General features: G+C 43.6%; 1 protein-coding gene, 3 long non-coding RNA genes, 1 other non-coding gene and 1 pseudogene across 10 annotated transcripts; 3 read left to right on the top strand and 3 right to left on the bottom strand.

The window, feature by feature from the left end:
* The first annotated feature begins 15,723 nt into the window (after positions 1-15,723).
* On the top strand, positions 15,724-15,796 carry TRNAR-CCG (transfer RNA arginine (anticodon CCG)). Its single transcript has one exon. It is a non-coding gene; the product is annotated as a tRNA-Arg (tRNA).
* Positions 15,797-25,165: 9,369 nt separating this feature from the next.
* On the top strand, positions 25,166-160,816 carry SPAG9 (sperm associated antigen 9). 5 transcript variants are annotated; one of them, XM_059150531.1, is made up of 30 exons: positions 25,166-25,676; positions 59,700-59,820; positions 79,350-79,420; positions 85,497-85,591; positions 91,274-91,424; positions 111,282-111,489; positions 111,983-112,082; positions 118,378-118,499; positions 124,630-124,687; positions 126,096-126,248; positions 126,794-126,845; positions 128,954-129,084; positions 130,996-131,052; positions 132,061-132,234; positions 133,211-133,340; positions 135,596-135,685; positions 136,058-136,225; positions 136,660-136,831; positions 138,034-138,252; positions 138,754-138,949; positions 140,478-140,603; positions 141,820-141,900; positions 142,660-142,727; positions 145,187-145,335; positions 146,496-146,667; positions 148,546-148,659; positions 150,099-150,137; positions 151,076-151,252; positions 153,868-154,017; positions 160,057-160,816. In XM_059150531.1, the coding sequence occupies exons 1-30, from the start codon at positions 25,374-25,376 to the stop codon at positions 160,170-160,172; spliced, it is 3,963 nt and encodes a 1,320-aa protein (XP_059006514.1). In that variant the 5' UTR covers positions 25,166-25,373; the 3' UTR covers positions 160,173-160,816. The 5 variants fall into 5 exon arrangements, with proteins under 5 accessions (XP_059006514.1, XP_059006515.1, XP_059006518.1 ...); XM_059150532.1 differs by lacking the exon at positions 150,099-150,137; XM_059150535.1 differs by lacking the exons at positions 25,166-25,676; positions 59,700-59,820 and adding an exon at positions 67,627-67,681.
* Positions 44,244-44,344, bottom strand: LOC131817198 (U6 spliceosomal RNA; annotated as a pseudogene).
* Positions 160,817-173,738: 12,922 nt separating the features above from the next.
* LOC131817114 (uncharacterized) lies at positions 173,739-180,380 on the bottom strand. Its single transcript, XR_009348333.1, has 3 exons — positions 180,216-180,380; positions 174,729-174,889; positions 173,739-174,476 (listed from the first exon to the last, which is right to left on the bottom strand). It is a non-coding gene; the product is annotated as an uncharacterized LOC131817114 (long non-coding RNA).
* LOC131817115 (uncharacterized) lies at positions 179,379-184,999 on the top strand. 2 transcript variants are annotated; one of them, XR_009348335.1, is made up of 3 exons: positions 179,379-179,729; positions 181,356-181,596; positions 184,684-184,999. It is a non-coding gene; the product is annotated as an uncharacterized LOC131817115 (long non-coding RNA). The 2 variants fall into 2 exon arrangements; XR_009348334.1 differs by lacking the exon at positions 184,684-184,999 and having other exon boundaries at positions 181,356-181,598.
* A 28,163-nt stretch (positions 185,000-213,162) lies between these two features.
* LOC131817116 (uncharacterized) lies at positions 213,163-216,295 on the bottom strand. The gene is made up of 2 exons (XR_009348336.1): positions 215,699-216,295; positions 213,163-213,652 (listed from the first exon to the last, which is right to left on the bottom strand). It is a non-coding gene; the product is annotated as an uncharacterized LOC131817116 (long non-coding RNA).
* Positions 216,296-221,237: the final 4,942 nt, after the last annotated feature.

Below are 221,237 nucleotides of genomic sequence, written 5' to 3'. Positions count from 1 at the left end.
AAAAAATCTGACTGCCGTAGAATAAATGGGTGGGGTAAGGTAACAGAGCGGAAGCAAGTGCCTTTTCAACAACTGGTCCTGGGACGCCTGACTGGCTCCGTCCCTAAAGCTCGGGAGTCCTGATCTTGAGGTTGTGAGTTTAAGCCTCAGGTTGGCTGTACAGATTACTTTAAAAAAAAAAAAAAGAAAGAAAGAAAAAAAAGAGGTGCTGAGGCATTGGACAAATGCAGGCAAAGAAAGAAAAGAACCTCTACCTACACCTACACCTTAAACAAAAATTCGTTCAAAATGGATCATAGAAGGGCGCCTGGGTGGCTCAGTCCCTTAAGCATCTTACTCTCCATTTGGCTCTGGTCCTGATCTCTCCAGAGATGGAGCCAAGTGTGGGGCTCTGCCTCTGCCCCTTCCCCCACTCATGTGTAAGTGCTCGCTCTCTCTCTCTCTCTCTCTCTCTCAAATAATAAATACATATTTTTAAATGGATCATAGATTTAAATATAAAGCAATAACAGTTTAGAAAAAACATGGTTAAAAAAAATCTTCATGGGCGCCTGGGTGGCTCAATGGATTAAGCCTCTGCCTTCAGCTCAGGTCATGATCGCAGGGGCGTGGGATGGAGTCCTGCTTGGGGCTACCCTCGAAGCCTGGAGTCAGTTTCTCCCTCCACTTGGGCTCTCTCTTTCAGAATAACAAAGCAAAACAAAAACTTCAGGTCCAAGGGCCAGGCAAAGAGTTTTTAGACTTGCCACCATAAGCACAATCCGTAAAATGAAAAACTTGGTAAATTGAACCCTATCAAAATTTAAAACTTTTTCCCTTTGAAAGGCTCTGAGCAGAAGATGAAACAGCAATTTACAGGGTAAAAGAAAATATGTGCAAACCATCTACCCAACACAGGCTTGTATCGAGAACATAAGAATTTTCACAACTCAACAGTTTAAAAAAAAATCCAATTAGAAAACGAACAAAAGACAAGAACAGACATTACACTAAAGAGGATTTTCGGATGGCATGAGATGAACATGAAGAGATGTTCAACATCATTAATCACTAGGCAAATGCAAATTAAAGCCATGAAGAGGGGCACCTGGGTGGCTCGGTTGGTTAATCATCTGCCTTTTGCTCAGGTCATGATCCCAGGGTCCTGGGATGGAGTCCTGCGTAGAGGCCCCCCTCAGGAGGGAATCTGCTCCTGCCTCTCCCTCTGCCCTCTGCCCCTCCCCTCTGCTCGGGGTTGCTCTCTCTCTCACTCTCTCTTGTAATAAAACCTTTTAAAAAAGGACAAGGAGATATTACTACACACCTATCTTAATGGCTAAAAAATTAAGAGCACACCACTGGCTCAGTGAGTAGAGCATGAGACTTTTTTTTAAGATTTTATTTATTTGACAGAGAGAGCCAGAGAGCTTAAGTGAGGGGAATGGCACAGGGAGGAGAGAGCAGGGGACTCTTGATTTAACTGTGGTGAGGTTGTAAGTTTGAGTCCCATGTTGGGTGTAGAGTTTACTTAAAAAAGGGAAAATTTTTTTTTCTTTAAACAGAATCAGGAGAGCTAATTGAAACTACACTGTTAGTCCAAGTGGGAGATGCTGGTGGTTTGAACTATGTAATGACAAAGGAAAAAGAGACAAACGGGTTAGTTACAGGATATATATTCAAGGTTAAGGCCATAAGTCTTACTGAAGGATAGGATATGGAACATGATAAAAAAAAATAGATATTGGCTTCTAGTTTTCTTTCTTTCTTTTTAAGATTTTAATCTTCTACTTTTTTTTTTTAAAGATGTTATCTTTAAGCAATCTCTACACCTAACATGGGGCCCGAACCCACAACCCTGCATTCAAGAGTTGCACCATCCACCACAGAGCCACCCAGATGCCTCCTAGTTTTCTTTCTTTCCCTTCCTTCCTTCCTTTCTTTTTCTTTTTCTTTTTTCTTTTTTTTTTTTTTTTTTTTGGAGAAGGTACATTAAATATCAGTTCAATAGTTACCTACCAAGCTCATTTATAAGTTGTTGGGGTCCGCTGCACTAGTACTTTTAAAATCTCTAGGTACAAAAAAATCACACAAGGAATTGTTAAAATGCAAACTCTGATTCACTAGGTCTAGTGAAGCCTGAGAGTTGAATGATTCCAATCTTGTTGATTGACAGTCTTTGTAAGACCATGTCCTAGAGCCAGGTTCTTTTAAAGATGTTATAAGCCTCGGAAGGTGCAGGAGGATCTTGCCCAGGCAGATGCTGGAGAAGGGGAATGGGCATTAGAGAATGGGAAGATTTCATCTCTTCCTGGAAGCCATCCTAATTACATGACTCACCCTACCCTTCCTTGCCCAACCCTACATACAACCCTTGAGGCTCCTGTAGGTTAATGTTTCAGCAAACCAAATCAGAAAACAGTAAGAATTTAAAGCTAACAGTAGTATATTTTTAAAGTTTTATTTACTTATTTAAGTAATCTCTGCACCCAACGTGGGACACAAACTCATGACCTTGAGATCAAGAGTCACATGCTTTTCTGAGTCAGGCAGGAGTCCCTGAACTGTGAATAATCTTAAAGAACATATGGGCCAGTCTCTCCAGAAACCCTGGTAAAGGGTTTCAGTTTCTGCTTGAAACTTCCAAGAATGGGAATTCACTACCTCAAACATCAGATCCCTCACCTCTGGTCCTCATCAGATGCACCCTCTTCTTGCTTAAACAGCAACAACAGCAACAGTGAAACAACAAATTTGCAAATTGAATATATTAACCCCCCCAAAAAAATAATAACAGGAGTAATGTTTAGTGAATTGCACTAATGACTTCAACTATTATGGAGAAAGAGTGGTCACCGGGATTGCTTTGGTAGAATAGGGGGAAGGTTTCATAGAGGTATGATCAGGATGTGGATAAGTCTAAAGGTACTGGGAGACAAGGGAAACAGCCAATAGAGTGCTCTAGCACAGTGGGGATAAGACCACAAGATGAATGGCAAGCCTTGAATGTTAGTCTGAGAAGCTGGGGCCATAGTTAATGGAGAATCATGGAAGCTTTGAGGGTAGAACAGTGACCTGAAAAACATTTTAAATTCTAGAACTCATTACAACTGTTGTGGCTATCTGATTCACTCCCTTTACAAACATACACACAGACCAAAATAGATGACATGATTTATTGAAGATTACACCAATACATAGGGAAAGCTATGCTTTAGAACAGTGAATCTAGCTATGGTGTGGAGGGCAGATTAGATAGGGAGAGACTGGAAGCAAAGAGGCCCATAAGGAAGATGCTGACATCACCAGTAATCAAGGCATGAGGATTAAAGCGGTTAAAGGGATGTTTGTGCTAAAATTCATAGGATAAACCAACAAGGTTTGGGAACTGATTGAATATGATTAAAAGAGCTGGAGAGGAACTCTGTCATAGCAATGATAGGGCTGAAGACCAGGAGTCTGTTTTCAAGGGATGTGGGGGTGATTCTTGGCTCAACCACATATCATTTATGTGACTTCAGACAAGATATTCAACATTGCCAAGCAAACTCGTGTTTCTGTATTTGTTAAATGGGAGTCATACTCCATCAAAATACTACATCCTGGGGTGCCTGGGTGGCTCAGTGGGTTAAAGCCTCTGCCTTCAGCTCAGGTCCTGGTCCCAGGGTCCTGGGATAGAGCCCCGCATCGGGCTCTCTGCTCAGCAGGGAGCCTGCTTCCTCCTCTCTCTCTCTGCCTGCTTGTAATCTCTGTCTGTCAAATAAAATAAATAAAATCTTAAAAAAAAAAAACTACATCCTCACTACATCAAAAGAGTGTTGTGAGGATTATATAAAGTAATGTGATCAATATTTAACACAGTGTTTGGCACATTGTAAATAATAAATAGCTGCTTGGGTTTTTTACACCTATGGGTGACAGATTTTATACCTAACCATTGTGACAATAATGACATTAACCCACAAAAAAATAATAATGACATTAACAGATGTAGGGAAGTCTAGAAAGAGCCAGCTGCAGGAAGATGAGCTCCTGTTGTACATCTGCTGGAGGGTGATGCAAGAGAGAAAATACACAGTAACCAATTAAAGACATTTGTCTGGGGTTCAGAGGAGATGCTAAGGACAGACATGTGGGGATTATCTGCATAAAAGTGATCTCTAAATACCCTGAAGCTAAACATGAAAGCATTGACAATATTCTTTTTTTTTTTTTTAAAGACAGACTTCTTGTGATGGTGCAGGTATGAATTCCAATGGTATTTGCCAACCAAATATGCGTACTAACAATATGTCAAATGTGTCCTGCAGAATTTTTACAATGATACATTATGTGCTATAATTTGCTAAGCCTAGAGTCTTAAGAATGAGATTATATAGGAGCACCTGGGTAGCTCAGTCTGTTCAGTGTTCAACTCTTGATTTAGGCTCAGGTCGTGATTTCAGTGTTGTGGGATGGAGCCCCGTGCTGGGCTCCCCACTCATCAGGGAGTCAGCTTGAGATTCTCTCTCTCCCTCTGCCCCATCCACCGTTCATACTCTCTCTCTCTCTCTCTCTCTCTCAAATAAATAAATAAATAAATCTTAAATGAAAAGAAATGTAATTCTATAAAAAATCATTTTCATATTATAATATATATTATCTGGAACTGACATTAATTATACTGTGATTTATTTTTTAGATTTAAAAAAAAAATTATTTATTTATTTGACAGACAGAGATCACAAGTAGGCAGAGAGGCAGGCAGAGAGAGAGAGGGGGAAGCAGGCTCTCCACCGAGCAGAGAGCCCGATGTGGGGCTCGATCCCAGGACCCTGGGATCATGACCCGAGCCGAAGGCAGAGGCTTTAACCCACTGAGCCACCCAGGTGCCCCAATTTTTTAGATATTTTTAAAAAGGTTTTATTTATTTAAGAGAGAGTAAGCTAGAGAGATAACACAAGCTGGGAGGGGAGAGGGGGAGGGAGAGGGGCAGACTCCCCACAAAGCAAGGAGCCTGTTGTGGGACTCGATTTCAGGACTCTGGGATCATGACCTGAGCTGAAGACAGATGCTTAAAAGACTGAGCCACCCAGGCGCCCCAGTGATCTATAAGTATTAAAAAGTATCTTAAAAGGAGCAATAAGCAATAACTGCCATTCATTTGTTACACAAAAATGAACCATAATAGACAACATATATTGAAAGATTGCTCTGTGCCAGAGCACCTAGGTGGCTCAGTGGTTAAGCATCTGTCTTTGTCATCTGTCTTCCTGCTCAGCAGGAAGCCTGCTTCTCCCTCTCCCACTCCCTCTGCTTGTGTTTCCTCTCTCTCGCTGTGTCTTTGTCAAATAAATAAATAAGATCTTTAAAAAATAAGAAAAAAATAAAATAAAACAACTTAAAAAGAAAAAAAGGTTGCTTTGTGCCAGGCAGAGAGTGCTTTATTTATAGTAATTTGCACAACCTCTTCGTGAGGTAAATACTGTTATTGTTCTTGTATTTTGGGTAGGGAAACTGCCGCTCAGGAGGGTGGATGACTTGCCCAAATTCAGACAGCTGGAAGAAGTGGATCCAGGATTTAAAGCCAGTCCGCGCAGGGCCAGCGGTTTGGCTCTAAATTACGTATGTGCTTCTTCACCATGGAGAAGGCTTTATTCCAGAGTCTCACCTGCAGGAGAGATCACTGCGAGGTGCGAAGAAATCATCATTCAAAACCAACAAGACGGCTAGCTCTAACACTGCGCACAGAATAGAATTGATTCAGGTCATGACTGTCCTGCTATGAATGATTTAAGGAATCAGAGCAACTAATGCATTATGCCCACGTGTGAGAAACAGAAAGGCATCTTGGGATGCAGGGCAAAGAGAGGCCATTCATAATACTGGTTAGGAATGAGTCCCGAGGGAATCTTCACTGCCCATAATCAAGAATGAAGTATGAACCCTCCCACTTATGACTCCAGAATCGAACTACAAATCAAACAGCAGGATCATTTGGTGAAGGTAATTGCCTGTGTTTTGCAAAAAACAAAAAACAAAAAACAAAAAAAAAAAAAACAAGCACACAGGTCCCTTGTCTGAGTCTGACGGAGAAATATGCATAAGGAAACTACCTTTCGATCTTCTGAGTGAGGCCTGATCCTTGGTGGGGGAGGGGAGGAAGAGGTTTGGGGGGAAACCTACAAAATTTGCTAACTGGGGAAGTAAGTCCTAAAAGATCCCTCACATAGTCTGGTGCAGCAGCTATACGAGATGGGCCTGATTCTAGGTTCTATTTTACAGGTGGGGAAAATGAGGCCCAGGAAGGTTAAATAGTTTAGCCCAGACCACAAAACCATTTCAGAGGCCGAGGCTGCCTATGGGTCAGTGTCACTCTCGCTCCAGAGCCTGTGCGCGTAACCACCACACTGTGCCATAGAACATAGAACATCACGTCAGGAATTCTAGACTTCCCGGCCCAATGAGACCCCCGGGGATCACCGGGCAACCCAAGCGAGATCAGTCATCTATTTTTTTTCTATTCAACAACACTGCCTTCCTCTGACATTCTTATGTTTTCTGCTCTTGACTACTGAAAGCAAGGACTCTAATACCTTTTATTTTTTTTCTCCTTAAGCTCTTCAATCACATTTATTTTTACATTCTCTTACAACCCTCCTCGTTTCCACTTTCTAAACTTAGATATAATAAAGCCTTTTGCAAAGACACCGGCTCTTTGCCTGTAACAGTCTCTCTGCTTGCCTTGACTCTGGTCTAGTCTTTCAGACTAAAACTCTCTGGGGGAAGGATTTCGTGGCTGAAGAGGTGCAAGGTCCAGAGCAGTGATTTCACGTTCATCTCCCTCCTGCTTTCTTGTGATTTGATTCTCCAGGACCCCTACTGGGAGTCATGGGCCTGGTGCCTTCTGTCTTCACTGAAGATGGTTGTAATACTGGATTCAGTTCAGTTTGTCTCCCCAGGCTCTCTAGATTGGGGCCAAACATCACATAATCTGTCATTTCTGTAATATTATGATCGTAGTGCCTTGTGTATTAATTGGGATGAACTAGGTTGTGCTAGAGCAAAAAGTCAGTCACAAGTCTCAGTGATTTAATGCCTTAGTCCATCAGGTTTGTGTAACAGAAACACAATAGACTTATAAACAATAAACATTTATTTCTCTCAGTCCTGGAGCCGGGGGATATCCAAGATCATGATACCGACAGATTCCGCATCAGCAGATCTCATGTAAGTTTGGTTTTGTTCAGTGCAATGAACTGAATGCTTACACTGAATCTGATGAGACGCTCCTTCTTAATGGATAGCAATCTTCTCACTGGAACCTCATGTGGTAGAAGGAGGTTTTTCAGAAGCACAGTGTTGGGGAGCAAGAATTTCCTGTCCCCGTCCAAAGTCCTTTGAAGGCTGGACGAAGAATGAAACTGACATGTGACAGACGAATAGGAGAAAAGCAAATTTAATTTCGTTCCTACGGGGAATCCACCCAGACACGGAAATTCCAAAGAGTTTAATACAGATCAAGCAAAATGAGGTCTATATGTCAGCCTGAACTAAGGAGAAGGGGGAAGGGGTATGTAACTTCTAAGGGAAGGAATGCAATTCATAGGGCAGTAAGAAAAAGAGCAGATGTTTGGAAATTAGATGTTTGCCCTACAGATGAGTCACTCAGATAAAATTTATCCCAACTAATAATCATTGTTCTGGGAAACACCCCCAATTTTAGAAACTTTTTCTTTTCTCTCTCTCTCTTTTTAAGATTCTTCTAGGTAGTTAAAGGAAGAGCAAAAAGTTTCTCGTGAGCACACAGGCGCTTAATTGCCTTCAGCTCTGAAAAAGTTATGCTAAAATGGTCCCCTTGGGGTGGCTGGCCCTTGACCCCTATAGCACTAATCCTATTCCTAAGGGCTCCATCTCCTAATACCATAGCCTGGGGGGTTAGGATATGAATTTTGCTTTTTTAATGTTTTCTTTTTCTTAAAGATTTCATTTTAAGATTTGATTTATTTTTTATTTATTTGTCAGAGAGAGAACTTGCACACAAGCAGGGGGAGCAGCAGGTAGAGGGTGAAGCAGGCTCCTCACTGAGCATGGACCCTGATGCTGGGCTCGATTCCAAGCCCCCGGGATCATGACCTGAGCCAAAGGCAGATGCTTTAAGGACTGAGCCACCCAGGCACCCCTTAAAGATTTTAAGTAATGTCTGCACCCCCGGTGGGGCTCACACTCACAACCCAGAGATCAAGAGTCACAAGCTCTTCTGACTGGGGCAACCAGGCGCCCCTCCCTATATGAATTTTGGAAGAAACACGAACTCCGAGTCCTTTGCACTGCACAAAACCAAATCTGCTGTAGGGCCAGCACCTCTCCAGTTCAATCCCCGCCTTCCAGTGATTCCGGGAGGCTGTTACCTCTCCCCGCCCATCTCAATACAAGGCCTCTATGATGCAGAACCACAGGACAGACAAAGCTGGGGGAGAGGGAGGGTCCCACGGTAGCTCTTAAATGGTTGGTTTGGCCTGGATGCCACTGCTCCTTTGAACCCATGGACCAGCACTAGTGGAATGGCCCTGCGTAACGTGAAGGGAGATGGGAAATAGGGAGGACCACACGGCATTCTGTGAGCAGGAAAGTTCTTTGCTTTCTTCTCATCCCCGCATCGTATGCTGCAATCTTGTCTTTTCCTTTCCCAGTCCCGGTCCCAGCTGTTAGCCTATACCTTGGACTTTAACCTTCTACCTCCAAACCCACAAATTATAGTTTAATCCAGTGCTTGTTCTTTGGAGTATTTTATCTCCTGCCTGATGACCCTGTCCTTTCACTGGCATGCCTTATGGCTGGAATGTTGTCTCCCTTATCCTTGTGTCTTGTTTTGTTTTGTTTTGCATCTAGTCATTTTCCAGGAGCTACCCGGCAGAGAGTGGTCTGGAAAGACCTCCTAAACTTCCTGAACTTGAAATTGAAGTTGACACAGAGGGATCACAAGTAGGCAGAGAGGCAGGCAGAGAGAGAGGGGGAAGCAGGCTCACCGCTGAACAGAGAACACAATGTGGGGCTCAATCTCTGGACCCTGGGATCATGACCTGAGCCTAAGGCAGAGGCTTAACCCACTGAGCCACCCAGGTACCCCCAAAATTAAAAAACCTTAAAAAAAAAAAAGGAAGAGCATGGAGCACTTGATATTGGTATATTGAATTCAAGTCCCATATTGGGGATAGATGTTACTTGAGCAAATAAATAAACTTAAAAAAAAAAGAATGAGCATTAGTATCTTGCTTATGCTTTTATATATATTTTTTAAAGATTTTATTTATTTATTTGACAGACAGAGATCACAAGTAGGCAGAGAGGCAGGCAGAGAGAGAGGGAAGCAGGCTCACCAATGAGCAGAGATCCTGATGCGGGGCTCAATCCCAGGACCCTGAGATCATGACATGAGCTGAAGGCAGAGGCTTTAACCCATTAAGCCACCCAGGCACCCCTTGCTTTTGCTTTTAATTAAATATACTAGAAAGGCAATACTTAAAGAAATTTAAAAGAAATAATTTATCCTACGAATCTAATAACCTAATAGTTATTCTTGTTTGCATGCTTCTTTCCAATTGTAACAGAGGGAAAAAATATATTTTCCTCTGCCCCTTCTGTGTTCTCCAGCCAAGAACATATAAATCCGCCTGTCCAAAGGCAGACTAAACAGGGCCGCCTGGCTAGCTCAGTAGGTGGAGTGGACCCCTCTTGCTCTCTCGATATAAGTTCGAGGCCCACGTTCGGTGTAGTGATTACTGGAAAATAAAATCTTAGAAAAAAGAAAAGGCAGATTAATGAAAGAAAAACAAACAATTTTATTACCATGTGCATGGCACATGTATATATGGAAACCCCCAGGGATGAACAGCCCCAAGAGTGGTTAATCTTTGGGCTCATAGCCCATCTAAGGCTAAACAAACAAAGAGGGGTCTGGGGCTTCTGGGTAGGGGAGGCAAGCTATGGGAAGTAATCAGGAAGAGTTTGGTAAATATTTGTTGTTTAGGAAGGCTCATTATGCAGATTTAAGTGGGAACTTTCTCCAGTAATAGGAGCTGTCAAAAGTCCTCCTCTTTCCTGTAAGAAGGAGAGATACACTTTTTACAAATGGCAATTTCTTTTATAAATGGAAGTTTCCTTTACAAAAGGAAATCTTGTACCTTGTATTTGAGCTATTTCTGTGTCTACCAGTTCTTTTTAAAGATTTTATTTATTGGGGTGCCTGGGTGGCTCAGTGGGTTAAAGCCTCTGCCTTCAGCTCAGATCATGACCCCCAGGGTCTTGGGATCAGCCCCGCATTGGGCTCTCTGTACGGCGGGGAGCCTGCTTCCTCCTCTCTCTCTGCCTGCCTCTCTGCCTACTTGTGATCTCTGTCTGTCAAATAATTAAATAAAATCTTTTTTTTTTTTTTTTAAAGATTTTATTTATTAATTTGACAGAGAGAAATCACAAGTAGACAGAGAGGCAGCCAGAGAGAGAGAGAGGGAAGCAGGCTCTCTGCCGAGCAGAGAGCCCGATGCGGGACTCGATCCCAGGACTCTGAGATCATGACCTGAGCCGAAGGCAGCGGCTTAACCCACTGAGCCACCCAGGCGCCCCATCTTTTTTTTTTTTTTAAGATTTTATTTATTTATTTGACAGAGAGAAATCACAAGTAGTTGGAGAGGCAGGCAGAGAGAGAGAGAGGAGGAAGCAGGCTCCCTGCTGAGCAGAGAGCCCCATGTGGGGCTGGATCACAGGACCCTGAGATCATGACCTGAGCCGAAGGCAGCGGCTTAACCCACTGAGCCACTCAGGCGCCCCTAATTAAATAAAATCTTACAAAAAAAAAAGATTTTATTTATTTATTTGACAGAGAGAGAGAGATCGCAAGTAGGTAGAGAGGCAGGCAGAGAGAGAGGGGGAAGCAGGTTCTCTGCTGAGGAGAGAGCCGGATGTGGGGCTGGATCCTAGGACCCTGAGCAGAAGACAGAGGCTTAACCCACTGAGCCACCCAGGCACCCCAATGTCTACCAGTTCTTAATAGCCTTTAGCTCAAAATAATCCATATGCCCAAGAGGCATTCTTTGGGGGGGTGGCACATTCTGTTATCCTTCAAAGCCTTTATGTTTGTGATTTTTTTTTTAAGATTTATTTAGGGCACGTGGGTGGCTCAGTTGTTAAGCATCTGCCTTCGGTTCGGATCATGATCCTGGGGTCCTGGGATCAAGACCTGCATTGGGCCCCTTGCTCCACAGGAAGCCTGCTTCTCCTACTCCCCCTGCTTGTGTTCCCTCTCTCGATGTAACTCTCTCTGTCAGATAAATAAATAAATAAAATCTTGGGGCGCCTGGGTGGTTCAGTGGGTTAAAGCCTCTGCCTTCGACTCAGGTCGTGATCCCAGGGTGCTGGGATCGAGCCCCGAATCGGGCTCTCTGCTCAGCGGGGAACCTGCTTCCCTTTCTCTCTCTCTGCCTGCCTCTCTGCTTACTTGTGATCTGTCAAATAAATAAATAAATCTTTAAAAAATAAAAATAAAAAAGAAATAAAATCTTAAAAAAAAAAAAAAGATTTATTTATTTATTTGAGAGGTTCCTGGGTGACTCAGTTGGTTAAGTGTCTGCCTTCAACTCAGGTCCTGATACCTCATGAGTCCTGCATTGTTTCTGCCTCTCCCTCCGCTGCTTGTGCTCTTTCACTATCTCATTCTCTTTGAATCTTTCAAACAAACAAATAAATCTTTTTTTTAAAAGATTTATTTATTTAATCCCCCAAAGTGGGGGGCTCCAACTCAACCTGAGATCAAGAGTCACTTGCTTTACTGATGGAGCTGGCCAGGGGGCCCCCACTATCTCCCCTCACCCCCTGCCTGCTGCCCACTCCCAACCATTTTTGGACAACTCCCACTGATTTAAAAAAAGAAAAAGGGGGAGCCTGGGTGGCTCAGTCTGCTGGGCCTGACTCAGTCTGACTTTTGGTTTTGGCTCAGGTCATGATCCCAGGGTCCTGGGATCTGGCCCCTCATCCGGCTCATTGCTCAGCAGGAAGTCTGCTTCTCCCTCTGCCTGCTGCTCCCCCTGCTTGTGCTCTCTCTCTGTCAAATAAATAAAAATGAAATCTAAAAAAAAAAAAAAAAGATTTAAGTTCCTGGGTCAGTTTTCTATAAAAGACCAGCCATAAAGCCCCCAGTGGTAACCCATACAGAACGACTCTCACTCTAGAGAGCTTTCTATCTTTTCTCACCTTCACTTAACAAACTATCACTCTATCCTGTTGTGTCCCCGAGATTCATTCTTCAACTCCCCGGACGAGAACCCTGCAACCCTCATCCCTTCGGTTATAATTCTGTCTCTAGTCCTCCCATAGGCTATGAGCTGTAGGAAGGCAGCTCTGTAATCTCAGAGGCTGTCTTCAGTAAGGTCATCAGGTTCAATTACTTCAAACATTCTTGTGTCAAGACTTTAAGTCCCATCTCCAGCTGGGCCACTTGCCCCCTGAATATATCTGGTGTCTGTAGTTTTCAAGGCGTGATATCATCCTGCAGAAATCCTTCCAGGAGAAAGGAGACACTGCTACAGACACACAGGCTGTGACTTTTGAAACAGTGACTCCTAGAGGACTCCTGGGTGGCTCAGTCAGTTAAGCATCTGCCTTAGGCTCAGGTCAAGGTCCCAGGATCCTGGGATTAAGCCAGCATCTGGCTTCCTGTTCAGCAGAGAGTCTGCTTCTCCCTCTCCCTCTGCCTGCTTCTCTCTCTGCTTGTGCTCTCTCGCATGCTCTCTTTGTCAAATAAAGTCTTAAATAAAGAGAGAGAGACAGAAAGAGTGATTCCTAGTAAGAGGAGATACCCATAGGAGATGGAGCTGGGCTTGGCACCTTGCTAATAATTTGACAGGAATTAATGATGTAGCTTACATTTACTGAATACATATGTGCCAGCCACTATTCAAAGTACTTTATGTGTACTGTCCCATTGAACCTTCAAAACAACCCCAGGAGATGGGTACTCTTATGCTCAACCTTCTTTTTACAGAAGAGGAAACTGGTACAAGAGAATAACTTGTCTAAGGCAGTGCTGCCAGTAAGTGGCAGAAGCATAATTCAGACCCCGGGGGTTAATTTCAAACCCCTTGTATACTTGCAGTCACTGGTGTTTATTGCCTTGTGCTTGGCCAAGATTTTGACTTTTAACATTTTTACAAAGCAGTAAAGAATATATTTCCCTGAGTCTTGGTTTCTGCTAATTTGATAGTAAACAAAATGTTAACTCCATTATATGCAACATTTTTTTTACAAGATTTTATTTATTTATTTGATGGACAGAGCTCACAAATAGGCAGAGAGGCAGGCAGAGAGAGAGGAGGAAGCAGGCTCCCGATGCAGAGAAGCAGAGAGCCCGATGCAGGGCTTGATCCCAGGACCATGGGACCATGACCTGAGCTGAAGGCAGAGGCTTTAACCCATTGAGCCACCCAGGCACCCCTGTATGCAACATCTATATAATAGTAGAATGAGACACAGGCCAGAATATGTCCTCTTCTACCAGATTTATGATCTCATAGCAAATATATATTATTTGGCTTCTGACTTCAGTATTTGAAAAAAAAAAAAAAACCAGAGGGGGAAAAAGGGCACTGAGCGGAGTCCAGTGTTCTAGATAGGAGCTTCGTTGCAGCCAGAGGTGACTGTGGGTGATTCCTCAGTTGTAAGAGGAAGGAACTGGATTCCACTGCTAGCGAAGGGACCTCCTCATGCTCAGATCTCACGTCCAGAGGAGTAAATCTCTGCGGGGAGTTCCCAGCGCCGAGGGAGAAGGCAAGAGCAAATATCTGCCTTGAAAGAGGCGGACTCTCTGGTGCCCCTTGAGTTACGCAGATCAAACTGAAATGAACAAGTGGGTATCTGTTCCCTGCTTCTCGTGTGTGAGGCTGATTGGCAGCGGTGCTATGCTTAGGTGTTTGACGGGCTCTGCTGCTCCTACTAAAAATAAGCAGCCGGTGTGAGGAGTGAGTCATTTTCATACAGGACTATGTGGAGGAACAAAGTGACAAAGGTCACAGCGGTCCCGCGTGAGATGATTTCCCTTCTGAGCAGATACTGCACCCTGTTTCCAACCAGCCCCTCTTTTTCTGTTTTATTTTAGATAAGCCGTAGACCTTAAATAGAAAACCAACTCAACAGCCTTTGATTGTGTTTCAGTTTGTTCATATCCTGTTCCCTGTTTGTGGACTGGCCTCATCCTTAGGGCTGGATTTGTTACTTTTCTGGGCGAATAGACATTGATGTTAACATTGGGGTTAACGACCACAGTTTGCACAGTGATTACATATGCATATAAGCATAGTTGCTTTGGAATAGTCAGCCACGGCCCTGGCGACGTGGCAACACGTGGACAAGTTCCCAGCTTTCTCTAGAGGGAGTAAAGTCTTATCAGGACAGGATCCATCCTGGGCGAGATTGTAAAGTAATGTTGTCCTGTTTTTTTGTTTGTTTGTTTTGTTTTTTAAAAGATCTTATTTATTTACTTGACAGAGATCACAAGTAGGCAGAGAGGCAGGCAGAGGGAGAGGGAGAAGCAAGCTCCCTGCTGAGCAGAGAGCCCAATGTGGGGCTGATTTCAGGACTCTGGGATTATGACCTGAGCGGAAGGCAGAGGCTTTAACCCACTGAGCCACCCAGGTGCCTCTAAAGTAATGTTGTTTTGTTTTCAGGTGATCTTTCTATTTCATTTCTGAGGATTTTTCTGTTTCATTTCTGGGATCTCCGTTCTCACCCCCTATCCCTGTGGCCAGTGCCCTCATTCAGCTTTCTTATCAAAGCTTCTCTCTTCTTTTTTAAAGTAGGCTCCACACTCAATGTGGGGCTTGAACTCGCGACCCAAGATTAAGAGCTGGTGCCAGCCAGGTGTCCTGAAGCTTCTCACTTGTTAGGCCTTAGTTTCATTGGCTATAAAAAAATGGGAGGAGAAGGACACTAAACATCATTTCTTTCCTTTTTTTTTTTTTTTTTTTTAAAGAGAGAGGAGTCAGGGGAGAAAATCCTGAAGCAGACTCCCTGCTGGGTGAAGGGCTTGATTTAGGACCCCAAGATCATGACCTGAACAGACACCAAAAGTTGGACTCTCAAGCGACTGAGCCATCCAAGGTGCCGCACTAACATTCTTTCTTTCATTTTTTAAAAAATTTTATTTATTTATTTGACAAAGAGAGATCACAAGTAGGCAGAGAGGCAGGCAGAGAGAGGAGGAAGCAGGCTCCCTGCTGAGCAGAGAGCCCGATGCGGGACTCGATCCCAGGACCCTGAGATCATGACCTGAGCCGAAGGCAGCAGCTTAACCCACTGAGCCACCCAGGCACCCTCTTTTTTTTTTTTTTTTTTTTAAATAAAGATTTTATTTATTTATTTGGCAGAGAGAGATCACAAGTAGGCAGAGAGGCAGGCAGAGAGAGAGAGAGGAGGAAGCAGGCTCCCTGCTACGCAGAGAGCCTGATGTGGGGCTCGATCCCAGGACCCTGGGATCATGACCGGAGCTGAAGGCAGAGGCTTTAACCCACTGAGCCACCCAGGCGCCCCACTAACATTCTTTCTTAACCTAACCTTTTTTCCCTAGATTTTCCTTCCTAAGAAGCGATGACATAAACTCCAAAATTAGTTCAGGCTTCTTTCCCTTCCCCAATAAAATACCCATTCCCTTGCGGTTGCTGATTTCATCTAGCTATTTGTTAGAAATTAGTTGATTAAACAAAATATAAAGGCTAAAAAGGTGCCTGGCTGGCTCAGTCAGTAGAGCGTGGGACTCCGGATCTCAGGGTTATGAGTTCAAGCCCCATGTTGGGTGCAGAGACTACTTAAAAAAAAAAAAAAAAAAAAAGTCTTAAAAACTAAAAAATATAAGGGGTGAAATTGGACCATGTGCTTCATAAAATGATTCACCCTAGCAGTATCATCCACAGATAAGCCTTACCTACATTCATAAATGAATGACTTCGAATGGTTTATCCACCTGTTATCTTTCTTTGTGATCCAGCCCAGTAGCTCCTCAAACCATAGTGTTCAAAGTGAACTTATTTTATTTTAAAGATTTATTTACTTATTTTAGAGAGAGACTCAGCGAGCACAAGCAGGTGGGGGCAGAGGGAGAGAGAGTCTTAAGCAGACCCTGCCCTGAATGCAGAGCCTCATCTCACCACAGGGACCCAAGCTGAAACCAAGAGTTGGGCACTTAACGCACTGCACCACCCGGGAGCCCCCAAACTTATTTTATTTTTAAAAAGTAACCTTCTGGAGACCTGAGCAGTGGGTTAAGCCTCTGCCTTCAGCTCGGGTCATGATCTCAGCGTCCTGGGCTGTCTGCCTAAGGCTGCTGTCAGCAGGGAGCCTGTTTCCCCCTCTCCCTCTGCCTGCCTCTGCCTACTTGTGATCTCTCTCTCTGTCAAATAAATAAATAAAGTCTTTAAAAGAAAAAAAAAAAGCAACCTTTCTTCCTGGATTAGTTCTCTTGATTGGTGGTACCACCATTTACTCATTTGCCAAGCCAGAAGCCTGTGAGTCCCTTTCTATCACCCTCTCCATCTAGCAAGTTCTGTCCATTGACTCTTTTAAGTATTTCTCACACCTATAACCATGGCCATTACCTTAAGTAACATGGGGATGGAGAGGCTGGGAGGGAGATTGACAGATGCCAATGGAATGCTAAGGGAAAGATCTGAAATCAGTTGACATTAACCTGGCAAGACATTAACCTGGCAAACCAGACAAAATTTTTGTCCCTTACCCACAGTATTCTGGCCTTCTCTCTACCCACCTCCCATTCCAGCATATTAGTGGCCTTGCCAGCAGGTCACCCAAAGTGTAGAGAAAATCCCTGATCACTGATAAGATTTAACCAGGATTCTGAAGTTGAGATGGAGAAACAACAATGGGAAAAGGCCTCACTTATTCAGACTGGAACATCAGTAGGATAGGGGAAAGGAGAACAGGTATGAAGACCATAAAACTATCAGATGATCATCCTTATTTTTGGAAGTCCACGCTTTGTTTTAGAGAGTAAGAGGGGTGTTGAATAAGTGGAAAGTACCACTAAGGACTCTACCCTCACTGCATCTCTACCCTTACCAACATCAAGTTGTCTGTGCTGGGGGGCTTGGCGGTTAGGCCCTGGGAGGCCTGGAGGCTTAGCTTTGCAAGCCGAGCCTGGGGACTTGGTGGCAGAAGTGGATGGTAGACAGCAGCTGGCTCTGAGGTGAGGGCTGCAGGGAAGGCTGCCACCCCAGCCAGACTTCAGAGACATCTCACATAACATCAGAGTCAAAGGAGGCCAAATGAAACAGGGAGCGATACATGGGGGTTGGGGAGCAGGGCATGAGCTGCAGTAGCTCAAAACTTTAACTCTGAAGGCCCAGGCACACAAGAATATGACTTGCTTGAGACCAGCCAAAGACCATTCACCTTTACCCAGCTCCAACAAGTGCCTAAAGACATACTTAGCCCTTTTACTGTCAGTGCTCTTACGGGGAGTTTCAGGAGGGGTAGGGGTTAGCCAAAAGATGGTGTTCTTCTTCTTCTTTTAAAGATGTTTTGTTTATTTAAGAAAGAGAACACAAAGGGAGAGGAAGAAGCGGACTCTGTGCTGAGCAGAGATCATGACCTGAGCCCAAGGCAGATGCTTAACTGACTGAGCCAACCAGGTACCCTAGGACTCATTATTTTTATTTAAAAGAGACCACACACGCATGTGACCTAAAGGAACTGTTTCAATAATCCTTTTTAAAAAAATTTTTTTTAAAGATTTTATTTATTTATTTGACAGAGAGAAATTACAAGTACACTGAGAGGCAGGCAGAGAGGGAGAGAAGGAAGCAGGCTCCCTGCTGAGCAGAGAGCCCGATGCGGGACTCGATCCCAGGACCCTGAGATCATGACCTGAGCCGAAGGCAGCGGCTTAACCCACTGAGCCACCCAGGCGCCCTTTTTTTAAATTTTTTAAAGATTTTATTTATTTATTTGATAGAGAGATCACAAGTAGGCAGAGAGGCAGGCAGAGAAAGTGAAGGAAGCAGGTTCCTTGCTGAGCAGACAGCCTGATGCGGGGCTCGATCCCAGAACCCTGAGATCATGACCTGAGCTGAAGGTGGAGGCTTAACCCACTTAGCCACCCAAGCTCCCCTCAATAATCCTTTTAGACCAAGCTTTCCTTTGAACTAGGTCTGTTCTGTGATTGTGGTCTCAGGAGTAGGCCAGATTTGGTTGAGACAAAACAAATAAATTTTTCTCTGTTTATCTGAATCAGAGAGTTAACCTTCAAGCCAAGCATTTGCCAAGATTACTTTCCCCTTGGCAGAATCCTTCAGGACGCCTTTGCCTAAATAACCTCCAGACCTGTTTTTTTCTCTTTGCCATCACTGTACTTTGTATGTATGTAGATTTCACTAGCACATGGTTTATGCCTCCCAGGCCTGCCTTCCTTACTAGACTGCTCATCTTGAGGGCAAGTACTATGCCCGATCTATGTTAATCTTAGTTTAGAACCTTCACCCTGGGCCTAGCACAGGACCCATCACTTCCTAGGCAGTAAGTGTTGGCTGAATTGCACTGAGTTCTTGAAGATGGTGGATTTCAGGAGTGATGTTTTAGATCATTGGGATCTTCCCCCCAAATCATATACACAAATGAACTGGCACTTAGAAGAAATAACTTCTTCTCACCTCCATTCCTTTCCCAGCATGACTGTTAGTGTGTCGAAATTAATTCCTAAACTAGAATGAATTTGTGATGTTATCCCCAATGAAATCTATTTAAAGATTTTTGGAAATGGGCTTTGGGTTTGTCTGATATTTCCTAAAATTTTAATCTATGTCTTTCTCATCTAGTTATTTAAGAGACTCAAGTGAGGGAGTGGGGGTGGAGTTGGGGACCAAAATTCAGGTTTCCTGCTGGCAAGTCTCACTGGGTGCTTACTTACTCTAGAGAAAAGAAGTCCCCTTGTACGAACTTGACTCTTCTCCCCAAGGACAATGAAGACTTCCCGGATCGCTCTACAGATTGTCAAATGTTAACTATGTGACATCTGGAAGATGGGACTCTATGGGTGATTTTAATTTTCTTCTCTGTATTTAGCAAATACTCTATAGTGAGTCTGCATGTGTCTGTAATCGGAGGGAAAATCCAACTTGCTATTTTTTTTTGAAGATTTTATTTATTTGACAGACAGAGATCACAAGTAGGCAGAGAGGCAGGCAGAGAGAGAGGAGGAAGCAGGGCCCCTGCTGAGCAGACAGTCTGATGTGGGGCTCGATCCCAGGACCCTGGATCATGACCGGAGCTGAAGGCAGAGGCTTTAACCCACTGAGTCACCCAGGTGCCCCCAACTTGCTATTTTAAAAATATATCTTTTGGGATGCCTGGGTGGCTCAGTTGGTTAAGCATCTGCCTTTGACTCAGGTCATAATCCCAGGGTCCTGGGATCACGTCTGGATTCAGGCTTCCTGTTCAGCCGGGCTCTGCTTCTCCCTCTGTCCCTCTTCCCTGCTCCTGCTCTCTCTGAGACAAATAAATAAATCAAGTCTAAAAAAAAAAATATCTTTGGGGCGCCTGGGTGGCTCAGTGGGCTAAAGCCTCTGCCTTCAGCTCAGGTCATGATCCCAGGGTCCTGGGATCGAGCCCTGCATCCAGCTCTCTGCCTAGCAGGGAGCCTGCTTCCCTCTCTCTCTGCCTGCCTCTGCCTACCTGTGATCTCTGTCTGTCAAATAAATAAGTAAAATCTAAAAAAAAAAAAAAAAAATCTTTTACTCCCAGAGTGAACTTCAGCTCTATGTGTAAAAAATATACTGAGGTGGGCGGTGAGCCTCTTCTTTCCCTTAACCCAAGTCAGAAGGAAGTGGAGAAAAAAATAGCCCTTAATACAAATATGACCGATATTCCTTGGACCCATTAAAAACAGCCTTAGGTACTGGGATTCTTGCTTCAGCCATATATTCTGCCTCCTCATTTTATTTTAATTTATTTAAAGATTTCATTTATTCATAATAGAGAGGGAGACAGTAAGAGAGAGAGAGAGAGAACACAAGCGGGGAGGGGGAGGGGCAGAGGAAGAGAGAGAAGCAGGCTTCTCAGTGAGCAGGGAGCCCCAAGGCAGGGCTCTACCCCAGGATCCTGGGATCAGGACCTGAGCCGAAGGCAGATGCTTAACCAACTGAGCTACCTGGGTGCCCCTGTTTTTTATTTTTTAATTTTTTAAAATTTTTATTTATTTTTAAAAATTTTTATTATTTATATCAGTTACCATAAAATATACCATTAGTTTTTTTTTTTTTTTTTTTTTTTTTTTTTGATAGAGATCACAAGTAGGCAGAGAGGCAAGCAGAGAGAGAGGGAGAGAGAGGGAGGAAGCAGGCTCCGATGTGGAACTCGATCCCAGGACCCTGAGATCATGACCCGAGCCAAAGGCAGAGGCTTAACTCACTGAGCCACCCAGGCGTCCCCACCATTAGTTTTTGATGCAGTGTTCCAAGATTCATTGTTTATGTACAACACCCACTGCTCCACCCACTACCAGGTTCACCCATCCCCCAACCCTCCCCCAACCCCCTCTTTTTTATTTTTTTAAAGTAAGCTCTAGGCCTAAAGTGGGGCTCAAATCCAGGACCCTGAAGATTAAGAGTTGAATGCTCCACTAACTGAGCCAGCCAGGTACCCAAGCTTCCTCATTTTAGAGGTAATTTCTGCTAGTCCAGAGTTCCAAGTCGGGGGTGTTGAATGGAATAGCACTCACCTGGAGGCCTTTTTGCAACTACAACCCGGACAGATTTATCTATCTTAGGCTGACACCTTAGAAAGAATTTTGAAGGAAAAACTGAGGGCTGAGAAAAGTCCTCTGGAACTTTTTAAAAACTCTGAATTCCACAGCAAGACTGTCTCCTCAAGGACTTTCTGGTTTGCGATCTAGTTTGTGATTATTTGTCATTTCACACTGCCCTAGGTGGAAAGCCTTGGGAACGAGGAGCCTTCTTTTCTTTTCCTCTTTCAGAGACCCTCTCTCCACCTATGGGAAAATATAATCTGTGAAAGCAGAGAAATTGACTCACTTAGAAATAACCATAAAAGTTCGAGAAGGCTAGACAAACAACAGGACTAGTAATTTCAGTCTTCCCGTGATTATAGTTATTGTGCTTAGGAAGAAACACCTCCCTTCCTGCCTCCATCAGCTCCTCCCTTCTGCTGCCCCCATTAGTGTCCTCACTATTTTTGTAAGGCCGAATAATCTCTTAAAATGGAATTTCCTTCCTTTTAGGAATCAAGAATAAACATTTACTCTAAAGTCCATAACATGACCTGTTTTCCTGAATGACTCTTAGTCTTTAACAATAATCGCAGCCCTGGTGGGTGCTGGAAATTTATCCAGGTGGTCAAGTATAGGAGGTAGGATTACTGTCTATGCAATTAAGAGTTGACTGATGGGACTACATTTTTTTTTTTTTTTTAGATTTTATTTATTTATTTGACGGGCAATGATCACAAATAGGCAGAGAGGCAGGCAGTGAGGGGGGAAGCAGGCTCCCTGCTGAGCATTGAGCCCAATGCAGGGCTTGATCCCAGGACCCTGATGATCATGACCCCAGCCAAAGGCAGAGGTTTAACCCACTGAGCCACCCAGGTGCCCCTAACGGGACTAAATCTTAAGGCCTTCTCTCCTGTCTTTCACTCCCACCTAAAACAATAATCATAGGGTTTTATTTTATGTTACTTTATTTTATTATTATTTTTTCCCCTCCCTGAGAATCATAGGATTTTACAATTGCAAGAGGGGTGCCTGGGTGGCTCAGTCAGTTGAGCATCCAACTCTTGATTTCAGCTCAGGTCTTGATCTCAGGGTTGTGAGTTCAAGCCCTATGTTGGGTTCCATATAGGCTGTGAAGCCTGCTTAAATTAAAAAAAAAAAAAAATAGGTGTTTGGGTGGCTGAGTTGGTTAAGCATCTGCCTTCAGCTTAGGTCATGATCCCAGAGTCCTGGGATCCAGCCCTGCTTTGGGCACCTTGCTCAGTGGAGGGCCTACTTCTCCCTCTCCTGGCCACACCCCCCTCACCCCCTGCCCATGTGTGCGTGCTCTCTCTCTCTCTCAAATAAATAAATAAAATCTTACTCTTTCCACTTTATCACATGGTTGTATGCTTCTATTGAGTTTACTATAAAGTTATTGTAACCATAAATTTTTATTTAACAGCTTTACTGAAATATAATTCACATACAACACAATTCAATTTTTTATACTATACAATTCAATGGCTTTTGAAGATTAAAAAAAATTTTTATTTGAGAAAGAGAGAGCAAGTGAGCGAGCAGGAGCGAGGGGAGGGGCAGAGGGAGAGGGAGAAGCTGACTCCTGTTGAGTGGGGAGCCCCACACCAGCCTTGATTCGAGGACCCCAGGATCGTGACCTGAGCCACTCAGGGATCCCCCTCAATGAATTTTAGTATATTCAGAGTCATGTAACTATCAACAAATAAATTTTAGAACATTTTCATTACCCCCAAAAGAAACCTCATACATCATTCATTTTCCCTCATTACCCCAGCCAGCTCAAGGCAACCACTAATCTTTCTTTTTTAAAAAAATTTATTTGAGGGGGAGAAGGGCAGAGGAAGAGGGAGAAAACCTCCCGCACACTTCCCACTGCACACAGATCTGGACCAAGGGACTGATCCCACAGCTAGGAGATAATTACTTGAGACAAAATCAAGAGTCAGGTGCTTAACCAACTGAGCCACCCAGGTGCCCCAGCCACTGTTCTTTCATATGTGGTCCTTCGTGACCGGTTTCTTTTACTTAGCATAGTATTTTCAAGGTCTATCTATATTGTAAAATGCACTTCATTTCTGCTTCTCGATGAATGCTAAATATTCCAAGATATGCATATACCATATTTTATTCATCTATTCAACATCTGATGAATATTTGGCTGGATTTTATTTTAAACAAATATGACCTCTGAGAGCTAGCAGAAGCTTAAAATCAAGACATATATATTTCATGTCTTTCTATATTGAATTTATACCTAAAGAAGCATACGTCTCCCTCTGCCTGCTGCTCCCCGTTTGTGCTCTCTTATACTCTCTCTCTCTTTTTTTAAAAAAGATTTTATTTATTTATTTGACAGACAGAGATCACAAGTAGGCAGGGAGGCAGGCAGTTAGAGAGGGGGAAGCAGGCTTCCTGCTGGGCAGAGAGCCCAATGTGGGGCTCAATCCCAGGACTCTGAGATCATGACCTGAGCAGAAAGCAGAGGCTTTAACCCACTGAGCCACCCAGGCGCCCCATCTCTCTCTCTTTTTGACAAATAAATAAAATCTTAAAGAAGAGGTCATCTGTGCCCAGTATGGGGCTGGAACTCAAGAACCAGAGATCAAGAGCCTCATGCTTTACTGACTGAACCAGCCAGGCACCCCTTAAATTTTTTGATGGGTATGATAATATTGTGCAAAGACAAAATGCAGGCTTACCCTAGGTTCTCCTACTCGTCTGACTTCCGGGGATGGGGTGCAGAGTCTATCTATATCTATATCTGTATCTATCTATATGTCTAAATGACAGCCCTCAGGAAGGGAAGAACGAAAAGTCTAGAGCAAGAGTCTTGACCCAGACATACACACAAACAATGTAAGGGTAGGTATGCAGTGAGGTGAGAAAGAGGGACAGTACAGACCGCTGTAAGTCTTAATATTTTCATTTTTGTCCTTCCTAGTTTATAGGTTGGCCTATGTCCAACGTCCATACTGTTTTTTGTGGGTCTCCAGGTGGGTCCAGATTGGAAGGCTGTGGGAGACTCATTCATACTCGGTAGAAAAAACTCGAACTTGTAAACAAGTCGAGGGTGTCTGATCCTGGGAGTGGCGTACTCCCTCACTAAACCTTCCTTTATCCGAGTCCTGCCTTCTCTTCCCTATTCTTTGAAGAGACCGGCCTCAATACGACTGAGTCACCTGCCTCCCGGAGAGGATCTTTGGGAGAGTCTCCCGTCCCGTCTACAGAGGTTAAAGAAGACGGGAAAGCGATCCTTGACTCAGTCTGCCGGAGGCTTGGGTGTTGTGTCATTCCCCACACGTGATACTCTCCCAGGCTGCGGAGACCTCACGTATCATGGGACTTACTCACCCCAGAGACTCCACCCCTTTCCTCCCGTACTCCCCAACCACTCACTTCCCCGCTCCGCCCCTCGAGACTAGAGGAAAGTAGGGTGGCTGGAGCCCGGAAATACCACCCAACCAATCTGCACGGCAGAAGCGCAGAAACTCAGTTTGGAAAAAGTGCAAGATGCGGCTTTAGTTTTATCCTTCTCCAGAATGCTCTGCACTTCCTGTTTTAGGCTGTCCTTACTGTCCTGATCCCCAAACAGTTCTGTCGAAACCACCTTCTCACTTCGGGAGACGTCTTAGTCGACGTGGCTTTCCCTCTCCCTCTGTTGCTCACTTTTCTCTGAGCCCGAGATTCTTTTTTTTTTTCTTTTTTTTTTTTTTTTTTTTTTTAAAGATTTTATTTATTTATCAGAGAGAAAGGGGGGCAGAGAGCAAGCACAGGCAGACAGAATGGCAGGCAGAGGCAGAGGGAGAAGCAGGCTCCCTGCCGAGCAAGAAGCCCGATGTGGGACTCGATCCCAGGACGCCGGGATCATGACCTGAGCCGAAGGCAGCTGCTTAACCAACTGAGCCACCCAGGCGTCCCTGAGCCCGAGATTCTTAATCTGAACTGGTCTGAGCCCCAGATCTGCCTCCTTCCCGTTCTAGCTGGGTGACCTTGAGTGAACTACAACTTTTCTGGGCCTACTTTCCCTGTTCGTGGAACGGAGGCCAAACGTCTACCACACCACGCCTGTCGGGAGGAACACATAAGACAGCCCTTTGTGAGCTGAAAAAGGAAACAGAAATGTTAGCTATGTTAATTCTGGACGGCTAGTCACTCTTCCAGAACCCCTCCCTTTCCTTTGGGACCCGCCCTGCGAACCCCGCTGGGGGCTGACCGTTCTCGCCACCCTCCTCCAGCCGTCTTTCCCATTGGCGAAGGGGTCGGCCGCGCGGCGCCGAGTGTTGACGCCACGGCGCCCGTTCCGCCGTCGCAGGATGACGCATGGCCCCGCCCCCGGCCGCGCCTGGCCTCCCGCGGGGCCCCGCCCATCGGGCCGACGCGGCGCGGGTCCCGCCCCGTGGGTGACGTGTGGTGCGCGCGGCCCGGCCGCCCCGGCAGTTGGTGCAGCGGCCGTTGGGCTGAGTGCGCTCACCCCACCCCTCCCCTCCGCGGGCCCGGACCCCCCACCCCGCCGGGCGCAGCCCCAACCCCACACTAAGCCCCAGCCGGGCCCGTCCCGTGCGGGCCCGTGACACCCCCTCAGCCGGCGACGCCCCGGGCCGCCCGCCCGCCCGCCACCATGGAGCTGGAGGACGGTGTGGTGTACCAGGAGGAGCCCGGCGGCTCCGGGGCCGTGATGTCGGAGCGGGTGTCCGGCCTGGCTGGTTCCATCTACCGCGAGTTCGAGCGGCTCATCGGGCGCTACGACGAGGAGGTGGTCAAGGAGCTGATGCCACTGGTGGTGGCCGTGCTGGAGAACCTGGACTCGGTGTTCGCGCAGGAACAGGAGCACCAGGTGGAGCTGGAGCTGCTGCGGGACGACAACGAGCAGCTCATCACCCAGTACCAGCGGGAGAAGGCGCTGCGCAAGCACGCCGAGGAGGTGAGGGCCGGCGGGCGGAGAGGGCGGGGGCTGGGCCTGAGGGCGGGCGGGGGGCCGGGGATTGCGGCCCGGCCCGGGAGGGGGCGCGCCTGAGGCCGAAGCCCCCCGGTCCGAACCGGGCGGCCGTGAGGTCCCCCGGGACCCCCGACCGGCGTCGGAAGCCGAGGCAGGCGGGTGAGTGTCCAGGAGAAGGGAGGGAGATGAGGAGGCAAGGCCCCGGGAGGAAGCCGCAGCTTGGCCTGAGGGAACCTGAGGTTGGCTGAGGGCGGAGATTATAAGGGTGGCCGGTGGCCGGTGGTAGTTTAGGGAAGTTTCCGACCACCGTAGGATAGTCGGACGGCGGTTCAAACTTTTACCATGGTGTGTGTGTGTGCTGGGGCATTTACACACTTCGGTCCTGGATATGTAACTTCCGCTGGTTCCAGTACCTTTCCAGGGGGTTGCTGCTTTGGGAAGTTAGAGATCTCCCTCTTTCGGTCAGTTTCTTCGTGACGTTCTTAACCCTGTTGAGAAGGAGGTTTTATTTTATGTTTTTTTGGTGTTTTGGTTGACACTTTGTCAACATTTAGGTGTCGTATAGCAACGCTCTGTCAGTAGAGCGTACAATTTTATTTTGTTGATATCCCACACCAAAGCGTTTCTCCGTGTCAGGTGGTCACCTTGGACAGTTCCCTTTAAAAACCCTCTGTTTATTTATCGAGAGGACTGGGGGCGGGGCGGGTTGGGGAGGTGTAGGTGACTGTTGACAGCCTTTCTCAGACTGCATTTTACAGGTGCCCTTAACCCTAGCTAGCATCTCGGCAGTGACCTCGGTGCCCTCACCTCGGGTCTGTGAACGTTTTGGAGGTCTGGAGTGCAAGTGATAGGCCTTGGACTTCTTGAGGCAGTCAAGGATTGAAGCTTTCAGGCTGTGTTGGCATTATTTTTGTGGAAGTTATCTAATGCAGGTGAAGTGCTCATCTTTGTTTTCTGAGCATCTAACACACCTAGCTAAGTACTTGGTGACTGAAGGAGCTAAATAACAAATCATTGAACCAGCGACATATTCTCTTTGAAAAATGCTAGAAAAAAAGGTATTAGGACGTGAGATTCGTTTAGCAGCTCATTTTTCCTAACCCTAAATAGTACTCCCATTTTATTTATTTATTTATTTATTTTTAAAAAAGATTTTATTTATTTATTTGACAGAGATCACAAGTAGGCAGAGAGGCATGTGGTGGTGGTGGGGGGGAGCAGGCTCCCTGCCGAGCAGAGAGCCCAATGTGGGGCCCAACCCCAGGACCCCGGGATCATGACCGGAGCTGAAGGCAGAGGCTTTAACCCACTGAGCCACCCAGGCACCCCAGTACTCCCATTTTAACTTTATTTTGTCTTTTATACCTTTGTACCAGGTCACAGAGTTCTCTTTATTCTCCTTTTTAAGCTTGACTGTAGTGATGATTTTTAGTTCTGATTTTGTGATCCATTTGCCTCAAAGGAATGCCATTGCACTTGCCAAAGAAAATTGACTTTATTTCAAGAATATTTCCAAGTCTTCAGGGAGGGAGGGATTGAAAAAAAAAAAATCTAAAGATGGGATCGCAGTTTCCAGTGGTTTATTAGTACTGTTAGAGGTCATGTACTACTTTTGAGATAGTATGCTGTGTCTTAATCCTCATACAGGCGTTTGCCAGTATGTTGATACAGTAGCAATAGACATATATACACAGGTGAGGAGCAGGCCCAGCATGACCTATCACCTTGGATAAAAGAAGTGCCATGTGAACATAGCAAAAGGCCAGGGTCACACGTGCCAAGAAAAATACCTGCTACAGGTTGCAGAATCAGAAAATAAAATTGATTGGGCAGCTGGGTGGCTCAGCAGGTTAAAGCCTCTACCTTCAGCTCAGGTCATGATCCCAGGGTCCTGGGATCGAGCCCCACATCGGGCTTTCTGATTGGCGGGGAGCCTGCTTCCCCCTCTCTCTCTCTGCCTGCCTCTCTGCCTACTTGTGATCTCTCTCTCTGTCAAATAAATAAATTAAAAAAAAAAAAGAAAATAAAACTAATTGGTAAGCACCTGATTGGATATTAATTTCTTAAGTATATGACTCTTTAAATGTTAAATGTTTTTGTTCTTTATACTTTTTCAGATATGTCTGTAAATTATGTATAATGAAATCTTTGGGCAAAGAGCCATGACCTGAGAATAGAGAACATTGATGAAATGCTAGATGAGCCAATTCCCAGACCACAAACATAAAACTACCTTGTTAATCACTTTTTATGTAAGATGATAAATCAAGTTTTACCCAGTCTCCAGAAATGAAGTCTTTCTTAGGCCAATATGCACAAGTGAATTCTGTGTTTAATTTTCTGGGAGTGCGCCTATTGGGCCTTTAATGCGGAGCCTGAGTCTGCTATTATGGCAAAAGTGCCTCAGGGTATTTACTGTAAAAGTACTTGAAAGCCTGGAAATTGTCCATCACCAGAAAGTGTAAAGTAAATTCTGAGCACCTTTGTGGAACTTGAGGAGGATATATAAATGGTGAGAATGTTTTAGGGGGTGTGAAGTGCTATGCTATAATCTCTTACTTACAGGAATTCTTAGCAAGGAATCGGAAATTTAATCTTTAATCTACTGATTTACTTATCTTTTTTTTTTTTAAAGATTATTTATTTATTTATTTGACAGAGAGAAATCACAAGTAGGCAGAGAGGCAGGCAGAGAGAGGAGAGGAGGAAGCAGGCTCCCTGCTGAGCAGAGAGCCCGATGTGGGACTCGATCCCAGGACCCTGAGATCATGACCTGAGCTGAAGGCAGCGGCTTAGCCCACTGAGCCACCCAGGTGCCCCCTGATTTACTTATCTTGAATATTTTACCTTTTTCTTTGTTTTATTTGAATTTTTGGTTTGAGTCTGCTATTTTTGTGTCTTTAAAAACAACCTAAAGTAGTCTGATTTTATTATTTATTTACTTACTAGTTTTTAAGATTTTACTTCCTTATTTGACATAGCACACAAGTAGGTGGAGTGGCAGGCAGAGGCAGAGGGAAAAGCAGGCTCCCCACTGAGCAGGGAGCCCAGTGTGGTGCTTGATCCCTGATCCCCGGAGCCAAGGATCATGACCTGATGAAGGCAGCAGCTTAACCAACTGAGCCACCCAGGCGCTCAGGAAGACCGTTTTTGGTCGCTCAGTTGGATGAGCGTCCGCCTGTCTGCTCTACCCAGACTAAGCCCTGTGAATCTATGAATGATTTATTTGTAAATCAGTGGGTTTTTTTCCTCCAAGATTTTATTTAAATTCAAATTAGTTAACATAGGTGTAGTATGAGTTTCAGGAGAGTGGTTCTCCCCGCCCAAGATTGTTTTTTTAGGTAATCTCTACACCGGATGTGGGGCTAGAACCCAACCCTGAGATCAAGAGTTGCATGTTCTACTGACTGAGCCAGCCAGGCACCCCTCAATCGGTGATATATATTTTTTTAGATATTATATATTTATTTAACAGAGAGAGGGAACACAAGGGAACCCAAGCAGGAGCAGTGGGAGAGTGGAGGAGCAGGCTCCCTGCCATCCCAGGACCCCAGGATCTTGATGTCAGCCGAAGGCAGACACTTAATGACTGAGTCATCCAGGTGGGCTGTCAGTGATTTATTAAAAACATAAGTCTGTCTGTACAGTGATCTGGAGAGAGATGTTATTCTTAGGAAGGATATGTTAGTGTTTTTGGTTTTTGTTTATGTGAGTTCTGATTCTTTTACCACAACTTTTCTGATAAGTAGGCAAATAAGTTTAAGAATACTTTTTTAAAAATTAAAAAAAAATTTTTTTTAAAGATTTTATTTATTTGACAGAGATCACAAGTAGGCAGAGAGGCAGGCAGAGAGAAAAGGGGAAGCAGGCTCCCCGCTGAGCAGTGAGCCCGATGCAGGGCTCTATCCCAGGACCCTGAAATCACGACCTGAGCGGAAGGCAAAGGCTTATTAACCCACTGAGCCACCCAGGTGCCCCTGTTTTTTTATTTTTTAAATTTATCTTTAATTTTTTAAAAAGATTTTGTTTATTTGACACAGAGAGAGAGAGAGAGAGACAGCCAGAGAGGGAACACAAACAGGGAGAGTGGGAGAAGGAGAAGCAGGCTTCCTGCAGAGCAAGGAAGTTGTCATGGGGCTTGATCCCAGGACCCTGGGATCATGACCTGAGCCGAGGGCAGATGCTTAACGACTGAGTCATCCAGGCGCCCCTAAAATTTTTTAAAAAGATTTTATTTGTTTATTTGTCAGAGAGAGTGCACAAGCAGGGGGAGTGACAGGCGGGGGGAGAAGCAGGCTCCCTGATGGTCAAGGAGCCTGATGTAGGACTAGATCCCAGGACACTGGGATCATGACTTGAGCCGAAGGAAGACACTTAACTGACTAAGCCACCCAGGTGTCCCCATTAAAAAAAATAATAATAATAAAAAAATAAAAAAAAGTATATATATATATTTAAATTTTTTTATTTTTAAAAATATTTTACTTATTTATTTGACAGAGATCACAAGTAGGCAGAGACACAGGCAGAGAGAGGGGGAAGCAGGCTTCCCACTGAGTAGAGAGCCCAATGTGGGGCTCGACCCCAGGACCTTGGGATCATGACCTGAGCCAAAGGCAGAGGCTTTAACTCATTGAGCCACCCAGGTGCCCCATAAAAAAATATTTTAATCAAAAGTGTGGAAGAAGTTAATTTATTTGCAGTATAATTACAATGACAGTTAAGTTCATCTCTTTAGTAAACACTTAAACAGGAAAATTTGGTGTTTTTTCAATGAGTTCTATGACTGTTTATCAAGTAAGAGGAGTGAAGTAATTTTGCATACCTAAAACTTAAATTTATTGATGGTGATATTGAAGTTAGGGAGTTAAAAAACTGAAATTTCAAGTCTGCTTCAACTAAGTTTTACATTATATCTTAATTCAAACCTATTTTAGTTTTATTAATTTTTTTTTAAGTTTATTTTGTGTCTTTAGCACAGCTGTTATTTAAATTAGTATTGCCATGGTTCTTCAGGCTTCTACCCTTAATTCTATCAACTCTAGTGTCTTTTGGAGTTTAACTTTGCTCTTTTATTTCACTGGAGCAGTAGGAGAGAGTGGTGACATGTCAGTATAGGAGAACAGGTTGTTGCCCATGGTGTTTTAATATTTGACATTTTACATGTTTGGATATACATGTTATTAGTTTTCAAACTCCTTTTAAAAGGGAAGTCCTTCTGTGGTCCCTGTTAAGTGTTTTTTTTTTTTTTTTTAAAGATTTTTATTTATTTATTTATTTGTCAGAGAGAGAGAGAGAGAGAGAGAGAGAGATCACAAGTAGGCAGAGAGGCAGGCAGAGAAAGGGGGTGGAAGCAGGCTCCTTGCTGAGCAGAGAGCCTGATGTGGGGCTCTATCCCAGGACCCTGAGATCATGACCGAGCCGAAGGCAGAGGATTAACCCACTGAGCCACCCAGGTGCCCCTGTTAAGTGGTTTTTGAAATCAGTATCTTGTGGTATCTTCAGTGAGCTAAAGATTTTTGGTCCAAGAAATGACAGAGGTGCTAACTTGATTTCTCTATTGGGTCAATTAGAGTAAGGGTCAGCAGTTTTTTGGACTGTTACATTACATCTTAATTCAAACCTGTTTTAGTTTTATTAATTTTTTTTAAAGATTTTTATTTATTTGACAGATCACAAGTAGGCAGAGAGGCAGGCGGCGGGGTGGGGATAAGCACACTCCCCCCTGAGTGGAGACCCCAATGCAGGGCTTGATCCTAAGACCCTGAGACCATGACCCGAGCTGAAGGCAGAGGCGTAACCCACTGAGCCACCCAGGTGCCCCTATTTTTCTTATTTTTTTAGATTTATTTAAGTAATCTCCAGACCCAAGGTGGGGCTTAATCCCAGAATCCTAAGACCATGACCTGAGCTGAAGGCAGAGGCTTAACCCACTGACCCACCTAGGCGCCCCTTAAAAATACTTTTTTTTTTTAATGTTGTGCTTAGTAATCATAGAGAATACAGCTCTTACCTAAATAAATTACTATTAGGTTGAAATAAAATAAATCAACCCAGTTTAATAATATATGTAATGTATTCAGAAAACTGATATTTAAGAAAATATGTGTGTTGGGCACCTGCGTGGCTCAGTTGGTTAATCAGCAACTCTTGATTTCAGCTCAGGTTATAATCTCAAGGGTCATGCAATTGAGCCCCAGGTAGGGCTCCATGCTCAGCGTGAAGTCTGCTTGAGATTCTCTCTTCCTCTCCCTCAGTCTCTCCCCTCACTCAGTCTCTAAAATAAATAACTAAAAAAATCTTAAAAACATAAGTGTGTAAGCCTATACATTTTTAAATCTTAGCCAGTGATATTTATGTATTTTTTAGTAATCTTTATGCCCAGTGTGGGGCTAGAACTCAGAAACCCAAGATCAGGAATGACATGCTCTTCCCATTAAGCCAGCCAGGTACCCCTTAGGGATATTTAGTTAGTAGTTTGAAGCAAGAAAGTTTTATTCACTTAGGAATTGTAGTGTCTAGTAGTTTGGCGTAATAGCTGCCTCTAAAAATATTTGAACTGAACCACAGAAATTTACATATTAATCAATATAACGAGGAAGTTTCCAAATTGATGATATAGAGTTATTAGGAACTTTCAAAAAATTGGGGTTTTTTTTGTTTTTGTTTTTTAAAGATTTTATTTATTTATTTGAGAAAGAGAGATCACAAGTAGGCAGAGAGGCAAGCAGAGAGAGAGAGGAGGAAGCAGGCTCCCCGCTGAGCAGATAGCCCGATGCAGGACTCAATCCCAGGACCTGGAGATCACGACCTGAGCCGGAGGCAGCGGCTTAACCCACTGAGCCACCCAGGCGCCCCTCAAAAATTGTTTTAAAATTAATTAATTTAGGGTCACCTGGGTGGCTCACTGGGTTGGGGCCTCTGCCTTTGGCTTGGGTGGTGATCTCGGGGTCCTGGGATTGAGCCCCACATTGGGCTCGGTGCACAGCGGGGATCCTGCTTCCCCCTCTTTCTCTCTGCCTGCCTCTCTGCCTACTTGTGATCTCTGTCTGTCAAATAAATAAAATCTAAAAAAAAATAATAATTTGAGTGGGGGAGTGTGTACGTGTACAGGGAGATGGGCGTCTGTGGGATGAATAGGGAGAGAATCTCAAGCCGATGCCTCGCTGAGTGTGTAACCCATAAGGGGCTGGATCCCACAATCTTGAGATCATGACCTGAGCGGAAACCAAGAGTTAGTTGGATGCTTAATCAATTGAGCCACTCAGGCACTCCCTGTTTTTTTCTTTTTTAAATTAGTAAACCCTTCAGTAAATTCCTCCCGCCTAGCTTTTTATTAGGACAACGTTCAAACGTACAGGAAAACTAAAAGTGCATTGATAATCTGTATATGCATCACCTAGATTCAGTAGTTGTTGTGTTGTGTTGTGTACACGTACACTCAACATTTATATATGTACACATTTTAAAGTTGCTAAACCATGGCAAAGTAAATTGCAAATGTTATAACATTTCAACTTTTACTACTTAGAGTACTTATCTCTTAAAAAACAAGAGCATTCCTGGATACAGGCTGGCTCAGTCAGTGTGGACTGTGTGACTCATAATCTCAGGGTCATGAGTTCAAGCTGCACATAGGGTGTAGAGCCTACTTAAAAAAAAAAAAAGAAAATAGTAAAAAATTTAATTAAAAAAAGAGCATTCTACCATGTAACCACAAAATTATTTACATTGAGAACATTTTTAGTATTATTTAATATTCCATTTGAAATAATTTTTAAAGATTTTTTTAAAAATTTATTTGACACAGAGAGAACATGAGGGGGGAGGATCAAAGGGACAAGCAGACTCCCTGCTGAGCAGGGAGGGCTATGCCACATTCCATTCTGGGACTCCAGGATCACAACCTGAGCCAAAGGCAGTTGGTTAACTAACTGAGCCACCAAGGCACTCTGAATGAAGGGCACAGTATGTTGGTTATAAAGATAAGTTGTTCATATTTTTTAAAGGTTTTTTAAAAAAAAAATTTTTTTTTAAATTTCAGTGTAACAGTATTCATTGTTTTTGCTCCATACCCAGTCTCCATGCAATACGTGTCCTCCCTGATACCCACCACCTGGTTCCCCCAACCTCCCATCCCCCAGCTCCTTCAAATCCCTCAGGTTGTTTTTCAGTGTCCATAGTTTCTCATGGTTCTCCTTTTTTTTAAGGTTTTATTTATTTATTTGACACAGAGAAAGACAGTGAGAAAGGGAACACAAGCAGGGGGGAGTGGGTGAAGGAGAAGAAGGCTTCCTGTCAAGCAGGGAGCCCAGTATGGGGCTCGATCCCAGGACCTTGGGATCATGCCTTGAGCAGAAGGCATATGCTCAGTGACTGAGCCACTCGGGTGCCCAAGATACTTCTGTATAAGGAATTTAAATGAGATTATAAAGCTGAAAATTGGTTAAGATTTTTTATTTAAAATTACAGCACAAAAATATGATGGATTGTTTCTCTTCTTTGAAACTAAGATACAGAAATTGAGAAACTGATCCTTTTAAAGAGCTAGGAGGAAGCTCCCCTGATCTGGTTCTACTGTATCCTGGCTCCACAGGTAGCTAGAAAGATAAACAGACCCATAGATGATCAGAAAGAACAGATATTTATTGACCAGGCACTGTTGTAGGCCCTGGGAATATAACTACAAACAAAACAGACGAGGAAGGCAGTATTTATTTATTTGAGAGAGAGGAGAGAGAGCCCACACACGCCCGAGCATGAACGAGAGCATGCACGGTAGGGTGGAGAGAAAGAGGGAAGGAGTTCCAAGCTGACTCTGTGCTGAGTGCAGAGCCCAGCATGGGGCTCAGTATCATGACCCTAAGATCATGACCTGAGCTGAAAACAAGAGTCGGATACTTAGCCAACTCAGCCACCCAAGTGCCCTGCCATGCAGGAAATTAAAAAAGGTGATGTGATAAAGAGTAAAGAGGCAGGCACTTTAGATGAGTACACACCTTTATAAAAGGGTAAGCTGTCCATGCAGGAAATAATTTATCTCATAAGAGTACTTTCTTAGATCTGAAACTTTAAATGTATATAGTTAGAGTTTTTCTTAATTGTTATTCTTGAAAATTTATAAAAGTAAAGGAGCTCTCATAAGTGCATTTCTTCTATTTCTTTCTTTCTTTCTTTCTTTCTTTCTTTCTTTCTTTCTTTCTTTTTTTAAAGATTTTATTTATTTATTTGGGAGAGAAAGAGTGTGAGAGAGAGCACGAGAAGGGAGAGGGTCAGAGGGAGAAGCAGACTCCCCTCTGAGCAGGGAACCCAGTGAGGGACTCCATCCTGGGACTCCAGGATCATAACCTGAGCCGAAGGCAGTCGTCCACCCAACTGAGCCACCCAGGTGCCCTAAAGTCCAGTCAGTTAACATACAGTATTATATTCGTTTCAGGTGCCCCTTAAATTAATGTGTTAGAGGGGCACCTGGGTGGCTCAGTGGGTTAAAGCCTCTGCCTTCGGCTCAGGTCATGATCCCAGGGTTCTGGGATCGAGCCCCGTATCGGGCTCTCTACTCCGCAGGGAGCCTGCTTCCTCCCCTCTCTCTCTCTCTCTCTGCCTGCCTCTCTGCCTACTTGTGGTTTCTCTCTCTGTGTCAAATAAGCAAAAATCTTTAAAAAAAAAATTAATGTATTAGAGAGCAGGAGCAAGTGCACACGCGCGCAAGCGGGGAGGGGTAGAGGGAGAGAGAGAGAAACTCAAGCAGACGCCATGCTGAGTGTGGAGCCCCACTCCAGGCTCAATCCCAGGACCCTGAGATCACGACCTGAGCTGAACTCTAGTTGGCTGCTGAAATGACTAAGGTACCCAGGTGCTCCTCTTTCCTTTCTTTCTCTTTATTTTTCTGTCTCAATCCCTTCCTTCCTTCCTTCTTTCCTGCCTCCCTCCTTCCCTCCCTCCCTTCCTTCTCTTTTGTTCTTTCTCTCTCTCTTTCTTTTTTTTTCTTTTTCAAAGATTTTATTTATTTATTTGCCAGACAGAGATCACAGAGAAGCAGGCAGAGAGAGAGGAGGAAGCAGACTCCCTGCTGAACAGAGAGCCGGATGCAGGGCTCGATCCCAGGACCCTGGGCGGAAGGCAGAGGCTTTAACCCACTGAGCCACCCAGGTGCCCCTCTCTCTTTCTTTTTAAGCAGACTCTATACCCAACTTGGGGCTCCAACTCATGAACCCAAGAAAAAGAACTGCATGCTCCACCAACTGAGCCAGCCTGACCCCCCAGTTTTTCCCTCTTTGGACCACTCTGGATTCCTTTTACTTTGTTAGATTTGGCATTCCTTGGAGTTCTTTCTGAGGTCCCCTCTAGTTCTCAACTTGCACGTTGCCTAACTGGTATTATTCATTCCCATGGGGTCAATTACCATTTGTTGACCATTCCAAAATGTATATCTCATTCATTTCCTAGATGCTTATAGAGTGCCGGCTGTGTGCCTGGTATTGTGTCCACTGGGGACATAGTGGTGAGCAAAACACACGAGTTTTTTCTTTCATGAAGCTGACAGCCTGTCAAGAACCTTAAGACCAGATTACTCTTGTTTCTTGGATATGACTGTCTCCTGACATGTCCAAACCAGAATTTCTCTCGCAAGCTTGCTGCTCCTCTGTTCCCTGTTTTTGTAAGGGATACTACTGTCTGCTGGCCAGATAGCTCACCACCATCTTTATAGGATTTTATTTATTTATTTGGGAGAGATTGAACACAAGCTGGGTGAGGGGCAGAGGGAGAAATAGACTCTCTGATGAGCAAGGAGCCCCATGCGGGCTCTATCCTGGGACTGCGGTATTGTGACCTGAGCCAAAGGCTGAGGTTTAACCACGCTGAGCCACCTAGGTGCCCCAATTCTTTTCTCTCCTTTTTTTCCTTCTCCTTTATCCCCATTGCTACTTTTGTTTCCAACTTTTAAATATTTCTCTTTATTCTTAAATGTCTGAAGTCTTAAGGTACAAGATGTTGTGACCTGGCTGTTCCTTATCTTACCAGCCTCATCTTTTCCTTTTTGAGCCATATATTGAACACCTGGAATTTATTTTTGTTTTGCAAATAGTATTTTTTTCTCTCTAGGGCTCTTTTTTTTTTTTTTTTTAAATTAATTATTTATTTGAGAGAGAGAGAGAGAGAACACAAGCAGGGTGGGTGGGAGAGGGAGAAGCAGACTTCCCATCCAGCGTGGAGCCTGATGTGGGGCCTGATGCCAGGACCCTGAGATCATGACCTGAGTTGAAGGTAGACGCTTATCAGCTGAGCCACCCAGGTGCCCCAAAGATGCCCCTCTGTTTCTCTTCTGTTGCCTGGGTAACAGTATTCATCTTTCAGGTTTCAATTCTGGAACGCCTTTTATGAACACCCAAGTTGGATCGTGCCCATCTTACATTGTCCCACCACATACTCTTTCTTTCCCTACCATAGCACTTTCAGTGTTTTAGCAAACTAACCTATGGCTTTAACTCCCCCACTAAACTACTAGGAAGCTGTAGGTATTTAATAGATGTTAGTTGGTTGGAGGGATGGATGAAAATGCTAAAAGGTCAAATTGCTAAGCCTAACTATTTAAAGTTCTCTTTTGTGCATTCAAGTTATTTGTCCTTACCATTGGTGCCAAGTTATGCTAAAACTTCCAAAAAGTTCTTCAATAAGTCCTTTGACTTTTGTATAAAAAAAAAAAAAAGACTTCTGAGGGTAGTTATTGCAGATGCTTTACTTACATTGTCGTATACATAGTAAATATTCTAGAACTACTTATGCATTTAAAGATTTTATTTATTTGTTTGACAGAGATCACAAGTAGGCAGAAAGGGGCAGGCAGAGAAAGGAAGGGAAGCAGGCTCCTCACTGAGCAGAGAGCCCTATGGGGGGCTGGATCCCAGGACCCTGGGATCATGACCTGGGCCAAAGGCAGAGGCTTTAACCCACTGAGCCACCCAGGCGCCTCTAGAACTACTTATATATTTAAATTGAAATATTAAGATCATAGGCATTACTTCCTGGTATTTGCAAAGATTGGGCTAGGTGATCCTAGAGAGAGAGAGATCACAAGTAGGCAGAAACGGGGGGGTGGGGGGTGGGGGGGTGGGGGTGGGGGAAGCAACTCCCTGCTGAGCAGAGAGGCCAAAGCGGCGCTCCATCCCAGGATCCCGAGATCACAACCCCAGCCAAAGGCAGAGGCCCAACCACTGAGACACCCAGGCGCCCCTCCCAAACTTAATTTTAACTATTTGCTTAGAATCTTTTGATAGAAATTTCTTTTTTCCCCCCTAAGGTTTTATTTATTTATTTATTTGAGAGAGAGAGAATGAATTAGCATGGGGGAGGGCAGAGGGAGGAAGAAGCAGACTTCTGCTGAGCAGGGGGAGGGCAGAGGGAGGAAGAAGCAGACTTCTGCTGAGCAGGGGGAGGGCAGAGGGAGGAAGAAGCAGACTTCTGCTGAGCAGGGAGACTGATGTAGGGCTGGATTCCTGGACCCCAGAATCATGACCTGAGCCCAAAGCAGTCACTTAACTGACTGAACCACCCAGGTGCCCTAACAACATTTATTTTTGAAGAAAATTTTATTGTGAAGAACAGGGAAAATTTTATTTCTTGAGCATTGAAACATATATTGGTTAAAAGCATCTACTAGGTTATTATATAATTAAATTTTAAATTTCTATTATCAAATATCCAATTTGAATTTTCTTTCAGTTACCTATTGCCCTAGACTCATTTTTTTGTTACTGCTACCTATTCAAAAACAAATACCTTTTAAAAAGTTAAACAGGTTGCACAGAAATGTGGCATCAAATAAACAGGCTTTTATAAAACCTGAAGGGTAACTTTTTAAAAAGGCTATTGTCAATGGTTCTACTATGAAAATAGTCTGCTTGAACTTGTTTGATGTGATTTGGGAAATGTTTAACAGAAATTACCCCCTTATTTGTGGCTCTGATCAGTTTTTAAAAATTTATTCTTTCTTTAAAGAATACTTCTATGCTGGGATAGGAATTCATCCAGTAATTTATTCAGTGTTAACTACCTCCCAAGCTAGCTGAGGGTCAGGGAGTGAGCAAAGATTTCTGAAGAGCTAAAATGAATGTCTCAAAACTTTGTGTAATAAAGTTCATGATCTTGGCCTACTGAATAAACATTTAAAGGCAAAGCACTTAGTCATAGTATCTTCATTTTATTTTATTTATTTTAGTTTATTTTAGTTTAGTTTTGAGAGAATGTGTGTGCCTGAGGAGCAGGGGAATAAGGAGAGAAAGCTGGGCATGGAGGTTGATCTCAGAACCCCGAGATCATGACGTGAGCTGAAACCAAGAGTTGAATGCTGGGGCACCAGGGTGGCTCCTTCTGTTTTGTTTTTAAGATTCTGTTTATTTATTTGACAGAGAGAGCACAAACAGGGTGAGTGGGAGAGAGAGAAGCAGGCTCCCCACTGAGCAGGGAGCCTGATGTGCTTGATCCCAGGATCCTGAGTTCATGACCTGAAAGTAGGCGCTTAGCTGACTAAGCCACCCAGGTGCTCCTTTAATATTCTTATTTATTTTTTTAAAGATTTTATCTATTTTTCTGACAGACAGAGATCACAAGTAGGCAGAGAGGCAGGCAGAGAGAGAGGAGGAAGCAGGCCCCCTGCTGAGCAGAGAGCCTGATGTGGGGCTTGATCGCAGGACCCTGAGATCATGACCGAGCCGAAGGCAGAGGCTTTAACCCACTAAGCCACCCAGGTGCCCCTAGTATTCTTACTTATTTTATTTTAAGATTTTATTTGTTTAATTTTAGAGAGAGAGAGTGAAGAGCGAACACAAGCAGAGGTTGTGGCACAAACAGAGGGAGAGGGAGAAGCAGATTCCGTTCTGAGCCAGGAGCCTGAGGTGGGGCTCTATCCCAGCACCCTGGGGTCATGACCTGAACTGGAGGCAGATACTTAACCAGCTGAGCCACATAGGTGCCCCAAGTATCCTATTTTAAATAAAATAGTTTCTTAGCCCTCAACAGGTTATAAATAAGTTAAGAGAGTATTTGCTAGAGGTACTTTCATATATATATATATATATATAAATATATATATATATATATATATATATATATATATATATATATATATATATATATAACAAATGGCAGGTTATCTCAGAAGCAGGATATTGAAAATTATAAGAAGTAATACAGTGCAGTGGTTAAGGGCAAGGACAATAGGGTCAGATTGCCTTCGTTCAAGTCCTGGGAGATTTCCTAGATTTTAATTTCCTAGCTTTGAAATCAAGGACAGGTTTCTTAATGCCAAACCTCAGTTCCTTCCTTCTTGATGGTTTTGTTTATTTCTTTGACAGAGAGCGAGCACAATTAGAGGGGAGCAGGAGAGGGAGAAGAAGGCTTCCTGATGAGTAGGGAGCCTGACCTGGGGCTTGATCCCAGGATCCTGGTATCATGACCTGAGCAGAAGGCAGAGGCTTAACCCACTGAGCCACCCTATTTATTTATATAAATAAATTATTTACTTATATAAATTTATTTATAACAGGCGCCCCTATTTATTTATTTTAAAAGAAGATTTTATTTATGTGTGTGTGTGTGTGAGAGAGAGAGACACCACGAGCAGGGGAGAGGGACAGAAGGAGAGGTAGAAGCAGACTCTCTGCTGAACACAGAGCCTGATGCAGGACTTGATCTCAGGACCCTGGGTTCATGCCCTGAGCCCAAGGCAGATGCTTAACCAACGGAGCCTTCCAAGCACCCCGGGTTATTCTTTAAAAAAAAAAAAAGGTTATTTATTTGAGAGAGAGAGTGTACACGTGCACACAAGTGTGCGAGCAAGGGGAGGGGCAAAGGGAGAGGAAGGAAAGAAGCAGACTCCCCTCAGAGCATGGAAACTGATGTGGGGCTCCATTGCAGGGCCCCCGAGGTGATGACCTGAGCCAAAGTCAAGAGTTGGATGTTTAACAACTGAGCCACCCAGGTGTCCCTAATTAATTATTCTTAAGATAAACTCTACCCCCAATTGGGGCTTGAAGTCATGGCCCTGAGATCAAGAGTAGTATGCTCTACTGACTGAGCAAAGCGGGCACCCCATAATTTCTTTTTTTTTTTTTTGAAGATTTTATTTATTTATTTGACAGAGATCACAAGGAGAGAGAGAGAGAGAGATCACAAGTAAGCAAAGAGAGAAGGGGAAGCGGGCTCCCTGCTGAGCAGAGAGCCTGATACGGGGCTTGATCCCAGGACCCTGAGACCATGATCTGAGCCAAAGGCAGAGGCTTAACCCTTTGAGCCACCGAGGCACCCTCATAATTTCATTTTCTGATCATTGCAAATGCTCAGAAATACACGTGATTTTTGTATATTGTTCCTGTATCCTGCTGGACTTACTATTCTAATAGGTTTTTTTGTGGTTCATGAAGATTTTTTAGTATACATTATCATGTCATCTGCAAGTAGAGATAGTTTTACTTCTTTCTCTACAATCTGAGAGCCTTTTATTTTCTTGCCTAGTTACCCTAACTATAACCTTCTGGTACAATATGGAGTAGAACTGGCAGGAGTAAAATTTTTGTCTTGTTTCTGATCTTATGAGGAAAGCATTCAATCTTTACCCATGCAATATGATGTAGTTGTGGGGTTTTGTAGATGCTTTTTGAAGGAGTTCTTTTCTATTCCTTGCTTGTAGAGTGTTTTCATTATGAGGAGATGCTGAATTTTGTCAAGTTCCTTTTTTGTAACTATTCAGATAAGCCAGTTCAGATATATTTTTAGGTCAGTGTGTGTAACATCTGGAAATAAGACACAAGTCTAATTTTATAACTAAAGTTTGAATAGTATAAAATTAATTCTTAAAAAAGGCATATGTGTGCTCCAAATAATTAAAACTATATGTAAAAAGTGAAAATAATAACCATATTCCCTCTTTGGTAGGGTGGTCAGGGAAGGCCATAGGGGATATAACATTTTAGTTATGAAATGAAGGATGAGGAGGAGACCGTCAAAGGAGTGTGTTATAGACCAAGGAAATGAGGCTCTAAGGTAGGAAACAATTTAAAATTAGGAGTCAGCCAGCATAGAGGAAAGGGAGGGGTTGAGGTAGGAAAATCATGGAGGAGCTGCTCACTCAGGCCTGATGGGGGCTCAGGTAGAATTGAGAAGTCTACACTTGTGTTCTCGTAAGAAGCCATTGATGACGTTCATTCAAAGCAATAAAATGGATCTTTAATTCATACTAAAGTATTTGCAGTGATTGTTATGATGCTGATGTTTGTTGGAGGAAAAGAGGAAGAATACAGACAAAACAGGCCATGTGCTGATAATTATTGAAATTAGGTGATGTTATGTAGAAGTTTATTATACTGTTCTCCATTATGCAGATTTGAAAATTCCCAACAATGTTAAAAAGCAAAACCTGGAAAACAACTGAAAAGATTATCCACTGTTTTTTTTTTTAAGGCTTTTATTTATTTATTTATTTGAGAGAGACAGAGAGAGCTCGTGCACGCACAGGCACACATGAGTGGAGGGAGGGGCAGAGAGAAGGGAAGGGAGAATCAGACTCCCCAAGAGAAGCCCAACAGTGGGGTCTAATCCCAGGATCGTGGGATCATAACCTGAACTGAAGTCAGATACTTAACTTACTGAGCCAGCCAGGTGCCCATCACTGTTTTTTTCTTTGTAGATAATTTTTAGAGTTTCAATACTAACCTATATACTATTCAGGATAATATTTTCTGATTTTTCTTAATAATAGAAATGTATTTTTATAACAGAGTCAAGTTTTGAAATAAACAACAGTGTCAAGCTTTAAGACCTGTAAATTAAAGTCAGAAGTATAAAATATTGATCACCTACCTACAGAGGCACAAAATTGTGACATGTAGGGAAAGCATTACTTGGCTGGTCTGCTACACCTTTTCAGGTTTTATCACGTGGTAATCAATTCCTGGTTGATAGCCTCTTACCTAGGCCAATGAGTTTTGGCTTATTCTTGTTTTTTGAGGTAAGATAGTAGAAAATCAATGTTCTCTGTGTGCTGTGGTAGTCAGTCACAAGGACTAAAAGGAATATGAAATATACAGAGGTCATGTGGGATAAATGGTCATGTTCGATTCCATTTATACAATTACGGATGACAGTTTGGGCAGTGAGTAAAATTCTTTTTGTGTGTGTGAGTAAAATTTACATGTGTCATACTTATTTGGTTATTTTATCTAAAAGTTTTTTTTAGGGGCGCCTGGGTGGCTCAGTGGGTTAAAAGTTTTTTTTAAATTTATGTACTTTTCCTTTTTTTTTTTTAAGATTTTATTTATTTATTTGACAGACAGATCACAAGTAGGCAGAAGGCAGGCTTGGGGGATGGTGGGGAGCTCCCCGGGGAGCAGAGAGCCGGACTTGATCCCAGGACCCTGAGATCATGACCTGAGCCCAAGGCAGAGGCTTAACCCACTGAGCCATCCGGGTGCCCCATTACTTTTCCTGTTAATACAACACATGCTCTTTGTGATAAACAAAACAGAACCAAAACATTATAGAAATCCTTCTAGAATCCTGCCTATTAGAGAAACCTCACTTTTTTAAAGAAAAGATTTATTTATTTTAGAGATAGAGTCACCCTCCGAAGGAGGGAAGGGGGGACCAGCAGAGGGAGAGGAAGAAATAGACATTCCCCTGAGTGTGAGCCCAACCCATGAGCTCAATCCCAGGACCCTGGCATCTTGACCTGAGCTGAAGTCAGATGCTTAACTGACTGAGCCATCTGAAGTCCAATACTTAACTGACTGAGCCATCCAGGCGCCCCTCCCTGTGTCTTAGCAACACTTGACACTCTCAGACTTTTTGGTTTTAGTTTTTTTTTTTTTTTTTTTTTTTTTTAAAGATTTTATTTATTTATTTGACAGAGAGAGATCACAAGTAGGCAGAGAGGCAGACAGAGAGAGGAGGAAGCAGGCTCCCCACTGAGCAGAGAGCCCGATGCGGGACTCGATCCCAGGACCCCGAGATCATGACCTGAGCCGAAGGCAGCGGCTTAATCCACTGAGCCACCCAGGCGCCCCTGGTTTTAGTTTTTAATCTGATATTTGTGAAACAAGCTTTTAATTTTCTTTTCTCAGATCACCACTGTGGTTGAGATATTTCTTACATTTATTGATGATCTGCTTGCCTTTTCTGTGAATTGCCTGTTCAGTTTCCACTCACAACTGGCAGCAACCTGTGTCTGTCTGGATAAATCTAAATTATTCTTTACAGTGGCTTTATAGTATTCCCTTATAGGATCACTGTAACAGATCATTGGGGGAAAAGGACTGGGGAAACTTTACATAATTATTTTATTTTTAAGAATTTTAATTCCAGGGGCGCCTGGGTGGCTCAGTGGGTTAAGCCACTGCCTTCAGCTCAGGTCATGATCTCGGGGTCCCGGGATCGAGTCCCGCGTCGGGCTCTCTGCTCAGCAGGGAGCCTGCTTCCTCCTCTCTCTCTCTCTGTCTGTCAAATAAATAAATAAAATCTTAAAAAAAAAAAAAAGAATTTTAATTCCAGTACAGTAAACATAAAATTATGGAATGCCTCACAAATTTCTGTTATCCTTGTGCAGGGGCCATGCTAGTCTCTGTATGTTCTAATTTTAGTATATGTGCTGCTGAAGCTAACATGGGAATCTGTACTTTAATTAGACCTAAGAGATGTATCATCCAAATGCAACATAGGGACTTTGTTTGCATCCTGGCTGTGAACATTTATGAGACAGCCAGCAAAATCTGAATGGTGACTGGATAGTCCCTATTATTTCATTAAGGATTGGGAAATGGTGCTCTTCTAATTTAGTTATTCCTTCAGCATTTTTTACCTAATTTTCTTATAAAAGAGAACTTCTCCCTCATCAACCATTTGATTACCCTAAGGTATAGTTTGTACAGGAAAGATAGGATAAGTGCTATATTCTTCAGTTCATACTTTTATAATTTCAATGAGCTCTTCCTTCTTGTTCTTCCCCTACCCCAACCTTTTTCTAAAAATAGCATACTGTTGGGACGCCTGGGTGGCTCAGTTGGTTAAGCAGCTGCCTTCGGCTCAGGTCATGATCCCAGCGTCCTGGGATCGAGTCCTACATCGGGCTCCTTGCCCCGCAGGGAGCCTCTCTCTCCCTCTGACTCTGCCTGCCACTCTGCCTGTGCTCTCTCTCTCTCTCTGACAAATAAATAAATAAAATCTTTAAAAAAAAATAAAAAATAAAAAAAATAAAAATAGCATACTGTTCTGGTTTCATGGATGTAATGACTTTTCTTTGGTCTTTGAGTATATTAATTATAGTTTTCATTTGTTCCTGTTTTGTCTGTTTTCTCAGTCCCATTTTTTTCTGGTAGTTTTGGCCTCTCTCTTTCAGGTTGGAGCTTCAAGTGCCTGATAACCCTTAATTATCCCTTCATGATTTAAGCATGAGGCACTAAAAAAAGTAGGGCCAGAAGCTTTGTGTGCCTGGAAGCCGTTCATTGCCAATTGGGAACCCAGATTTCAGTATCCCATGGTCTTTTTGCTCAGAGGCATTTGAATTTTGCCAAGGAAAGATAATGTCATGGGGAGTGGAGTGGTAGATAAGCCTAGTCATTATGAGAATCTGGGTGAGGGCCAGAACAGAAAGGGGGCTATCAGTGTTGCTGCTTGGTATATAGGTTTTCACTTAGTTCATTTCTTTTCATTTGGCACTTATTTGTTAAAATGTGGTATTCCCTTGTCTAGAATCTCTCTTATTGAGGGGTACATGGGTGGGTGACTCAGTCGTTAAATGTCTGCCTTTCACTCAGGTCATGATCTCAGGGCCCTGGATTTGAGGCCCTAGTGGGGGAGGGTCCCTGCTCAGTGGGGTGTCTCTTCTTCCCTTTACCCCTCTCCTCTGCACTTGTGCTCACATGCTTGCTCTCTCTCTCAAATGAATGAATTAAATCTTTAAAAAAATAGAATCTCTTATTGAATTTATTCAGAAAACATATTTCCTGTCTTCTGTGTGGGTAGGCAGGAGGGCCACCTGGCTGCTCTGGGATGGCACTGGGGATGTATTAGGGATGTTACCAACTTTTACTAGTGCAACCAACTGGGCCAACTGTATGCCCTGTGTTTTTTTTTTTTTTTTGTTTGTTTGTTTGTTTGTTTTTAAGTAAGCTCTGTGCCCAGAATGGGGCTTGAACTCATGACCCCCCCCCCCCCCCCCCCCGGAGATCAAGAACTCTTAGTTGGTTGTCTTAATCAGGGTCAAATACGATGGTTCACAAATTTACATTGGTTAATGTCTCTTAAGTTTCTCTTGATCTCTAATAGCTCTCCATTTTCTCCCTCCTGCCATTGGGTTTTGAAGAAACTGGACCATTTTTATTTGAAAATATTCCACATTTTGGATTGGAGGGGGAAATCATATCCTTTGGATATTGTTTAATATAGTCTATCTTCTTGGGTTTCTGGCTGGCTCAGTTGGAAGAGCATGCAACTTTTGATCTTGGGGTCATGATTTTGAGCCCCACCATGGGTGTAGCGATAACTTAAATAATTAAAAACTAAAAAAAAAAAAAAAACTTTAAAGGGGCGCCTGGGTGGCTTAGTGGGTTAAGCCTCTGCCTTTGGCTCAGGTCATGGTCTCACGGTCCTGGGATCTAGCCCCCATTGGGCTACCTGCTCTACGGGGAGCCTCTTTCCCCCTCTCTCTCTACCTGCCTGTCTACTTGTGATCTCTCTCTCTCTCTCTATGTCAAATAAATAAATAAAATCTTAAAAAAAAAAGAGTTAGCTTTATTAAAAAAAAACTTTAAAAAGTATATGGTTTCTCATTTCTTAAAAATATTACATTAAAGGCACCTGGGTGGCTCAGTCATTTAAGGGTCTGCTTTTGGCTCAGGACATAATCCGAGAATCCTGGGATTGAGTCCCACATTGGGCTCCCTGATCCTGCAGGAAGCCTGCTTCTCCCTCTCCCACTCCCCCTGCTTGTGTTCCCTCTCTCGGGCTCTCTCTCTGTCAAATAAGTAAATTTAAAAAAAAAAAAAAAAAAAAAAAAAAGATACTACATTGAAAAAAATACATTTAATGGAACTGATTATTATCAAACTCCATTTGATAGTATTATCAAATAGAATTTGATCATAATTACTAATATAATGCAATATTTTCCTTCCCCCACTCTGCAGAGTAAATGTGGGGATACTTAGCATTAGTAAGTCGTCAGCCTTTTATTTGGTGGTATTATTTTTTAGACAACTACTGTACTCAAAGTTACTAATAAAGGGCTTTTCTTTTTTTAGCTCTTGCATCTTTACTCCCAATTAGGAACAGTCTTTAGGGACTTTTTTTTTTTTTTAAACTTCGGGCGCTTGCCTTTTCAAAGTATTCATTTGTTTTTCTCTACAACAGTGGGGCAAAACAGCCCCTATAAGCCATCTGGACTTGAAACCATTTTGCTTCGTCACAAAGCTTATTCTTTTTAGATCCTGACATAAGTCTGTATTGTCTACTGATTTTTTTTTTTTTTTTAACAGTGTCTAGTTGCTCCCAGGAGAGTACTGTTTGAAGTTATGTCAATGTTGTTGTTGGCTGATCAGTGAGTGAGAGGGGAAGGGGGCATTTAGTGAAGAGAGGTTTATCTTTTACCATACATGCTAAAAAAGCCCATGCATGGGCTCTAATCCTCCCCACCCAACACTTTTTAAAAAAAGATGGGTGAGAGAGAAAACGTAAAGACAAAAACACACAGGGTTGGGGGGAGATGTGTGCTCTACAGCAACATTCCTGAGACATTTGACAAACTGCTGCTCTGCAGGAGGGGAGTAACCAGAATTTTCCAGGGGTTGAATACTTTTGGAATTTGGAAAACTGCTGTTCTCCTGCCTTGATTTTTGTTGTTGTTGTTGTTGTTGTTTCAAGTTTTTGTGTAAAGATTTTACTTACTTATTTGACACAGAGAGTAAAGCCGAGGGAGCGAGGGGCAGAGGGAGGAGCCTACTCCCTGTTGAGCATGGAGCCTTGCAGAACTTGATGAGGGGATCTGAGGGGCTCTATCCCAGGACCTCCAGGATCGTGAACTGAGCTGCCAACAGATGCTTGACTGACTGAGCCACCCAGGCGCCCCACCATTATTTATTTTATTTAAGATTTTATTTATTTGAGAGAGAGAGAGAGAAAGCTCGAGAGGTGGAGAGAGGGTCAGAAGAAGAAGCTGACTCCCAGTTGAGCAGGGAGCTGGTGGTTGTGGGGCTCAGTCCCTGGACTCTGGGATCATGACCTGAGCTGAAGGCAGAGGCTTAGCTGATTAAGCCACCTAGGCACCCCTCGCCATTATTTTAATATGTGCCTCCAAATCTTTTGTTTGTTTATTCCTCCAGTTTTTAAATTTATGGTCATGTTACATGTAATGTTTTATATTAAAGCCCATAAGGAATGTATGAAAAAATAACACTTTTCATCATTCTTCAAAGACTTTGATCCTCATTGCTAACCTGCAGTTGGATTGTATTAGTTTCATTCCAAATAGTGAGATAATTTATTTAGGAATAGATACCCCGTATGTGCAGTTGCATACCTCACAGGTAGCTCCCTTTGATATTAAAAATCAATTCTAGGGTGTCTGGGTGGCTCAGTGGGTTAAGCCTCTGCCTTTGGCTCAGGTCATGGTCCCAGGGTCTTGGCCTTGAGGTCTGCATCAGGCTCTCAACCTGCTCCCCCTAACCCCTGTCCACCTGCCTCTCTGCCTACTTGTGATCCCTCTCACTCTGTCAAATAAATAAATAAAATCTTTAAAAAAATCAATTCTATTATATTACCCATAGCTACCTCCTTTTTAAAAAGTTTTTATGTAAATTCTAGTTAGTTAATATACAGGTGTTAATTTCATGTGTACAACTGATTAGAGTGATTCAACACTTGCATACATCACCCAGTGCTCATCATATGTGTGCTCCCTAATCCCCATCACTTACTTCACTCATCCCCCTGATGTGATTTGAAGTGGGATTTGTGAGCCAATGTCCAAGAAAGAGTTCTTAAACATTTTTGGTGGAGAAAGGTGGTTTTATTATAGTATGGGGATAGGACCCAGGGACAGAAAGAGCTGCACTGGGATTGTGAAAAGCAATTGATTATATACTTAGGAGTTGGGGGAGGTGAAGACAAAGGAAGTTTCCAAAAGGATTTTCATATGTCAAAGAAAACTTACAGGATCCTGGAGGCCTAGCTAGCTATTGTCCAACTAAGGTTGCTTTTACCTCGAGCAAGGCATTAACATTAAGATTGGGGGTTCCTGGAGGAATGCCATACTTTGTGTGCCTCAGGTATTTGTTAAAGGGCTATAGGTTGTAAGAAGAGTTAAATTTTTTTTTAAGATTTTATTTATTTACTTGAGAGAGGGAGCAAGCGAGAGCATACAAGTGGGGTAAGGGGCGGAGGGAGAAATAGACTCCCCACGAAGCAGGGAGCCCAGTGTGGGGCTCAGTCCTGGGACTCTGGGATCATGACCTGAGCCGAAGGCAGCTGCTTAACCAACTGAGCCACCCAGGCACCCCAGAAAATTGAATTTTATCTGTATTTCTTTTGCCTTTGTTCTCCACATCACCCCCAACCACCTCCCTTCTGGTAACCATCAGAGGCTAAACTGACTGAGCCACCCAGGTGTCCCTCTCTCTCATTTTTCTCTACTCTTGCCATTCTGGTTGTCCTTGGTTTCTTTCAGTCTGTCTTTGCTTGATTAACTTTCACTTATTTTTCAGGTCTTAGCTTAAATGTCTCAGGAGTGTCTTTTCAAGGTTCTCATATCATTAATTCCCTATTTACACTTTTCTTTTTTCTCTGTTTTTAAAGTAATCTGTGTGCCTAGCGTGAGGCTTGAACTCATGACCCCAGTATCAAGAGTTGCATGCCCTATTGACTGAGCCAGCCAGGTCCCCTCATATTTTACACTTTTTCTGATAGCTTATACTCTTTCTTTCTTTCTTTCTTTCAAGATTTTATTTATTTGTCAAAGAGAAACAGAGAGAGAGAGTGAACACAAAGCAGGAGGAGTAGCAGGCAGAGGGAGAAAGAAGCAGGCTCTCCACTGAGCAGGGAGCCCCATGCAGGACTTGATCCCAGGACTCTGGGATCATGACCTGAGCTGAAGGTGGTTGCTTAATCAAGTGAGCCACCCAGGCATCCCTCTTGTGCTATTTCCTGTGTCACACATGATTACAGTGTGGTTGCATTGTGTATGAACTTGAACTACGTGATTTAAAAAAAATTTTTTTAAGTTTGTTTATTTGAGAGAGAGCACATGCACATGCGAGAAAGCGAGATTGGGAGAGGAGCAGAGGAGACAGGACAGGGAGAGGAGAAGACGACTTCCGTGCTGGTCAGAGAGCCTAATCCAGTTTGTGAGATCATGACCTGTGCTGAAACCAGGAGTTGGACGCTTAACTGACTGAGCAATCCAGGTGCCCCAAACTATGTGATTTTTTAAAAGTCTCATTTCATATTTGAATTTTGAGATGTTAACTCCTTATTGTAGAAGTCTTGAAAGAATCATGTCATATACAACCTGAGACTGAATTGTAAACCAAGGTTGTGCTGTTACATCCCATATTGATGTCACTTGGTTAGTAACAGAAACACCAGCCATCTTCTATCAGCATCAACCTCAAATTAGGTGACTATTGAATTATGTGAGATCTTCAAAAATACATCTTTTGTTAGGCACCTATGTTTAATGCCTGTTTTCTTTTGCTTAATTTCAAGCAATGAAACATAGGGACAAGGGCTGTCTTGTAACCTTCCTGGCATCTTAGAATACTTAGAACAATAAGAACTTAAGTTGTGTGTTGAGAGGATGGATAGATGGATGGATGGATGGACGAATGGAATCTTATTTGCCCACTCAGTCCATTTGTGAATCAGAGGAGAGATTCTCAACTTATTCTTTGGCTCATGGTTTATTCTTTACATGATCTCCTCAAATTTCAACCCTAAATTGTATTTTGCTGGACATGCCATGGTCTTTATGCCTGTCTTTGCATGTGCTGTTATTTCTGCCTGGAATGTCTCTACCTCACTTCATCAGGTAAACTGTTTCATAGTCAGCTGAAATTCAGGCCTTTTCTTTAATGTACACTCTACACTCAACCTGGACTTGAACTGACCACACCATCAAGAGTCCCCCATCAAGAGTTACATTCTTTATCGACTGAGCCACCTACATGGCCCTGGGCTGCTGTTCTCTCTTTCTCTTTTAATAGTTTAATATATTATTTTTTGTAAGTAGGCTCCAAGCCCAGCATGGAGCCCAATGTGGGGTTTGAACTTACCACCCTGAGATCAAGCCTGGGCTGAGATCAAGAGTTGATCACTCAACCAGCTGAACCCCCAGGAGTCCCTAGTTTATTTTTTTAATTTTTTTTTTTTTTAAAGATTTTATTTATTTATTTGTAAGAGAGAGAGAGAGTGAGAGCAAGCACAGGCAGACAGAGTGGAAGGCAGAGTCAGAGGGAGAAGCAGGCTCCCTGCGGAGCAAGGAGCCCGATGTGGGACTCGATCCCAGGACGCTGGGATCATGACCTGAGCCTAAGGCAGCTGCTTAACCAACTGAGCCACCCAGGCGTCCCGAGTCCCTAGTTTATTGTATTTTAATAGCAAACTTACAAGAACAGCACATAAGACAGACAACATTAAAAACAGGTACATACATATAGGACAGCTCGGAAAAGTATAGTGATTGGAATCTACTGTGTGATAAAATGCTACGAACACTGTTTAGTTGCTATCAATAAGAAATTTACTTGTTTTAAAAATACCCAAATCCAGAAAAATTTGATAGGTTAATTTATAATTGTTATAAAGTTGAACTGCTGAAATGTGTTCACTAAACAATTTGACTTTTGGCTTTTCTTTTCAAAAGTAGATTTAGGAGGCACCTGAGTGGTTCAGTTGATTAAGCACCTGCCTTTGGCTCAGGTCATGATCCCAGGGTCCTGGGATCAAGCCCTGTGTCTGGCTTTCTGCTCTGCAGGACGTGTGCTTCTCTCCCTGCTCATTCCCCTGCTTTCTGTCTGTCTGTCTCTCTCTCAAATAAATAAATAAAATCTTAAAGAAAAAAATAAAAGCAGGTTTAGTCACTTATTTCTCTATGTTCCTATTGCTCCTTATACTTGCTTCCATTATAGTACTTGGCGTGTTATATTGTTAACTGTTTACTCTTTTTCCCTGATGTCTGTCATGAAGTAACTGCTTGGATTTGTTGGGTAGATAGAGAGTTTTAGTTTTATATTTAGTATGTTATTTAAGAGTAAATAATATTGCTTAATAGTTGTAATGAATATCTTTTTACTGCCAGCTGCTTATTCTGTACTCCTAACATCTAGAGAATAGTCATTGAAAATAGGTGTGTGGCTTTATTTAATTGTGATGTTTTTCTTTATTTTTTTAAAAGATTTATTTATTATTTGAGAGAGAGAGAATGACCAGAGGGAAAGGGCCACAGAGAAACAGGCTCCCTGCTGAGTGCAGAGCCCATTGAGGGGCTTGATTCCAGGACCCTGGGGTCATGACCCAAGCCAAAGGTGGACACTTACCAACTGAGCCACCCAGAGGCCCTGATTTTTTTTCTTTGATTAAAAAGTGACAGAATGGTTGGGGTGCCTGGGTGACTCAGTGGGTTAAAGCCTCTGCCTTCGGCTCAGGTCATGATCCCCAGAGTTCTGGGATCGAGCCCTGTATCGGGCTCTCTGCTCGCAGGGAGCCTGCTTCCTCCTCTCTCTCTTCCTGCCTCTCTACCTAGTTGTGATCTCTCTCCGTCAAATAAATAAATAAAATCTTAAAAAAAAAAAAAAAGTGACAGATTGGGATATGTTCCTATTTTTATGTTATCTCAATTAGTGTGTGTGTTAGGTTGAAATTGCTGGAGTAGAAAGTAGACATGTTTCATTTTTTCTTTTTTTTTTTTTTTAAGATTTATTTAGTTATTTTAGAGAGTGAGAGTGTGTGTGAGCAAGTAGGATGGGGGAGGGGTAGAAGGAGAGGGAGAGAATATCAAGCAGACTCCCTGCTGATTGTGGAGCCCAGGACCCTGAGCTGATAAATCAGGAGTTGGACCCTTAACTAACCGAGCCACCCAGGTGCCCCAAGAAGACTTTGAAACCAGAGTCAGTCATGTTTGTAATATACAAAACTAGTAATGAGGTTCAGCAGTACTTACATGTGCTACTGACCCACCAAGGATCTCTGAGCAGGAAAGAGAAGTGGAAAGCATCTAAAAAGAATAACCCATCACAGTTGCCAAACTGTGGAAAGAACCAAGATGCCCTTCAACGGACAAATGGATAAGGAAGATGTGGTCCATACGCACTATGGAGTATTATGCCTCCATCAGAAAGGATGAATACCCAACTTTTGTATCAACGTGGATGGGACTGGAGGAGATTATGCTGAGTGAAATAAGTCAAGCAGAGAGAGTCAATTATCATATGGTTTCACTTATTTGTGGAGCATAAGGAATAGCACTGAGGACATGGGGAGATGGAAAGGAGAAGGGAGTTGGGGGGAAATTGGAGGGAGAGATGAACTATGAGAGATGTGGACTCTGAAAAACAACCTGAGGGTTTTGGAGGAGCGGGGGGTGGGGGCTCGGGTGAGCCTGGTGGTGGGTATTATGGAGGGCACGCATTGCATGGAGCACTGGGTGTGGTGCATAAACAATGAATTCTGGAATACTGAAAAAAAAATTTAAAAAAATAAAAAAGAATAACCCATATCACCTGTTCCCTAATTATTTTCTCTGTAGAGTGAGAGTGTTGGGTATAGAATAAAGAAACCTAACCTCCCTCGTACTCTATCCCCAACCCCCACCCAGAAAAAACAACTTTTCTATGAGGACCAGGAATTTAAACCTTTTTCTGCTAAGCCCTCTTTTGGCATCTACTTGAATTTCATGCCACCTTCTTTATTTCTATTCCAATTTTCTTTTTCTTAAATTCTTGTGTTTCCTACATTTACATTATTGTTACTTGCCATAGAGCAAGGACATTTTCTGAAATTTTTCGTATTTATCAGTGTTGTGTTTCCTGAGCTACTGTGTCCTATAGCAACTTCTATTCCAAAGGTTATGTATGTTACCAGGGATATTTCACAAAACAATGGCACAAAACTAGCTTATTTGACAGGTGTTTTTTGGGGGTAACAAATTTAGAAAATTTCAGTCATTTTTTACTCTTAAAGCCCTTAAGATGTGTTTATCCTACTAGCTTTCCGTGCCCTTTTATGATCTGTTAACATGCCTTATCAGAACTGAGGAGTATTTATTTTTGTTGTGTAATAGTCATTAGCATTTTAAACGGGTGGCAGCTGTACATTTCCAAATCAAGATGTAATACACATTTAAAATTGGGATTTTTGGAACAGAGAGAATTTTAAAAGATTATTTTAAAAGAAATCAACATTTACTATTTTTATAAATGGGAGAAAACCATTTATAAACCATTCTTGATTTCTTGTAGACCTTGAAGATGCAGTGAATTTGAATGCATAGTTTTGTGTTTCATATATTTATCTTCCTTAGGAAAGGATCTATTTTCATGAAAGATTCTCAAAGGAGTACATGATTCCAAAAGTTTAATTTAAGATCCACTGTTTAGAATAAGAAAGGAAAACATACACCATTATGAGAGATGGCAGTTTGTTTTGGAGTCTCTACGTTTATCTGTTTTAATTTGCTTGAAGGAAAGACCTGGCATTATGTATTTGCTTTGGAATATTTTCATTATTGCCAGTGCCTTCCTGTGAAGGGAGACTGCAGAAACAAGAGATTTCCATTTGCAGATAATAGCTCTGCCAGTCCAAGAATGGTCACGTCATTTTGGGGGGAGTCTTTTGCCATATTTACTTAAGGTTTAAGGTGATAGAGATATAAAGGCTCCATAGTCATTATAAAATGTGAACAGTTCTGAAGCATGAATGCTCTAGGTAGGTCTATGTGCTGTTTGCCTATGAAGTAAGCAGATAGTTGTATAGTGACTGCTAAACTTATGGATTATTCATGACCTTCCGTAGCCAAACTGGGTCGCTTAGAAACAAAGCAGACACGAAGCTGTGTGCTCATGATGAGGTTTCTTCTGTCAGGAGTTTCGAATAGGCAGAGTGGTGGTAAAGTTTTTTTGCAGCTTATTGAGAAATAATTGTTACATAACAGTGTGTAAGTTTAAAGTGTACAACATAATGATTTGATATATGTACATATTGTGAAGTGATTACCACAATAAGGTTAGCTAACATCATGTCACATAATAAGTTTTTAATTTTTGTGGTGGGAACTGTAAAAACTATTATAGAATAGTGGTATTATCTGTAGCCACCATGCTGTACTTTATATCCCCAGATCTTACTCATAACCAAAGTTTGTGTCATTTGGCCATTTTTACCATTTTCCTTTACCCCTAGCCCCTGCCACTGGCAACCACCATTCTGTTGGTGGTAAGTCATTATAAGTATTAGTTGGTAAACATTTGCTGTATGTTGTGTTTTTTAAAAGATTTTATTTATTTGAGAGACAGAGATCACAAGAAGGCAGAGAGGCAGGCAGAGAGAGGGGAAAGCAGGCTCCCTGGTGAGCAGAGACCTAGATGAGGGCCTCGATCCCAGGACCCTGGGATCATGACCCGAGCCGAAGGCAGTGTCTTCACCCACCGAGCCACCAAGGCACCCCAAAATAATAAAATCTTTAAAAAAATAAATAAATAAAATAGCATTTTCCATAGCACAAAAGAAACCTAAAATTTCCGGTTACTTAACCCAGATATAGCAGTTCAGTTAGCCAAGGGAGCATCATTTTCAAAGCAGGCCAAAAAATAATTACGTTTTCTTATTAATTCTTAGACTTTTCTTATATCCCCTGGCAAAATGTTGAAGTAATTTACTCAGAGTTCATCACCAGCATCCTGTTACATAGCTGCTGCTTTTCTTTTGTCTATCTGTCTTCCTTTTTTTTTTTTTTTAAGACTTTATTTATTTATTTGATGGAGAGAGAGCAACAACGGGAATACAAGCAGGGGAGTTGTAGAGGGAAAAGCAGGCTTCCCACTGAGCAGGGAGCCAAATGCAGGCTCAGTCCCAGGACCCAGGATCATGACCCAAGCCGAAGGCAGACACTTAACAACTGAGCCACCCAGGCACCCCTAGCTGCTGCTTTTCTGTTCAACATAACTTTTATTTTATTTTTTTAAAGATTAACTTATTTTAGAGAAGAGAGTATGAGAGTGCAGCGGGGAGGGGCAGAGATTCCCAAGCAGACTCTGCACTGAGCTTGGAGCCCCATGCTGGGCTAGATCTCATGACCTTGAGATCACAACCTGAGCCAAAACCAAGAGTTGGCTGTTCAGTTGACTATGCCACTGAGGTGCCCCTCAGCATAACTTTTATATTTGCTGCTTGCATTCAGTTTCTAGCTAGTAAAATACCTTTGGAAGGCAGGGACAGTGTAATATTCACAGTCATGTTTCATGTGCCTGGTGCATAGTAAATAATAGACATTTTTTGAATGAATGAATGAATGATTTGTCAGGTTTGCTTGCTTAAAATATATATATATATATATATATTTTAAAGATTTTATTTATTTATTTTACAGAGAGAGATCACAAGTAGGCAGAGAGGCAGGCAGAGAGAGAGAGAGAGAGAGAGAGAGGAGGAAGCAGGCTCCCTGCTGAGCAGAGAGCCCGATGCGGGACTCGATCCCAGGACCCTGAGATCATGACCTGAGCCAAAGGCAGTGGCTTAACCCACTGAACCACCCAGGCACCCCTTAAAATATATTTTTTAAGATTGTATTTATTTATTTGATAGAGAGAGACACAGCCAGAGAGGGAACACAAGCAGGGGGAGTGGCAGAGGAAGAAGCAGGCTTCCTGCTAAGCAGGGAGCCGGATATGGGGCTCAGTCCTAGGATCCTGGGTTCATGACCAGAGCCAAGGGCAGACACTCAAAGAATGAGCCTCCCAGGCGCCCCTTAAACAATTTTTTTTAAAAAAAGATTTTACTTATTTGAGAGAGAGAGAGCATGTAAGAAGGGACAGGGGCAGAGGGAGAGGAAGAAGTAGACTCACCGACTGAGCCACTCAGGGCTCAGTCCCATTCAGTCTCCCTCACCCGCCCCATTTTTGGGGCTTTTTTTTTTTTTTTTTTAATTTTACTAGGCTCTTTCCCCAAATTGGGGTGTGAACTCCTGACCCTGAGATCAAGAGTCATATGCTCTACTGACTGACCCATCCAGTCACCCCATTTTGCCTCTTTTCTTGTATTTACTATAACCTTTACTCCTTCTACTTACAGTTATCTTTAGATTATTTATTCTGAAAGAGTAAACAGTGGCTGTTTGTTGCTTCCCAGAAGCCTCACAAATATGGAGTGTTTTCATAAAAAAGTATAGGGCATGGGTGCTAAACGTGGAGTTTGTGGAAGAACTTAAGGGATCTCTGAGTCCCTGAGGAAAACACTCAGAATTTGGGTTGGGTGAGGGCATTTTTTCTGGAGAAACACAATATATCAAATTATCAGATGGTTCTGTGGACCCCTGAATGATTAAGAACCAATGTTTCAGAGGTTGTAGGTTTTAGTCTTACAGAGATAAGGAGGACATTATCTAATAATAAAAGGAAACCAAATGGCTCTTAAGAAAAGTAGATGATTGTATTAGGATGCTTTCAGTCACTTGTGATAGAAACCATCTCAAGCTTATATAAAATAGGAATATATGGGTTTATGTAACTGAAGAAAATAAAAACAACCCCAAAATGCTGGTTGTAAAAACAACTGAGTCTAGGACTCAAATAGTACTTTTAATTAGGATTTTCAGGGCGCCTGGGTGGCTTAGTGGGTTGAGCCTCTGCCTTTGGCTCTGGTTATGATCTCAGGGTCCTGGGATCAAGGCCCGCATTGGGCTCCCTGCTCGGTGGGGAGCCTGCTTCCCTCTCTCTCTCTGCCTGCCTCTCTGCCTACTTGTGATCTCTGTCAAAAAGAAAAAAAAATCTTAATTAGGATTTTCTTCTTCCTTTCTCTTTGTTTTCCTTTATATTGGCTTTATTTATCAGGCGTGTTCATTCCATATGTTGGAAAAAAGATGTCCATCTGCAGCTTAAGCCTGCTAAATTCTTAGACTGTGTACAACTGACCATAGTAAATAAATGATCCATGTAAGAACAGGAGGAACAGGGACACCTGGGTGGCTCAGTTGGTTAAGCAGCTGCCTTCGGCTCAGGTCATGATCCCAGCATCCTGGGATCGAGTCCCATATCGGGCTCCTTGCTCCGCAGGGAGCCTGCTTCTCCGTCTGATTCTGCCTTCCACTCTGTCTGCCTGTGCTCGCTCTCGCTCACTCTCTCTGACAAATAAATAAAATCTTTAAAAAAAAAAAAAAGAGAGAGAACAGGAGGAACAAGTTTGGCATGTGGAGTTTAAGATGCTTATTCAATATTCATATCAACAAAGTTGCTTAGTAGGCATTGGACATACAGATCTGGAATTCAGGTCTAGGCTAGAGACTGGACTAGAAATTTGGAGGTTGTCAGCATATAGTTAGTATTTAAAGCCGTGAAACTGCACGAGATGACCAGGGAATAAGAGTAAATAATGAAGAAAAAAAGTTGTCCAAGGACTGAGCTTGTGAATGTTAAGAAATTGGGGAGAAGAGGAAGAAGCAACGAAGAAGACCAAGAAGCAGCCAATAATGCAGAAGGAAAACAAAGTCCTGGAAGCCAGATTAAAAAAAAATCATTTTAAGGAGTGAGTGATCAGATGTCAGATGATGCTGATACAACAGTTAAGAAGAGGACTGAGACTTAATGGTCAGATTTAATAATAATCATCTTTTTTATTATTTATTTATTTATTTATTTTTTTTTTAAAAGATTTTATTTATTTATTTGACAGACAGAGATCACAAGTAGGCAGAGAGGCAGGCAGAGAGAGAGGAGGAAGCAGGCTCCCCGCTGAGCAGAGAGCCCGATGTGGGACTCGATCCCAAGACCCTGAGATCATGACCTGAGCCGAAGGCAGCAGCTTAACCCACTGAGCCACCCAGGCGCCCCATAATCATCTTTTTTAAACAAGATTTTATTTATTATTTATTTGACAAAGATCACAAGTAGGCAGAGAGGCAGGCAGAGAGAGAGAGAGGAAGGGAAGCAGGCTCGCCGCTGAGCTGAGAGCCCGATGTGGGGCTCGACCCCAGGACCCTGGGACCATGACCTGAGCAGAAGGCAGAGGCTTTAACCCACTGAGCCACCCAGGTGCCCCTAATAATAATCATTTTGACAGGGGCGCCTGAGTGGCTCAGTGGGTTAAAGCCTTTGCCTTTGACCCTGATCCCAGGGCCCTGGGATCGAGGCCTGTATCCGGCTCTCTGCTCAGTGGGGAGCCTGCTTCCCTTCCTCCCTCTGGCTACTTGTGATCTCTGTCTGTCAAATAAATAAAAATCTTTAAAAAAAAAAATCATCTTGACAAGAACAGTTTTAATAAATTTGGTGGAGTTCTTTCTAGTAACTGCTCTTTTTCTTAGAAATTTAAATTCCATAGTTCAGGTAATATAAGAGATTGTTTATTAACCAAATAATTGTTGAACTAATATTGATTGTCATGTCATCCTTTAGTTCTTCATATGTTGTACTGTGTCTGACACTGTGAAGACACTGAAAACTGTGTCTTTAACTCATGAATATGCAAATATGCCAGTTAAAGGATTCATATATTTGGAGTAGGATGCAGGAGTAGGATGCATGTATTTTTTTTGGAATGCTGGTTACATGAAGTGGAATCACTTCATAAACTATTTGGTCATGTTTTTCCTTCTGTATTTGGAAGTTTTTATAAAGAAAAAAGAAAATCAGCGTAAGTTCCTGATTCTTAAATCTTTCTGAGTAATTAATGCCTAATTGTCATTCTCAATACCAGGAAACATAGGAGTTGATAATGCTAAAATTTTTTTATTTTTCTAATGAACATAATACTTTTCTTTTCTGTTAGAAATTCATTGAATTTGAAGACTCTCAAGAACAGGAAAAAAAGGATTTACAGACCCGAGTGGAATCTTTAGAATCTCAAACAAGACAACTTGAACTCAAAGCAAAAAACTATGCTGACCAGAGTAAGTAAAAACACTTTTCGTCATAAGTACACATTAAAGAGTGGGCTCTAATAGCACAATGACTCATCTTGGTATTTGACTGGGCTTCCAAATATGTGCTTGGAATTGTCATCATCCCAGACTGAAGAGTGAGACCTGGAAGCTAGGTTCAGTTCTTTTTTGCTCACATCTTCATGTGGTTCTGATGTCTGCAGAAATAACTAAATAAAAGATATGTTTATTAAGACTCTCTTCTTCAGGGACACCTGGGTAGCTCAGTTGGTTTGGTGTGTGCCTTTGGCTCGGGTCATGGTCCCAGGGTCCTGGATTGGAGCCCTGCATCTAACTCCTGTCCTAGAGGGAGCCTGCTTCTCCCTCCCTCTGCTTGTTTGCTGCTACCCCCCAACAAATAAATAAGTAAAAAAAAAAAAAAAAAAGACTTAAAAAAAAAAAGACTCTCTTCTTCAATTTAGCTCTCAGCCTTTACAGTTAACATTATGCCACATTCATTATGCAGGATTCTGGGGCGTGTGCATGTGCATCATTTCTTCTCATTTTGATCCATTACACTAAGTTCCATTGCTTTCCATATTGCTTTGAAATTTACAAATGTGACAAAAACTCTAGCTCTGAAGTATGTTTTAAAAAAAATTACTGAATTCGAGGAACACCTGGGTGACTCAGTTGGTAGAGCACATGATTCTTGATATCAGGTTTGTGAGTTTAAGCCCTATGTTGGGCAGAGTTTACTTTAAAAAAATAAATACCGAATTCTCTTTTTCATTCTTTTCTAGTGAAAAACTGAGGGAGTGTAAGGGAACAGAATATCATTTTTCAGAATTATTTTGTTTTTAATATAATTTCATTGTATTCTTGACTTAAAAATAACTATTGTTTCAGACTCCAAGGATGATTTTTCTTTTTGGCTTATGAATTAGACCTAATTAAGTCAAAATTAGAAAAACAAATGGGGAGAAACTTCATGGACTGTTTTCATGTTTGCTTTGGGCAGGTAGAGAACCCTTCAAGTTTTCCCTTTCAGCGCTGTAAACTTCCAGAATTTCTGGAGCAGTAGATGACCAGCTGGCTTCCTACATGAACCGTTAAGGCTGCATAGTGACACCTGCTGTTAAAGATAGGAATTCATGGTGGATAACCTTTATTCATTACCTGGCTTGGAGTGTGGTAACTGCTTCCTCTAGTACTCTGGAATGGCCTAATAGAGCTAAACCTCGAATCACTGGGAACCTGGAATTCGAGCATTATAGAATTCAAGGAAATCTCACATGCCTTTAAGCAAATGTCATGGAAGGGAACTAGTGGATGTTTGGTACCAGAAGCCACTTTTGGTAACAGAAGTGAGACAAAATGAGCCGTGTATCATGTCTTTGTACTTTTAGACTTGTAGATACCTAGATACCTTGTAGGAGTACCTAGAGTACTTCCTTTGTTCACACTGAATATACCGAATGACTTCTGTGACTCTGCCATAGAAATTTAGAGTCTTAGAGAGCTGGACGATGGACCCCACAGTCCAAACACTAACAAATATATTAGTAGAGTCACACTGCTCTGAGTACCACTGTTTCTAGAGAAACAGTCTTGTGGCAGTTGCTAGCTTTTGGTACATTTCAAGAGCTGAGCATTCTCTACTCAAAGAAGAAGAAAAAGAGCTATTGGAGATACTGTTTAATTCTAACTTGATTGTGTTTTCATATCAGAGATTATATTGTATTTTAGAACCAGACACTAAAGGCAGAGTGGACAGAACAAACCTCATTGTTTTATTTTATTATAGTTTCCTCTTGATTCTCAAAGAGTACCAAGTTTTGGATAAGGACATTTGCTTTTAACTTAGAAGGGAACTTCTTGTATGGACTCCTTTTATACATTAAGTAAACTATTTTAATGATAAGGGAGATATTATAAGATGAATTACCTGAAACCATCTGTCTGACATTCAAAGGAGATACTTCTAGGGCACCTTGGGTGGTTCAGTTGGTTAAGTGTCTGACTCTTTTTTTTTTTTTTTTTTTTTTAAGATTTTTTTAAAGATTTATTTGAGAGAGAGGCAGAGTGAGAGAACACGAGCTGGGTGAGGAGCAGAGGGAGAAGCAGAGTCCCTCCTGAGCAGGGAGCCCTATGTGGACCTTGATCCTGGGACTCCAGGATCATGACCTGAGCTGAAGGCAGATGCTTAATTAACTGAGTCACCCAGGAGTCCCTGAGTGTCCGACTCTTTAATTTTGGCTCAAGTCATGATTTCAGGGGCATGAGATCGAGGCTGAGTTGGGCTCCACACTCAGCATGGAGTCTGCTTGAGATTTTCTAGCTTTTTCTGCCCCATCCCTGCTTGTGTTGTCTCTCTCTAAAATAAATAAATAAATAAATAAACAAACAAACAAATAAATAAATAAAAATTTCAAAGGAGATACTGCTACTTTTTTCGCAAAAGTCTCTAAATGGAATTCTAACTTGATTGTGTTTTCATATCACACAAATGTATATGTTTTTCCATATACAGTTTATCCTTTTATTATTAAAATTTTAAAAACCTGCTTCCTGTTCTTTTCCGGTAAATGTAAACAAAATAAAGTAGGCTTTTAATTAAGATTTGTTACCCAGACTAGTGAGTCATATCCAGCTTTTTGGAATTGTTATGCTCTGAGGTATCTATCTCCTCATTTCTCTCTCAGAAGTACTGATTACTAGTGTTTTCCATCTTAACTTAATTTTTAAAAATAAGGTATCATTTAAAAATGATTTTTAATTCTCTAAGCAAGTGATGAGGAAATTAGGTAGATATCTAATCTTTGAGCTAAATTTAATCTGAAAACTTCATTTTTGTTATTAATATAATATCCCACCAAGAATTTCTCCCCCCTGGAAGTTTGCCATCCAATTTTGAAATAAATCTTGATGTCTAAGTAACAGTTAAAAAACTTAAAACCATGGTCAGTCAAAATTGACCATTCAGATGCACAAAATTCATAATACTAAATCTCTTGGTCTGTGAGCTGAGACTATAATAAGTCTTTTATTAATGCTTTGGGTTAATAAATCCTTTTCCTTTGATACCTTGGAGTCTTTTTCTCTCTTCCATCTAATTTTCTCTCTCTTCCTTCTGTTTTTCTTTAAGCCTGAACTAGGTATAGTATGAAATCTAAAATGTGAAATTTAATATGAAATTAAAATTTTCTTCCAAGTCTTCATTTACCATATTTAAATACCTGAAAAAAATGTGGGTGGGGGCAAAATATTTGACTCTTTTTTCATTTAACCTTCCTACTTTTCCCTCCCTCAAATCCCTTAATATGATTCAAAGCTCCTTATTTTTAAAAAAGGTAGAAGTAAGAGGTAATCTTTAAGTATCACCAATGTCTTATCATTTCGGGAAACCAGGACTGGGAATATGTTTTTTTAAAAGATGAAAAAAATGTAAATAGGTGTATGTCAGAGTATGTGAATTCTTTTTTATATGATAAGCAACAGAATATCAGACTATTCATCAATTATTTTTCTTTATTCATCAATTTTTTAAAAAAAAAGTGTATCATGATTTTTTGTTACTGTAATGTGACATCTATTTTTATTTTCATTGTCTTAAACTTTTAAAATGTTTTGAATGTTTTTTAGTTTTCCTAACTTCTATTTTTAAATAAACAATTCTTGAAGGCCATAGAAATTACTGATAATGATATTTATAATAGGATCGATGCAGTTTCTTCTGTTTAGTGACATTTTTTTTAGTGCAATGTGATAACAGTATCTTGTCCAATTTCCATTTTTATATTTGTATGTTAGAGTCTTCAATTTTGAAGATTGTCTGTCAATTCTAATGATCTGTTTTAGTGCACATATCCTCTTTAAAAAGTAGCCACAGTAAAAGTCCAAGTTCTGCTTTGAAGACAACTTCCTGTGTTAAAAGGGGAAATTTTGGTTGTAGTTACTTGCTATTTGAGAAGCATGAAAACGTCAAGAAATAGGAACTGAGTTAAGGACATAGATTACAGCTTTTGATAGTTTGGAATCATCAGGTTGTGGTATGATTTCACAATATTGAGAAATTGCATTTATAAAAATTTTGTTAATGGTTTTGTGGTTATATTTGATTTTGGAGATTTCTAGTTGCTCTTTTCAAAACTTGAACTATGTAGGATATGTTTTTGGTTTTCCCAACGTGAATAAAGGATTTTTAAAAATGCTATATTATATCTGGGAGTAATAATAACACTTCTTGTTAACAAGAAGTAACAATAACAACATCTGTGAGCCTTAAGAAAGAATCTGAAACATACATGGGGTGGAAAAACACAGTTGTGGGTTGAGAAAGGCCTGTTGGTTCTCGACAACTGTTGAAGGAGTCTATAATCAACCTTGCTATTCATGATGTGGCAGTAATGGGTTCTTTCTTTGTCACAAAATACTTTATATTCGTTCTTTTGTATGTTGTTTGGCATTTTTTTTTGTATTATTCTTTTGTATATATCTTATAAGCCAGGTATTATCTTAAATGAGTCAAGTAAATAAAGACATTTTAATACAGTTAAAAATATTATACTGCTGTATGCCTAGCATTTAGCTTGGTAGAGGAGAATATGTTTGTAGTACAGAAAAATATAATGTGATCATTGCAGTCAAACAAATCAGCACTGTAGGGGAGAAGGGTGTGTATGTCCTTCTGGTCTTCTTTTCCGTATATACTGTGTTTTTATATCACTGCAGTTAGAGTGTACATATAATTTTGTATCTTCCCCTTAACACTATTTGTTTCTCTTGTATAATCTTTAAATATTTTAAATGTCTTCCTATACCCATCATCCAGAAGCTAATGCCATCTATTATCAATTCTTGTTTTCTTCGGGGTGTGTTTTCTCCTTTATTCTAGTGAGAATTACTTAATGGCCACTTTGTTTTTTTTACCTTGGCTACTTGAAACTCAGAACTAATTTGGAAATGCAGCCGTAAGGACTGGTTTGGACCTTACCTGGTTGGCATATATTTTTTTTAATTTTTAATTTTTTATAAACATATATTTTTATCTGGTTGGCATATTTAAATTGTTTTCTTTTTGATCTATATTTTATACACATACAGTGAATTATTATGTTCTAATAAGCTTATCTCAGATCCTTTGTAGAATGAAGGAATGAATCAGGTAAAAATAAATATACATAAATTAAAAAAAGAAAAAAGTTTCATTGGTTAGTTGAACGTTTTTTCCAGTGTAGTGAATCATATTGAAGTGAATATTTTTTTAAACCTATAGATGTCTCTGTATTTTGATAATTTTCTGAGAATATATTTAAGGAAGTAGGGCAAAAAAGATGAGTATTTTAGTGGTTCTGGTTTATAATAGTGTTTGGTCATTTTTAATGTGAACAGAATTGGAGAAGTATGGTTTAGTAGTGTATTTCATTTTGTTTTTCATAACATGTATTTGGGTCATTATTTGCAACATATCAGCACATGGAGCTAATGTAGAACCATTTATTATTTGATTCTTAGGAAAACTGTTTCCCTCAAGCTCTTTGAATTTATAAGGTGACTTTTCCCTTGATTGTGGAGGTGATGTCAGTGATTTTAAGCTACTTAAGGGCTCTTCTCTGAATCTGGCCTTCCTACCTTTGAATGAAAATCTCTTTTTTAAATTAAATGGGAAAATTATTTTGACAGTTGATGACATTGTAGTAGAGATTTATTCTGACCTTTTGCTCTTTCATTCATTTGCTTTTAAAATTTGCTATAAAGATCTTAGTTTAATAAAATACCTTGAATTCTTTACCTCGAAACATATATTATTATTGGAAGGAAAACACTTCTGATTTCTTGGTCATAAGAATTAACATATTGCTAGGTGGAAAGCATAGGAAGATAGTATTTTTTAATTTTAAAAGAATAAAGGGATTAGAGCAGACTTCCATTTGGGGAATTATTTATAACCAAGGTCTGTGTGTCAATGATGTGGTTGATCAATTGAGAATTTTCACAACAAAGAAGAAAAGTAAGCCATTTTTAAGGTACCAGGTGTAGAGTCATACCAGACAGAGTTAATAGTTGGCCCTAAATATTTTTGTCACTGTTTTTCAGATCACTTTAAAAAAATACCTTCAGGTCAATAGAAAGCTTTGTCAGCCCCTTTACCATGCTCTGTGATTGCAATACATATTAATACTCTAAAAAGTTAAATAATATTGCAGTAGGCCACTTTTTGCATTTTAATGTTTTCTTGTCAATAGGCGGTTCCTTCTGCATTATATTTAGAGTGATTAAAGTAGAAAACTGATTATTTATATTGTAGTCGGAAGTATATTTTTAATAAGGCAACCTTAGGAGTTTCATATATCTCCTTGACTTTATTTTTTTTATTTTTATTTTTTTTAAAAGATTTTGTTTATTTATTTGACAGAAATAACAAGTAGATGGAGAGGCAGGCGGAGAGAGAGGGAAGCTGAGCAGGGGGCCCGATGCGGGACTCGATCCCAGGACCCTGAGACCATGACCCGAGCTGAAGGCAGCGGCTTAACCCACTGAGCCACCCAGGCGCCCCTCTCCTTGACTTTAAAAAAATTACAAAATTGAGGGGCACCTTGCTGGCTCAGTTGGTAGAATATGCAACCTTTGATCTCAAGGTCAAAGTGAGTCCAAGCCACATCTTGAACATAGAGCTTACTTAAAAACAAACAAACAAAAAACCCTACAAAGTGAAATTCATTATATAGAAAGTTACTTTAAACAAGTTACTTTTTTAGTCCATTCAACTTGACTTCTTTGCCATATTAAGAACATTTGTATATTTAATAAACTTTATATAAGGGTTTCTTTTTTTGGAACTTATTTTTAGAGGGAAAACCAAAACTTAAGCACAAGATAATTTATGCAAACACATTTTATTGCTTTGCTTCATTAAATAATACCCTATGTGGTCTTTAGATCTATTGTATGTCTCATTATCTGTATTTGGACTCTTTCCTTTCTGTAGTCTAGTGTTGTCTATTGAGAACCTTAAGGTTGTAGTTTATAATTAATATAAAGCTAAAATTTCATAGAAAATTAATTTTATTAGTAAGGGTGAAGGGATATGGTGATTCAGCTTAGGGAACAGAATAAAAATGAATGATTTGATTACTTCAAACATACAAAGGGATAGGTAAAGAAGATACCAAGTTGTATTTCTGTAACTTTGGAAGATAATATTAGAGAAAATGTTACTTCTTGATTTTGGTTGATCATGAGGAAGTATTTCTTGACCATGAAGGTGTACATAGGGATGTGTGCTGGGGGAAAGCATGGACTTTACCTGCATGGAGACTTTAGGTAGGAGAGTGGTCAACTTTTTGATGTGGATGGCTTAGATAACATCTTCAAGACAGAGACTAGGTCAGATCTCTACCACAGAGATTCCTAGGAGTTATTCTAGTCTGTTTTCAGGATATGATCATGATTTGTGAGAATGCTTTAGCATTGTGCATTGTGTCTTTGATTAATAACGTCTATCGAGAATCTTTGGAACTTTAGAGACATGGCGCAGAACTTAGTTGGCAGTGGAGAGGCTCTTATTATTGTTTTGATGTGGTTGTCTGAGATTTGTTTGCTCTTAAGTCAGTGTTTGATTCCTGCTTACCTGTTGAGACTTCTGAAAGAGGCTTCTGAAACACCAGTGCCACTCCTCTGAGGCCAGATAACCATTGGATTATCTGCCTTCCATGAGTAGTAAGAACTGATGATTCCTTTTGAGAAGGCAAATAATGAGTTGGACACGGCATTCTAGCAGGTGTGTTTCTCTTTCTTCCCCCCATAGGCCTATCAGCAGTCTGATGGGGCAGAAGACAACAGAGATGGAAGGTGTTCCAAACTTGGCACAGGCCATCAATCTAAGGAGGTAAGCTCTGATTTTGAGCAGGCCGAGCAGGTGGCTCTTCCTGCCTTAATCATGTCTTCTTGCTCTTTGGAAAGATGGACAGAAAGAGCATTTAAAATGAGGCAGAATGATCTCTGTTAGCTATTAAAAGGGGAAAACGTTGGATTAGTCTTTTGATTCTTCTTTTTTCTTGCCTGCTCCCCCCTTTTCTTTTTAGATGCCCTGGTTTGTTTGATTATTTTTTTTTTTTCTTCTTCAGAATATTAGCAGTTTTTTTTAAAGAATGGCAGATTTGTTTATTTGTTGTTTTGGGATAGGGAAGGATGAGCAAAATCTTGTTTATTTCCAGTTAATCTCAGGTTATGGCTAGTTTGATGAATAAAATGATAAAGTTTTAGGATTTTTCATGAGATAATTTTTACATTTGGTTTCACATAGGAACTGTTAAACAAGAAATAATCTTTTACTACCCCTTTCGTATAATGCAACAATAATAAGCATAGGTTAACTTCGTGGTGCTTGAGGCTTTCGTGGATGTCTGCCATCCTTGCCCAGTTGGGCCTTTCTTTCCTGCTTTTTCCACTTCCCTTTTCTTTTCCCTTTATTGATTACTTAGTGGCATCCAGGACTTTGAAGAGATGGCTCTTCCCAGGATTTAAAAGTACTTCTCTATTAAACACTATTTTATTTCATGTGAGTTAGGCCTTGAGAAAGTGGGACTCCATTGACTGTGTTGTGTTAAGTATTTGAAGTATTTTCAGAAAAGTGAGAGGTTTTGAATTTGTGTTACATGATCTTGGTGCTTAACTTATATACCTAAAAAGATAGGTACTGATATTTTGAATCACAGTAGAGGTAAAGAAAACATGAAATACAATCATGGATAGTTTCTATCAAGGTACTTGCTGGAAGCTTTATATTGGAGGGAATCATTGCCAGAAAAGTATTCAGAAAATCACCAAGAATAACAAATTCATAGACTGTTTAAAATCACCACGGGGTAACATGCCTTCGATGATTCAGAATGCCTTTTAAGAGGATATAATACATGTTTATAAGCTAATGTCTGAGTTAAAGTAACTGTAGTTGCTGTAGCAACCATGCCACAAATTATATATATAATGACTCAAATGTTATGTGTTATTTCTTGATGTGAAAATTAAAATGGATGTTTCCAGTAGGTGGGTAGCTCCTTCAGAGATGCAGGCTCTTTCTGACTTCTGGCTCCACGTTCTTCATACTCTTGTCCATTAAGGCAGAGGGGAGGAGAAAGGGGGTGGACAGTTGTGTGTGGAAGGCTTTTATTGGGCCAGACCTTAGGAGTGGTGCACACAGCTTTTACTTTTACTTCAGCGGCCATAACTCGATCAGAAACTAACTCTAGAGGCTGCGGGATGCCATCTAGCAGTGTGTCTAAGAAAAAGAGGAAATTGCTTTGGTTATTATCTAGTCTTTTCTTCAGCTTAGGAGCTCTAGTAGATGGCGCATGATTTTGCTCAAATGTTGAGCAAAGGGAGTGAATGTACCTAAAGCTTAGCAATCATCTACCTGTTCTTCCTACTTGTGAATTATCTGAGGAAGAAAAAAATGGCAAGTTTTAGTGAAAATAAAGCATTTATAAATTGTGCTTTTATATAATCTAATTTTTTAAAGAAGGTTTTATTTATCTGACAGAGAAAGACAGCGAGAAAGGGAACACAGGCAGGGGAGTGGGAGAGGGAGAAGCAGGCTTCCCGCTGAACAGAGAGCTCTATGTGGGGCTCGATCCCAGGACCCTGAGATCATGACCTGAGCGGAAGGCAGAGGTTTAACCCACGGAGCCACCCAGGCTCATTTTTAAATAACTTCAAGGTTACTCTGGCTGTTAGCACTTTAAAACTCTTCACTGCATATTCATTTATTCAACAGACATTTACTAAGTGTTGAGATTTTCTTTTGTTCTCTTATCATTTGATGTCTTTTCCTTTAAAAGATAGGTTACTATTAAAATGTATATATTTTTTAAGGTTTTACTTATTTATTTGACAGAGAGAGACACAGTGAGAGGGAACACAGGCAGAAGGAGTGGGAGAGGGAGAAGTAGGCTTCCCCCTGAGCAGGAAGTTCCATGCGGGGCTCAATCCCAGCACCCTGAGCCCAAGACAAGATGCCCAACGACTGAGCCACCCAGGCACCCCAAAATGTAATTTTCTGTTGCCTGTGTTAGGGATAGGTTATGAATGACATCTCTCTCTTTAACAAAAAAATATAACTCCTATTATATCTAGCTGGCTCAGCTGGTAGAGCCTGTGACTCTTAATCTTAGGGTCATGTGTTGAAGCATAGAACCAACTTAAAAAAATAAATATAATTCATATACTATAAAATCTACCATTTTTAGAGTATACAAATCAGTGGGTTTTAGTATATTCACAAGGTTGTACAACTATCACAATGGTCTTAATTAATTCCAAATCACTTTCACCATTCCAAATAGGAACCCATATCTGTTAACAGTCACTCCTCATTCCTGGCTTCCCCCAACCCCTGGCAATCACTGATCTGTTTTCTGTTTCTACATATTTGTCTCTTCTGGACATTTCATATAAATGGAATCATCTAGTATGTGGTCTTTTGTAACTGACTTCTTTCACTTAGCATAAGGTTCTTCCATGTTGTAGTGTGGATCCGCAGTGCTTCATTCCTTTTTAATGCTGAATAATATTCCATTATATGGACATTCTACATTTTATGTATCCCTCTTTGCCCCACCTTTTTTAATTGCCTATATGTTGCTAGTTTGAGAACCAGGAAAAAAAAACACAAAAACAAAACGAACTTTAAGTCAGTTATCCGAAAGCCTATGCAGAGTTAAGTATAATGAAAAACCCCTTTGGGAAGATATCCCTTGGATTTCTCATTGGCATCCTGGCTTGTTTAATTCCCAGTTTATAAGTGGGGAGTGAATTATTTAAATGTTTGAACCATCTTTATAATGCTGTGGTTATCTACTAGTAATAGGTTATATATTCTTGTTTTGATTTATCAGTGTTATATTTGGATATAACAATACAAAATAACAAGTTTTCTATTTAATTTTAATAGGATACAGAAATAAATAATTTAAGGGCTTCAAGTAAATAGACCAAGGTCAATAGGCTATAATTTATTCTTTTTTTTTTTTTTAAGATCTTATTTTATTTATTTGACAGAGATCACAAGTAGGCAGAGAAGGAGAGAAGGAAGCAGGCTCCCTGCTGAGCAGAAAGCCCGATGTGGGGCTCGATCCCAGGACCCTGGGATCATGACCTGAGACAAAGGCAGAGGTTTTAACCCACTGAGCCTCCCAGGTGCCCCGCTATAATTTATTCTTACACTAGTGGGGAGAGGAAGATGGAAATGGATAATAGGGTAGAGGAACTGATGATCATTTCTACAGGTTTAAATCTAATTTATGTAGACATTTTAACCATGAGATCATTTGTCTTTGTTTACTTTATTTTATTTTATTTTTTAAAAGATTTTGTTTATTTATTTGACAGAGAGAGATCACAAGTAAGCAGAGAGAGAGGGGAAGCAGGCTCCCCACTGAGCAGAGAGCCTGATGTGGGGCTCAATCCCAGGACCCTGAGATCATGACCCGAGCTGAAGGCAGAGGCCCAACCCACTGAGCCACCCAGGTGCCCTTGTGTTTACTTTAAAAATTTGAGGTGGATAGGGGCAGCTGGCTGCCTCAGTTGGAAGAGCATGCAGCTCTTGATCTCAGGGTCCTGAGTTCGAGCCTCATGTTGTGTATAGAGAGAACTTAAATAATTAAAAAAACAAAATAAAATTTGAGGTGAATAGAATGTTTTGGTATCTATGACTGATAAATTATGATGTAACACCCAATATTGATTATTGAAAATAGTCCCTAAGATCATGTGAACGAAAAAATAGAAAATATTTTAAGAAGGTTATTAATATAAAGGTGTTAGAATTTCCTTTTTAAAAGGAAGTCAATTTCTTTTATTTATTTGTCAGAGAGAGAGAGAGCAGAGGGAGAAACAGGCTCTCTGCTGAGCAAAGAGCCTGATGTGGGACTCGATTCCAGGACCCTGGGATCATGACCTGAGCCAAAGGCAAACGCTTAACCCACTGAGCCACCTGGGCGTCCCAGGAAGTCAATTTCTGATTCAGTGGTTAGGTTTTGCTAACAAGATGCCAGTGTTTATGTGCTACAAATTTTATCTTGGAAAATTAGCGATGGACATGAGGAAAAAATTTACCTTATAAATTTTGGAGAGAGTTTTTTTACCACCCAGATTTTATGAGTAAATGAACTGTACTATTCTAGGAATACCCCTGGACTTCATCAAATAGTATACACATGTAGCCCTTAGTAAGGTAGAAAATATTTCTTCTTCCAAATTTTATTTTTTACATTCATGAGATACATTCTCAGGTTAGTGAATTTTATCATACCATAAGGTAATTTTAAGAATTATCTTCTTTAGTGGTATAAAATAATGAAAGCGATGTGGAAAAAAAACTATTATGTCTTGCTTTTATAAAATAACATTGTGTTCTGGGAAATGCTTTATCAAAGTTATATTACTAGTTGTTTATTGGTTTTCAGATTTTCAGGGTTTTTTTCTATATTGGTATTTCTTTCTGAATTTCCAGCCTTTAAAATCAGACTTAAAGTAATTGGCACTAAAAGGGAATATTTGGGGCACCTTGGCTGGCCCAGTGGGAAGTGCATGTGACTCTTGGATCTTAGGATTGTGAGTTTGAGCCCCATGTTGAGTGTAAAAATTATTTAAATAAATACAAAAAAGGGGTATATTTACATTAGAGGCATACAGGATGGGAAATGGTGTAACTGTAGAGATTTTGGTCTTAAATAGGTAGAAGACCATTGGATTTTAGTTTTGTGTTTTTGTGAATGATACCACCTCAGAACATTTTCCAGTATTGTTAGGGTTGTTGATGTATTTGTGAAATTTTAAAGACTGTCATTTATTCTTAAGTGGTTGGAGGTTTTATTGGGGTCTTGAAAAGCATAGTTATAGATGAGAAATAAAATTAGAATACAGTAATGATGCACCAGACTAACAAAAAATATAGGCTGCAATAAATTGCAGACCATTAGTGTTGTCAGTTTATATTTTGAGATGAATGTGTTCTACTTTTAGATTGGATCTTTTGCTGAAGAAATAAAACTGGTAGTGTTAAATAGTGTAACAGGTAAAAAATGTATTTATATAAAAAGCTAAGGCGGATTTACTTGTCATTTATTTTGCATTGAAAATATAGTGGAAAGTGGTGCCCAGGTGGCTGAGTTGGTTAAGCAGCTGCCTTTGGCTCAGGTCATGATCCCAGCATCCTAAGATCAAGGCCCGTGTTGGGCTCCCTATTCAGTGGGGAGTCTGCTTCTCCCTCTCCATATTCCCCTCCACTTATGCTTGCACTTTCTCAAATAATAAATTTAATTTAATTTTAATTTAATTTCTCAAATAAATTTTTTTAGAAAGAGAAGAAAGCATAGTGGGAAGATGGAAGTCATCTCTCAGAATACAAGTCTATAATATGCAGCGGAACTCATTGGAACTCTCTTACAGTAACACTTTATATGGATTAAGAAAATTAACTTGTGCTTAGAAGAGATGTTGAGCATTTAGGCTTATAATTTAAGACCATTGCTCTTAGGAAAATAATAGATAGGAATAAGCTGTAGCATATGTATATGATGTGATATTATTCGCTGCTAAAAAGAAATGAGCTATGAAGCCATGAAAAGACATAGAGGAACCCCAAATGCATATTACAAAGTGGAAGCCAATGTGTAAAGGCTACATACCACATGATTCTAGCTCATGGGGATTCTGGAAAAGGCAAAACTAAGGAGACAGTGAAAATATTACTGTTTGCCAAGGTTAAGGAAAAGGGATGAATAGGTGGAGCTCAGGATTTTTAAGGCAGTAAAACTGTTCTGTATGAAAAAACTATAATGGTGGATGTGTGTCATTATATATTTGTCCATTTATAGAATATTTAATACCAAGAGTGAATCCTAATGTACTCTTTAGACTTTGGGTGGTACTGATGTCAGTGTGGGCTCATTGATTGTAACGAATGTACCACTCTTCTGCAGGATATAGATAGTGGAGGAGGTTGTGGGTGTGTGGGGAGGAAAGGGTATATTAGCACAATGTACTTTTTGTTCAATTTTGCTGTGAACCTAAAACTGCTATTAAAAAATAAAGTTGATTAATAAAAATAACAAACAGGGTAAGGGGCAGGTCATTTGTAACCATATATAGTTTGCATGTTCTAAATGACCTTTTTTGTGTGATGTATGCTAAGAAAAACAGAAATACAGATCGTTTCTATGAAATTAGTAAATTTATTTATCAGAGAGCTCACAGGCAAGGGGAGCGGCAGGCAGAGGGAGAAGCAGGCTCCCACTGAGCAAGGAACCCGATGTGGGACTGGATCCCAGGACCCAGGGATCATGATGTGAGCCAAAGGCAGATGCTTAACTGACTGCCACCCTCAGATGTTATTTTTGAGACAAAAAAAAAAAAAGTCAAATGGAAATAAATTAAGCAGAAACTCTAATGGGTTTAGAAAGCTGTGGGTGGAGGCTTAAGGAATTATAGCTAGGGGTAATCCTGGATGCTTAAGAGGACCAAAATAATTAATAGAACTTTTAAGGAATTTTATAGATGAAGCTAAGCCAGTTTGAACAGAAGTCATGTTCATTTAGGTAAATATAGGAAATCGCTGGTAATTGTGATACACATTAGGGTCTTATATCTCCTTTCCCACAGTCTTGCTGTTAAGTAGTATATAGCAGCAAAGCCATATAAACCAACACTGATAAGCAAATTGCCATAAAATCAGTGAGGTCCTTCTAGCTACAAGCCCAATTCTGTCCAAGTCACTTGATAAACAAAACTTTTTTAAGCTTTTTCCCCAAGGTGATAAATAATGATCCTTGGTTTCCGGTATTACTCTGCTAGGGTTCCCATGACAAAATATCATAGAAATATTTTCACACTCTTGTGAAGGCTGGAAGTCCAAGATCTCCTTGGCTTGCAGATAGCTGCCTTCTCTCTCTCTCTCTCTCTCCCTCCTCATATGGTCTTTTCTCTGTGCATATGTGGGGAGAAAAAGCTTTTATAAGGACACTAGTCCTGGGGCACCTGGGTGGCTCAGTGGGTTAAAGCCTCTACCTTCGGCTCAGGTCATGATCCCAGGGTGCTGGGATCGAGCCCCATATCAGGCTCTCTGCTCAGCAGGGAGCCTGCTTCCACCTCTCTGCCTGCCTCTCTGCCTACTTGTGATCTCTCTCTGTCAAATAAATAAATAAAATCTTAAAATTTCTTTAAAAAAAAAAGGACAACAGTCCTGTTGGATTAGGACTCCACCTTTATGACTTTTATTTTTTATTGTCATATATAGAAATATATATTCAGGGGATGCCTGGGTGACTCAGTCGGTTAAGCCGCTGCCTTTGGCTCAGGTCGTGATCCCAGGGTCCTGGGATCAAGTCCCGCATCAGGCTCTTTGCTTGGCAGGGAACCTGCTTCTCTCTCCACCTCTGCCTGCCACTTTGCCTGCTTGTGCGTTCTCTCTCTCTCAGAAATAAATAAATAAATAGAATCTTTTTTTTTTTTTAAAAAAGATATATTCAGTATCCTTGCATTTAGTTTTAGGCACCATCCTATCTCAGTACATACATACTGCATTCCTTTTAGCAGTACCTTTGTTGTATTTGAAAAACACATGTGTGCCAGATGCTATTCCTAATAAGTTCTAATATACTGTCATTATTCCTCACTTATAAATCAGGAAACTGAGGCCTAGAGAACTTGGAAGTAGCGAAGTCACTGCATTGTGGTCCATCACATAACTATCATAATTCACTTCACCAACCACCTAACGACAAATTTAGGGATGATTCCAATTTGGGTGTTATTATAAAATGTATTGCATACAACATCCATTTTCACATCTTCAGGCTTTGATGTGTTTCCACGGCGTAAGTAAGAATAGTAATACTGGGGATGCCTGTGTGGGTCAACCATTTAAGCATCTGCCTTTGGCTCAGTTCATGATGCCAGGGTCCTGGGATCAAGTCCCACATTAGGGTCCGTGCTCCACTGGGAATCTGCCTCTCCCTCTCCCTCTTCCCGTGATTGTGCTTGTACTTATACTTGAGCTCATTCTCTCTCTCTCTCTCAAAAATAAATAAATAAAATCTTAAAAAAAAAAAAAAAGAAGAATAGTAATATTGTTGGGGAGGGGCTGCGTCTGGTTGGCCCAGTGCGTTAAGCATCTACCTTCAGCTCAGGTCATAATCCCAGGGTTCTGGGATCTACCCCTAGGTCAGGCTCCCTGCTGAGGATGGTGCCTGAGCAGGGAGCCTGCTCCTCCCTCTCTCTGTGCCCACGTGCATATCCCCCACACCCCCCTCAAGCTCTCTTGCTTGCTCTGCTCTCTCATAAATAAATCTAAAAAGTAGTAATACTGGGTCAAAGGATATACACATTGCTTATTTTATTAGATGTCACCAACAAACTACCAACCTTCAAAAGAGTAATTCCAATTTATCCTCTCATATTGCCCATCTTTTTTCTTTTTTTCTTTTTATAATTCTTCAACCTGGTAACATTTTTGTTCATCTGCCTATGCATTTTAATGGTGAATTGGCACAATTTTTTTGTAATGGTTCTAAAGTCTGTTTAGATCTTCTGCTAAATGTTGAACTCAGAAGTTGTTGGAGAACATAAAGAATGAGTTTTCAAGCCAAAGAAAGTACCTACGTGAGTTGGTGCTCAGTGTGTTTGGACTGGGGTTGGGTGGGGCTGCACACACCGCAAATTAATCAGGTCACTAACTCCTTCCCAAAGGTAACTACTACCCTCACTTCTGATACCTTTTAGTTTTAGATTAGTTCTGTCTTTTGAACTTTGTATTCTTTTGCTTCTGCTTCTTTCCCTCAATCTGTGTGTGAGATTCATGTGTAGCAATAATTTGTTCTTTTTCTAGTGTTCCAGTACAGGAGTATTTATCCATTCTGCTGTTGATGGACATGTGGGGTGTTTCCAGGTTTGATTGATTATAGATAGTGGTGCTTTGAGGATTGTTTTAAAGGCCTTTTAGTGGACATGTATATGTATTTCCTAGTTTTGTCATAGAGTTGGTAAATATGCAACTTTATTAAATCTTGCCCACCAGTTTTCAAATTGATGCATCCATTTTTTACTCCCACAAGTAGCATATGAGAGTCCAAGTTGCTGTGTATGCTATTAAAACTTGGTATGTTGTGCTTCTCATTGTAGCTGTTCTGATGGGTTTGCAATGACTGTTGCATTTTGGTTTTAATATGTATTTCACTGATGATTAATAAAGTTAGATATGTATTTTTCTTGGCAGTTTGTTACCTTTGAGTCAATATCTATGACTAGGTTCTTTCCAGAAAAACGGAGAGCTTTTGTTTGAAGCAAAAAGGAAAACTGTCTATACATCTCCCCCCACCCCCCCACCCCCCGCCGCCAAGTGAAGTTTTAAAGTAGACTGCAATATATGAACAGATTAAAAGGAGTATTTCTTGAAAGGCAGCATAGCATAGTAATGAAAAACAGATTCTGGGCAGGATGCCTGGGTGGCTCAGACACTTAAGCATCTGCCTTTGGCTCAGGTCTTGGTCCCAGTTTCCTGGGACCAAGTTCCACAGAGGGCTCCTTGCTTAGCGAGTAGCCTGCTTCTTCCTCTGCCTGCCGCTCCCCCTGCTTATAAATCTACATGCTCTCTCTCTCTCTTACAAATAAATAAATGGCATCTTAGAAAACAAAAACAGATTCTGGGCCCAGACTTCTCCATTAGAAATTCGATTTTGTCACAACTGACTTTGGGCAAGTTATTTAACTTCTATTTGCTTCAGTTTCCTCAACTCCAAAATGAATGTAGTAATGATACTTTCATCATAAGGTTAATGTCAGGGTCAGATAAGTTTATATATAGCATGTAGCACAGTACGTGGTATATAGTAAGCACTATAAAATTTTAGCTGCTATCAGTAGTGGTGGTGATGGTGATATAAATTTATTTTACGAATTGATGTCAAGGTAGCTGATAAGAATAACGAGACTCTTGTTGAGCACAGATTTGAAATTGAGGTTCATGAATGATAGTTGCAATTTTACTTTAGACTCAACCTCCATTTTTTTGTTTTGGTTGCATAATACCAAGAAAATCTTGATATACACAGATGAACAATTACAAATAGGTAAGGTTTACCCAGTAGTCTCAGGGTTAAGGTTTTAGATCAACTTAATTGACAAGAAGTAGTAGAAAACTTTTGTTTTAAAATTGTAGCTAAATATCCATATTTTGCTTGGATTTCCTGTATTTAAATAAAAACCACAGAAGCAGCCCTAAAAATTATTACAGTTTTAATACCCATTGTGTCACGATACATCTACATTACAAGTTTGTGTATTCCTGCTTTCAGCCGCAGAGCTGCAGTTTTTCTAATTAATGACATATTTTCAAGATACTACTCAACCAGGTAGAAAGTAAACATCGAATTTCATCAAATCAAGGATGACTTTACTGGGCAGCGCAAGATCTGCATTGTGTGGTGTTTGGTGTGTTAACATTAGGTATAGGGAAACATTCACGTGTGTCCTGTTGCTAGTTCATAGTTCCTTCTACGGCCTTCTGTTCATGGTGGTTACTTCTACAGCCATCTTCCAGGGCCACAGGCTTCGGCTAACTAGCAGTCTTGCATGCTTGCAGCTACCAGACCCTTAGACCAGCAGAACATTTCCAACTAATCTAAGTCTTTTAAACAAACTTAAATGAATATCTTGACACCTCCTGTAGCACCAGCCTCATTTCTTTCCAGCAGATTGTTTCTCACTACTCCTTAGGTGGCACGAGCTCCTCCAGACTGGCCAGTCTCCCCTCTCCTCACCACCACCACCACCACCACCACCACCACCGTAGTTTTGTGTTCCCTTCTCGGTGGTAGCAGTGCCCGTATGCTCTTCACATATGTCTTGAGTACTGTAATTTAATTTCTTTGTGGTCCTGCTTGGACCCCACCTTCTCTCAGAGTCATCCCTCTTTGATAGTTTTATTTCCTATGAAATCCTGTCCTAACATTCTGTATCTCAGGATCTAAAACTTAAAAAAGTGTACTCTGATCACTACCCCCAAATCAGTGCCACTCACAAACTCCATCAGCAGAGGGAGCTAAATAAAAGAAGATGAGTCCCTGGAATGAAGCCTGAAGCAGAAGTACTTGTGAACAAGGATGTTTTCACATACTGCCCAGTAGTAAAAAAGAGCTTGAATATCAGTGTTAGAAATGAATGATTTGGGTCCTCACCCCAGCCTAAAACTTACATGAGGGGATTTCTGAAATATTTTTGAGTATCACACTGAAATCCTATTTAAGGGGGATGACCTGATAAACATATGCATATTAGGAGAAGCAATCTAGTGTTTAGGGGATTTTTTTAAACCCAGTTTATCCCCCCCCCCCCCAGAATTCTTTATTAAGGAAGGTGAAATGAGGTCTCTAATTTGAGAAGTACTGAGTCGTAAAGTTGCTAAGAAATAAGGATAACCTGTTTCAGGTTTTAAGGATGGAATTTTTTAAAGTAAATTTTTTATATTTTGTTCTGATTAAATATATGTATCTTAATTTCAGTTAGCAGACTTGAAGAAAGAGAAGCAGAATTGAAGAAGGAATATAACGCATTACATCAGAGACACACTGAGGTGGGTTTCTGGGTTGTTCTTACCATATTAATATTGAACTAAAGGAATTGAGCTGAGAAGTTATATTTATATCTTAATTTTTCTTTGAAAGTCAGCTAATATAATTCCTGGGGATTATATGCAGAAAATATCAAATTTCATGTAGCATTTACCTTGTTACCAAATGTTGACTTCTGTTGTTTTTTTAATCTGGAATTAACTATTCATGGGTGAGAATTAGTGTGCCACAAAATAGTGTAATTACTAAGGCAGTTCCAATAGTTGTTTCTTTGGCCAGCTAAGTACAAAGTAATGTGTGTGTAATAAAAAGTATATATGATGCTAATATGACAGAATTGATTTAATTTATTTTGTTAACCAGTTGGGAAATGATGGATTGGTAAATTGTTGGTAAAGAGTTTCCGTATTTATAATCTACTATAAAGGGCTTATTTGCTTTAAGCTCGTAACAAATAGTATAAACACAAATTGTGTATTAAATCAAAATGACTCTAAAATAGGTTTTCTGTATGAAATTTCAGTATTTTTAAGTTAATAACTCTAGTACAAAATCTCTTTAAAGCAAATTAGAAAATGTGCCCAAACATCTTTTACCTTTTTATAATTCTCTGTGAGCCTTTCATCTGCTGCCTTTGTTGTAGTCTCCTGACTGTGAAAATTGTTTTTGCGTTTCATGGTCAGTCAGGGTGGGGTCACAAACCTCAATAAATAGAATTTTCATAGACTCAAGCACTGTTTGTTACATGAAAAAATAATTCCTCTTTTTTTTCCCCCCGTTTCTTATCCAAATCTCCCAGGATACAGATGGTTCCAGTCTTCAGCTTCCATTTTTCTTTCATTAATTTGTGATCTCTTATCCTGCCTGTGGTAGAAACCTATATTGTTGCTTTCAAGGATTTGCTTTGGCGTAATACGATTAATACTTTCTTGAGGAGGGGTTGGAATTTCTGACATAGGACGTTTGATTATTACTGTCTTAGCTTTTTGTAGCCACCTGTGAAGAATTGATATTCAGTGGTGGAGGGAAAAGTTTGGCTACAGAGATTTGGAACCATGGAGCCCTGGGAAGACAGGAATAGCTTAAACAGTGGCCTTGTCAGTGTGAGAAGAATACCCACATTTTGATTAGATGGCAGTCAGTAGATATTAAGACTGTTCAGAAATGATTGATGGGGCACCTGGGTGACTCAGTCAGTTAAGTGACCAACTCGTGGTATCATCTAAGAAACTAAGCTCCATCATCCATCCCCATTTCATTATTATTTTTATTATGTTTCCATCCCATTTTAGAGATTGACGTTTAGAAAGGGAATATGTAGTGATTTGTTCCAAATTCCATGCTGGTATGTGGCTGGATTTGAACCTAGGTCTGTCATATTCTGTTGCCTTGATTTTCAGTAATACTTTCAGGTTATGGAACATAATGAGCATTAAAAGCACTAGAAATTTTTCTGTGCCTTTTTGCTTTCTGGCATTGCAAAAACGTTAAGAATAGGGGCATCTGGGTGGCTCATTCGGTTAAGGTTAAGAGTCTGCCTTCTGCTCAGGTCATGATCCCAGGGTCCTGGGATTGTCATTCCCATATCCTTGCTCAGCAGGGGAGCCTCCTTCTCCCTCCCTGTTCCTGCTCCTGCGGGCGTGCTAGCTCTCTCTCTCTCTCACCTCTCTGTCAAATAAATAAATAAAATGCTTTTATTATGTGGTGATTAAAAAAAAAAAAAAGAATAGTGGCCTTGCAGCTATAAGATAAATGATTCTTGGGCTGTGCAGAGAGAGATCCATGGCCAACACGATTAAAGGGCCACTTTTCTCCAAAACCTCACTTACTGCCTTACTTCCCCATTTTAGCTGAGCTGACAGTCAGCCTCTGCTGTGATATTTCTATGCGGAGGGAGTAGGGGTTTTCCAGACAGTGTGCTTGGGATCCTTCTGGATCTGCCAAGTGTTTGTTGCTGAGGCCACTCCTGAATAAGTGTGAATTAATATATATACCTGAGAAAATGGAGAGTTGTAGTTATGAGATGAGGAAGGATGGGGCTAGTGGACCCAATAGTAGATTATCTAAAGCATGCCCTCTTTTACTATCTCATCTCTCTCTCTCTTTTTTTAAAGATTTTATTTATTTATTTGACAGAGATCACAAGTAGACAGAGAGGCAGGTAGAGAGGGGTGTGGGGAAGCAGGCTCCCCACCGAGCAGAGAGCCCGATGCGGGGGCTCGATCCCAGGACCCTGGGATCATGACCTGAGCTGAAGGCAGAGGCATAACCCACTGAGCCACCTAGGCGCCCCTCATCTTTCTTTCTTTTGTCTGGCACCGCTGATCCTGGCCTCCCATTCACTTTTTTTTTTTTTTTTAAAGCAGATCTATATTGTGTAATGAAAATTTTTTTAAGTTAAAAAATTTTATGTACAATTTATTAAATTTCTACTTTTTTGATGCATTTACAGAATATAGTGCATTTTTTATTTCGGATGTCAGGAAATGCTTTAGGGTGTGGGGTTTTCTTGTGGGTGTGAGGAAGAAAGAACAATGAGTTTATCGCCTGCCTAGAAAATTGACTAAAAGGGCAAATACAACACTGGTCCGGGAATGCTTAACTTTTTGACGACTGAGTCAGAGGGACTTGAGTTCTGACCCTAAAGCCAACTAGCTAATGGCATTTAGAACACAGTTGATCATTAACTAGCTGGGCAAGTTATTTTAATCTTAAGCTGGAGTTCATAAAATTCTAATATTGTTGTGAGGATAAAATGAAACTGGCTCTAAATGCATTGGGTGACTTATGCTCAATAAATGTTAGCTGTCATTTTCTTTTTTTTTTTTTTTTTTTAAAGATTTTATTTATTCATTTGACAGAGAGAGATCACAAGCAGGCAGAGAGGCAGGCAGAGAGAGAGGAGGAAGCAGACTCCCTGCTGAGCAGAGATCCCGATGCGGGACTCGATCCCAGGACCCTGAGATCATGACCTGAGCCGAAGGCAGCGGCTTAACCCACTGAGCCACCCAGGCGCCCTAGCTGTCATTTTCTTATTCTGTACTATAGAGTGCTAGTTTAATTGGGTTGGAACCAACTTCATTACATGGAATTTTGTAATTATATATGGGACATATCATTTGAAGAAGGAATCAGTCTTTTGAAGGTTTAGAATTCAACATTTTATAAATTAAAAAAAAAACAATCACCCAAAAAACCCGAATCATTTAAAACAAGAATCAATCTGTAGAGTGGACTATTTAGGAGGAGTAGATTCTGTCTTTGCATTTATACAAATGCCTTTGCATTTATAACTTTTATTTTTCTATATTGAATAAATAGAGTACTATCAAGGCAGTGTAGGGGAGGTTTCTATTTTCTTCATATGAGTGCTCAAGGAAACTTGGATTCTTTCATCTGAGCAAATCAATTACATATGATTACTATCCAGTATATAAAAATTCAACTTGGGTTTTCTAAAATCTTTTGAAAATATAAGCTTATATCTCTTTGGCCCAACCATCACTTTGTTACATTAGTTTCATTTTTGTTTTTTTCCTTAAAAGTTCTTCTTGATTCAAGAAGAAAACAGTTCATTATTTCTGACTTGCTGACACAAAGACAAAACTGTATTTCTGCAGATACATTCTTTAAATTGGGGATAAAGAGAAAATATAAATTTTTAAAAATATTTTATTTATTAATTTGACAGATAGAGAGATCACAAGTAAGCAGAGCAGTGGGTGGGGGGGAAGCAGGCTCCCCGCTGAGCAGAGACAATGCGGGGCTCAGTCCCAGGACCCTGAGATCATGACCTGAGCTAAAGGTAGAGGCTTAACCCACTGAGCCACCTAGATGCCCTGAGAAAATATAAATTTAAAATAGAAGATATGTAGGGGTGTGTGGGTGGCTCAGTGGGTTAAGCCTCTGCCTTCGGCTCAGGTCATGATCTCAGGGTCCTCGGATAGAGCCCTGCGCAGGGAGCCTGCTTCCCCGTCTCTCTCTGCCTGCCTCTCTGCCTACTTGTGATCTCTGTCTGTCAAATAAATAAATAAAATCTTAAAAAAAAAAGATATGTAAATTTAAAACTTAAAAAAATACCTTCATATACTATATCCCTGTAATTCTACATTAATTTTACTTAGCCTGATAAAATTCTTATTTAGACAATCCTAATTGGGAAACAGCCTGATTGATTTTCTTATGATGTTTGATTTGATAGATTTGTCTTTTTTTTTTTTAAGATTTTATTTATTTATTTGACAGAGATCACAAGTAGGCTGAGAGGCAGGCAGAGAGAGAGAGGGGAGGAAGCAGGCTCTGCATTGAGCAGAGAGCCTCCATCCCAGGACCCTGGGATCATGACCGGAGCCAAAGGCAGAGGCTTTAACCCACTGAGCCACCCAGGCGCCCCAGATTTACTTGTCTTAATTCATGCATCACTTCACCTTTCTGTTTATTTGAAGTAAACACTTTCAGATTGACATATTTAATTTTTCTACATACATGCCAAGTAAGATTTTGCCAACAAAAATGTGCTTTTTAAAAATTTTATGTTTGGTGCTCACTTCGGCAGCACATATACTAAAAATTTTATGTTTGTTCAAAATCTTGTTTCTTTCAATAGTTATGCTTTTAATATGCTACAGTGCATATGTCAAGTTATATTGAAATTGAAATCCATGTTCACACAGCTAAAGTTTAGAAACTTCCATAGCTGTTCCATGCCTTTTTAAGCATTCAAGGAATATTCAAATTTTAAGAATTCAAAGTCCCAAGAAAAGTCATCAACGTTTTCTTGTCTACTTTTCAAATTTACATTCTTTTAGATTGCTAACATACCTTTTCTTACTCTTTAACATTTATTTTTTCTTATCCTATCATGTTAGTATCTAGCAAAGGCCTTTTGAATTTATGATTGAAATTTTGAATTTTACATGTTTTATTGCCATGTAAATGTAAAAGTTGAACTGTATATTACCAAAAACTAAGTAGGATTATAGAATTTCATAACAGTTTACATACTTGATATTCTTGAAGCATTTACTTCCATATTCAGCCTGTCTATCTTATGGCTCCTTATCCAAGATTTAAAATCAGTACTCTAATGGGGCACTTGGCTGGCTCAGTCAGTAGAGCATGGGACTCTTTGTCTCAGGGTTGTGAGTTTGAACTCCACGTACATAAAAATAAAATCTTTAAAAGCTAAATAAATAAATAAAAATAAAATCAAAGTGCTCTGATTTTTCATTTTATTTGCTAGTAGATGATTACATTAAGTAATGATACCAATAAATTAACAATCAAATGTAAGAGAAAATATCTTAGCATTCATTCATTCTTTATATCTATGTATTTGAGAGAGAAAGGAAGGGTGTGTGTTTGGGGGGGATGCCGGCTGCAGGAGAAAGAGAAGCCGATTCCTGCTGAGCAGGGAGCCCGACATGGGGCTCAATCCTAGGACCCTTAAATCATGACCTAGATCATGACCTGAACCAAAGGCAGACACTAACTGAGCCACCCAGGTGCCCCATATTTTAGCATTCTTTTAACAAAATCTGTAGGTACAGGAAATAAACATCTTAGTATTAAGTTAAATGAAATTACTTAGTTAATTTGAAAGTGATATTTACTGTGAATCCTTTGTAAAATGGGAAAGCATCACCACATCAGAGTATGGTTTCTTCTTAAGTTTCATGTTAATTTCTTTGTTTCCCATTTTAGTGAATGGATTTCCCTAACGACCTTTTATTTTTATCAGCGGTCTTTTATCACCTCCTTCCCAATGCCTATATCCTAACGTGTGTTATTTATGTCAAAATTATATCTTTTAATAGCATCACATATTGTTGAAAAAAGTTTTTGCTATGCTAAGCAACATGTTGGCTACTTCTTTGGGCACCAGCATCCTTAAATGTAAGCATTTGCTTATATTCCTTTGCCATTTAAAATTTTTTCATCATTAATATTCTTTTGCATGGAACTGTGGGTAGTCTGATAAGTATGAAATTTCTACAAAAATGTTTCCCTTGTTAAAACACTGTTTTTATTTCAGATATTAGCCTTAAAATTTGCATATTTTTTCTTTCTTCAAAATAGATGATCCATAATTATATGGAACACTTAGAAAGAACAAAACTTCATCAGCTCTCAGGGAGTGAACAACTAGAATCCACAGCTCATAGTAGAATTAGGTAAGCTTTGTCAAACATTTTGCCTTGAGAAAAATCGAAATAATCTGTTTGTTTCTGTTTCTCCCTGTTCTTTAATCCTGGAACAATAGTTAGGCTGATTCACAAAGCTCTCTCTCAAAAAGCATGGTTGGAATGCTATAGGAGAGAATAGCATAGAAAAATAGAAACAGCCTTCACTATTGAAAAGGTAAATCGTGAGCCATGCCATCTAAGCAATGTATCGAGGTATTTTGATTGTTTTGTAATGCTCAAAAGAGATTATACTAGGTTTAAATTTTTCTGATTTGTGGGGGTGCTGAAAATTGTCATTTCTCCTGTACAATTGGTTTAAAGTCCTTTTTATTACCGAGAGGCATGTTTGAAAGGGTTAGACTTCTGTTTGATGTAGGAGTGTGAATAAATTATGTAGATCTCCCAAGCACTGTAGCCAATGAGCTAAGCCAGGACTCTTAGTGGAGAGGAAAATAGTTAATAGGCGGGCTGTCGCTCTGGATTGCTGCATAAATGCTAGGAGCAGCAGCTCTATGGTTATGAGGTGGGGAGAGCAGGATGACGTCATCGCTTCGGAGCTGCTGCAGGATGGAGTGGAAAGCTGCTGCTGATGGCATTGTTTTTGTGGCAGCAGCTGAATGACAGATCCTCACTACAAAGATACCCCTTTGGCCCCTGTGTAGGCCTCCTGGTTCGGGTGTTTCACCATGCCAGCACAGCGCCATGAGTCCTGGATGCATGCTGCTGTTTGTGTTTGGCTTTGTTGGCGGGGCGGTGGTCATTAATTCTGCTATCTTAGTGTCTCTCTCTGTTTTGCTGCTTGTGCACTTTTCTATTTCTACCGGTGTGCCAGCTCTGACGCAGAACCTACCAAGGATACTCAGGTACTCTAGTCTCTCTTAGAAGCCCCTGTTTAGTTGGTCTTTCTCACATTTTTAGCTTCACAGGTCTGCTTTGTAACCATTTCTGTTGCAGATTGAAACAATGGAAAATGGCCTGAAGCTAGGATTTTCTCTTCTTATTTGTAGTCATTTTCAGGCCATCACCTAGGGATACGGCTTTGTCTTTGGAAACTACGACTTAAGAAAAGGATTTTCATATTGTACTTATGCATTAGTACAAGGTCAGTGTGGTTTTGTTTTAGGCAGAGTGTTCAGAGAGTGAAGGGAGAGCAAGAGTAAAACATTGGTCCAAGTTTATACAACCTCTGTGTTTAGCATCTGAGCATTTGGGGGCCAGTATCTTTTATGCTGAGACTTAGAGTCAGGTAGACACAGGCCGTAGGTATTTATTTTGTTCCGTTATCCTTTGATGGACATTTAGGCATCATTTTTGCAATTTTTGATAGTAACTCCCGGGAACTGACAATTTAAATATTTTCTTTCTAAAAAAAATCTATTTTAAGGTGAAAGGATTTAAACCTTTTAGGGCCAGGAATGCATTTCCCCCCTCATTATTTACACATCAAAGTTGTGAAAGCTTTACAAAGCCTATTCACTATTGTTTTGTCAGTTGTTGCCCTTTCTTTGTAGACTTGGGTGACAAATATCCGTGCCTGCTTGTGGGGGTAGTCATTAATCTCTGGAGCTTTGCTGCTGCTCACTCTGCTCACCCTGTAAGAACCGTCTTCTACATCTTCAATTTCAGGGTTGGGTGTCTTTTGTTTTCCAACTCCTTAAACTAAAGCCATCTGATTTGTTCAGATTTCCGCTTTGTTCCCCGGTTTTAAAGGAAGGTTCATGGTGTTGAGCTTTTATTATTTAAATGTTTACTTAAAATCCTCAGCTTATGGATTTAGATAAATTAAGAGAAATTAAACTAGTAAGTTCCCTCAAGGTGTTTTTTATTCATTGATCGGTTGGTGTTTAACATTAGTTTAAGGCCCAGAAGTCAGATTTCATCTGTGATCTAAAATTAGATACTTGGCCATTTATTTTCTTTCCTGATTTTATAAAAATTGTAAGAAATCTTACCACTTTTGTATATTTAATACACAAAAGATTAGTTTATATGTATATTTAGGCTTTTAGGAAATTAAAAAGACCTTAACTCAAGAATATGTAACATTAAAATAAGGCTAATTTGAAAGGGCTATGTAAGGTTTCGGTCTGTTGGAGACGGCAGTGCTGTGCTGTGCCACGCAGTGCCGTGCTGAGGGTGAGGGGAAGAGGCTTTGGAGCTGGGCCCCGAGGCTAGAAATACTCTGCCACATGGGAGCTGTAGGACCTTTGGCAAGTCGCTTAAAATCTCTGTACCCAAGTTTCCTCCCCTGATGTTCTTACCCTTTGGATAGTTTTATAAATCAAGTGTGAGATGATTATTTTTTATTTAATCTGTTGCAAGACATTTAGTAAGCCAAACAAGTAAATAATTTGTGGTCATTTATATATGCACCCCATTTTTAGCAGAACTCTGGCTATTTTACTGATAAAAATACCTTATGATTAAATTCAAAAAGTTCCTCGACACAAATTTGCTGATGATGTAGTGGAAAAAAGATATCAAAGTCTTCAATATTAAGATTAAATTGTCAAGAAATAGGTAGGTTCCAAGGAAAGTACGTGGGCCTTGGAGGGCAACGGGTCTGACTTTGAGCCCCATCTCTGTGAATTACTAGTGCTTAATGTCTCTGAACTTCACTTTTCCTACTCTGAAAACTGGGGAAATAATCCCTATTTCCATATGAAGATTAAATGAGATAATTAAACCATCTTTTGTGCTTGCTACATGGTGAATGTTGAACAATCTTTTTAAAATTTTATTAATGGTTATTTGTTTTAAATGTGCATAGAGCCAAGAACCTGTTTCAAAACATAATTGAGAATTTATTTATACACAGGTTACATTTAAATAACCAACTAAAAAATGAATATATGGGACTAAGTTTTTAAAAGAATATAACAAGGATTCTGATAGTTGAAGATGGCTTTGTTTCTAAACAGTGGCAGCATATTGAAACATGTTGAAACCCCCAGGGTTTAAACCTGTTACTTGATGTTTTTCCAAATGTATCCCCATTCTTTGGTTTCTTCCATGAGTTTCACTGAAGCACTTAAAATATGTACAGTACTAAACATGTGCACCAACATAATTTAGGACATAAACATTGAACTTTCAGGTTTTTTTTTTTAAGTAGGATTCTAACTGACTTGGATAATTACATGTCCTTTTTCCCTTCAACTCATGATTTCTTATTAGTAAATAAGGAGAAAAAAACTAGTATGTAGTAATATTGTTTTCAAGCTTTGAAACAGTGTGACCCAGAGCATCAGGACTTTCTTGATAGTCTCTGCAGAAAAATGCCCTTCCTCTAGAGCAGTTTCTAAATGATTAACACAAGCAGTATAAAGGAGAGTGAATTCTACTGGTATTTTGGATTGTACGCTTAGTTAACAGGAGTGGAAAAGCAAAACTTGGCTCCATAGCAGACTCTTTCATCCAGTAGTTTTATACTTCTTCTTTATTTGATATGTGTGAAAACAAATGTGTTGTCTGTCATTCATATAGGAAGATAATTCTAATGACTGGCCTGTGTTTTGATTTCTGTTAGCAGTGTGATGAATTTGCACGAAATCTATATTATCTTGCTTTTCTTTGCTTTTTGGGTTAGAGAGCTTTCCATTAAACTATTCCATTAAATTCACACCGTTTTTGCTTAAGTTATTCAGATATGTTAAAAAATAAAAAGCCATTTAGTAGTTCTTAGATCCTTACATTATTGGTTCTCAAAATACCGCTCCCCAGCCCCAAATTGAGGGACAATCAGACAACAACTTTTTATTTTGTCAAGTATGGATGTTAAAACAAAATTTGCTTTCTAGTCATTGTCATCATCATTTGATGAAAGAAAGAGATTTAAAATCAAAGTAGCAGAAAAGATGTAGAAAAAGGTCCATCCATCATTTTCAGGAAAGAACAGGTTTTGTGATATATGGAAATGTTTATGTGTACAATATGGCCTATATCATCCAATAAGGATATAATAAATAATGTCTCTTCACTATGAACTTAGGAAAACTTTATTGATGAGCCAGCCTTAAGGAATTATTGGTCTAAACAGATTAGCTGAGTAGTTACTTTACTTTTTGTCATTTGGTTGTTCTGGAAGCTCATAGACACAAACTTATATTTGTTTTTAAAGTCTGCCTTTTACTGTGCAGCCTACCTGCATTTAAATTTTCCTAAATCAAATAGGTAAAGTACCAAGTGTAAAGAAATGATGAATAATTAGCTAATAGGGAAAAGTCCTGTTTTATTTCCTTGTGTAAGGAGACCTTTAACCAGGCGCAATCTCTCAATCCTTTCCCTTCACCCAATCTTTAAGAAGGAGTTCTGACAGTTTTACTAATTACTAAGGTAATTAGGAATGGGAGAGCATATCCTTTGTGTTAAGTGAAGGCCAATTTCAAGAGACTTAAGTTTCTTGTTACAAAAATGAGCTTTCAGGGCGCCTGGGTGGCTCAGTGGGTTGGGCCGCTGCCTTCGGCTCAGGTCATGATCTCAGGGTCCTGGGATCGAGTCCCACATCGGGCTCTCTGCTCAGCAGGGAGCCTGCTTCCTCCTCTCTCTCTGCCTGCCTCTCTGCCTACTTGTGATCTCTGTCTGTCAAATAAATAAGTGAAAAGTCTTTAAAAAAAAAAAAAAAATTAAAAAAAAAAAAAACAAAAAAAACAAAAATGAGCTTTCAGAATAAAGGACTTATTTAGTAAAACTGAATATTTTCCCACTTTTTTTCCCCCCACGTTTATTTATAATCTCAGTGTTTCTGTTCTAATTTACATTCTTACCAGTAGAGGTATGTGTTCCAGGAGGTTCCAAAGCTTTAGTGTCCTTTTTTTTTTTTTTTTTGCCAGTTTCTACTTTTTTGGGTTAATGACCCAGGACAACCTCTTCCTAGCCTGGTTGCCATCCTCTAAAAAGCCCTTTTTATTTGTAATCTAGGTATCACCAAAGGATATGTTTCTTGTTGAAATTCTGTTAGTATTAAAATTGTAACTCTTTTTGCTCATTGAAATTTCCCACAAAACATTGGAAACCCTACAGTCTTTTATAGAATTTTTGGGCTGCCTTGTTTGGAAAAACTAACAGTGGTGTTCTCACATGAACTGTGATTGAAAGGAAGGCATGTATTGGTTCTGTAGAAAAGCTTTCCTGCTGTTAAGGATTAAAACTCTTAGAGTTTATTTTGCCACTTAATCAGTAGTCCTGATTTAAATTATACATCGATTTTCTGTTAGGCAGAAAAGATGCACCCCGAAGAGGCTTGGGCAAATAACTAGGTATTGGTTTGAGGATTTGGGAAGTGTAGAAGCAAGGATGGGATTCACTTTCAAAGGAGGAGGTTGCCAGTTTTCCTAGGGCTAATGTAAGCATGAGTGAAAATTTAGTAGCTTTTGTCCCTGTGAAACCAGACCAGAGACTGCTCCCTAAGGGAAGAATTCATCAGTAACTTGCAAGATTTCCTAAACTATTAGTTTACTACTTTTCCTAGTTAATTTTTTGGGGCTAATTTGAACTTCTGAGAGTATCCTTTTTCTTTGGTAAGTGTACTTGTCTAGATAGGCAGATGTTATTTTTTAAGCGTGATTATTCTAAAACAGTGACATCCCAGGCTTATTACTTATAGTCATGATGAACAGAAATTAAAAAGGAATGAATGAATGCTTAATTTTTTTCTCCCCTCTTCAATAGAAAAGAACGTCCTATATCATTAGGGATTTTCCCATTACCTGCTGGAGACGGATTGCTTACACCTGACACTCAGAAAGGTGGTGAGACCCCTGGATCAGAGCAATGGAAATTTCAGGAATTAAGTCAACCTCGTTCTCATACTAGTCTGAAGGTAAGCTTCATTCTGCCAAAATCTTCAGTTTACATTGTGTAAACTTTTGTATCCAAATTGAAGTACTAGATAGCTAAAACATAAAAAAATGAAAGTTTGTATACATGTTATCATGGAAAACTAATGCCTTTTATTTATCTTTTGCCTTTTTTTAAAATTGGAAATGAGTTCTTCCCAAAGAGTTGGGTTTTTACTATTCTTTTTCAAGTTATATAGGAAAACAAAAGTCAAGCATTTTTATATCTTGATTAATATACTAATGACACTAATTACCAACATTTCTATTTGATTTAGGCTATTTTGATATTTATTTGGTCATACAAGTTTTAAGTGGGATAACTAATGAATGTAATAATGTTTTTTAGAATTTAAAATCATTGGGGGAACGCCTGGGTGGCTCAGTTGGTTAAGCAGCTGCCTTCGGCTCAGGTCAGGATCGAGTCCCACATTGGGCTCCTTGCTCGGCAGGGAGCCTGCTTCTCCCTCTGCCTCTGTCTGCCATTCTGTCTGCCTGTGCTCGCTCTCTCTCCCCCCCCCTCTCTGACAAATAAATAAAATCTTTAAAAAAAAAAAAAAAATCATTGGTACCCGAAATCCTTAGCTCACTGTTAGAAGCTTCACAATTTAGTAAGGCTTCATTTTATTTTTTTTAAAACGTGATTTTTTTTCCCTCAAACCTCTTCATAAAGCAATATCCAAAAGTATATTGTGTTTAGGTAAAAAGCCCTAGTGTTAGTTCATTATAGATTATACTTTTTTTTTTATTTTTTTTTTAAAGATTTATTTTATTTTATTTATTTGACAGAGAGAGATCACAGGTAGGCAAAGAGGCTGGCAGAGAGAGAGAGAGAGAGAGAGGGAAGCAGGCTCCCTGCCGAGCAGAGAGCCCGATGCGGGACTCGATCCCAGGACCCCGAGATCACGACCTGAGCCGAAGGCAGCGGCTTAACCCACTGAGCCACCCAGGTGCCCCTAGATTATACTTTTGACTAAGAACATACCATTGAATATAAGTATAATTAATAATATACTGTAAGAGGGAAGATATACTAATAGTTTAAAAAGTATTTAAAGTTGGGGCACCTGGCTGGCTCAGAAGAGCATGCAGCTCTTGATCTTGAGGTCTTAAGTTTGAGTCCCATGATGGGAGTGTAGAGATTACTATATACCTACATACATATATATATGTATACATACATAAACTTTAAAAAATTAAAATTATATTCTATATCTTATAAAGTCAATTTTTGTAAAGAGAATATTGATTATAAAAGAATCTTGTATTATAACATCTATCATAATACGGGCCACCTCTAATGAATACAAATAAATTACATCTTATCTCCTTTTCTTCCTTTCTTTTTTTCCAAAGTACTTATTATGGTCTAAGTGCTTAAAGATAGCCCTTCTACTTTTAAAATACTAAGTCATTTACTTAATTACTTTGTCTGTTTCTCTCCATTCAGAAAGTAATGTCCATGTGGTGTATTTGCTGCTGTAGCAGTTTGTCGTGGCCACTCAGAAGGTGTTTGCTGAATGAATTAGTTTTAGATGTTAGGAAGACTTTTTTGGGATAATATAAATGGTCTCTCAGCCCTAGTAGGTAGATGCATTTTGAATCATTTCACTGCCTTTTGAAATGTGCTCAAAACAGTAAGCAATCAATAAATATTTGATAGCTTTTCTCCCACTGAAAAGTCTTTTTAAAAAATTATTTATTTATTTATTTGACAGAGAGAGAGAGAGATCACAAATAGGCAGAGAGGCAGGCAGAGAGAGGGGGGGAGCAGGCTCCCTGCTGAACAGAGAACCCTGGCCGTGATCGTATAGTGGTTAGTACTCTTAGTTGTGAACAGAGAACCCTATGCCATGAGGGGCTTGATTCTAGGACGCTGGGATCATGACCTGAGCCTAAGGCAGAGGCTTTAACCCACTGAGCCATCCAGGCGCCTCCTGAAAAGTATTTTTAACATTAAGACTGACCTCCCACTTTCTCCCGCTCTTTTGTTTGTTGCTCAGTTTATGAGAAGCTGATCATGCAGCTAGCTGCTCAGTATCAGTCCCCAGTGACGCTGCTAGGAAATGCTCTAATTCTTTACTCCTCCTGCCACACTGGCTTCTTTTTTAAAAACCTGCCTTTAGGTTTACTAGGTCTTCCAAAACACCCATCCCTCAATTCGCCTACTTACCATATCCCTTTCCCAAAACAAAATTAAGTAGGAGGGATACTTTTAGTACATCAAAAATGTATACCATATGGTAACTATATTTTAATTATATTCCAAAAAGGAACTTTAAGATTTTTTATTTATATATTTGACAGAGAGAGATCACAAGTAGGCAGAGAGGCAAGCAGAGAGAGAGAGAGGAGGAAGCAGGCTCCCTGCTGAGTAGAGAGCCTGATGCAGAACTCGATCCCAGGACCCTGAGATCATGACCTGAGCCGAAGGCAGCGGCTTAACCCACTGAGCCACCCAGGCGCCCCCAAAAAGGAACTTTAAAGAGAAGATTATTATAATTCTCTTGTTGCTTTAATCCAGCAACGTGCTGTGACAGAACTTTATTGAAAGTTATAAACTGATTAATGGGTTGTTAATATGTACTTAAGCCTGAGAGGTTTTATTTGTATCCTCTTTAGAGATATGAAGACAAGTATTTCCCAGAGAGTTTCTAGAATAAAATCCTCTCTCTCTTTCTTTCTCTACTCCGATCACAGAGCCACTAAATGAGATAAAGGCTCTCATTCCTAGGAGCGGAGTGGTGTATTACAAAAGAGCAAAAGTCAGATTTGTAAAGTATGTCTAATAATTAGGACATACTTTATTATTTACCTGGCCTCTTGTTATAAATCAGACGTCTTTCTCTAACTTTATGAAAGGCTAGGAGTTGGGTTTAAGAGTTCACTTATAAAAAAGAGTTCACTTATGGACCATGTCTCTTATACCCACTGGTCTTGGTGTCCGTGTGTGATAGGAAGTAGGCTAGTCTGATTTAAAGTTTTCTACAACTTCCATTTCTCTGAGAATTTGGGGGATGACCTGGCTGTATTTAAGGCATGCTTTGCCTTTGTTATGAAAAAGTGAAGGTGAGAATTATAATCAAGATTAATTTTACTAGCACATTTTCCTGTGAGGTAAGGTTAAGGTGAAAATGTTCTACGAGAAAACCATATGATGGGGTTATAACCTTTAAGGAAACAGAACTATGGGAAGCTTTGTGCCAGAAGAGTGGCAATAGAGGGGATTGGCCAATGATTGTAATGTTATGGTCCTTCTTTGTTGCTGTATTGCAAATTTCTCACTGTGAGAAAAGAGTTGTAGCCTATAGGGTATTGTATCTTCAGGTACTGGAAAATCTTCCAGGAATGATGCATCTAGAAAAGTATATGCGTAAAAAGAAGTGTTCATACATACTGTGCCTCCCTGTATCATATTCTTCTGGGAGAGATTAACAAATAAATAAAGCAATAGATTTAAAATATTGAGATGTACTACTGTGCGTGTATGCACACATGCACGTGTGTGTGTGATGTACTATTTCAAAAAAGCAAGATAAGGGGCGAGAGTAAGTAGGGTGGAATGCTTGCTTTAGGGTGGCAAAAAGGAAGGCTTCTTGGATGAGGTGGTAAGCACCCTGATGCGAAGGATGTACAAGCGCATGGAAAGGCCCCGTGGCAGGGGCAGACTGGAATGTTTGAGAAATGGTTGTTTCACCCAGCCTCTCCTTTGAGACTTTTAGTCTTAACTGCTGTGCTGACGTGCCTTTTGTCAGGTTTACCCTCTAAATATAATTGGAAATTCTCATTCCCACCCTGCCTTGTAGCAGCATTTGACACGTTTGAATACTTTCTGCTTCTTGAAATGCTGTCTTCATTTTGCCCCCAGGACACTGCATCCCCTTATGGGTCCTGGACTTCTCTCTACATAATCTGGGTAGCTCAGGTTCCATGTCTGCAAATGCCCTCCATCCATTGGTCACCAATTTGAATCTCTGACCCTGACGCTTTTCCTGAACTCTATGCTGCTGAATCCATTTGCATTCTTTTATAGTTTTCCCACATATATATTTATTCCTGCTTAGGTCACCACTAGTAGGAATAGCCTTCTTTGATGGCTAATCAGAATGCCACAGCTTACACAAAGCCTCATCTGACACCCCATTAATGGCCCTCAGATCTAGTTTAGAGATCAGTAGAAAGCAGAGGAGTTTATATTGCATCATTAGCAGAGATGTCTTACTGGGGGTGCTTCTAGTGAAATAGGTAAAAAGCAACTTGTGTTGAGTCACCCCTGCGGTTCTGTCAAAAATGTATTATAAAAGTGCTAAAGGTGGAGGAGCCTGGGTGGCTCAGTGGGTTAAGTCTCTGTCTTCAGCTTGGGTCATGATCTCAGAGTCCTGGGATCGAGTCCTGCCTCAGGCTCTCTGCTCAACAGGGAGCCTGCCTCTTTGCCTACTTGTGATCTATCATAAATAAATAAAATCTTTGGGTGAAAAAAAGTGCTAAAGGTGGGAATGAGCAAAAAACATTAAGGTAGGATTGTTCATCCAACTGAATTATATTCCCAAATAAGAGGCAAAGAAGGAAGGAATTGGAGGAGAAAAGGCCAAGAATAACCTGAGACAGTCCTGAAGAAGAACAGTAAGAAAAAGAACTTGCCCTGCTAGATAGTAAAGGTTTCTATAAAGCTGTAATTACTTACATGTTATAGTATTGCATTATCTGCCCCTCCTCTTTCCTTTCTGCACAGTTGAGCCTGGAAGCTGGTCAGTAGGGCAAAGCAAGGTTAAGCATCCATAGGGTAAAGTGGGGTGGGGATGGGGCAGGTATATATAACCTGAGCAAGGTCAGGAGTATATCCATCTGGGGAGGCTGGTGTAGAGTCAGGGCCCCAACAGTTGAAGGACATCCATGCAAAGGGGCAGCCTGGGTGTTAGATCTTAATCAGGGTGATGAGGGCTTCCCCAAGGAAAGGCAGTCCAGGCATAGGGTGTGGGAGCTTGAGCAGGTGAGGAGGGGAGCATCCACAGAGTGGGAATGGGGGGGCAACCTGGAATGGTGAAGCAGAAGATGTACAGGGAAAGAAAAGCATTGGCTGGAAGTGGCAGAGAAGAGAGACTGTGGCCTCAGATATTCAAAGGACAAGAGAACTTGAGAAGGGAAGCCGTTGTTAGCAGAGTCATCTGGTATGGATAAGTCAAGTACAACGAGGAGTGAATTTGTCAATTTGTAGGTATAGGTTTGCTCGGTTTAAGTTGCAGGACCATTAACAGGAGTGAGCATGAGTCAGAAAAGGAGGAACGAGAAAGTGTCAGGACTCAAGACAGGTGGTTGTAATGGGAAGAGGGAAAAGGGTAACTTGAGCCAGGAGAGTGGTAGAAATGCTACTCTTAGAATGGGAGACTCTGGGTTGTGTGCTTTCAAGAGTCCAGTAGAAAGAGAAATTGAAAACAAGGGAGTGAAGGACGATCGTTGATACATCAGAATCGTGGAGGGAGGGATCTACTAAAGTCTACTTTGTTGATGGGACGCCTCAGTTTTTCCTAGTTCTTTGCTATTATGAACAATGCCGTATGGAATTATACATAATTATGTACTTTTATTTATGATTCCCGTAAGTGGGATTGCTGAATCAAAATGTGTATTTCAGATTTTGATGGATATGCCAAATTGCCTGCCAAAACCCATTTGTCCTTTCACCCAGCGATGTTGTTCAAATTCTTTATCGCTTTACACGTTTAGAGTTCAGATGGCCCTTCCTTGTGTCCAAATATGGAAAGAGAATGATGTGTTTTAGGTATCATTTTAAGAATCCTGTACATAGAATTTTCATGCTGTTTTCCAGACCTTGGTTGGTGTCAATTTGCCAGTGATTTCACAGATGCCATCTAGTTTCTTTCTTTCTTTCTTCTTAAGATTTTATTTATTTAGTTATTTGACAGAGATCACAAGTAGGCGGGGGGGGGGGGGGGGCGGGCACGAGGGGAGCAGGCTCCCTGCCTAGTAAAGCGCCTGATGCGGGGCTAGATCCCAGGACTCTGGGGTCATGATCTGAGCCAAAGGTAGATGCTTAACCCATTGAGCCAGCCAGGCGCCCCAACCATCTAGTTTCACATATACACACATGGATGTGTGTGCACCTGTATGTGTTTATGCACCTGTGCATGCCTAAAGATGGATGTGTGAGTGGCTACATATTGGATATATACTCCCTCAAAATATTTTCTTCTTTGAAGGGTCTCCTTCAAAGGTGATTGTTAGTAGAATGTGACTTTTAGAACTGAGAAAAATAATTTCAAATAAAAAGCAATTGATGGATGCCTACTTGTCAAAATTTTAAGAGTTCTTCTGAAACCCTATGACTTGAAATACTTGAGTAGAAGGCTGTGAGCAGCTCTTGTCAGCAGGGTTTGGTATGTAAAGCCAGTGGTCAATGTGTGCTGCATTCTTCAGGGGATGTGCTTAGCATACAGAACAGGAAATGGCTAAATAGAGCCAGCATTCTTGTTCAGAAGAATTTTCCATCCTCCTCCCTTTGTGGCTAACAATTTAGTTCCTCTTTCTTTAGTTTTTCCAAACTTGGATTTCTATAGTAGTTGAAACTTAACTGCTGTTTCTTTTGTGATTAAGATTCCTATTATAAAATGTGTAACTAAACATTTCTAAAATATTAAAGCTCTCAATTTTTTAACTTTCTTTTGAAATATTTTAGACTTTAAGAAAAGTTGCAAAAACAGTGTAGAGTTCCTTTGTACTCATCACCCATCATCAGCAAGTGTTAACTACCATAGTGTATACCATTATTAAAACTAAGACAGTTGACATTGGTACAATATTATTAGCTAAACTGTAGGCTTATATTTGGGTTTTATGAGTTTTCCCTGTTACTGTCTTCTGTTCCAGGATCCAGTCCAGGATCTCACATTGGTTGAGCTTTGTCTTCTTGGTTTCTTCTAACATGTGATAGTTCCTCAGTCTTGATCTTGGGGCATAAGGAGCATTGGCTAATTATATTGTAAAATGCCCCACAGATTGACCTTCTCTAATGATTTCTCATGATGAGATTGAGATCATATATTTTTGGCAAGAATACTGCAGAAGCAATATGCCTAAGTGGTGGTTATTAACCTTGACTGCTTGGTTTAGCTGGTGTGTGCTAGATTTCTCTGCTGTAGTTACTGTTTTTCCTTTATAATTAATAAGGATCTTGGGGGTGGGGTGCCTGGGTGGCACATTGGTTAAGCCTCTGACTCTTGTTTTGGCCTAGGTCATGATCTCAGGGTTGTGAGTTTGAGCCCCGCAGCTGGCTCTGCACTCAGCAGGGAGTCTGCTTGAGATTCTCTTACTCTCTCTCTCCCTCTGCCCTTCCCCCTTGCTTTTGTGCATGCATGTGCACACTCTCTCTCTCTCTAAATTAATAAATTTTTAAAAAAGTATCTTGGTAGATACACTTCGAGAATGTGCGAATATCGTGTTTTTCTTCAAACTTTTATCCACTTATTTTAGTATCCGTGACTGGATCTTAACGGTTATTATTGTGATGTTCCAATGGTTATTTTCTATTTTCTTTGTGGAATTCTTCTCTAAGTGTGAGGCCTTCCTCCTGCCCTTCTTTCCTTTCTTCCTTTTTTGTTTGAACTCATGGACATCTATTTTATTCTGTAGGTTATACACACATGGATGTGTGTGCACCTATATGTGTTTATGCACCTGCGCATGCCTAAAGATGGATGTGTGAGTGGCTACACATTGGATATATACTCCCTCAAAATATTTTTCTTCTTTGAAGGGTCTCCTTCAAAGGCAATTGTTAGTAGAATGTGACTGTCATTTATTTTATTGCTCTAATTGTTCCAGCTTTGGAATCAGGAGCTTTTTCAGGTAGACTTATGTATCTTTTCAACATTCCCCATACTTTTTTGAGTATTTCCTTCCCGGCACCATAAGATGCTCCAGGCTCTTAGTGTTTTCTGTGTCCCAGCCCTTTAGTCTGCCGCTGCTCCCGGGAGCCCTGGTTCTTATATTTAGGAACCAAGATCTAGGCACTAAATGTGCTTGTTGCTTGAAATGTGATTGTTTCTAGGCTCTTTCTTTGATGTTTATGTTGTGGTTTTCCATTCATTTATATTGTGTATTATGTCCTTTTGGATTTTTGTATTTGTGTTTAGGATAGGATAAAATAGAATAGAATTTTAAGAAAAATGGATTGCATGTTTTAATATTTCATGATTTCGCTTGTGACAAAGGATAACGATTTTCTTCTGTACCTTCAGTTTTTATTTGTAAACTTTATTACTCACATATATCCTCATTTGATAAGTTCAGGAACCATCCACAGCTCTGTGTTGGGGTTTGAAGAGAGAAACAGTTACAAGTATATTCCTTTTAATTTTTTAGTATTTTCTCCCTATTTATTTATTCATTTGTTCATTCGTTCCTTCATCTTTGTTGAGATATAATTGACAAAATTATGAGATACAGGGGACTGGAACCAGATCTTTCTTAGTGGGTGTTTAAAGTGAGATTTTTTTTTTTCTTTTTGACTTATTTACTGGGTAGTGTGTTGCCTAAGATGCTAATGTTTGTTGAGAACAGAAATTGGTAAATATCTAAATAATACTATCTGAAAATGATGGTTTTTAAAGCTTGTGTTTCAAAGGTGGCTTCTTTTGAAATAATTGACAACATAAGCATTTATTATATTCTTATTGATATTAAATATTTAAACAAGCTTTTAGAATAGGAAAAATGACTTTAATAATTACCTGTTGAAAACAAATTACCTTCTTTTTGCATTATATAATATTTATTGAGTGCCCACTATGCCAGATACTAGAAGTGATATTATAGTGTTCTCAGAGTCCAAATATTTTATAAAACAGGATTAATTTTTAAATGTTAATGCAGTTTCCCAATTTTAAATAATATTAAACAATCTAGACCAAAAATAAAGTTTCTCCAACTCTAAATTCCCCCAAGCATTATGAGTAGTTGGTATATCTATCCTTTAGACCTTTTTCTTTTACATATGCACATAGATAATACACACTCATAATATCTTTGTAAGATAAATGCTATATGCTTTAAGTATTTTCCTACTTTTTGTTTTTCATGAAAAAATGTGTGTTTGCAGTCTTTCCATTTTTATACAGAGAGCGAGCCACCCAATCCCCCCACTAGCTTTTGATAAATTGAATAGTTGAGAAGGGTTAAAGATGATGATAACCCAGAAGCGGAGATCATGTAACCAAACCTTGAGAGGCGGTTTGGTTTCTATAAAGTGAATCATGCCTTGCTTATCTGTAGCTTTTTGAGAGAATTAACAGAGAGCCCACGGCCATATTTTAATCTTTCAAGAAGACTTTGATGAGTTTCCAGACCAAGAATATTTAGAGCTTCTGCTTGCTTTGTGTTTTAAGAGAAACATTTGTCTCAGGGCGCCCGGGTGGCTCAGGTCATCATCCCAGGGTCCTGGAATGGAGCCCTGCATCAGGCTCCCTGCTCAACAGAGAGCCTGTTTCTCCCTCTCCCTCTGGTGCTCCCCCTGCTTGTGCAGGGACTCTCTCTCTCTCTCTCTGACAAATAACTGAAGTGTTTAAAAGCGGGGGGCACTTGGGGGCTCAGTCGTTAAGCATCTGCCTTTGGCTCAGGTCATGATCCCAGGGTCCTGGGATGGAGCCCTGCATTGGGCTCCCTGCTTGGCAGGAAGCCTGCTTCTCCCTCTCCCACTCCTGCTGCGTGTGTTCCCTCTCTCACTGTCTCTCTCTCTCTGTGTCAAATAAATAAATAAAATCTTAAAAAAAAAAAAAAAAGACATGTGGCCCCTGAACCATATCTCTTAAACTAGAGGGTTGAAGGAGGTGTTTTTATCTTATTTCATGTATGTGTCTTGTACTTTCTTAAAGACTTAAAGTCTGTTAATTAACATATAATGTATTATTAGTTTCAGAGGTAGAGGTCAGTGATTCATCAGTCTTACATAATACCCAGTGCTTATTATATCCCATGTCCTCCTTAAAGTCCCATCACCCAGTTACCCCATCCTCCACCCTCTCCCCTCTAGTAATTCTCAGTTTGTTTCCTAAGATTAAGAGTCTCTTGTTGTTTGTCTCTCTTTCTGATTTCGTCTTACTTTATTTTTCCCTCCTTTCCCCCATACTCCTCTATTTTGTTTCTTAAATTCCACATGCAAGTGGAACCATATGGTAATTAGTCTTTCTCTGACTTACCTCACTTAGCATAACACCCTCTTGTTGCATCCACATCACTGCAAATGACAAGATTTCATTTTTTGTTGGCTAAGTAGTATACCATTGTATGTGTGTGTATGTGTCTATACACACACACCACATCTTCTCTATCCATTCATCCGGTGTTGGACATCTGGGCGCTTTCCATAGTTTGACTATTGTGGACATTGCTGCTATGAACATTGGGGTTCAGATGTCCCTTCAGATCACTACATTTGTATGTTTAGTGTAAATACCCAGTAGTGCGATTGCTGGGTTATAGGGTAGCTCTGTTTTCAACTTTTTGAGGAGCTTGAAGGAGATGTTCTTAAGCCAAATCAAAACAAACCCCCCAAGCCCTCATTTTAACATAGTAGATTACAAATATCTTATTATCCTGAGAGCTAGAGCAAGCCAAAGATACTTAGAAATATGCTAACACCTAGTAAATACAGGATCTTCTTTTCTCTTGTATATTCTTTTCTTCTTCCCAGGTCAGCAGTAGTCCTGAACCGCTGAAGGCTGTAGAACAGGAGTTGAGAATGGTGTTTCAACTCACTGTACAAAAAGTATAGAAACTCAATTAACTATTGGTTACTTATTCAGCTGCTATTATGAAGACATCTAGTGCTCAGTTTGAAAGACTACTGATGTTTTTCACTGAAATACAAGAGAACATTGTTTCTGTGGTGGTTGCTAGTTCTTTACTGTAATCTATAAATTACTCCTCCCCTAAAGACAGCATTTTAAAATAAAGGAGAGGGGGGTGCCTCTCGGTCAGTTGGTCATGATCCCTGGGTCCTGGAATGGAGCCCCATGTCGGGCTTCATTCTCAGCAGGGGAATCTGCTTCTCCCTCTCCCTCTGCCTGTTGTTCCCCTGCTTGTGTACATGCATGCTCCCTCTCTCTGTCAAATAAATCTTTTTTTTTTTTTTTTTTTTTAAAGATTTATTTATTTATTTATTTATTTGACAGAGACCACAAGTAGGCAGAGAGGCAGGCAGAGTGGAGGAAGCAGACTCCCTGCTGAGCAGAGAGCCCGATGCGGGGCTCGATCCCAGGACACTGGGATCATGACCTGAGCCGAAGGCAGAGGCCCTAACCCACTGAGCCACCCAGGCGCCCCTCTTTTTGTTTTTTTTAAAGATTTTATTTATTTATTTGACAGATAGAGATCACAAGTAGGCAGAGAGGCAGGCAGAGAGAGAGGAAGGGAAACAGGCTCCCTGCTGAGCAGAGAGCCCGACGAGGGGCTCGATCCCAGGACCCTGCGATCATGACCTGGGCCAAAGGCAGAGGCTTAACCCACTGAGCCACCCAGGTGCCCCAAATAAATAAAATCTTTAAAGATTTTATTTATTTATTTGACAGAGAGAAATCACAAGTAGGCAGAGAGGCAGGCAGAGCGAGAGAGGAGGAAGCAGGCTCCCCACTGAGCGGAGAGCCCGATTCGGGACTCGATCCCAGGACCCTGAGATCATGACCTGAGCCGAAGGCAGCGGCTTAACCCACTGAGCCACCCAGGCGCCCTAAAATCTTTAACAATAAGATAAAGTAGAGAAAATGTAAGTAAATCCTATGAAAATTCAGCCTGTTTCCATCTATCCAGCTTTAGGTAGGGGACACACAAATACCCTTGCACAAATTTGCACAAATACCTTCCTCAGGACATAATGTATATAACTCGTACAGATCCTGGAGACAGCCCCAGTGTGTCATTATACTGTAGGCTGTCTCCCTGGTTGAACAGATTTCTTAAGCTTCGGTCAGGGTACTGTTCAGCTTTAGTCAGCTGTTTGTCTCTCTTTCTGATTTCGTCTCACAACATCTGTTGTGAGCCTTCTTCATGTCAGGCTTGATACCCTGGGCATTCAGGATATAAGAACAAGGCTTTTTCCCCCACTCACTGTGGGTTAGGTCCCCTACCCACCCAGGTCCATGGAAACCCTTCAGCTGATCTGTGACAGTGAAAGTGTCCCCTTTCTTCAAAAATACCCTCAAGGTTAGGACATTCATACCTTTCCTTTAATAATCATAATTTTCTCAAACCTACAGTATAATTACAAGTAGGCAGAGAAGCAGACCGAGAGAGAGGAGGAAGTAGGCTCCCCGCCGAGCAGAGCCCGATGCGGGGCTCAATCCCAGGACCCAGGGTCCTGGGATCATGACCTGAGCCGAAGGCAGAGGCTTTAACCCACTGAGCCACCCAGGCACCCCACATCTAGATTTATTTCATCTAATTGTGTCTAGAATTAGGGTTCTTAGTGTTTCTTTGGGTCACAAAGTCCTTTAGGAATCATAGTTAATGAAACTTTCCAGAAAATATATGTACACATAGAATTTTGTGGTTCTGTTATGCCATAGAGTTGTGAATCAAGAGAGCTTAACCACTGCTTTAGACATTTTACTTTTACTTGTGGGGAAAGAAATATAAACATAAAAATTAAAATATAAGGTGCTAAATGTTAGAGTGGGGATGCATGGGGCTGGTTTTTGTAATTTTGTCTTTTCTTTCATTAGGCTTAAAATCTTTGAATCATAAAAAACAGGCTTATGTAATAGGGTTGCTTGCCCCTTTATTTAGCTTATTTCAAATGAAGGCAGGCAGGCTACTTAGGAAAGCTCTACAATGGAGCCTTTCTTTACTTCTGTCAAGATTTTATTTTATTTTATTTTATTTTATTTTTTATATTTTATTTATTTGACAGACAGAGATCACAAGTAGGCAGAGAGGCAGGCAGAGAGAGAGGGGGAAGCAGGCTCCCCGCTGAGCGGAGAGCCCAATGCGGGGCTTGTTCCTAGGACCCTGAGACCATGACCTGAGCCGAAGGCAGAGGCTTTAACCCACTGAGCCACCCAGGCGCCCCCTGTCAAGATTTTATTGATCAAGAGAGAGTGTGCTCATGCAGGAGTGAGAGGAGGGGCAAAGGGAGAGGGAGAGAGAATCACAAGCAGACGCCATGCTAAGTGTGGAGCCCAGTGTGGGGCTCTATCTCACAACCCCAGAGATACATGACCTGAGCCGAAACCGAGAGACAAATGCTAAACTGACTGAGCCACCTCAAGGCCCCACTCCCCCCATTTCTAAGTTGTCTGTAGATAATTTCTTTTTTTAGTTAAACTTATGGTCTCTCAGGACATAAATAGTTAAAGGATGCTGACTAACACATGACACAAATATTCTGTGCAGGACTGAGCACACGAGGGAGGCATTCGATGAATGGAAAAACTGAAAATATTTTGTAAAGGCTTATAGACTTTTAGCCTGATATCTAAAGCCAGTAAGAAAATGGCACAAAGGCCAGAAAGCTTTCACCATAGTATCTCAAGTGAAGCTAAAAGTAATGACACCTATTTTCTTTTTGTATGTAGTAAGTACATACAGAATAAAATTTACCATCTTCTTTTCTTTTTTACTTTTATTTATTTGAGAGAAAGAGAGAGCATGAGCGGGAGGAGGGGTGGAGGGAGACAGAGAAGCAGGCTCCCCGTTGAGCAGGGATTTTGGGGGTGGGGGGACTCGATCCCAGGACTCTGGGTCCATGACCTGAGCCCAAGGCAGATGCTTAACTGACTGAGCCACCCAGGTGCCCCAAGAATTTTCTATTATTTTGCACTTGGTATCTTACAAGCTTACTGTTGAGACTAAAAGTGATATACTTTATCTTTTAAAAGATTAACATTTAGATTTGTCTTTCTTCATTGTTTCTTAGTTGGAGGCATTGTTAGTGGCAGAATGACATAATTTCTTCCATATAAGAATACGGTGCTTCCAACCAAACACTGTAGCAGAGACTTGTCATGTCAGTCCTTTCCTACTAATCTTGGAGGATTATGTCACCACTGCCTGGGAGACCAAAGAGAAATGCCTCTTTTGAAAATGGTTTTCAGTTTAAGAGCTTTTCTCTCCTCACCTCTCCCTGAGATCCAAAAGTACAACCCACACAGTGAGCTATTTTAATGAGTATAAAATATTTTTATATGGTAAAACTATAAAAGGTAAGTTACAGATAAATAAATCTCATGTTACTTGGATAGCCCATGACAAATTTAAAATTTTCTTCTAAGCAGATCCTAATTTACCACTTCCTTATAGTCCCAAACCTTTAGAATCCCTAAGATGGCCCAGTCCTTTTCCTGGTTTAGGTTCAGCTCTTTTGTCTGCTTTATTTGGTACTCCTGGATCCACAGGGGCATTTGGGGAGGAAGACTTTTTGTCAAACTTTTTATGTTGTGAACTGTTTAATTACTAAGTAAATTTGTTTAAGGATTTTATTTATTTGAGAAAGAGAGAGTGAGAGAGAGAGAAAGAGAAGGAGCAGGGGGCAGGCCAGTGGGAGAGGGAGATGCAGAATCCCCACGGAGTAGGGAGCCCCCTGGACATGGGGCTTGATCCCAGGACTGCAGTGTCATCAGCTGAGGGCAGCCACGTAGCCCATTGAGCCATCCACGTGCCCCACTAAGTAATTTTTTTTTAAGGTTGAAGTAACTGGACATTGGGGGTGGGGTGATAGGGAGGAAGAAGCAATCATTTCTCTTCTTGACTTTTTCTTGAGAGACAAATGACAAGTACAAGATAGACTTGAAGGGACACACCTCGATAGCTTAGTCAGTGGAGCATGTGACTTGATTGTACAGTCATGAGTTCAAGCCTTATGTTTGGCTTGAGCTTACTTTATTTATTTATTTATTTTTAAAGATTTTATTTATTTGAGATAGAGCATGAGCTTGTGGGGGCCAGGGGGAGAGGGAGAGGGAGATCCCCATTGAGCAGGGAGCCTGATGTGGGGCTCGATCCCAGGACCCTAAGATCATGACCTGAGCTGAAATCGGACACTTAATTGAACCACCCAGGCACCCCAGCATAGAGCTTACTTTAAAAAAAAAAAAAAGAAAGGGGACGTCTGGGTGGCTCAGTTGGTTAAGCAGCTGCCTTCGGCTCGGGTCATGATCCCAGCGTCCTGGGATCGAGTCCCACATCGGGCTCCTTGCTCGGCAGGGAGCCTGCTTCTCCCTCTGCCTCTGCCTGCCATTCTGTCTGCCTGTGCTTGCTCTCTGCCCCCCTCTCTCTCTGATAAATAAATAAAAAATCTTAAAAAAAAAAAAAAGAAAGAAAGAAAGAAATGGACCTCAAATTATTACTACTATTTTTTATTTTTAAAAAGATTTTATTTATTTATTTTTTTTTAAATTTTTTTTTAATTTTTTTTTTTAAAGATTTTATTTATTTATTTGTCAGAGAGAGAGTGAGTGAGAGCGAGCACAGGTAGACAGAGTGGAAGGAAGAGTCAGAGGGAGAAGCAGGCTCCCTGTGGAGCAAGGAGCCCGATGTGGGACTCGATCCCAGGACGCTGGGATCATGACCTGAGCCGAAGGCAGCTGCTTAACCAACTGAGCCACCCAGGCGTCCCTATTTATTTATTTGACAGAAAGCAAGAGCACAAGCAGGGAGAGTGGCAGAGGAAAAGGGAGAAGCAGGTTTCCCGCTGAGCCAGAAGCCTGATGTGAGGCTCGATCCCAGGACCTTGGGATCATGACCTGAGCCAAAGGCAGGCACTTAACTGACTAGTCACCCAGGCACCCCCATGCTGAATTGTTTTAATCCCCAGCATCTTTGCAAAATATTTTGAGTATTTTCCATTTCAGTAAATAACCTTCTGCAGCACAGTTTTTAATTGCTGCATACTATTCTCTTCTATGGATCTGTAAGTAGTTTGCTTAATCTCCTATTTTGGAGCATTTAAGTTGTTTGCAGTTTTTTGCTGTTATAAATATATACATTTTATTTCTTTAAAAGTATATATATATTTTCCAATTTAACATATAAGGACTTTCCCATGCCACTGAAAATTCATTTTAGGTAAGTATCATATGCTAACATGGGTATACTGTTTTATTTTTCCTTTGATAGATTCAAAATCTCAGGGGAAATTTTTTTTTTTTGGTAAATGGATCATTATTGGTTGTGGATATGTGTGTTTCTTAAATGATGATGAGCAATAAAACAATTGGTTGCTGACCAGTTATTTTTTCAAGTCCAAGTATAATATAAACTCAGAAGCTGAAAATAGCAGGAATTTTCTAGGATGAAGGTCTTTGGTAAACACTTGGGTTCTTACCATGTGTTAGAGCTCAGGCTTGTCAGTAGGGCCAAGATACTCAGCCTCTTCAGTGGGTAACTCATGCTGGTATGGCATTCACATTCTGTGACATTCTACACCCCTCAACATTTACAAATAGACAAAAATAGAAAAAAAAAAAAAAAGAAAAAAAAACAACCCTCAGAGTCTGGGGTAGGGTTGAAGAGTGGGCTGTGGGGCACTGTTGAAGGGATAAAAAAGTCTTTTTTTTTTTTTTTTTTTTTTAATTTTAATTCCAGTTAGCATACAGTGTTCTGTTAGTTTCAGATGTACAATATAGTGATTCAGCAGTTCCATATATTACTCAGCGCTCCTCAGGATAAAAGTACTCTTTAATACCTTTCCATCTACTCACCCATACCTCTACCCACCCTCCCTCTGGTAACTATTTGTTCTGTATAGTTAAGAGGCTGCTTCTTGGTTTGTCTCTCTCTCTCTCTCTCTCTCTTTTTGTCTTCCTTTGCTCATTTGTTTTGTTTCTTAAATTCCATGTATGAGTGAAATCATGGTATTTGTCTTTCTCTCAATGGTTTATTTCACTCATTATAACACTCTGTAGCTCCATTCTTGTTGCAGATGGCAAGGTTTCATTCTTTTTCATGGCTGAGTAATATTCCATTATATATATATATATATATATATATATATATATATATATATATAATCTCTCTCTCAAACGCATCTTCTGGATGAAGAGCTCTTGATTTGCTGTCATAATTCATGTCACCCTGAATTCTCATCTGGTAATTGGTTTTGTATTCATTCAGCCACTCCTTTTTTTTTTTTTAAGATTTTAAAAATTTATTTGACAGAGAGAAATCACAAGTAGGCAGGGAGGAAGGCAGAGAAAGAGGGGGAAGCAGGCTCCCCACTGAGCAGAGAGCCCGATTCGGGGCTCAATCCCAGGACCCCGAGACCATGACCTGAGCTGAAGGAAGAGGTTTAACCCACTGAGCCACCCAGGTGCCCCACATTCAGCCACTCTTGGTAGTGAAATTTGTGCTCCATCAAAATTCTTGATAGTAAATAAATGGAGATGAAACATGAAAATGTTTTAATATTATAAAGCTAAGTATTTTGGTGATAAAGCTCCCCAAGTGTGGTTGCTTTCATTGTCATTTCTTTCCACCATAGCACAGGTAGTTGACTGCATGCTGAAAATGTTTTCTTATACTTGAATAGAATTTAAAATTTAAATTTTAATTTGAACACTCTCTGACTTCTCAGGACCTAAGACAAATTCCTCAGATAGCATAATATAGAATTTCTTTTCTTTTTTTTTTTAAATATTTTTAAAATTTATTTGACAGAGAAAGAGAAATCACAAGTAGGCAGGGAGGCAGGCAGAGAGAGGGGGGAAGCAGGCTCCCTGCTGAGCAGAGAGCCCAATGCCGGGTTCGATCCCAGGACCCCTAGATCATGACCTGAGCTGAAGGCAGAGGCTTAACCCACTGAGCCACCCAGGTGCCCCCAGATAGCATAATATAAAGCTTAGATTATGTATGTAATTTTGATTGGCATAGTGTTTTTTTTCAATGATATGGATTTTGTTTCATTATTTTTCTAGCTGTAACATTTTTAACAATGTGCTTTAAAGTTAAATAAAATTTTGAAGATGAAAATAAAAGTCCCAAAAAATCATCCTCCACCATAGTAGCATAACTTAATACGTTTATATATTCTTTTGCTTTAGGCCAAAAGCATGCATTTCCAAAATTCTCAGTTGTGCATAACATACTGTTTTATTTGCTATATAAAAATTGCAAAACTTTTGTTTTTCATTTATTTTATTTATTTGAGAGAGAGAGAAAGCAGAGGGAAGTGGGAGAGGGAGAAGCAGGGTTCCCCACTGATCAGGGAGCCTGATGTAGGGCTCGATCCCCAGAACACTGAGATCATGATATGAGCTGAAGCTGATGCTTAACTGACTGAGACACCCAGGTGTCCCAGGTGCTAACATTTTGAACACTCAGTATGTGTGAACACTTTGTAGTCTTTATGTAGAATAATTTATAATCTATTAATTAGGTACCTTATCTCTATTTTACAAATAAGAAATAGATAAAGAAAGAATATGTAACTTACCCAAGGTCGAACAGTTAGTGAATGGTAAACTCACTAATTTACCCTAATTCTTCTTCTTTCTCCTCCTCCTACTACTTGTAAACTTTTTGTCAGGTTCTCTCTCTCTCTTTTTTTTAAAGATTTATTTGGGGGGAGAGGGAGAGAGAATCCCAGACTCCACTTTTAGCACATAGCTCAACACAGAGCTCTATCTCACGAACCTGAGATCATGACCTGAACCAAAACCAAGAGTTGGACACTTAACCTACTGAGCCACCCAATTGCTCTAGGTTCTTTTCTTTTATTTATTTATTTTATTTATTTTTTTAAAGGCCTGGGTACTTTGCTCTAAAAGAACTGCCTCATTATCCGTAGCCATTGCACAACTGTGTTTGTTTTTCTTTTTAAGTAGGCTCTGTGCCCAGCATGGGGCCTGAGCTAATGACCCTGAGATCAAGAGTCACATACTCCACCAACTGAGCCCACCAAGTGCCCCTCTTTTTTTGGGGGGGGGTATTTAAAAAAAATCCCCTCCCCTACTCCCCCGACCTCCGTTATTGAAGTATAATCGACACATAATGTTACATTAGTTTCAGATATGCCACCTAGCAATTCAGTTTTTGAACAACTGTTTTTAATTATTTGGGGGCCTCAAACCTCTTTGAAAACCTGATAGAAGTTGTAGATTTTTTCCTCCAGAAAAGTGCATTCTCCACAGATTTTTGCATAAAATTCAGTCTGAATGTGTCCCTAAAGACTATTTGTGGACCCTGGAGTAGTAATTATCATTTTGATGAGTATAGAAATCACCCGGATTTCTTTTTAAAATGCAGATTACTTGGTCTCGCTGCCTAAAGATTGGAGTTGGGTTTAGAATCTGCCCTTTTAACAGTATTTCAGATGATCTGAATGCAGGATGTTTCTGTACAAAACTCTGAATCTCTCATGAGATTCAGAATCTTCTTATTCCCTGCTGTTTTGTTGTTTTTTGTTTTTTGAGAGAGAGACATGAGAGTGAGTGGTGTTGGGAGGGGCGGAGGGAGAGGGAGAAGCTGATTTCACTGCTGATCAGGGAGCCCAACTTGGCACTCTGTCCCAAGATCCTGAGATCATTACCTGAGCTGAAGGCAGATGCTAAACTGAGTCACCCAGGTGCCTCTATTAGTGTTTTTTAATAGAAATTTTTTTTCTGCAAGTTTTTTTCTTAACCCATTTAAGAAAATGGTTTAAAATAAATTAATCATTTAAAGATTTCCCCATGATTTTTTTTTTTTTTTTAAATAAGCTCCATGCCCAGCGTAGAGCCCAGCACAGGGCTTGAACTCAAAACCCTGAGATCAAGACCTGAGCTGAGATCAAGAGTTGGCCGCTTAACTGACTAAAACAACCAGGCACAACCTGCCTCAATAATTCTTTTTATTTTTAGGATGAACTTTCTGATGTTAGCCAAGGAGGATCTAAAGCTACTACTCCAGCATCAACAGCTGCGTCAGATGTGGCCACACTTCCTACTGATACTCCCTTAAAGGAGGATAATGAAGGATTTGTGAAGGTTGCAGATACACCAAATAAATCAGAGATAAGCAAGCATATTGAAGTACAGGTAGCCCAAGAAACTAGAAATGTATCAACAGGTAAGTGATGCTAGTTCTTTATTTTCTGGTAAAGATTATGTGGGTGTGAAAAGATACATCTTAGGTGTGTTACTGCTTTAGATTTATAAAATTATACTGAATTACCAGTAAGCTTAAAAGGGATGATGATCAATGATTTTGAGAGACAGATTTGGGGAGCTTGGGGAATGGAGAGCCTGAAAGGTAGGACAGTAGTCTTAATTTCTCTGTATTTCACACCTAAATTAGTAAATAAACAAACAAGGAGTTCTGCCCTAGGATAAAATGGACTGTGTCCTAAGAAATACAAGTAAAAACTTTGGTTATTTATCAGTTTCTGATACTCACTGTTTAGAATATATGATATCTTGTCTAACCCCATGTTTCCTAGAACTCAACCTTAAAATTATTTTATGATCAAATGATGTATTTATAACCATTGAAGCAAAGGATTTTTCATTAGGGTCAGTATGTGATACCTGCATTATTTATGTCATCTTGTCCTTTTCCCAAGGCTCAGCTGAAAATGAAGAGAAGTCAGAAGTTCAAGCAATCATTGAATCCACTCCTGAGTTGGATATGGACAAGGATCTCAGTGGATATAAAGGCTCAAGGTACTGTCAATGTCAGATGAAGACTTTTTTTTTTTTTTTAGATGAAGACATTTCTTTCCCCTCTCTGAGAAGCATACTGTTATTCTCTGGTCTCTTGCCAGAAATAAAGGGCATTCACATGTTTTGCTGAAGAAATATTAATATTATATTCTAGTTTCCATTTTTGAAACTGGACATTGTAAGTGGTCAAAATGTTTTGTGGTGAAATGTTGCCTTTGCAGCATCAGGGATTAGGAGTATATAGAAGGATAGAGGAAGAAGACAGCCAAGATGTAACCAATACTTTTTAGAATTGGGGAAATATAGAAACAGGAGTAGGGGGAAGTAACAATTTGAGCAACCTTTGTTCCTTCTACCAGATCAGGAAGAAGCATATGTACTCACTTCAAAACTGTAATGGTTTCAGGATGCCTGGCTGGCTCAGTCAGTAGAGCAGTTGACTCTTGATCTTAGGATTGTGAGTTCAAGCCCCATGTTGGGTGTGGAGCCTGTTCAAAAAAACAAAACAAAAAAAGATCAAACTGTAATGATCTCATTATTGGAAGAAATTAGTTTCATTACATGGTGAGCCTGTTTAGTGTTGGGAAGAGAATTGTTACCTATCATCTTAATCAAGGTATTCTAAAGTGTATGGATGTTCAGGAACTTCACGCAGGAGCTACTGCGTTTCTTTTAATTTCTTCCATAACATTTATCTTTTAATAATAAAGACTATAAAAATACATGCCATTTATTGATTCACTACAATTGTGGTTAAAAGCATTAACCTAGAGTAAGACTGTGTGGGTTCAAATATTGCCTTGGATTTGAATCTGACATGTATTTTCTCCTTCATAAAAAGGAAATGTGATAATACCTCAGATGATTATGATTATATCAATCAAGGTGTGTTAAATCATTGGCAAAGGGCCCAGTTGAATAAATGTTAGTATTATTGTCTTCATCATCATGTAATATAATTTTTTTTTTTTAAAGATTTTATTTATTTTATTTGACAGAGAGAGAGATCACAAGTAGGCAGAGAGGCAGGCAGAGACAGAGGGGGAAGCAGGCTCCCTGCTGAGCAGAGAGCCTGATGCGGGGCTTGATCCCAGGACACTGAGATCATGACCTGAGCCGAAGGCAGTGGCTTAATCCACTGAGCCACCCAGGCGCCCCAATCATGTAATATAATTTTAATTACAACCTTATGAAGTCAATGTCTTCATCCCCATTTTACAGTTAAGGAAGCTCAGAAATGTGTAATAACTTGGCAAACATAACCTAGTCAGCAAGTAGAGCTGCCATTCAATCTAGGACTCTGATTCCAAAGGCCTTGTTCTGTGAAAATATTTTTTATTATTTATTTACAAATGTAAACAACGCAGGGGTGCCTGAGTGGCACAGTTGGCTAAGTGTCTGACTCTTGATTTTGCCTCAGGTCATGATCTCAGGGCCTATAAGATCAGAACCCCATGTTGAGCCCTGAGCCCTGTGCCGGTCTCTGCTCTGGGTGTGGAGCCTGCTTGGGAAGTTCTCACTCCCTCTCCCTATTTCTCCCCCTCTCCCACCACTGGCACGTGCACGCTCTCTCTTAAAAAAAAGAAAAGAAAAAAGAAAACAATGCAGAGTGTAAGAAGTGAAATTTGCTTTTCATCTTTCCTTTCCTAAGCCTAGAAGACACAGCCACTTATTAGCAGTTTCAGTTTATCATCCTGAACCTCTTTAAAAATGAAAAAATAAATTTTATTAGACTAACGCATTTAAGTCTAATAGTAAGGTCAAATGGTAATAATTCAAAATATGAAGGGCAGTAGTAGTCCCTTGCCCCTACCCACCCCTTAGTACCATTCTCAAGCGGCAGTGTCTCTCACTTCGTTCTCTCTCTTTTTTTTTTTTTTTCTCAACAAAAGTGGCTCAGCTTCATTGCAGGGATTCTGGGGAGGGCCAGCAAGCTAAAGGAGGGTGTCTGTAGAAACACCCGTCCCTGAGCAGGACTGCCAGGCCCCAGGTCTGTCTGGAGGGCAGGAGAGGGTCAGCGTTCTGCCCCCTTTCGTCCTTCTTTTATTTATTTATTTATTTATTTATTTATTTATTTATTTATTTAATTTTAATTTTTATTTTTTTATTTATTTTATTTTTATTTTTATTTATTTATTTATTTATTTTAAAGATTTTATTTATTTATCAGAGAGGGGGGGGGAGAGCGAGCACAGGCAGACAGAATGGCAGGCAGAGGCAGAGGGAGAAGCAGGCTCCCTGCTGAGCAAGGAGCCCGATGTGGGACTCGATCCCAGGACGCTGGGATCATGACCTGAGCCGAAGGCAGCTGCTTAACCAACTGAGCCACCCAGGCGTCCCCCCTTTCGTCCTTCTTAGGCCCAGGGTTCCAGGCCATGGCTACTTTGGGCCAGGGTTAGAAACAGCTTTTCCTCTTTCTCCAGGGTCTCCAGCAGAGTGTCCACACTCTCAGAGCTGATGCATGCCTTCCTGTTGGGCAGGTCCTTGTCAAACTCAACTCCTGCCATCTTGTTGAGCACCTAACTGACCACCTTAGAGCGGTCTTCACGAGTCATGTCCCCGGAGAACTCGTGCTTCCCCATGACTGTGGATGTGACGGTGGTGGCAGCCACATCTTAGTTCTCTTTTGCTGTTTTTCCTCAGGTATCTAAGTCACATCCTTGTGCTTCTTTTCCTTGTTCCTTCTGTTCACAGCTGGGATTCTGTGAGAAAATTAAGCCTTAATGCCCCAAGGCTTCTTCTGTATAATGAATTAGCTGCACTCTTGTGCATGTAGCATTGAGAAGATTGTCACTTAGATCCTTTTCTGTATTCTGTGGATCAGGTGAGGAACTCTGGTTTTAGAAATGCTGTGATACTAGCTGTGGACCTTATAGTGAAGATGACACCACCTTACCTTCCTTTCATCCTCTCAATATAATTCAGTCTTTGTTACATTAACATTCATTTTTTAAATCATTATGACTATATAGATACTGATCACAGGTTAGCAACAGAATATGCTGTGATTATATTTCCTATCTTGTGCAACTTTGTTTTTCTGGAATTAGTAAAACCTCTTGGATTTTTGTTTTGTTTTGTTTGCTTAGGCTTCTGCATACCGATTGCTAGTTCAAGGAGAGGTACCTTGTGAATCATAAATGTAAACACTCTCAAAATGGCCAAATGTAAAGCCAGCTTCCCTGCACCCTCTATCCTGGGGTCTTCTTTTCGCATCTTCCAGCCCAGGTGTCATGGGCTCTGGTCCTGGTGTTTGACCTCACTATCACGCTGGGAATTCACGTCACCTCTGTCTCTGTTGGATCTTCTGTTTCCAGGATCCCTACTCATCTTATTGCTGGTGCTTCTTCTTTAAGATTGATTTATTTTAGAGAGAGAGCACAAGTGGGAGGGGCAGAGAGGGAGAGAGAATCTCAGACTTGGTGCTGAGTGGCTAACAGAAATTCTAGGTTGGAAAATATTCAGAAGTTTTCCTTCAGAATTGTGAAGACATTGCTTCATTATCATGTTGAGTTTTGAGAGTTGCCATTTGGGTTCTTGCTTTTTTGTTTATTTTCTCTGGAAGATTTTAGGATCTTCACTTTATCCCTCATGTGCCCCTCCCCTTTAAAAATTCATTGATTGTGGTGCCTGGGTGGCTCAGCTGGTTGAGCAACTGCTTTCAGCTCAGGTCATGGTCCCGGAGTCTTGGGATCGAGCCCTGCTTTGGGCTCCCAGCTACATGGAGAGTCTGCTTCTCCCTCTGACCTCCCCTCTCATGTTCTCTCTCTCTCAAATAAATAAATAAAATCTTTAAAAAAATTGATTGTGTGCTTGATGTAGGGGGTCTTCTTTTGTATCTTATATGTGGCAAGTACTTTCATCTGGAAATTCATATCTCCCAGTTCTGAGAAATTTTGTTACTTCTCCTTACTGATGTCCTTTCCTCTTTCTGGAATATCTGTTAGGTAGCTATTGAACATCCTGGACTAACCCTCATAATTCTACCTCCTCCCTTCTATTTTTTTGTCCTAACTTTCATATGATTTTTTCAACTTTATCTTTCAACCCTCATTGATTTTTCCCCCCCTAAACCTTAAGATTACTCTTCATAATATCCTGCTCTTCTTTTGTGAATACAATGTTTAGTCTGAAAAAAATTAGTTGTTGTTGTTCTATGTTTTTTTTTTTTTTCTATTGCTTGAGTTGTCTCCTTTTTGCTCTGAGTGCTTCTGTCTTAGTGCATTTGTTTTTGGACTCTTTATTTTTAATAAAGGCCTTCTTTAAAGGTCTTGTGCTCCGTGGCTGTTTTGCTGGAACTGAAGTAATTGATGCTGATTCTCTGGTTTCCAGCTTTTAACATGTAGATATGGCATCCATTGTTTAGGGAGCAATGCTATGGGGAGGAAGGTCTGTGTTCTGGAGGACTGGATCTCTCTCTTACTGCTTCTTCTGCTGTCTTTCATCCCAGCCTTCTGTTTTGTGTTCTCCCTTGCATGCATCTTTCTGTAGATTGCTGGTTCTTTCAGTGCCTGGTCCTTTCAGAGGTTCTGGCAGCATGCTGAGTTCCTCCCTAAACCCTAGTGGCTTAGGTTTCAGCTTTTTCTGATTGGTCAAATCACTTTCTCCTGTTTGCCTGTTTTCCATCTGACACAGTTTTGTTCACATTCCATCTGCTGCAATTTCTTTTTCTATTCCCTATGTTCTATAGGTGGAAAATGATTATGTTTAGTCCAGCACGTTTAACTGGAAGTCCTGTGCAAACTTTTTTTTTTTTTTTTAAGATTTATTTATTATTTTAGAGAGAAAGCCAGGGGGGCAGGGGCAGAGGGAGAGAGAACCCTAAGCAGACTCCATGCTGAGCACAGAACCCAACATGGGGCTCCATCCCATGACCCTGAGATCATGACCTGAGCCAAAACCAAGAGTCAGACACTTAACCAACTGCACCACCCAGCACCCCAACTTTTTTCTATTAATACAACATTAAAGCACAAACATATACATTTTCCCATTTCTTTGCATATTCCATGCTGTAAAGGGCTTATATACACTGTGTTGTAACTTACTTTTTATTATTTATTTATTTATTTGTCAGAGAGAGAGAGAGAAAGAGAGAGTGTGTGTGTGTGCACAAGCAGGGGGAAAGGCAGGCAGAGCGAAAAGCAGACTCCCTGGCGAGCAAAGAGTCTGAAATGGGACTTGATCCCAGGACCCTGGGACCATGATCTGAGCAGAAGGCAGACATTTAATCCACTGAGCTATGCAGGCATCCCCTTGCTTTTTTAAAAAATACCTCTTTATAATGGGTTTCTTTAGTTTTTAACTATAAAGTTAAAAATCTTTAACATTTATGTATATCCATAACTTCTCTCTGACCTATAAATGATCATTAAGGTCATTTCAGCTTTTAGCTACTATAAGAATGCTGCTCAGACCATTCTTTTATATTCGTAATTATTTTCTTTCTTTCTTTTTTTTTTTTTTTTTTTTAAGATTTTATTTTTTTATTTGACAGAGAGAGAGATCACAAGTAGGCAAGAGGCAGGCAGAGGGAAAGGGGGGGAAGCAGGTTCCCTGCTGAGCAGAGAGCCTGATGCGGGGCTCAATCCCAGGACCCTGGGATTATGACCTGAGTTTATTAAGGCAGAGGGCTTAACCCACTGAGTCACCCAGTTGCCCCTCGTAATTACTTTCTTAGGACAGGATTTTTGTAGGATTTTTTTGACAGTGAATTCTTGAATCAGATGGTATTTGTATTCTGAATTTTAACAGATACTATAATTGCCCTTAAAAATAAAATGCCCATGCCATTTTATATCCAGACAACATAAAACATGGCGGTTAGGTAATCTCCTGGATTCTGAAGCTTGGCTGTCTGGGTTTGAATCCTTCTTCCTTCTCTCATTTGCTGAATGATCTTGGGAAATTCCTTCATCTCTTTGGTTTCCTATTCTATAGAATTGGGATAATAGTACCTCCTTTGTAGAGTAGGTGGAGGATTCAATAAGGAAATCTAGGTAAAGTGCTTATATAATGTCTGATACAAGGCAGAGTTGTGCTCTGTTAGCTGTCATTTATTGTTTGTGTTTACTGGGATATAACCAAAAAATAAGCATTCTGTATTTTCTTCAGCAGTTCTTTCTGTGGAGTTTAATGGGAATTCCATAGGAAACCTTTTAGAAATCTTTTAAAATTATATTTTGTACTAAATGTGAATAACAAGTGGACAATTATTTGCCTATTGTATTCACTTTACACTGTTGATAAAGTCTGTAATATATGTTGATTTGGTTGTGTTATTTCTGTTGCACAGCACTCCCACCAAAGGCATAGAAAACAAAGCTTTTGATCGAAATACAGAATCTCTCTTTGAAGAACTGTCTTCAGCTGGCTCAGGCCTAATTGGAGATGTGGATGAAGGAGCAGATTTACTAGGTATGATAGCTTATCTGAAGAAGTATACTGTTTTAGAAATCTATTTTTTAAATGATTTAATTAAAAATTCCTTTAAAATGTCCCTAACTTATCAGTAGCACACAGTTATTACACTTTCAGGTAATTAATAGGAATGTATTCTTTGAGATCATAAAAGCTTTAAATGAAAGCGTCTTTATATATGGATATCCCTCTCGTTGAATTGCACTTTAATTTGTATTTTGAAATTCATATAGCACATTTTACTGAATATGTGCTATAGTCCAAGAACTGTATTACACATAAGGAACACAGTGATGTATATCTGTGTGTGTGTATGTGTGTGTGTGTGTGCATCCAGATGTATAGATTGATAGGTAGTCCCTGGCTTATAGAGTTCTTTAAATTCTGTTGACTTTAATTAAAAAAGAAAATGTAATACTTGTTTTTTCTGAGATTTCACAGAATATTCTGTTTTAGCTATATAGGGAAGGTAATCATTTTAGCATTTGTGTTTTTGAAGAACAACTGGTTTGAAAAAAGAATACTGCATTTGGCTCTTCCATTATTTATCTGGTGACCTTTGCCAAAGAGCTTAACCTCTCCTGGCCTTAGTTTCTTTGTGTATAAAATGAAGGAGCCGGATTCAAGTTTAGGGGTTGAGCAAACCGTGTAGCTCATAGGTCCACACCCAGTGCATCGCCTGTGTGTATGAATAAAGCTTTATTGGAACACAGCTACTCTCATTAATTCACTTATTGTCTATAGTTGTTTTGGCACATAACAGCAGAGTTAAGTAGTCTGTTACAGAGATCCTTTGGATTACAAAGACTTAAAATATTTACCCTCCGACCCTTTACAGAAAGAATGTATAGACTCCTGCTTTAGGTGATCTCTGAAGTCTCTTTGAACAATAATTACATGATTTTGACTTATGTCAGTTAGCTTTGGCGTATCTTTTTATAACTTAAGATCTTACAGAGATTGAAAGCCTTATGGCATTAAAAACCCTTGCCTTTGGAATAGATACCAGCCTTGAAGAAATGTATGTATCTATTATGTATCTGTTAGTATAATTATAATACAGACTGTAGTGTTCTCAAAAGGTGCTTTTTGTCAATTTTTGTGACTGTGGAGTGGGATTCCTTGCATTATTTTGTGTTAAATTTATTGATTGCCATTATGTTCTCGAAAGTTTCAAGTATTTTTTGAAGGAAACATAAGTTCTGTCTAAATGGAACTCACAGTCCATCTAGTAAGAGAGAGTGAAAGTTTATTATAAATCAAACTTCCTGAATTAGACATAAACTCCCACCATTAAAGTAGAAGTTAAGTACTGGAGGCAATTGAATGAGTTTGCATTTCTCAAGGAGGGGTAAAGATTAATTCTTAAGGAATTAATTCCTTAGAATTAGGAATTAGTTCCTAATTCTTAAGGAATACCCCATTTTTAAATTTACACTTTAATTTTAGTTAACATTAAATTGTGAATGAAAAGTTCCTTTTATGAAACTGAGTCCCTTGGCATATTTGAACAGTAGGTACAAAAAATGCTGGAAAGAAGAATTTTTAAGTATTTGAATTTATATTCAAATTTATGTACAGTAAAAAAATCACTCTTTATGGTGAATTTTTTTGACCTTTAACAAAAGCATGGAGTTGTATAATCACCAGAATCAATATACGCGCCCCCCAAATTCCTGCATCCTTTTAAATTCGGTTTGTATATTCTGCTACTTAATATTCCAGTATGGAATAATATAATTTTTGAGGTTGGTGATCCCAAACTTTCCTTTTTGTGAAGAGTTAAGAACCCACAGAGTACTTAGAAATAATTGTGGTCTTTTAAAATCTTGTGTTTTCTGAAAACTTCCATTCTTTAAGTCAGAAAATTAACCATAAGGAATAGGTTAAAAGCAAAATCCTAATACTCTGGTTTTCTTTCTGGTTTGAAAATAAGAAATAGAGTGTAAACTAGTGTCTTTTTCCTTTTGTAGATATTGATATATTTATCTCTAGAATGTTCCAGATTAGAAGTTTTTACTATATCACCTTAAGTGTAGTGACTTAGTCCTGCATGAATACCCTTTGGCCAAAGATGGTAAATGAACTTTCAAGGCACTTAGTTGTTCCCTGGCTTCTCTTCTGTACAATTTCATGATAGTGGTTGAGGAAATGGAAGATAGTGAAACCACCAAAATCATTTCCCAAAGTTCTTTAATTAACTCGGGTTAATAAATACATAGTCCCATTTCTGTAACTCTGTTTATTTCTTGATTACTATGTTATTGTAATATATTTTTGTAAAACTCTTCTCTTGTTTGAGGGTATATTTTGCAATCATTATGCATATATCCCACACTTAGATTATTTTTTCTGCTTTTAATTATATAAAAGAGGTAAAGCCCTCCCCACCCCCATTTGTCCTTGTCTCTTGACTTCCTTATTTTCACTGATCCTTTTCCCATTCACTTTAGTCATGTACCTAGAACTTGGAAGGCATACATCCTCCTATTGGGATTTTCTTTCTCTTGATTATCTTTCTGTATTTTCAACTTCACTATCTTTACTTCTTTTTTTTTTTTTTGTCATTTAAACATGTTCAAATCTTTTCCACTTAAGAATGAAAGTACTGCCCCTCCTCTTCCTCTGCACCTCTATCTTCAGTACCTTGCAGTACCTTCATATCCTGTCACTCCCTTTCCTTCCATTTCTGGTCACATCTTTATGCAGCAATTCCGAGGAGGTATCCGCTATGTGTCTGACACTATTCTAGATGATTGTGATACATGGTCAAACAAAGTAAACTTCTTAAAAGTGTAGCTGCTTTTAACTGTCAGGATTTCCCCTTTCCCACTTGCATCTCATCCCCCTGTCCTCCATATGGGCATTCTTCCTCACACTCACATGTAGTGAAACAGCCTTGTTTACTATATCCGGTGTTCCTTCTCTGTTCTTTCACAGGACTTCTCAGATAACGTTTGTCTTTAACTCCATCTTTGCTGGATTTCTGTGAAAACAGACTTTTCTGCCTCTGACTATTCTTTTTCAGTCTTTGCAGGATCCTCTTCCCTCTGCCCATCTTTGAGGATATCAGTATTCCAGGCCCGCTTCTTTGTTTGGGAAATCCTATTTGCCCTTGCTTCTAGGCTTTCATGGAAAATAGCTCTGCATTGTTTATCTCCTTTCAGCATCTTTTTCTAGAGCCCCAGACTGTTATTTTGAAACAGCCCAGGAGACACCTCTAAGGTGATTTGTAGGGCTTTACATTTGATGTGCCTACAGCTCAGTTCATTGTGTTCATTGTTCTGTTCAGGGCTGTTCTTGGTCCAGCAGGTACTGTCTCCGTGAATACCTCACCGTCCACGGAGTTCTCCATTTGGAATCTCTCCTTCTTCTCTCAGAAGCAATCACCAAGGCTTCCTTACTCCCTTTTCTTTAAAAAACAAAAACAAAAACAAAAACTGCGTATCTCTTTATAAATCTCCTTGCCTTTTCTTAAATGGCATATCCTCCTATTGGAATTGTACCTTGATCCCCTACTTAAAGCTTAGTTGTCCCTGAAATGTATCCTCATGGCACTCATTTTTTACTATGCCACTCTTTATACTTTACGGTAATTTTGTATGTACTCACCTCTCTGGGTAGGCTCTCAGCTCAGTGTGGCCAAGACAGCTTTATCTGTTGCTTTCTATTGAGTCTTTAGGACCATAGCACAGCAATTAAGTGAATGGATTGCTAAATAGTTCTAATGGTTTTATTTCCCCTCCAATTCTGTGATTCTTCACCTTTTAGGATTAAAACTCCTTTATGGAAGAATTTGTAAGAAAGCAGTGTACTTTTGAAAAAATGCATGTATAGGTAGATAAAATTGTGCATACTTTCTCAAGGGATTGACAGATAATTTGGAGGCCCAACTATGAACCTAGCTTGAGCGTTGATGCTAAAATCCAAATGAGACTTCTGTGACTTTAAAACCTGCCAGGCAGTTTTTTGCATGTTTTTAATAGTTAAAGTTTCCAAATCAGACCTAAGTTTATGTTTGGTTGAAACCTTCAATAGAAATGGGGCTACCTCCAAGTTATGTTTTTCTTACACTTATGAGTTAGTTTTTATCAATACATTTCAAAATGAAAATTTTGGACAATCCTATTGACATATATATTAAATTTATACACGAGATTTTGAGAGAAATCTTCACTGAGAGTGTGTAAACTTTAGAACCTGCATTATCAAAATACAATTCCCATAGAATACATATTTCAAAATTTTCTCTTATTTATAATATTTACACTTTATTGTGTTTGTTTCTCTGCGTCTTTTAAATTTTATTGTCTCCTCTCACTGAAATAAATGAGCAGAGATCTTGCTTTCTGAAAACAATCTAATTGTGATTCTTATTCATTTTTCTCTTGGGCTGCTTACCCAGGGGAATATTCTGGTGTGTATGCTTTTAAATACTTTACTATTATTGCTTTTTAAGCAAGGTGTTCCTGGCTGCTATTCTCATGCAATGCTTTCTCATCATTTTTTTCTGCTCAACTTTATTTATTTATTTATTTATTTTGCCTTCCATATATTTTCAGCTTTTATGCTTATCTCCCTATATGCTTGAGAGTTTATGGCAAACATAGTCATTACATAAGCTTCTTTCAACCAATCTAAACCTATTTCTTCTGACTGTATAGCTTTATTAAAAGTTAACGTTAGTCAAAAGCAGATATTTCAGCATATCTTGCCAAAATTCATTTGGAATTGGAATTTGGAAACCTTTTTTAGTTTGTCTTTATTTTCACCCTTTGGAGAATACATAGATGATTAAATAAGCTACTATGTGATATTTAGTTCTTCATGGTAGAAGTACACTGATCTTTGAGAATATTTGAGATAATTATAATACAGACAAAGTATGAGTTCATATGTGAGCATACAATTTTTAGCATTCCTAGGCTGGTTTTAAATTATCTTTTAAGTCATTTGAAATACTACCTTTTAAAAAATCAAGGGACACGTTAACTCCTTTTCCTTATTTTCCTTATATAGTTTCTTAGGACTTCCTGTATAGCTGGGTTATATGAATAATATTTCTTCCATTGTATGTAGTTTTTCAACATTACCTTACGATAAGTGAATGGTGGGTCTTTGCTTGTTTTGCCTTTTTGTTTTTGTAATTTTTTTTGAGATACTTTCCCTAGTGTGTTGTTTTACTTCTTTAGTTTCTTATAAGTAGCAAATTAAGTAACTTTCTTCTCCCTAAAGATCATTGCATTGAATCTTGCATTGAATACTCTGCCTTACAGTCCTCATTAAATTATTAAAAGGATTCTGTAAAGTCATAACTGATTATTATTTCAGAGGTGACACTTTGAAGGAAACTTTATATTATTGATTTGGGATTTTCAATCCAATTATTCAGTTTCATCGCACAAAAGAATTGGTAAAGCATTTTTTTTAGGTATAACATGTCAGAGAACATCCTTATGAATGGAGGAAATCATCTTAATTTCTATCTTTTGCACATCATTATGCATTAAGTCATAACACTGTGATTCCAGGTGTATTTCATATCATGCATAAAACTTTACAGATTAATAATCTATTTTCATGCTGTTTCTTACATAAAACATTTCTTGTTCTTTGTTTTTGCTTTACATGGAATGCATGGGCTTTAAGACCATAATTTCTTTGGTAAGGTTTCATCTGCATTGGGGTTCCGTCCTTCTTTGGCCTGTTTCTGCCTGTTCTTTCTTAGTAAGACCTAATTATTAGGCAAAAGCCTAAAATACCAGCTGTGATTTGGAAATGATTTCTGATCTGTATTAAGGCTTACACTTTTTTTCCCTCTAAATCTTTTACTGCTACTTTTTAGAATGTTCGGCAGAAAAGTCTTGATCAATTGAAATAATTATGAGAAACAAAATACAGACCGTTACAAAGAATTGGCTAACAAAATCTTTGGTTTTTGATGGATAATTATAATTTTTATAACCTATGCAAGTAGATATATCAAAAAAATTATAGAAAGAATACTAAAGGATAGATACAATTTATAAATTAAAATTTGGGTATCTAGTTTATTATAATACAAATTTATATAATTTTTGATAATTCTTTGAAAGGTTTTAATTATTTTTTGAAATTTTTTTGGTAGGAATGGGTCGTGAAGTTGAGAATCTTATATTAGAAAATACACAACTGTTGGAAACCAAGTAAGTATATACAAATTTTTAAAAAGATTTTATTTATTTATATGAGAGAGAGAGAGAGCGCATGCAGACACAAGCAGAGGGGAGGGGCAGAGCAAGGGAGAAGCAGGCTCCCCGCTAAGCGGGACCCTGGGATCCTAACCTGAGCCCAAGACAAATGCTTAACCCACTGAGCCACTCAGGTGCCCCAGTATACACAATTTTTTCTTTTTAAGATTTTATGTATTTTGACAGAGACAGCAAGAGAGGAAACACAAGCAGGGAAAGTCAGAGAGAGAGAAGCAGACTTCCCGCTGGGTAGGGAGCCTGATGTGGGCTCGATTCCAGGATCCTGGAATCCTGACCTGAGCCGAAGGCATATCTTTAACCCACTGAGCCACCCAGGCGTCCCTATATACAGAAATTTTTTTAAATGCATGTATGTATTTATTTATTTATTTTAAAGATTTTATTTATTTATTTGACAGAGATCACAAGTGGGCAGAGAGGCAGGCAGAGAGAGAGGAAGGGAAGCAGGCTCTCCGCTGAGCAGAGAGCCCGATGCGGGACTCGATCCCAGGACCCTGAGATCATGACCTGAGCCGAAGGCAGCGGCTTAACCCACTGAGCCACCCAGGCGCCCGGGTTTCTTTAGTTCTACATAAATGTTTTTTGATCTATCCCCTGCCTAGCTGTCCTCTATAGCTGATGGTTTTCAGGTGTAATTTGTGGGACCTTAGAACCTCAAACATACGGGAGTCTTGGTTAGTGGGGCAGGTCCTGAGTCCTGTGGAAAAGCGGCCCGGTTCCCTTTGTTAATTTGCTGTGTCAGAGCAACTTTGGAACATTTGTGTAGATCTAGAATAGAATGCAGTTAATGAGGCACTATGCCCACCTATATGCAGAAGGACTAGATCTATTTATTTTTTCCTAGATTTATATTTTCCATCGGCATTATATCAAAAACCAATGCTATACCTTGGGTAATTGAATTTAAATTAAAAAGGAAAAAAAAAAAAGAATTTTCCCCCCAGATTTCCACCCCAAGTTTATACTTTTTTGTCATCAATTATTAAAGGTAAAGATCAAAGATAAATTTGTTGACTAGATGATTTTTTTCCCTTTGAGTTTAACAATAGTACCGTTATGGATGCTATTTTGTAAAAGTTTCATCTTAGTTAATTGTGGTATTTTTGTTAGTTGGTAGTCTGCTCTGCTTTCCCGGTTTATTCTTCGCTAAATGGGAAGAGTAAAAACTTCTATGGTTGTGTGTTTTTTTATCTTTATCTACAAACAACACGGGGTGGAAGATCTTCAAAATACTAAGTTAGTCAGCTTTGATTATGTAGTTACTTTCATCTGTAAGAGAATAAGCTAAAAGACAGGAAGGGTATCCATTTGTAATGATATACATGAAAAACGTGTTTCTTAGACATGCTCTGAATGTAGTGAAGAACGACTTGATCGCAAAGGTGGACGAGCTGACCTGCGAGAAGGACGTGTTGCAGGGGGAGCTGGAGGCTGTGAAACTCGCCAAGCTGAAGCTCGAGGAGAAGAACAAGGAGCTGGAGGAGGAGCTTAGGAAGTAAGTTTAGGCCTTGGCCACTCTGAACCCAGCTGTCTTTGACGGGTCTTTGCCATTGGGCCACAAAGGGTCACAAGTGTGTCTCCTACCCCATCCCTGCTGGGCCAGCCCTGCCGCTGGTAGCCTTCTCCAGCCCCAGTGGGTGGCCCTTTCCAGCCATTCAGGAGCAGCAGGCGGTGCTGGGAGGGTAAGGGAGCCTAGTACCTGTCTGTGGCTCTGCTGTAAGCGCACCATTCTGCTTGCCCAGCCTTATCATTGTCACTTTTTGAGGCTGTCACCATCCTAGTGAAAAAACTTAGAACCTTTCGAAAATTTGCTCATAAGAAAATTAGAAACATTGTTTTCCTTTCACCCAGCTTTCTTTAATACTTTTTTTTCCTGAGAACAGTGCCACACTAATGTTCCCCTAGGTGAAGGGAACTAAATACTCTGGAAAGAGAAGAATACTCATTTTGTGTCAATTAAAAATTTTGACCTACTCTTTCATTCCTTGAAAAGATGAACACAACTCAAATAACATGTTCTTTTTTTTTTTTCCCCACCAGAGCTCGCGCAGAAGCCGAAGATGCACGGCAAAAAGCAAAAGATGATGATGATGTAGGTTTATGATGTCAGATTTTTTTCTTAATCCTTTTTGGTTTTTAAGAAAGCTTACTAATGAAGCTTTGGATATAGCATTATAGAAAGATAGAAGATCCCTTTGTGGTCATGAGTAGGACAGCGTACTCTCCCACATGGTATCTGGAGGTCAGGCTTTCTGGCTAGGTGTGGTGTGCTCATTTTTTTTCTGTGGCTCTGTGCTGTGACCTTGTTTGCATGGTCAAGCTCAAGGACTAGCCGCAGTATTTTGGATTTCAGTATTGTTTGTTTTGTCTCAAATTTTTACTTAGAAATATGAAAGCTTGTTTATAAAAGTTGTTTAATAGTATTAAACATAGGGCGCCTGGGTGGCTCAGTGGGTTAAGCCGCTGCCTTCGGCTCAGGTCATGATCTCAGGGTCCTGGGATCGAGTCCCACATCGGGCTCTCTGCTCAGCAGGGAGCCTGTTTCCCTCTCTCTCTCTCTCTCTGCCTGCCTCTCCATCTACTTGTGATTTCTCTCTGTCAAATAAATAAATAAAATCTTTAAAAAAAAAAAATTATAAAAAAAAAATAGTATTAAACATAAAAATGATGAATTCTAAAACTTTAGTAATAGGCAGTCAGCTTATATTGTTTTCAACATATGTAAATACAAAAGACTAAATATGAGTTTTTACTAATATAATTAGCATCACAGTACCTGTACAGGGTGCCCTGTACAGAATGATTATTTAATGTCTCTGCAATCTTGCTTTTTTTTTTTAAATATGTAATACTTGGTTCATACCAAAAATATACATAACATGGGTAAGTTATGAAACATTAATTTATTATGTAATATGTATTATTTGTCTGTATATGTATTATGTAATAATATGAATATATATTCATATATAATAATATATAACATATATTTATATATAAATATATATTATAATTATATATAATATGTATTATATATATTATATATATAATAATATAATATAATGAACCCACCACTTAATCTAACATTCAAACATTGAAGCTACCTCCCTTCTTGAAGAGACCACAATCCTGTATGTATCATTTTCTTACCTTTCAAAAAATGGATTTTGCGGGGGCACCTGGCTGGCTCAATTGGTAGAGCGTGCAACTCTTGATCTTGGAGTCGTGGTGAGTTTAAGCCCCACCCTGGGTCTAGAGCTCACTTAAAAAAAATAATAATTTTATCATGTCACACATATATGTATCCTTATAAAATATGGTTTAATTTTCATTGTTTTTTATTTCATACTTAGAGATCCACTACTTTTACTCAGCATTATGTTTGAAAATATTCAGTCCTTGAATCCTCTGTTGTTTGACTTCCTTTAAAGGAGAGGCAAAGGTGTTGCTGGAGGACAGAGGAGGAGGTCCACCAGGGCTAAACTCAGCCTCTTTCTTACTTACACTTGCAAAACAAAAGCCCTATAATTAAACCAGTCTTCCTCCTCAGAAGAGCATTTAGGAATTACAGTAGAAGAAAGCTGACTTGAGCATACTTCTTTGAGTCTTACCACACTAACATCCTTCACTCTCTCTAAGAAGAATTATAGTTAATACACTTGTCTCCAGCTTGTATTTCCATTGGGTGCCTTGGTACCTAGCCAATATATGTAGATGATGGGTAGTTTGAGATAAGTTAACCCCTTTTGGAACTAAAACTAACTTGTAAAAAATTGCTGAATAATTAGTATTTGTTAAAGAATATCAACTTAAAATAATGTTGTTAGAGGAACATTTCCAGACAAGCATGTTAAATCTATGTCAACAGATTAACTTTGTTCATCTTTCTTGGTTTTAGTTCAGAATCTACACTGGTCAAAAAGAAAAAAAAGAATCTACACTGGTCTTTGTATTTCCTTTATACTATGTTCAAGTATCTGTATTTCTATTCAGAAATTAAATTGTTTACCTCTTTTCAGTCATAAGTAATTACTAAAATCTCTTTATTGATTTTATTTTTATATTAGGTTGTTTTTCATTAAATGATCCAGTAGATGAGAAATTAAGAAATATTTCAAAGCTTTGATTCTGCTAAAGTTTAACAACACCAAAAACAGTTATAGGCTCCCAGAGTGATCTGCAGTGTTCTTTTTGTTATAGAGTGATATTCCCACAGCCCAGAGGAAGCGATTTACTAGAGTAGAAATGGCCCGCGTTCTAATGGAGAGAAACCAATATAAGGAGAGATTGATGGAGCTTCAGGAAGCTGTTCGATGGACAGAGATGATTCGGTTCGTACGAGATGTGCCTCTTGGCGCTTTTCTAATATTGTTTCCTAGGTTTGAATAGTCCTTCACTCAGAACTGGAGTCAAGTCTTGGGGATCCAAACCTCGTACTCTGTTTACTAGGAAATACTTTCTGAAATAACACTAGGGATTAGGGACAGTATGTGTGACCAAAATGAGTGCCTTTTGTGGGCGCTTGGAGAATGTTTCCATGACCTCTAAAAGGTAATTATTATTACTTAGGAATGATGGTCTTTTTTCAAAAGAATAAAGAAATTGACACTACTTTTACAGTAATGCCAGAGAAAGATACGAATTTCACATGCCACCCAGAAAACTAAGTCATTTTTACTCTGTGTCTTTATGTAAAATACTCTTGTCCAATTCCCTGCCCCCACCCCCTTTCTGGCTGTTTATACAAAATGTACTTTTCGCAGACATCTTCACTGATCTGATCTTAGATCTCATCTAATGCTGCCATCTAATGGCCATATTCTCAGTAACAGGAAAAGCTCGTGAAATGTTCGTGAACTAGCTGCCCCCCGAATTTGCCCATATTTTTGAGTTTGGATTCCCATGTCAGATTTATCAATAATAGTACAGATACACTGACACATTGTTTTAAAGATTGTGAACACATTTTTTAACCTCCAACTTTTACTTTGCGAGCACATTATTTATTTAACTGTATGTCCTTTACTGGTGTCATACTAGAATGGAAGTACTTTGTATAAGACATTTAGGATTTGCTAAATTTGTAATTGCTGCTGAGAAGGAAGGAGATCAGTATTCTAATCTTCATTAATTGGTCAAGAAGCTAATGTACTAAGAAGCTTGTTCTTAACTCGGACATTTAATGGATTTTACATAAATAATAAATATTTTAAAAATGGACATGGGGTACCTTAGTGGCTTAGTCAGTTAAGCCTCTGACTCTCAGCTTCGGCTGGGGTCATGATCATGGCGACATGAGATTGGGTTGTGTCGTCGGGCTCTGTGCTCAGTGGGGAGTCTGCTAGAGATTCTCCTCTGCCACCATCTCTCTCAAATAAATAACTAAATCTTAAAAATTGAGCTATATAGAGGGGCTTCAGTTTCTTTTCTTTTTTCTTTTTTACAATTGATTTATTTTAGAGAGAGAAGCACAAATGGGAGGGACAGAGGGAGAGGAAGAAAAATCTCAAGCAGACTCCACAATCCCACAACACCGAGATCACAACTTGAGCTGAAACCCAGGGTTAGATGCTCAACCGACTGGGCACCCAGGCTCCCCAGCAGGCTCCACTTTTCATTGCTATTTTTGATTTTAGCAGCCATGTGGTAGTCCACAAGTGAAAAAAAAAAAAGTGGTGTCTTTTGTTTTTTTTAACTTTTCCATTGAATTAAAAGATGTTTTCAATTTAGTCCTTTAAAAAAATGTGAAAAGTGAGCCCTGATAATGAGAGCAGAATCCTTTCTACCTTACTAAATTAGTTTGGAGCATCTTATTTTCTGAAATTTTCTTGAACTACCTATCAATCCAGTTTATCCCTTTCTTTGGTCATCTTTTCAGTAGTGGAAAGTATTAATCCTATGGAAAATGACCCATCAGAACAGTAAAGGTACAGATTATCTTAGGAGAGCTGGAGCACGAGGACTTTCAAGACCTTTATGTAAAGCTAAGGATTCACAAGACAATATTTTGACAAAAGGGAGAATATCCTTTTTCCTTTATTGAAGATATCTCTCTTCAATAAATTTTTTTTTTTTTTTAATATTTACATTCAGGCATGTTGGCTGTCTGTTCAGCAGAGATGACAATCTTGTCTTGGTCAGTGGACTGAGCTCTTCGATGTGTCCCCTGTTCTTCAGATAAAAGCTAAAACATCTCACTGATAAAACATTTTTTCTTTCTTTGTTTTTCTTTTTAAATATAGTGCATCAAGAGAAAATCCAGCCATGCAGGAAAAAAAAAGGTCAAGCATTTGGCAGTTGTAAGTATCTAAAAACACATAAAGACATTAAAGAGCACTTTGAGACAAGATTACAGTCAAAATATTTCTGAGAATGATTTTGTGTCTCCTTCTTTTTAAAATTTGGAGTATATAGCTAAGTTGAACTTTTTTCTTTTTGATATGTAGCATGCCAGCTCGGTAAGGTTATTCTTGAGGACAAACATGCTGTCGTAAGCTGCATCCTATTGCTTATGCACTTGGTAGAATCTTCTGCTAAATTAAATCAAAATTATGGGGAATTATTCAGAGTGATAATTACGTGGATCCTCAGTAAATAAGTTATATGGATTCACCGGTTGTGTGATTGTAAGGAACTTTGCAAAGTAAAGCATAGAAATTAATGTCTGTAGGTTTGAGTAGTGAGTGTGTTTGTGTGTTTCAGAGTTGAATTATATTCATGCCGGAAGAACTGCGCACTTACTATACTTTAAACTTACCCTTTTTGGTGAATCTGCTATTAATAGAACTGTTAATTCTTTTAAGTGGATATGAAGGTAGATATATAATTTGAGCTTAATGAGAAAATGTATAAGATGTGTATTAAAATGATAGTAAGTGTTCCAGTACTTACTACTTTTAGAACTGGCAAACTAAGCTTCTGTTCAAACCATGCAGCCATAACCTTGCTGTTTAACAACTACTTACCAAGTAAGAGCTAGGACCCATCTTACTCCTTCATTACAAGAAGTTCCCTGTACTTCAGCGTTTCTTCCTTTCATTATGTGAATTGCTAATTAAAGTGCCAGGATCTACCATTCTAAGCAATAGTTCCTCTTTCCTGAATGTCTGAGTTTGGCTGTGAGTTATTGCTAAGGATGCAGCGTATGACTACAAAAAATCTTTCTGCCAGTTCCTAACTCATGGCCCTTTAAAAGCTCTCTGGAATTTATGGAAAGTTATGGATTGTGTTTTATAGTGCATGTAATAACACTCTCTAGTGGGTGCTCTCTCTTGCTCTCTCTCGCTCTCTCACTTTTTTCTTTTTAGTTTCAGCCGACTTTTCAGCTCCTCAAGTAATACTACTAAGAAGCCTGAACCACCTGTTAATTTGAAATACAATGCACCCACCTCTCATGTTACTCCTTCTGTCAAGAAAAGAAGCAGCACCTTATCTCAGCTCCCGGGGGATAAGTCCAAAGCCTTTGATTTCCTTAGCGAAGAGTAAGTATTTTGCAGACTAGTAGTTATGCTCCAAATAAGTTAATAGTTCAGAACATTCTTGCCCCTTATCAGATCAGTGGTAAGGTACCCATAAGTCTATAAAGAAGCCATCTCTGTAATGTGACTGCCTACCTTTAAGTATTTGTAGTCAATATCTTTTATGAACATTGCATTTCACAGGTTTCATAAACAGAAGTTGTCTTTGTTGCTGCTCAATAACACTGATGAATATTAGCAAAATGTTAAAGGCCTATATAAGCCCTTATCCTAAATGTTTGAACACTTCCTTTGGTGTCAGAAGTTGATTTTCCCTCCTGACTCTGCTGCTCATCAGTGAACATGAACTTGGACAAACTAACCTCTCGCCCTAGTTTCTCTGGCTGTAAATTGAGGATGATAGCCTGTCTCAGAGACACTAGGGTTAAATTAAATTACCCAGGGTATGTAAAGTGCCTGACACACAGATTAGTTAACTAAGACGTACACAGCAAGTTAGTTTGCATTTCCGTCTTCTGAAACAAAGCAGTGGTGTCCAGAAATTAACCTTTATTATCTTCCTAAGAATATATGGATTTATTGATCTTTAATCACTTCTAGCACATTCCCTGGCATGAGAAAAATTCTCAGTAAATATTTGCTGAATGAACAAAGAAAGGGGAGGAACTAAAAATATTTAAGAATTTTTCCTTTTCATGTCGCCAAAATCTGAAACCCAATAGAAATCGGATGGCTGATGATTCAACATAATAAAGTAAGCTACTTGCTAATCTGTTAAAGTTTGACTGCTGTACCCACTGTATACAACTTTAAAAGGCCGGCTTTAGGCTAATACTTCTCAGAAAGGCAGATCTTGAAGGAATCTTAACTGAAATTTTGTAATTTTTTTTATTGTCATTTTTGCTGTCTCAGCAGGAAAGGGGAGATTTGCTGTCGTTATATTCCCTTAATTAAAAAGGGAAATTTCTTTGCATTTTAGAACTGAAGCTAGCTTAGCCTCGCGCAGAGAACAGAAGAGAGAGCAGTATCGGCAGGTAAAGGCCCACGTTCAGAAGGAAGATGGTAGAGTGCAGGCTTTTGGCTGGAGTCTGCCTCAGAAGTACAAACAGGTAAGGTGTGAACATGGTACGAGCATCTAGTGGGAAGTGCTAGGGGAAAGGAGTATGTCTGGGCAGGAAGGAATTTAAATACCTGTCTCAAACCTGCTCATTTTAAGTTCGTGGACTTGGCACACACTTGCAGAAGGGTTGATGGTAGTGGTTCTCAGGCTGGTTTTTGGAGCGTCAGAACTCAAAAGAAATGCCTGAGTCTGGGAGGAGGCAGGGGGTCAACAGGAGGTTTACCAAGTGCACGGACTTGAAGTAATCCGTTGTGTTTTTTTTGTTTGTTTGTTTTTGTTGTTTTGTTTTGAGGGATAATTGACATATAGCATTATATTAGTTTCAGGTACACAACATAATGATTTGATGTTTTTATGTATTGTGAAAGCATCACCACAGTAACTGTAGTTAACATCATCAGCAAACATGGTTACAGATTTTTTTCCTTGTAGTGAGAACTTTAACCTCTCTTAGCAGCTTTAATTGTGCAGTACAGTATTACTAGTTAGAGTTGCTGTGCCATACATTACATCCGGAGGACTGATTTTGGAAGTTTGTACCTTTGACCTCCTTTACAAAGCACTTCACCTGTCTCACCCCTGCCTCTAGCAGCCGCCAGTTTATTCTCTGTGTTTATGAGCTTTGTATGTTTGTTTGTTTAAGATTCCACACAGAAGTGAGATCATACAGTATTTGTTTTTCTGTGTCTGAATTTACCTCCCTTAGCATAAAGCCCTCAAGTTCCATTCATGTTGTCACAGATGGAAAACTACTATTCTTTTTTATGCCTAAATAATATTCCTTTGTATTTATAAACCACATTTCCCTTACACATTCATTTATTGATGGGCACTTAAGTTGTTTCCATGTCTTGGCTACTGTACGTAATGCTACAGTGAACATGGAGGTGCATATATCTTTTCAAGTTAATGTTTTTGTTTTCTCCAGATGAATACTCAGAAGTGGAATTGCTGGATTGTATGGTAGTTCTATTCTTAATTTAAAAAAAAAAAATCATCTCTGTGCCCAGTGTGGGGCTTGAACTCATGACCCCGAGATCAAGAGTCGCATGCTCTACTAACTAAATGAGCCAGGCACCCCTATTTTTTATTTATTAGGAGCCTCCGTACTGTTTCCCATAATGGCTGTTCCAGTTTACATTCCCACTATCAGTACATAACGTTTGCTTTTCTCCACATCCTTGCCTTCTTGTCTTTTTGATAGTAGCAATTCTGACAGGTGTGAGATGATACCTCGTTGTGGTTTTGATTTGCATTTCCCTAATGATTAGTGATGTTGAGCATCTTCACATGTACCTGTTGGCGGTCTGTTACCTTCTTTGGAAAAATATTCAGATCCTTTGCCCATTTTTTAATCTGTTTGTTTGTTTTTGCTATTGAGTTGCATGTGTATCTTGCTGTATTTTAATTGAAGATTTCATTTTTTAAAAAATATCTTTTTTAGGGACACCTGGGTGGCTCAGCAGATTAAGCCTCTGCCTTTAGTCCAGGTCATAATCTCAGGGTCGAGCCCCACATCAGGCTCGCTGCTTGGCAGGGAGCCTGCTTCTCTCTCTCTCTCTGCCTGCTTCTCTGCCTACTTGTGATCTCTCTCTCTGTGTGTCGAATAAATAAAATCTTAAAAATATATATATCTTTTTTAGATTTATTTATTTATTTCAGAGTGAGAGAGGGGGAAGGAGGGAGAGAGGGAGAGCACACGCACGGTGAGCAGTGGAGAGGGGAGGGGCAAAGGGAGAGAGAGATCGATGTGGGGCTCTATCCCAGGACCCCGAGATCATGACCTGAGCCAAAATTCAGAGTCAGCCTTTTAACTGACTGAGCCACCCAGGTGCTCAGAAAAACCTTTGTTTTTTAGAAGTTTTAAGAAGCCATTGTCATGTAACCTTCCAAACTGTTGACTTAAACTTCAGTTCAGGTTTACACGAGCTTTACTTGTCTACTTCCGTATTCACTTTCCCTGAAAGACTCAAACATGAGTACACATACACACGCACAAGCATACTAACATGTACATGAAGTAGTGTATCTCTTCTAAGCTCCCATAGTATCTTGTTTATTTTTTCTAACTGCCACTTGACTTTCTGTTTTTTTTTTCAAATAAGAATAACAGAATTAACTTGGACATGATTTCAAAGAGGAAGGATGTACCAGCATTGCTTGCCCATGGCTCAGTGGTTCTGTGAGCTCACTTTTGATGAGACTTACCAATGTGTCTTTCTCTCTCCCCCACCTAATTATTAGGTGACCAATGGCCAAGGGGAAAATAAGATGAAAAATCTACCTGTGCCTGTCTATCTCAGACCTCTAGATGAGAAAGATACATCAATGAAGGTAAATTTTGAAGTTAAAGGAAATATTTCTTAAACTTTGGATGGATTTTCTTTCTAAAACCAGAAAAGTTTAAATTCTGCTTTTGTGGGTGAAGTTATTGTTTATTTTATAATTTTAAACTGGGATACTTTCAATATTAAAGACCTGTATTCATGGGGCGCCTGTCTGACTCAGTAGAATGTGCACCTCTTAATTTCAGGGTCTTGAGTTTGAGCTCCACACTGGGGAGAGTTTACTTGAAAGAAAGGAACAACAACAAAAAGACCTATATTCATAATCATTAGATTTTTAAAGAAATGTGAAAAGTTCTAAACATTTTTAGAAAGAAAATGACTGACATCCCCCCCCCACCCTTTTTTCAAACCCAAAAAGCTGTGGTGTGCTGTTGGAGTCAATTTATCAGGTGGGAAGACCAGAGATGGTGGTTCTGTTGTTGGAGCAAGTGTATTTTACAAGGATGTTGCTGGTTTGGATACAGAAGGCAGTAAACAGCGAAGTGCATCCCAGAGTAGCTTAGACAAATTAGACCAGGAACTTAAGGTAAGTGTATGCACTAATGTTTGACCTCCTGGTTGTAGCTTTTTGGTTCAAAACTGAACTTCTGGTCCAGCTTCTAATTGGGATTATTATGCAGGTTCCTTACACTCTCTTTTAGATCCATTTTACTGAGGTGTATTTTACATATGATAAAGTATATACACTTGAAATGGGTACAGTTTGAAGAGTTTTGACAAATGTATATACCCATTTAAGAACCATCAAAATCAAGATAGAGAACATTTTTATCATTAACCTGCTTTAACTGCTATTTTTTACTCTACTATTTAATTTTGAAAGGTGGTTGTATTTTTAGCCTTTTCAAATCTGAAAACAAACGCAAAAGAGTATTACCCTTTACTGTTATAGCACAGCTGTATGAATATGTACACATACATATCATTTTAAACATTCATTTTCTTACTCTGTATACATAGGAACAGCAGAAGGAGTTAAAAAATCAAGAAGAATTATCCAGTCTAGTCTGGATCTGTACAAGCACTCATTCAGCTACAAAAGTTATCATTATTGATGCTGTTCAACCAGGCAACATCCTAGACAGTTTCACTGTTTGCAACTCTCATGTTCTGTGTATAGCAAGCGTACCAGGTAAGAGGAAGCCATGTCCCTCTCTTCCTACCATCTACACCTTTTTACTGACAGGAACTGACTTGCTTGCTGGAGGTACAGTTATGCACTGCTCTCATGGAGCTTAGGTTCTAGCTGGGGAGGACCAAAAATAGATTGGAAATAAATGACTAAATAAGATTTTCAAATATTAAGAAGATAATAAAACTATGGTAACATGAGAAGATGCCTGGTGGACAAAGAGCAAGGGTCTGTTTAGATTGATGAGAAAGAGAAGGCTTCTGAAGTTAGGAATTGAATATTACATAATGTTAAAACATTGGTTTAAAATGGGTGCTCACGATATGCCTACACAATGCAATATTATTTAGTCATAAGAAGGAATGTAATTCTGTTACATGCTACAACATAGATTAATTTTGGAAACATGCTAAGCGAAGTAACCCAGACACACAAGAGCAGATGTTGTATGATTCCATTTATATGAGCCATCTAGACTAGGCAGATTCATGAAGACAGAGGTAAATTAGAGATTAATAGGAATAGGGGCGGGGGAGGCTCGGGGAACAGGGTTAATGAGGACACATTTTCTGTGAGGTGTGCTGGAAAAATTTCAGACATAAATAGTTGTGGTTGCATGGCATTGTGTAAATAAATAGTGCCACTGGGTTGTACATTTAAACATGTTGAAATACGGCAGGTTTGATGTTACGTATGTATATTTTACTGCAACAAAATATTTTAATGTGCTATGAATAAGAACAGCCTTCTGAATAAAGGAAACAAGAAATTTATTTTTATATGGGAAATGCTCAGTTTTTCAATGTATTACTAATATCTAAAGACACTGTGTACACCTATGGCGATGAGCTTTTAATAGTGGTGGAAGTCCATATTGCAAATAGTATACTTGATAATTAAAAAAGATTATTTTTACTGACTCGTTGGATATTAGATTTCCTTGTTTTTAACCTCATTAAGTGGCTGCTGAGGAACTCAAGAACAGAAGTGTCACTTCTGACATTTTCATGTTTAGTTATGCTTGCAGTAATAGAAGTATTATCTTAATTTTTGAAGTTGCTTTCTCATTTTGTGAAGGTTAATTTAAATAAAATCTAAAGTTACCATGCTGGCGGTGTATTTAAGTAGTTGTCCCATCTGCACACTCTTATTTCAAACCGTACTTACTTAGCTATTAGAAAAAGGTTTTTCTTGTTTTTCAGGAGCAAGAGAAACAGACTACCCTGCAGGAGAAGAGCTTTCAGAATCTGGACAGGTAGACAAAGCGTCTTTATGTGGCAGCATGACCAGCAATAGCTCAGCAGAGACGGACAGCCTGTTGGGGGGCATCACAGTGGTTGGTTGTTCTGCAGAAGGTGTGACAGCAGCTGCCACTTCCCCTAGTACTAACGGTGCTTCTCCAGTAATGGAAAAACCACCAGGTATCACTCTCTTCTTACATGTCATCAGTATGGAGTCAGAGCCTATCCCAGAGGCCTCATTACAGACTCCTACTCGATTTGGATCTTCAAGTAATGAGGGTGAAAAGCTCAAAAGGAAGACACTGTAATACTGTTGTAATGCCTATTAAAACAAGAATTCTGTGTTTGGGGGCACTCAGGTGGCTCAGTTGTTAGGCGTCTGCCTTCGGCTTGGGTCATGATCCCAAGGTCCTGGGATCAAGCCCCATGTTGGGCTCCCTGCTCATCAGGAAGCCTGCTTCTCCCTCTCCCACTTCCCCTGCTTGTGTTCCCTCTCTCGCTGTCTCTCTCTGTCAAATGAGTAAAATCTTTAAAAACAAAAACAAAACAAACCCAAGAATTCTGTATTTCATGGCATAGGGTGGAGGAGGATGGGGTAGGTGGAGTGGAATTCTGTAGCGGTGGTTTGTGTGGGGAAAAGCTCAATCTCAGAATAGTAAGCAAGTTTTATTTATTTTGTAGAAAAGGAAGCAGAAAATAGTGAGGTAGATGAAAACGTTCCAACAGCAGAAGAAGCAACAGAAGCCACAGAAGGCAATGCAGGGTCAACTGAAGACACCGTGGACATCTCCCAGCCCGGCGTGTACACAGAACACGTCTTCACAGATCCTCTGGGAGTTCAAATCCCGGAAGACCTCTCGCCGGTGTATCAGTCAAGGTATGCAGATGGGTCAGCAACTTAGGAAACCAGGAAAGTGCTCACATGAAAGGAACAAAATCCTCTCAAGCAGCCACAGTATTCGTACTAGGTCTCCATCTCTCCTTCCACTGCATCTGCTCTGGATTCCCCTCCCCTCCCCTCTCCTTATGTTCTCTATTCCTTCTAACTTAAAAAACAAAACAAGGTGAAAAAAACACACAAAGAAGCCCTTGCCTATAGGTACAATAATCAAAATCTTCCTGGTCATTTTCTCTTCTGATATGATTTGTTTTTTCATTCCCATTCAGACTGTAACTGTGCCATTTTCCTCCCCAGCCCTCCTTTCTCTCCAGCCCCAGTTAGCTGTGAAATTCACAGTCTAGATTTCCCATGTGGGTTTGGATGACTTTTTAAAATTTTTTCTGGCAAATAGCTCTTCCTTTAAAGCAAAAGGAAATCTAGGCCCATTTAATGAATTCATTATTTTCTGCCTTCTCTAGGCCTTTATAGAAAGCTGATAGAGATCTGTCTAAATGTGATTCTTTTTTTAATTTAATATTCCTCCTCTTGTTTATAGAGTGATAAGTGTCTATTAACATTTGTCAATATAAGAATAAAGTCATCTTGGGTGCCTGGGTGGCTCAGTCGGTTAAGTGTCTGCCTTCAGCTCAGGTCATGATCCCAGGGTCCCAAGTCAGACTCCCTGCTCAGCGGGGAGTCTGCTTCTCCTTCTTCCTCTGTTTGCAACTCCGCCTCCTTAATGCTCTCTCTCTCTCTCTCTCTGTCAAATAATAAAAAGAATCTCCAAAAAAAAAAAAAGTCCTCTTTTTAGGAATAACAACTTTTTCTCTCTCGAATTTGATAGCCCACTTACCTTTTTCTAAAAATGTTCTGACAGTCCAAAGAAGGAAGGTCTTAGGAGAGAATATGAGTGTGTTTTAGCATAATAATTTATTTTAGAAAAAAAATTTTTTAAAGATTTTTATTTAAGAGAGAGAGCAAAAGAGAGCATGAACTGAGGGAGAGGCGGACTCCCCACTGAGCAGGGAGCCTGATGCGGGGCTTGGGACATGACCTAACGTAAAGGCAGACTCTTAACCTACTGAACCACCCAGGTGCCCCTAGAAAATTCTTTATACTCCTTCTGTGTGTGTGTGTGTGTGTGTGTGTGTGTGTGTGTGTGTGTGTTTTGTCTTATAACAAACCATGCCTTCCTCTTCTTTTCCCTAAGAAAAAAAAATTTAAAAATTCAAAATAACCCTAAGGGAGAACCGTAATTATAAGTCTGGATGTTAACTGCTATATTACGATGTCTTAACTCCCTTGTCTGCACCTTGGTTCTCTTTAGTATGTTAATGTTACTTCTGGTACAGCTGCTGAAGTATTTATGATAAGCATTTAAGTTTGGGTTTTTTGGAATGCTGGTGTTTGATTTTTTTTTTTTTTTTTTCAAGCTGTTAAACTAAAACTAAAATGTGGAAATGTTCAGTCCTTGAAAACTGCAGCTAAGCATACTCAGATGCTTTCCTTTTCCCCACCTTGCTAGTAATGACTCGGATGCATATAAAGATCAGTTATCAGTATTGCCAAATGAACAAGACCTGGTGAGAGAAGAAGCTCAGAAGATGAGTAGCCTTTTACCAACTATGTGGCTTGGAGCTCAGAATGGCTGGTAGGTGCCAACTCTTAATACTAGCTTTTGGAATCAGAAGATAAATAAGTAAAATGTGGTGCATAGGCATACAACAAAAAGTGCATATTAAAGCAGAGAACTTTATGTACTTACAAATTTTGAGATGATATTCTAATTAATTCATAAACTGGACTTGCATTGTTTATGAGTGCTAAATCATATAGTTCTTTGTCACAGAATATTGTCTTTATGTAATATTCTTGGAAGAAGAGGTAAATAAAACTTGAAAATCTGGGTGATCCAGAAATAGAAGATCCTGAACAGCCCAGAGACGGAATTATGGGTGCATAGAAGGCTTACATAGGCTAGAGTATATTCAGGAAATACCAACGATTAATCTGTTCGGCTGCACAAAGGCCCAGTTCAGAACATTCTGAACGTAACTGCGAAACACACTAGGGAGACCAGACAGATCCCAGTCTGAAAGCCTAAGAGATGATGACGAACATTATGTGGTTGGTTCACATTCTAGTACAATGAAGAGTCTCCAGAAACTGTGCTTCTGCACAGGTTAAGTAAGGTCACCCACTAGTACATCTTTTCCTTAGGAGTCTTAATACTGCAGAGTGGAGGGTCAGCCAACTTTTTCTCTGAAGCATCAGATAAGAAATGTATGGGGCTCTGTGGCCACATGAGCTCTCACAGCTTCTCAGCTCTGGCGTGCTGGTGCAGACAGCCACCGTGCGGGCAGCACGCACGTAGGGAGCACAGCTGGGCTCCTGGAATGCTGTGTGGATGCTGGAAGCCTCAGACGTCAATAGATACTCTTGATTTTTCCCAGCCATTTAAAAATGTGAAGATCATTTTTATCTCGCACACTATATGGAGACAGATTTGGCCTGCAGGCCATAGCTTGCCACTTTCTGATGCAAGCTAGTGTGTCATCAGAAAGTTATAGTTTGGTGTAGTAGAAGAGTAAGGCCATTTTTTAAAACAGATTTTAGCCAAGGATTCTGAAGTCTGTGGGAATCTGAAACTTACTGACTGTGCATTATTCTAGTTCTGACTTTTCGCTCTTCTGTGTTTACTTTTGCGTAAGCAGCTTATTTCTTTATGTTAGACTCTCGTTGTTGTTATTTCCTAAGATTTTTGTGTTACTCTTCTTACCTCCTAAGGGAACTTTGTGGTCATTATTGGATGTAAGCAACAACTTGCTGTTCTCTGTGCCTTACCAGTCTCGATTTTGTTCTTGCAGTTTGTATGTGCATTCATCTGTAGCCCAGTGGAGGAAATGTCTCCATTCTATTAAACTTAAAGATTCGATTCTCAGTATTGTGTAAGTTTTATTTTAGAAATTCTTCTTTCAAAAATATATATTTTGGTATAAGCTATCTTTGGTATAAGCTATAAGTCAGTATCCAGATTTTTCTTTCCCACTTGTGGAATCAGAGAAGCTGAATGAGATTGAAACTCTTACTTACTACAAAGTGAAATAATTCCTATATAGAGCTTTAAGTCTAACTTGTCAGGTTGATTCCTCACCAGCTTGTCAGGTGAGTTCTGTAGTACTCTGGGGAGAGAATCAATGAATACCTATTAATTTGTTTGTTGGAGGGGTCTTTAGAATTGGTGAGTTGTGGACTGGGGCATTGATTCACTAGTCCTTTCCTGTATGTCTCTATCAAAAACTCCTAAGTCCACAGAGCTGACTGTTAGTTCCATTTAAGGCACCTCTCTCGGGTCTTTGGCCCTTCTGTGACAAGAGCAGCTTGGGGCCAGAAAGTGAAATAAGAAAGTCTGCACAGGCTTTTTGTTTAGTTCAGCTGACATTTTCATAGCAAGACTTTCTCAAGAAGAGTGTGTTCTGGGGCGCCGTGCTGGGTCAGTATAGAGTATGTGATTCCTCATCTTGGGGTCGTGACTTTGAGCCCCACACTAGGCGTAGAGATGACTTTAAAAAAAAAAATTCTTTAGGTTCTGGTATATCTGGAATATCATGGATTGGCCCTCTGAGGGCCTGTGAACTAGTTCAGTAGCATGTGGTCCCTCCCGCATTCCCAAATGGAGAGTCCTGAAATCCCTTTTCCTGTTGCAGACACGTGAAAGGAATTGTGTTAGTGGCCCTGGCTGATGGCACCCTTGCAATCTTTCACAGAGGAATTGGTGAGTTGTTATGAATATATGATGTGCCCAGTTTGTTGCTTTGCAAAATCATTTTCTAGCAGATTGGCCTGTGTTTTAAAGAAATGATACCTAATAAGAGAAGAAATAAAGCTTTAGGGCGCCTGGGTGGCTCAGTTGGTTAAGCAACTGCCTTTGGCTCAGGTGCTGATCCCGGAGTCCCAGGATTGAGTCCCGTATTGGGCTCCCAGCTCCACGGGGAGTCTGCTTTTTCCTCTGACCTTCTCCCCTCTCGTGCTCTCTCTCACTTGTCTCTCTCTCAAATAAATAAAATCTAAAAAAAAAAAAAAAAAAAGTGAAAATAAAAGTTTAAACTGAACACTAACAGTATATGACTTCAGTAGATAGTGAGTGCACGTGTTTATTATTTCAGGATACTTTGGCATAATGTGAGATGGGGGCACTGGTTTCTCGTTCATACACTTCTTCAGTTAGGAGACATTTAATGAGAGGGAAGGTTGGCATTTTTGTTGTTCAGTATTTTTTTTTAAGATTTTATTTATTTATTTGACAGATAGTAGGCAGAGAGGCAGGCAGAGAGCCCAATGTGGGGCTCGGCCTCAGGACCCTGAGATCATGACCTGAGCCAAAGGCAGAGGCTTTAACCCACTGAGCCACCCAGGCGCCCTTGTTGCTCAACATTTTTAAGATAATTTGCATCCATTAAAAAGTTTTTAATTGGATATGGTTTAGTCATTTTTGTGTCCTATTATTTTTATTCTTCCTCTTTAAAACCAGTGTATTTATCATCTACAGATGGGAGGGATGGTCAAGGTCCAAAAATGTGCCTTGAGTTAAAAGGGAACTAGAGAAGTGAGCATATGACACTTCCTAACTCCTTGATACATATATCAGCCAAAAATTATCATTCATTTCCTAACTGCTAGATTGCTAGAGCAGGAAAATATTCCATAAGCATAGATACACTAAATTTGGATTTTTAGCAAGTCTCCTATGTTTTTGGGCTTAGAAAAATAAAAAGTAGATGATGACTAGGTGTCTTGGTAACTGGTACCTAGAGATTGCTGCTTAATGACTCGATATCATCAGAGGTGGGGGGCTCCCTTTTACCTTGTTTAGACCCTTTGTAGACTCTCTGAGCTTAATCCTCACAGCAATTTATGAAGAAGTTTCTGTTGTCATCCTCATTTTATAGATGAAACTGGAGGCACAGGTTTTCAGTCACTTCGTGGTCAGTCATCTAATAAGTACAAAAGCCTAGAAAAAATGTGGTAATAAATGTTTTGGGGGGCGCCTGGGTGGCTCAGTGGGTTAAAACCTCTGCCTTTGGCTCGGGTCGTGATCCCAGGGTCCGGGGATCGAGCCCCGCGTCAGGCTCTCTGCTCGCCTGCTTCCTCCTCTGCTTCCTTCCTCATCTCTGTCTGTCAAATAAATAAATAAAATCTTTTAATAAATAAATAAGTAAATGTTTTGGCAAGCTGAACCCAAAATTATATTGAAGAACAGACAAAAGGCATAATAAGTATAAATGTAAAGTTCTACGTTGGGGTTCAGAAGAGTAAAAAGGGGGCAACATGTCTGAAGAATGAGAAGTACCTAAAGGTCGACCCCAAACTTAATACAGGTTACTGAACACCTTCAGCCTCCTAGAACCTTGTGTCCAGAACAGGACTGGTGATCACCCTGCTCTGCTGCAGTAGACTGACAGCATGTTAAATGAACAAAGTAGAGTTAGGATGAAGGGTCTGCAAACTGTAATACATACAGAGCACATCCCAAGAGTGCTTCATTTTGAGAGGAGAAAACATAGGGCAGGAATGAAGTGGGACTGAGTTCTTCTGTGCCCATTGCGCAAAGCTACAGACTGATGGGCGATGACATTCTAAGATCAACTAGTTAGGTGTGGGGAGTACTTTTCGGACGGTTACAGCTTTTGGAAAATGGAACAGCCGCTTTGTGAGGCAGTACGTTTTCTTTCACTGAAATTGTTCAAGCAGACTCTACAAAAGCAAGCTTTCAGTGGCTGATTCCCATTTGTATTTCTGCTATCAGAGGTTATTGGGTGTGTAATTCCTGAAGTGTTAGTATTATTAGCAATGTGTTGTCCTTAACATTTACAATATAAATCAAAATGCAAGTGAGAGAGAGAGAGAGAGAGAAAGATTATCCAGAAAATAATACTAAGTCCATTCTGATTCTTAAACTGTTATTACAAACGGATAACTGGTATCTGATTTATCACATCACTGCGAGTGAGTGTGGAAATCCAGGCCACGGGTGACTCATTGGACATCTTCCCCAACTGTGCAGTAAGTAGACAGAAGGAGAGAATTCAGTCTCCGCAAAGAAAAGATAAACTATGCGGTATTTTGCAGTGATCACCTATAATTGTATTAATGCACCCAAATACAATGTTTCTTATGTTAAAATAGAGTGAAAGGTGATATGCATTAACTAATAATTTACTTCTTATTTTAAAGATGGACAGTGGGATTTGTCCAACTATCACCTGTTAGACCTTGGGCGGCCTCACCATTCCGTCCGGTGTATGGCTGTGGTACATGACAAAGTCTGGTGTGGCTATAGGAACAAAGTTTATGTGGTTCAGCCGAAGGCTATGAAAATAGAGGTAAGTTAACCTATACTTTCTTTAGTTACTGAATTTGCCTTTTCTGAAGACTATAGTTATATTTAACTTCTTTAGAAACTGTTTTCTGAGTCTAAAGGGCACATCAATGATGGATTGGAGAACAGCTTTTTTTTTTTTAAGATTTTTAAATTTTATTTTTTGGAGAGAGAGAGCTGGGGGGAGGAGCAGAGGGAGAGAAAGAAGCAGATTCCCTGCTGAGCAGGGAGCCCAATGTGAGGCTTCATCCCCAAGATCCTGGCATCGTGACCTGAGCCGAAGGCAGCTGCTTAACTGACTGAGCCACAGGTGCCCCTGGGTGACAGCTTTCTGTGTTACTTCACCTCTCTTGCCACTTTTGACTATGGTGGGAAATGGTTTTTTTGGTTTTTTTGTTGTTGTTGTTGTTTTTAAGGAAGGAGGATGCACACATGAATATTTAAATGTGTGTCTGAATATCCATAGATGTAACGCGTGTATTATTGGGATTCTTGGTTCTTGATATGTGTACTTACGCTTGGGTTTTTTGTGGAAGGAGGTTTCCTCTGTCTCTGTCACTCCATGTGGATCTAGGAAAATTCATACCTGTGTCAGAGACTGAGAAATAAGATTGCAATTGGCAACTTGTTTTAAAAATAAAAACCTCTTAGCATTGCTCTCTTAAAAGTTTTGCCGCAATATACAAATTCATTCTAATTGTTAAAGAAAAAGGTCAGGAAAAATTTAAGGTAAAAGTCCTTATCCCTTTTTTCCAAATCTAGTTCCTGCATGCAGAGATACACACACAGAGCAATGTAGGTTCCTTTTTGTTTAATTCTAAATAGGCTTTTACTTCATGCGTTGCTCTGCAGCAATACAAAATCCCGAGATCAAATTCAGGCTTTTTGTTGAACACTGTTACAGAGTCTGGATATGCCAGTGTTACTTTGGTAAGTTGATACCCTGCACAGTGCCCAAGTCCAGCATCCTGAAGCTGTTTGTTCTGTATTTTGTTCCACAGTCTGGGATAAAAGCATTTGTATATGTCAGAGTCATCCTATTTATATTATTTACACGCCTCTTCTAATACATGGCCTGCCAGATTGCTGTGTAAATTAACACAGCTTTTAAACATGAACTCCTGTTTAATCAAAATAACATTGTGATTGAACAATCTTTCCTAGAAATCTTTTGACGCGCACCCCAGGAAGGAGAGCCAGGTGCGGCAGCTTGCGTGGGTGGGGGACGGTGTGTGGGTCTCCATTCGTTTGGATTCCACACTTCGTCTCTATCATGCACACACTTACCAGCACCTACAGGATGTGGACATTGAGCCTTATGTAAGCAAAATGTTAGGTAAGCTTCCAAAGCATTCTATCTATGTCAGTTGAAGAAAATGTTTTATTTTTAAATGGTCTCAAATGCTAGGTAGAACGAATGAATAAGTTGCCTCAGGACTGGTGAGCTCTTATCACTCAAAGTGTCAGGCAGATGCTCCGTGTACCCTGTGGCTCTTGACAGAAATTTGGGATCATTTTTGACTCCTCTCTTATTCCGCACACCTAATCCATCACTAGGAGCTGTCAAGTCTGTCTCCAAAAATATCTTAAATTAGTTACTTCTTTATCTCTACCATTATCCCTGTAGGCCAGGCCACCATCCTTACCCTGCTAGATAACCGTGAAGCTCTTAACCGGTCTCTGTGTTTCCACTGCAGTCTGTTCGCTGCATAGTAACCAAGGTGCCAGTACCACCGTGACATACTTACGTAACACCAGCCACTTTTAGAATATTCCTACCTTAGGTGAGGTGACATTTTGTGACAACACCAGAAGAACTGGTCCAGGGGCCTGGACCACTCTCCTCACTCACTCTGTCTGCTCACACTGACCTGAGCTCACCAGGTTCCTTCCCACTTCGGGCTCCTCATATGTGTTATATCCTCTGCCAGAGAAGTTCTTCTTGGTCCCTTTTTACTTGGTTTTCAGGCTGAAACTTACGTGTCACCTGGAGAATAGACCTTGCCTGATTTCCCAATTTGATAAAGGTCCTCTCGTGCTTTCTCTTCATGGGCTTATTACTGTGGTTGCATCAATAATATTTGATTCTAGTTTGTTGTCTTTCTTGCCACAAAGACCAGAAGACCCACAAAGAACTGGGACCATCTCTGGCATATTCCATCCTATATCCTTAGTTCCTAATCTAGCACTCTGAGTATTAGGAATGTCATAAATGCAAACTAATTTTAGGAATATACTTTTCTTTAAAGACTATTTTAGAGAGAGAGCGAGAGAGCGTGCACAAGCGGGGAGGGGTTAGATGAGGAGGGAGAAAGAGAAAGAATCTAATGCAGACTCTACACTGAGCACAAAGCCCAGTGGGGGGCTCGATCCCAGGACTGCAAGATCATGACCTCAGATGAAACCAGGAGTCCGGTGCTTAACCAACAGCCACCCACGCCCCCCAATTTCAGGAATATATTTTGACCATAGCTTAAAGATCTCTAGCTTAGACTGAATGGTAATTAAGGCTTCTAACACTGTTTGTGATCATATTCTCAGTTATTGTAAGTAGAATTTGTGAGTAAGTAAATGTTATTTGTCTTAAATGTATGATTATCTGTTTAAGAATTTTTCTTTCAAGACTCAGAAAATAAAATCTGTTGTTAAAAGTTCCTTTCAAATAAAAAAAATGCATCTGTTCTCCCTAAATTACATGCCTGTGATACCCTAAGATTTCAAAATTGCTCTAGAATCAAAATGTGTAAATAAGGAAAGACTGTAAGTTCTTTTAAAGATTGTTTTTATCTATGCAAATAAATTTAAGGCAAAGTAGAACTCTCTCTTTCGGCTTATAAAAACAAAGGACCTTGGGTTTTCCAATCTGGCAAACTCTGTTTTTTTTTGTTTGTTTGTTTTGTTTTGTTTTGGGTTTGGTTTGGCAGCTCCTTAATTAAATCTTGTGTCATACCTCTTGATTAACAGTATTTTTTTTCTGAATGATAATGTAATGTCAGCCACTTGTAGAATTTTCTTTTTCCATTAATAGTGAGTAATCAGACAGGTGATAAAGCCCAATGAAAGTTTGCTTTGATATGCACCTTTAGGAAACATCCAACTAGCTCTGATCACATTTCTTCTGTCTTGTATTAATCTAGCCATTCTAAGGGATTTGGAGCTTAAGACATCATCTGTTCTAGTTTCTCAATAAAGATTTTTCCCACCCACTGTACAGGTACTGGAAAACTGGGCTTCTCTTTTGTGAGGATCACAGCTCTTACGGTGTCTTGCAATCGTTTGTGGGTGGGGACAGGAAACGGTGTCATCATCTCCATCCCACTGACAGAAAGTAAGTATATTTTTAGCTGACTGTCACAGTGCAGACAGAAGAGTTGCAGGGTTTAGTTGTGTCCAGAATTCAGGCAAAGGGAATGATTTTGGTATTAGCAAATCTATGGTAATCCAGGAACTGAGCTGATGACAAAGACGTAACTGTTGTTTCTTCATTACTTCTACAAAACGTATACATTGTAGTGAATTAATAGTGTCTGTCGGGACCAACCTTTATAACTAAAAATGTTCCATTGTGGGAGGCTTTTCTTCGAAATTCAGGGATCACAGTCCTATTTCATTATTTAAATAAAGGCTGACGTCTGGCTTTCTTAAGGGTTAGTACATCAATGTCCAGAAACAGGGCCTAGAATCATTCTGGTTCTTCACATCCCTCTGGCAATTACTATAGGATATTCCACTTGACTTATTTGAGGTTTTGAAAATGTGGGAAAAGTTTCTTAGGTTAGCAAGTGCTTGTGATGCTGGAGACAAGCATTCTCTCCTGTATGTGAAAAGGATGGGAACAAAATGTACATTGTATGTTTTTTACATTATGTTTCATTATTGTTATTTTTGTGAACAAAGTGTACATTGTATGTTCTTCATGTTATGTTCCATTACATTGATTATTCATCAAATAAGCATTTTTGTGTTACAGAATTCATGGGCCGGGAATGGTTTGAAAACAAGTGCCATAAGTCCAGAAAATAAGTTGATAATTAGATAAAATAATTCTGAGGAATTGCCTGCCTTTCTTCAGGGAGAAGGGGAGATGCTTGGAAGGTGGTCTGTCTGGAGCCTTTGAAGAACCCAAGTTCTTAATCCCAACTGTCTTTTGTGCAATTACTTATAAATCTGCATGAGTTCATCTCCCTTCTTTATAAAAGAGAATTCCATTTTAGCATAGCTATTTGAACCCGATTTCTTTTTTTTTTTCTCTTTATTTTTTGAAAGATTTTATTTATTCATTTGACAGAGATCACAAGTAGGCAGAGAGGAAGGAAAGCAGGTTCCCTGCTGAGCAGAGAGCCTGACACGGGGCTCAATCCCAGGACCTTGAGATCATGACCTGAGCTGAAGGCAAAGGTCTTAACCCACTGAGCCACCCAGGCGCCCCTGAACCTGATTTCTTAAAGAAAAGGGGGAAATATTCGCATTTAGGAAATGCTCCCTGTTAAGTTCTTATTCTCTGAAATCGCTTTATAATTAAGAAAAGCAAAATCACAGTGATCAAATCAAATAGTCCTTTTTGAGCAGAGATGGTCTACAGAAGCTTTGGTAAGAACTTTCCATGTTACTTGGTATCACACCAAGTTGGATTCTGTTACTGTAGTGAGGAGCTTAGAGCGCCAAGCTAGCAGATAGAAGAGAAGCCGCGAGAGTGGAGGCTCATGGTAGTGCTCGTCCCCCCTGCCATGCACCTCTCCATGTCCCTTTCCTCCTCTCTCACTGTAGCCGTAATCCTCCACCAGGGACGCTTACTGGGGCTGAGGGGTAAGTGCAGATCCTGAACCCAGCTCTTCTTCCTGGCTTCTCATGCCCACCAGGAGGCTGTCCTCCGGCTCTAGATGCCCTCTTGAATGTTCCTCAGTGCCATCTTCTCACAATCACTGCATCGCAGCAGGCGTTCTCTGTTGGTTTTATTTTTTAACGTTTGTTCCACGGCCACCAAACTACTGCTCAGCAGCTTCATGTATTTATCATCTTTCGTTGCAGCTGAACTTTCTTCCAGACTTTGTTTTCCTTCCAGTAAAAACACGACGCATCTCTTAAAACTGCCATTAATCTCCATTGTTTACTCTTATTACCAACCATGTTTCTTTCATTCACTTACTGGCCCATGGAATGGGGATGTTTTGTGAGTCTGGTTGTTCTACAGTAATGCAGCAAGCCCTCAGTCTGGTGTAGATAAAAGCTACTCTGTTAGAGTGGCTGCATCCTCTTAAACACAGCTTCTTAACACCCGCTCAAGGGAGATATTCTTACCACAGGGGAGGAAAATCAGAAAATAAAAGTATGAAATTTTTATTTAATAATATACCCATTTACTTTAAACTGTATAACTGGTTAGTTTTCTAAAATGGGGATTTTAAAAATACATAAAAATAAAGCAGACATACCCAAGATTCAAATTTGGTTTTTTAAAAGTAAGTTTGTTTTTGTTTTAATTAACAGATGTGTTTAAAAAGTAAGTGTAGTTATTGCTAGACTGGCAAAATCCCCTGCTCCATTTACTGAGGTACTTAAAAATAACTAGCATGCTATGTTACCTTTTTTTTTTCCCAGCTTTGTCTTGAGTTGGCATTGCTGCCATTGTTTTTACCTCAACTGGCTGTAGCTTTTAGATACTATCATAAGGATTAACCAGTAACATCCTACACCATTGCTGCTTCCAGCGGGAAAATGTTTGGTGTTTGGTTTTTCTTTTGCAGCGAATAAAACCTCAGGAGCACCAGGAAATCGTCCAGGCAGTGTAATCCGTGTGTATGGTGATGAAAACAGCGATAAAGTGACTCCGGGGACATTTATACCCTATTGTTCGATGGCACATGCACAGCTTTGCTTCCATGGGCACCGGGATGCTGTGAAATTCTTTGTGGCAGTCCCAGGTGAGTTAGATTATTCTGTCAAGAGGTTGCATATAACTGTCTCTCCTCTATCCCTTGGTTCCACTACCTAGTCTAATGCTAAGAACTGGCATTACAAATAATTCCAGTGTAATATACGAAAAGTTATAACGGAGGCATAGATAAAGCACTGTAGGGATATTTGAATGAAATTGTTTTGGAATCTCTCTTCTCTCCCTGAGAACAAACTTGTTGATTTTTATTTAAGAGACTTGCTCGCTTTTGAAAAGTGGTGGTACTGTTTTGTCACCACAGAATATCAGAAACAATCATGGCCTAATAAAGGAGATGGTAGACAGAAGCCCCTCTCGTCAAGGTCATATACAGGAAGAGAAGGAGACCGTGGTTTGGTGCCTTTCTCTGTTGTGGCAAAGGGCAGCAGACTAGGAGTCCCTGCCTCGCCACTTGCCTAGTTATCTTGAGCAAGTCACTTCACTTCTGAGACTCGTCCTCATTTCCTAAGTGGACATGACTAATCTCTGCTTTGCTGACCTCATTTTTGTGAAAATTAACTAAAGTACTTTGGAACTATATAGCACCATCTAGATGAAAGGTGCCAGTGGTGCTGTCCAGGGGAAAATGTTCTGTCCATTAGGAATACTAAACTGGGGGCGCCTGGGTGGCTCAGTGGGTTAAAGCCTCTGCCTTCGGCTCAGGTCATGATGCCAGGGTCCTGGGATCAAGCCCCACATCGGGCTCTCTGCTCCACAGGGAGCCTGCTTCCTCCCCTCTCTCTCTCTGCCTGCCTCTCTGCCTACTTGTGATCTCTCTCTCTCTGTCAAATGAATAAAATCTTTAAAAAAAGAAAAAGAATATTAAACTGATGTGACTGACTGTGTGCAAGCAGGACCCACATTTTGAATTATTTTCCTTCTTGAGACATAAGTTTTGGAGCTCTACAAAGTTCAACTCTAACTTCACCACACCAGCTGCATGACATTGGACATGATAGTGTTTCAGTGTGTTAGGGTTCTTCAGAGAAGCAGAACCAATAGGTATAAGAGAGAACAAGTGATTGATTTAATTTAAGGAATTGGCTCATGTGATTCTGGGGGCTGGCAGGTCTGAAATCTGCAGGGAGTCCAGCAGGCTGGAGACCCAGGAAAGAGTTGATGTTGCAGCTGGAGTCCAGAGCATTCCTTCTTCCTCAGGGGACCTTTTTCTCTGAAGGTCTTTAGCTGATTGGATGAGGCCCACCGACATTATAGAGAATCATCTGCTTTACTCATGTCCACTGATTTAAGTGTGAATTATATCTAAAAAAACACCTTCACAGCTATACCCTAGACTGGAGTTTGGCCACAGGTCTGTGCACCAGAGCCTAGTCAGGATGGCACATAAACTTAACCGTTGTCTTCATTTTCCTGAGGGTGTTCCAAAGATGAAATGATTCAGTGTGCAGAGCTGGCACCTGGTACCCTAACCAGTTACTCAGTATTCTTAACAACATGGTAATGAGCTTCCTGAAATATACACCTTGTATATTTACATAGTCATTTCCTTAGGATAAATTCCTAAAAATGGAATTGCTGATAGCAGTATCTTTTTGCTTTTGTGAAAAAAGAGTCCTAGAATCCCTTTTGAGTCTTCTTTGTATTCCTCTAGTCCCAACCTGTTCCCCTTTTCCTCTCCATCTGTTACCACAGTCCTAAAACTGATAGGTATCCTGCCCATGTTTTTATATTTTTACATTTGAACAAATCTATAAACAATGTGTAGTCTTTTTTTTTTTCTATTTTTGAACTTAGTTATGTTGCATATATATTCTTCAACTTCTCATTTTTTTTAGAAGATTTTATTTATTTGACAGACACAGATCACAAGTAGGCAGAGAGACGGGTGGAGAGAGAGGAAGGGAAGCAGGCTCCCTGCTGAGCAGAGAGCCCGATGCAGGGCTCGATCCCAGGACCCTGGGATCATGACCTGAGCTGAAGGCAGAGGCTTTAACCCACTGAGTCATCCAGGCGCCCCTCATTTTTTTTTTTTTAATTAATATTTATACCTAAAAATCTAGTTCATTTAACTATGCATATTAAAGGTTTTCAAACCATTTCAAGCAAGTATTCTACCTTAGAACTTAAATTTAGAATAAATGGCACATTTGCTAGTAATTTTATTTGAGTAAGCTAAATTATAAATAAGATGCAATTTTCTTAAATATGAGAGGAATACCGTGGATTCAAAATACATTTAAATATTAATTATGAATATCCGAACTCATAGGGCTTGCATTGAAGACCTTATCTCTTTTACAAATGCACATGTACCCTTTCCTCTGCCCCTCAGGTCAAAAAGATGTAGATTGTAATAGTCTGAAGCAGGCAGTGAAGATCAGCCTGGCCATACACAGATCTCATAATGGGTCTTGGACCCATTCCTGCTTTGGTACAAAATGGCTCTACTTAGATTTTCAAATTGGGTTCTTAAGACTTTTATAGATATTTTCAGATCATGTAGAGGCTTCTGGCATCCCCAGTACTTTGGTTGTACCAGAATATATTTACCTTTTTGTTCAACTTTCTGAAAATATTCAGAGAAAACGAGTCTTCCCACCCTAGTCTGATAAGTAACATCCACTTCTGTTTTTGCACAAACAGGTCAAGTTGTCAGCCCACAAACTAGCAGCAGTGGCACAGATCTAACAGGTGACAAGGCAGGGCCATCTACACAGGAGCCCGGCAGCCAGGCGCCTCTGAAGTCTATGCTCGTCATCAGTGGAGGAGAGGGCTACATTGACTTCCGAATGGGTAAGACATGGATTCTGGGAGCTCAGTCTCCACTTGTGTCCTGTAACTTGAATTTTCACTCATAGTAAACAAGAAACTACTCTGATAACAGATTTCTAAGAGGTTTTCTTTCAATTCTTTACTTGCAAAAGGACTTTATAGTTCCCCTTTCTCCTTCTTTCTTTCTTTTTCAGTTTCTTTTCATACCACAATGTATTTGTTTGAAGGAGCATTCAAAAATAGCAGGGTTTGGGGTGCCTGGCTGGCTCAAAAGAGCATGCAGCTCTTGATCTTGGGGTTGTGGGTTCGAGCCACCCACCCCGTAGTGGGTGTAGAGATTACTTTAAAAAAAAAAAAAAGGAATAGATAAAGCAGTATGATGGGGAATTAGTAACTAATAGCATGTAGGGAAAGGGGGGCTGACCATTTACTCAGAGATAAAGACTATCAGAACAGAAGAGGGAGATCTGGAGGGAGAGAGAGGAATTTGATGTTGGGCATCACCTTGATGAAGAACATGGAAGCTGGGAGTTGTCAAGGTGGAATATGGCCACTGGGCTTTGGGTTATAAAGATTTTATGTCTCCGGTTACCTGGGTGGCTCAGATGGTTGAGTGTCTGCCTTTGGCTCAGGTCATGATCCCAGGATCCTGGGATTGAGTCCTGCATGGGGCTCCCTGCTCATCGGGGAGTCTGCTTCTCACCCCCACCTCCCTCCCCCTGCTTGTGCTTTCTCACTTTCTGTCAAATAATTAAAAATAAAATCTTAAAAAAATATATTTTATATCTCAGAAGGGAGGGATTTGGAGACCATTTGTATCCAGTGGTACTAAAAACCACAAGGGTTGATGAGCTTACCCAAGGAGAGTGTGCAGGGGCTAAAAGAAGAGGTTCTAGGATAGAGAACCCTGTATTATTATTCCATTTTAAAGAACTATTAGAGCCTATGAAAGAATCTGAGAAAGAATGGCCAGAGGGGGACCACAAAAGCAGAGATCTGAGGTTTGATGTTTGGGAAAGTGTAGTGCTTTGTCAACTTTGAGAGACTATGATGTAAATTTACTTATTTGCTGTAAATAAAGGGATCCTTGGATGTGCCTGAAATCACAATGATTCAGAAAGTTCCTAAACATAAGGGTTTAGAGAATGTAATGTTGTAGACTGCTGACTTATCCTTTATACGTTATAAGTTCTGTAAGAAAGTAGAATGAAATTTAGGGCCCTGTAAAGGACAGTGGGCCACATAAATTAGTATAAATCAGGATATATGATGTAAAAGACTTACACGTTTTTAAGGGGAGATGTTAATGTGAAGTTTAGGAATTGATTAATTCTGGTGATGTCAGCGGGAATGAAGTTAGTTTAAAATATTTTAAGTAGGGGCGCCTGGGTGGCTCATTGGGTTAAAGCCTCTGCCTTCGGCTCAGGTCATGATGCCAGGGTCCTGGGATCCAGCCCCACATGGGGCTCTCTGCTCAGCAGGGAGCCTGCTTCCTCCTCTCTCTCTGCCTGCCTCTCTGCCTACTTGTGATCTCTGTCTGTCCAAAAAATAAATAAAGTCTTAAAAAAAAAAAAACATCTTAAGTAATTGACTATTTTTTTTTTAATTAAAGATTTTTATTTATTTATTTATTTGACAGAGAGAAATCACAAGTAGATGGAGAGGCAGGCAGAGAGAGAGAGAGAGGGAAGCAGGCCCTCCACTGAGCAGAGAGCCCGATGTGGGACTCGATCCCAGGACTCTGAGATCATGACCTGAGCCGAAGGCAGCGGCTTAACCCACTGAGCCACCCAGGCGCCCCAAGTAATTGACTATTGGTGCAGAATTCCTTGATAGAAAGGGACTCCATGTAGCTGGAGTGATTAGGGCCACTTTTCCTTGGAGGGCAACACGGCAGTTAGAACCATACTGAAGGCTATGTTATTAAAATCTCTCTGATTTTTCCATGTCCACTAGAAATTCCTTTCATTGTGGAGCCTGGTGGAAACAGCATAAAAATTGCTTAACCACATTAGTCAGTATCTCTAGTTAATCCAGCCTAAAAAGCAGACTTGTCTTAAAGCATAGGTTAATTCTTAAAAAAAAAAAAAAAAGCATAGGTTAATTCTAATATGTATATATGCTTTTTTAAAAAGTGAATTTGGTCTTTTTTTATTCCATTTCCACTTCCTGTAATAGTTTAACAATGAAAAATTGATCCCAACAATCCCATGTTTTTTGGGTTTTGTTTTGTTTTTAATTCTAGTGTAGTTACTTCCAGTGTTGTAAAAGTTTCAGGTATACGGTAGTGACTCAGCACTTCCATATGTCACCCATGCCCCTCACAGCAGGTGTGCTCTTCATCCCCTCCACCTGTTCACCACCAGTCTTCTAGTTTAGTGGTTTAATTAAGTAGGATGTAGAACCCTAGGAAATAGTGATTCTAAACAGCAGAACCTTCAAAACAAAACAACTCAAATACCAACAACTTTTGATCTCGGCCAACTAATTTGTCACTACCTTTGTAATTTTTTATTTTTTTGAATGATTTTTATTTATTCATTTTGGTGGGGAGGGGTAGAGGGAGAGAGAGAATCTTAAGTAGGCTTCCACCCTGGGCATGGGGCTGGTCTCACCACCCTGAGATTTTGATCTCAGCTGAAATCAAGAGTCGGATACTTAACTGACTGAGCCACCCAAGCGCCCCTCATTGTAATTTTTTTAAAATTTAAAAACCAAACTCAGTTTTTTACATTCTTTGATTTTGTCTTGAGTCTTCGAGACCATTTTCTACTGCACAGTTTGACATTGCTATGAAAGGGCCACAGGGTTAGGGAGAGTTTGGCCTACAGAGAAAAGTACCAACTTTTCTTTTTTTTAATCAATAGGTTTAATAACTGATTAGATGCAAATGACGACAAGAAAATTAATAAGCTAGAGAAAGATAGAAGAAAATATGCAGATAAGTTTTACAAATAACTAAATATTAAAATATATAAAGGAAAAACTGAGTAATGTTCATACTTTAATATGCCTAAAAAGAATAAAAAACCAAAGACTATAGAGATTAAGAAAATATGATCAGGAAAACCTAAAAGCTAAGTGACTACGCACAAACAATATCCAAAACTGCTGAATTCATTTTGTAAAGAATTCTTTTCACAAAGCAGGTCTCAATAAATGTTGAAGAATTACAGAGTAGATACTGTTTTCACAGGGAAATTGATCTCTAATCATATATTTTTTAGGGTATATTCATTTTTTAAAAAATTACCATCTAATGTATTATTTGTGTAAGGGCTACAGGTCAGTGATTGATCAGCTTTATAGAACACCCAGGGCTCATTACAACACATTCCGTCCCCAGTGTCCATCACCCAGTTATCCCATCCCCCCGCCCCCCTCCCCTCTAATAACCCTCTGTTTGTTTCCTAAGATTAAGGATCTCTTATGGTTTGTCTCCCTCTCTGGTTTTGTCTTATTTCATTTTTTTCTTCTTTTCTCCTATGATCCTCTGTCTTGTTTCTTAAATTCCACATATCATTGAGATAATACAATAATTGTCTTTTTCCAGTTGACTTATCTCGCTTATTACCGTAATACCCTCGAGTTCCATCCACATCGTTGCAAATGGCAAGATTTCTTTCTTGCGGGCGCCTGGGTGGCTCAGTGGGTTAAGCCTCTGCCTTCAGCTCAGGTCATGATCCCAGGGTCCTGGGATCGAGTCCCGAGTCGGGCTCTCTGCACAGCGGGGAGCCTGCTCCCCCGCCTCTCTGCCTATCTCTCTGCCTACTTGTGATCTCTCTCTCTGTGTGTCAAATAAATGAATAAAATCTTAAAAAAAAAAATTTTTTTTTTTAAATTTCTTTCTTGCTTGTGTGCTTTTTTTGGTGGCTGAGTAGTATTCTATTGTGTATATGTATATATATATACCACATCTTCTCTGTCCATTTGTTTGTCAGTGGATGTCAGTGGGCTCTTTACGTAGTTTGGCTATTGTGGACATTGCTGCTATAAACATTCGGGTGCATGTGCCCCTTCGGATCACTACATTTGTATCTTTGGGGTAAATACCCAGTAGTGCACTTGCTGGGTTGTAAGGTAGTTCTATTTTCAACTTTTTGAGGAACCTCCATACTGTTTTCCAGAGTGGCTGCACCAGCCTGCATTCCCACCAACAGTGTAGGAGGGTTCCCCTTTCTCTGCATCCTCGCCAACACCTGTCGTTTGCTGACTTGTTAATTTTAGCCAATCTGACTGGTGTGAGGTGGTATCTCATTGTGGTTTCGATTTGTATTTCCCTGATGCCGAGTGATGTTGAGTACTCTTTCATGTGTCTCTTGACAAGTGCCAACTTTCAAGTTTTTTCTCTGCCACTGTTTCTAGTTGACATTACCAATGATTTCTTTTGCCCAGCTGAAATTCAGGTGAGACACACGGCAAAACTAGCAGATCAGCAGGGTATCTTTGCCCCTTGGTGTATATGTGTGCTGTATGTGTGTATAAGTATGTAGGATTTTTTTTTTTAAGATTTTATTTATTTATTTGGGATGCCTGGGTGGCTCAGTTGGTTGGACGACTGCCTTCGGCTCAGGTCATGATCCTGGATTCCCGGGATCGAGTCCCACATCGGGCTCCCAGCTCCATGGGGAGTCAGCTTCTCTCTCTGACCTTCTCCTCGCTTGTGCTCTCTCTCACTGTCTCTCTCTCAAATAAATAAATATTAAAAAAAAAAAAGATTTTATTTATTTATTTGATGGAGAGACCACAAGAAAGGGAACACAGACAAGGAGAGTGGGAGAGGAAGAAGCAGGCTTCCCGCTAAGCAGGGAGTCCAATGCAGGTCTCGATCCCAGGATCCTGGGATCATGACCTGAGCTGAAGGCAGACGCCCAACAGCTGAGCTGCAGGCACCCCAGTATGTAGGATTCTGCTGAAGAATCCGTCCCATGAGGCCAGTTGTCACTGAGTTCTGTCAGAATAACCCTGTTCAGCATCACAAAACCGGGGATGCACCTTGTAGAGAGGAGTGTGGTTTGCTTTCACTGGGCCTTGGAGAGCAGTATGTTTGACCAGGACCTCATTTATCCAGTTGACTCAACTATTTCTAGAAGAACCTATAGCCTGTCTGTGGTTTTGGCCTCATTTCTTCATCTCCACCATACACCATTAATTCATAATCTGTCCTAATCTTGAAAGTCATGGGAAGAAAAAACTTAGTATAGGGGGACCTGGCTGGCTTAGTCAGTGGAGCATGTGACTTTTGATCTTGGGGTGGCGAGCTTGAGTGCCACATTGTGTGAGATTACTTAAAAATAAAATCTTGGGGTGCCTAGGTAGCTCAGTGGGTTAAGTCCCTGTCTTCATCTCAGGTCATGATCTCGGGTTTCTGGGATCAAGCTGCTCAGCAGGGAGCCTGCTTCCCCCACAACCCCACCTGCTTCTCTGCCTACTTGTGATTTCTGTCAAATAAAAATAAATAAAATCTTAAAAAAATAAAATAAAATCTTAAAAAACAAAAAACTCAGTATATTGAGTGATAAATCTGCCACTCCTTGCGCTGGAGGGAATCAGTTTCTATTTCCATGTGACTCTCTGGGTTATCTCTGTTTGGAGAGCTTTACTGTCACTGACAACAACCACAAGTTGTTTGGGTTTAGCTAGTTCGTGGGTGCATGGGCTCTGTCTCCACACTTCCATGTTTATAGGCCTATCTCGTCTCACTTCTCAGTTTGACATAAATGAGGGAAGACTGTCCATTTGGATGAACATGGGGTTGGACAGCTTTGCGTTCTTCACTTTTCATTTCTGTTAACCTCAGTATGCAGACACACTGGGATAAGTTTCTAACGTCGTGCAGTAAGCTTGCTTTTATAAATGTAATCTGAAGAATGAATTAACCCTTTCAGAAGTTGGGCAAGTGAAGGTTCTGACTCCTGGCATTTCTTGGACCGTGTTTTCTGCCGTGGGCGTCGGCCAAGCTTTGTGTGTCCTGTTTGCAGACTAACCGACGACATAACTGGCTGTCGGCCTGTGTACTCTATGCTCAGCCTAACTTGAGCTCCTGTCACCATCCCCCAGGTGATGAAGGTGGAGAATCAGAACTTCTTGGAGAGGATCTTCCACTTGAACCTTCTGTCGCCAAAGCAGAAAGGAGTCACCTGATCGTGTGGCAAGTGATGTACGGCAGTGAGTGAGCCCGTCGGAAAAAGGTGGAGACGGGGCAGCTGTCTCTTCTGCATGGTTTCATTTCCCTTTGCCCCTTTATTTAATGCTCTTTTTGTGAAAGAAGTTTCACCACATACTGTGTGAGCATTTTCCCCTGTTAACTTTACATTACAGAGCCTGTCCTACCATAACAATGCGGGAGCGAGCTGTGTCGCTGGGCCACTGTTCTAGGCAACTGCAGCGCGTTAGGAACAAATCAAAGAATGTTTCCTCGAGGCCAGCTGGTGACTTATAGAGAGCAATCCAGTGTGGTTCACTCTGCCACGGTTCACATCACTCACTTTGTTTGATGGGGTCACTTTTTAGCTGTCACTAATAATGGAATTAATGGGAACACTTGATAAGTGAAATTGTACCATTAAGTACAATACTAAAGTTTTCCCCAATGTATCATAAAATTGACACAAACTAGGATCAGATGGATTATCAGGATTTCTCTAAATGTCCCAGGGGGCTAAAAGCTAACTGTAAATTACTTTCACTTTCACTTTCAAATCTGACAAATCTTGTTTATATGGTATATAAAACCTTGTTTTCATTAGATTTGGGGGGATTTTATATTAAAGAAATTAAGACTACACTATTTAAATAAAAGTTTCCTGTTTCTGACTTATTAGAGCTCTAATGTTTATGAGGCCTGCTCTCTGAATATTCTGATTATTATTATTTTTTGAGACTAGTCTTACTCATTTTCATACTGACATGTCTGAAACATATATTATTTATAAGGCTCAGAAGATCGCTTCAACAATGGGAGAATTTTTTTTTAATTTTATTTTAAAGGAAATTGTGTTTTGGGTTCCTCTCTCACCATCTTGTGAATGGTGGTGGTTGATTGACTTTCTTTTTCCATGTAAAAATTCACCTGTTGACCATTTGTTCTCGTACTGGTCTTACCAGTGAGTTAGAACAAAGCTGCAGTAGTGATAGAGTGGCCTATGAACCGGATAAGGGATTCGGTGAGAAACAGTATTTTCTTTTGTTCTGTGTAAAATTACAGAACAGCGAGCACTTGATATTTTGTATGTAAATGCCACCTTTAAGCTCTTGTGCTCTTTTGAGATTAAAATGCCATCTTCAAAGAGGAAAACTACGAAGGGAAAGAAGACAAAGCCAAGATACCAGAGTAAAAGCTGACATGTTCATCTTCTTGCATGGACCCCGCTTAAAAAACCAAGTCTGGGTTTAACTGATTTTCTTGTTTCGTAAGTTTTTCAAAAACCATTATGCTGCAGTTTTTCCCTCTCCAGCTTCTTGAAAATGTGTGATTTACCATTTCTTGAAGCAAAACTAAATATAAACTTAAGTGTTATTTTTAAAATCTAAGCCTGTTGAAGAAAGACCCCCAGTTTTCAGAACGACGTCTTGAAGGAAAAGTAAGCAAACACAGGCCTGAGACCGTGTACGTGTTCTTAACATGCCAGGGATTTGTTCTTTCTGAATGTCATGCGACTTAGTTATAAAAGTATGCCACTGTCCTTCAAGCATCTACAGAGTCAGCTGGATCATAAATACGTGGGATTTAATGAGCTGGAGGAGGCCTTTGGATCCGTTTGGCCACATGTGTCTCTAAGCACATCGTGTACTCAGTAAAGTTGTGGCCACTTTAGATGGCCTGAAGGGAAAACGCCTTTGGTGAAAGCTGTACTAAAAGGATAATTTTTTGCTTGAGTTACTCAGTCACTTCTTTTCAAGGCATCAAAACTTGGGCCACTTATCCGTGACTTAGAAGCTATGTTTTTAATTTAAATCTGAGCCATTTTTGGCAATATCTAAAAACAAATAAAAAGCCCACAATTTTAAACATTTTCAGGGAATGTTGTATAAATTCACAAAAAGGAGACACCAAAGTGCTTGGGAATATTAGTCCCAAGAAGTAAGCATCCCAGAGTCAGACCCCATTTGCTCTTCAGTCTCTTACCGTGTTTCAATGACCAAATGTAATCTGGGAAATGAGGAGTTAAAGATGAAAGATGGAGACATGTTACAATGGTTCAGACTGGTCTTTTTGAACTTACTGGCTTTAACATAAGGAATATAGGGGTGCGGCTATTTCACTTAAAGCAGTCAGATTATCTGTCGCCCTGTTAATTCAGGGACTAGAGAGAGTACAGAAATTACTGTATGTGTTATTTTAAGGGCTTATATTTTTAATTTCATTATATTTTTAATGTCCTTATATTTTTAATTTCATTTAAATATTTTCTACAGATTGCTTTTCTTCCCCCTTTTCCCCAGTAATAGGCTTATATTCTTGTAATGTTCACTTTGGTCAGGGTGGTAACATTTACTTCAATAACCAAAATGTAAGCTTCTCGAAAGCAGCAAAATGGTGGGAATAAACTGCCTGTACCTACCAACTCAAGGACAGAGAAGAGTCTCGAATCCCTTGGGTTGGTCTCTCCGTGTAAAAAAATATAGAATGCCCCTGGTTGGAAGAAATAAGGGATACCCGAGAACGTTCTCGTTTTGTTATGCTCGGGTTATGTATAAGGTCGACCCGTGTGAAACTGCCGATGCACAACCGTTGCCGATGTCCAAAAATGGCAGTTTCCTGTACGCCAACCTAACACTCACTATGAAATGCAGGTTGAAATCCCCGTGAGGCAGCGGGAGAATATTCTTGAAGAACACCGTTTTGAGAGTGTTTTTCTCCAACCTGTGTGGATCTGAATTTTTTAAATAGGAACGAAATATCTTAGTAGATGCAGCTTGTTGAGAGTGTAAAACATTTTGAGCACAAAGTATGCAGCACATAACTTTTCAAATTAAGTGTGTTTGCATAGAGAAGATTAAAATACATTCTCTCAGTTGCTGTATTGTTCATTTTTTGTAAAGGTCTAACTAAATTTGAGAATAGACCCTTTAACATAGGCTGCCTTAGTAACGAAACAAAGCAAAACAGTTGTCTCATAATATTAACTGTCCTAAAGAATGTGCGTCTTTCTTGCAAATGCTGTGGAACTGAATATTTATTTCCTTGTGAGTATTATGATCGTTACCAAAGGACTCAAGCAGATTTAGGGCTCTTCTTAATTGATCATGTTGAGAAAGGGAGTCATTTGGCCCCAGTTTATAACATGGGAAGAGCGGAGAAGAGAGAATTAAATGTGGGAATCATAAATGCTTTTCTAACAGGGTTATGCTATTTTGTAACACTAAATGTCTTTTTCTTTCTCTTAAAAAATTAAGTTTTTATTATTAATTTTGTCGTACATTTCTCAATATATTTGAATATATTTTAACCATTTTATGTTCTGAATTTGTTTTTTGTCCTAGACATTTTATCCAGGCTTTTCCTGGCCTCTATAATCTGAAAAATGGGTTCTAGAATGTCCCACTTGTTGTCTCTTAGAGGCTGAGGCTTCATTTCTATGAGCAAAAAGCTCAATTAGCAATGTAGTTATTTCAGTATTTATTTCTATTATGGAACCCCTGGGGTTCGGAATGTAACTTTGTACATGAAAAATATATATAAATATGTATATGAAACATGTATGAGGCCCAGTGTATTTTGTTTTGGTTTTGCCTTTCCTAGGGGCCTGAACTTGGTTTTTGTTCAACAGTCTATTAATCTTCCCCCGTCAGGCATTTCTGAGGGCAAGGATGGTCAGCATTCGGCACTGGTGAAGGTGAGCAGTGGGGAATACATGAAGAACATGTCTGCCTGGTTCACATGTTCAAATGAGATATGAGTAATAGACAATAGGGCTTTCTAGAAATGTGGGCATGCTGAGTAACAACCCACATATGATACAGGGCATACCAGTTGCCAGGCTGAGTCAGTAATGAGAGTCAGGCCGTAATGTAGATGTTAATAATACAGTGTGCTTTTTTGTGACCTGTTTGACTGGGGGAGACTCTGGAAGGAAAGATGATTATAGAACTCATCTGTGGTAGCACAGAGTGAGTCCATATTCAATGCAGTGGCATTTAGTCCAATCTAGTATATTTTGTTTACAGGAAACATGGGGCTCTGACATGACAGTAAAAGTAGCCCTGATCAGCATATTAATAGGGTAGTTAACTCGATGAAGGCACAGCCGTCTGTCCAATGGAGGTCAGATGCTCTGGAGTGTAATTAATAGTCTGGCTCATTCCTGCTTTACAGGACCTTACCTTCCTGCCCCTCAGTCCTCTGGGGCCTGCCAGGTCATTGTTTTGGAAACTCCAGCCTCATTCAGTCATTTTTACTGATCCTACCAGTCTCGGGGAAGAAGCCAGAGAAGCAGGACAGGAAAGGACACGTTCACTTTAGTTTTGTTGGGGCAACAGGACTGGAGCACTGATCTCAGCACAGGGACTGTGGCCTGTGATCCAAGCGCTAGGGGAGCGCAGCTGCTGGAGCCCCTAAGGGCCCCTTCCTCCAGCCCTCGGGCCTCTCCCAGTCTGCCTAGGCCGGATGGCCCTGGCGACCACAGAGGGTACAAGCTTAATCTTTCTGCAGGGGCAAGTATGTTAGGAAAGTTTTTGTAGTTAGGCAACTTCTCAGAATGTCTTAAATACTTTGTAATAATACAGTTTTAGAGATTTTATTTATTTGAGAGGAAGTGAGAGAGAGAGAGCACTGAGTGGCAGGAGTAGGGATGTGGCGGAGCAGAGGGAGCGGGACAAGCAGACTCCACACTGAGCACAGAGTCTGACCTAGGGCTGGATCCCACGACCCTGAGATCATGACCTGAGCTGAAATTGACACCCAACCAATTGAGTGCGCAGGTGCCCCTGTACTGTTCAGTTTTAAACTCATTTCCTTTAGACACATAGTGGTATATAGGAGGAAAGAAGGCTCTAGACCTGGCCAGGCTCTGCCCCTATAGAAACCCTAGGGAAGTCACTTTAAACACAGCAGCCCAGAAGCACTCAGAAAGACATAAAATTTCACCCAAGATCTACCGATTCGGACTCTTGCGGGCCTGGACCCAGGCATCTGTGAAGTGTAATAGGTAAGTGTGACCTGCAGCTTAAGCTGAGGAATACTGCTTGAACATCTTTGAACTTTAGGTCTCTCATGCGTTTAAGGCGGGGGTGGGGGGGGGGGGCGATTTATCCAGGCAATCCAAAAAGCCCTCGCCCCTTTGAGCCTGGCTCTAACTGGTCTCAATGTGTTGTCTGTAAAAACACCAACCATACCTGCTTGCCCCAGGCCCCTATGAGGCCCAGACACCTGGTGAGGGGAATTTAATGACTTTAAAATGTATGCAAGGAGCCAGATAGTTCAGCTTCTCGATTTCATGTCCCAGCAGAACATTGACTCCCAGCCACAGACAAGAAGTAGTTGCTGTTTGATCTGAGGCTCAAGGCGGGGAGAGGGGTAGAGTGACAGGGCCCTGCTTGGGGGCCTGGCAACTTCCTGTAGTGGCTGCAGTTCTCCACCAGACCAGGAGGGGGGGTATGGCCGGAGTTGCCTGCTATAGCTAGTTCCGGAAATCACTTCCTCCTTCCTCTCATGCCGGAGGTGGTCCTATTCTATTAGAGTGTTTGGAGAAACAGTTACCCAGGTGATTCGGAGCCTTGCATTGGGAACAGCTGCATGAGAGGGACAAGCCCAGCTGGACTCGCAAACATCTGTTTTCCAGGAGCATTCCTTCTTAGCTGGTTCTTTCCTTTTTTTTTTTTTTTTTAAAGATTTTACTTACTAGAGACAAGAGTATGAACAGGGGGAGGGGGAGACAAGCAAACTCCCCACGGAGCAGGGAGCCCAACGCAGGGCTTGATCCCAGGACTTCAAGATCATGATCTTGATGAAGTTCTAGAACCTAGGTGAGGTTTGGTGGGCTGAGGTCCGGAGCCAGAAGTGGCTAGACCAGGGATGTGGAGGGGATCACATTAGATCAATCAGGAGGAAACCTCACACGGGAGTCTTAAGATTGGCAGCCGTCCTGGTGACTTAGTTGGCTGTCCCGTGCCCAAGAGAGACAACTTTCTATAAGAACAGGAATAAAGAGAGGCCATCAAGTTTCTGGGTCTTATTGCCATTCCGGCCAGGGTACTAGCTTACAGCCAAAAGGCAGACGCTCTCCTCCCCATAGAGTAGCCATGGGCTAGAGGATTACAGCCTGAGCAATTGACATGCAAGTGTTCCAATAAGCCCATACTCCTTGAAAAGCCCCTGAAATCAGAGTAAATGGAGAGAAAGTACTCACCAATTTTGCACCGAAGCTCAGAGTCCAAATGTAAAGACTCACAGCCCCACGTTCGGGCGCCATATGATGAAGTTCTAGAACCTAGGTGAGGTTTGGTGGGCTGAGGTCCGGAGCCGATGACCAAGAAAGAATTCTTGAGACATCTTTGGTGCAAAATGGTGGTTTATTAAAGCACGGGGACAGGACCCGTGGGCAGGAAGAGCTGCTGCCCCGGGTTGTGAGGGATGGCAGGTTCTGTACCCTGCTGTTGGGGGAAGGTGAGGGGAAGGGAGGTGTCAGTGGAGTTTTCATATGCTAAAGAGGGCCTACAAGGTGCCAGGATGTTCCAGGCCTGCGGAGGCCTTGCCCTTGCTGCTGGATCAATGTTGTCTTTAGACCAGCCATTAACATTAAGATAGTTGGGAGACTTTTTGGTGGGGTGTCACAATCCTGCTATCAATCGTCTTTGTTAGTGAGATTTAGGACATTTGTAAGCCAAGGGAGACTCTTGTCTAGTAGGATTGTGAGCTCTGCAAGTTAACTATTTGCTTATTGTTCGTGGCAGTCAGGGCTGCCTGAGGGATGCTACACTTCTGGAGGGGAAAGGGTGAAGAGGGGGTGCAAGGCGCCAGCTCCTGCTTTGTCCTCAGCCAGCCTCCTGCTCCCTCATCAATCTGAGCCAAAGGCAGATGCGTAACCAGCTCTGCTACCCTGGCATCCCTTTTCTTAGCTGCTGTTTGCCAGCACGTGGTGACCTGTCAGGAGGCTCCCCCACCTTAGGCTCAGCCCATTACTCTTTACTTTTTGACTCATGGATAGTGGAAGCTTAGGGTACTTTGACTTACGGCTACATTAAAAGTATAAAGGGAGGGTGCCTGGGTGGCTCAGTGGGTTAAGCCGCTGCCTTCGGCTCAGGTCATGATCTCAGGGTCCTGGGATCGAGTCCCGCATCGGGCTCTCTGCTCAGCAGGGAGCCTGCTTCCTTCTCTCTCTCTCTCTGCCTGCCTCTCAGTGTACTTGTAATTTCTCTCTGTCAAATAAATAAATAAATAAAATCTTTAAAAAAAAAAAAAAAGTATAAAGGGAATATTCATCTCTCATGCAGCTGGTAAGGCTATTTTTTCATAGGAAAAATAATAATACAAAAAATATAAATATAAAAAATTTAAAAATAAAAATAAACTTTTAAAAGCTCTTCAGATGTTACCATGACTGGCTTGCATTTGCAGAACATCCAGTGGTTTTCTGAAAATATTTATTCATGAATTCATTGTTCTCAGGTGATCCAGAGGCCCAGCTGGCCCTAGGAGGGGCCTTTTCCCCGTGGTGAGCAGGCCCGGCTGAGATGAATAAAGGATCTAGGCCCTAGCCAGGGGTATAACCAGACAACCCCTCACTAGAGGCTCCTGCAGGAGGGTTGGGAGAAGACAGGTCTCAAGTCAGGCAACCTGGGTTAGAATTCTGGTCTCCTGTTGCCTGATTTTGTGACCTTTCACTAGTCACTGACCTGTTCCTTTGCTCTAAAGGAACAAGAGAGGAACACCCCAAAGGGTTCTTGTGATGGCAAAGTGAAGTCATGGCTTGTGGTAGCTACCAGTGGCCCCCCTGCCCCTGCTGGGCAGCCGGCAGCAGACTGGAGCTTCCCAGGGCCAGGGCAGGAGGGTGAGGGAGATGCCCTCAGGGAGCTTGGGGTGAGAGAGGGAGGAAGACATGGGATGAAGCGGAGCCCTAGGTATGGTGGCGGCACGTTAGTAGTGGAGCAAATGCTGTTGGTAGTATGGTGTCTGTTTGGCTGTTTTGTAATGTGATGAACACAAGAGAAATCGATCTAAAGTGCTTATATATACACAATATTCTTTTTTTTTTTTTAAAGATTTTAAAAACATTTATTTATTATTTTGGGGAGGGGTAGGCACAGAGGCAGAGAGAACCTTTAAGCAGACTGCCGGCTGAATGCGGAGCCCGACCCGGGGCTCGATCTCAACAACCCTGAGATCATGACCTGAGACAAAACCAAGAGCCCGAATCTTAACCTTCTGAGCCACCCAGGCGCCCCCTAATGCAGAATCCTATTTCCAGTCTATTTATAAGTGTTCTAGACATTGTCCTAAAAGAAGTAGGTGAGGAAACAGGTATCGTGGGCCTATCGGAGCTTTAGGGAATAACATTCTCTGTTGCTCCACCCTCCCCAACTGAAGGAAAAGGGAGCTCTCCAGGAAAATTCAACCAGGAGACTCGTGGTCTCTCTTGCATCTACGAGTTCATTTCATTCTGTGCAGGCACGCTGAGGGAGAGATTGAGGGGTGGAAACAGTGGGAAGCTTGACATTTTGAGATACCCCCAAAACATACGGATTTAGTGTCTGTTGCTCATGATGTTTTATGGTAAGAATTAAGTTCCAGTCACTGCATGTAAACAGGCTGGGAGCAGACCTATGGAAGTAAATAAAATATTACCACCAGGTGTGCAGCCGGGTGTGGAATGGTGGCAAGAAGGGTTAGAGGCTGCTGAGCACTGCTGTGTCCAGGCAAGAGCCCAAACCTCCATCTGCTAAGATTTTTGCAGAACCTCTCAAGTGCAGACATATTCAAAAAGAGTGGAGCCGTCTTTTAAAAAACCACGTCGTTCACAGCGTTGTTGGAGGGGAAATGAGATTGCGTGAAGTACTACTCCACAGTAGACAAACAGTAGTATCCTCCGCCAGCCGAGGCCTCGATTTCTTTTCCTGTCTTCCTTCCCTAAGCCTGCTTTCCCTGACCTTTGGCCAGCGCAGACGAGTGGCCTAGCCCAGAGTGAATGGTCAGCTGCTGCCCTCTGCTGCGTGTTGGCCTGCTGTGCTTCTGTGGAAATAGGCTTTTTATTTTGTAGGCACTCCCCCTTTTTATCTTGGGGAGTTTATCTTCGGCTGTAAGTAAAGGTACTAGGAGCAAAAGTTCAGCACATTTTTTTAAAAATTTTTATTATTTTTTAAATTTTTATTTATTTATTTGACAGAGAGAGAGATCACAAGTAGGCAGAGAGGCAGGCAGGGAGAGAGGGGGAAGCAGGCTCCATGCTGAGCAGAGAGCCCGATGCGGGGCTCGATCCCAGGACCCTGAGATCATGACCTGAGCCGAAGGCAGAGGCTTAACCTATTGAGCCACCAAGGCGCCCCTTGGCACATTTTTCACCAGAAAAGACTCCAGTTTCGATCCTGGGTTGTATCGTGAGCATTCGTCCTTCCTGGAGGAGGCTGGCCTGCGGAAAGCAGGAACTGGGCAGATGCCTGGAGGCAGCCTTGGCTGAGTTAGAGACCCAGTGTTGGGCTTTGCTCAACTGAGGGTTTATTAGATCATCCTGCCCCATATTAAGGCCATGTTTCTGGGGTCTCAGGTGACAGCCCTTCTTTCCAAAGACCCTTCTGGTGTGATACATTGTGAGCCCAAAGCAGCATCTCAAAAACCAAGTCGCAATGCAGAATTGTTCTAGTCCCCCTCTGCCATTCGATCCGTTAGAAGTCCTCTCCGCACAGTGGACCCTCAGTTTTCCTTACCTGGAAAAGCCAGGGCTGGGCTTGGATGGGCGCGAAGGCAACATTCTTCCAAGGCAACATTCTCCAGGGGTGAGTCGTCTGTGCCATGTGCAGTTGTGTGGGCTAGTAGCCTTCATGCCCGGCCAGGTCCTTAATGGGTGGAACTCCTGGAGCCTATACCACTTGGTACAAAGCAGCTGCCCCGATGCACCGATTTGTCCCTGAGGCATCGAGGCATGACTTCTGTGATCTTAATACTTGTGTGTCTTAATGAAGAAGACAGACACTGTGGAGTTCCCCGGGGCCTGAACCTGCCTAGAGCGTCCATCTTCTTCTTGAACTGGGAAGAGATCTCCAAAAGTCCACTGAGCAGCTGGTCCTTCAGAGAGCTTCTCTGTGGGCATCCTGGGGAAGGAATAGAAGGACCGAGAGGTGACAATTAGGGAGGATCCTTGGCTTCCCAGAGCAGAAAAGGGGTGGCGGCAGAGGAAATGAGCTTGTTTGGAAAGCTCCCCTAAAAGAGAGGCTGGGCTCTGCTCCCTTTTGAACACAAGGTGGCATAGTGTTGGTATTAGCCTTACTTGCCTTCGCACCAGAAGAAAGACTGGCAGCCCCTCCCTTATCCCTCTCCTTCGCCCCTCCCCAGCCTGCTCCCCGCACCCCACCCCTGCCCCCGCCCCAACCGAGGAGGGTGCCTGCTGGGGGTTCCGATTAAACAGAGAAGCGAAACTACTCCATTTTCCTAACTAGCATGCCAAGGCCCCCAGTAGGCCATGATTCCAATAGCAGACATCTGACTAGAGCTCTTGACTCTTGGTCCACTGTTCTTGCTACTAGGCCGTCTCTTGATTCTCCCAGCCCCGAGTCACTCTTCTTTCATTTACCGGGAGTGGGGGCAACACCTTTGCTCAGCCGAGGCAGGCTGCAGCCCCGGGACGCAAAGGGAAGGCAGGTGGTCCAGAGCCTGGGACGCCTGCTGAGGTGAGCAGAGGCTGGTAAGGGTGAGAGCAACATTGGCCCAAGGGATTGGAGAAGGGGATTTTTTTGAAAGTCCACACCCCCATTGCTGCTCTTTGAAGCTAGGAGGAATTTCGGCTGCAGCCACCGAATAAGGCTAAAGGAAATGTCATGGAATCAGCTTCGTGAGCTGCTTCAATAGAAACTTCGTCCGAGGCCAATAATAAATGGGAGTTACATAACTCAGCAGGTCACAGCACTAACTAAACCCTTTATAGGCCATCAATCCACATTTATTTCCTGGATTTTGTAACTGCTGCTGAAAGGGGGAAAGGAGGGGTGAGGATTAGAGGAAGGGGGCCGAGTGGCTGGAGCCCGTCCCCAAGCCCTCACCGCTGCTGCAGCCAGTCCTTGGCATCCCCAGGGGCCTCGGCCAGGAGCATGAACCCCTGTCCCAGACTCCTCTGAGGAGCCAGCAGCGTGAGGGGTCGTTTTCTCCCCGCCTCTCTGTTTTCTGTCAAATGACAGGGTTGGATGAGAGGTGTTCTAGGGTCCCTGTCCACCCCGTGACTTGAAACCTCAGGAGCAAAAGAGCATTAGGGCCACCTAGGACCCCTCCCAACCACACCACCTCCGCTGAATTTAGTTGCAAGAAGCAGCTGGATCCTCTTGGTGGGGAAGGGGGCGACTGAGACGGTAAGCATAATGGCAGCAGGCCCCAGGGAGGGAGGTGAGGCCAGCCTGGGAGTGCTGGGAGCCAGGTCCCTTGCTGCGGCCTCCTCCTCGGCCTTCTGGTGCTCTAGACCGGAATGCTCCCATGCACGCGCGCGCGCGCGCACACACACACACACACACACACACACACACAGGCCTGGAGGACGGGGGTGTCTCACAGCAGCATTTGCCATCCTCAAGCCTGGGGAGTTCAATGTATGAGAGAGTTCAGGGTTGCTCCAGGGCTCTCTTCACATGGGGACAAACGTCCCAAACTGCAGCCAACAGCTTCTGTCCCTCCCTCCGCTGAGGTCAGGAAGACTGCTCCTCTCACCCACACGCCATTCAGAGCTTCTCCATCCTTCCCCCCAGCCTCCTGCGCAGAGCTGCCTCAGGGAGTGTGCCCTGCCAAGCCGGTCACAGAAAGAAGGGCCTGGGAGCCGTGCTTGGTGGGAGTGGAGGCGACGGCAGGGATGCTGGATGGGAGTGGGAACGGCCCGCGGGATGAGGGGTCTTGGGAGGAACCTTTGGTAAGGAGCAACCAGGCTGCCCGGCCCTTCTCCTTAGGGCCCAGGGCCCTGAACTTTCATGGTGGAATCACACCAGGCCCAGGTGCCCCCTGGCCGGCCCTGGAGCCTCCGCAGGAGAAGACCGAAGGAGGGAGGCCCTGCAGCCTCTGAGCACCCCTGGGAAGGAACAAGTATGGGGGACTTCGGAGGAGGGTGCAGTTCCCGAGCCCACCAGCGGCAGAGCTAAGTTAGAGAAGGAAAGGTCAAAGTCGGGTGTCAAGCCGCCAGCAAGAAATTTCCACTAAAGACAAAAATGTGGCCCCAGAGAAGAGACTCCCGTGGCAGGAGGCTGCTCCCTTCCCGAAACTGGATCCAGACCCTTTTAACAGGCCTCAGCCAGTCAGACGTCCTTGGGTCTGGTCTCTGCTTCCCCTCCCCCAGGGTGAATGCTTCCTGTCCAGGAACAGCTGCGTGTCTGGGCTTGCCCCTGGGTCAGCTGGCCTTCCCGAGCCAGACGGAGGCCCCATCCCCGCCTGACACCTGTGCTGAGGTTTGGAAGGTGGTGAGGTCCCTCGTGCCCCGCTCCCACCCTACCCCACATGAAACAGGTATCTTGAGCTGAGACTCAGAGAGGGCGAGTGTGGTTTGAAACCCCTGGATTCCCGCAATCCCGGCAAGTGAGCAGTGCCAGAAAGGGTTTCACAGGGTCCGCTCTGTTAGCGGGCCCGACCCTTGTGCCCTCCTCCTGAACAATCCCACAAGCTCTTCTTTTTTTTTTTTTTTTTTTTTTTTTTTTAAAGATTTTATTTATTTATTTGACAGAGAGAGATCACAAAGCAGGCAGAGAGGCAGGCAGAGAGGAGGAAGCAGGCTCCCTGCTGAGCAGAGAGCCCGATGCGGGCCTCGATCCCAGGACCCTGAGATCATGACCTGAGCCGAAGGCAGCGGCTCAACCCACTGAGCCACCCAGGCGCCCTCCCACAAGCTCTTCTGCGTGAGTCAGGTAAACCAGCAAAGGCCCTGCTCTGCCCAGGGTGTAAGGGCTCTGACCTGGGCCCCCACCCCCTGCCCTGTCCCAGGGGAGAAGGCAGTGCCTTATTTGGGAATGGTTTTTGTAGAGAAGACACTTGACCCCATGGGCCGCTGAGGCCGGCTGAGGGAGAAGCAGGTGCCCACTGAAGTGAGCGGCAGGGAGGCCTTGCCAGCTCCTGGACTCAGCTCCACACCACCGTCCAAGGTCTTCTTGGCCATCCCCCTGCCTCTGCCCAGGGCTCCCCAGACACAAATCCTCACCAGTCCTCCTCCCCGCCTGGGGGCCTGCTAAGTCCGAGGACTGCTTTGAAGGAGCATTTTTGCCTCCCGTCCTCTCTCCTGTCTCTGCCCTCCAAATGCCAGTGAAAGGGGTGGGCGGGTGGATCTCAGGGAGACTAACGGAGACCAGGGCTTGAGGGGAGAAATTGCACCCGGCCTCTAACACAATCCACTTGCTGGGCGGGCGGTCTTCTCCTTCCAGGGCCTGCTTTTCCTTTGTTGAAGGGGTAGGTAAGTGAGCACTGGACTGTTCTAGAAACTCTGCCCCAGTCAAGGTAAGGCAGAGACACCAAGATCATTTCAGAAAATGCTCCTGGTCGGAATATACACCTACCCCACCTCTGCCCACCAGCGGGATGTCCCAGGCCAGGAAAAGGTCCTTTTTTTAAAAGATTTTATTTATTTATTTGACAGAGATCACAGGTAGGCAGAGAGGCAAGCAGAGAGAGAGAGGGAAGCAGGCTCCCTGCTGAGCAGAAAGCCAGATTCGGGTCTCGATCCCAGGACCCTGAGATCATGACCTGAAGGCAAAGGCTTAATAACCACTGAGCCGCGCAGGCGCCCCGAGAGGGTCCTGTTTGAACAGAGCAGGAGTGAGGCCCAGTCCTGGATCCTGGACAAGCATCACTTTCCTTAGCTCTCAAGGCAGTTGTGAGGCAGGGACGATGACTCTTGGACCAGGGCTGCTCACCAAGGTACAGTCAACCCCGGCGGCAGGTAACTCTGCTGTGTGGCCGGAGCCGTGCTGTGGGGTATTTAGCAGCGTCCGTGATCTCTACCCACCAGATGCCAGTAGCTCAGGCACACACCCCAGTTGCGACAACCAGAAATGGCTCCTGGCGTTGCCAAATGTCTCAGGAGCAGAGCCGGCCCCCCTGGAGAGCAACTGTCTGACACGGTACGCGGGTCCAGAGGCTGGAGGACAGGCCCACGTTTGAATCTGGATGCTCTGCTTTTCCTGCAGCCTCAGTCTCCTTTGAAAATCTCTCTATCGGGGCGCCTGGGTGGCTCAGTTGGTTAAGCGTCTGCCTTGGGCTCAGGTCATGGTCCGGGGTCCCGGGATCGAGTCCCGCCTCGGGCTCCCCGCTCAGCAGGGAGCCTGTTTGTCCTCTGTCAGCAGCTCCTCCCGCTGGTGTTCTCTCTCTGGTGCTCAAGTAAATAAATAGAGGTGGGGTGAGTGTGAGCTGGGCGGTGCAGTTGCAGGGGGAGGTACCAGCTGGGTGGCCCCGCCCCTGCATGGCTGGCTGCCCAGAGGCGGGCAGGCGGCTGTGCCAGGCCAGTGTGCGTGGCCTCACTCACCACCTTGCAGATGGGTCACCCTGAGTCACAGCCACTGGATGTGACCCGGAGTTGTCTCATTCCAGAAGGTGTCTGCTGTGGCCGAATGACCATGACACTTACCCAGGTAGACCGGCCCCAAAGGCCCTCGGATGGAACCAATGCCTTCAGGAGGTGGCCTTTGGTTCTGGGTTCTAGAATGTGATGATGGAGGCCACGGTAGAGAAGCTTCTAGACTCCAGGAACTTCCACTCTCCCTGCTCTGTAGCATGCTGTAAAGACACCTGGAATGCAACACCCAACGGTAGCTCACATTCCAGCTCTCTGGCCTTGGTTTTCTGAACAGAGGCCTGGGACTGAAGGAGGGCTTGTGATCATTGACATGCATTGAGCATGTCCTATATGACAGGGTCTTTGTGTCCCTCCTGTCACAGAATTCATGCAATGCTCCATGAAGTAGGTGCTTTGATTACTATCCTTGTTACAGCTGAGGAAGCTGAGCTCAGAGAAGTTAAGTAACTTGTGCAAGGTCACACAGCGAGTAAGTAGAGGGGGCTGGGCGCATACCCAGGTCCGACCCAGCCGCATGGTTGAGGGCAGCAGTTGCATAGGTGAGAGCCCTGCTGACTGGGTAGTGGCAGTGAGTATCAAGGATGGGAAGAGTGACGGCAGAGTGAGGAGGGGCGGGACCTGGCGCCCAGTCCAGTGTGGGCAGGAGTGGAAGATGACTCGCAGGTTTGGAGCCCCAGGGACTGGGAGGGTGGCAGTGCTATTAATAGACACAGGGAAGTCAGGAGGAGGGGCCGGTTTAGGGCTAGATGATAGTGCATTCTTAGAAGCTGATTTGCTAACAGTGGGACGTTTAGGGTGAGATCCAATACAATGAGGAAAATTCAGCACATACAAAAATACCACCAAACACCAGCAACCCCCTTACCAAAACTGAACCACCAGAGTCCCCAGCCCTGTGCTGAGGCTGCCGAGCCTGGGTCTGCGGTAGCCTTGTCCGAGGCCCAAGTTCAAGTCCCACACTGACCGCTGGGGGTCACCCCTGGCGCACAGAGCACGGTGCTGCTGGGGCGGGCCTGTAATAGGGTCCACCTAGGGGAACATCGCAGGCTGCCCTTGGCTAGGAAGGCAGAGGTTTCCTCTTGTTTTAGGGGTGAGGGGGGGCTCACAAGACACTGAACTACTCCTCCTCCCCAGGCTCCCACACATGTGGCAACACCATTTCACCGGAATTTCTGTTAACACTACCCCCACCCCGCCCCCACCCCCAGCAAGTTCCGCTGACCTTAGAACCATAGGAGGGGAAGCAACAGAGCCCCCTTCCCCGAGCAAGCCTCAAGTGCCGTGGGGTCTCAGGGTCCAGTCCCGAGGGACACCTTGTCCAGGGCGCTGGGGGCCAGCGACCTCAGGCAGCGGAGCCCATAGGGAGCAGGAGCCCAGCTGTTCCCAATCACATAGCTCCCCTGACATTTGCGTCAGCAGCTCTGCCCTTTGACCTTTAATTCCCGGGAGTGGAGGGTGGAGGCAGCTTTGGTGATCAGGACTAATTATTTGCAATTCGATTCAACCAGCAGTTTATTGGGGTTTGGCCTGGCTGCCTACCTTCCAGACGGCCTCCCACACCTCCAGGTTTACAGCCTTGGCCTCCTTGGGAAGCTGGGAAGAACAGAAGGCCGAGCCAGTCCACCTGGGAGCCACCCGAGGTTCTTCTGGACTCCCCCCTCCTGGGAGCAGCCTATGGACAGTGATGTGATGCTTATAAAAGTGCTTTGAGACCACCACCACCACCCCCCACGATAGAGGAGGTGTCCCATGCGCATGGCCAGCTCGGCTAGGTGTCCCCTTGGGCCAGCCTCCAGCTCCAGTCCGGGCTTGTTGGGACACGTCCCAGGGTGGGTTGGCCAGGCCAGGAGGCGCTGGCCTTGCAGCTGTCCTGTTAGTGGGTGCAGGGCTAGGAAGGGAAGGGAGCGGGGCTCCCCAGGTCCCGGGGCTACTGCGGTGTCCAGTATCCCTCTATATTTGTCCTCTTGGAGGGGCAGGCGGCCAACTGGACCCATGACGTCTTCTCCCGGGGCCTGGGCTATTTTGGAGTCAGCCTTGGGGGGATGGGGAGGAGGGTGGGGTGGGTTTAAGGGAACATTTCCTCCTGGCTCCAGGTCAGAGAAGAGGTAGAGGTTGTGTGGCATGGAGAACCGGCCCTGAGACCTTTCTCAGAATTCCCTGTGCAGCTACGGAGATGGTCCTGGGCTCAGCTTCCTGGGGTTGCCTGGGCTCTGGGGCCTCCCGAGGGCTGTCTGGGCAGAAACCCCAGCCTCTTCTCCCCGTGGCTTTTTCCAGCCGTTCAGACATCATCCCTCAATTAAGAAACAACTTTCTCCATGCTAGGTCTCACCTAGGACCAGAGCTAGGTCGGTGGCTCCCATCTGTCCTGTTTCTCAGGGCACCAACATTTCCAGAAAAAAAAACTTAGGACCAGACGTGGTCACCAGGTCCATATGTTGCTGAGTTAAGGACACTAAAAGGAAGTGTCAGAGGAAAGGTCTTTTTGAACACGCACATGCGTGTGCTCACACCATTGAACACAGTACAAGTGAAAGGGCCGCATTTCACATCGTGGGTCTCCCTCTGTGAAAACCTCACTGCATTGTCTTTGTCTTTCTCACTTTGCCACGGGCAGATGAGAACATGACAACCCTGTCGATGGGTTCATATTCCAAGAAGGACGGGTCCCTGGCAGTCCCTGCCTGGGCCCAAGGCCTGGGGCAGCAGAGGACCCCCCCCATACCCTCTCCCACTCTCTCGTGGAGCAGCAACCCCCAGCCCCAGTATTTGCAGGCGGGGAGGCTGGGGAGCAGTGTGGTCACTGTGCCAGTTTCTGGAGCAGCAGGGCCCTGGAGACGTCAGCCCACTGTCGCCGCGCTGCTTTGAACCGGACCTGGACAGGGGCTCAGAGCCCACGTCCTGGCCTGTGATCTGAGACTAGTCGCTGAAGCTCCCCCTCGAGCTTCCATTTCTTGTTCTGTAAAATGGGTATATTGGCTCCTCATCACAAGGCCAGTGGGATGAAGTGAGAGAGTGTGAAAGTATTTTGTGGCCTATAAAGCTTGGGCAGGGGCGGTTATTATTATACGAGAAACTAGTAAATGGCTGAAGAAAGAGCACCCCGAGAGCTGATCTCAGCTTCTGGGTGCAAAGACAGTACTCGCATCCACACCCAGGTCTGTGATCTTGGGGCCCCTCCAGCCCCACAAAGGAGCCAAGCAAGCCTGATCCTTGTGAGTCAAGGCAGCCTGGACTGCCTGACGTAGGGCCTGGCCTCTGGCCTGTGCTCAAAGGGGCTGCCCTTTGTAAAGGCTTCTGTTTACTTGTGGTGGCCCCCGCATGGTTACAGATGTCCGTCACCCCCTAAATTGGAGAGAAGTACGTGGAGGGCCTCCCCAGGAAGGAGGCCCTTTGGGGAGGGCTAGGGAGCATTGGGACTGAGGACTTGGAGAAAGCCCAACACCTAAGCTTCAAGGCATCCGAGTGTAGATCATCCCCTGGCCCACTGCCCGTTTCTGGGAGATGGAGCAGGAAACACACCAACCATGTCCCGGGCCAGCACGACCCCTCCCCTGAGCTGGGCGGCTTCAGACATGGCCCTTTGCCTCTGGAAGCCTGTGCCTTCATCTGCAAAATAGTGAGTCCCTAACTCATGGGGTTGTTGTAGGCTTACATGGGACTGTGTGAAGGGCGCTCACTCCTCAGGGGGCCCCTGCCCACCTTCCTGAGGCCCCAACAGAGCCACAGCCCCCACAGAGAGAGCCAAAGAGTCCCCAGGACTCACGAGCCCTGTGGCTGGGTTGCCACCTCTACCCCGTGTGGGTCCCGAGGCCCCTCCTCAAACGGAGGGGGGTGGCAACAGGTTTCCTCAGGAGGCCAGGCCCCAGCTCCCCACCCCCTTCCCCCAGCTGCTCAGCAGCCAGTGGTCATGAAGTCATTGCCACCTTCCCCAGCCTGCAACACCCCCCACCTCCACCCCCGTGCTGACATCCCATTTGGCAAAAAGGCTGGAAAAGCCGCTGACTCTTCCAGTCCCTGGGTTCACGGACTGGTCAGGGCCTGTCGGCCATAGGCCGACCATGTGGGCCGAGGGGGTTCACAGCCCCCTCCCCGAGCTAACCCCACAACACACGCACGCGTACGCATATACACACGCACACACACTCTCTCCTTATACATACCTGGACCTAGACCTGTGCGATTCACACACCCCCAACACACACACTCCACACTTGCACACACACTATCCCCTTTCCGGTCCTGTATAAACTGTCCCCCCACACACACACAGCAAGCTACACACCGCCACCCATGTCTGTGGTCTACCCACACAAGGCGGCAAGCGGGTCCTGCACACACACACCCACACACGTGTGCACCTCACACCGGCACTTCCTACCCAGCCCCGGGCTCTCCTGGCTTCACTCCCCTGCCACCCACCACAGGCCTGTGCCCTTTGGCTTCATTGCGCCAAGGGGGACACTCGCAGATGGAGCCATACTTGGTGAGCCGGACCCGAGGCAGCTGGAGCCCAGATGGCTCATCTCGGCTGAGCCCCTTCGTTCTTAGTTGTGGAAACTGTGGCCCAGAGAGGGCAAGGGGACGGTCAAGCCACACAGCCAAAGTTCCAAGTGTTTCCAAGCGTCTGAGAGCCTGGCGGAACAGGAAGGAAGCGTCCAGGCTCTCCCCTCCCTCACTACCACCCTCCTCAAGCCCCCTGACTCAGTTCCTCCCTGTGCTGGGCAGAAGCAGCCAAATGGCTTCCTTAGGGATGGCCGCCAAGACTGGGTGCTGTGTGAGACTCTCGTCCTCCGCCCCGGGTAAAGGTCACCGGAAGCTGCTCAGGGGAGGGCACCCACTGTTGAGGCAAAACCGGCCTGGGCTTGCCGTGTTAGCCCTCGGGTGGGCTCTGTCACCTGCAGGAAACATTCAGCTCCGGGCTACACGCACCCTCAGCCTGAGCTTCTTGCTTCCTGCTTCAGTCTCCCTCCTCAGGTCTCAAGCCCCTCAGCCGTGGTGTGACCTGTGTCTCTGGGGACTGCCTCTGTGCCCTAGATCATCAGCTCCACAAGGGTAAGGATTTCTGCCTGAAATCGGGTCTGGCACCTAGTAGGTGCTCAACAAAAATGTGTTGAAGGAACGAATGGGCCCATCCCTCCCTCCTCCCCTCCCTCCCTGCCGCCAGCCTCCTACAATGGCTCCTCCTTGTCACCCTCAGGGGGCCTGGCATCTGGTGGCTTCCCATCAGCCAGGAGCTGGGCATAGGCCGTGGGTGGCCATGTCAGCTGGGACTGGTCACCTGCTCCCCTGAGCTTCAGCTGTCACGCGGGAATGAGGGGCCCGCTGCTGGGGGGGGTGCATTTTCTCTGCTGTGATCCCAGGCACCACGTTGGGGGAGGGGGGCCAGTCTCCAGGGCCACCTCTGGCCCCTGGCTTTGAAGAGCAAACCCAGGCTGGGGAGCCACCCGGAACAGACCACCAGCGTCTTCAACCTGGGAAGTCATGGAACCCAAGTAGCTCTGAGTCTTTCTTGGTGCCTTTTTCCCCAGAAGCACCCACCTGTCCCGACTCACACATGGCAGGTCCGCCTGAGGGAACCACAGGGCACGGACTGTGGTCCACATTCTGCTTCCTGCAGGGCCCTTCGGGGAGGCCAGGCCCTGGGAGGGCGCACGGGGGTGTTGGGTCCCAGTGGGCGGCAGGAGATGCTAATCGCTGCGGATTGCTAGCCGCAGCTGAAGGTCAGGAGGTAAGGCAACCCGTGGTTATAAATAACCAAGCCTGGCCCAGCCCCAGAGGGCAGCGCTGGACCTTTGCCCCTGCCCCCGACTGCGACATCCCGAACCCCCGAAAGGCCCAGCCTGCAATATGACCTTTGGGGGTGAGGCGCAAGGTCAGACAGGGGCCACCCTGGGCTTCCCTTGCCCATGAGAGGAGGAAGGTGGCCCTCCTCACCGGGTCTCTGCTGGGGGTGGGGCGGGAGCCACTGAAGCGGAGACAGCCCCACCCCAGGGACCCGAGGGTGCAGACAGCTTGTGGGATATAACCCAGGGACCTAGGCAGCCCTCAGCCCTGCGCTCTGACCTCCCACACCGAGTGTGCCCACGGCCCACAGCCCTGCCTCCCAGCTTGTGGTTTGTGGCTGCTGGGGGCTGGGGGCCCAGGAGGGAGAGACAGCAGGGTCTGCATGCCCAGACCTGTTTCTAGAGCTTCAAGTATAATGGCAGGATTTGCCTTGAGAATGGACCTGAGAGCTCCTGGCATTCTTTTTTTTTTTTTTTTTTTTTTAAGATTTTATTTATTTATTTGACAGAGACAGTGAAGAGGGAACACAAGCAGCGGGAGTGGGAGAGGAAGAAGCAGGCTTCCTGCTGAGCAGGGAGCCCGACATGGGGCTCGATCCCAGGACCCTGGGATCATGACCTGAGCCAAAGGCGGGGACTCTTAACGACTGACCCACCGGGGCGCCCGCTCCTGGCAATCCTGAGGCTCCGTGGAACCAGAATCCCCAGCCTGGGGCTTTCGGACTCTCAGAAACTGGGGAGAAACTCTGGTGGCAGAGACGTCAGGGACAAGGACGCCACAGGGACTGTGGGCACCTGCCCACCACCTCCCTCTTGACAGAAAAGAGAGATGGGCTTTACCTGCTCCAGGACTCGTCTCTTTTTTTTTTTCCCTTTAACTTTTTTTTTTTTTAAGATTTAATTATTAATTTGAGAGAGAGCGCTCGTAAGTGTACGGCTGGATGAATTTGCAGAAGCTGAACATACCCATGGACCCAGCACCCAGAAGTCCCCTTGTGACACCCTCACTACCCCCAGAGAAACCTCTCTCCCGACCCCCAAACCCCTGGGCGACTTCGGCCTGCTTCTAAGCTGACCTTGGCTGGAGCCACGCACTGTGTGGCCTTCTGTGTCTGGCTTCTTCTGCTCAATACCAGGTTGGTGAGGTTTGCCCATATCTAGGGCATTCGTTCTCCTCACAGGTAGCCGGCCACCGAGTGACTTATCGTAACATTTTCACCCTGTGCTACTGGTGATGGACATCCAGGAACATTCCAGTTCCTGGCTGTCATGAATAACGTCACTGAATATTTGCATTCCTGTCTTCTGGGCGTCTCCAGGCTCATCTCTGTTGGGCCTGTCCTCACGAGGGGCCCAGGACCTGCCTCTATCTGTTCACCTTTGGAAAATACAGGAAGAGTTACTTTTTAACCAGTGTTTTAATAAAAGAATGATTTTGCAAGGAAAGGATTTTTTTTTTTTTTCCACTTTAAAAAATGAGGAAGGAGGGATGCTTGGGTGGCTCAGTCGGTTAAGTGTCTGCGTTTGGCTCGGTCGTGATCCCAGTGTCCTGGGATGAGTCCCACATCGGGCTCCTTGCTCCGCAGAGAGCCTGCTTCTCCCTCTGCCTCTGCCTGCCACTCTGCCTGCCGGTACTCTATCTCTCTGACAAATAAATAAATAAAATATTTTTAAAAAAATAAATAAAATAAAACAAAAAATGAGGAAGGTACACAATTTTTAATTTAATTAATTAATTTAAGATTATTTATTTATTTATTTGACACAGAGAGAGAGAGATCACAAGCAGGCGGAGAGGCAGGCAGAGAGAGAAGGGGAAGCAGGCTCCTCGCTAGGCAGAGAGCCTGATGCAGGGCTCGATCCCAGGACCCTGACTGAGATCGTGACCTGAGCCGAAGGCAGAGGCTTAACTCACTGAGCTACTCAGGCGCCCGCAATTTTTAAAAAAAAATAGGAAAATACTGACATGTAGAGACCATATCAGACCCTGGAGGAGAGCAACTCAGTTTCTTCCCTCATGGAGCATACGGCGGGGGGTCCGGTCAGCAGTGGAGCCAAGGGACAGACCAGGGGACATCAGCCCCTCCTCGGCTTCCGCTGGCCACATCCCACCCACAAGTTTCCTGAGAAACCTCCAGCCCCGTGGCCAGGCTGCACCCCCAGAACCCCAACATGGGAAGCGAGTGCCCATACACAGTTAGCTGTGACCACACAAGAGTGGAGGACTTGCGTGGTATTCGATGACAGGAAGGTGGCAGGTGCCGGGCTGAGGAAAGGAAAAGAGGGGAAGGAGGCAGGAGAGGCGAAGGGGCCAGAGGCAGACACGCTGGACCTTGGTCTTTATCCTGAGGACCAGAGGAGGGATTTAAGCAGGGAGGGAGCAGGTCAGGTGTACTCATTAGCAACACTGCTCTGGAACCCTGTGGAAACTGGATTGTGGTGACACAAGAGAGAGCGCCGGGGACCTGCTGAGGCCCTGAGCTGATGAGCAAGGGGATAGTGGGACAGGAGATGAGGGGGATAAGGAAATATTTCGGGGCTGTCCCAGAAGGATCTGGGGCCTGGGAGGCTCTGGAGCACGGGCCAAGAAGCAAGCATGAGGAAAGGGTGAGGTTCAGCCCTACAGGAAGGCACGGTGGCAGCACAGCTCTGCAGGTGGTGGAATTGGCTCTGGGGAGGTTTTGGTGAGTTTCTCCACGTTTAGCAGTCTCCACAGAGCTCTGAGAACTTCTGAGAGCTAGGTCGGTTATCCCTGAAGAGGCAGGCAGGCCTGGGCCATCTCTAGAAGGGGAGAAGGGGTTATTCATTTATTCAACAAAATATTTACCTGTGTGGGGGTTGTTCCAGGTCCTGGGGATACATTGCTGGGCACAACAATTGTAGTGAGGAAGATGTCAATAAATAGATAGATAAGGTGGTGATAAGTCTTGAGAAAAACTAAGTTGGGTGTAAGGGATAGGGAGCAACAATGGTGGAAGGGAATCTATTTCAGTTAGGGTGATAAGGGAAGGCCTCTGAGGAGGTGACATCTGAGCTGACACCTGAAGAAAGTGAAGGAATAAGGCACTTGGATGGTTGGGGGAAGTGGTCCAGGTAGAGGGCACAGCAAGTGCAAAGGCCCTGAGGCAGCAACACTTAGTGTGTCAGAAGAACAATAAGAAGGCCAGTGTGGACTGGAGTTAGGACAGGAAGTTGGAGGGAAGGCTGAGCAGGGCCAAGGGGAGGCCTTTCTACTCTGCGGTTGAGGGGAGAGCCTGTGAGGGTTTGTGGTGGGATGGCCTGATCTTGTTTTGTTTCAAAAGGATCACTCTGGCTGCTCTGAAAATATACCGTAGGGCATGGGGGAGGCACATGCAGAGGTTCAAGTCAGAGAATGTGGTAGCCTGACTAGGGCGGAGGCAGTCAAGGTGGCAGGAGGTAGTCTGACTGTGTGTGCATCATGAGGATGGGGCCCATAGTGTTTGCTGATGGGCCCATGTGGATGTGAGGAAAAGGGAGGAGGCCCAGAGGCTGGCTGATGGTTCCCATTCATCAGCCTGAGAAGCCTGAGAAGGGCCCAGGGCTGCCAGCCTCCACCATCTCCCCTCTGCCCTGAGTCTCCTCCCAAACCTTCCTCTCACCTTTCTTCTGCCCTTGTCCACCCCACCCCCCCCCCCCCGCCCCAGCCCCATCTCCATCTTCTGTTTCTGGTTGTCTCGTGGCCTCATGCTGTCACCTCCCTCAGGCCAGAGAGCCTGCCCTCAAGAATATGGACTTCATTCACTCCGCAGTGCTGATGACTGTGGCCAGGGGCCCAGAGGCTGGGAACTGTGGAAAAAGTAGACTTGGCCCCCAAGCCCCACCCTGGCGGGGGCAGGGCACCCTGCTGGAGAGAAAGCCTATTCTCCACTTCAGACACTTTCATGACATGAGCCCGAGATGTGCACAGTGAATCCTGGTCTAAGCAAAGCCAAGGGTTCTTTGGGGGCTGAGCCAGCACTCCCTGGGATCTGGGGCCAGGTTTCTCAATGCCTCCTGTCTGCTCATGGTGGAGGGCTGGCTTGTTGGGCCTATGTTCGGCTCCAGCTGAGGGCATCAGCCGGTCTGGACCTTACGGGCCTAAACCTGTTGTCTTGAGGCCACCTGTGGCTTGGGAAGAGGACTGGGAGGCTGGGGACCTGCTTTTTTGCCTGGGCCTTGGTCTCATTCCTTATTTCCCACCCACCTCCTGCCCTAAATTCCAGACTGCGTGAAGGAAGAGAGTTCCAACTAATGCGTCCAATATGTGAACTCCTGGAACCCCTCCAAACCTACCCCTCCTCCAGTCGGCCCCGCAACTGCCTCCTTCCAGAATTGGGCAAACCTCAGCCCTACCAGCTCTCACCAATCGATCAGAAAATGCTGTCACTATGCCTTGGGAATCACCCTTTGCCTGCCCTGTTGCTGTGACCTGATCTGAGCCAACATTATCACTGCTGGGATACTTGTAATGGCATCTGGTCTCACCCCCTTCATGCTATTCCCAGTACAGTAGCCAGTGATTTTTATTAAAAAGTAAGTTAGATTGGGGCGCCTGGATGGCTCAGTGGGTTAAACCGCTGCCTTCGGCTCAGGTCATGATCTCAGGGTCCTGGGATCGAGTCCCGCATCGGGCTCTCTACTCGGCAGGGAGCCTGCTTCCTCCTCTCTCTCTGTCTGCCTCTCTGCCTACTTGTAATCTCTCTGTCAAATAAATAAAAAAAATCTTTAAAAAAAAAAAAAAAAAAAAAAGTAAGTTAGATTATGTCACATTCCTACCTTCACCCTGGTGAATCTGGGGAAAAGCCACAGTCTTTTCTGATTGTCCCATCTGCACCCAAACATCATCTCCTGTGCCTCTCATTGGGTTCTAGCCACACTGACTTTCTGTTCTTTGTGTATACAGTGTACATGCCTACCTCAGGGCCTTTGCACTTGTGGTTCCTCTGCTTGGAATGTAGAGGAATCCCTCCCCTCAATGTCTCCATGATTCGCTCCTCACCTTCTTCAAGTTTCACTTATATATTACCTTCTTGGAGCAGCTTTTACTAACTACCAAATTAAAAATTACAGAACATACCGAGGGCCAGATCTTACTTTCTCATATTCTCCAGTAAAAGGAACCAGGGACTCTTGAGAAATGGCTGATTCTAGGACTGAAGGTGGAGATACACAAGATGAGCCCAGAGCATCTTGTAATGCCAGGAAGTAAGGAAATGCTAAATAAATAAACAAATTAATTAATTAAGGAGGGATGTAGGACCCAGATGAAAGAGGTCCCAAAAGGCAAAGCTAGAAGAAATGGAGCAAAAAATGGTAAATTATTGGATTATAATCCAAATGTAAAATAAACATCCATGAGTCCATTATACATAAGTGATTGGATCAATTAATAAATGAGCAAGAGGGGCGCCTGGGTGGCTCAGTGGGTTAAGCCGCTGCCTTCGGCTCAGGTCATGATCTCGGGGTCCTGGGATCGAGTCCCGCGTCGGGCTCTCTGCTCAGCAGGGAGCCTGCTTCCCTTCCTCTCTCTCTGCCTGCCTCTCCATCTACTTGTGATTTCTCTCTGTCAAATAAATAAATAAAATCTTAAAAAAAAAAAAAAAAAAAATAAATGAGCAAGAGATAAATCTCCTGTGCAAAAGAATTCCAAATCATTTATGTAGATACGTCACCCAAAATGGGGGAGCATGATTCCTGTTCCTTAAGTGTGGGCTGCCCACAGCAACTTCCTTCCCGAGAGGACAGCATAGAAAGGGGGAGGCGGGGGAGAAAGTTTGCAGTGGGGAAACCTGGCGAACTCCCGGTCAGCGCCAGGAACTACCAGTCATGTTGCTAGTATGTACCCTTAATGTGACAGGTAACAAACACGGCACCTGAGCTCTGCGATCCTGCTCCTGGAAACCCAGAGCCTCAGTCTGATCATGAGAAAACCATGAAGCAGTTTCCAGTATAGAACGCTTGACCAGTACGCTGCAAAACGGTCAAGGTCATCAAAAACAAGGGAAGTCTGAGAAAGCTGTCACGGCCAAGAGCTGCGGACGAATGGAGCCATTCGGCCACAGAATGGACTCCTGGATGGACTCCTGGAAAAAAAAAAAAAAGGAAGTTGGGTAAACCGAGGAAATGTGAATAAACTACAGACATTAGTCAATAGTGATGTATTAATATGGGCTCATTAATCGTAACAAATGCAGCATTAAAATGTAAGAGATGGTATAAGTCAATAACAGAAGGAACCACATGTAGAAGTATTTTGGGAGAACTGTTTGTATTATCTTAATTTTTTTATAGACCTAAACCTGCTAAAAAGAAAATCAGTTAAAAATGGCAGCACCCCCCCAATACCCCATATCCCTTCTCCCCACTCCTTTCCCATTGCACTTGTCACCATTTAAAAATAGGATACATTGAACTTGGGGATCTGTTCTTATCTGTTATCTCTCTATAAGATTCCTAAGGATTTTGTCCCTCACTGTTAGAACGCCAGCACCTAGAACAAGTCCAACAAAGAGTAGGTGTGTCATACATATTTGTTGAATGATTAATTTCTAAAGATAGCCTCTGTTAGTTTTTCCAGTTTTTTGCCTCTGCCTAAATACATTTATTGTTGATTTAAAAGAAATGCCAACTTATAAGGTCTTGCTTATCACTATCCTCACTCCCTAGCTCCTGATTGTTTTTCCTGGTTATTAGTCTTTATGACAGCAGTTTTTTTAGAAGGGGCTGGAGTTTGCAGGCCTGGTGGGAAGCAGAATGGTCGTGTTTCCCAAGAAGGCTCTGTTGCTCTGCCACGTGGGCAGGAGGGATGGAGCTATGCCAGGGCCGTCCCCTGACATCAGATCCGTGGGCACTAACTAGATCCTGCTTGGTGGTGAAGCGGGTGCGTCAGAACCCAGGGATTAAATAGCTTTCGAAATCCACCAGCCTGTCTGCGACCAGCCAACGGGCCACAGGGCACATGCCCACACCTTCTGCCAGCTCAGAAATCGTAGAGGGCACCATCCTTGCGGACATGTGGGGGACCTGAGGAGAGGTGTCCCGCAGGGGGCTATGGCCCAGACCCAAACCTGATGGAGAGCTGAGCTCCTGTGGGGGGGGGGGGCATGGATTGGGGGCTGGCAGACCCTCTCCCTGCTCCCCTTGGGGGAGGAGGGGGTAGGTTGCTGCTGGCCCTTTTCCTGGTGTGAAGGGTGGAGCCTGACCAGGCTCTGGGAAGCCCAGTGTGTTGGGGGAGGGGACACTGTGGTGAAGGGTAGGGGGGCATGCACCAAGGGGCATTTGTCCTCTGCACTCCGAGGCCATCTGCTTTACAATGCAGCCACTTGCCCTCCTTCCTGCTTTACAATGCAGCCACTTGCCCTCCTTCCTGGTAGCAATATGGAGCCGCCCAGACTCTGCTAGACATAAGAGTGCTAAAGATAAAAATACTCGAAGGACACATGCCTTCTGCGAACTGCTTTGCTAAATGCGCTGTTCCCTGTGAGCCACGGCGTCACTCCAACCCCCCCCCGCCCCCCAAAGCTGGCCCTGCTTAGGCGCAGAAAGAAGCAAGGACTGTGGAGTGGGGGGGTGGCAGGGGGGCACTGAACAACACTGTGCGCGGGAGGGCATGAGTATGTGCACGCAGGTGTGTCCTCTGAGCACACGCCTGCCGGCACTTGGGTTTCTCTGCATGTGCGCCCCAGGGTGTGCACAGGAAACGTGGGGGTGTTGGTGCTGTGGACACGCGTGCTTCTGTCTGAGTTTCGGTGTCTTTGGCACTTTCCCTTCCGGCAGGGGAGCTCCCATGGGTTTGGGTTTGGGCGCGAGGGTCTGTGCACAGGCAGCCCCGGGGGTGTGTAGGGCGCAGGCCCTCCTTCTTAATGTGCGGGCAGCTGCGAGCTGGTGTGTGTGAGTGAGCATGAGTGGGTGTGCTCTGGTGAAGAGCGGTGTGTGTGTGTTCTTAGGGGACACCTGCATGCATTCTGTGTCTGTCCCCATGTGGGAGCTGGTGATGTGTGCGTGTCCCCCGGGGTCTGCAAAGGCCTGTGCGCTTATGTGCCCTCGCTCGGAGCCCAAGCTCCGAGAAAACAGACTCCCCCCCGGCAGCTACCCGCAAAAGAGTCCTGTTGACAGGGCTGCCTTTTTGAATCTTTACAGACGAGGGAACCTCTCTTTTTTCCACACATCCTCCTACTTAACCATCCATGTCCTAAGTGTCCTCAGCCTGTGCCCATAACTGTCCTCCGCCCTCCGTGCCTGGTCTCCTGCCTTCACTGGCTCATCGGTTAGTGGTTCTCTAGGCCCCCGGAGAGGCTCTGGAAGGCAAGGGCTCCAGAGCCATCTATATTTGGTAAAAGCTGTGTTTAGTCCACTGCGTGGAGAGTGTCCATGTGCTTGAGCACTCTGAAGGCCCAGAGAAGTCCTGACATAAAGAAACCTGAAGAAGTTAGCGTCCTACAGGATTTCCTGGAATCCTTTGGAACCCAATTTGAAAGAATAACACCTTGCTAGGATCGGTGCACGGGTGGGAATGTCTGCAGGGCACTAGAGAGCTAGAGATACCCCGTGCTACACTTGGGCTCCGAGCGAGGGCACGTAAGCGCACAGGCCTTCTCTGGAAGTGCCTGAGTCCTCACCCTTGGTCCCAGGCCTCAGAGCTGGTGGCCTGGCAGCCACGTCTTCTTGCCACCAGGGCCCCGTGGCCTGGCTCTCAGGGCCGAGGAGGCCAGAGAAGGAGGGTCATGTGAGACCTGGCCATCCACGCCAAACTTCCAGGAGGAGAAGCCATATTCCTGACTCCAGGTCTAGTGCTCTGTCTCTGCGCAAACGCCCGGCCGGCCCAGGTGCCCATCCCTTCCTCGGCCCCCAGGCTTCCAGCAGCCAAGATTTCCAAGTACAGTGGTCAGGGGCAGGTAGAGAGCGGGGACTTTCAGCCAGTCCCACTCCTGATCTGACCACCGCTTCCAGAGAATCCGGGAGAGTCCGGGAGGCGCCCTGCTCTTCTCTCACCATAACATTCTCCCCCATAACATTGAAAACAAGTGATAGAAAAAACACCACACACAGTCTCTTTATATGATTCAAATTATATAGAAGGAAAACCCAAAGTCTCTTTAACCTCCCCCACCCCGCCCCCACCCAGAGGTAACCATGTTAACAGTCTCATGGATCTTCCCGTTTCCACATTTATGGATTTTAAACAACACAAGCGGAACATAACTCTGTATTTTTCTGTGACTTGCTTTTTATTTTAAAAAAATATTTTATTTATTTCAGAGAAAAGGAGAGTGAATATGAGTGCGGGGAGGGGCAGAGGGAGAAACAGACTCCCCATCCAGCAGGGAGCCAGACAGGGGGGCTCAATCCCAGGACCAGAGATCATGACCTAAGTCAAAAGCAGATGCTTAACCTTCTGAGCCACCCAGGCATCCCTGTTGTGACTTGGTTTTTTTAAAAATTTAAGAATCTGGTCCTTGTCAAGACATCTTAATCTATCCCATTATTTTCTTTTAATCATTTCCATAGTATCCTGGAACATTGATGTTCCCCTCATTTATTGAATCGCTCCCCACTGATAGATGTGTTCTCCCCCCCCCCCTTTTTTTTTTTTGCTATTCTAGAATAAACAATGGTGTAACAAACATCTTTCAACAAATCTCTGGGTGGGAGAGAACAGATTCTGATTCTATGGGGGAAAGATGGATTCCTACACCTCACACACAGGAGTCAGAGCCTGAGAAGAAAAGACCAGGGAGGAGGCCGAGGTTCCGAGTGGACCCCAAGCACCCTCTATCACAACCTCCCCAGCGTGGGCAGGCACCCTAGGCCCGCCCTGTTGCACTCCCTTCTTCCTCTCCTGGCCATCCCAAGCTCTCCCCGCCTCCGCCCCGCAGCGGTCCGGCCCCCACTCTCCCGCCTGCGGCCCCCGCGGTAGCAGAGCCGCCCGCGCCTCAGAGGAACCAAAAAAAGCCAGCGCGTGGTGTGCGCGCGAGCGGCGCGGGGCCCTGGCGCTGCTGTTTTTAGTTTGCCTGGAACTCAGAATATAGACTTAATCACCCCCAGGAAACGCGGCCATAATATTTTTGGTTGCATAAGCAAACTAAATTAGAAATCTGGAGCGCGTTCAAGACCTTTAGATGCGAGCGCGGGGGACCAGGGGAGAGACAGATGGGGATTAGGCGAGCTGAGCATCAGGAGAATAATTTCCTCTTTTAATTTGGGTTCCATCGACCAGGAAAGCAGCATTAACGGCCCAGTTACGTAACCGGCGCCCGGGCCCGCTCGCATGAGCCGCGGCAGCGAGCCGGACCAGGCCCTGCGCCTCTGCACCTGCCAGCTAGCCCGGCCGGCCGGCAGGAGCCCCGACTCAGCCGCTGGGGGAGGCGGGCGCTGGCGTTAGCCTGCTCCACCCAGAGGTCTGCAAGAAGGCCAGTGAGTAGTCCTGGGCCACAGGTCCTTGCGCAGAAATGGAGTGTCCCACAGCCCCGCACGTTGGGGGAGCGCTGAACGCAGCCGAGGATGCCCACTGTGGGACTGTCGGCAATAACAGAAAATTGGAAGCTAGAAAATGTTTGATAGTGAGAAGGGGCAGGTGAACTACAGAGCACACAGACTATGGCATATTCTAGAGCAGAACAAAACAAACAAACAACTGGGGTGATTTCTCCGTCCAGACATGGATGACTGTCCCTGACAGAATTGAGGAGAAGAGAGCAAGTTGCAGGACAACACAAGCGGGACAGTCTGGTTTATGTTAAACAAACAAACAAACAAACAAACAGCATATCCCCTGCAGAACCCTCTCTCCACACCTGCAATGTACATGAAAGTGAATGCCTTTAAAAAAAAACAGGGGTTGGGCAGGACACAAGGCTGGTTAAGGGCACTGACTGGGGCAGTCCCCTTCCGAGGGAGGCAGGGCATCAAGGAAGGTCATGGGGAACTCGCTGGGGACTCACGCCAGAATGTGAAGTTGTGTGCTTGTGTTATTTAGAAAGAAACCCCCAAAGATGTGAAGGTTGGGAGGTAGCCTTTGCCTCCAGCCATCTTTGCCCAAAGCAAGAAGGAAGGTCTGGACGTGCCTATTGTAAGAGCAGGGAGGGTCTTGGAGACGGTCTGGCCCTGCCCCTTATGATCTGAGCAGGGAAACCGAGGCTCAGGCCCTGGGAGGGGCTGACCCCAGCACCCCACACCAACTGGCAGCTGCCGCCTGGAGGCAGGGAGCCGTGGGTTGTTAGCCTGTGGGTTTGCTGCCACCAATTCTCAGAAATGCTGGGGTCGTGGGGGTGCAGGAGAAGGAGGCTGGAAGGAGGGACCGGGATAGGTGGGGACAGGAGGACATCCATCCACCCCATCCTCTCACAAACATGCCCAGGGCTATGGTGGGTTTAAAGCACGTCTGCAAACTCTTCAGCGCTTTTCCCGTCGGAAAGTGGGGTCTCTGTCTCTTCCCCTCGAGTTGGGCTCCCCTGAGTGAACCCACAGAAAGCAGGGTAAGTCCAGGTGAGCAAAGGCCAAGCGGCTTTCTCCTGGCTGTCTTGGGACACTTGCTTTGGGGGAAGCCACATCTCATCAGAAGGCTGACCACCGTGAGGCTGCCGTGAGAGAGAGACCGCACGGCCGCCGGCGGAGTCCTGGGAACCCCCAGCACCGCCAGTGGCCGCCGCACGCGTGCACCATCCTGCCTAGTAGAACATTCTGGTGAGGGCCGCCCACGGCAGACCCCTCAGTGAGAACTGCCTGGCCGAGCACTCCCCAGATTCTGGATTCACAAAACCATTTTCAAAATAGAAAGAGCAATTTTAAGCCACTAAGTTGTGGGGTGATTTGTTACAAGGCAGTCAGATCTGAAAAGAGGGTTACTCCACGCCAGGCACCGTGCACAGAGGAGCAGAACGATGATTCAGCATGGTCTCTGCCCCCCATAAACTAACAATTTAATGGCGAAGCCGGACACATAAGCAGATAATTATAAAATAATGTGGTAAGCGCAACGATGGAGTCATGCACGGCTAATGTAAGAGTGGAGCGGGAGTCTGTAATCTAGGCTGGGTGGGGTCTGCAAGTTTTCCTGGGGGAGGTGACATTGAACTGGCTTTGAAAGGTGAATGAGGGTGGTTGAGGTAAGAGATGAGGCGAGGGAGGGCGTTTCCTAGCCAGATGAGTAGCAAGAGTAAGCCCCAGAGAGGTGAGAGAGAATAATAAGGGGGGGGGGGGCTTATGAAGTAGGAGACAGGTGGGGGAGGGGAGGAGACACCCGGGCAGGTGGCAAGGTGTGTGTGAATGTGCACCAGGTAGCCATTGAGTTCGTTATGTGGAACGTGGTGTTAAGGGGATGTGGGATGGGCCCCAGGGCTGCCTGTTCTGCTGAAATTGGCTGGGGAGGTGTAGGTGGGAGCCAAGTGTGGTAACCACCGGCCTGATGACCTATGGTCAAAGTTCCCAGAATGTGTCCCGACAGGTGAGCCACAAGAAAGAGAGAGGAGGAACCTATGGAAGTCCAGGGACTCGGGTACGTTCAGGTCCCGGAAGCATTTGTTTGACACTGACCTGGTCTGGGAGTATGTTCTAGATAGGTTATGCAGTTTAATCCTTGGGTCAGCTGTTCACTGAGTCAGCAAATATTTGTTGAGCACCTACTGTATGCCAGGCCCTGGTCCAGGCGCTGGGCACAAACATACTCATTAAGACAAACACCGTTCCTGCCCTCGTGGAGCTTAGTGTGGAGCAGAGGGTATTACCTCCATTTGACAAGAGCTCGGAGACACTCAGGAACGTGTGCCAAGTCACACAGCGGGTGAAGGGTGAAGTCACTTGTCCAGCAGGCTTCGGGGCACCAACGCATGGCCACCGGCAGAGGAAAGGGTAGGGCTGGGCTGGAAGACAGAGGGTGGTCTGATTCCAAGGGCCTGGGTCTGCGAGGAGGCTGAGGAACCAGCAAGGTGACCTTGGGTTTGGCCAGATCCCCATCCAAGGGAACTTAGACTCAATAGGGCACTAAGAGGGCAGTGCGATCTCTGTTATCAGATGCGTCTCCGGGGCTGGAGTAGAGAATTCAGGGGATGAACGGGGCCCAGGGCACAGTTTGGGTACCTCCTCCTGATGGTGATGGTAACCCCCCAGTATCTACTATACACAGGGCTCTGCGCTCAATGCTTTCCACACTCTGGCTCTTTGATCCTCTGTGCAACCCTTTACTAGCCCATTTTACTTACGAGAATACTGAGACTTCTGGAGGTCAGGTAACCTGCTTAAGGCCACATTGCCAGGGAGGTGGCAAAGCCACAGGAATGGACCCATCTGGCCACCCGCAGTGCCTCACACTGTGCTGGTATAGGAACAGGCTGGAGACCCAGAGAGCCCGGCTTGGGGGCCCTGTGGGGAGACAAGGTACCAGCCACGATCATGCCCAGCCTGCAGCCTGAGCCTGGCCATCCCCTTCCCTAGGCCTCCTCCTCCTCCTCCCAGCTCCTAATTGCTGGACGTGAACTCTTCTTTCCAGCTCCTCTAAAGGAAAGGATCCCGGAGGTCACCTTGCAGGTGGGGAAACTGTGGCATAGGGAGAGGGTGTTAATTGTCTCAGGTCACCTTGCCAGGCGCTGCCAGAGCTGAGATGAAATTTCAGATGCCCTGAGTTTCAGTGTAGTGCCTGTCCTGCACCCCACCCCCCAACCCCCCCCCCCGGTTTTCCAGGCTGCGAGCAGGGCCTAGCTTTACTCCCCAACACCCAGCACGCGTGCGCACGCGCACACACACTTCTTTCCCTGGGTCTCCTGTCTCTAGTCAAGGCATCAATCTGAGTTCCCACTAGCACCTCACGTGTCCATTCACACCTGCCCGCTAACAGGGGACAGCGTCAGTGGCATTCAGCAGCTAAAGCCAGCGAGCGGCTCAGGCCCAGGGGAGCTAAGGCACCAGGAAGTGACAGGGACCGTGGCCAGCTGGCAGGTGTGTACGTAAGCCCAGCTCTGGCGACATTGTCACATGCCCACATGCTTGCCCAGAGGAACCAGAAAGCTTGGTTTTATGACATCTCCTAACTTAAACATTGGTAATAGGCTGACACACTTTTTCCAGCATTAGCAAACAGTTTACTTGGTCTCAAAGGTAAGGATGGAAGTGGGGTTTGTACGGCTCGCCTGCCCTCCGGCCCTCGGACACCTGCTGCCCAGCACGCCCCCTTTTGGGAAAAGTAAGGAGGCCATCCGTGAAATCCAAGGAAACCTCCAGACCCGGGGACCCCTAAACTAGGCCTGGTGGCTTTTCCCACAAAGCGGGTGCTTCTTCTCAATCTTGCCAATACTTCAGAATCACCTGGAAGCTTTACAATCCTGACACCCAGGCTGCACCCAGACCAGTTAAATCAGAGTCTTGGGGCAGAGTCCAGGCACCAGCATTTTTCAAGAGCTCCTCAGGTAATCTTCAGGTGGACCAGCCGCATCAGCATCACGGGGCAGCTCGTTAGACATGCAAATTCCCAGGTCCCGCCCTAGAACAACTGAATCAGCGCCTCTAGGGTGGGGCCCCGATCTGCGGTTTAACCAGCCCTCCAGGTGATACTGAGGTTGGTCCTTTCAGGCCGAGGACGGGTGAGGCCCAGGTGCCTGCCCGCACCTCGACGCATCTGAAAACAAGCAGCTTAGTGAGACACCATCAATTTAAAGATGCTTTTTGGGGGCGCCTGGGTGGGTGGCTCAGTGGGTTACAGCCTCTGCCTTTGGCTTGGGTCATGATCCCAGGGTCCTGAGATGGAGCCCCGCATCTGGCTCTCTGCTCAGCAGGGAGTCTGCTTACTCCCCTCTCTCTCTCTCTCTCTGCCTGCCTCTCTGCCTACTTGTGATCTCTGTCTATCAAATAAATAAATAAATATTCTTTAAAAAAAAAAAAAGATGCCTTTTGGAAAGAAAAAAAAAAATCTTACTCTGTTTTCTTAATTCTCAAGGGTCAGAAAACCCTATGGATTGGGCTCTTCTTCCTTATCATCTGGAAACCTTCCCCACTGTGGCCATCCATCCCTTCCTTGCCCACCTGGGACCCAGCATAAGGCTGTCACACAGTAGATGCTCACTAAACATCAGTTCCCTTCCTTCCCTTTGCTCCTTGGAATTTACAGAGACATGCCTTCCACGGGTCCTTCTGCTGTGTTGATGTACGCTGGCCTTCCTCACGCTGCCCAAGTGTCCCGTGTGGGGGTGGCCAGCTGGCTAGGATTAGAAAACACTCGGTCTCATCCAGTCGGGGTTTGTCCTTGGCCTTTGCTGATGCTGAGGGATCTCAAGGGACATGAGTAGAGTGGGAGGTCGACCACACCGCCGATTTTACCCCATCTCTGCAAGATGACCGTCCCTCGAGGCTGTGACACAGGAGACTGGCCAAGAGCTTTTTTTTTTCTTCTGGTTGGAAAAGAAAATACGAGCACAGGACGTGTATATGTCAATTGTAATATTTTAGAAAGGTAAGAAATGTCTTTCAGGGACGCCTGGGTGGCGCAGTTGGTTAAGCGGCTGCCTTCGGCTCAGGTCATGATCCCAGCATCCTGGGATCGAGTCCCACATCCGGCTCCTTGCTCAGTGGGGAGCCTGCTTCTCCTTCTGCCTCTGCCTGCCACTCTGTCTGTGCTCATTCTCTCTGACAAGTAATTAAATAAAATCTTTGGAAAAATGTCTCAGAGGCGATGTGGTAGGACTGTCCCACAAATAATGCCTGGGAAGGAGCGCGTGTTGGCACTAGAGAAGGGTGCCCTGGGCCACAGACTGTTTCGTGCTCTTTGGGGGGGGTCCTCGTCATGGGCATTCCTATGGGCTTTGTGTCAGGGTTACAAGATAACATTTACAGAAGGAAAGGAGTCCCACCTGGGGGAGATAGTGATGAGGGAGCAGGAGGCTGGCTGAGGACAAAGCAAAAGCTGGCGCCTTGCACCCCCTCTTCACCCTTTCCCCTCCAGAAGTGTAGCATCCCTCAGGCAGCCCTGACTGCCACGAACAATAAGCAAATAGTTAACTTGCAGAGCTCACAATCCTGCTAGACAGGGGTCTCCCTTGGCTTACAAATGTTCTAAATCTCACTAACAAAGACGATTGATAGCAGGATTGTGACACCCCACCAAAAAGTCTCCCAAAGATCTTAATGTTAATGGCTGGTCTAAAGACAACATTGATCCAGCAGCAAGGGCAAGGCCTCCGGCAGGCCTGGAACATCCTGGCACCTTGTAGGCCCTCTTTAGCATATGAAAACTCCACTGACACCTCCCTTCCCCTCACCTTCCCCCAACAGCAGGGTACAGAACCTGCCATCCCTCACAACCCGGGGCAGCAGCAGCTCTTCCTGCCCACGGGTCCTGTCCCCGTGCTTTAATAAACCATCATTTTGCACCAAAGATGTCTCCAGAATTCTTTCTTGGTCATCGGCTCCGGACCTCAGCCCACCAAACCTCACCTAGGTTCTAGAACTTCATCAATAGGATAAGACATGGTGTTTGGGAAATCTGCTCTCACGTGGCCCTAGGTCTTAGAGCTTGACTCCGGTGCCCGTGTAACCTCTGCTAAGTTACTCCTGGGGTTTGGATTTGTTCACTTTTTAAAAAAATTAATCTTTATTTCTTTATTTTTAATTTTTTTTTAATAAACATACAATGTATTTTTATCCCCAGGAGTACAGGTCTGTGAATCGCCAGGTTTACACACTTCACAGCACTCACCATAGCCCATAGGACATAGCACAATGTCCATAACCCCACCCCCTCTCTCGACCCCCCTCCACCCAGCAACCCTCAGTTTGTTTTGTGAGATCAAGAGTCCCTTACGGTTTGTCTGAATTTGTTCACTTGTAATAGGGGATTGTGAACGGTTCCGCCTGGCCCGGTTCGTGGCTCGTTAGGGAATCAAATGCAGGCATTGTTGAAGGAAAAGAGCAAGTAGTACCCCTAATCTGATTCAGTTTGGGAAGAGGGGTATTTCTGGTACACTCCTCTCCCCCAGATCCCAAGCCCACAGCCTTGTAGCAGGCCCTCGGCGAGTGCAGGGCACAGATGACAGCCTCTGGTTCCAGAAAGTTCTCTGCCTTATCGGCTGGCAAAGACACATGCCTTACACAGGCGCTGAAAGTCTTGAACCCACCGGTGACTGCGAATTCATTTCGGGAGATAGGGTTGGTCAGCCAGGACCCACAAACACCCGATATGACTCAGGGACCGCCAAAAGGCCTGAGGTTCCTTCCCCCCTTACTGTGGTCTCCCTTTGGAGGAAATCATTCCCCAGAGACACCCCCCTAAAATGTAAAGGTGTTATTTCAGCAAGATCAATGCTAAAATTTAGAACATAGATTGCAGTCTGCAGATGGCTCTTTTGGCCTTCCCCTGGTTTTTTTGTTTGTTTGTTTCTTTTTTTTTTTTAAGTGTTTCAATTTCCTACAAAACAGCCATAATCCTTTTCATTCCTGTGGCCTCTGTTTGGGGTGTGGTGGGACTGGACGTGGCAGTTCCAACAGGGGCTGCCTGGGCCCTGGGGCTCTGGGAGACGTTTCCAAAGAGCCAGGCGGCCTGGCTGCTTCAGTCGTGGGCTTCCGGCTGCAGATTGTGCTGGAGAATTTGAGGATCTGAGAAAGCTTCTCACCCAAATCATAAAGATGGGAGGTTTCACAACGGGGGGGGGGGGGGGTCCACGGGTGTGGGGGACGGGGTTGGTTTGCAACCCAACAGGAGAAGAGCCAGCGTGTGCTTTCCTGTGTTCGGTCCCTGGTGCTTAATGACTGCCTACTATGTGCTGGTTCCCTCTGGGGGCCCAGGGGGTTCATTATTTAGTTTCCCCAGCAGCTTATGCAAGAGGCACTATTGTTCCCATTTACAGATGAGTAAGCTGAAGCTCTAAGAGGCCAGGTTCCATTGGTGTCCCTCCCCTGCAGGAACGCTGTACCAGACTCCCTTGTGCTGGCCCAGGCTGGCGGGGGGCCAGGCAGAGGCTAGGAGGCCCGTGATGGGGTTTGCCCATTCATCGCTCTCTGGTGCCTGGGCTGCTCAACCTTCTCCACCTGGGGTCAGAGTCTCCAGGGAGCCCCTTGGCCTGGACTCAGCCCAGGCAGCCTCAGCCGCCCCGCTGAAGGAGGGCAGGGGAACCTTAATCGAATTGCCTGGGTGTGCCCCTCTCCTGAGAGAAGACGGACCGGCTGACCTCTGACCCATCCTCCAGCCCAGATGCTGGAAATGGCAGGTGCCTATGAGGATCCCAGGAAACACTCATGTTTCCTGGGGGCAACTCTGCTTCTAGAATTTACACCTTCAAGGTTTGGCAAAGGTATTTAAAAGTCACCCGTGATGCCACCAGCTAGAGAGGGCCCTGGTTCGTGTTTGGAGGTCTCTTGCCTTTCTGTCCCCAAGCGATGTTAAATATGAACACAAATGGATTTTATTCCTCTCCGGGGGGAAGGATCACAGGTATCTGGGGCTGTTTGTAACTCCTCCATCCTTTCTTGGTTTGTTTGGAGAATTTTTTTTTTTAATCCTTCCTTGTCCGTAGCACAGACTTCAGGAAATACTTGTTCAGTGAAAGAGTGGCAGGCAGAGCGTGGTCATGGCTGGGGCCGGAACCTTGGCTGGCGTCGGTGGGGTCCAGCTCCGGCGGAGACGGCCCATCGCCGCTCACCGCCCAGCCATTCCTGGCATCCCTGGCCTGTGCTCCCTCAGCCCTGGCCTGCATCGCTGGGCTTTGTTGACCTTTAATCAGAGAGCGATCCAGGTGGAGAGAAGAAGCCCTGACCTGGGTCAAAGAAGGGGGCGCTGTGGGGTCACCCAGGGTCTCGGCCTCCTCTCAGGCAGAATAGAGCCCCAGGACTAAAGTGGGGGGTCTTCCCCTTTGAGCACCTGAGAGGGTGTTCCGCCAAAGAGGATGGATCTTCAAAGACAGCAGAGGTCTGGGGGTTGGACACAGGAGGACAGTCAGCTGTACCCTCTGAGGCTCAGCCAGGCCAACAAAGGTCGCAGAGTTTCTCTTCTGGAGACTTCCAAGAATCCAGGCATCTCTGTGCACTGGGTCAGCTGCCACCTACCCCGGGGCAGAGGGAGGGACCAGGGACTTCAGGAGCCCTTCCAGAGAGCCAGGAGGCCCTGGCAGGCTGTGGACAGAGGGGGGCGTGGCGGGAGGGTGGGGGGGTGGGTACTGGTGGGGGAAGGGCAGGATTTCCTTCCTGGGCTGGGCTGGGCAGGGTGCCTGGTGGCCGAGGAGGGGCCCGGCTTTGAGGTTCTCTGTCGGCTCAAGCCCCTCTTGGATCTGGGAGCTGGTGAGAGCCTTTGGACCGAGCTGGCCCCCTCTACAAAAGTACTTTCGGATTCTTCCTGGAAAACCAGCAGGAGGAAGCTAACAATGCCAGGCCGTCAGCCCCTGCCAATTGGGAGGCCAGCACTGTAGGGCCTCGGACCCCTGGGTTGGAATCCAGACTCTGCCGCATCCAAGCTTGGTGACCGTGGGCAAGAAGAGTTAACCTCTCTGAGCTCTACTGTCTTTCCCTGTGCAGTGTGGATTTGAAACAAAACAAAACTCCGAACTTTTTCCCTCTGTTCACCTCCCCCTCTCAGCGTGGCTGAGAGGATTATGCAAGATAAATTAGGGAAAAGGTGCTCTATAAACCTCATTCTCCCCTAAAGGGTGGTTCTCAGAATGGACTGCCCATCGGAGTTGCCTTGGGGACTTAGCTAAGCCACAGCTCCTCCCTAGCCGTGCCAAGCAGCTCTACGAAGGGCCTGATTTTGCCTTGTTCCTAAGACCCCCGCCCAGGTGGTTGTGAGGCAGCAGGACCCCCAGCAGAGCACGGAAGATGCTAAAAGGCTGTTTCCAGACACGGATCCCGCACTTGAGGCGTGCAGGCTGTCCCTGCCACCCTCAAAACCTGGCCTGCAGCCCCTCCCTTCCGAGGGCTCAGGGCACCCTGTTGTGAGCTGCTGGTTGCTGGGATGCGATGTGGGTTTTTGTCTGCTGTCCCCACCCCTTGCCAACCCGCCCAGCAGGCCCCACTGCCTTGGCAACGCATTGCAAAGTCCACACAAAGGGAAACTGTGCCGGGGAGGCTGGTCCTGCCCGACGCCCGGGGAAGGGTTTCCATGGCAACGCTGACGTCACCGGGCTCCGCTGTCTGCTGAGCCAGGCCCTGAATGGAGGCGCCTGGGTGTTCACGCTGCAGTCCCACGTAGGAGGGCGACTGGGGGCTCTACGTGATGCTGGGGCGGGCCTTCCCCAGTCCTGGGCCCCATGCAGATCTGGGTTCAAAATCCAGCCGTGGCCCTGAATTGCCAGGTGACTCTGAGCAAGCCAGAGGCCCATCTGCGACCCCCCCTCCCCATCTCCGAAACAGAGCTAACAATATTTACCCTGCAGTGAGGCTTACACAACATCACAGATAATATGTGGCTGTGTGGTACAATGTAGAAACCTATTCTGGGGTGAGTGGCAACTTCGGGTTATTTCCAGGGGAGCCCCCTGCCTGCCAGGCCCCCTTGCTGTAGGAGCCTGGAGAGGAGCCTGTGAACTGGGGAGGAGAAGGCAGGATTCTTCATCAGCTCCCCTGGGGGGAGGGGAGGGCAAGGGGGTGGCTTCTGGTTAGCAAAGCCGTGGAATGGGGCCACTGCTGGTCTGGATAGTGGCTCGGGGCTTGTCTGAGCTTCCCCCCACCCACCGTCCCCCGCCCGGGGTTCACATGGATGCAGGGTTCCAGAAAGTAGGTGTGACTGGCCCCATCATACCCTGAGTTATGAGGGTGTCAGGAGGCAGAGAAGGGTCCCCCTGTGCCCCGCGGGTGGGCCCTTGGGTGGGGGGAGCCACCTCTATTCTTCACACAGTTGGTGGGAGGACACTGCTGGTTCTGCAGAAACCAGCAGGCAGAAGCACAGGGCAGGAGAGGGTGTGAGCTCCAGAGAGAGGTAGAAGTGTGGGTTGGAGCTCACACACCCCCTCACCCCTGTGCAGTGGGCAGGCAGCAGGGCCCTGGGGACCGAGAAAGGCCACAGGCCTTCCTCTTGGCTGCCGCCTCCTCTGGGCTCTTTCCAGCATGTTCAGAAGGCTCCCTTGGCCATTGCCTCCCCCGCCCCCCCCAGCTCTGGCCAGGGGTGCTGTCTGTCCTCTAGCAGTGCCCTCCGCCTACCCGCCCCACCCTGTCCACAAGGCGAGGGCCCTTCTAGGAAGAGGCCCACAGATTTTGCTGCCCCCCAGCTCACCCCCACCACGAGCTTTGTCCTTCCCAGACCCTCCCCTTCAGGGTCCAGACCCGCCTCATGTTCTCCGTCTTCAAGGGGAGTGCTGGGGCCTCTCCCACTCACAAGTTTCGGCCTCAGGCCAGGGCTCTGGACCCCCCCCCCCCCCGGTTCTCCGGGCTTTGCCCAGCTTCCATATACACACCTGTGCCCAGGGGAGGCCTCAGCTCCTTTTGAGGGAGGGCGGACCTCACACCCTGCCTCTTCAGGAGGCTTCTGTGAGTTCTAGACTAGCCATTTGGACCTACAAGTAGGAAGGCTGCAGCCCCTCCTTCTGTGAACACACCGCCCCCCTCCTTCACCTCCTAGAGTGAGGGACCCAGCCTGCTGCTGGGATGAGGAGGGCGTGGGCTGCCTAGCGGCCGAGGTAAGCTCACAGGAGGAGAAGGGAGATGCTGGGGTCACATTGCCAGGCCGTGTACCCAGGGGAGGAGAGGAAGGAGCTTGCCCTATGCACAGGCCATGGTCTGCCCCTGGGTCCCTACGGACCCCCCATCCCTCGGGGCCCTGAACTGACATATTCACCAGTTGTGGTCTCCTGCTCAGACGGACTGTGACATGACACTGTTTGGCTTCCAACAGGTTCCGTAAGGGTGGAGTCATCCACGGGGGTTCCCTGGAGGAGACAGGAGTGGGAGGGCCCAAGGCCTGGGGAGACCCAATGCCCCTTTTGAAATAGAGGAACAAGCACCCCATCCCCAAAGAGGAACTCGGTGCCCACTTGAAACACATTCTCTCTCAGCACAAGGGAGCTGCCTGACTCCATCCAGGGGACTGGGGCTGGACTTGGGCCCCTGGGACACCAGCCACACCTTTCCCCAGTCTGACTTTCCCTCAGGGAGACAGAAATTGGGTCAAAAGTTGGAAGCAGCTGACAGGAGGCCAGCTCTTCCCAAACCAAATAATGGGCTTTCCAAGGCTGCCTCCTGTGGCCTCCTCCGCAGGGGAAGGTAGGCCCGGGGCCTGAGGTCCAGCTCCCAGGAACTGCTGGGGAACTGCCTCGCGAGGCTCCCACAGCTGGCCCCGGCCTTCACACACCCTAGGGGGCTGGATTCTGGACTCTTCGACTTGAGTCTGCTCAGCCCAGCACTGAGTTACACCACATGGCTCTGAAGGAGAAAACCGAGTCTGCCCTCAGTGTGGGGAGAGCCCCGCTGCAGCCTGCGGTGGGCGGCTGGCCTTGGCCCGCCTCCCCGTGACCCTGGCTCCCGCCTCTCCCTGACCTCCACAGACCCCTCACTAACCTCTGGCCCCAGTGTAGCATCCTGTGGCCTGCACGGAGCTGGAACCAGCTGCCGAGGGTGAGCATGCCAGGCTCCCTCCCTGGGGAAGTCCCCAGGGCTTCTGGAAGCCTCTTTCACACACGTCATGCCATCATGCCGCTGACCTGGTACCTTTTTTCTAGGGTACCAAGAAGGACCGGGTACCCCAGCTACTACTGCCTGGAGACCGGAGGCCCCAGGCCTGTCCTGTGTTCCATGTCATCTCTGACCAGGGAGCACGGCCTGCCCTGGGCCCCCCAGGGCTCACATGGACCACCTGAGAGTCAGTGGGAGGGCTTCTGCCTCCCCAAGGTCTCCAAAAGCTGGAGAAAACTCTGTTCTCCTCCTTCCTCCTTCTCACTGGAGTGTTGCCATCCAGAGAGCACATGATGACAGGTGAGACTCTGCTGGTTTGGAAGTGGCCATGAGAACCACCGGGGACTCAGCCGGCGCTCACAGCCTACAGGGAGTGAGCCCATGGACCGTCCCAGGCCCGAGGCCCGAGGCAGCCTAACCCAGCCTGTAAGGGCCGAATGAAGGGCGGTTCTGGATCCTGGCTCTCAAAGTGACCATCCATTCGGAGACCCACCGTGGCACATCCTTGGCCCCTGTCAGCCAACCCTCAGACCAGAGACTCTGTGTCCTGGGCTCCTTCAGGCAAAGCCAGGGAACCGCAGACAGGTGTGCGTCCCAGGCTGGCGTCTGGAGGCCCGCTCTCCCTTGGGCTGACCAGCTGGGACACTTTGAACCAGGGCCCTAATCTCGCTGACTCTCCATTTCCTTGTGCGTAAAACCGGCCTGGCCTATGAAGAAGGTTGTTGCGGGGGCAGATGAGATCCTGTGGGCCTGGCCCTGTAATGAGGCGCTGAACAAAGGGAGGAGGGCGGCCCCCTCCCTCTGACCACACAGTTGAGGGGATCAAAGGCCGACGAGGACATTCAATTCTGTTGGAAGAACCAGAGATTGTAAGGTGAGGCCTCTCTCCCCTCCTTGGCCTGGTCTGCCTCCTTTGACTCAGCCCTGTGGAGCCAGGCCTGAGTTAGGCCAGGAAGGCCAGTGACTCATGGTGACCTCACTCCTCTTGGTCTCTGTGGTTCCTTCTGTAAAATGGGCACAGCAGCTCTTGGTTAAACGATCCTCCAATGAAAGGCCCCTGATGGCTATGGGCCTCTGTTATTACCCACACCATGCTCCTCGGGCTTCCTCATGGGCCCAGGAAGATGTGTGAAAGGCGGGGCGTCCAGAAAAGAATAAGAAATAAAGAAAATAAGCTTCACTCGCAGTCCAGCACTCAGAGCTAGCTGGGTCTCACACCATGCCTCGTCACAGCTGGCTGTTCCTTCCCTGTCACTTTTGCACAACCAAAGGCAAGTTACCATTTAACCAGGCCAAACTCACCAAGTGGCAAACCAGCAGGACCTATTTGCTGGGGTGCAGTAACCCCACTGGACCTGGTCCGTGGTTGCCCTCCTACAGCCTTCCACCTCCTGCAGGGCCCAGCCCAGCAAGGTGACCTTGCCAAGTATCCTGGCCTTCCCTAGCATCTAGCATGTGTCACAGGGGACATGGGGGGAGGGGCCGCCAGGAGGAACCAGACATGGGGCTTGTGGGGAACACACAGATATCTAAGGGGGAAGGAAGCAGTGTCCTCCAGACTTTGCTGGAAGCCCAGAGCAATCTAAGAGTCTGGGAGAGATAGGCTAGGACAGGAGAGGGAGAGACAGCAAGAACGAGAGAGAAGGGGGTCCCCCAGAGTCTACAGATTGGGGGCTGTGGGGGCCAGAGAAGGTACAGATCCTACCTCCTCCCTCAGCCCTCCCACTGCAGCACCAAGGCCAGGTCGCCCTTGGGAGGTCTCCCCCCTTGGGTTCCTCCTGAAGCAGGGTCGGGTCTTAATCATCCCAGGGCCCCCCCACCTCCATGTCTTATACCCATAAGTATAATCTGTGCTTATAGAATAATTGCTTGGCTCTAGTTCTTCTCCCCAAAGCCCCAACCTTTGGTTGAGGAGAGTGTAGGAAGGAATTTACATTGTATTCTACTTTTTTTTTTTTTTTTTTAACCAAGTGGGGTCTTGAACTCCTGACCCAGATCTCGCGACTGAAGCTGAAGTTAAGAGTCAGATGCTTAACGGACTGAGCCACCCAGGTACCCCTCCTTTACTATTAAAAAAAAAAAAATTCTTTGCCTAAAGTGATATCAGATTATATATATGTTTACCTTTTTTAATGTTTTAAGTACATTTGAATTATGAAATATTTCAAACATACAGAGAAGAGCAGAGAGCCACAGACCCAACCCTAAGCTTGAACAAATGTTAACATCATGCTATATTTTCTTTAGGTCTCCTCCGGTTGAAAAGTTAAATGTTGACACTTGAACCCACGTGTCATCCCTAGTTTATGTCCTTCCTCTCTCTTCAGAGGAGGCCTTGAACTTGAAACGGATACATTCTCCATGTGCGTTTTCATACTTCTATGACAGGTAAGGGTCCGTGAACAACTCACAGTGCCGTTCTGATGTTCTGATGAAATGCTGTTGGAATGGGAGAGCAGGGTTTTCCTCCTTGGTCCTCTGGGGCCTGGTCTATGAATTACCTCTAGGGCTGGGGCTGCAGGAGGCTGGACCCAAGCTCTCACCCTCTTCAAACAGGGGCACCTCTCTCCTCTGATTTATAGGTTGAAATTTCCTTGGAAAAACAGGTTCCGCTGCTTGAAATCACAAGTGTAATGGAAACCCCTCTTCCTGACAGAGGATGTAACTAGGGCCCAGAGAGGGCAGGTGACTTGCTCAAGGTCACACAGCAGCTTGAGTGCAGTGCCCATTGATGCCCAATTCAGGGCTCTCAGCCTCCCCACCGGCCTCCCTTGTTAAACAAAGGAAGGATAGGTGAGTCCCCAGCCTCAAAGTTTGATTTGCTCCTACACGGGGGAAAGGAAAAGCAGTCTGGACTGGGGCCTATGAGGACGCCAACCCACCACCCCTTTGGAGAATCACAGGGCACAAGGAAAGCCTGGGGCGCGTGTGCCCAATAGAGCAGCCTCAAGCTCCCTGTGGCTGCTGAGCCCTGAGAAGGGATCTAATCCAAACCAAAAGGTTCTGCGAAAGTGAGCTACACAATGGCTCTCAAAGATCTAGTGCGGAAAAAGGATGGAAAAGATCTCATTCGTTTTATGTTGAGTACATGTCGAAATGATAATATTCTGGATACGTTGGGTTAGGCAAAATACGTTCCTAAAATTAATTTTACCCGTTTCTTTGCACTTTTAAAAACGTGGCTATAGGCAAATTTAAAATTATGAATATGCTAGCATTCTGCTTCTGCTGTCCAGCGCTGCCCTAGGCCGTATGTCCTGTGGTCAAAGGCAGAGCAGTCAGACCGTGGAGAGCGAGGCTGGAACTGAAGAAGGACGGACCCCGGGAGCCCTGAGCTGGGGGATCTGCACAGAACCCACCCCAGGGGCAGGATTCTGATCAGGAGGGAATGGAACATGCAATTGCCCGTCTGCTCTGCGGTCAGGGGCTCCCCTCTCTGAGGTCCTCCTGCCCTGGTCCTCCGGGAGCCAGGCTTGCCCTCTCCTTCTTGAGAGCCCTGGCGTTCCCACCTTCCACCTCAGGCTGCGCCGACTCTAGGGAATTGGGACCGTGTGAGTCCCCTCTTGCAGATCGCCTTTCTTTCCTGTAATGACGACGGGGGTCTTTGCTGTCCCTACCCCCTCTGCCCTTCCCCATGGAAGCTGAGTGCTAGAACCAGACTTTTCCCTCCTGAACCACCTCCCACACGCACCACTTGACCTCCAGGAGAGGGACCCCAGGCTCTAATGTGGGATGCAGAACCTCCCCCCGCCCGGCCCCCCATGGCAGCAGGCACACTCCAGGGCTCCTGGGGGTGAGAAGGGGCCACTGAAGGACCCCAGCATCTGGCATCATAGGAGACGCCCGGCCCTCCCCCAGGACGCCTTCCCCGAGGACGATCTTCCCCCAACCCCCGCACCATCGGCCAGGTCTGTGGTTCCAGCCAATTATTCTGTCGTCCCCAGAGTTGGCAAAGCATGACACTTCCCTATTGGAACTTCTCAGCTATCTCCCCCGTGCAGCTGGGAGCTGTCAGCCAGCAGCTTTTCTCTGTTAAGGTAGGGGTGAGGAGCGGCGGGTGTGGGGTGGCACCGCCTATGGGAAAATGAGAAACATATCAGGCACTTAAGTGCATATGACAAATAGCAACCTTTCCTCCCAACGGGGGAAACAGAATCCAGGATGTAACGCCTTTGGAGTCTTCAACCCATTGGGGGAAAAAAAACAAAAAACAAAACAAAAAAACCCCCAGCAACCTCCACTACTACAAAATAATGCATATGCACATCGTAAAATATTCAAATGATACCAAAGCCGCTTTTTTTTTTTTTTTTTTTTTTTTAAAGATTGACACATGAGGCACCTGGGTGACTCTGGGTTAAGCCTCTGTCTTCTGCTCAGGGTCCTGGGATCAAGCCCTGCCTCAGACTTTCTGCTCCGCAGGGAGCCTGCTTCCCCCCTCTCCCTCTGCCTGCCTCTCTGCCTACTTGTGATCCCTCTCTCTGTCAAATAAATTTTAAAAATCTTTATTTAAAAAAAAAGATTGACACATGATTCACCTTTTATCACTGGTTTTTGGAAATCCAGGGGTGGGTGCTGGTAGCAAGCTTTGGGGACTCTCCCTCCAGCTTGGTCCTCCTTGCTCTGGGCCATCCAAATAACCGAATTTTACAAGACACGTCCCTGGAAATCTGCTTTCTAATTTAGAAAAAAAGTCATCAACAGAGCCCTGTGCTCCAGAAACCACAGACTATGAAGAATGAGCATACGTGTTGAGAGTTCACTGTTTTAATCAAATAAAACCTACAACAAAGTTGATCTGACACATAGTTAATGAGATAATCATTGTTGCGCTTCACGGGAATTAGGCATTAATGGGAAGCAGTTTTTACAAATGGCGGTAATTATACCGCTGCCTTTACTCAGCCAAAATTTTAAGGTTTTTCCTTCTGGTTTTGTTACTTCCCGTGTATATGCTGTGGGTCTCCGTGATGAAGCTTCCTGTGGGTGTCGCTGCCTGCCCCACCCCCACACGGGGCACAGGCCCAACTGCGACAGCGAGGTTTTCTTGAGCACCTACCATGTGCCACCATGCAAAGCGCTCAGCTTGGATTATCCTGTTTAATCCTCCCAAGAATCTCCAGAAATAGGTATTTTTAGCTAGTAGTTCACAAAAGAGAAAAGGGAGGTTCAGGATGTTATGCCGCCCACGGTCTCGGTCACAGAGGCAGGAATGGACCAACCCACGCAGGCTGAGCCGGTGGCTGGAATGGAAGCACAGTGCCGGACAGCCCTTCTCCCCTGCCCCTGGCTGGCCGGGGCTCCCCGGGGACACCCTGTGATGGGCAGCTGAGGGCAACAGGCCACAGGAGGAGGGGAGGGGGCTGAGGGCAGCACAGGCTTGGCAGCCACGTGGACCAAAGTTCAAATCCCAGCTGCTCACACACTGGGCGTGTGGCCCCTCTGAGCCTCGTCAGCAGTGTCCTCCTCAGTCAGGTGGGGAGGGGTTCGGGCACCAGGTCTGATAAAGGCCCAGGGCGGGCCACACACATGGGTGGGTGAAAGGGAGCAGGCCAGTCCCGGGGGGTACAGGAGTGGTGGCAGGAACTAGGGTTGCCCAGCCCCCTACCTGGGAGGTGTCAGATCCAGGGAGGGAAACAAGCCAGAAAGCAGGTTTCCCGCTGAGCTATGTGATCTGGGGGGCACTCAGGGGGCGACACAGTCCCAGGCTGTCCTGGGGACTCACTGCAGGTCAGCTCAGGTTTCATGAGCAAGGAGAACCCCCATTTTTGTTGCATATCTCCCCAAAAAATCTGTAGTCCTTGTATGCTGCTCTCGGGTACAAAGGGTTAAGCCCCCAGCGTCCAGCCTGAGGCCCGGGATGGGTCAGCCAGCAGGAAACCCTAGGTGGAAAGGGAACAGAAGAGAGAGCCTGCCAGCACAGTCCAAGACAAACTTCTGCCACCTTACCATGTTGCCCTGGGCCTGACCTATTTGCCGTGACCAACAGGGGGACAAAGAGAGGTTATGTGCAAAGGAACTTTGTGTCCCTGTGGCAGGGGGCCAGCAGGGAACTCGTCACCGGCTGGCTGGGCTGGGATTCCAGAGCATGGTCTAAACCATCAGGGTCATCGGCAAAGCAGGACTGAGTGGAAGCTGTTGTGTCCCCCCCCCCCCCCCCGGAGGGGCTTCTAGTCCTCAGGGCTTGGGCCACCAGGGTCACTGGGGCTGGCAGGGACATCTGGGGCAGGTGGATTCCTGGGCACTGACCAGGGTACAGAGATCAAGAGTCACAGGGCCGCATCTGGGCTACACTTAGGGCTGAGTTTTAAATCTGCCCCCTTCCAGCAGTGAGCCTCTGGGCAAGCTACTTACTTCCTCTGAGTCCCAGTTTCCCCATCTGCGAAATGGGGCTTGTGAGCTGGGCTGTTGTGAAGATGCGTGTACTCTGACTCGCATGTGAAGCCCAGTGGCTGACTCAAATGAGGGCTCTGTCAATGTCAGCCATTCATAACAACAATAAATACTATGATAATTCCTTCCGGAAATACCTGTGGAGCACCTGCGCCAGGCCAGGCCCTGCGCAGGGTGCTCTTGGGCTATGAAGGTGAGTAAGATGAGTCCCGCCTCTCCTAGGGGCCATGTGCAGGATTAATGATAACCTAAGTCTGAGAGCCCTGAGTGACGTGAAGGGAGGTATGCTGGAGTGGCATTCAGGGAAGGCTTCCTGGAGGAGGCAGCCTTTCAGCTGGGCTTGGGCAAGTGGCTAAGACTGTGGAGGTGGGCGGAGAGAGGAAGGGCATGACTGCATGAGGAAGGAAGCAGAGCTGTGAAAGAGGTTTAGGGCACCCGGAAGCTCTGTGTGGCTGGAGCTCGGTGTCCTGTGGGGGCCCAGGAGAGTGGTCAGAAGGAGAGTGTTACTGCCCCCACGGACATGCCAGTCTGCTTCTGCTTTACTGGGTGACTCTGAGCCAGTCACTTCCTGCCTCTGCCCCTGATGGATGGCTCCCCATCTTTCCCTCTGAGAACTTGAGTTACCCCCTTCATATTTCTCATTCTCCCTCCCACACAGGCTGAGTCTTTGTGTGATGAGGTCACTGAAGGTTTTGACCATGGCTGTGAATGATCAGTCCCAGGCAGAATGCAAAAGCCCCCAAAGCGTGGAGGTGGAGGTGGAGGTGGGTGGGACGATGGGAGGGCCCCACCGTAGTCCAGGAGGGCTAGATGGGGCCTGCGCTAAGGGAGTGGAAGGGTGGGGTGGGGTGTGGTGGTTACAGGGGTGGGGGTGGGTGGGCTGAGAGCCACGAAGGAGAAAACACTATTTGTGCCTGGAACCCTGGTCTGGAGGTCTGGAGGAGGGACCAGGAGGAGGAGGAATCAGGGATTCCCTGGTCAGAAGCAGGGTCTGGGTGACTGGGGGCTAGCTGCAAAGCTGGGGAACCCAACCAGAGGAACAGCTCCCCTCGCCAGAGAGGGAGTTACGGGGATTTGAGTGCACATTGACTTGGAAGCACCTGTAGGACAAGGTGGTGGGGTCTTCAGTCGGGAAGGGAGTTAGGAACAAGGTTCCTGGTCTGGTTGTTGCTAGATGGGGCCAAGACTGGAAACGCAGGTTATCCCGTCCAGCTCAGGGCCTTTGACTGATTCCATGGGGACGTGGGGTGAGGGGACAGAAAAAGAGAATGACATGGAAGTGACAGACCTGGGCCTCGCTCTCCCCCTTCTGTGACATGAGAGGTCTTGACCAGGGCTGTAAGGGGACCACCTGTCCTGCACCTTGGCTTTAAACCCTGGGAGATGAGCTTGGAGAACAGCCTCTGTTCCCAAATGCAGTCCTTGCCTAGACACCTGTTCTCTTTCCCTTGGGAAAAATCCTAAGGTGCCTCACCTTGGCCCCTTCTACTTCCATGTCAGCGCTCTGAATTCTTGTGAGTTGGGCAGGCAGGCAAGGAACAGAGTTTTGTGCTGGAAAAGGTCTTGGGGCCCAGGCCCTTGTCCTGCTGGCCATTTTCTTTGGTACCTGATGAGAGGCCTGGCCTGGGTAGGCCGGACCGATGAGACAGGTGCCTAATGAGCGACTGATGTGCTGGCCAATGGAACACACTTAGGCCTCCTAATCCAGTGACCAAGGGGTCTCCAAGATCACCTGGCCTTGGCTCCCCACCCCCACACCCCCACCGCTCTCATCAGACCAGAAAAGAGTGGGGAGGAACAGACCTGGGGCTGACTTTTTATCTTTTGAAAAGCCTAGCAGAAATAGAACATTTATCTGCGCGAAGGCTACACAGGCTTAACTAAAATGTCAAGTTTCTTTGCTGGAATTATAACGGGGAACACGATAAATGTACATTTCTTCAGTCATTGCTAATTCAAAACTCTGTTTTGTATGAAACAAAACCCTGGTATGCTGCTCAGAAACTCTGATTGCTTCTGTTTCATATGACATCTGCTCCCGAATTAATGATAATGGGATGCATGTAAGTTAATAGCCTTAAACTTTAAAAAGCATGGAGTGTGTGTGTGTGTGCGCGCGTGCGTGTGTGCGTGTGCCCGCGCTGAAGGGCAGAGCTGAGATAATAACAGTGAAGATGTTCTTATTTTATAGATGAGAGAATGGGGGTGCAGAGAGTGGACTTCCCGAGCCCTGAGCCCTGGGTGCTCCCCCGGAGCTCTGGGCTGATGGCTCACTGGAGGTTCTGAGTATAGGAGTAGAGGAGGGGCTAGCTAATTTTGCACCTTGAGGCCAGAGCCCGCAGCTGCCTGGAAGAGAAGGGGAGGGGACCCCTGGGAATACACAGCCTGTGGATTGGAGAGATTGAGCCAGACCAGAAAAACAGGTGCAGGTGATAATGGGTAAACGGGGGAGGGGAAACAAACAGAGACAAAGAAAGGTGGCTGGGACCAGACAGAGGGGGAGGCAAGGCCCCCTGATGGTCAGTGGCCCTAGAAGGCAGATCCCACAGTGAGCAGGACCTGGTCTCAGACCCGCCCTCTCTGTAGGGCCCTGAAGTGCTCGATAAGAAAGGTCTGAAAGGCGCCTGGGTGGCTCAGTGGGTTAAGCCGCTGCCTTCGGCTCAGGTCATGATCTCAGGGTCCTGGGATCGAGTCCCATGTCGGGCTCTCTGCTCAGCAGGGAGCCTGCTTCTCTCTCTCTCTGCCTGCCTCTCCATCTACTTGTGATTTCTCTCTGTCAAATAAATAAATAAAATCTTAAAAAAAAAAAAAGAAAGGTCTGAAAGGAGGACCTTGGCGTCAGCTGGCTCTGGCCTCAGCCAGGGGGCAAGGGCGATGCCCACACCTGGGGGGCAGGGTTGCCCTTTGACAAACCAGCAGCAGCAGTACTCCCAGCTCCTACCCATGCACCCCCCCCACCAGCCCCACTGGGGGACTGATGGTCCCTTTGTTTCAGAGGCCCTGCCCCGGAGAACTCTTGTTCAGAACCAGCCCCATTAAAAAATCCCTCCCCAGCAACTAACTGGGAAGCCAGTCTGGTGTGGGGGAAAGGGCACTGGGCTAAGAGTTCAAAGTCCAAGGCTCCAGGCTTTGTCCTGTCACCGACTCCCAACTCCCGGACGCACTCTGGGGTTCATTCAGCCGTCCCCATTCAAGAGTAAAGGTCTCAAGTGACTTCCGGGCTCCCTGGCCCAGCAGTGAACTTGGCTGGGGAGCTGGGTGGGAGCTGGGGTGTTGCTTCCTTCCCCCTGCGAGCTTGCTGTGTGGGCAGAGGCTTTGCTGGTCACAGGAGGTGGGGGCAGAGCATGGGCCGGGCATCGGGCAGCCTCTTTCCTCTGCCCCCAGCAGGGCTGTGGGGACCCGCCGGGGCCCTCGGGTCCTGTGCTTGGGCAGCAGGCCTGCACCTGTGTGAGGGTGTCTGGGCATCCTGCCCAGGGAACTGAGCCCAGGCCCTCTTGTTCAGCCAGAAATTCCAGCCTTTTAAGGATCAAGGGCCAGAGAGGGACCTTTTCCAGGCTGCCAGGGAGCTGTTTTTCCAGCTTGGTGGTATCACCAGGCCTGGAGGGTGAGTTCCCTGATCTTTGATTGGGCTTTCTGGAAAGGTGTTTGTCTTCACCTTGTAAGAGGGACTGGCTGGCTTGGGGCCACTTCAGTCGGCACAAAGCCTCCAGCCCCTCATCCAGGCCCTTGGGAAGGAATGACTTTTTAAATCAACTTTATTGAGGACTGATTTACATACAGTAAAGTGCACCCGTTTTAGATGTACTGCTTGAGAAGTCCTCAACGTATGTGCTGTGTACCCAGCACAGTAATCAAGGCAGAGAACATTTCCATCGGCCAAAAATGTTCCCGTGTGTCTTCTTCCCATGCCCCAGGCAGCCACCGATCAGCTTTCTGTCTCCGTAGACCAGATTTGCCCATCTATATCAACATATAGTTTGGACCCTCATGTCTTTCCTCTCTGCCCCATAATTTCGAGATTCAGCCATATGGTTGTGTCTGTAGGCGGTTCTTTCCTTTTTCTTGCTGAGTAATAGTCCATCGTGTGGCTAAATCACAGATTGTTGACTGGTTCCCTCGTTTGGGGGCATTCGGGTTGTTTCCAGCCTGCAGCTATTGTTAGTAAGGCTGCCACGAACTTCTGTGGTCTTTGTGGGGATGTAGGTTTTCCTTTCTCTGCATTAGTACCTAGGAGGGGGAGGGAAACTACTGGGTCAGCAGAGAAGCTTGTTGGTTCCTTAAGAACCGACCCCCTCGCCCCCCCCTCCACCCCCGCCAGCCTTGCTTCCGGGAGCGGCTGGACCGTTCTACAACACGTGAGTGGGGAGTGATTTGGAATGTTGCCCTTCCCTGTCTTGGCCTTTTCTCGTCCCCAGAGACTGAACAGAGCTGTGCGGTAGTTTGGCACTCCAAGGGGCCGGGGAGGGCCCCCTTGCCTTGCCAGAAGACATTTCCCTGCCCCCTCCACGAGGCAGCTGACAGTTGAGATTCAAGGGGCAGTGCTCAGCAGAGGAGGGCTCAGTACCTGAGTTTAAGCAGATGCTTTGTTGGCTAAAATGCGGTTAATTCTTTTCCTTTCCCTCGTTCACACCATTCTATGCAAGTGTTTTCAAACAGACGGGCCACACAGGCAGCCTCACCCCATCCCCTGCCTGCCACTCCCTCCCTGCCCCAAGGTAAAGCCATTTCTTTCCAAGGCCCAGGGAATCTGCGTGCTCCTGGCCTGGGTACCCCCTTCTCTCCAGTGGGGTAGACGATATATGTGACTCCAGGAACTTGGCTGTTTTGCCAAGTTGGTGGCCGGTGTTGGTTCTCACGCCCCTTTCAACTTGCTCCACACTGTCATCGGTCACCAGAGAGCTCTGGGCTCCCCTAGTGCCAAAGGGCACAGCTGCCCAGAGAGAAGTGGTGAGGCTTCCTTGCTAATTGCCAAGAGGTGTGAAAGTAGGGAAGAGGGGCTCCTGCCTGGCTCAGTTGTTAAGCATCGGCCTTTGGCCCAGGTCATGATCCCAGAGACCTGGGATCAAGCCTCACATGGGTCTCCCCGTTAAGCGAGAACCTTCCTTCTCCCTCTTCCAATCCCCCTTCTTGTATTCCCTCTCTCATTGTGTCTGTCTCTGTCAAATAAATAAATAAAATTAAAAAAAAAAAAGAAAAAAAGAAAAGAAAAGAAAGTAAGTACAGAAGAGAACAAAGGCTCTTCCGTCAGAGCAGGAATTAAGGAAACCCAGGGGCCTGGGCTGCGCATGTCCTGAGCTGGGCCTACCCCCATCCCTGCCCTGAAGTTTTTAGGTCTGGGCCCACAAGCGGCTCCTTTGGGATAAATTAAGATCTTTTTTCTTGTATGACGCTTGGGCTCTCATCTCCTTCAGATTTCAGGACACCTGGGAAAGCATTCTCCCTTGCTTGGGAAAATACCACTGCCCATTCCAGGGGTAGCTTTCTTAGTTGAGAAGGAGAAGCAGACTCTTGAGCTGAGCAGGGAGCCGGACATGGGACTTGATCTCACAACCCTGAGATCATGACCTGAGCTGAAGTCAGATACTTAACCCACTGAGCCACCCAGGTGTCCCTAGAACTTTTTTTTTTTTTGCACCATCTACAGTGGGCCCTTATGTTGGGTGAGACTTTAAGAAAAAAAAAAAAATCTCAGAGATAGTGATCCTTGCCCAAAACGCATTGGTTCCAGGACACAATGACACTTAATTTAAGACAGTGGAGGATCAATATTAGACGAAGCAAAGACAGACATATAAGGGTGCAAAACAGCAATGAGAGAAGTGAACCCGAGGGCAGAGGTTCCTGTAGTTGACTATGTCCAGGAGGAGTTATTGGACTGGGCCTTGAAGGGCGGAAAGAAGTTTTCCCCGTGAAAAGGGCAGAGGGATATTCAAAGAGAAGGGAGTTCGGTGTGCAAAGGCGCAGAGGTGTGAGAGACTGACCACGTTGCGGATTGCCTTGAAATGTAGGAGTGTAGGTGTCCCGCGGGCCAGACTGCGGAAGGCTTTGTGCTGTGCTGGGAGGGCGGGAATCTAATTTTCCCGGAAGCCGTACGGAGAGTGGCAAGCCGTGGAGAGATCTGCATTTTAGAAAGATTGCTTTAGAGACTATGAAACGCAGGCCATGGGGAACCGCCAGGAGGAGGGGGCAATGACGCAGGTGAAAACCAAGTTGCCCCAAACTAAAGACTGGACATTGAGCTTGGAGAGAAGGGGGGGGGTCTGAGGGACTCACCGGTCCAGCTCGGACGGGGCAGATGGGAAGTGTTAGGCGCATGGGAAGTTTCATGCAGGAGAAGTGACTTCTGGACTTGATGTAGAGCTTTGGGCACCAAATTCAAAGGGCTCCCCTCCAGGAAATCCCCAAGCAGACAGGTCCCTAGAAGATCAAGGTTGCCAAGCGGATTCCTTCCAAACAGGGAGATGTGAGGACTCTCTGAGGCGACTGGTTTCCCCTGGAGCCTGTGAAGCAACATACCTATTGTTGGAAAATGGGTTCTCCGGGGAGGGTGCCGAGGGGGACCCACTACCGCACAGAATGCACAGCTGTGGGTCGTCCAAACCCTCCACTTGGCTTTATTTATAATCCTAATTACACCCTCCAGGAAGAACAATTGCTGATCGACCCAGTTACAAATTAAAGTTAATAAAATGAAAAGCCGATCCAGCAAACACAGCCAAATGCTGAGAAGCCTGTAGTGATCGATCACGATCACCATCAAGGGCTGCTGGCCGCCCCGTCCCCTCGCACACCTCCCTATCCTGCCCAGGCCCCTTCCTTCCCCGAGTGGTGTCCCTGCCCACAGGGGGTCGCCTCCCTTCAGGCCTGGCAGGCTTCAGGTGGTCCCGGTGGGTCTCCTCCCCCAACCTCCCACCCCACTAGCCCTGGCCTCAGGCTTTCTCTTCCACCACTGCCTGGCCTGGGGGCCACTTCCTCTGCAGGTGACGGTGTTTGCGGTGTTTGCAAACCCAGGCTGCCAGGCAGACAGAGCTACAAGAAGCCGACACAGGAAGCAGGGCCTCCTCTTCTGCCCTCCTTCCCCAATCTCTTTTGTTCCCTTTCGCTGCTCCCTTGGCTGTTGGTCCGTCTCTCGTTTCCCCTGATCTCTCTCTCTACCCACCTCCTCACCCTGTGGCTGACCTTGGCCATCAGCCCTGAATGCTCCGAGAGGGGCCCTGGATTCTGTGGGTGTCCCAAATGGTCAGGCAGGCACTGTCCGCTTGGCTCAGCAGCTCAGACAGCTTAAACACAGCCTCTGGCTTTTGCTGACCCCGTTCATTCCTTTTCTCTTTGTAAAGAGTGGAAACTGGAGAGGGACGGTGGGGGACAACCGTCTCTCACAGGCCCAGCTGTCTGGGCCATGGGGCTTCTCTATCTCTCCTTGCCTTCTGCTGAACAATTAGAGTCGATCTTCGTTCCTTCTGATCACAGCACACAAAATGGGTGGCTTACCCAGGAAGCGCAGGGAAGCCGGCTGGGACAGAGCCATTTCTCTGCAGGGTGTAGGAAAGGCACACGGCTGGTGTCTTACGTCCTACCTCTGACCCTTTTTGTCAGCTCCTAGAACCCAAGCATCCCATGCATACCAGCCCTGTGGGGAAGCCAGACATCCCCCCACACCCAGGGTTTCATCCATTCATTCTGATTTTTTTCTTTAAAGATTTTATTTATTTATTTGATAGACAGAGATCACAAGCAGGCAGAGAGGCAGGCAGAGAGAGAGAGGGGAGAGGAGGAAGCAGGCTCCCTGCTGAGCAGAGCCCGATGTGGGGCTCCATCCCAGGACCCTGGGATCATGACCTGAGCTGAAGGCAGAGGCTTTAACACCCTGAGCCACCCAGGCGCCCCATTCTGATTTTGTTTTTGCCCCTTATCAGCCCAACTGCTGACTCTTGGCTCTGCCTCCCCAGCCCTGGCCCTTTGGATGAGGGGTTTCTATCCAGTCCTGCTGGCGTTTGGCTCTTGCATTTCCTCAATGGGCATTGATGGGGGTCACACAGTGGGACTGCCCCCGGTCTCTCCCCTGCTGTAACTTGAGCTATCCCCTGGCTCTGCCAACCCCAGATATTCACAGCCGAGGCTCTTGACCTCTGCCCTGGGGAAGCCAGGCTGGACAATCCAGGGGAAGGTCTTAGAGTGACCAGCAGAAGGGCAGAGAGGAAACTGGCGAGGGCGTCAAGGGTGGGTCATGCCGTGAAGACTGTGGTCAAGATCTTCAAGGTCAGACTTCAAAGACTCGCCTCCGTGGGTGGCCTGCCCACCCCTTTGTACAGCGATCTGTCTGTTTCCTGGTGGGCCCGCCCACCAGACCGTGGCTCTGGGGGTGCACTTTATGTCTGATTGGCCACTGGATGCCCGTTACCTGGTCCGGGTTCTGGCTCTCTGACCAAGTCTCTGTTGAACAAAGAAACGGATGAATGAAGGAGCTCTTTATTCCCTGCTGAGGCTGACATCAGCCTATTTACATAAGGCCCAAGGGAGAAGCTTTAGCCCATCAGGTCCCATTGATCGACTTCTTAAAACACACCTCCAGCCAATGCCTCCTTTTGGGGGGACTGTGCGTTTCTCGCTTGGTTAATTCCAACCAGAATTGGTTCACTGATTCCTGGCTTCCGTTTTAACTCTTTCCCCCACCCGTCCCTCTTTTCCGCTGCTCCTTTGGTTTAAATACCGTCACTACCTCTCCATTCCTCACGAAATAAAGTACAGTTCCTGGGGCGCCTGGGAGGCTCAGTCGGTGAAGCGTTTGCCTTCGGCTCAGGTCATGATCCCAGCATCCTGGGATCCCATGTCAGGCTCCCTGCTCAGCGGGGAGTCTGCTTCTCCCTCTGCCCCATGCCCCCCCCCCCTTGCTTGTGCTCTCTCTCAAATAAATAAAATCTTAAAAAAAAAAAAATTCCTCGGGCGCCTGGGTGGCTCAGTGGGTTAAGCCGCTGCCTTCGGCTCAGGTCATGATCTCAGGGTCCTGGGATCGAGTCCTGCGTCGGGCTCTCTGCTCAGCGGGGAGCCTGCTTCCCTCTCTCTCTCTCTCTGCCTGCCTCTCCATCTACTTGTGGTTTCTCTCTGTCAAATAAATAAATAAAATCTTTAAAAAAAAAAAAAATTCCTTTAGGTCCCCTATGATTTGGCCTAACCTGCTATTCAGCCCATTTCTTGCTCTGTTCCCCGGTGACGCTGTGAGCCAGCCAACTCCTCGTAACTTTTCACTGTTCTAGCATGTTGTTCTTCCACTCCCTGCTTTGCATCATCTGTGCCTTCTGCAAAAGCTGTGCTCCCCAGAAACCCCACCCTTTCTGGTCTATGGACCTTGCAATAGTCCTTTAAGACCCAGCTGATCATCTTCTCTGTGGCTCCTCCGATGTCGTCAGCGGGCCATCCAACAGCCTTTTCTGATGTGTCTTTTCGTCCAGCACAGGGGAAGACCAGAGTTTTGCAGTCCTTCGCTCCACGTTTCTATTGCATGAACACAGAAGCCACTTGAGGTCAGAGCCTGTGGTCGTACTCACCTCCCTATACTCAAAGCTGGCAGAGAGCCTGGGCCATGGTAGAAGAGGCATTCTATGATAGGCTGTGTGGCCTTGGGCCTCTCACTTACCCTCTCTGTCTCTCAGTCTGGTCATTTGTAAAACTGTCCTAATAGCTCCCGCCTGAGGGGAATCCCCAACAATGAGGATAGCTTGAGTTACTATCTGTAAAGCTTATGGCCAATGCTTCTCACATATTAAGCCCGCAGTGAAGGTTAGCTACTGTTATTAACTGGGATTATTTGGCCCTCTGTATGTGTTTTTTGAATGAATGAGTGCATAAGAGCCTACACAGTCTAGCAAGGGACTTTCCAGCGACAAAGAACATTCAGTATCAGTCTTTCTGTTAAGTTCTTTTTTTTTTTTTTTTTTAAGATTTTATTTATTTATTTGACAGAGAGAGAGCACAAGCATGGAGAGAGGCAGGTGAATGGAGAGGGAGAAGCAGGCTCCCTGTGGAGCAAGGAGCCGGATGTGGGACTTGACCCCATGACCCCGGGATCATGACCTGAGCCGAAGGCAGACACTTCATTGACTGAGCCACCCAGGTGTCCCCCAAATAAATAAGTCCCTGAAAAAGAAAAAGGGAAAGATGACTGGAGTAAGCTTGTCATACTTGTCAGATGAAGAGTGGGAAAGAACAGGACCTTTGCATCGGCGGGACACTGGTGAGAAGTCCTCAGGAAGGCGGTGCTGGGGTCATCCATCAATTATATTTTCCTCTGAGGTACCTACTACATAAAAATTTATTTCAATAACTGATTAAAAAATTCCTCACTAATAATCCCGTCACAAATCGCCTGGTTACCTTGGAGAAGGCATGTGGACCCACGATTGCTCAGCTGCTAGAGAAGGAACCAGATAGGGAAACAAATCTCTTCAACCAGAAAACCTTAAAGACCATCGAATCCCAATCATTTCTTTGGAGAATGATCATGATTTTGACCTTGGTTCAAATTCTGATCCTGTTATTCACTCTTTTTTTTTTTTTTTTTTTTTTTTTTTTTTTAAAGATTTTATTTATTTATTTGACAGGCAGAAATCACAAGTAGACGGAGAGGCAGGCAGAGAGAGAGGAGGAAGCAGGCTCCCTGCTAAGCAGAGAGCCCGATGCGGGACTCGATCCCAGGACCCTGGGATCATGACCTGAGCCGAAGGCAGCGGCTTAACCCACTGAGCCACCCAGGCGCCCCCTGTTATTCACTCTTTACGAGATGCTGAGACATTCCCGGCTCTCACTGACCTGTGACGTGGAGATAATCCCTAACTCACATGGTCGTAGTGAGGCTGAAATGACATTAAATGGGATAATTTACGCAAAGTAAAGCATGAGATTGTTGGTGTGTGCAAATTTAGTGTTTGGATCAGTTTTGAAACGTATGTACGCAGAGCTGATAAAAATACTCACTTCTTGAGCAACAATAACTTTGGGCAGCTACCGGGTATCTTCCTCATTCTTACATTCTGGTGTGGAAAAAAAAAACAACTTTTGAACCAAGAATGTATGGGCCAGACATTTTGTGAGCAGCTAGAAAAACAGAATTTAAAAAAATAGGGTCCTTGTCCTCATGTCGCTCATAGTCTAGACAGGACGTAGCTCTAGTCATAAGACAAGTTCTCCAGGTAATGTGATGTATCCACAGAGGGAAAGCACTACACTGAGATGGGACAAGACTGCAGATGAGGTAGTTAAGGGAGGTTTCTGGAGGAGGTAATGCTTCAACCAAGTCTTGGAGAAAGAGTAGAAATTATCCAGACAAAAGAGGGGAAGGGAAATTCATTCCAGGAGCAGGAAATAGTAGATGCAAAGATCCTGAGTCGCATTCTATGAAGAGCAAATTGCCTGACAAGAATGAAGGAGGTGTATCTTCTTGTGGAGGCAAGTGAAGAGATGAGAAAAACAAGGTGGCCTCGAGTCACAAAGAGCCACCGACACCAGGTTAAGGACTCTCGAGACTATCCTGAAAGTAATGGAAAGCCATTGAAGGTGGCAAAGCAGAAGAATGAACTGGTGATGTTAGTGTCCTGTTCTGCTCACTCTGGAGGCTGGAGGACAGGAGACCCTGGGGTGGGGGTGGGGAAGAGCGGCCATTCTAGAAATGCAGGCAAGACATTGCCGTGAAGAAGCAGACTTCACCATCTAGCGCCACAGTCTAGAAATGAACAAATAGAGCCTATTCTGTAGTAGATCCTCATTTAAAAAATGGCATCTGCCTACTTCTAATATACCAAGCTGGGGGTGGGGGGGA

The sequence above is a fragment of the Mustela lutreola genome, chromosome 15, assembly GCF_030435805.1.
Source record: "Mustela lutreola isolate mMusLut2 chromosome 15, mMusLut2.pri, whole genome shotgun sequence".
Taxonomy (NCBI): Eukaryota; Metazoa; Chordata; class Mammalia; order Carnivora; family Mustelidae; genus Mustela; species Mustela lutreola.
Note: the sequence above shows the minus strand (reverse complement) of the source record. Positions and strands in the feature narration are given on the sequence as shown.

Coding starts and splice junctions, on each gene's coding strand:
- SPAG9 (XM_059150531.1), top strand. CDS start 25,374: ATGGAGCTGGAGGACGGTGTGGTGTACCAGGAGGAGCCCGGCGGCTCC. Junction 126,249..126,793: donor CTGGAGGAGGAGCTTAGGAA/GTAAGTTTAGGC, acceptor TTTCCCCACCAG/AGCTCGCGCAGAAGCCGAAG. Junction 138,253..138,753: donor AGTAATGGAAAAACCACCAG/GTATCACTCTCT, acceptor TTTATTTTGTAG/AAAAGGAAGCAGAAAATAGT.